At 43.6% G+C, this 281,528-nt stretch overlaps 6 protein-coding genes across 16 annotated transcripts; 1 reads left to right on the forward strand and 5 right to left on the reverse strand.

Annotated features, from left to right (window-relative positions):
* Positions 1–13,386: 13,386 nt before the first annotated feature.
* On the reverse strand, positions 13,387–35,124 carry EOGT (EGF domain specific O-linked N-acetylglucosamine transferase). The gene is made up of 17 exons (XM_042799764.1): positions 34,666–35,124; positions 34,143–34,189; positions 33,118–33,342; positions 32,075–32,175; positions 31,410–31,518; positions 31,224–31,318; positions 29,993–30,097; positions 28,740–28,846; positions 27,037–27,140; positions 24,356–24,448; positions 23,531–23,602; positions 22,908–22,994; positions 21,688–21,756; positions 20,316–20,377; positions 18,538–18,657; positions 16,965–17,067; positions 13,387–16,589 (listed from the first exon to the last, which is right to left on the reverse strand). Exons 3-17 carry the CDS (start codon positions 33,325–33,327, stop codon positions 16,443–16,445), a joined length of 1,584 nt encoding a protein of 527 aa, XP_042655698.1. The 5' UTR covers positions 33,328–33,342; positions 34,143–34,189; positions 34,666–35,124; the 3' UTR covers positions 13,387–16,442.
* Positions 35,125–35,975: 851 nt separating this feature from the next.
* TMF1 (TATA element modulatory factor 1) lies at positions 35,976–55,580 on the reverse strand. The gene is made up of 17 exons (XM_042799589.1): positions 55,256–55,580; positions 51,397–52,640; positions 49,455–49,558; positions 48,447–48,573; positions 47,391–47,496; positions 46,607–46,749; positions 45,877–46,043; positions 45,550–45,706; positions 44,967–45,059; positions 44,202–44,358; positions 43,246–43,438; positions 42,855–42,924; positions 42,679–42,771; positions 41,510–41,620; positions 40,721–40,867; positions 40,112–40,237; positions 35,976–39,231 (listed from the first exon to the last, which is right to left on the reverse strand). The coding sequence occupies exons 1-17, from the start codon at positions 55,395–55,397 to the stop codon at positions 39,088–39,090; spliced, it is 3,324 nt and encodes a 1,107-aa protein (XP_042655523.1). The 5' UTR covers positions 55,398–55,580; the 3' UTR covers positions 35,976–39,087.
* Positions 55,581–56,157: 577 nt separating this feature from the next.
* UBA3 (ubiquitin like modifier activating enzyme 3) lies at positions 56,158–71,683 on the reverse strand. Of its 6 annotated transcripts, none has more exons than XM_042799342.1 (18): positions 71,622–71,683; positions 71,444–71,485; positions 68,505–68,625; positions 67,447–67,527; positions 64,415–64,497; positions 63,779–63,859; positions 63,097–63,140; positions 62,881–62,945; positions 61,816–61,971; positions 61,593–61,695; positions 60,977–61,090; positions 59,453–59,506; positions 58,944–58,980; positions 58,783–58,864; positions 57,759–57,859; positions 57,561–57,624; positions 57,396–57,450; positions 56,158–56,928 (listed from the first exon to the last, which is right to left on the reverse strand). In XM_042799342.1, exons 1-18 carry the CDS (start codon positions 71,639–71,641, stop codon positions 56,840–56,842), a joined length of 1,392 nt encoding a protein of 463 aa, XP_042655276.1. In that variant the 5' UTR covers positions 71,642–71,683; the 3' UTR covers positions 56,158–56,839. The 6 variants fall into 6 exon arrangements, with proteins under 6 accessions (XP_042655276.1, XP_042655278.1, XP_042655279.1 ...); XM_042799344.1 differs by having other exon boundaries at positions 71,611–71,672; XM_042799345.1 differs by having other exon boundaries at positions 71,632–71,650.
* Positions 71,684–72,639: 956 nt separating this feature from the next.
* Positions 72,640–82,968, forward strand: ARL6IP5 (ADP ribosylation factor like GTPase 6 interacting protein 5). Its single transcript, XM_032985740.2, has 3 exons — positions 72,640–73,039; positions 80,705–80,922; positions 81,248–82,968. Exons 1-3 carry the CDS (start codon positions 72,864–72,866, stop codon positions 81,418–81,420), a joined length of 567 nt encoding a protein of 188 aa, XP_032841631.2. The 5' UTR covers positions 72,640–72,863; the 3' UTR covers positions 81,421–82,968.
* A 1,555-nt stretch (positions 82,969–84,523) lies between these two features.
* Positions 84,524–91,891, reverse strand: LMOD3 (leiomodin 3). Its single transcript, XM_032985737.2, has 3 exons — positions 91,564–91,891; positions 88,348–89,712; positions 84,524–85,467 (listed from the first exon to the last, which is right to left on the reverse strand). Exons 1-3 carry the CDS (start codon positions 91,852–91,854, stop codon positions 85,441–85,443), a joined length of 1,683 nt encoding a protein of 560 aa, XP_032841628.1. The 5' UTR covers positions 91,855–91,891; the 3' UTR covers positions 84,524–85,440.
* Positions 91,892–99,891: 8,000 nt separating this feature from the next.
* On the reverse strand, positions 99,892–236,452 carry FRMD4B (FERM domain containing 4B). Of its 6 annotated transcripts, XR_006165963.1 has the most exons (24): positions 185,853–186,616; positions 163,360–163,425; positions 162,517–162,611; positions 160,404–160,496; positions 156,002–156,086; positions 144,145–144,201; positions 143,217–143,239; positions 129,291–129,374; positions 128,006–128,071; positions 126,873–126,930; positions 125,857–125,943; positions 116,326–116,402; positions 115,109–115,247; positions 114,464–114,605; positions 113,518–113,651; positions 113,309–113,428; positions 111,840–112,068; positions 108,560–108,616; positions 107,088–107,238; positions 105,739–105,864; positions 103,772–104,577; positions 103,048–103,180; positions 102,767–102,961; positions 101,494–101,601 (listed from the first exon to the last, which is right to left on the reverse strand). XR_006165963.1 is itself a non-coding variant. In XM_042799601.1 (23 exons), exons 2-23 carry the CDS (start codon positions 163,423–163,425, stop codon positions 101,481–101,483), a joined length of 2,949 nt encoding a protein of 982 aa, XP_042655535.1. In that variant the 5' UTR covers positions 236,382–236,452; the 3' UTR covers positions 99,892–101,480. The 6 variants fall into 6 exon arrangements, 5 of the variants coding, with proteins under 5 accessions (XP_042655535.1, XP_042655534.1, XP_042655533.1 ...); XM_042799601.1 differs by lacking the exons at positions 102,767–102,961; positions 185,853–186,616 and adding an exon at positions 236,382–236,452 and having other exon boundaries at positions 99,892–101,601; XM_042799600.1 differs by lacking the exons at positions 102,767–102,961; positions 185,853–186,616 and adding an exon at positions 199,325–199,524 and having other exon boundaries at positions 99,892–101,601.
* Between the last annotated feature and the right edge of the window lie 45,076 nt (positions 236,453–281,528).

The following is a 281,528-nucleotide window of genomic DNA, read 5'->3' on the forward strand; positions in this document are numbered from 1 at the left end:
AGAAGATTCAATTAGCAGAAAGATTTGCCAAAAAGGCAGCCTTGCAGCAGGACTGGGGGACTCTTGCTCAGGTGAAAGATATTATTTTACAGAAGTAATAACTCAGGGATACATGTTTCATGGACACTAATACATTTGGTTAATTAAAAAAAAAAAAATTAAAGGCTTTCTTAGCTAGTGCATTGATCAATCACACAAATAACATCTCAAGCAGTGCTCCACCTCTGTCATAGCTGCTATTACAAAAAGCTTCTTTTTTCCAGATGTGTGGGGATGTGTGGGTGAGGGAGAGAAAGAAATTGAAATGTTAAGCAGTGATACAACCAAACACTATCCATTTTGGTCTGAAACTTATTGCAGTCACAATGCAATTAGAAGCTCTGTGAGCACAGAGCTCTCCACAATTTATGCTGCCTGAGCCATTCTGTATGGGAACAATCCTCTCCCCAGTCTCCCTTCCCCTCGCAGCCGCCCCAAATCTTTCCTCTCTCTGGTTTCCACTTTTTGATACATGATACAAAAACTCTGAGAATGGGGTGCTGAGGATGAACTTCATGTGATCTTCCCAAAGGCCTAAACTCTCTGCCTAAAGGTTATTATGCAAAGTCCTAGAGGAGAGTAACTGGTGTAATACCTTCCCTCAGCATCTAAAAAGACATAACAAACCATTACAGGCTACGGATATAACATATACAAAGTATACCAGGGCATAGATGTAAGTATCTGTGGAGAGGTTTTAAAGCCATTGTTGTCCATTTTTGCACATTAAAACCCACAAAGAGATTTATTTAGAGCACTAAATCACTTCATTTCTCTCTGGCTAGATTTTTAACTATTAAAATATTTATCATGCACTCCAAGAATCTCTATGTCAATATTTATTTTATTTTTTATAACCTTTTAAATAGCTTCTTTAAAATACCTTCAGGTGTACATATTGCTCTTAAAAAAACACTGAAAATAAGAGCTTATTGTAAAACACCAAAGGGAAAAATGAGACATCAGGCACTGCTGAGACCAGAGATCTTCCCATCAGCAGTGACCTCCGACCACAGTACAACAAAGGGGCGAATTCCATGAAATTCAGTGCTCAGGATAAACAGAAAGGGCATTTTTTTCAAAGTTGAAAGTTTTCAAAGAGAAAGTTCTTGGGGCTTCACATAAGTAGATGTAACATTCTATTGCCAAGACGGCTGAGGATAAAAAAAGGTTTCTATAAAGGGAATAGTTTTGTCAAAACCTCCCTTTCAGATTTCCCTTCAGCTGGACAATATTTTTTGTAAGACGGATGGTTGGCACTGAGAAAAAAACACTATTATCTGTTCGAAAATCTCCCCCTCATTTTGTTACTCGCTTTGACTGACAGGATAGCCCTGGCCCTGAAAGGATGTGCTCTCAGCTTGCGGGCAGGGTGCTGGGCATAGCGCTGGTGCTGCTGCTCTCCCCCCTGCACCGCCCCCCCAAAACCAGATCTGTGCCCCTGCCCTTCTCCCACACGAGCAAGCAGAGAGCTGCACGTAACTCCTACTCCAGGTAGCCTGACGTAGTGAGTACCGATCAGCCCAAGCTGCATTTGGGGGAGAATTACAGAGCCTGAGGTATTACGTGGCGATGGAGGAGGTGTCACCCCCGGCAGCTGGCTGGCCTCACGCACTTGTCGCAGAGGGCAGGAGGGGCCACGTGCCAGCAAAGGGGATCCCTTACCCACGGTGTGATGGGACGGAAGGCGCAGGCACCACAGTCACCGCACGAGAAGCAATAGCTGGGCCTGTAGCTCTTAAACTCATCCCAGCACCAGTTTCCTGGCCAAAAGATCGGCAGCACCATGGAGACTCAGCCCACCTCGTCCTGCAGCTCTCGGTATGGCAGCAGATCAAGCATCTTCCGCCTGAAAGACACTTTGGATGACGCCTCTGACGGAGACCGAGGCCAGGGCTGGCTCGGATGCCTTCACACCCCGGTGATGAGGCTGCTCCTCACCCTGCAGCCTCCTCAGCTGGAGACACTGAATGTGATCAAATAGAATTTGGCAGCTGTAAAGCTCGGTTACAAACTGCCTGGAAAGAGATTAACTTCGGTTTCAAGAACATTTCTTTTAATCTGAAGAGAAGCAGACACCTCCCGTCTCCTCCCCACGAGGACTCTGCTCTATGCACAGAGCCAGCCTTGTTCTCAAACACCAGAATTTGAACCATTATGTTCCTTGCTATATTCCCACATGTGATTTACCTTCTTCCACATGGAGCAAAAAATATTTTAACTGTGCTTCCTTCTGTTTCTTCTCACAGAGGAAGAAGTCAATTAGTGAGGCACAAACCTGAAAAGTGATACCACATTTCTACGAACTGCTTTGGTATCTCCTCCAAGAGCTCTCTGGCCACCGTGGCTCCTTAGAGGACAGTGGTAGGCAGCAGCATCCGGCGATTTCATGCAGAATTTGTACCATTGCTTCTCTGTCCAGAGGGGACATCATTTTGCGTCTATATAAATGTAGAAAGCAGAAGAGGCTGTTTATCATTTATAATCTTTGAGAAGTAAGGGATGTGCTTGTACACACTTACTGCACCTGTTTTGTTTCCTCTCCCAGACACTGAGATTAATGAAAAAAGGCAAGTAAGACTGCATTTGTAGACACTGACTATATTATTACTGAACACAGAACTTAACACTGAACGTCTGGGTCATTTAAAAGGTGACATGCATTTGTGAGAAAACGCATTTAGTTTATTTATGGACAACAGAGAGACACACTGGATTCACTATATCATAGGCTTTCCCAAGTGAAATGCTCCAGCCAAGGTAGAGTAAATTAAGACATCTCACAACTGGGAAGGAAGCTTGTTCTTTCTCAGCAAACTGCTGGCTATATGGCATATCAGGTATCATTAATGGATTAAATAACTTTTACCAAAACATGACCTGCCATTTCCACAAACAAGTCTCTTACCTTTACCACATTTATTTCCTACAAACTCTTTGATTTTCATTTAATGTCTATCTGAAAGGCTAAAAACGCAGGCACTCCACTCAGTTGCACTGACATTATCTTTTAATTAGCAGAGGTCACTTAATGCTTTTAGTACAATCAACAGTTGCTTTCTTTCCATGATCAACTACAAGAGCATCACAGTTAATGCAAACTGATTAAACCTTGGAAATCCTTTAACATAAAAGGATCTCAGGACAAATATAATCAAGCTATTTCATGTAGATCATTTTCCTTGACAGCTTTGATTGCCACTCCATTAGTGCATGACTGATTATCATTGTGCAGTATCATTTTACAGAAAACATCCTAATTTGTGCAGCACCACCAGGTCACAGGAAGAACAATTCAGGAACTGTGGGTAAACGGCCTCTCTTGTATCATGGGTCTCACCAGAGGACTGACAAAGCTATGGGTGAAATCAATCCCCAGGGCTATCTCCAGCTACATGTGCTTGACATTTTTTAAATGCTTCCAAAACATTGTCTCAGAAGAAGAACTAAAATTAAGGTTCACATGTGATTGGTAAATGATAAATAAAGCTCATGCTGGAGAGGCATACACAACTTGCTGCTCAGCATTGCAGCTGAATGCACATATAAAAAATGCGACCAATCATATAATGACTTGCAAGTATGGATTGGTGTCCTCATACATAGAGGAAGCTGGGCTCCTTGCCTGATTTCAGTGGAGAAAGACCTCTTGGATGTTTTGTCTGAACATCCATGTCTTGGATGTTCAGACAAAAAGAGATTTGTCTGAAGTGAATGACTTTTTGGCAGTAGGAACCATGTTCAAGTCAAGAGAGTGGCGAGTCTTCTTGCTCCAGAGCCAACTGCCTTTTTAAGAGACAGATTTTAAAAGCTAAAGGCAAACAGACAGGACTAGTGTCTCTAATACCTAATAGTTTTGTTAATCCTTATCCTTTTGACGCACGGACAAAGGAAATTATTCCAGGAGACCAATGGCAAGAACTCCTCTATAATCCCTGTATTATATTATATCTGCTACTGAGTTTGAAAAGTCAGTAAAATGAGAAGAGCTCTTACTACGCCTGTTACAAATTAACGAAGGCTTCTTAGTCTTGGTAGCTTTTTATTACTAGACAAGGAGCATATGTCAGAAAACATATGGCAAACAACAAAACCAGGATGAACCAGACCAAAAAAAAAAAAAATACAGCAAGCATTTCTATTTAAAAAATGATTACACAAACCTCCCTTGGAATGGCCATATACATCCACGAACCAGCTATTTTCATCTCCGCCGTTGCATTTAGGTTATGAAAGGATTTAGTTTCCCAAGAAAAGAATTTGAGACATAAGGAATGCAGGACAATTTTAAATTAAACAGCATGACTATGGTAACATCTGCAATAGATTGAGTGCCCTAAACACAGTACAGGAGATAACAGTCGTCTTATCTACGGTTTGGTAAATAATTTCTCCTACCTCAAGGGTCATTACATCTTCAGCTCTTTCTGTCATTTGTGATTCCACCGAGGGGCTGAAAAATAAAGTCTCTACAGGTGCTTATGGTGCAAGTATGCAGCTATAAATAACATCCCCATGCTCAGCTGTGCAGGACAAGAAACCTCATTCGCATCCTGACGTTCCTTCATTAGACGCCAACTTTCAACCCTACAGATTTCAGCATCTCCCAACATCGAATTTGGCAGGCAGTCACTAAGCAGAAATATGAGCCATTAGGGAAAAGGTTTTTTGCTTTCCTGCATCCCAACAGCTCCACAGTCCTCTCCGGAGGGAAAGGGAGAGCTGGGGTGGGGGGAAAAATCTCACCAAGTGTCCTGTTCCCATACTGGTCTATCAGCAGAAAAATCTTCCTCTCCAGTCCTAAAGTTTGAACTCATTAGGTGGGGGATAACATCAGCCGAGAGCAGATCCCCACTCTGGGGGTTACACCCACACATCTTTCCCCACGCTGCCGCGGGCTGTTTACTCCAGCAAAACGGAGCACGAGGCTCCCTCTAAATTGCCCGGCCTGAGCTGCTCGCAGCTCGCTGCCCTGGGAGCGGCACTCTACGGCTCGATGGCAGGCTGACGTGTGTTAAAATAAACCCCTAGGTCTGTGGCTGGACACTGTGTTTCTGTTAACTGGGGAAAAGATTTAAGATCAGGGTCGGTGCAGGAGCGATGTCCCTGCTGGTCCCCAGACAGACGCAGGCTCAGCGCTGCCTGCGTGAGGCTCCGGCACGAAGAGGAGCTCCAGCATGAGGCTGTGAGGGAGTCTTGTTGTATGGGTGCTGTTTTTTGGAGAGTGCTGAAAAGAAGAGGGTCACCTTAACTAAAGAGAAGGAGGGAAAACCCCAAAAAGACAGTGCACAAAGGTATTAAAATTAAAAACCTGAGGAGAAGGCAAAGGGGCACTTAGATCAGGCAGGCAGAGCTAGACACATAAGCGATGCACAAAGATCTCACGGGACAAGGATAGGACAGAAGTGACAGCTGGTCTGAAGAAAGAGCATTTTAAGATCCAAAACCCTGTCAGGAAAACCCAACCCTGCGGCCGATAGAGAAGTTCAATAAAAATGGGCAGGCAGAAAAAGGACATGAGGTACATAAATACATGCTTATTCAATAAAGCAAGAAATGGAACGGCAAAATTGAGCAAACAAGGCTGCCTGGTGATGGGAGACAGCCTGATTTATTTGCCTTGCTGAAGCACGGTAGCGTGGAAAACACAGCGGGGAAACTGTGTTGTCTCAGTAGGAATTATTCAGCAAAGGAGGGTTAGGTCATGGCTAGAGCACCAGAAAGAGCTTCTGGAAGCCAAGTTTCCAAAGGAAGAAAAATCACACAGACAATGCATAATTGATGCAGATGTACCAGGAGTGTTGTATGCTCTGGGGACAGAGAGGAAAATTATTTTTTGTAAAAATCAACAAACAGTTAATAATAAAGTAGTAGTGACTTCTAATTACCTGTGTACAACTGATTACAGCCTATGCCACGGTGACAAGCTGTTTCTTAGCAACTCAGAGGCAGCTTTTGGAAGGGCTCCTTCCAGGGAGAGAAGCTCCCATCTCCTGAGGACCAAAGTTTAGCAGTAAACTCTGCCTGGACCATGAGGGTTTAGGGGCTGCAGTACATTATAGCAATGTAATTTACCTCCCATAGGAAGAGATCACAATTAAAAAAAAAAAAAAAAAAAATTTGGGAATGTGGACAGGACTCAAGCAGTCCCATAACTGAGAATATTCAAATCGTGGATTTGGCACTGGGGATGCCCAGGTGTTTCTGGCAGAAGAGGGGTGCAGCATTGCCCGAGCCAGCAGCACAAAGTAGAGATTATCCGGGCCAGACAGCTTCACCCAAAAGCTCTGCAAGGAGAGAGAAACTGAGCTGCTAGTGAGGAAATCAACCTCAGGTGTCCCCCTTCTTTCAGAAATGTTCAAGACAAATCTATTTCCCAGCCATGATTTTTTTTTTCCCTTGTGCAAAAAAGTTGGTTATTTTGAGAAGTCATTAAAAGTTACACACATCTAAGTGAACAATGTATTTCTGTAGAGGAAAACTGCACCTGTCCACAAGCTAATGCACAAAATAAGGGAAACACACATATAAATCATTTGATCTTTGAAAACATATTAGACAAAGACACTGGCAAGAGTCTGTTGATGAGCTGAAGTATCCAGGAGAGAGGGAGCATTGCCATGGCTCAAGAACTGGCTAAGAGACAGGCATAGCTGGTTAATTTTTAAGAGGATCAAAGACCTGCATCACCGTTGATGTTTTATAAATTAATGAACTAGAAAAGCACACAAAGAATAAGTATCAAATACTAGAGAGAAGCTAGAAAATCTCCAGGAGTTCAGAAAATCTGCATGAACAGACATGCAAAAAAATAAACACACCCAGAACACGATGCAACCCTACTTCTTGGTAGACATAAGTCTTAATTCATTGGAAACTGCTTCCAATAATAATTAATAGTGAGAAGGAACAAAATTAAATGGAGCTGCCTACAACAGCCCTGCCAAAACTTTTCTCTGTGAAGTGCTGGCTGGGAGAGAAGCTGGCAGGAATGTCACCATGTGAAATGCCATCAGCCCCCACCCCTGATGCAATCTTAGTGCTGCTGAAGTCCCAGGAAGGGCGAGTTGTGGATTTCAGTGTTGGCAGTGTGGGCCCCCACCCTCCACTGGGGACTGATGGCAAAAGTCCAAGTTCTAACAAACCAACCAAAAAAAAAAAACCACCAAACACCAAGAAGAAGCAGTCCAGGTCTGGATAACTCCAAGAGGAGATGAGTAACAGAATATACTGGAGGAAAACTGACACCTGCCCCCAGGGAGAGGAACTTGGGCATCTCTTCTTTGCAAAGAGGAAAAAAAAAAATAAAGACAGACTTGAAATAAGAACTTGGATGACAGGAATTTAAAAAGTGATAGAAAGATATGCTGGAGGACAACAAAGGTGCAAGGAACATGCTGTACTTACTTCGCGACATGTCTATGTGCAGCAAGATTTTGCCCACAATGGGATTTGCACAAGGATTTACACAGGATCTGCAGTCACATTCCTTTTTATCATTCTTCATTTAAATGTCCCAAGCACAAAATTTGATAAGCAAGCCACTGTATTGCTGCATTCGGGAGAAATCCTTCCCATACAGCAGTGCTCTGATGCAGAATTGCAATGCATATATTCTCATGAAAGATGCTTTAATAAAGTGCTCTATTAAAAATAATCTGCCAACAGGAGAGTATTGACTGTGTAAATATGATATTGTTGTTTGAAAATAAATATGAGAACAAGTAAACACTGTTTTATCAGGAAGGAACAAAACCCAGAAAGCTTTAGAAATAAGGACAATTGCTTACTATTTGCAAGACATAAGGCAAAGATTTTTAGCAGAGTGTTGAGTCAGTGGGATCTGGGATGTCCTCGGCCAAGTCCCTTCTGCTGAGATCAAGCTTCCGCCATGCAGACAGGGTTTGTACTTTCTCCTATCATCTCCAAAGCGACAACAGCATCCTCAATTGATGTCATTGCACAAAGCTAATATTAAATGCTTTCAGATCTGATCAATAAAATACAATTTACATTAAATGACCAGAAAGCTGTCAATTTTGTTTTTTAATCCTAGACTTTCTCATGAGTTCCTGACTCGAAAGGAAAACATTATGGTTATTAAGTAAGTAAAGATTGATTAATTACATACCATTCGGAAACGTTTCCTTTGAAGCATGCATTAAAAGGTCACATATTCCCAACTTTTTCTTTGGGTGGATTGTTAAAAACACTGAAGAGATAACATCCGGGGCAGTTTTGCAACCAAGGGCATTAGAAGGAGGTTTGGAGTATCTGTGTTCTTAATTTACTTAACCTTTTTATTTAAAAAAAAAGGAAGTGTTTAATATTCTGCGTTGAACTACCTACCTAGTTTTCTTTTGTTAGGGAAAAGCATTGCTACGAATAACATGCCGCCTTCCGGACTTACGGCTCCTGGATGCAGACGTTACACACACAGACTCGGGGTGTGGGGGGGTGGGTGGCACGTTTGGCAGCGATTCCAACGCCGCACCCAGGGAGCAAAGAGATCGCTTGCAAGAATTCAAATCAAAGCATCGCTCAGCCCTCAAAATGTGCAGACGCATTTCTCGGCTGCGACTGCCCTTGTTGACTGTCGTCCAACTTTGTAATGAATGACAAGGCAGCGAATACTTCGTACTCCAAGCGCACCTCCACCAAAGGAACCCCCGGCATTCCACCAGCGCTAGCGCAGGCGTTGCCTGGCGTCCCCAGGGCTCGGGATCCTGGCAGGAGTGGGGTTTCCACCCAGCTGCCTGGGTACCATGAGGGGCAGTGCCCCGCTCCCCACACCCTACTGAAATTGTCACTCGGCCGCTTTCTCACTCCAAAGAGCTCCAGGTTTCCAACAACACCCCTTCAAGCATCTCCTCAGCACCTACTCGTGGGCTTTGCTGGAGCTGTAGCACTCGGGCTGCAGCTGCCCAAGCCCGTGCACTGCGGAGCCCTCTGCTTCTCACCAAAGGAAAAGCCAATGCGGGCAGAGGGCCCGGAGCAGCCCACCCTGCCCCTTGCCTGCTGGAAACCTGCTGACACAGATACACAAATAACCGACAACATTCAGCTATCGGGGGGGAGGGAGTTTTGTAAAGCAGAATGCAGGCTGCTTAAATAATGAATTAAGAGGCATCAAAGAATGAGTATGTAAGAGGACAGTGAGGGATGGTCTGATATTTTAGACTATGCTAGACCACAATGAATAAATTATAAGAAAGGCTGAATACTTCACTAAGTATCAAGATGTCCAGCAAAAGAAAAGTTCCTACACTTCTCATCCCCCACTGGATCCCAAATGAAGATATTGCTGAGGATTCATCCAGTCTGTAAGGTTTTTTTCCAGGTACATTTTTATCTGGACTGAGGCGTCTTTATTTAACGTCACCCATCCTATCTTTAAGTCTTGGATTCTTTTATACCAGAGACAAGTTTGCTTAGTTTTCTGATGTTACTGAAGTTCTCCCAGTCATAACAAACTGAGAACACCCAGGCAGTTTGACAAAGATGAAGTGATAGGTAGGAGGCATATTTCATTACGCTATCAAGGCTTTGGTGCGGTAATTGGTGAAGAAACAATTCAGAGCTGTCAGCTTGATACACACGCCTTTTCACTCACTGATGTGCCGAGTCCTTGACGGGGTAATGAATGATGTCCAACGGCAGGCACCGCCGCTCTCGCATCCTCACAAAGCCCTGACCAGCCCTCCCTGTCCCAGACACGGCCCCTCAGCCACCCCCTGCACGGCCCAAGGGCCAGGGCACCTGACACATGACTGTGATGAGGGTTTTAATTCTCTGCAAGATGCAAAAAATCAGATGCTGAACAGGGAGAACCCCCACTGCAGTGTCCACCAGAGCTGCACACGCACTAGACTGCACGGTCAGGATCTGCCCGTGTTCCTCACCTGACACCGACCGACGGATGACAGTGGAGAGATGCCAACTTGTAGGAGCCAGTTATTGACCTTCACTGTCTGTGGCAGCCGTCCTCCTTCCACAGGGTCTGCCCCACTCCTGTAACGCTGAAAGGAAAATGATAGTTTCCAGGTTCCATCACATGGGCCCATAGAGGGACTCCGAAGAGCCCCAGTTCAAACACTGAAGTTAAGGATAGAGGGATGGCTCTTGCTACATGGAGAGCGTCTGGCTTCTTTCAACACTTCCATCATATCACAAAGCTCACCTGCTTTCCATCCTTCTTGCACGATAATTCAAACAATTAATACCCTGTGTTAACATTTAAAAATTATTTTTATTTTGCTCAGCTGTTGAAAGCTGCGGGTCAGTCGGCAGGGAGAGAAACCAACTCCACTGGCTTTAACCAACGAACAGGGGCAACGCGGGACGCCGCGTTGCTCCCTGGGGCAGCCAGGGCCCTGCGTCCCTCGGAGGTTTTCAAACCTGGAAAGAAAAGTCAATCAATTCAATTTTTAATGATCAACTTGCAAGGAAAAGTCAACCCATTCCATTTTTAATGACCAACTGTGGGATAAGTTTGGAAAAGGGGTAATTTGCAAAGCTCAGATACTTTTCTTTACAAACAAATGTCTTCCTGATAATTGTTTTGTTTTAACAGAACAACTCCACCACTTTCCAGTATTTTCTTACTATTTTCTGAATATCAGTGGTCTACATTTTCAAGGACACCAGATGTGCATGTACACACCCCCCCAGGTGAACTAAATGGGAGAAGTAATTAGGTAGTGGAAGGTACAGGATATATTGCAAGACTGGGTAATGTATTGCATAAGAGAAAATCAAGACTTTGCAGCAGAACAGGAATTGCATTAACCGCTACAAAGTGACAGTTTGGCACAAAATGTTTTTACAAAAAAATGAGAAAGAGCATTTTGCTATAAAAGATTAACTGGAATTATTTTTCAACACCAGCTAAATTCCTTAAAGAAAAACTGCAGAAGAATATTCTGATATTATAGCATGTGAATAATCCTACGCTAAAACCTAAAATCTCCCTGGATTAATTTTTTTCCAGGCATTTCCTTCTACAAACAGGAAGGGGGAGAAACAAAACCATCATCTGCAGGAGCAGTTGCTTTATTGTGCTCCTCTGTGAGCTGACTCTTTGCATTTGAAATGAGATTCCCTTTGCTCAGCCAAGACAACGTTGGAAAGGGCTCTAGTGCCACCTTCTGCACTCTGCTGAAATAGGCAGTAAATGCTGCTGGACCTCACCTGGAAATGGGACATCGCCAGGCGACCGAGAGCAAGGGAACAAGCAGGAGCCACCTCAGCTAATGCTGCGGTCTCACCGCACTGCCCCGAACACGAGTGGGCTCTTCTGAAAAGCAGAGACCAACGAGACTTAATTAAACGTAACGGACCACAAGCACATGGGCAGACACAGCAGATTTCAAGTTCTGAACCGATGATATTCAGCAATAAAGAAGCCCACATTCTAAGCGATGGGGTGGATGAACTCTAAGCAATTGATTTCTCACCCTCTACTAAAAAACTTTATACAATTTGTGTACTGTGTTGTTTCAAATACTTTTCTAAGGGCTAAAACCAGATATGATTTGAAAAAAATCCAAGTAAAAAAAAAATGTGCCATTTTTGAAGTTATACATATTCCAAACAAATTCAAGTATTTTTATTCTCAGTAAGAGCATCTTTTTTTTTTTTTTTTGCTACTTCTCCTTTTTGATTTGCTGTGCAAAGATAGGAAGGGGAAGGAAAACCAAGGAAACATAAACAGTCCGCTCTTTATTTTGGAGCTTTATTCCTTTCTCTAAAAGACAATAGTATAGTTAAAGTTATATTAGATTTAGTATATGTTTATATATAATTTATTTATTTTATTTATAGGCAAACTTTATTTTTCTATTTTATTCATCTATACTGTAGTTGTGTTTTCTAAAAATATTTCACTGTTCTAAGAGAGGACAGCAACATATAAAAAATACGTTTGGGAATGTGCATCAAACCGTGGTGAAACACCCCCCTGCCAACCTCTGCTGCCCTTTCCAGCTCCTCTCTCCAGCACAACTTGCACAAGTCACCACCCAGCTTCTCCCTGAGCGCCCCGGGGCCGGGGACGCTGCCCCCCCCTCGCCCGGCTCAGACCCCCAGGGAATTCAGGCCCTTCCCTTTCCCCTCCTGTACCTCCTTGACAGTAACGGCTCCACTACCCTCATTCTTGGCTCTGTCCCAGCGGGGTTTGACACACTTCACTTGATTTAGAATTCCATCCAGAGGTCTTTTGAGCCTCAGGCTTGGGAATGACCCTCTGCCCATTTTACCCGCCTGCAGCCTTTACTCTTTCTCATTCCTCCTTCCTCCTCACCCCTCTCATTCCCCTGCACATCTCCCTCCCCACCTCCACAAAATGCATTTATCAGCTGCACTATTTGAGATACCCCTACTACAAGTCGCTCCATTCCACCAGCACAGAAGCCACTAAAACTTCAGACCTGGGCTCACCGAGACTGGCTCAGTCATCTTCCATCTCTAGTTTTTCCTAGAAAGGTCACCCCCCACCCCAACCAAGACCCATCTACCTGTTTTGAGGTACTGCCAGCCCAGAGGAGCAGCTCACGCAGCCATCCCTGACACCACAGCACACACGGACAGGAAAAACGAGTCTGTGGCAAACAGTTTAAGCTGTGGGATTTCGCTGAGGCAGCCGACTTCGGGTGCAGTGAGGTCGAGAGCCCTCACAGCGCCCAGCGAGCGGCTCCCATTCCGAGGTCAGTAGCTTCAAGCTTAGCATCCTCACACCCACGCTGAGATGAGGAACCAAAATGCAGGGAGGAGGATGAGAATTCGTAAACGGCTGACGAAGAGCCGAGGTACTTTGGCTGTTTCAGGGCCAAAGCTGGAGGAACAGTAAAGTAGCAGGTTTTTTTTTATTTCAGACAAAAAACACAATCCATGAGAAATGTGGGTTCAGAGGAGCGGAAGTAAGAGCTCAACTTCAGAGCAAACACTGCAAATTGAAACAATTATTCAATGTTGGAATCAAAGAAAATCATCCCCTCACATTTTACCCTTCTGAGCAGATAAAAAGCTCTCAAGAAGAATGCTTCCTTCGGTTTCTCTCCTGTTTAAAAATAATAAAAGATTAAAAGACATTCTAAACTCTGAGTTATCTCATTAATGGTACAATTGGTAAGATTAACAGCAAAAATTGAACAACTTAAATTGTTTTAAGCAATTAAATAATAATTATTGCATTAATATTTATAATTGCACTCTTAAAATTAATAATCCTCATTTGCCACCTCCCCATCGCAAACCATTTCTCACTTATGCAACTTCCACAAGACTTCACAAAGAAAAAACTGAAAATACATCTTGAAGACTTCTGAAGTAAAAAGGAAAGACACCATGTGCATCCATAAATTATTTTTTATTTCAAATCCAGCTCTTGGTTTACATTGTATATGAAACACAGACAATCCTGTAAGCATTCAGGATTGGCAACGTTCATTAAGTCCCAAAACTAAATTTGTCATGCTGATGCCAATGTGCCAGTTTAAACACAGACTCTAAACTTAAGTAAACTGGAGAGACAAAAAAAAAAAATATTCAGAAGTAGCAAGGAACAAGATTCCTATAGCCTCTTAGGAAAACATAATCCAGAGCTATATGCTGCCTAAAGAACAAGTGGACCAGAAGTCTCCTGGATTCCCTCAAATTCCCATTTCCAGGCAGACCAAGATGGCCCAGACACTCTTTAAGAAACTCACAAGTCAGATCTTTGCTGTTGTCCAAACGCTCTCTCAGGATTTATTGACAAAATACCATTAATCCAACCAAACCTCTTTCTGCTGCCAAGATAGTTTTGTGACTATTTGTAAAGTGAATTGACCAAACCAGTATTTTCATCCCAGTAATAATTAAGCCATAAGGGCTGAAGAATATGTTGACCATCAACTGTTGACGCTGCACTCAGATTTGCTGAAATTGGTGAATGTTGGGAGGGTATTTTGCCCTTGGATTAAGTCCCCACAGCCTCTCTTCCACGCATTCAGGCATTTCTGACCACTTGCTTTGGTGAGCCCTAACATAGCTTGAAAGAGAAGCTCCTCATCAGCTGCTTCTGTACAGATTCAAGCACATGCCTGCACTGTCTTCAACAGCAGCAGCACAGAAAGTTAAACATATACAAATGTTTTCCACAAAACAATCTTAAAATGCCTAGCAACAAAGCCATCAGTGCAGGATGACAGTGTTATCTGCAAGTGATTCCCAGATAAATAAATCTGAATATCAGTTTGGACCTCAGAACATCAGGTTGTCATGGCAGGAAAAAGCAGAGACACATGACTATGCAATTAATAGTATTTAAAAAAATTTCCTCTAAAGCCTGACAAACTATGACCATAAATTTTACACTCTTTTTTAATTAAAAAGATTTTTATTAAAAAGAAAAATACTAAACATCTATGCACAGTTCATAGTTAAATGTCTTCTTTATTTTGAGCTGGTTTAATTCAAACTCAGACATTTTACTGATTTAAGTTTTATACTTTTTTTTTTCCTTTAAAAATGCCACAAGGTAAAAAAAAAAAAAAAACAAATACAAATACAGGAAACTGTATTTCTCACGGGTTTGTTGTTTTTTCATGTCAAGAAGTGCAATTTTGCTTCTATGGTTCTTTAAAGTAAAACAGTTTTATTCATCAGTTACAAAATACACTACACTAAGAATTGCACCAGATACCTTAATATATCTTGTGTATCAGCTATATCTAGTTTTTCCTATGCACAGCTTAAGGTCATGAGAGATCTATATGAAAATTATGCTTAGAGTAACTCATCTTTACCAGTATAGGCAGGTCAGTAAATGTACCTACACTCTGTGAAATTGCCTATGACTGCTGGAGAATGGAAGTCAATAATATCTACGATTATACCAGTGAAATATTTACATTTACTGTAACTGTCTTGCTTTGGCATACAAATGTATGCTCTGCTTCAAGCCACTGAGAATGTATGATTATACTGCAAGTCTATCATGGGAATACATTCTCCAGAAAAAAATCATAATTTAACATAGAACTCTGTTTTTTATCTCATTGAACTTGGTGCTTCCACACATCCTTATGGCCCCATTTAAGACAACAGAACTACTCCCTTTTTTATCCCCCCACTATCATCAACATGTCGGCTCCAGAGGGAATTTTACAAAGAACTTGGCTTTGGCTTAATATTTCCTTCACTGAAAACAGTGAACTACGCTACTGGCTTTGGAAGCATTTTCAAAAGTTTTCTAGATTGACTCTTAGACGTTTTGAGAAAACAAGTATATTAATAAATTAGGCTTTAATGACTCCAAGAACAAGGTTCCTCATGACTTCATTTCCTTTCAGCTGCAGCTGAAAGACACCCTATACATCTCATCATTTGTCATAAAAAACTGAAGTCCATTCCCTTTAGCATCCTCAATAAGACTCAAGTTTTATTTCAACTCGCTCATTTTGCTGTGAGCGCTGTTTTATGTGAAAAAGTAGGAAACACCCAGATTACCTAATGATTTAAGTATTCACTAAGGAAAAGATTTACCTTCTTTGAGATAGACTGACTAAACCTACTGAGCAGACCCGTTATATTTTAGCATTTAAAACTAGAAGAGTCAAAGTTTATATTTAAATGTAAAAACATAAGACATACTGCTCTCTAACTTGAAAATGTTTCTAAACTTGACATAGAAGTCTGCAGTATCTGTTGTACCAAACAACAAAAGTTAAAGCTTGCTTAACCACTTAATTCTTACAACCACTATTATACAAAGGAAGATCTTCAGACTTAGAAACAATACAGGGACAAGCACAGCAGTGACACGGATGGCGATGGAAAGGAACTAACCAGCCATCCTGGAGCCACTGCGTCATGTAACTCAACTGCAAATGACACACTGGGCAGTGTCTTACAATAGGAAGGCAATTCCTATTCAGATTTTTACTTACAGGTACAAGACTATAGTATAAAAGCATCCAGCTTCTTAAAAAAAGAGGAACTGAGGAGCTCTGACAAACCTCGTTCATTCCCAGAGAGACTACACTGACAAACCAAGCTGTAACGCTCTCCATTCTCTAGCATTTCCTCACATAACAGTAGGAATAAATTATTACAAAGTTAGTATCTACCCCAGAAAATCATACATGAAATGGATGGACGTATCTTTGTATAAAAGACGAGTATTTCAGAATTTGGAATACAAAAATAGAGCACAAAACCCAAGAAGAGTTCTGAAATAATCCCAGAATTAAAGAATGTGATTATAAAGATAAGATATGGTGCTAAGAAGTGGTTTGACAAGTTAATAATGGGTTACTTCCCTCGCAGAGGTTTACATGTTTCATACCAGCATTTTGCTTTATGTCGTTACAACATTTTTATGGAGCATTATTTAAAAATAATATTTCAGTCAGAAGTTTAATTTAGAATTCATCATGTTTTACCCTAAATGGCCACTTGGAATGCTGTGAAACATGATTTGCAGCCAGAAGCACCAAGTACATAAATTCTTCCACGTCAAAGGAATAGTTCGTAAATTTTGGATGTTCTCCCAGTGTTGGGTGGTGTCCCTAGAAAAATGAAATAAGGCCTTTTAGATGGAAAAAAAAAATAAATACATCTTTCATTCAAAAAGCAAGAAAAAACCCTAAGCATCTGCCATTTTAATTTATTATTTCTGATCCACTGATCTGCTCTGAGGCAAGAGTCAGCAAAGTAGCTGCATAACAGCAATGCTATGGATAGCTCAGATTAATGGCCAATTAATTTGATTTCTCTTCTTCCCTCAGCCATTAATATCAAATGATTTCTTACAACAGGGAAGTTAATTTGGTCTAAAGAATGAAAACTATATTTCAAGCATTGGAACATAGATAGGTAAAACAAGCTAACTTTTAAATGCTTCAAGTTATAGTACCCACCCTTCCAGCAGTGACCATCATTACCTGATCCTGAGGGAATACTTTATTCCTTTTTCGCCAAGTGATGTAGTGAATGCCTCTCAGCCTTGCCAAATCCAGGTAGCAACGTTCATCTTCACAATTGTATCTAGGGCAGGCAGAAAAACCATATTTACCTACAGAAATTGTGCTGAAGTTTACCAGGGTGAAACAGAAAAACAAAACAAAACAAAAAACAAACAAAACAAAAAAAAAAAAACCAAAACTTCAGGCCAAAATGTTTGTTGTCCATTTCTAAGGCCCCAAAACCATGGACAAATTCTACTCCACTGAAAACAACAACAAGGGCTACCATCTGTTCTCAAGATGTGGCCTAAGAGGCAGTTTGAGGCACATCTGCATGGCAGGCATGTCCCTCTCCAGCTGCAGCAGCTCTTGGGAGTGGGTTTCTGAACTTATTTGGAGACTGGACAAGATGCTCTCAAACCAAGATTATGCTGCAGAGCACCAGCTCCACAGCCTTCCCACAGCAGAAGCTTTAAGCAGAATTTCCCAGGATGGAGAATTTAGTGCTCTTCTGAGAGGTATGAAGCATTTTTGTTTAGTTCCATAGAACTGGAGTGTCTAACTAACAACCATACTTTGTGACAAAACTTGGCCACAAAAATGATCAGGGGCTGGAGCACCTCTTCTATGAAGGACAGCTGAGAGAGTTGGTGTTGTTGAGCCTGGAGAAGAGAAGGCTCCAGGGAGACTTTCTAGCAGCCTTCCAGTGCTTAAAGGGGGCTTATAAGATGGGGACAAACTTTTCACTAAGGCCTGTTGTGATAGGACAAGGGGTAATGGTTTTAAACTAAAAGAGGGTAGATTTAGACTAGATATAAAGAAGAAATTTTTTTATGATGAGGGTGGTGAAAGACTGATAACAGTTTGCCTAGAGAGCTGGTAGATGCTCCATCCCTGGAAACACTGAAGGCCAGGTTGGACGAGGCTCTGAGCAACCTGATCTAGTTGAAAATGTCCCTGCTCATTGCAAGGGGGTTGGACTAGATGACCTTTAGAAGCCCGTTCCAACCCAAACTATTCTATGATTCTATGAAAATATGTTTAAAAGGAAACTGCTAGAAAAATTTAGGTAAAATAGAATGACACTCAGCTGAACTTGGCCAGCAAGCTAGTACTCGTGTCCCAAGTGTAGAAAGGGGTGCATAAATAATCTTCAGGGGGATCTTTAACATCCTGGACATGTATCTTACATAATCAACTCACGGGGATCACCAAAAGACCATTAAATCTCAGACCCACCAGGCAGAATCTGACCAGTGAGGCTTTTTTTGCCATTTTCCCCAAGCAATTGTTGACTAGGTTGCATTTTATTTATACCATGGCTTCTTAAGAAATCACAGGCTAAATCTGTATGATACAGTTACACTATATTTTATAATGAAAGCTTCCTCCATTTCAATTCCCAGAAGAGACTGCCAAAAATGAAGTCTTGATGAGGATGCAAGACAAACATTCATAGTCAACTACTAGCAAGGGAAAGTGCTTCATTAACATATATGAACAGGCATCAGCAGTTGTGGTATGAGGGGATAGAGAGAAAAAACAGACTTACAGTTCAAAAACAACAGCCCAGTCTGGAAGAAAGAGCAAATGGGTAAGTCCAGCTCCATGCATCCCAATGAATATATCAGAGTTGTGGGTAATTCTCAATTGCTCTGAAAATTCAAGTTCCCTGCAGACAACACAACAAAAACGGTGATCTGGCATGCCTATCCATCTCAGCAAGAATTAGTTACATGTAGAAAGCGCAAAATTAACTTAAGGGAATACTGAGAAAGAGAATTGATTTTTTGAGGAACAATACTAAGAATCACAAACGCTGCAACCAGCAATAACTCAGCATGGAATTAAAAGAAATGCAGACGGGTTTCAAAACTTCACAAGTCAATTCCAAAAATTTGAATTATTGTTTTTTTAAAAAGTTAAAGCTGTCATAAGATTGGGGGCTTTTTACTTGCCTTTTGGCAAAAACAAACAAACAAACTGCATCACCTCCTTTAAAACAAAACCTAACACGAAGGACCTAAACTACTTTTAACGTAATGCAGAAATATATAATTCCCACCTAAAGGTGCAGATATCCAATTTGAACTTATGCATAGGGCATGAAGGAGAAATAAGGAGACCAGGCTTTTTTCAGCTCCTGGAGCTGTCACTCCCATCCTTTGACTGTAAGCTCCAAATAAAGTATCCTCTTTAAATAACCAGGTATTCCCTGAGCACACAAGAAAAGACTAGACTAAAGATACTTAATTGTAAGAGAAGGCAGACAACTGGAAAGGGAAATTACAACAGCCTTCATTTGTGTACGAACAATTCATACATTAAAAAGGAAAAGAATAACGTCCTCTCTGATCATTTGGAAGAGAGTAGAAAGAAACTGGTTTCAGCTGCAACAACAAAGTTTAAACTGCTTAAACAGCTCTAAGGACAGACATCAGGGAAACCCTTCTAACTATGGTGACAGTGATGCTGCAAGAGAGCTGAAGAAATCTGTAACGCTGAATGGTACCACAAACAGTTTCGACAAGCACAGGAGTGTGGAAATACTACTTGGTCATGCTTTCAAGTGGGATGGTCTAGATGTCCTCTCAGGGGTATCCACCCTCTTTTCTACTATGTGACTGCTCAAGTGCTTTCACTGACAGGGGAATCAGAAGCAAGTCAATTGCCTCACACTGTCTCTGCTTTGGCCAAAACACTCTCATTGCTGCTTCAGTTTCTCACTCTTCCTGCATGATGCATGACAACAGCGTCGAGTAGATGGGAGCTGCTGCCATTTGGCACAGGTATACACCATTTGGGAACAACTTCTTCAAGCCATTTCTTACTACCACAGTGCCTACTACATCTGGGCATGGACCTCAAGTGGTGTCTTCAGGGGCCATCAGAGCAGCAAATAAGCCAAGTTATTACTCATTACTAAACTAAGGGTCATATAAAATAAGACACTAGCATCATAGAAGAGAAATCCCTGTTGGCCCACAGTTACTGCAGACCATTAACAAATCCAAAAGGTTGATGGGAACACAGCTGGTTTTAGGAGAGGGGAGGAAACACAAAGAAAAGTGATTTCAAAGCTCGTTCATCTTATAGTAGCTTTAACCTGAGCCTACTAACTCTAGAGATTCATTCCTAAATCATGCATCATAGGATGGGAGTGCTTAACCAGCTCACCTACCACTCCCCCTGCAACATTCTTCCTTCCTTAACAGTTCTTGGATTTTGCAAAGGTTAGACATTGGGGCATACATAGCTTTGCCTGCAAGCAGCTTTCACCAGCCACAGGCAGCATGAGATCACACTCTTTTCTTCTATCAACTTACGTACTTGTACTTGTAGTCTACCACTTTGACCTCCAACGTTGATACTGTTTTCAAAGCATTCACAAGCTAAGGAGGAGAATAAAAAGACAATGATTTGGTGTTCCCCTACAATTAATTCCTCCCCTGCACTCCTGACCATTTTACATACTCCTCTTCCCCACCAGGGAATTACAATGAGAGAACATATTGTCACCGCCATATAAAGGAGCAATTCCCTTCCTTTTGTGTCTTCCCACCTAAGATACAGACATTATTCCTGGCAGAGCAACCCCTGGAAAGGAGACTCAGATGTCCTGCACTCTCCCGGAGGCTACTGCTGACTTTTATATGCTCCAGGACCCAATCCTAAACCGCTCAATCTAGTAGGAGTTTTGTCAGGGACAGTGGAAAGATGTGGCTGGATTTCCAAAAGATATTCCAATCCCTAAAGCAGCAAACTGGTAGCTAGAAGGGTTTTCAAAAGTACCTTACTACATCAGACTCCTACTCACATGAAAAGCGAAACCAGGTTAGAACCTGGGCTTCTAACCTAAAAGGGCTTTTTCTAAGTCTCCAATGCACAGCCAGAAGAGGGAGGAAAAAGCCAAGTATTTTCTTTTACAAAAGTATAGTAAAGACAAGATTAACTTCTCCCTTTCTGTCATGTGCTCATCATCAGAAAACATACTGCATGTAGCAGTGTAGGCATGCACTGTGGACAGCCTAGCCAATAAGGCACAAATCTAGCCATCTGCACTCTGACTACTCTGCCACTGAGCTACTGCATCAAACTAGCCTCAGTTTCTCCCGACATAAAGTGGGGATGATAATGCCAATTCATTTCCGTCAGGCACTAACAGCTAAAAATGAAGACAGGTATGAAAACATTAGATATTATCATTTTACCACAAGAGAAGCTACACCGTAAGTCCACTAAGTTGCGTGATTCAAAAACGTGAATCAATATGAAAATTCATTAAGTTTTGAATGCACACACTCAGATACAATAGCTTATGCATTTTAATCTGCAAGCATAACAAAGGGTTTTGTTAGAACCTTCAACACTGGGGATGCTAGAAATAAAAGAAGTAATCTGAAAGCAAAATAATTTAATGTTATCAGAAGCCCTGCAGTGTCTGTTTGCTAAGAGGAAATACTTTTAGTATTACATCTGTAGTCCTCCATCAGATTTTTAAAAAGGGCAGCAAGGTTCAGTGTCTGGTGTACGGAAATAGAGACTGGCTAGAAGACGTACTAGAAGAAATTAATATTAGCACTGTATGTATTTGTCCAAGATTTGTCAGCAGATAGACGTCTTGGCTGTACGTGAAAAAAAGAAATTTATTTAATAAGCAAAACTTCTGATATATTTGTTTTAAAAATAAAGAGGACCACACCTCATTCTGGTTTAATATTTTCCGGTAATCTGTACTGCGTGCAAGTATTGTGACTCGAATTTTCCCATCCTAAAAGAAAGAAGCAACAGTGTATTAGCTATGAGGCAGACTTCACAAGAAAAAAAAATAAAAAAAAAACAAACACCAAACTCTTCCATATTTACTTTTGGAAATTATTTGAGCAACTAAATATGTTCCCTCCCCATGTAATAGATGATGTAACCACCTTAAAATTCACATTGTATTTTCCAACAGATTAAAAGTGTCAAAAACTTTGTGAAAGTCTGACTATTAACAAAGAATAAAACATTTTCTGAAAGATTTCTTTTATTCGGTACAAAAGAGTCTTTGTATTACACACTATACAGCAGTTTTTTGAAAGCAGGAAAGCAGCTTTCAGGATGGCTTGTGCACAAGATCCTTGGAAAAAAATATTTTACTTCTATAACAGTTCCTTCTTTTACCTCTTTAAATTAATTGGACTCACAGGGGTAAGTGTTCCAAGTGAAATAAAGAGATTTAACTGCATGACTCCCATTAGTGTCAGCAGGAGAAGCATAACTAAATGCCTGTGCAGTGCTCTGAATGCGTGCCCCTCAGCGATAATATGTAGGTTACTCTTCAGCAAATACTTCAAGAAGCCCAGAACTGCCGTATCCATCAATGCAGCCACTGCAACGATTTGCAGAAACTACCAGTGTGTACAGCAGAGAAGGCCGGGGCCAGGCAGATGGTACCAGGCAGGGATTGGAAGGACCAGATTCAATCCTTTCCTCCTCTGATCTGAGCTCAGCAGTAACTATGAGGATCGATAAAGAACAAGCTCACTCCACTGCTCTGTGGGATCCCAAGGCCAGCACCTTGGCAGCAGGCCCCAGAAGAAAGCAGGTACCACATATCTTGCTTAATTAGGAAGGACACAAAGGCCTTGATCACAGAGAGTGGAATCAGCAAAGAGATCCTAGGGTTGGAAGGAGGATATTCTAAAGTCTGTCCTATAGAAATAAGACATGAGGGCAACTTCCACAAACATACACAAATGTTTGCTGAAAGCCTTTACGGAACAGGCTGACTTACTGGAAAAATATCCCAAGCATCACAGGAAAGGACAAAAAGTGCACAATATACCCTTATTCCCCACTGGGTCCAGCTTGCTAATGCTGTTTCTCTGGTAAGAGCCATCAGCTCCATATTACAATTTTATTATTCAGTTATCATACCTTGGGTCCTTCTTGTGTGATATTTAATCTGTGTAACACATGCTGAGAAAATGCTCTAAATAGCCCTGTACCGTGACAGCCAGAGATCTGAAATTAAAAATGCAATTGTTAATACAAAAAGTTATTTTTCCCAGAAAACCTCTCTTTGTGATCAGTCTTTTGCCATTCTTGTGGAACAAAAGCCTAGTATCATGCACTGTGCTAAACATGTCACTATTCACTGCAACACAAGTGGCACTTTCATTTAGAAAGAAATATAACTCTCTCCAGTGTTACAGCCTGAATGCACGAGCTAATACCACCGGGAAAGTCTGTCAGTGTACAAGCTCTTGTGCTCTGCAAAAATATCATTAAGTTCACAGTGCTTACCCATTAAAGAGGAATAATATGCATCTCATGAACTGTGACATAGGAGATTGCACACAACCAGTTACTCTCAACCAGCTAAAGTCACTTCAAAATCCTAATCGTTAGGGAAGATCATTTCATTTGGAGTTGCACAGACTTTCAATGCAGTACATTTCATGATAGTTCAGCTAGATATTCGAGAGATTCATTAGCTCAGATTTTATACTGTCACACACACATCTAGTTAACACAGTGGACAGATAAAAAGAACTCACCAATGGCGTGTTATAAAACAAGCCATAGCGCATTCGAGGCAGTAATGAGAAGACTGCTTCTTTAAAGCATACCTGCAAAAGAAGATCACAAGAAGTTACACTGCACTGCTACCTTCCACTGGCACATTCTGTGCTCATTCAGTGGGATCACTGCTTATAATGAGCTAGCAATTACATGTTCCTGTCAAGAACATCCTCACTTCTTTGACTGTGCAAATGAATAGAACAAAGACAATCCTGATCCCAAAAGAGCTCTCACTTAGGATGCTACAGATGCAAATGTGAGAAGAGGTGAAAAACCACCCCCAAAACAGAACAAACATGAACTAAATACAAGAAAACCAGTTAGAGAGTAGAGTTTAAGACAGGTTTTCTAAGGGATTTAAGAGACTAAAATGATCTCTGAATGAACGGGTACATTTTTTGTTGGGAATAAAACATTTTTTAATTATAAGCAGCAGATATACGAACAGTTGCAGGGGAAGATAAACATCTCGGTAGGAATCGGCAGCTTAGAAAGACAGTACCCTTTGAAAACCCTTAACTTCAGTAGTGGGCCCTGCAGAAGTGAAACCAATACATAAATATCACCTCTCAGAAGACACAAAAGTTAGGTCCATCTATATAAAGCATAGACATACCACAGAATTAGGTTACAGCTCTGTCTCTTGTTTGTAAGGTGGAATACTCATATTACACAAATTAAACATGCATGGAAAGTATTAATGCTTTCCTCTGAAACATCCATATCCACAAGCAGCTTGAGAACCTGTCGTATTTGCTACCTAGTAACTATGAAATACAACAAAACATAAAATTCCATACCCTTTTAGAGTCAAATGTTTTTAAGTGTATTATTTCATAGTCAGTAAAAGCCTTCCACGTCTCACTGAATAGGTCACCATAGCCATACGAGCTCTAGGAGGAGAGGAAAAAACACAAGGGCATAATGATTACATAAATGTATATAAAAACTCACTTCATGATTTACAAATTCTATATATGAGTTTTAACATACAATTAATATGTGTACCACCACCACAGGAGCTAAGACAGCCTAGCACAGAACACTGACATTACAGAACACTGAACCCTGGGTTTACAATGGCAGTTAACTCAAATTACCTGTCAGGTAGTTAATTTTTAATAAAATACTTCTATAAATTAGCAATCTAGACAAGATCTTCAGCAGCAGATTAGACTTTGAGTTAGGAGCAAGGAGTACCTATTACTTTCCCCAGACACAACAGAACACAAGTTATATTTGAAGTAATAGAAACAAAGGGATGGTAGAAGGCATGAACCTCAACTCCTGAGACTGAAAACCACCTGGGAATTCAAGTGCAGCAGTAACATTTGAAGTAAAAAGTCACAATAAGCCTGTTTCACATTTACCTCTTTTGGGATGGCCATCTGTATTGCAAATTGAAGGCAATGATCTGATTTGATGGAAGAAACAGCCAGGAAACTATGTTTTGTATTACTTTGACAAGCTACCATGAAGTTTCTCTACAGGGTGGTATAAAACATCCCCTTTGCAGCAATGCTCTGTGGAACCTTTTAAAGACCACCTATTTCCAACAACACTGGCCTAGCAGCAGGGGCTCCTGCCTTCAAATTTGTAACACTTCCTACACATCTGAGGGCTAAAAGTCACCTTCTCTTGCTCTCTGAATTAAATGAAATGAAATATGACCTCTGTTGCCCTGGTGCAGATTCTCACTTCAGTTTCCTTTCAACTCTGAAACTGGTTCAGGTTGCTTGGAAAGTTATGTGGAAACATTTTCATCAAGAAATTTGAAAATAGGACTACAAACGTCCTAGAAGAGAGCAGATGTCTAGTGAAACGTAAGAGAATCTAAAGGGTGCCAGATTTCCTTCACTTGAAGAGGTGCCTCCTTCCCCTTCTTCTGCCATTAAGCTTTAATAGGCTGTACAGTCCATACTACTTTCTGGCCATCTGTATTACAAGAACTGCTCTTCCAGATTAGAAGTAGACAACTGATCTTCAAAGGTGAAAGTACTACTTTCTAACCCTATCTACTCTCCTTAAAAGTGCTTTATAAACATTGCTTTCCTGCATTTGCAGAGACAGTCTGCAAATCAACAGCCAGTAGATTTCCTACTTATTTTCTGCTTTGTTTAACCTACATCTAAGGGCATTACTGTTTAATAAGAACATTATAAGATTCTACAGTAGCCAGAAAGTATAGGCGAATCTAATTACATCAAGGAAAAAAAAATAAAAATGGAATGAGTAATAAGCACAAGTCCATCATCTTTCGAGCAGCATAGGCAGTTCATCAGCAGGCAGCTGGTGCCATCATGTGGTTGCACATGGTAATGAACTCCAGCAGACAGAGCAGTTCAGACTCATTTAAAAAGATAGTACTGTGACAGTACTTACTTTGAAGGGTACATTTGAAAGCGTTATTTGGTTCAACAATGCGATATAAGACAAAGAATTGCTTTTCAAAGTAATTTGTAGTGCTGTCTGACATCTGATCTGTTCAAAAAGCCATCAGAGCTGGATTAACACTCCCTCTAGAACATCTAGAGAGCCTGCCTATCTGGCAGGTGCATTTATTTTAGCTTTCAAAATATAAGAGAACTAGAAGAAAGGGACTCTTCTAGCCAAAGAGGTTTCTCATTAAATAGAAAGCAGGGGATATTTGCAGTTCTGTATTGGATATTAGTTGTCCTAGCAGTAAATACTCAGAAACGACACCCAGTCTTTTATGAGAATAAGACACGTGGGACAAGACCATAGTCAAGAACTGTGTTATTTCTGGACTTGATTATACATGTTATCTGGCATATTACAAATTGCCTAGTTTTTTTTTTTTGTTATTTAGTTTAACACTCTCCTGCACAACTTAAATACTGGCCAGTAAACCTAATATTACACAAACACAGTAATGGTTTCAACTCAACAGTACAGCCCGACTTAAAAACTTGTTTTATATATCATTGTGTAATTCTAAGAGGTAATTTCAAGAAGGCTATTTAAAGGAAATAAGTATTAGACCCTGTTTTGATATATATATGTATGTATATACATATAAAAGGATTTTTCATTTAGTTGTTTTCTTTATTACAGGCTGCACATTACTGATTTAGAAAGCTCCAAGGCTGCGTTTCTTTTTAAATATAGAAGAAGTAGTGTTGAATAAATCTGTTTCAATATGCTCAGAGAAAAGTCTACAGAAAATAAGCATAAAATGTTCAAATGCTACATATTAGAAATACGGATCATGTTAAAAAAAAAAAGCATAATTATGTACTAGTAAAAGATGAGCTATAGTGTTCAAAACAGCACACAGTTTATTGTAGAAAATCTGTTCCCTAATGATTGTTCATGCACCTGTATTAACAGGATCCAAAACCTTATCGGTTCTACATGGCTAAGCCCACAAGAAAGCTAAGGATTGGGCACTAAAAGCTTCAGTCTCTATAAAGCAGAAATACAACCCGTTACAAATATGTTAAAAGCACAGCAGACTTACAGTGTCCCACATCACTATGTTGACATCAGTACTGAAGGAATTATTGATATGCTGTGTAATATAAAGATTGACGAAATCACAGAAGTGATGGTACATATTAACACCTGAGAAAGAAAGAATTGTTAGCAAAATATTATTTGCTCCACTTTTTATTGGTTCATGCATTCTTTCCTTAGTAGCATCCTGCATTTTGTGTTAGTTTTCCCCAGCTTCTGACTGAATGCTTCTTATACACCCTAAAAAACCAAACCTTTAAAAAGGAAGGAATCAAGGTAAGAAATGTGAAGTAAAACATGTTTTTAAAAAGCTCTGAGAAATTAGAAGAGCAGCCAAAAGACAGCATAAGAAAAACAGAAATTTCACATAATATTTCTCATTAAGGTCTGCAGCTGCCTTCTGAAGTATATGAAAGCAACTATCACTTTAACAATAGCTAGAGTTAGACATACAGGAAACACTAAAAACAGGCCTTCAGCACTGATCTTAGTTCTGCTTTATTAGGGCTAAGGGAAGCTCTGTCTGCAAGACTACAAGACAGAACTTGTACTTGCATACGAGCCAAAGCCAAAGTAATTCCTCTGTTTTTTTCTCAGAGCATTCCTGTTCATTCTTGATTTCTTAAGCTAGTACCTTGAGACCATGGTGCATAAAAAACTACCATGAAACAAAGGAGGTCACATAATTGAGTTTCCTTGATAGTGAAGACCAGATCCCAGTTTCAGAACGATGTGCACACAGCCCCTGTTTCTAAGCTTCTGCCCAAAATAGCTACCATGATAGAAACGAGCTGCCAGGCTTCCTATACTGCTCACACAGCAATTTTCCCCCACCTCCTCCAAAACAAAGCAGCTGAACAAAATCGCCTCCTCCCGAGGCACAACTAGACCACCCCGATCAAAGGTACAAACTGACAGGGCAGCAACTCTTTCACTATAACTGTTCAAGGGCCTGCAACAACTTTCCTTGAATTATAAGATACTGGCCTTCAGGGAAAGAGGAGTAATTCAGTTTACAGTTGTCATGTGTCACAGGGTCAGAACACAGAAGACAACTATCCAGTTTAAACCACAGCTTACCCCACAGCAGCTTGTTGTATGTCTACATCCTGAACACCCTTTCATTAATATTTGCCTGCAAAATATGCTGCATGAACAAAAAGGTTGGTGAACTTCAAAAAAGGTCAGATACCTCTGGCTGATTCCTAAAGATGCTTGGGTGCTGCCCCTCCTCGAATACCACTTCCTTTTCCATATCATTCAATACACATTGAATCCTCAATTACTGAACACACAGTACAAGACACATACACTCATACCTTGTGTTTCATGGTATGAAACCTGTCATCCAGAAACACAGCCAATAATCAAAGAGTCTGTACAGAAGAGTCTTTGGCACAAAGTCAAAGACTGTCAAAACACAGTCAAGAGAATGACTGTGTAAGACAAGCAGCTGGAAATTTTTCTGTTTTTTTTTTTTTAATCATCTGTGGGAAGATATAAGATTTTTAAATGTAAATTTCTGAGTCCATCAATGGAACTACAGAAAAAAAGGAATGAAAAAGTCACATCATTTTTCAAAAATAAAAATATATTACAAGTGAACTTCACAATCACAAAGACATAATGTAGATGGTCCATTTGGATATGGGATCTTTTTACTGCAGTACTGTGGATAAAAAAAACTAAACTAAAGATACCAATTACCTGCATCTAACTTCATGAAGTATGTTGGCTTTTCAACAACAACATCACACTTCTTATCTTCTAGGGGCCTGAAGTTTAACTCAGAAAATGTCTGGAGTTCTGCAAACCTACAAAGATTCAATCACATAGAACATGCTTTGTCATTATCACACTTAAACAAGTGTACCTCATACATCTAAGATTTAGTAACTGCTCATCCAGTCCACTTGATTTAACATGACTGCTGAAAACTGATAGAGTCTGACAATTAAAATGATTTGAAATTGCAATGGAAGGTTCTTCAGGTTATGAGCTTCAAGAGGTTAAACACCGCCTTTGATCTCAGGAGTGAACAGTATCTTTGATTTACAAATCACATCAGTAGAGGTGTAACAAAGAGCCTTAGAGCAGAGATCTGTGGGGCTATCCAACCTGATCTGCATTGCCAAAGACACTTCAGTGGGATCTTCATGCTTTGGTCAGAATAATGAAAGTAGATGTAGTATTTAGTATTCCTAGATCTAAAGGAGGACGAGCAGTTGAGATTACAATAGCGGGTAGAGAAGAAAAGTCTCTTCCTCCTCTTCAGCTATTCTTAACTAAAACTGACCATCAATGCAAAATGAGAAAAAAAAAAAAAAAAAAAAAAAAGAAAACATGGGGAAAGTGTAAAAATTCATTTTTATATGGACCTTAACGGCTCCAATTCCTCAATGCAGCTTTGAAGTGCTAACATACAACCCGTGACAGTTAACAAGCTACCAAAGCACCCTCTGCACTTCCTACTCAGCCTGTAGACTGCTGCCCATATCACATCCCAAACACAGGCTCCCTGGGCACACCAGATGAATATATATCCAGACCAGGCACTGCACTGGCCCCAACATCACCAAACACTGTGTGAACTAAGACACAAGTGCAAACTTCGAGGCATTTCACAACAAAACAATTGCCTCCTCTTATAGGCAGATTAGGCATAGAACCAGCATCCTGTCCAGGAAACACCTGAAGGTTAAAACTTCAAATTACAAGACATTTTCAGATCTTTTGCTGCTGTAAATTAGGCAGGACACAATTACACATGTCATAGTTAAGAACATTCTGCATAGATGTAATTAACAGAGGTATCTAATATGAACTCTCAAACTGACCTTAGAAAGGAGCAACTATTTCCTCAGTATGAAATCCCCTACATACTGCTGCTAATGCCAATGAAAAAAATAAAAAAGAATTAGTAAGTGAACTTGGAAGCAGCCTTGACAAGTGATTCTTACCAAGACTGCAGAGGGCTCTTACGCTGACCTTCCGCCAAAAATGCTTGAACGTCAAGGGTGCAATGACCTCCAATTTCTCCCTTCTGGAAAAAGTCTTCTTTGAATCTAATGCAAATTAGTAAAAGTCTATCAGCTTTTGTGCAACAGTGCTACAAGGGCTCTGCAATCTTGATTACATACTCAAGCCGGTGCTAGTCAGCTGCAATTCAGCAAAGTACTTCAAACATATTTAAAATTTGAGTATTTTCTTCAGCAAAAATCAAGCATTTCCCACCATTCCCAAATACAGACAGTGGTGTCCTTGGAGTTCTACACAACAATTTAGAAAACAGCACTAATCCATCCAGAAAGTTATCAGGAATCATTTTCACATACCCAAATGAGCAATTTAATTAGGTTTTGCTACATGATTACTTACAGGAGCATCATTAGTTGGGCTTTTTGTTTAATAAAAATTTCTCACTGAAATTCACGTCAGATTTCGCAACCCACTTAGCAACCCAATAATTTTATACAACATACAAAGAGTGACGTGCAAGAACAGGCTTCATGAAAACAAATTGCCAACTAAATGCATTGTCTAAATTAGGTTTTAGGATAGGCTAAGATGACAACATCCATTCTGAAGGGTATCAGCATCACAGTCACGAACCAGCTCTTTTCAAGTCACGTGCCCAAGACACTGACTTCAAAGATAAGGCAGAAGGAAAAATGGGTGATGCCAGCATCAGTGGTATGGTTTGGTTTTTTTTTTACCCAGTTTTCCAATACGTAGCATTTTAATTTGGGATGTGAGGGATTCAGGTTCAAACCTCTCTTCAGTCTCCCTGTCTCTAAAAATGCAATTCCTAGTTCTGGTATAGGGGCACCTAGCATAGGAAAGGTCTTCTCGATGCCTCATCAAAAACAATTCTACTTTGTACATCACCTGATCAAGAAAGGATGTGACTGAAGAGACAGAAAAGTCTTCCTCTCTTCCATCAGAAGGGAGGATTTCAATCACCCAACATCATTCCATAGATCTGAGAGTTCAGGTTTTTAAATAACCTGTACTGCTGACAGCAGCAGCAGACAGCAATCAAGAGGTGTAGATCTCAACAGGACTTCAGCAACAAGTCTCTGATCAGCAGTGAAGCCCATGGCAACAAGCACACCAGCTTTGTTAAACAAATTCTGAAGTCCTTTTCCCTGCCATCCCTTGGTTTTACTATAACATAAGCAAATCAGAGACCTGTCATGGTTTCTCTTTACAGTTCGTAAATCAATGTACAAATTTGTTGCTCTGCAATGCTGAAGGTACTGAGAACAGGTCAGAGATGAATCTCCCTGTTAAGAAAAGAACAAGTACGATTCCGTCAATAATAAAAACTACATTTAGAAACAAGTGAAAAGTATCACATCCATCAGAAATACCTACTGTTGCTGCAGGCTTACAATGGGTTTTCATTTCATTGAGTCTCTCTCGAATGTAACCAAAGTCAGCTTGTTTCCAGAATATCTGTTGGGCTGTCTCAATGTCACTTGCCCTGATGTATGAAGGAGCGAGAGAAAAAAAAAAAAAAAAAAAAAAAAAATCAAGGTCCGTTGCTCAATTCTAGCAATAACTTTAACAGATATCATTTTTTTTTTCACTGAAATTGGAAAGAAGAGCCAGCCACTTACTTTATTGACATTTAAGATGCAAAACAGGAAGCAACTTATCAGCTGCATGTAAGTGAAAACATCAATAACAATTTAAATCTATTCTCCCGTAAAAGGGTATACATTTTTTTAACATTTTTCCCTCTTTTTAAAGCTAAGAAAGGAAATCCGGAGTTATTTTAGGAATCTGAATTCAAGGCTAAATCGGAATAATGAAAACATTGTGGCAGGAAGCATTTCAAACAGTATTTTCTTCCTTAAAAAGTTAAATTTTTAGAATCATGTTGAAAGATGTATGCTATGTATAAATATGCACATATCTCCACAAAGAATCATCCTTTAAATATGACAATAACGTTAACTTCACAGCTAATATGAAAGTGAGCACTATACTCTTTTTTTTAACATACTGTACTTCATACATTTAAAAAAAAAACTTACCATCCAGTTTCAACATAATCACACACTGGATAATTGAACCTGTAATCTGGTTTGCAAGATTTCTCATAACCCCAGCAGGATTTTAGTTTCTTCAAGTATTTCTGTAACACAGAATAACTGAATCAGGTTATGCGACAGCAAAATAGGAAATTACTTAACTTAGTTGTTAGCTTATAAACTACCTCTTGCTAATAAATCCTGCATAAAAGGCTTTTGGTCTGTTTTCAAATGGAGTTTCAGAAAGAAGACCCAGATCCTTTATGCACAGGAGAGGCTACAAAGAAGACACACATGCACAGCAACATTATCCTTGTCTCTAATACGTCTGTTCCAGGACAACCACTCTTCCTGACCCAGTAAGTAGGATTCCAAAACTTTTCACATCACTGATACAGATAACTAAGCTCACACAAAGTGCTCCAAGCTCCAGGCTGAGCGTACCACTGCCCCCCTGCAAATCTAGAAACATGGGCTTCTGCGGTGCTGTAGAAAGCCAGAGAAGGGGGAGCACAGCTCCCACCCCCCGCTCTACAACACAGCTTCAGCCTAAGAATCACTAGAATTGCTCCCAAGCCACACGCAGCCCGGATACTCGGGTTCACTGTCCCTGCTTCAGGTGAATGAATCATGCACGATCGCAGGATAAGATTAAATCAGCATTTCATTGATTTGCCTGTACTTTTGGCACTTCCACAAAAGTACTACAGGATGCTAAAAATCACAGGCCTAAAAACTACTAACTGTACTTAGTTGAAACACCCTTCACATGCGCAAAACATTCAGATTAAGATCATCATTTCAGCTCTGTAACAATTAAAAGAGGGGGGGGAAAAAATCTTGCAAAACGGTACATTAAAAATCCAGCGTTGTGACAGCATCAGATTCAGGAAGAGCCTGATACAACTATTTCAAAAGCAACAATTCCAGTCCTCAGTGGAACCAACTCACTGGCAAGGAGACCAATTCATCATCGTCTTTAATTGCTATGACTCCAAGAATAAACCACCCCAATATTACATTTGAACAAACAAAAGCAAACCTACTTTATATGGGCAATGAGAGTCCTGCTTACAGATGCCAGCAATATGCTGATTATTGTGCAGGAAGTATGGAATATGCTCATCTGGCAAGTTGATAGTTTTGTAGCTATATAATGGCTCTTCTGGACTGTTTTTGAATTCAGTAAGATTTTCAGCTTGGGAATTAGCCAGAATTTCTTGCAGTAGCAATCCAAACGCAAACAACATGAACATGGCAACCTATGTGTTCTGTAATAAAAAAAAAAAAAAAAGACACTTAACATATCTGCAGTAGAGCACATTTCAAGCATACTAGCCAATATTCAGCCAAAGTCAGTCATTTACTCAAAGAATTGGTACTTGTATTTCTAGGGTGGTTCCTTTTCCCTATAAGAAGTAAACTTTCACTAAGAGATTATACTGTACAACCTCAGGACTATCTTTGAATCATTAGTCATAGAGGGCTACTATGCACTACCAACTCAGAGTCAAACTAAAATGGGTGTGTTTACTTTAGCTAGATCCCAAAGGATCCTGAGAGTTCAAATGTGGAAACTAAGTATAGAGCATATAATATCCAGACAGCAGGAAGAAAATGTAGAAATATTGGGGGGGAAGGGTGAGAAAAGGAGCAACTTTAGTTTAAAAGTAAGTACAAAAATAATACATTCTCCACTTTGGAAGAAACTAATCATTAGCTGAAGGAAAACTATGCAGTTGCAAATAAGCAGTCAAGCTGCAGTCTGTTTCAGGATGCTTGTTTTTAGTAGTTAACATCATGTTAAATAAACTTTGAATACTGAGTTACATACTTAAAATTAACTACAGGCCCACACATATCTATACAATCTAAAGCAGACCAAATGCATTTCTGGTAATGCAACCTTCTCAACACCCCTGCTTTGAACCAGTAAACTTCCTGAAAAAAAAAAAAAAAATGGATGGCCTGTATCTAAAAGACCTTTTTTGGCATTATAATTTGCTAACATTTGCATGCTTGCTTGCAACTGCAGCCTTTAACGATATTCCTACAACATAAGTAGTTTTACCTGTTTGGTCTGAGGAGAACTGCTTCAGATTTCCCAAGGACACAAACCTAGTCGTGGGGGGGGAGGAAAACTGAGTTAAATACATCCTGTAAAAGGAGGGTTCCACAGAACGCGGTCCCGCTTCTTGAGGAACGTCCCCAGCCGCCTTCCAACAGCGCGGGAGCATTTCGGATCCGTCTGGGTGCTGGAATCCCCGCAGCAAAGCGCTTCTCCTTCCCTACAGCGCACACCCCGGGGCGTAGGGGAGCTGAACCGGGGAGGATCCCACCGCACCCCCATCCCCAGCTCAACCCCAACGCAGCGCTGCCCTCGGGGCCCGCCTCTCCCAAAACGCCATTGCCCCTTCCCCATCCCCCGGGCGAGGTGCAGCCGCTCGGGGAAGGCGCCCGACCCCCCCCCCCCCCCGCTGGTGCCGAGTCTAGACCGGACCCAGATCTCTGGTCCACGCTGGCCAAACCGGTGCTGGGCTCACAGCGAGCCCCGTGAGGCGCCGCCGCCCCACCCCGCCCCCGGGGCTCCTCACCTCAGCTCAGCCCCGTCGGTCCCGGGGAGCCCCGCGGCCCATGGGACCGGCCGCTCCTCCCGGTACGCCCTCGCCGACGGCCTTAATCCTCATGCCGCCGCGACAGCTGGCGGGGCGGGGGGGATGCAAACCCAGCCCGGCTCTCCCCAGAGCTCCGCGGGGCGAAAAGGCGGCCGCCCTGAGAGGGCTTGCGCCCCTCCCTCACACCCGCGGGGAGCGGCACCGCCACACCCCCCGCCGGCCCGGCCCTCACGGCCGGGAGCAACCGCGGCCTGAGGGGCCGGGGCCCGGGCCCGCCCCACCCCGGGGGCGGCGGGAGGAGCCCGGGCGGGCCGGGCCGGCGGCGCCGCTCGCCGGAAACCGAGCGGGGTGTGTGTGTGTGTGTGTGTGTGTGTGTGTGTGTGTGTGAGGGGGTCCGGCCGGTGAGGTCCCACCGGGCTGGGCGCTGCGGCACCTGCCCCGGGGTGTGGGGGGGTGGGGGTGCGGCACCTCCCGGTCCCTGAGAAGGGGCAAGCGGGGCGGGAGCGGGGGGGCAGGCGGGGCGCCCGCCCTTCTCGTCGGCCGGAAATAAAGCGCTGCCGCTGCCTCGCACCGGGAACGGCGCGCTCAGGATGCGGAGGGGGAAAAGGGCCTTTTCCTGCCGCCGCTCAGCAGGAAGCGCAGCCTCCGGGCGCCCCATTGTTGGAGGCGTCGGCCCGCTTCCCCCCCCTCCCCGCCTTCACACGGCCTTCAGCAACTTTCATCCTCGATTCGGAGAGGTTAATTAACCCCCTGCTTTGCTTCAGGTGCCAGTCAGGCACAGGGCATGGCTCCCGCGCTGCCTTGAGTGGCAACCCACAGCGTCGGTCAGAGTTCTACTCCACTCGTGCTTCGACAAGTGCCGCGGGGCACTAACACCCGAGTACTCTGGCTCCTTCCGCCCCAGGAAGCCTCTTCTCCCCCCGTTTACAGGAGGTGCAGCCGTGGGTGACACGGGAACCCCCCGGGACAGGCGGCAGGCCCCGGCCAAGGTGCTGACCCCCACTACAGGCACTGCTGAACCACAGAGCTGTTCCACTCCAATAATTAGCCTAAATTTCACACTATCTTTAATCCCACTACTAGAGTGCAGTTATAAATAAACCAGCCTCTCGTACCTATATACCCAATGACACCACAAGATTTTAACTGGCATTTGTAACTCTAAATTCCAACTACATTTGATATATTCTAACTTTAGCAATATCTTCCTTTCATACCCCTAGGCTCGTACACACCCAGCCACCACCAAACTCTTTTCAAGTCTTTTCTCAAGGAGAACCAGAGCACGCTCTTAGCACAAAATTTTATTATACCCTGACCCATGCTTTTTACAGTTTATACACATTTTACAACTAGAAACCAAGGTTCCAATTTCACCATACAATAACCCATTTTGTTTCAGATTCAGGATCATGATAGCCCTTAGTAAAACATACATACATAAATTGCAACTAACTTAGAACAGGACAGAAAAAACGAATGGATCTACCCCCCCCTCTCATGGATGGATACTGGGGATTTTGAACAGCAACTCCTCTGTTCATAAATGATGCAACACCAGGCCCAGAATAATGAGGACCAGCACAGTCTGTACCTCACCCAAACCCACCTGCCTTAACAGAGGACTGTTTCCTTGCCCAGCAGGAAATAAACCCCCTCTAAACAGCATGCTCTGAGTAAACCTTTAAAGAGCACTTCTTCATACTTGCATATGCAGTGAAAATGAGGTCTAAATTAGATGCTTTCAGAAGGAATATTCTAAACCAATAAATTTAAGCAGAAGGAGACATTACTATTCTGACCTAAGTCCTTTCGTTTTCCATGTTACTTTCCTAGGCAATTTCAGCAACAGCAATGAACTTAAGGTATACAAGCAGACATTAATGTTTCTTCAAAACAAGCATACAAGAATTAGATCACAGATGACCAAAACAGAATACTTTGTTACCTTCCAACAGCCACTTTCTTTCCTAAGGCTTTGAGGATTAAGACACAGTAGGCCATCTGATTTCATGTGATCCTAAAGGTTGCACAAAATGGGAATAAAGAATCCAAAAATAGTCAATGCAAGTATTTACATCTACTTTTGTAAAATTTAAAAAATCTAATACTCTGACAAAGGCTTTTATATCTAAAATAGTTAATGCAGACTGGATGGTAAAATTTCCCATTTACCTAAGCTCTTCCTGAAAACCCAAGATAGTCCCAGACATACTCAAACCTGCACTTGTCAGCCCTTGAGGAGCATCTACTCACAAATTACACAGGAAATGTTACCTTCAAAAGCACTGGCAGCAATAGGTCCAAATAAAAGTTCAAAGGAGTTGTTTTTTTTTTTTTTTTTTTGGAGAGTGCTGCATTTGTTTACCAACACTATGAAAAAATGGTGAAAATCAGCAATTTCTTAATTTGCTGCAATAGATAAAAGCTGAATAGAATTTCTAATCTTTGATCATCATAAAAATTCAGTTTCTTTTTTTTTAAGAAAAGGCTGAACTTCTAACATTTGCACACATTAATTCTAACACACAGCAAATTAGTAAGTTCCAATAAGTGTGTTATACAGAATGGGATTTCGGGTTTTTTGGAGTAGAGGGGTTTTTGGGGGAGGGTGGGGTGTGGTTGTTGTGCTGGGGGTTGTTTGGTTTTGTTTTGGTTTTTTTTTTTTTTTTTGAAACTTAGAGCAACCAACCATGCTTCAATATGAAAGCATGTTAAATTTAGAGTTTCTTCGTAAGTAAAATGATTTCACCTTGTTTCCAAAACTGAAACTAAGACAGTAAGAGGGTAGCTCCTTCCCACCTCCCTATGAAAAATAAAATAAAAAGGAAGTCTTATCTTATTAAAGCAGTTTAAAGTTTCTATGACAGATGGGGAGTTAAGGCAAAGTTTAGTGTTCTTGCTCTATGGCTTTACTGAAATCCTCAGAATAACTGCCTGAATCTCAAACTGAACTAGGCTTTTCCAAACATATCCTTGCCTGTGTAACTACAGTGACTAACTGTTCTCCCTATGAGTAATAAATCCCTAACACCTGTAGGAAAGTTGTATTACTGAGAGGCTTTTCTCCAGAAGACATTTCTCACCATTCACATCCTTTGTCTCTCTCAGGCCACTGAATATGCAGGCAGGAACAGAGTTCTCCGACACAAATTACAACGTGCACAGAGGAAAAAAGACCTCTCACAGTAGAGCCAACAGTATGATAAACAAAGCATTTCAGCTGCTGAGTATTTCACACAAGTACCTATCATGGCTACAGTTCTGAGATGTAGCAAAATATTTGCTGTCTGGAATGCAGAGAGGAAGACACAAGCTTCTTCCCCCGATTCTCAGCATTCCCAAGGGTCCAATTCAAACGTTTCCTCTGACATTACCAAAAATGCAGCTAAACTTCAAGCCACGCGGATGCCATTTGACCAATACCTTGCTGAAGGAATGGCATGAGAAATACTTTGCAGTCACTGGAGACTTGCTTGAAAACTATCTTAAGTCACAGTCCAAGTTTGCAAAAAGTCTAAACCTTGTTACTAATATACAAGGAAACATGAGAGCAGCAGCAATTAATTTAAAAAAACAATCACCTTCCTGCATTCTTCTGAACTGTTTGAGCTACTGTTAGAAATCAGTATCCAAACCTGGAACAGATATTGAATAGTTCAGATTTCTGGTGTTAGAAGTTAAACACATTTAGAATTACAAGCAGAGCTGCTGTGTCCAGACAGCTCATGAGACAACACAAGCAATACACAAGAGGAAGCTGTAATTTATAAAGTCTCACCTGAGTCTCACACTCTGCTTAGAGGACTTAGTGTAAAATAATCAGACTAATCCGATTTGTCCAAGAATAGAGAATTATCATCCCAACATGTTCAGATGTTGCAAGTATAAATGAGATTTTCCTCTCAAAAATATCCACCAATGATGCTTCAGATAACAAGCCACTGCTATTTTGTTGTTAAAAATTTACTAATGAGATTTTAGAAAAACTCATACTAAGAAGATTTTTAAAAGATTTCTAATGTTGTTTTCGTAAATATACAGAGTTTATGAATCCAGACCTACTTTACCAAAACTCATGCCTTCCAGTGCTGGTCTCACAAGGTAACAATCATAATTTCTGCACTGTTTACAAGTAAAATGGTCCATGGTTTAGCAAAAACTTAAATAAAGGGATGATTGAGAAAAAAAAAATTAAATACTGCACAAATAATTTAACTGCAGATAGTACAAGACACTTAAAGCACTGATTTTTTTTTTTTGTCAACATATGAACTCTATTATATAGTCACACTTTCTATAATACAGTTATTTTTTTTACAAGACATTTGAATTCAGCATGTACATGAACATTTATCTTTACAATCTGTTATCATATAATGTTAAGAGTTCCAGCAGGAATTAATTTTGTCTTTGTTTTAAAAGTTCATCTATCTGAGTCTTGTACATGTTTTTCACGTCTTCAAGATCCAGTCGGAGTTCTTCAGCTTCCTCTGCTTTCTCTCCATACATCTGAAGAATTGTATTGTATCTTTGATCCAAATCCTGCAAGGACATGCAGTTTGTTAACTGACAGGTTTTCAAGTTTTTTCTGAGTTGCTGCTAGGATAGTGTTTTATACTACTAGGGAAGATAAGTGTAGCATTATTTTACTAAAGTATAAGTACTCTACAATGAAGCACATAGTAAACTCTTCAAAAAAACTTCAATGCTTTGACACTCTGAATATGGCTAGATTTATACTCTAGATATAAAAAGAAGATATTCCAAAAACAAAGATCCTTGACTACAAAGAATTTGTGCAGATTTCGGAGCATGTACTGAAGCACCTTGAAGCTCAACTGCTGTAAGCATTAAAAACCAGCAAACTGCACTAACTTTTACTACAGGAACAATCACAGTTTGTAAATTTCCCAAGGAAACATTTCAAAGTTCTGCATTCAAAGAAGAATGATAATTTTCAAAATTACTCCCAAACTACTTCCAATATTTCAATTTAAGTTTTTAAACATTCAGAGGATTAAAACATTTGTCCTATTACCTGTATCAGTACTGCATGCTCATTCAGCTTCTACCCCAAACTTTCATAAATCCATGCTATCAGAACACCCCTTCCTTTAAAAAGACTACTTCCAGACAATGTCTTAAATGAGAGAAGCAGAAAAACCATTCTCTCCTCGATTTAGCATGCAATCTTATGCACAGTGCACATTTCTAACAACTGCATTTTGAAGTGACTACCTAGTCATAGAGTAGGCATCTTCAGATTCTAATATAGAAAAAAAAAAAAAACAAAACTCAACCACTAGGCTCTTCAGTCATTTATGATTAGGGACAGATTTGAATATAATCCTAAATTGATAGGGATATTAAAAAAAAAACCCAAAAAAACAAACCATAAATTTTACATCAGAAATATACTTACCTTTAACTGTGCACGTAATTTTGGTATTTCCTTCACTTTTTCTTCAAGTTCATCATTTTGATTTGTTAATTTAACCAGTTCTTCTGCCATTATTGATCGAGTTTTCTCAAGGTTTCCAATTTCCAGCTAAGGTAAACACTTTTAACCATTAGGAGGATGAAGGAATTTACTGTATTTATAAAACACTGTATCAAAATATTTTGATAAAGTAATTAAGGTTTTTTCTTAAACCAGACTATGAAACATCACAGCCTGGAGGGACTCTCATTTTCCTCCCAAATCCAATCAGTGGTTTGGGTTTTTTTCCTTTACAGATAAAGATCAGTTTTCTGGATAGGTCCTTGCCAAAACAAAAAAGGGAACAACAAATCCTTCTCTTGCTCTTCCCTACACACACCTCCAGTGACTGTCCTGGTTAACAGAATGGTCAAGAAAGGGGAAGAAGGAAGAGTGAACACACTCCACTGTGAGGAGAGGGACCGAGCTTTCTGAATATAAAACTGATTGCACATATTTTATATTGAATATAAAAACTGATTATAATATTGATTGCACTAGTATTTACACTTATAAATGCTATACTTGTTTATGTAAGATTAACTACAGTACCTGTAGATGTGAAATCTCTCCTTCTCTTAGTTTTAGCTGTGATTGAAGGTTTTCAATTATACTTGAACCTGCTCCCATCCTTATAGCATCATAAAGATTGCTCCCACTAGTAGTTATTGGTCCAAATGAGTGATCATGAGGATCATCCTACAAAAAGGTGAGAGAAGCTTAAACTCAGACAAAAAATGTGCACTCTTTGGAATCTTCCTTCTCCCAAAATGTTTTTTCATTTAAGATTTAAAATTATACTGTTACTAGGCAAGCATTTCAGTGCTTGAAGTTTGGTTTTAAAACAAAAGCGTAAGGTGAATGGGTACAATCTGAGATAGCTCCTTACTGGCAAGTTCTCAAGTCACCTATACAAGTGCCATTTAATTTGGACATTGATAACCATATCCCTAGGAAAGCAGCAGACTTCACACAGACCACACCAGTCAATGATACTGCCCAGGGGGCAGGGTTGTGCCCCAAACTGGGACTGCTAGTAAAAATAAACAGAATTGACTCCTACTAGTGTTATTCAATTCTTCTACATGAAGTTAGACACATGAACTCAGCACCAGTACATTTATATATCACTCTGCAATAGAGGTTGTAGTTTCACACTGTCTTTCACAGATGCTTTAGTCATAAACATATTGTATGCAGGTTTTAGATGTTTCTGCATAGGCATTATCTTGTCTAAGGCCAACATATTTTTAAAGAGTAATTTTCTACATTAATACAACTTTTTGAAGAAGAAAGCAAGCAGTCTGTCAAGAAAAAGCCAACATAACTGACACGTGATACCTGTGAGAGGAAAGATGTCTGAAGACCTGCCATGTCAACTCCACTTATAGAACTAGAACGTGATATAGACGGAGTACTTGAAACAGTTTCAACTGTAAATGACTTCCGATCCTTTATAAAAAAAACAACAAACAACATACCCACACATGACATCACCAGTTAGATAAACGTTTACAAGATGGTGAAAGACAGATTCTGTAAAGAACAGACTGCCCTTTTCCACCACCAACTATAGAACACAGTGTGACAGAGAACCTTTCTCCTTCCCCCTAAACTCTATGACAATTCAACAATGAAGAATTACTGTGCTACTAACACTTCCAGCCTACATTCAAATCCTCAGACTTTTCAGGAAAAGACTAGTTGTGAATTACACCAAAAGAATTTCTCTTTCAAGAAGCCAAGGGAGATTCAGAGGCAGTTTTGTATGCCCAAATATATCACAGGAAGAATATCCTAAACCCGGAAGTATATCTCTTTTTAGAATGCATGTTAATACACTTAAAAAAAAAAAAAAAAAGGAACTATTAATCCAATTCTGAGATTTCTCACATGCCAATACCTTACTGACATACCTTCCAGACTATCCTTTTTTTACAGGCAGCATCTGAAAGTACACTAGCCTCTGAACAATCCAGCACTTACTGGAGATGGTAAGGAACCAGTAATAGAAACAATTTTACTTGAATATCAACTGCTAATTAGCAGTAACAAAGTTACTGACTACTGAGGCCTGTTCTGTGACTTAAGCTGGAAAGCACAGGGTACATTATGCAGTCACGTAAAATGTGAAGTGGGAATTCCATGGAAGCAATGCTAGTAGTCTAAGCAAAGAAAATAAGTAACTTCAGAAGAAAAATAATCCAAGTGCATTCAAAAAAAGAATCAGAAGATTAAATCAATCATTATCCATACATTTTATCTCTTCTCAGGTTAAACAGACTATTACTCAAGACTCCCTTCAGTGAGTATCACACAAGCACTTATTTCACTGGAAATAAAAGGCAGCCACCATAAAGAAAAAACCAAGTCCCTAATGCCCAGGCTGACAAGTATATACTGTGTTGCTCTAAGTCCACTTTGCTGCTTGTGACAATTTCAGGTTCTAGATATCTACTAAAATACTGATAGCATCAATAAGTTTGAACAGAAATATTAGGTTTGGGTACCTTCTCCTTTGCTGCTTCTTGCACAAAAATTGCCTTCTTTCTTTCCTGTTCAACTTTCATCTTCTCCATTTCTAACTGAGTAGCTAGCAGTGTCTACAAAAATAAATACAGGTTGTTAAATTCCTGCTTGCTTAGACTTCAGTGATAACATACCTTAAAGCTGAAATAGGAAATACCTTTTCTTTCTTTGCATCTTCCAAGGTTTTTGCATACTCATCTTTGAGTCCTTCTAGTTCAACCTCGTACCTACATTGAGGAAAGAAAGAGGTAGAGATAGTCAGTAAGTATTCTGTGTTTAGATTCGTATACTTTTAAAACAAACATAACTTCACGGTTTTAATATATGAAAGTAACATACCTCAGGCAATCTTTAGCATGAAACAAAATATCCTTAACAAGCTGGTCAGCTTTATCAATTTCTGTCATTTTGCACAGTTGTATCAACACCCAAAAGAACCAAATCTGCCAACTTGCAGAGAGATCTGCTGCAGATGCTTATGTAAGAGGTAGCTTACACCATTTCACTACAATTTTAAAGAGGCACTGTTAACCAAAAATGCAACTCACCTACTGTTTTCATTTTCCATTTTCTTCAGTCTGTTTCTCTCAATTTCCAGCTGAGCCTGAAGGCGTGCATTTTCTTGCCTTAAAAGACTATTCTGAGATTCAGCAGAAGACATCTGAATTTTGTTAGAAAGAAGTTCTTCTGTGGCAGCCCGTTCTCTCTCAGCAGCTGCTGCTAGAAGAGTTTGAGACTCACCTAAATATTAAGTAAAGAAAAACATGGAATTTAACTTTTTTGATCAAGCATCTATGATATGGGCCACTTATTTAGGCACCAAAATGGAATTTGAGATTTTTTAGATTAAGCTAATTTTTCTTTTTAAAAAAGCAAACAAAAAAACAGAACAACCCCAGAACTGTTTTCTACTGTAAAGGAAATTAAATATTTTCCACCATATAGTTAGAGGAACAAGCAATGCAGAACAAGGAGACTTCATACTCTTTCAGAAAGCAACGCACAACTACAGATTGCCTCCAGAAAAGTAGTAATTTCTCTGGGTCCATCTTTGGGCATTTTATGCATTTTTCATTTAAAATAATAGAATACTACTATACCAACAAATACGTCTGATTATCTATGCAGTTAGGTAAGTATATTATTCGAACCTTTACAATACGGAATCCAAGCACCAGACTTGACAACTGAAAATGCTGGTGTACTTCCAGGGTCTCAATGTCCATCCTTTCTTTAGATGCTGTAAGGACATGTATACCTTAACACCTCTATCCTACAACCTGATGTTACACTGTGTTTTAGAGAGAATCAGTGAGTTACCTGTCCAAGAGCCTTGGCAGAATATCCCAACATACCATTTCTTTACAGACAAGCACTTTGTGCTTGTCTCTCCTGACTCACCATCTACACTTTGGGCAAATGTCAAGCCCTTTACATTTACCTTCAGCCATCTCACATCCTCACCAAGAGCCTCACTGTTCAGCAAAAGCTAAAAACTTCTTACCGAGTCTGTCAGAAAGGTTCTTTTCCAATTTTTCCCATGCAGAGGTTTGTGCTCCCAGCGTGGCTTGCAGATTTTCTATCTGCCGGAGAAGTGGCCGCGTAGCAGATGTAACACTTTGACTTAGTTCTTGGTTCCGGCTCTCTGCTTCTTGGAGTCTCTGAAATCACAAATCAAATATAATTAAGCTGTACAAATCATATGATGGATTAAAAGGTCAATACAGAATTCAGCTAAACACGTAGCAGTTGCTTTACATTCTAAAACTCGTATGTTCAGACTCACAGTACAGTGTGAAATTCCAAGACAGAAGCCTAACATTTTTAGATACATGACAGAGCAACAGTCCAGAAATTTACATTTCAAGAGCCCTCTGGAAATCACTTGAAACATTTTGGCAATAATCTATCTTCTGGACCTTAAGAACAAGAAAAACATTAAGCAGTAGCTAAAGAGTAATTTAAAATAATATTTGCTAGCAATTTTAGAGGACTGTTACAAACTTAATGGCTGTACTTTGTCTTATACTAAAAGGGTGGCATTACATTTAAAAAGCATCATAAAAATTATGATTCTGTTTTCAATATGTGATTAAAAAAACATTTCCTTCAATATTTTGATTGTTGTTTTACACAGGACAAATACTGCAGGTAACCAGGAAAACAAAGCCTCTTTTTCCGGATATTAATGTCACGCTAGCATTTCATTTTCAGTTTTTAGAAGCCCTCCTTGCAGACACAAGTTGACATCATCTATTTGCTACAGCACCTGTTGTAGTTCACCAATTTCCTGGCGTAAATAGTCTTCTTTTCTTGCTGCCTGCTGTTCTGCACGTTGCAGAGCTAGCCTCAGGTCTGTCACCTAAATAAATAACACATCGTCACTAATTTCTTGCCAAAAGTTATAGTACCACCTATCAGTTGCTACAGTCTTACACCATTTTTAAACACTGTTAACAGAGTATGTCTGTTTACGAGTTAAAGGCTTAAGTTTTGCATTCACGTAAATAGTTACAATTATTCATCACTAAAAATTTTGTCCAATTGAATTTCTTGACCTTTGCGTCATGGTAAAAGCACTACAAAATTAATGTTGAGCCAGTCCAAGTCCCTGTATTTAGACATGTAAAAATAAAGGTATTTTTTAATAAAAGTAAAAATTTAAAGTGTAGAACAACTACCACTAAAGACTGATCAAGTTCACAGGAAAGAAATCCATCAAGTATTTGCTGAGTACACAAAAACAAGCTCCATCTCATATTACATCTGGTTCATTATGCCAGATGCACACACCATCTGAGTACATTTATTTGTTCAGTGAAAAAGTTTTATTTGCTGCATTTAAGACCCACCTGAATTGCCAAAGCTTCTTGTTGCTGTCGTGCCTCATCCTGGGCCTTCTCCAGAGCTAACCCAAGCTCCTCCTTTGCCTTCATTTCCTGACTTAGGGCTGCTTCTTGTGCCTCACTGTCCTTTGTAGCATTAGCTTTATGAAGATCTGCAAGTTCCCTGGGGAGGGAAAAAAAAAATAAAAAAAGCAATGCTTTTTACAGTTTATACAATGTCAACAGTGACTTTGTAAATAACTTTGTGATATATTAACGTTTCACAGGCATTGCCCAAGAATGACACAGAAGCTGAATCTATGGTTGAAGACAGGCACTCAAAGGTCTGCTTACTTGTATGCACTGTCAAGGGCTGCCTGGACACTTCTGTTCCGTTCTTCAAGGTCTTCCACTTCTGCCTGAAGTTTAGCAAGATCCTTTTCCTGTCGCTCTACAACACTGTTCAGTTGTTTAATGCTGTCTCGATGTTGCTTCTCAAGGTCTTCCTTGCCATCAAGTACCTGTGAGAGTGCAAACAAGAAGCATGAGACTAATCCCAGTCCATGGGGTAGACAACGCCATCTGAGGACAATGACAACTGTGGCAACCAATTCAGGATGAAGTTACACAAAATGACTAAACCCGTCTAACACTTGGCCAAAAGAGAAAGGTTTTGCTCCCCAGAGCATCTCCGTCTTCCCAGAGGAGGTGGCTGCTCTCCACCAGTTTCACATACTTCCTCATAGTGAGTCTGCTGCTTGTAAGGTCTTGATTCAACCATCAGCTGAGCAAAAAAACTGCCCAAATTTTGCTGGTACAGGTTTTCCAGCTAAAACGTAGCGTACTGAATTTGGTCAGCCCACCTGATAACCAGTAGTGCAAGTGCAAACAAGCAGCTGGAATGTTCCCTGACTGCAGTTTTAAACTGCTCTGAGAACACACATCGAAATCATATCTCAGTGTTCCAATATGTATTAGAGAAGTCTCCCAGAAAATAAAATCAGTCTATCTAGAGCCTCCCCAAAAGGCTACTCTGCAGATAATACAAAAAGCTTTAAAAAAAACCCACACCCAAATATCTCACCTGTTTTAAATGCTGCAATTCCTCTTCCAATTCCTTAATTTTTTTGTTTTGTTTTGTGTTAGTATTTTCTCTCTCTTTCTCTTTGGCTCTTAATTTCTTAATAATGTTGGAATTGTGCAGCTGCTGTTTGGAAAGCTTTTCTCCTGTGAAGAAAATTAACATAAAGCTAGTGCATATTGCTGTTCTTCTATGAACTCTCTCTATTCACACCTCCCCCTGCTCTTCAGACCCATTAAAATAACCACCAAATATGTATGGAAATACTTACTCTTACATTTTTTTCATGCAAGTTCTTAAGTTTTAAATCTACCTTATTATGACATGACCTTGCTACACTAAGCTATAGTGAGATAGGATAGGCAGTGAAAGGCTTTGACAGTAAAACAAAATGAGCTCATTATACCAGGAAAAAACCCCAAATGGCCTGTTCATTTAGTAACTGTATTTTACTTCCAAAATAAAAAAGTAATAAGAGAAACACTGTAGAAAACACCTTGAACAATGTCCTAGTTAGACTTCTGCTGAATGGAACACAGAATGTTGCACTGCTCGCTGGTTTTAATCTCACAGCACCTTTTAACTGCAGAAAGAACATCTCTAGCCATCTGTATTTGACTGATCCTTCCTGCTGCTCTTTGCTATTAACTAAATGGTTCAAACATTCAGAAGCATCTAGCGTGCTTCAAATGTTGTATTTGTTCCCACATAAAGAAGACTCGTATGTGAAGGCAGTACATTTCAAATTATTCTACAAATTTTTACTATTAAAAAATTTATTTCTCACCTTCCTCCATCAATCCTTTGATTTGCTCTTCTTTTTCTTTCAGTAATTCAGCAGTTTCATTGGTATTAAGCCTAGTAGCCAATTCTTCTTTAACAGTCTTTACTTCCTAAATAACAGGATAAAATATTTATGACCATTTATTAGAATATATTTAGTGAAAAACACCCAGTGAGTTACACTGAACACTTTTTTATTCTCCCCTTCTTCTCAAAAGGCTTTTCTTCGAAAACAATTTAGGTTGGAAGGAAACTCTGGAGATTATCTGATCAAATCAGATTGTTTAGAGCCTTATTCCATCAAGTTTTAAAAACCTCCAAGGATTGAGACTCCATAAATTCTCTGTACAATCTGTTCCAACTCCTCCTTCCATTTCACTTTCTATACTTTAAACTTTTGCAATAAAAACAGTTATATTCACACACGAGTATCAGATAATTTTTCTATTTCAACTTACTACTGTGGCAACACAGTGACACACACAGTGACGAAACAACTGTGAAAAGTATTTTTTTTTCGAGTTACAGATTCGAGTTTACAGTTTGAAGACTAGCGATAAACTAGAGAAATGTAATGCTGTGATACCAGGTCAAGAACATTTAAACTCCGTGAACTTTGTTGCTGCAAACTTCTTTGCTCATTCCAAACCAATCTGTCACCAGTCCTCAATGTTCCTACCAGTTATTCCTGTAGAGAAGCCATTCCCATTCTTCACCACTCGCCCATATCCCCAGGCCACTCCTCTCCCTCACACCAATGAAAATGCATATATGGGTACAAGGTAAATCAGAGCAGACATTAAACCTTCTTTTCCCCAAACCATGCTAACTTTAAGCTAAATAAGTTCCCTAACTCTGCTCACAATACAGCTATAAGAATACATGTGTCAACACAAGGAAATAACAAGCAGCCTGGGAGGCTAGAATCAGCTTATGCTAGTTACCATGAGATAGCACCTGATGGTCTCATGCTTTTCCCTAGCTTAATTTTTATGAATTTATCTCAATAAATTTGTGTTCTAAAACAATAAGCATTAATTTCACTAAAAAGCCAAATTACCTTTTTAGCTGCATCTCTCTCTTTGCAGGCTAGCTGGAGCTTCTTTTCAGCATCCGCAATTCGCTGAGCAAACTCCTCTTTGAGCGATGAAAGGCTACTGCTCTCTTCTTTCATTCTAAACATTTCACTACATTGAAAATTAACATTTCAGAACAGCTGCACCGTTATGTGACATTCCAAGCAGTTTGCAATAGGTTGCCTTAAATGCTTTTAAAATGTATTGTTGTTTTTTTTATCTTATTTTACACATTAACCAGAAGTCAAAAAAACACAGCCACATTAGAAATACTAATCAAAGATCTTTATTAATTCAGTAATTTACCCATGAAAACAATGAAATGCTTGATTTACCTTAAATGTTTTGCCCCTTAATCAAGCTCTTTCTGATTAGCCACAGTCTGTACCATATACAAGGCAAATGATTAAATATATTTTTAAGTTAAGATCAATTTAGCCATGAAATAATATCTTCACATATTATCCGCAAATTTTTAAACTTGATATTTGTCCAGTAAACTGGTAAATCCAACTTCTCTTTTCCTTTTAACTGAATTAAATAACGAATCCATGTTTTCCCCCTACAACCAGCCTTTCTACCACACTTTCACTGACTACATTTGAGTCAGAAAATTACTTAGTAAATCAGGTTTAGACATCTGTATCAGAAAAGTCAGCCTCTCCTAATAGCTGAATCTAGTCTTATAATAAAGATCTTTATCAGTAACCAAGTCTGACTCTACACATCTGTTTGTCATTCCTACTGCCTGCCTATTGGAAAATCTCTCACTAGCCTCCTCCCAAAAGAGGTTTTGGCCCCAAGAAAGAGTGTGGCTTTAAAAAAATACCATCACAGCACATGCAATCGTTATTTCCACCATTCACAAACAGTGCACATCCCTTGCAACCCTTGTTCTAGTTACAAAGGTACTTGTTTTACAATATTGTCTACTGATTGTATTACAGCAAAGTTACAGTTACACCCACTACTGTGTATATTTTCATACTTACTCTTTTAGGTTATCATAAGCTTCTTCCAGGCGCGCCTTTTCTTTACTAGTACTTAATAACTGTATTTCCCTCTTCTCCAGTTTCTCAGTTAATGAATCAATCATCTGGACAATGTTTTTACAGATAAAGATCAGATGAATGGGACAATTAAAACACAAGAGGGGCAGGCTTCCCCTTTCCCCCCACCATCCCCTCCCAACACTATTTAAAGCTGAACTTGTCAATGCTTTTAGGAATTTGAGGTAAAAGTCAGTGAAGATTACCATCTTTCGGCCACATAAATTTAGAACTAAGCAATATCTAGACACAAGACACCTGTTTTCTACAGGTGTAGAAATCCTACTAAGGAAGTATATGTGACTCAGTCAAATTCCTCGACAAAATTATCATCAGTTATATTTAATTATAAATGAAGTTTTTCAGCAGAGCTGATAACCTGTAAAACTATAGCTAGAATTAACCATTAAGACTCCCAGCGCTCCTCATACCACTCTTTACAGAATCACAGAATAATTTACATTGGAAGGTCTCTTCTGTGAAACATTAGCATAAAGCAGCAAAACAATATCAGATGAGGGAAGAAAACTTTCAGGCAGGGTCAAGAGCTCTTAGGTCACATCATCAAAATCATTTCTTAATACTATATTTTGGAAAGCTATAGAGAAATAACATAAACATACATACAAATATACAAATATTAAAAAAAAAAAAAAAAACCAGATTCTCTAAGAGTAGCTGAATCTGGCCAATGAAAGATAAAATTTGCTGTCTTCCATTATTACTATTTCCCACAGTGTATAACCATTTACGTTAGGAAAACTTACGGATAACAGTACATTGCTTTGGAGTCCCCTAAGGAATTTACACTGACATTCTGTACAATTTACACCCCCAAAAAATGCTTTCCTTAAAACACAGATTACATTGGGGTTTTGTGAACTTCCATAAGCAATTGTCTTCCCTTGTTAGCATCAAAACCAGCATTAGTATTGCAAACATGCCTACAGGGCAAAGCCATGAGTAGGGTCCAATTATGTCATGTATTAGACACACAGACTATGAGCAAAGCAAAATGCAAAGAAACAGAGCAAAGCACATGTTTTTATTAAAAACATGTGATCTGATTAAAAACAAGAATAAGGGACAGGAAGGTGACCAAGGAAGTGGAAAAAAGATAGTGTACACAACACACCGGCAGAACTGGACAAAACACACTCCTTCAAAACTCCAGGTTAGCCTTCCATACACTTGAATATCCTACTTCATCACATTTATAGTCATTCCATCTATCTAAAGCCATACAAATTTCTTTTAAACTATTCACTATTCATAACTATGCTTATCTTCCTCATTAAAAAGCCTAGTGTACCTTCTTTTTAAAAGTAAGTATTATTTCTGCTAAAAAACAAATCTTCATTTATCTAGAAAAAAGGACCTATTTACACTAACTACTGCTATCTTCAAAATGATGAATAATGCTCCTGGAATGTAATCAAATTTTGATAGTTTGTAAGTCTGTGGAAAAAAATGCTTGCAAAATATTATCTTGATTATTGCTGAAATACTACAGCCTTGTATTTCCATAATTCAAATCAAAATACTTCAAGGAATCTCCTCTAGCCTTCATAGAAAAAAAAAAAAAAACAAACAAACAAAATTATACCAAAGAATTAAAGTAACACATTTGACTTATCAAGGCTTCCTGTTCGCTAGCACTACTCTAAATTCACAATAATGATAATTATGTAAAATAGGTGAAACCCAAAGCTTTTTGACTGGAAATTTCACCACTGTTCTTCCACTGCAGAAGATCAGGAACAGTTTTCTACATGGTAAGGTAGTTCAGCATCAATTAATTCGTTCAAATAAGGTGAAGCTAATACCTATACAAGGACATGAAAGGAGTTTCACTTGTAGTTTGCAAAAAATGTTTTGTGGTTACCTTTTTAAGCTCTTGCTTTTCAGTGTCCTCTTCTAACAATTTTTCAACAGCATCCTGCTGCGGCTCAGTCTCCTTCTCCTTCACAATCTGTTCCTCTACAGTTTGCACAGTGGCAAGCAAAACATCTGGCTGCTCAGAATTAACAGGGGTTGCGCTTCTCCCACTCTCTTCCATCTCAGCTTCCTCAGCATGTAAAACAGAAGTGTCATTCAAGTTTTCAGATTTATTTTTCAGGCCATCAGCCATTTCTGTCTTTGGTGCAGAAGGACTGACAGTGACAGATGCTGAAGCAGAAGCCCTGCCTGATAACTCATCATCTGAATTTATTTCACTTACACTTCTACTATCTAAAGACTGTACACTAAATGAATCTATTCTTTCAAAAGCATCAGAGGAGCAGCAGCTCTCAGTCATTTTTTGAAAGTCATCTAAACGATTATAATCTGCGCAGGCAGATGTAGACAAAAGCTGAAACGATGTTTGCATTAGATGAAGACTGGATTTTGAATCTGCAGCTTCTTGTCTTGAACTTACTGAGCTCTCACTTATTACACTTTCATGGTCAAGAACTTCAATATCACTAGTTGTGGATGTCCCCGAGGAGAAAGTGCTAATTGGAGGTGACGGTGTATTGCTTTGCCTGTCCTCAGTCTTTCGCTCCTTAGTTTCCAAACCCATGTCTTTTGTACCTGCATTAAGAGGCTGTGAAGTGCCATCCCGTGCACCTCCTGTTCCATTCCCTCCTACATTGGATTTTTCACTAAGAGCATCTTCAGGTACTTCCAAACTTAAAGCTGACGCGTTTTTGTCACTACCTACATTTGTGCTTTCTTCAGGCTTGGCATTAGATTTAAGCACAGGATTCTCTTCTAATTTCTCCTTGGGAATATCGAGGCTTTTCAAGTCCACTAGGACAGTTACGGAGGAATCCTTCACTTCTGCCTCTGTTGTCACTGGTACTTCCAGCTGACTGGGGTGCTGAGACTCCTTTAAAGTGCTTTTCACTTCTTCTTTGGGTCGCTGTGATTTGGCTGGGGGTTTGGACACCACTGGATTTTTCTGTATACTCTGAACGTCTGTCGGAGAGAGAAAGGCACTGAAGAAGTTTTCAGATTCATCTACTACTGTCCTCCTCACTGGCTTAGTGATTGCTGTTGGTGATACTGGCTGATTTTGTGGTTCTGTATTTGAACTCAAGCCCCAGGAAGAAGTATCCCATCCTCCGCTTATGAGAGAATTTGTTCCTAAAACAATAAAAAAAGAGAAAGGCCAAGAACATTTAAAATATAGTATTTTTCAGTATTTATCCTTTTAGATGTAACAGTTCAGAAAAAAAGTGTTTGCAATATCATGTAACTTAAAGTGAGTATTTTACATAATCGCAAACAGTATAATTTTGGTTACTATTTCCTTACAAAGCTTGGAACTGATTTTTAGACAAAGCAAAAGAAGCTTAATGGGGAGACAAAGTAATTCTAAGACAAGGTGGACACAGACACCTCTAGAAAGTAGAAGTATCTGAACGGATCCTACTTGCTCCCTCCCTGCTAAACAGTAACTTAAGCAAAGGCAGAAAGAAACCATACACGAAATACATCAGTAAATCCAAGTGTGAGAATTTCAGAAAGAAGATAGGTAGAAGCATCTGGGAAGGGGAAACAAGCCCATACAGCATTCTGAAAGCTGTAAAGGCAAGTCTGAAGCCTACTGGGCACAAAAAGCAAGCGTTTCCTTTGCAAAGGGAACAACCAAAAGAGAACGTGGCTTCCTGCTTCTCATAGTGAGAGAAGGCTAGGCAAAACAATCTGAAAAATTGTGTTTACAAGTAGATAATTATAGAGATTACAAAAGGAGAAAACAATTCCTAGGCCTTAAAAGTTATCTGCCAGTAGCACACAAACACTTTACACACCATTACAGAAAACAGGGGGAAAAAAAGCTTTAAATATTTGTAGAATTTACACTGTAAGAAGGGTTCTTGCCCTCTCAGTTTGTGACAGGCTTCATATTTTTCCTCACACACCAAGCAACAGCATGAAGCTAACAACACACATTGTCAGCAGCCCAGTTAAAATGATACTTTTCTTCATCTCCTGTGGAGAAATACTGAATTGATGAGTTGTGAAGCTGCCTTAAAATCACGTCAACAGTTCCTATTATTGTATTTCTCGCAGGTTTTCCAGGACTTGTCAGCAGCAAGGATAATAAGAATTTCAGCATCAAATTTCAGTAGCATTGCAAGTAAGAAAGATAAATCAAAAAATAATATCCAATTTGATTTCGTACCTACAAACATAATCTAGATAACATAACTATTTCAAGCTACTTAAAAACAAGCTCCCTTTATACAGCAGCAGTATTAAAAACCACCGAATTACAATATTTAAAGCAGATTACCACTTTTGGAAACTGTTGACAGCTATTGGCCCCAAGATCTCAAATTCAGATAATTACTGCTCTTATTGCCAAAAATACCACAAACATCTGATTTATTACTACCTTGTCCGTGATTCAATAGCTTCAGAAAAAGCCCTGCCAGTGAACTGCAATGTTCAGAAAATATTTTGACTGCTTTTAAAACACAGATATGTTTTCCCTGAAAAACAGATGCAGATTGATCTTTGCTGATTTCCTTATGAATTACAGGACTACAATAAATCTTAAAATATTAATTAAGTTAAAAAACAGTTTGGGTAAGTGTAAAATTTTAAGAACCTAAGCACAACACAGTCTTCTATAAACAATTCCTGTAATTTAAGACAACACTAGACTATGTATGTGACTGCCAAACCCTTACTCCCACAAAGGGACGAAGACATGCAAAACAGAGTACACTTTGCTGAGCAGCCAACCTAGAAAACACTTTCAATTGTTACAGCTTTCAATTTCCAGAAATCTAACTCTGCTGTGCGTATACCTAGAAATAACCTCCTCCTACAAATACAAACACTTCTAGATATAGTTGTAATAGGAACACTGATTCCAGATGACTTAGTTTCCCATCCTCTCCTTTAGTCATTGTTACCTTTAAGATATTATTTATGGGGGAAAAAAAAAAAAAAAGTTTCTAATGAGAGGGCTCCTTTTTGGTCTTTCATTTCCAAACAGCAGCTCATGACTGATCATTCTTTCAGATTTGACATTAGGATACACACAAAGGAGACACTTCCTCATAATCAAGCCCTGACAATTTTTCCACCAACACATTCCTTTCAACTAATGTTGAAGGATTATGAATTTAACACCACAAAAAGTGGAAACTTCACTTGGCTTACACGGACCAGACTTTCCACTACTACTCTGCAATTCCTATCGCAAGGAGCGAATCCATCTGTGCCTCTGAAAGAACACAATTTCCTCTTTTTTAAAAACAGCGATTTTTATTACCTGTAAGTCCCTCGGGGGAAAAAAAAAAAAAAAAACACACAAAAAAAACCACACACACACACCAAAAAAAAAAAAAAGCCAAAAAAACCCCAAACAAACAAACAAACAAACAAACAAAAACCCACAATAACTCCTTGAGAAATATGGGCATGAAGTGCAGTGCTACCCATGCAAAAAAAGCAACGACACTGCTGACAACCACCAGGTCCTGCGTGTGCTGCTGAGGCTCCCTCAGCTTTCTGTCAGAGTTCTCTCTCTCGCCTGTCAGGGGGGAACGACGAGCCCCACAGGCGTTGCAGAACGGGCTTTGGACCGGGAGGGCCGGTTAAACCCCCACAAGTGTAATCCCCCTGCCCCAGGGGAGGAGGAGGAGGGTGAGGGGAAGGCACCGCCCCGGCCAGGGCCGGGCAGCGGGAGACTTTGCCCGCCCCACACTCGGGCTGGGGGCTCGGCGGGGGCCGCCCGTGCTTACCGTCGCCGTAGTCAGGGATGACGGCGTCGGACCAGGGGCTCTCCTCGGCCTGGATGTCCAGCACTCGGTCGATGGACTTCTGGGCCTGCGACAGCGCCTGCTTGGCGAAGCTGGAGAGCTGCGAGGCGTTGAACCAGCTCATCCTCCGCGCTGCCCGGTCCCGCGCGGCGGCGGCGGCACCGGCCCACAAGCCCAGAGGCGGGCGGGGAGCGACCCGCCCTCAGAGCCCGCTGCCCGGCGGCGGCGGGGCCGGCGGCCTCGGGTTCGGCTGCGCGCTGAGGAGAGGGAGCGGCCCCGCGCCTGCGCGCCGCCGGGCTCCACGTCGCGACCGAGTCCGTGCGCAGCCGCCCTCCGGCCCCATGACACGTCACGACAGGCGGAGCAAGGCCTTCCGCCTCGGTACCGGTCATGGCGGAGAGGTGAGCCCACTTCCGCCTCGGTACCTGTCATGGCGGACGGCTGTCGCTGGCCGCCCCCCGAGGTTGCGACAACTCTTCCAGACTCGATGCTAAAAAAGCAACTTTCGTTCCCGCTTCTCGAGGCCTCCTTCGGCTCCTTCACACCAATAACGAACCAAATACACGCCCCCCTAAACCCCCAACGCCTCGACTCACTGCTTTAACCACAACTTACAGCGGACCTCTTAATATTTCTAAATGCTGCCGAGTTGTTAAAAATTACTCGGTTAAAAATTACCCCCCACTTCAGTTCAAGTGTAATTCTGGCATACGGCAAGTTAAAACACAGCTCATACGCATCCAGTAAAACGAGAGAATTCACATTGAGGTATCCAGCACTACCCACTGCAAGGTCTTTGACTAAAGAAGCCAAACGATGGCCTAGATTTTTTCATCAAGGTTATAAACACTCTTGACCATCCACTGATAAGCCACAAACTAAGGTGTCTTTATGATTGTTTATTAATAAATACCTGAACAGCACCAATGATACTTGAACAATACTGTGCACAGTGGCTGCCTGGGGACTGCGAGTGGGGGTGTCTGTATTTTCATGTACAGCTGATCATTCTGTCCGGTTGTGTTTGCTTATAAACAAAGTAATCTTCTCCATACTTAACACTTTTCATAAAATCGATCAAACCAATAGGAAAAAAGAGGAAAATGCTTATTTTAATCTACTGCCCTCTTTTGCGTTTAAGGTGACTCAGCAATTGTATGGGAGTGCTACAATTTAAAACCAGATGACTGTGGTTCTTTCTAAAGGGTCTTCTTTTTGCTTACATGTGTGCACTCATGTTGAAAACAAGACTTTTGGACACCTTAAAGTTTTCATGTGTCTGAAAGTATATTAGCATCAACATTTTGACAACAAATACTGCAAAAAAAAAGTGTATTCCTATACATCAGTTCTGTACATTAATAAGCGTTTATACAAATATAATCCACCAAATATTGGCTTCTACGTACAATTCTGAAATATGGTGATTCATTTGTATTACCTAACCTTCAACAATGCTAGTACTAACATCAACATTTTAGCTGCTTTAACACCCACAGAGTACATTTGTTTTACAAGGTGAGTACAGATGTCTCCCACTGTATATGCAGTTTACTTATGAATAAATTAAGTCGTAAAGTGAAGCTTGAACAACATAGTCTGTGGTGTGGTAACATCAGCAACTGCAAGTTCCTGGCCATCCACAAGCCCCAGTTCTGAAACAGAAAGAAAAGCGTAAGTACAACAAACCCATGTGGTTTGTCTTTTTAAAAAAAAAAAAAAAAAAAAAAAATTATGAGTGTGATTCCCACAAACCATAAATACAGTGAAATAAAGCTGCAAACAGCTCAGTAGCTAAACTAATACTCAACTAATTCAACCAAGAAACTAACAGACTTTGTCAAGAAATATATAAAACACCACTGAAGTATGTTTAATTTATATCATCAGCTTGCTTTGTCACAATGTTTTTCTCTGCATCTGCCCAGACTTCACATTTGAGCAACTCAAAGCTCATCCCTGTGCAACCTGAGAAAGGTATATTACACATAAAAGGATAATGAAGTACATTCTACAGCACAGTGAAAAATAAAGCTAAACATGCCATACAGAGGGATGAAACTGATTGACTTCCTGTCTAGAGCAGTATCTTGAAAATCTACATGTGACAACTGCATGATACCTTTTAGTGTCTTGGAAAGATTTGGTCTTGTTCGTTCTTCAATTGAAGCTACTGTCTGAAAAAAAAAAAAAAAAAAAAAAAGACCAAAACATTTCCTTTCAAATTCAGGAAAGTAAATTTAAATAAATAAAGATTTTTAAGGACAATTATGTATGTTCAGATTACCTGTAAATAAAGTGTTTTATTTCCTCCATACATAGTTGCTGTGATTGCAGGAGATTTCATTTGCCTAAATATAAAACATTAAAAAAAAAAAAAAAAAAAACAAACAGACAATTGAGTAAAAATACATTCAGAAATTACCTTTTTGAAACACTAAACTATCAAAAATTATGAACTAAGTCAGAATAGTTGCACACTTACAATGAAGCATTATTTGTCAAGTAATCCAGGACTTCCTGCAATTTAGCTGATGGGGAAATCTCTATGTTTTGGGGTAGCTGGCTGCAGGCTGGACAGTTCTCCTACAACAAAGTATCACAAGAATGCACATTACGATAAGTACGATTTTTAAAATGCTGCTAATAGGAACTCAGAACTATTTGTATGTCTGTGGGGTTTTTTAATGTTTTAGCTCTAGGAATATTAATACTGTTGTAAATAATAATGACAAAACCCAATTCCTCGATAAGTCTGTCACTGTTTGACTGGCTTCCAGCAGCAACTAAGTATTTACGAAGTACAAATTTAATCTAACATAAAATTTGATACTAGAGACTTTCAAATCACTTGTTGTCATAACCTCTTTTGGAGATTTGATTATAAGTCTTCTTAAGATTGCGTATCTTATTTTGTAAACCACATTTCCTGTCTTACTGGGGAAATCTTCAGCATTCACTTTTTTGAAAGTCAAGTATTCATCTTCAGGTAGCAGAACAGAAACAGTTGAGATACCAATGTTGTACCAACAGACACCACAGAAATAGCTGTCTGAAGAACCTTCCTATACCAGAAGCTATTTTTCCACATATTAAGGAACTCTGGCTAAACAGACAAAAATTAAATATGCCATTACCTATGCTATGCAATAGTTTTTGGTAAACTGATGGGTAGAAGAAAAGGTTTAATTACCAGGACATCAAATAAAACATCTGTTGATCTGAAGATAAACAGCCCTGCTACTCTACAGGGACAGACAGCCACTGCCATCACTACTAGACCCCAAATTCACAGAAGTTTTGAAAAAAAATTCCTACATGCTAAAAACAATACTATGGAGAAGTAGCAGACTAATAGCATTGTAGTTTCTGCTTTTAAAACTTCAGAAATATTATTAATCAGTGCTAGGGGCCAAAAAAATCAATATTGGGTTTCAGAAATACACACAAACTGCATAAATTAAATAAAAATCAAGGAAACAACACTGCAAGCCTTTAATTGCACTAACCTTTCTTTCAGCTTCAAATGTGTATGTGTATAATCCATCCACATCATTAAACACCAAGTAGTTGTTAAGAGGAATGTATGCACTATAATGACAAATATGCTAGCGTTAATAAATGTCATTATGTTGGAAAACATGTATGTTATTAATAAGAAATTAAATACCTCGTGGCTATTTTAAAAACTTCAGTGGCGCAAACAGCTGGAATGAGAAAAAAAAATATATTCACTTTCTAGCTCTATCTCAGAACATGCAGACATCAGTGCACAGAGTTGTACTAAAGAAGTAGTAACAAAAAAAATACCAAGTATAATAATCTGTAAAGAGAAAAATAAACATCTGAAGGTAGCTGGTAGCTCTATGCATTAGCACCATTGATTATGTAAGTCCCTCGGGGACTAATCTGAGACTATGTTAAGCTTTTATACCATGTTTTCCAATTTTTTTTTTTTTCCTCGACTCTCAAATGCTTTTGCTCACTCCTACAGTCATACATGAGCTTAATATTTAGAGTCACATGCAGTTTCTCTATGGAAAACAGAAATAAGACTGTAAAAATAAATCAGACCCATTTAAAAATTACTATTATCCTCCCCGAGTTCTGGATTCCAAACCACTGCCTTACAAAACTAAAGTTTGTAAAGCAGAAGTGAAATGAGTTCTTTTAGCATACCTGCAATTACTGCATTTGTAGAAGCTACTGCTGGAATAATTCGTTTAACCACCCCTGTAAAAACAAAACATGCAGCTTTGTCTTTTCCAAGAAACTGTATTGAGAGACAACTTTTACCCAGAATAATTACAGAAGGGTGTACCCAAATGTACTTTAAACAGTTTCCAGGAATTTCTGTAACAATAAAGTATAACGGCATGCTGCTCAAGTACTTTGGCATTTTTTTTATTTTAAGAATGGATCAAGCATGTTGAGAAAAAGAAGGTATTGCACAAAGAGAACTTGTGAACAAATTCTGAAAACAAGTATTCTGTATTTAGCACTGGAAATTAATTTAAAACACAATTCTATTCCTGCTTAACTGGAGAAATACATGAAGGAAAGATATCTGGGTTTGGCATTCTTTCTGCAAGAACAGGCTTGCCAAACTGTGTTGGCATCTTCATCCAATTCTTTTTATTGAGCCCATCCAGTCAAACAGCATAGTACATACACTGATATAAAGCAAGATTTCCTATGCATACAAGTCTGTACATCAGGAAGAAGGAGGTTCTCTCTTTTTTCAGGCCTGCCAAAAAGACAGCAAATTCCTAAGTGGTCTGAAGTTCCTCTGACTTCTCATTATTGACTTATATCCCCTCCTACTTGAGAAAACATGAACAAAACTTTTCTCTTTGCCTTCTTTCTGCTATGTACTTTATAATGACGCCATCCTCAAATGCTGAAAACTATGCAGCCATTTGCATGTACATAATTATGTTTCATAACTGGAGTTCACATTTATCTGTACCAAATACTACTAGAGAAGCCAGTATAAACTGCTGCAAAGAGAAAGACTATCTGCGATACACCAGGTGGAATGTGAGGAAGACACAGAAGGAATCAGTTTGCCCTTTTTCGATAGAAAAGCACACACTGAGGTTCAAGTGTGGCATTTCAAGCCCAGCATTTCAAATGCATTCTCAGCACTAGAAGTCAACAAACAGATAAAAGTCACCACAGATTCTGGAGATTCTGTATGACATTCTCCACTTCTTTTCTATTTGGTTAGCATTTAAAATGCTGATTAAATGAGTGGCAGCATTCTGCACTTGCATGTGAACAGAGGCATACACAGCAGTAAAGAACAGATGCTACAGTCTTAACGAACCTAAACTGGCATAAAGTGTTGCTATTGCTAAAAGAGGCAATCATGCTCTTTTGTTCATACTTTTTGACCCAGCAGAAGTGGTCATGGTGTAATGTAAACTATGGAGCTGCTCCAGGTTAAAAATAAAACGGCAAAAAGAATGTTCAGTTTTGTCCCAGATAAGTTCCTCTGATTCATCATGAATGCCTAAACATCTGACTCATCATAAAAATATTTGTGCTGGCACAGGAAACAAGCTGCTTGTTTCTGTTTTAAGATGTTAAAGGATAAAAGAACTATTTCTTCCTCAGCAGAGCTGCCAGCTTAGCCATAAATACAAAGACTGCCAATCCAACCTAATTGCAAATGCCACAAATTTAGTGAAATACCCTTACCTTGGGTGAGTCTGTATGTAACACCTTTAATATTAAACTGTGATGCTCTTTCTAAAGACTTCTGGTAAATCCACTGTATGTGTTCAGGGTCATCTCCATCCAATGCAATACCTTCTACAATAAAGGTAAGAATTTAGAGATAAGTTACAGTTATGAGAGCTCTTCAGAAATACAATGTTCTTTTTGTCTAAAGAAAATTCCTTTGTTTTAATTTGGGTTAAAACTAATAGCCCATCAAGCTATTAAAACTTGACACTTTAAATAATCAAAATACCTTTTCTACAAACATCCTAAATTCTAACACATTCTATATACAAACTACCTGAACTTCACATATTTATAGAACTGTTACAGGTTACATTATGAGTCAGGAAAGACATTGTGCAATATGAGAGACAGAGAAACACATGAACAAATATGGAACTGGAGAGCGAGTCCAAGAAGAGAAAATCCATCACCAGGTCAGAGGAGGCTTAGATGCAATACAACAATGAGCCACATAAGGTTAAAAGGTAGGATTCTTTTATTAAAAGTAGCTGTGTATACCTAACTCAAATTAGTTAAAAGGAAAAAAGGACAAAAAAGGAGTTCAGCACCAGTGCAATATAGCAATTACCTCCAAAAGGTTGCTCCTTTGGCCACTGCAATATCCTGACATACTCAATACAATGCTCTGGTAGTCTGGGCATAGATGCAATAGTACACATGGGAAAATTGACCTGGTGTAGGCAGGGGAAGAAAACCAGAAGAAAGCATGTAATATATTACATATAGCACTAGGAAAAGAAACAAGCAAATCAGAGGAATATAAAAAAAGGAGTATCTCTGGTTGAAATTACCTGTGGTGGATAAAGCTCAAGTGTGCATTCAACACATGCTGTCATACCAGGAATAATCACACGAACATTTCCTTTAAAACCTTCTGTCCCTCCATCTATTAAGGGTATGATAGAACTTGGATCCAGTACACCATCTTCATAATGTAAAAATGACATCTAGCGAATAAAGGTAGAGGGGGTTTGTTGGGTTTTGTTCGTTTTGTTTGTTGGTTTTTTTTTTTGTTGTTGTTTTGTTTGGGTTCTTTTTTTTTTTAGAAAAGTTGCAGGAAGAAAAAAAGTCCTAAAAATTTGAATCTTAAGAGCACACCACAAGATTGAATGTTTAATATATAGTTTATTTTAAGGGTACATAGTGGATAAAACACTACTTATTTGTCAGTGCACAGGACTTCATCTACTAACCTTCATGCTCCACCTCCTCCCTGCCTTGCTTTCCTCATAAATGCTATTATTTCTTTATAGTATACCAGAGCAAATGGTTGGTTGGTTTAGAGGATTTGGAGGTTTGATTCTTGGTTTGTTGTTTGTGTGTGGGTTGTTTTTTTTTTTAAAAAAAATATTGGTAAATACTCAGGATCATTACTTTATAAACAAATTGACAGTGATAAAACTACCTAGTTCAATGACCAGCTTTCTACTACTCTGTAGCAGCAGGTCTCAAAAAAAATGACATTTACAAGTTACAGCGCAATAATTAGTGTTTGGTGAATGAAAATAAATGTTCAGAATGGGAGCATCCAGAGAAGCTGTGCAACCTCCCTTCTCATGGTTTTCAAAAGCTGACTGCACAAGGCCACAAACAACATAATCTAACTTTGAAATTACCCCTGCAAGGCACTGCACAAATGTTGGCTAACACTCCTCAAGAAAAAGGCAGGTAAGAGAGCATGCATTTAATTCAGTTCACAAAAAGAAAAAAAAAAAGAAAACAGGAATAGCTACAGAAAGCTGTGAGTTTCAACAACCCTCATTTCATTTTAATGACACATTCTACACAAATCTGATCAATTTTAATTAACTATACTCAAAACAATAACCAGGTTTTTAAAAGGTTGAAGACTTTACCAGCATGCCATTAATCCATCTTCTTGCAATTATAGAGTCCAGCCCACAAACAATAATATGAAACTCTAGGGGGGAAAAAAACATTATTTGTAAATAAACTGTAGAAGGCTAAAATAATCAGCAGTCTAACTACCAAGAAAGGCAGCGAGCAGCAATAACTGCAATGTTCCCCTAAAGTGACAGTGGGTGTTTGGCAGGCAAACAAATACCACTTACGTCTATAGAAGCTTTCATCCATGTCTTGAATCTTTTTAAAATGTCTGAATGTAAGCCCAGTAAAGGAATATATTTATAAAGTAGTTAAGATGACTGTTTTCTATTTGCTAAACTAAAGGCAAAACATTATCTAATTTATTAGTGTCATTGTTATATGACAATTTTTTTAAAAAAAACTTAAGTGATTGACAGATTCAAAATTCCCACAGCTGCAGGTGTAGCATCTGACAAAACAAGCAAGGGGCACAATGTAACACACACACACAGGAGGAAACCCAGCAGGCAAACTACTTAGGAAGCTCAGAACACCTGGTCTCAAAGTCCTGTATCAGTAAGTGCTACTTTGTGTTTATAAACTAAGACCTCCTACCAGTACGCAAAACACACTGGTGATACACCTGTAATTCTAGTATCTCAGTGAAAATTACAATATTGCATTTGAATAAAGACTCAGTGGAAACACACAAAAGAGTTTCTTAAAGTTTAGCCTTCGTTCCTCATGCGTGTTTCCTGTATGCTAACATCACTGCGAAAGAATTCTCAATCAGTGGCTGAATTAATCTGTTCTTTACTGTATGAAACGAGAGGATGGCAGCAAAATACTTTAGATAGTTTTACCACCTACAGAGTTTTCTAGGTATTTTGAAGCCTTCGGGGCTACTACTTCTCTGTAAAAGGATACGCTACGACAGCACAGTTGGGAATGCGGCTGTTGAGGAATTCTGCTGCAACTTCTGCTTTTGGTCGCCCAACATCCTTCGGTCTGGGAAAAAAGCCAAGCAATTTCAAATGCATGATTTTAGTAGATTCAATCTTTCCAGACTCTATGCATTACACAAAACTGAATTAAGTGACTGTTACTGTAGGTCAGGTTATTGATATGGATAATATTAAAGCATCCTTGTAAAGCATCAGATATGAGAGCCCCAAAGTTATCGAAATATGTCCATGTAACCACAATTACCAGCACCAAAAGAAATGCAAGCATTTTCCATTTTGCTTGGGAGAAAAGGTTCCAGAAGAATTGATATCTCAATCTGTTTGCATTATTCTTTGGTGCCATCTTTTCCATGAGTCATTAGCTGTATTTGAGTGGTAAGGAATGTATGTTAATTTTCTTCATGCACAAACTATGACACCACGGATCTCAACACAAGGAATCACATGCAGCATTTATTCAATTATAAGTACTATTGTGACATGAAAGTTCAGTAATTTTTAATGACATCTCATTCAAGCGAAATAATGATCATATTCACATATTTTGGTTACATACTTTTAAAAACCACAAAAGTCAAATCATGAAAATATCACTTACCGAAATAGAAATTGTCGGTTAAGATTAGAAAGATCTATAGTATCCATGTCAATAACATGGATCTGTCTAAAGCCTGACAGTGCCTGTGAAAAAAGATAGTCAACCTCATTTAACAGGAAATTAATGCTTACAGTGCTCCAGAATTCATCCTACATGTCAAAACAGTAACTTTTGGAGGAAAAACATACTTGCTCTTTATTCCCTGTGCAGACAGGGATATGGTGGCTGTTTGTTAAAAGTATGTATTTTGTTGGGTTGCTCAAGCTGATACTTAGACAGATGGAATTAGTAACATTTCAATGGTCAAAGACAATGTTCTACTGAATGCAATATTGCTTTAGCATACCTAATCATAACACAGGGAAGCCAACAGTAGGCTGATCTATAAGGGGAATTTGCAGTATTCCCTCACAACTAGAGTAAATCAAAAGTGTTCACTGGGTAAAAAAATGCAGAAGAAGAAATACCATAAGCACTTCCTTGCTTGGCAGGAATAGAAAAACAAAAGTTTAATTCCTCTAAAATTTTAAGGTTTTGAACATTCACTATATTCACAGTTGGCATGAGTCTGATATGGACACCCTCAAATCACAGCTCAAAATAAGCCAGCATTCCTCACTGCATTCAATTCTGGAAGAGGATGTAAACACAAAAAGTCACCTCACTATCTAAGAACACGCGGAACCTCTGACAGAAGTTCTGCATGATCTCTCTTCGCATGCAGGCCATCAATAGATTCAGTAAATAACTTGAAAGTAAAATTGTCTTAAAACTGTATTGAAGGTCTGATCTGAAAATAATAAAATCTGTCACACACAAAAAAACAATGTGAATTGTGGTTATAAGGAAATACATGCTGTAAAACACTGGGTTTAGAGAAAGGAAATGTGTTGTGAAGTTCTGAAGTGACTCCAAAGAAAAATCTGAGTCCTGTACCCTACTTCTTCCTTTAAGACTCAATCTTGATATATATAAAGACTTCCAAACTTTTAATTTTACATTTTCTGAATAAACAGACCCATCCCACGGAAAATAAGTGTTGAAAATGCTGTATCTGGAAACTGATAAAACAAATGAACAACAGGACTAAAGTATCTCAAAATATAAATTAGTTTCTGTAAGAAAAGCAGCAAGAATTTCTGTATGTCTTATCAGATAGCCTTGGTGCTGACCAGTCATTTTGTTTCATTGATAAATGTTCAGCTTTTGTTCACAATATTATCAAAGCAGACTGGGAGAGCCTGCTGAAGCGTGAGCCTGGGCCATCACAAACATGCAGATTGGAGTATTTATTGAATTTATATTCATTGTCCCAAAGACACAAATACATGTGAACAGAATCTAGATTTACTTTTGAGCTTATCTTCCTGAAAATGATAAAAATAAATCATGACCTTAAAACCTTTCTGAGGAGATGGGAACTGAGCACATACAGCAGACTTGTGAAGTCCCTTATCCCATACAAATCCTCCCTCTCAACGAGCTATCAACAGATTGAATTTGCTATGTCCCAATAAACCCATAAAACAGTAGCTCTGGGCAAAGGTTAAACTCACCAGCACTAAATTCCCAAAGAAATAAAACTGCCTTGGAGCTGTCATAGTCTCTTAAGTAAAATCCTGCTTAAACACTGCAGTAACAAACCAGCAACCAGAACAAGACTATACAGAAGTGCTGAAACTGTAAAACCCCTACATTAATGGATCTGGAATGCCTGGCTTTAAATGAGGCTTGATATACTGCTATATCAAGCATCTCAAGCTTAGAGGTAATCTGTGGAAATTCTGAAATAACAGCACATAAATTCTATAGTAAAGTACACCAATGCATAAGTGTTAGTATAAATTAAGGAAAAAAGTTATTTTATACTAAGTTACTACATTAATCCACACATTCTTCATGAAATAAGTAAGGACATAAATTCTTCTTATTAAATAGAAGCATGGAAAAGTACAGTATTAGTCTAAACTATCAAACTCAAACAGGATGGTAACAGTGATACACTATGATAAATATAAGCATCTGTGAGGATAAAAACGACTTTAACAGGGTAGGATAATTAAAATAATACACATTTATTGGGAAAGTGTCTGATAGCACATGACCCCAGGACTGCATTTTAAACATTTAAAAATTGCTTTTCAGAACGCAGTGAGAGAATCCATTATAAATAACACTGTATCAAGAAAAGTACAGAATACTTTCCGGTAATCTGTACACCAGGGAAGTACTGTTGTATTTTTTCCCTGTTCTTACACTGTTATCTATTCCTCCTTAGCCATTTCCATACAGGATAGCGTGCATTGGTCTGACTCAGTAAAGCTGCCATTACATAAACTGAATTCAGCAAAACAGATGCAGCTCTGAGGGAGTGTTCAGGCTCTGCAGACAACCTCTAATTTACTGATCTTGAGGGACTGGAAAACCTGAGAGCCGCTACTCAAGGCAGCCAAATGGGTTTCACAGACGTGAAGGTCATCACAGACACAGTAAGTCTGGCTCTACTAATTTCACTATGAAAGAACGCAAATAATTCCAGCAATTCTAATCTCACTTTGAATTAATCCAAAAATGCAAAATAAACTGAAATTAAATTCAACTTTGACTGCTAATACTAAACTTAGTACAAAAACTCCTTATATCTTTATGATCGTGATTTGTTCTTAGTTTACTTCAATTCTCTAGATCTGGTAATTAGGGAAAATTATCAACATTAGACCATATCTAAGACTGCAAGTGAACTTTTGTGTACATTTCATAAACAGCACCATATTGTCCCTCATGACAAGCTTGAAGACAGACAAATAAATAGCATGCAACATATTAGACTACCACCTTTCAAGCTTATTAACAAAGTGCATTCTTTGAGTTTGTTGTCTGTCTCATCATTTATTTTATATATTTTGGTTAGAACTCTGAAATTTAGTAGCTATATAACATCAAAAATATCAAATTAGCAAAGTAGAAAATATCATTTCCTCAAGGGAAAAAAGAAGATTCTAAGAAGTAAAGGGTGAAAAATAAGTAATTACCAGGTTTTTCAGGAGTTCGCATCCTAATCCTCCTGCTCCAATAACTAGTACTTTACATGTGCTTAACAAAAACTCAAGACCCTGCAGAAAATATAAAACAATCAATTAATACACTAAATAGGAAAAAGTATAATTTGTCCTTTGCTTCATAACCCTTATAAATGTGTTACCACAAATTTTCAGTGCCTATTAAGTGTCACATAAAGCAACTTAGATCAATAAAACAAATTGTGCTTGCAGGAGTAATTACATATTGGACTTTAATCAGTTGTTGAGTTCAGGCAGTTCCTATATCACAACTTACAGAAAAGCAAGACCTTTGTTGGTATCACTATTCTCTTTATAATAATCTTGACCATGAAAAAAGCAAAGTCCCCCTTTATTATTATTTGGTTTAGGAGATAACGTTTTCTTCCTCCAAATATTTTACTGATACATAACACAAAATAAATCTAAACAAACAGACAACATTGCTGGCCAAAAATAATTTGAATTTGTAACTATATAACTGCCTTCTGCAAACTGTTCTACTACACCCCAGCCTCAAACTAGTAAATAATGTAACTGTACATTAAAAAGGCAATGGTAAAATACATTCAACTGCAGGCTCTGAAACAAAATGTACCAAAAAAAGCAAGCAGAAGAAATAATTAAAACAATTTAAATTTTACTTTTCTCTACTAAACATACTTCTCACTGAGTACTCAAATTAACCTTAATTCCTTCTTTATGTACAAGAAATTCCTCACTGTATCTAGTCACTTTAAAATGGAGAGACAAATGCTGCTACTTTTAATGTGGAACTCAAAAAACAGAACACAACTCATATGTTATATATTTATATATATGACAGCAAGCTCGTAGTTGTAATTTAGAAATACAAGCTTATAAAAAGAATACAATACGTTCTTCTAGAATCATAATGTTCAACTGATTAAAATATAAGCTTTTCATGCAGTTTTCGTATTCATACACTGCTGGTGGTCAAGTAATGACACTGTTTACATTAGTTTGCAACACACACTACAAATTTTTTATTTAAAGTAAGTGTTTCTCACTTGAGTGCCTGGCTCGAAATCAGGATGTGTGAATGGTCCAGATCGCTCGAGGAATTTCTTTACATGGTTCCAGCGACCTTCCCAGTCTCCAGTGTCCCCACACCCACCATCAACAGCCATTCTGCACAGAACACAGTAAATTCAGCTGCAAAATCATAGAGATAAAGCCACACCTCCAAAATGTTGGGTTTTTTCTTTATATATCTTAGAAATACCTAAATTATTTACCATTCATACAAATGCCTCTGCATATTCTTTATGCATATAAATTATGTGCATGGACATTTGCATAGGTGGGTTTTATTTGTGGAACTAGAAAGCAATACTACAAATATGCACAGAGGCGAAATAACCCAAGCATTTCAACAAATACCACTGAATTAGCTGTTACTAGTAAAAGTTGACCTGAAGAGAAAAAAGGGTCTAGCCTTTTTGCTTTATTTCCCTCATGTTTAAGGGACACAGAAAAAGTGGTTTTCCCTTTAGATTTTGAGGGTGATGTTTTCTTTCATCAGAGTCAAGTCTTGTATCCTTTTTTTGGCACTTAAGTTCATAAATCACATTCAGGATTATCAGTATGTAACTGCAGTTGTGAGGCACTGAATAAATAACACTAACATGCCCCAACACTTCCTCCTCCTAATCTTCATAGTAGTTTATTTAAACAACTGTTAAAAAAAATAACCTTGAATGCTCTTCACCCTCAATTATTACTATGTAATTTAGAACACCCCAATCTTTCAGTCATCTCCTGAGACTGTCTGTGGTAGCAGTCTCACTTGAAAAAAGGAATGTTCGCAGTTATCTTCTTTTAAATTTTCAGGACAGAATTTTACATCAAATACTCCACTACCTTTTTTCTGCTTTTGCAGGTCACTTTTAGTAGTACATAACTAAGTTTAAACTGTGAAGAGACTTACTGGAATAGTTCAAAATCAGCTCTCTGAAGTAACTTTCTAATGTAAGATCATCACCTACACAGAACAAGCCCTTCCTTAACAGAATACACTTCCCTTTTTAAACAGGAGTGCCACTCAATATGTATGAATGATTATGTTCTACGTTAACACAAAACTAAGCTTGTTATAAAAGAGCGTGCCAATCCCAAGTATGAAAGGTTATATCATCAGTGATAAGGAGCATTATTTGCTTCTTCTTGTGAAGCAATATGAAGAACTCTTGTATCAATAACTTTTGTTGGGTAATGTTTAGAATTTATTATTACTTCCTGATGACTCATCTCAAAAAGGAAAATATAGTGAAAACATATAGACAGTGGATGCCTTTATCCTCACAGAATGCAGAAGATGGACAACACAAGACATCTGTAGTAACTTTAACTTAGAGGCAATTAATTTTGCAAAAGACTTCCAGTAACAGAGAAAAACTTCACTGAAGTGCAATAATAAATACATCATAATTTGCCTATATTTTGATTGCAGATTGAATCCATTTCTGGTTAAATTGACTTTAGCTAAATTACCATATAAACAGTTAAATAAGATCTACAAAATTTATTCGCATTCATGAAGGTCTTTTGATTTGTGACTTGCACTTTTGCATCTCCTCTAGTTTTCACAATTTATATCAAAAATTAGTTTTTAGGAAAGTGTGAATAAATGTGACACTCCCTCCACTGAACTCTGGGCTCATCTACTGGATACCAGTTTTCAGGATGCGTATTAAGCACTCACGCAAATAAAATGGTTCAATAAACATCATAGTAATTGCTTCTATGGACTACATTGTAACTTTTAACTTTTCCAGAAACAAGTGCAGAACCTATGTGTGGTGACATTAAGAATTTTTTTTTAATCCTTTTATACAGTCCATATAAACAACCATCAGACAGCAGTACTCCTTTTCTAGTTAGATGTGTATTTTCCTTTATAAGGGATAAAATGGTAAGATCTAGTTTCACTTTTGTGATTATACTACAGTTTGTTTTCTACAGGATTGGACTTTGTGGAGATCTGAAAAGCATCGTCAATAACTCAAGCTGAGATTTTATGTTTAACTTCAGAGACAGCTTTTTTAAGTGTTTTTTAAGTGTTGCTACAGCATTACCAGGTATCTATATTATAAGAGTTTAACAAAATTCTTATTTAATCAAATTAGTTCTATTTTTTGTTTAAAATATCAGAGCACCACAGCCTTTTTGTTGTGTTAGGCCCAGACTTTTCCCTGCCACCTTCACATCTCCAAAGCATGCTTCTGAGGGACTTGGCATGCACCCCCCCAATCCAACATGCCCAAGGAACGTTGTGACCCTCACCCCAAAACACACACGCGCAGCCTGTGAGTCCGCTGCTCAGGCAGGCAGGTCTGCTTCGTGATCTTTGGGAGGAGGGCCACAAGCAGATGGAAGGGAATAGTTAGGGGATGGAAGCAGATGAGGTTAAAGATTTCTGAGCGTTAGTTTTCAAGGCCGTTAAGATGGATGCATAGAATGTAAGGTTTTAATAAGCAGAAGCAACTGTTCTGCAGCCTGAATTTTTAATTTTCAGCCAAAGTTTAGTCACCTGCTTCTAGGCTAGAGGCCCTCCCCAGCACCCTGACCGGCCACACAGCTCTTCCCGCTCCTGTCACAAAGCTCTCCAGCACACCAGCCTTTACTCATGCCAAGCTCCAAGCCCGCAAACCCCCCATCCCCACGCCGGGTGAGCCCCTTGGTCCTCTCCCCAGAAGACGCCTCTTCCCCAGTCCTCGCTGTTCAAGCACCCTTTCGCCTTCCCCCTCCTCGCACTGACACCCCCCCCCCCCCGCCTCCCTCCCCCCGGGCCGCGCACCCGCGGCCGCCAGCCCCTCTCCCGCGGGCCCCGCAGCCTCCTCCCAGCCCGCACCTTCCCCGCGGGGCTGCGGCTCGCCCTGACCTACCAGCCGCCCCTCAGCAAGCGCTGCCTGCCCCGGAGCCCGCTCACCCGCAGCCCCGCACTAACCCATCCGCCAGCAGCTCCTCTAGCCTCCTTCTTTTCTTCTCCCTAAAAGAGAGAGAATAAAAGAAGGGTCAGTATCGCGCTACAGAGACCGGGGAGGAGGGAGAGGGGACCCCGGGGCCCACCCGTCCCCGGGAAGCGAGGGAAGGGGCAGCCGAGCACACACATACAGCGCACTTACGGTTCCTCACCATCCGCCATATTTCCCTCTGCTTCCCACAATGCCCCGCTGTATGGGCGGGGCATTGCCAGTTGCGGGCCTATAGAGTTAGAGAAGGAGGGGAAGGGCGGGGGGGGGGTAAAGCGCCCGCTCGGGGCGCTGATCTCCATGGCAACAAGCCCCCCGAACCCCTTTTTCTCCCCCCCGCCCCGAGCCCTGAAGCAGAAGCCGGGGAGCCCCCAGTGACTGTGGCCGGCGGAGGGGCCCTTGCGCCTCCTCCCTCCCTCGCCGTGGGCAGCCGAGGGCTCCCCCCGCGGCTCCCCGGGAGCCCCGGGGCCAGAGCCGGGGGGCGATCGTGGCGCTTTGAAGCGCCCCGGGATGCACGGAGCCCAAACGCGGAGGTGGGATTAGCCTCCGTCTGTCCGCTGCCCGCCACCCGAGCTGCGTGTTCAAGTGGTTTTTGTCTTACCAGGGCAGGGGCCGGCCTGGCCGTGCCCACGGGCTGCCCTGCAACCGCACACAAACATGCTGCTACCCATCGCAGCCTTCCGTCTCCAAAACCAACCCAAGGAAGCAGGCGAGCAGGGCTGCGCTTCTGGCCCCAGGCTCCTAAACTTTAGGGGTACGAACCCTTCGCAGGCAGAGCTGCGAGAAGCTGCTGCCAACCTGCCAGCGCTATGGGCGCATTCGTGATAGCGCTGGCCTCCATTTTGGGGTGGACATCGTTGCCCGGCATGGCGGCGCAGCAGGCCCGGGGTGGACGTGCGAGACACGCGTGTGCTCCAGCCGCCATGGCACGAAGCGTGAAAACAGTGACAGAGCAACTGTTCACCGTGGGGCTGCTGCCACTGGCCCTCCCCTCCGAAGCGGGAGGGTTTGGGGTGCAATCACCCCACTAGCAGGGTCTCCCCCCCCCCCCACGGGTGCCTCCTTGGCTGGAGCTCCACGGCCCCCTCCACGCTCGGCCCCCCCCCCCCCCGTTTCCTGAAGGATGCGAACGGGATTCGCCGTGTGAATGTTAAAACGCCGCTCATCTTTTTTGCTGAAGGAACTACGAAACACGCAGCGGCCGCTGACAGCGGCAGCGCTACGCCCCGGCCAGCCTCCCTTCTCCTGGGCGGGCGCGGCGCGACTCAGGCCGCTCCTTCCCGGTTCCCCCGGCCTGCCCTCCCCGCCGCGGGAAGCGGCGGCCCGGAGGCCGGGGCCGCCCCGGGGCGGTACCGCGGCGCTTTGCAGGCCTGCGCGGCGGGGGCGGCGGCAGCCATGGAGGTGCAGGTTGCGCCGTTGCGGGCCTGGGACGACTTTTTTCCCGGTTCGGATCGCTTCGCCCGGCCTGACTTCAAAGACATCTCGAAATGGAACAACCGGGTGGTCAGCAACCTGCTCTACTACCAGACCAACTACCTGATGGTGGCCGCCGCCGTCGTCTCCATCGTGGGGTCAGTGCGCGGACCTCGCTCGCCTTCCCGGGGCGGGGGCGGCAGGTTCGGGGGGGTGGCCCCGGTCCCCGGGAGAGGGTCCGACCCGGCCTTGGGCGCTGCGCTGCCGGGTGGGGTGTCGGGGGTGCAGGGGCAGGGAAGCTGCCTTTCCCTTCCTCTGCCTTTCCTTAAACCTCTGATTTACCTCGTGTCGCTTAAAAAATTAAGGCCTGGTTACAGCCTCCCTTGTTTATGTGTCTGCGTGTGGGGGGGCTTGTTAGCTTAGGAGTAGGTTTGGGAATTTATTTATTTGTTGTTGGGGGCGTCTAACAAATCTGAGGACTCGCTCTTATTTTTCTCTTCCACGGACTGCTCGTCAAGGCGCGGTGCCCAGGGGAGGGGGCTCCTGCGCCTGGCGGAAAGGGGCGGTGATGGGTTTGTGTGCTGGACGCCGCTGCTCTGAAAAACTGAGCTGGACCCTGCGCAGCGATCTGCGCTTCCTTACTAAATCTGCCCAGGGTGATTGCTCAAGCTGAGATAAGCCTCACTTTGAATTTAAAAAAAAAAAAAAAAAAAAAAAAAAAAAAGAGAGAGATAAATTCTGCTTTCTGTTACAATTCTAAGCATGTGTCCAGGGACAGAGCAAGCCTTTCTTATTTCTGACCTAGCCCGTACTGAAACACCTTTAATATAAAATAAATAAGCTACCCATTCATTTCATTTTGGTGGGCAAGACCGAGATCTTTGAGGCAGAACCATCTGCTGGTATGATGTTCTGTCAGGCTCAGTTTTCCTGAAGAGAATTGGTAAATAACCTTATAATCATCTTTTGAATCAAAGCCTATGTGATTGTTCCTCAAATATTTATCCAGGATCTTTGGTCAGAAAGCTCTTAGGGAAGACGAACAGCAGAGGCTGATGATTAAGCTTTTAATATGGAAACTGGAATACTCCACTCTTCACAGCAGACAATGCGCAAATGCAAATGCTTAAATTGGAGAATTGCCCAGCCACTAGGCCAGAGTGGCTTTGGCTGAAGAGCATCTTATCTTGTATGTTGCAGAGGCTTAAAATTCTTCCCCTAAGTGTTTTGTTTTTTGTTTTTTTTTTTTTTTTTTTTTAAGCAGTCAGCATCACGTTAAGGCTTCTGAAGCTGTTGACCCAGCATATAAGTTGGTGAAGACTTTGGATTGCAGGGAGCTTTGGCCTGTGCTCTGTGAAAAGAGAGGCTGAGAACCCTGCTTTTTCTTCTTGATAGATGACAGTTAAAGGTTTGGCATAGTGGCATAGGCTTACCTCTTAATTTTGATGAGGATATGTTGCAGACAGCTCAATAGATTACTAGACTTAGACTGGTAAAATGAGACTTACATGGTCTTGCTGTTCTTATACTACCTTGGTGTAAACTTCTGTGTTCATCTACCCCTGTTTAGCAGTGTGATGCTGTAGCTAGCTCTCAATGATTAGGTAAATCACAGTGGCCCTGGAAAACAGACAGCTCTTCTCCCCAAGAAGGTACGGAACAAAATGCAAACAGTTTTAATATCTCTGGTTGGAAAACTGGGATGGCAGCAGCTTTTCTCAGTCTCCTAAATTCCTCATTTTAAACTCTGATTTCTTCAGATCAAGAGTGATATATCTCCCACTTCTCTTTCTACTATTTTGCTGGAGTGGGAGGTGGAAGAGAGCCACAGGAGATGGAGATTAGTGTCAGAACTGTAATTCTAGTATCTTAATATTCAGTGGTTACTAACCCTCTGAGTTGAAAACATGGATGAGAAACACCTGAGGTAGGATCTTGACCTCAATTATTTTTTTATTGCATGGCTTGGTGCCTAAGGTATGTGACAAATCTGATTCTTCTAACAGTGAAGTAAAAGAGGATTTGGGAACAACTCGAAAGGAAACAGGATAGCACTAGAAAAACTATCCATTTCTCTTATTGAAATGATTTTTCACCTGGCTAGACTGTAGCTTTGAGAGAAAGGTAAAGAAAGTTCTCCCGATAAATTTAAATTGGTGACTAAGTTGTTGTCTTGTACTTCATTCTGTAATGGGCAGGAATCTCTGAGTGATAAATGATGAATCATGGCTTTTTAGGAACTCCAGGGCTGTATACAGGCCTAAGGGCAGGACTATTGAAACAGCTAATGAGGTGGTCTTCCTGTGATCAAAACTAAATTTAGCCCATGACCAACTGTACCTGTTCTTAAACCACCTAATTATGTAGACAGACTTGTAATGCAGAGATTATATTTTCAGCTATTTTAATACTTGGTAGCTGTGGGGGTGCTGGGCTAACATGGAAATTGTAGCCTAGAGCTTTCTTGATATTGGAAGTACAGTGCTTATTGCCACAGCTTCAATTTACTGCCTCTTGTACAACACAGTTGACCTCTCCAGGCTTTTACCATCTCTCTGCAAGGGATGGAATAACCTTACTATGAGCATAGTAGAACTGTAATGGTCTCTAATGCATCTTTTCCCTGACTTTCTTCCTCTGTTTGCATTCTCTGATAGCTGTTACATGTAAATTACATTATGTGCTTTGCAATAATTTAAATTTTACTTTCCGCCTACAGGACTAAGTAGAAAATAAAAAAAATCTGTGAACCAGGAAGTGAAACTACTGAATTAGTGCTGCTCTACTAATACAGGTAGCAGCCTTGTCTCTTCCACCTTCCCCACCCTGCAGATTTCTTTAAGAATAAATCTGGACTAGTGTGCCGTTTGTTGGGTTTGTTTCCTCCCCCCACCCATCTCCGTTGCAGTAGACTGGTGATAAAACCCAAGTTCTTTACTAAATCAAATTGTGCCCTTTCTCCCAGCTGTATAGGAACTGGACTGCCCATTCTTACCCTGAGCCAGGGCCCTGTCATTGTCAGTGCTGTACAGATACCTATTAAAATTAGTGCCTCTCACAACAGCTTGCAACTCTCTCTCAAACAATCAGTCTGGTCAGTAAGTGAAATTTGTCCATGCTTTCACCTACTCTAATAAGTCTTCTCTGTCTCTCAGTTCCAACCTAACTACTTAAATTGATGTAATTTCTTCTAGGCTTTTGTTGCCATGTACTTGCTGAAAATTAGTTTCTAAATCTGACAGTATTAAAAGGTGCACTGGATTTCAGAGTGCTGCATCTAAGAGTCTTCCCTGTAGCCTGAGGTTTGATGCCATTCCCTTGTCACTTCTCTAAAACATCTACTGTCCATCTGCAGTCAACAAGTGTGGGGTTTTCATTTTTTTTTTTTTCCCCCAGACCAATACTTTAGCTGACATACTTGTAGTGATTCCCTTGCCAAAACGAAGATGCCAGAGCAGCAAAATGCTTACTTTCTCTAATGCCTAATGAAAGTTTAAGGATGAGCAAGCAAAACACATTGCTTTAAAACATGTTGGATAATAACATTAGTATGTAACTTCATAAAGGTCTGGCAATTCTGCAGAAGGGAATCTGTCTCCTGTTCTCAAAGCAATGTAGGTGAGCAACAGTAAGTAAAGAAGCATTGCTAAATCTGTGCATGCTGAGGGCTATCACTTGGGACAGCATGCCATATATAGTTTTATGTGCTAGCTCTAGTTATATCTGTATAGCCTCATTGAAGCTAGAAGTATGGTGAGAGAAGGGGCAGAACTTTGTCTTTAAATTTATGTAAATTAATATGAATGAGGAAGGAAGCATTTAAGTGCTCTAACCTGCCCACTGCTTGGAACATGGTGGAGCACAAAGTTTTCTGAAAGGGAATTTTCATGCTTATTTGCTGTAATGGCTTAACTGTAAGTAAAAAGATGTTGTTCTCAATGACTGGAAATCTCCTACTCAGTGCCTTTGTTCAGACTTGCTGGGTCACATGCAAAAGAAACAGATGTGACAGCAACTCCTGAATAATCACCCTGAGACAATCATCTAAAATGGAGATGATTTGAGGATGGAGCTATCTTGCTTTTGCTTTTTACATGGCCTGTCCTACTTCTGAGCCTACGCTGCTGGAGACTTCTTGGCTCTCACAAAGGATGCGTCTTGCCTAGCTCTTTTTTCCCTATGCTATAGCTCTATGTTCTCCAAGTAACTGCTCACCTCTCCTGCTATAAGGATGGGCACAAGTGTGCAGGTAGGAAATGACCTGACAAGAAGAGGTGACATAGTGGGTCACCGAAAGCAGAGCTCTTTGAGCTTTCCTGCACCTGTGTGGGAAATCTATCCTGTCTTGTGATGCTTATAGGGCACAGTCTAAAAATATTAATCCATTTAAAAAAAAAAAAAAAAAAAAGGTATCTCATCTTAATCTGTTGTTAGTGGCAGAGGTAGCTGCCAGAACTACTTCTAACACTACTGCACCCTAAACTGCTCCTACCTCTGCTGTCTTCTGATACTATTTCCACAAATACAAAGTGTCCGTGGCGCTACTTTGCACTGGACAGTACCCATGTCCCTGCAGCCAGGCAGGATGTTTTTTTATTTATTTTTCCAATCTCTTTACTTTGTATCAAAGCAGACTCTGAAGGAAACCTGGTCTCTGAAGGGCAGCAGTGCAATTGCAAGCTGCCCTCCAACACTGCTGGGGCTGAATCTAGGTGACAGCTTTTCCTTACCAGTTGGTCCCAGCTGTACTGGAGGTCATAGCATCCTACCAGGGTTGTACCTTGTCCACCAGAGAGAGCAGCTAGGGTGTTCTGGGCTGTTAGCACCCCCAAATGCTCTTTAGTTCTGCCATGCTGACTCCTTTCAAGGTTGCAAAAATTAATGGCTTTATTCTCCAACTTCAAAAGAGTTTTTCTTCCCCTAACTCATCTAAGCAGAGTAAGCTCAAGTTACCACACCACTGCCATGCTAATGGTTCTGTGCATTACGTGTTTAGGTATTTGAGAGATCTCACAAGTCCCTGCTAAAGGGAATTATATTTAAAAAGTATCTTGTAATATTTAATGGCTGGTCACTTACATTGTCTCTGCAGCTTTAAAAGACTTCCAGCCTTCTTGCCTGAGCATGAATTTTGCATTTTGTATTCTGATCTCTGTATAAATAAGGCCAATATCAATGTTGGTGTTTCAACTATAAGGTGACTTCTAGGGCTGTCATACAGCTCTCCTTTTTTTCCCTAGGCACTGGTGTTCTAAAATGACACATCCATGTTTTTTCCTTTTTCGTCTTCAGCTATTGTGTTACCAAGAGCACTGTGCCAACGGATCTGAGTAAATCTGAATAATGGAGGTCTACCCTCCTGAAAAATGCCATTGCTGGAGAAGTTTCTATATACAAATTTCTAGGAGAATCTTAGATAGTGCTGTGAATTACGCTGTGGGCGAATCAAACAATAAAGGGGAGCTTGGCATATGACACTCTATCCAGTACTGTAATCAACAGTATTGAAGTCTGTAGACACATGGCTGATAATTTGAACACCGGTTTGTAGTGGCAACTGCTATCCCCATCTGTTTTCATGTGGCTCTGAATGACTTCATTTGATACTTATGTTCACTGTTTCCATGTACGCGTTGGAATGCAGCCCACTTCAGAAAACATGTAATTCAAATAACTTTCCCCAGGAAAGTGGGATCTTTTGAATGCATTCTTTTTTTTCTCTTTTTTTTTTTTTTTTTTGTTCCCTTCACATCCCTTACAGACAGTTGGTTATACAGGACCTGTGTAATACCAGAAGGAAGCATAGAACAGAGAAGTCTTGGGTCTCCTCCTTTATAAATATGTAGGGATTGCTTTTCACTGCCAGTTTCTGAAGTTGTAATGAGAGTAGAGGGAAGAGTAAGGAAGATAAAAGCTTTGAGAGCATTTGCCAGACACATGGAAAATGTCGAGTGGAGCTCTGCCTAGCCCTTTGTTGCTTCCAGGATTATCTTGTCCGTAGATTCGGGGTAACAAAAAATTGGTTGCTGTGAGTTGTCTGAGTAAGTTTGGCCATTTCTGCTCCAAGATAGCTGTGATGTGGAGGTGACTTCTACTTTAAGAATCTCATATGTCCAGTAGTACATATATAAGCCAGGCACTAGTGTGGTCCAGTCATGAGTACACCTCCTTCTCCTGCTGCAAAGGAGCAGAAATGAAATTTAATTTCACTCCAGAGCAATGCTGTTCACTTTTTCCAGCTTGGAAACTTTAGATTGACAGTTCAGAGCTAAATATAATCTGGCTGGCTACAGGGAGTGACTCAGATACAACAAGCAAGCCTGCCCTATCACTACTTCCAAAAAGCCCTGTTGGCTTTTCAGCATGAGTAGCAGAAGCAGGTGGGGAACTAGTCTGAATTTTAATCTCTTTCCATCCAGTTGTCCTGGCTCCTGTTGGCACAACTTACTTAAAGAATCAAGAGCCAGTCTCTGCTCTGAAATAGTTCTCGGGGCTTCTTCCTTCTCTAGCAAAACGGTCTCTGACACTGCAGGTAGAGTGTTGGTGTACCAGTCCAGCAACAGATTCTCCTGCCTGTGCCAGATATGAAGCACAGACCACAAACCATAGCATCCTCCTCGGCAGTGGGGTGGAGTGGTGAGTCATTGTGCCTATGAGCTTTGGAACAGCGACTGCAAAGTTTACAAGAGAAATCTTGACTAGAGCTGGCTTTATCAGGGCAGTGTTGTGCTGCTGTCATAGTTGTAACAGCTCAGAGCCCTCGGCTGCTGTGTAATTAGATCAGCACACGTACAAGCAAGTAAATCAGAAGGCACATGAAATCACATAACTTATTACTATATAAGTGAAATATAATAGAGCCTGGACCTTGTGCAACTACAGAATCAAGCTAAGCAAAGTCATTGCTGAGAGCTTGACTTGAAACAAGCTCTAAATACTTGGGAAAGTGGTTTGAGCAGGTGATGTTCTTACCCTGGTCCAAAAAAGGGACTTGCTGTTTATAGTCCAAAGCTGATCCACTGGATGGCTTGGTTTGCTTGGTAACTCTGAGAACAATAATAGAACACAAACCTCAGCAGTGACTCTCTTGCCAGGCCTGGCTCTTCTTCCATCAAGACCTTTATCCCATACTCCAGTTTATTCTAACTCTCAGGCATGCTTGCTTGGGGCTGGGCTTTTATCTGTTGTGCTGATGGTGGCAAGCTCCTTCTGCAGGTTGATAAAACTGTTTGGGTGTAAACCCGTAAGAAGGTTTAATCAGAAATAAGAAATAATGAAGTAACTTCATTACTCAACGTTCCCCTTCCTCTCCTATTTTACAAACCTAGACAAGATAATATGAAAAGCTAATTCATCTGAAGGCCTAGGCTGAGCCTTAATTTTGGTCAAGTGTCCAAGGGAGTGATCTTTTCCCTACAACTGCTTATTGGTTTCATCTGGTCTCAGGATTTGCTAACTCTGGGTCTGGTATCAAATGAATGTGTTGATTGCACAGGTAGGAGGGGTCCAGGTTGGCACGTGCTTCTATCGATGAGGTGCTGCTGAAACTCTCATTATCCTGAGCTATGCTCAGAAAGAGAACATAAAGACAAAGATCATCTAAATTCACTACTCAAGGTTGCTTCTTCGGTCGCATTTATTGCTTTATTTAGCTCCAGCCTATAAATCAGAGCTTGATAAAGGTCTTGACAGCAACAACTGATTTAATGCCTTACCTGCCTAGTAACAAGTTACCACTGAGCTAAGTGTTTGATATGTGGACACAAGTGATGAAGGCTCTGAAACGGGACACTTTCTCCTTTTTTTTCCCCTCTTCTCTCCAGATTTCTGAGTCCTCTGAATATGCTTATTGGCGGTACTGTGGTAGTGCTGGTGTTCATGGGGTTTGTGTGGGTATCACACAACAAGGATATACTCCGCAGGCTGAAGAAGCAGTACCCAACCACGTTTGTAGTCGTCATCATGTTGTCTAGCTACTTCTTGATCTCCTATTTGGGAGACGTCATGGTGTTCATGTTTGGGATCACACTTCCTCTCCTCCGTAAGTATTTTTCCTCTTCTCTGGGTGGGCTAGGGATGTGTGACTTGAGCTTTCTTATCTAAGTCTGCAGAGTCAAAATTGGCTGTTGCCTTTACTATCTCTATTTAAATGATACTAAAATAAAATGGCAGAGAAGGGGACACAAAACAGCACAAACCATCTTTAATATTATTATTAAATGGGTACCTGTGGTTACCTAAGCAGTCCTTGAGACGTCATCTTCTTCAGTGATGTCATGGTGTTGGAGTGTGTCTTAAGATGAATGCCACAAGAACTATGCATTCCTTGGGCATTATCAATTAATAAGTGTGTTTCTGTCACGCAGTGATGTTTGTCCATGCTTCTCTGAGGCTCCGGAACATAAAGAACAAGCTGGAAAACAAGATGGAAGGAATAGGCTTGAAGAAGACCCCGATGGGCATCATACTGGATGCTCTAGAACAGCAAGAGGATAGTATCAACAAACTGGCTGACTACATATCGAAAGTGAAGGAGTAAGCAGCTGCAACATGGCATTTTTACCTGTTGCAGGAGTGTAGTTTCTATTTACTATTGTTCAAGCTTGCTTTCAGTTTGTGTACAAAACAGGAAATGCACGTGGTACAGATTAATAATTGCAGGATACAGGTATTCTAGGGTCTTCAGGGCTCCTCTAAGAACATAAGAGCAGCAACTTTTTTTCTATTGTATAGCAAAACTTAAATGTGTTTGTCTCTTCTTCTGGGGGGGTAGAGGAGGAGGAGATGGAAACCTATGGAATGCAGTCTCTCAAACTGTCTCGTAGCAAATTTGTCTATTAAAAGTAACACTCCTTTCTTGTCAGTTCTATAAAACGGCAGTTTAGCCAGTTTATGCTGGGTAGTACCTTCAGGCTGGCACTGTGCAAGGTGAGCTGGAATGTATCAAAAGTAGGTATCTCTTGCATTCTCCAGATCCCTCACTTGAGTGGTCTGAATTGAGACCATGTTGCTAGCTTAACGGGCAGGCGTTAAAACTGTGCAATACTTGCAATGCGTATGGGTTCCTGTCCTCACCTCACATTCCTCCTTTAGCGGCTGGGAAACAGTCTAAATAGATCTAAGAGTGAAGAATATATATGGCACTGTGCCTCTGTCAGTTCTAGTAAAATGCACCTTTGGTTTCTCCAAAATCTCAATCTACAGAAGGTGCTTCTCTCTGCAGGAGAGCCAAACTTCCTTGCATACCAGCTAAACTCTGGCCAAGCATGGGATGAAAAAAGAGTTTTCAGATATGTTGGATGAGCTAGGTTTCTACCCTATTGATGTTTTTAAATACTGCTACTTTAGGACTTACATGTTCTGCTTTAGTCTAAATAGGCTGTTTTGTCCATGGAGGTGTATGTGTGTTCTTGAGGGTGGGTCATCTTTTTCTTTCTTCTTAATCAGAATGCAAAGATATAAGTAAAATATGCATCTCACTGATTCTGTACTTCTGACACTCTTCAAAGGAATAAACTGGATTTCAGGTTTACAAGTAAAAGCAATAAATGTCAAGATACAGATTTTGAAAACCCATTCCAAATTCATGAAGATACTTGCCTGTTATAACTCCTGAAAGTGGTGCAGGGGAGATTCTTTTATATATATATTTTAACTTAACTGCCAGCTGTGATGGAATTATCTTGATAATAGGAGTTTACCAACAATAGGGGGGGAAAACGTTGTCCAGGTGACACTTCATTTCAAATATTCTTGCATTTCTCTTTTCTAACAAAGTAATTAATTTAACAAAAAAGCAAGGATCCTTAAAGTTGAAGTTTTCTGTAACTTACCATGCTGTTTTCATAGTGAACTGTGTAGAAATCTGAACATGTCATTCCATTTAAGTGTTAAAGTGATCAGTATTTATTGAAAATGTCTGTATATTCCAGCTGAAGAGTCAATGGCCTGTTCCTCACTTGTAGCGCATGGTCTTTGTTTTTTGAAAACTGTTTCCACACTTAAAGAACATAGTAGCCTATGATTTCATCATTACTGTAGAATTTTAAAAACTGCAATTATGAAGAAAAATAAATGCTAATGGTGACTCCTGAGTGCATTTATTTCAGGTTGGGAAAAGTGGCTGGAAATTTGAGCTTGTCTCTGTTTCTATGGTTGATGGGACTCCCTGGAGTGCTGATGGGGGATCTGTCACCCTGCAGCTCATGCCGCAAGCCCATGCTTGTGATTAATCTGCTGGCTTTGAATGCTCTGTATCTGTATTAACTTTGCTGAGGCACGAGGGACCTCTGAGCTGCAGGAGTATTATGGCCTTGGTCTTGCATCTTTACAGAGGTGGAGTACTTAAGACATTTGTTCATGCTGTTTCGGTCTTTTATATAACTCTACTTAACTGGGATTTTACATTTCTTTTAATTACCTGAGAGGGATTTTTGCTTCTAGGATTACTGGGAGCTGTGCCTTGAGCAGTACTAGGAAGCCAGGTCTGCTGCAGTCAAACTAATGGTGTGATCTCCCTCCTCTTGTGATCACCTGAGAAGCTGCTCAGTGGGAGAACAGGGATCAGAGCAGGGCTCCACTGGTCCTGCTGGATAGAGCCTGATAATATCTGTCAGCTGCTGCAGCACTGCTGCTTTGGCTGCTCCTGGGCGTAGCAGTAGTTCGCACCTGGCAGCTTGAGCTAGAGATTATAAAGCACTAGACTTTATTTTCCTTTTACTTCCCTGTCCCAACTGCTGAAGTCTGAGCTGCCCTAGCCTGGCCTTGAAGCCAACATGGAGAGCAGCGTGCTCCAAGAGCTTTCTAGGGGAGTTGCTTTTTGCACTTGTCATTTGCTGCTGTCGTCCAGGTGAGGGCTTGGTTAGAAGTACCAAGTTCCTTTCCTTTCCTGATTTTATCCTTTACTGAAAGAAAGGGCTGTGTGAAACGAGTGCAGTGAAAATGTTAGTTCCTTCCTTTATGTCTCTACCATGCAGAAATAACTCTCCCTTCCCCCTTACATGATACTCAAAAACTACTTGCTATGTCTTAAGCAATACATCAACCAGGTTTCCCAAGTCTGCAGCATTACAGTTGCAGACAGAAGAGCTGAGAAGGAGCTTCACAAGTATGGAAGATGGAGATTGGAAAGAAAGCAGATGATAGATGCAGAAAGGACAGGGATAAATAAAAACTGGAACCAATGATAGTGGAGACTACCTTGATTTCAAAGACGTCCTAGACACTGTGGATACTACGGGACTATTATCATAAATGTGAGAAGGGGGAGCAGGGTGGGACTGGGATCTAGCTGCCAGGGGAAGGCTGCTAAGAGTTACAGGCAGGAGCGAGGAGAGACTCACCCAAGGAAATCCTGCCAGGAGCTGCAAAGCTCTACCTTTTGAGCAAGTGTATCAGCCACAGGAAGGCAGGGGAGCTGTGTGTTAGCAACAGGAAAGGCTTTGTTCTTTCCATATGCCTTATAGCTTTGATGGCATTCTCTAAAACAAACAAATGAACAAAAATATCTGATCTCTTGTGGATGTATTCCACAAGAGTGTGACTTACCTGTAGCTGCTTCACAAAAAAAGGCTTGCAGCAAAAAAATCTAATGTGATTAAAAAGGGAGAGGAGAAAAATTTCACAAAAAATATTAAGGAAAAACTAAATTGTGTATATGCAGGTTTAACCCCATCATATTCAACCCTGCTAGGAGTGAGACTTGCTATTCACACCCCATAACAGGAGGAATTACGAGTTTCTCAAACCACTGGCAAAGAGAGGGGTAAGGCTCAACCTCCTTCCACAAGAATAGTGTGGAGAGAGACCTGAAATGGCATTTCAGTGCACTCCAAGGTGGCTGTAATTAAGGACTATATCATGGACAGAAGTGAATCATGGGGCCTGAAGATTACAGCTCTCAAAGCAGAGCATAGCATCATCTTTTATATGCTGATCAGGTACAGCACCAACTAGACTATGTTCTGAAATAGATGTAGCTTGAAACCATCAAGACGAGGTATCCAATGTACCAGAGCAGTCGTTCTGTTCTGTGAGCATTTTGTTAGCCATGGAAGTGCTGCACACATCTTACGGAGAGAGCTTTATTTAATTTCTGTTTCCTTAGCCTAAAAAATGAAGCTGTATACATACATTTCTCATGGACAAGAGAATAACAAAGGAGCATGCGTGTGAAAAGAAAGATAAGATAAAGCACAGCATGCTCCTGCAGAATCTGACAGCAGAAGGACAACGTGGAAGCAAAATAGTTTGCTGACAAACTAGAAAGGCAAGGTTATTGATGCCTCTGAGAAAATACTCCCACAACACACTGGAGCCTCAAATCCACTTGGCAGACAGATGGCACTGGGATTGTTTGATACCTGATGGAAACGCTTAGCACTGACTTTTCCCATGCCAGCCATTTTCACCACACTTATAAAAGTGTGTATTGCAAGCTTTGTTCCCAAAGAGTCATATATACCACCTGGGTTCTGCAGAAAACATCTGCTGAAACAGTTGTAAGCAAAACGTGAATAGTCTTTATTCCAAGTTGTTTTCTTTGGGTCAGTCTGGTCTCTCACTCCAGCTGCTTTGGCAATGGCACCTGGACAAGGACAGTAAGTATTAGGAGGAGGAAATTTCTCAATCTTACTTCACAAGCCAGTTTAGTTTAATACAAACCTTCATAAACTGTCAAAAGATCAGAAATATAACAGCTAGGAGCTCCAAGGAGCCCTGATTAGGAATTTCTTTTGTTTGTAATTCCCCACCACTTGCTGTTTGTGATGCTTAAGGCCCAGTAAATCAATTTGCAAGCAATGAGTCCCACCATGGAGCAAACACCTAGCTCGGGTCAAGCAGTAAAACTCCATTTTAGAGATGAAGCTGAGGATGTTGAAGCAAATAAGGAGTTACCAAGATCATGTAGGCAGGTGAGAATAGCACCCTAATGCCCCAAATCCAAGCCATGTGGCCTGATGACAGAGGACCAAAATAAAAAAATAATAATAAATAAAACCCCAACCAAACATACAAACAAAAAAAAACCCAACCCCAAAACTCCAACACATTGCTTCATCTTTCCATGGGTTATGATAGCGATTGTTTTCTGGCCTGTTTAGGATGGCCCATGAATTGATCCCTCCATCCCAAACACCACAGCCCTCATTTATAAAAACCTCCCAAGTATTTTGGGGGGAATGGCTGGGGTTCCCTATTACTCACTGGCACCCAGCAGCACCCAGGTTTCTTAATCATTGCTGTGCAAAGTGAGGGCTGTGCCTGGCAAAGCACCGGCACCATCATCCTCCATCTCCTTGAACAGAGAGGAGGCAGCAGATCCCGTAGCAGTGACGGACCAACCTGCCATCACAAGCACCATCTTGGTGCATACAGATAAGCCATGACCTTTGCGAGGGCAGGTCTTGTCATCTTAGACATGGCACCAAAATGCAAAACAGACTGAAATCTAGAAAGGCCAGAAATGGCGAGGAGAGGCCCTGGCTGCAGCCAAGTAGGACTGGCCAGGAGAAACCACAGCCTCAAACTTGGTTTGGGGGCAGAACAGTCTACTCTCTCTGGAATTACTGAGGTAGTAATTATTTCTGTGTAAGTATAAATGAAAGCAAAAAGTGGCCCACTATATAAAGATGTCAATGTCAAATGAAATATGAATTACAAAACACTACTTGACCATTTTTAATTGTAAAGGATTTTCTGTCCTCTTTCTCTCGCCTAAGCAACACAAATGGATGCTTCAACACCACTAGCTACAAACAGATCAGCCAGCTTTTAATATTTCTTGAATAAAAGTATAAAGCAAGGAAATATAAAATTTCAGGAAAACAAAAGGTTAAATCTGATGGCCAGTATTTTGAGAAGTGGCCCATGAATTTGGAACCCAAGTAAGAGCAACACCAAGTGGTAGTTATAGCAGTTTGGGGCTTGGATTCTCAAAGCCATGATGATGTCAAGCTCATTTGCACTTCTGTTGTGACCACTGAGCACTTGCTGTGGCAAAGATTTACTTGAAAACAAATATAAAAAATCCTACAGTACCACTACTTTCTTTCTATAACCTTGCTCCATCTTCACTGCTAATGGATCCAATTTCTTTTTTTCTATTAGCACTAGAATTTTGCAGTTGATTTAAATAGGGAGGAAAAAAACTGAGCAGCAGAGGGTCACTAAATTATTACATTCCTTGGTACCAGGTGAGGCAGGCAGGAGCAAGTCTGCAGGCTGTGCATCTATGATACATTTCACTGTGGATGTATCAGTATGCCCCAGGTGAATGTGGCCCCAATCCTCCCTGCTTTTTATCAGCTTATTGATAATTTTTTAAACCTCATGATAGATAGATAGATAGATAGATAGATAGATAGATAGATAGATAGATAGATAGATAGATAGATAGATAGATAGATAGATAGATAGATAGATAGATAGATAGATAGATAGATAGATAGATAAATGAGAGAGAATTAACACAATCTGTACCTTTTGCCACCAAACAATATCTTAGAGGATCAGCTATTTTATCTGAAATGTTTTTAGGCAGCTGTAAAAATGTGTTACATATTCAGGCAGCTGAGAGAAAACATCTTTTACTCATCCTGTTGTTACAATTCAAAATGTAAGCTTCAAAGACATGGAAAAACATTGTAACAAGGGTTTTTGCAGTATCACTGTTATAGAAAGTAATTCTATTGAAAGAAAACAACTCTTAAAAAAATATTAAATTCCCTCTCACACTAAAGCTTTTAATTTCACTTAAACCAGATCGACTGAGGGCAGTCCCAGACGTGACTGTACCACAGACCCTTCCTGCACCCTGCAGCCGTGAAGGCGGGTGGTTACTCACCCTGGGCACCCACCGCGGGGGCAGGCAGAGGCAGGGGAGCACAGCCACAGCATTACTGGAAACCCAGTTCCGTAAGTGACCGTGGGCGAGCTGTTTTGCTGCCAGTGTTTCAATTTACCCGTTATTAAACGGGCCAAGTGATTGTGCTTTCTTGCATAAAGAGAGATAAACAGGGCTGCCGTAAAGGGTAACATGGTTTTTATGGGGGACTGAGGACAGACTAATGTGAAAAATAATACCTGTTGCTCTCCTGCAGCAATGATCTTATAATAGCATTTGCCTATCGTAACTAATATGCTATTACTGGTATGCTAACACTGAATTCCTGCGGGTTTGTTTACTCCCAAGTGAATTTCCTTTCTTTTACCTGTGTGGAAGCAGACAGGGATGGACGAGGCTGCCGCCCCAGCGCTTGCTGTCATTTCTCTCCGCAAGCCAGACCTCGGCCCTGCCGGCAGCAACAACCACCTGCACCCCGGGACCGGCAGCGTGATGCAAAAAGGCAACGACCCCCAGGGGCGCGGGTGCGTTTGAGAGCCCCGCTGAACGGCCCGATGTTTCAAACGACAGCTCTGGGGTGAGCGCGGCTCCCTCCCCTCGCAGCCATCGCTAAGCACATACCGGTTTAAGATAAGCGACGTTACTCTGACGGATGTCGTTCAGTAGCTGATCTCTCGGGGTTATTTCGACGAGGGGAGGCGGCCTTCTCCTGGGAACCGGTTTGAGCGTTTTGATGACGTCTTTGAGGTTGGTTTTCTCAGCGGGTTCCACGTACTTTGACACGGTGGGTTTGCGCTGAATCTTCTTCAGCTTGACCACCCTGAAGCTGAGGGGCTTCTCTCTGCATGGCTGCTCGGGGGCCGGCTGCCTCGCGCTCTCTTGCCTTTTGCTCAGAGACACAGCCGCGGGGACGGGTGGTTTCGGGGCTTGGGGGGGCTCGTGCATCCTTGGCTCAGGCAGCGGTCCCCCCAGCATTTCCCACATCCCGGGAGGCAACCCAAGTCCATTTTCCAGCATCGCTATCAACTCCCTCTGCTCTTTCATTTGCTGCTGCCTCTGCTCCTCTTGCCTCTTTTGCCTCTGCTTGTCCAGGTTTCTGCTGAGCAGGTTGGTCACCACCATCCTGGGCCCCGGCAGTTCGAAGTGGTACCCCATTTTAAGGAGGGTGTCATTGGCTTTCAGCAGCCTGGCGATCTCCATTTCGGCCTGGTGGCCCAGCATGCTCCGCTGGTTGTGAAAGCGGAGCTCCGTCAGCATCTCATTGTACTGCAGGCACCTCATGATAGCAACGATCCCTTTGCCAGAGATGAAATTGGAATCAATATTCAACGTGGTGATGCTCCTGTTCTCCCGCAGCATGTTGGCCAGCGCGAACGCCACATTGTCGTCGGCCCCCACGTTGGCCAAGCTAAATGTTTTTACGTTTTTATTTTTTTTCATGGCATTGACAAAGTCTATCAGCATTTCCTTGGGGATGTTTTCTATGTTGTTCAGGTTGAGCTCTTTCACATCTGGGTTGTTTTTTCGGACTTTCTCCAAACTCTCTTCCAAATTGGTTTGATTTCCTGAAGGCCTGGCACTTAGCTTCATGAAGCTGGTATCCAGCGCTAACTTCTTGGGGATGTTTAATTTTGATATTTTCTTTTCATTTTCATTTGGCTTTTCTGTGATTTCTCCAGATTCTGTACCTGGTTTCTTACTTATCTGATCATTGTGGTGGTTCTCATTGGCGTAAGACTCCTTTGTTTCCAATTCACTCTCACCTTCCTCTTCATCTTCTTCCTCCTCCTCTTCATCATCTTCCTCTTCTTCCTCTTCCTCCTCCTCATCACTTCCATCTTTCTTTGTCTCCCCAAACTGTGTTCCTGAGTTGGACAAGTGCTCATTTTTGTAATGTCTCTCTTTTCCCTCTGCTCCTGGCACCCTCCCGCTGGCCGCCTCACCACTGCCGCCAGCCTTTCCTTCCGTCTCCTCCGCAGAGCTTCTCTGAGGAAGACAAAACCTCATAGGTGAAATAATTGAACACAGCTTTGTGACATTAGCTTTCTGCTCAAATGAACATGTAGCAGCTGGATTTAGATACCTCCATGCCCTTGTATTATAGAATAATCCTTAAAAGTGTCATTGCCTGTAAGTCAGGGCTGTATTGGCTTGCTTGGGAACACAGGAACAATTGTTCTTAAAGTAGCTGTAAACCACTTTCATCTTTGACTTTTAAATCATGATAATTAATTCCTGTACATATTAACTGCTACATTAAGGTGGTCCTTGAACCCTTTTTGGGGGTAAGAGTCTCTGGTCCAAAGTCTCTTTCTGGACTTGGTATAATTTTTATCGTTTCCTTGATGAGAGAAAGTTCATTTCATATGCCACAAACCACTGGAAATCTGTATTAACCACTGACTGTTTGCTCAGCCCAAGGAGGAGGGAAGAGGGCACATTGTAACAACAGCAGAGTCATCCACCACAAGAGACAACAAGGCTGCCTGCTCTGATACTGCCAGAGCATCACCGCTAAGGAAGTGTATAACCAAAGATAAAGCAAAATATTAGCTCAGTTTTATTTTGCATCCAGAGAAGAAACTAGACTCTGCACGCAGCTGCTGCAAGGCAGTGGGACTTCTAGCATCAGAATAAAATTAGCTGCAAACTTCTGCCATCTCCAGAGACCCTCCTAGCTGAGATTTCTTTTTCTTTCAAACACCTTTTTGCAAGTGGATCCTCCATCACTGAGAAACACTAATAAAGCTCTAGTAAAGATCAAGATTTTTTCCTAAAAGACTTGCACTGGTTCAGCCAGGGCAGTGTCTTAGCTTGCACTTCACTGAAAGTCAGACAAAACGTTCACAGACACTTTTGCCCTCAGTGCTGTGGTTCCTATTTACCGTGGTAGTGGATGAGTTTAGTACTGAGATCTCCTGACCAGTTGTGAATGCAGCAGGCAGCTCTACACTCAAATTCCAAATTTAACCTCAGAAGTGTTAAAAAAAAAAAAAAAAAAAAAAAGTTGGTTCTTTGAGGGTAAGAGTGTTGAAGGAGGGAAAAAACCCACCTATTTCCCCCCTTCTCCAGAGGCAGCCCATGAAACCTGACCTGGGAAGTCCGTGGTGTACCATGCTGTCATGTATTAGCAAAACCACTAGTGTTTTAACAAAATAATAAAAATTAGTTACCTCACATTCACTTAGGTTCAGGTATAAGTGTTTCATCTGGCCAAGTTTCCATTCTATTAACCTATTTTTAAGAGTGGCACTCATTCTAAAAAATATGTAAGTATGACCTTAACTTTATTTCAAAGTCATAGGGACAGTAGAATAAATTGAAGTACTGCACTGAAAATGGTTGGGCTAGTTCATGGAGTTATCATGTTTGTTTGTTAGTGAATATTTCACATAGTTAAAATACAGTGTTTTGGGATTTTGTCCAGTATGGCATTAAATTCTGTCAATTAATTAAATACATATGATTAATGTAGTCTTCTATGGAAAAGCAGTATGGTGGTGTTCCATGCACAAAGACAAACAAATTTGAGTTACATCCTCCAAACTGATTTTATGACAATTTCTCAGTCATTTGCTTTACTGAAAAGGAATTAGGATTTCCTTATATTAAAAAGCTTAAGTAAATATTTAGGAAAAGCAATTAAAAAATTACTAACCCTGACATCAGTCCAAACAGGACTCTGACATTGCTGAGGCTTTTAGGATGAATTGAAATTTGTTTGTATCATACCTTACTTAAGGGACAGAAAGAGAAGCAAGTTAAGGTATTAAAAACTATAAAACAGACCCCACAGCAGATGCATGATAAATATTTGTGATTTTTTTTGTTTGTTACCTCAGAGGGCAAGAGGGTGACGGGAACTCTCTCATCCTCGAGCATGCGTCTGGATGCCTTCTGCCAGTACAGGTAGTCAACCAGGGACCTGTGGTTGAAGCTCCCCGTGGGGGGTTTCTCTGTCTGATCCCTCTGTATCATCCCAGTTGGGACTTCGGGGTCTGGGGCCATAACTTCCATCTCACACTGCAGCTCCTTTAGCTCCTCGGGGGACAGGTTTGCCAGGATTTCATCTTCATCAATGTCCTCAGGACACACTTCTCCGTCAGAGTTTTGGCCTAGTTCAGACATGTTTGTTCTTCTTTCCTTCCTCTACTGCTTTTTAAACCAAAAAAGAAAGATAAATTTTAAAGGATTTTTTTTTTTTTTCCCCTCACTAGCAGTAAATCCACAGCTTCATGTTTTGGTCATGAGCTGTGGCAGCTCTCAGTCTCAGTGCGGGAGACAGACCGTGCAGCTAAGTCTATATTAAGCTGCACTTGGCTGGATAAAGAGAATTTATGGCGATGCTGCCATACTCCATTTTCAGCAACCTGTCAGCTGTGCAAACCCTTCTGACATTTCAGTGCAGCTGGTGCATCCCCCATTGAGTAAGGCAGGAGACGGACATTTTCTAGAGGATTCCTGGGGCGCTACTCCTTTCGGCGCTTCACCCCAGGCTCGAATCGCTGCAGGTGGGTGGAGTGACATTAATGGTACCTGTGAGGTGTGCAGGTGAAATTCTGCACCGTGGGAAGAATCAGCACAACACCTCTGTATCCGTAGCATTGCAGATACCTCAAAAGGGCCGGGGCCGGCAGGATCTTCACCACCTTTAGCCAGGTCTAAGCCCTGACCGAATATTGCAGGTGGTTTTGGTGTGAGTGAAGCCGTCTTGCAATTGATGGGATCTCCCAAACACCAGACCCTGGTTAAGGGAAAACCCTCCAAGATGGAAAAAGGCCAGTGAACAGTTGGTACAACACACACCCTGTGCTCGGGGACAGGGTTCTGAGTGGGGAAGGGCACCAACCCTTTGAACCAGCCTGAGCAGTCCCGTAGGGAGCATTTCCCACAGCACATCCATGCCCTGCTCCCATCCAGGCTGCCCAGGGGCAATGCCAATGCCCCGTTTTTTGACCAGCCTGTCTCTATCATGGACATTATTTGCGCTGTCAGCAGATCTCAGCTGACAGTTCATCTTAGGTTCATCCTTTTCCTACACTTTATCACTTTTTATAGAAATAATAAGCAACTACAAATATTTACTTTGCTAATATTCATAGAACTGATGTAATTGAAGATTACTTTAAACCCTTCAAGTGTCTGTTCCATCTAAGTACCACCTCCTTCTTGGTTCAGAATATTTTACAGGTTTCTGAATTTACACAGCAAACCAGAAAGCCATAACTCCAACACCATTGTGCTTATGGACATTTTATAAAAGCCGAGTAGCATGGGCAGATAACTTTTCTGCTACAGTGCCATTTCAGTGTGATGCAGTTTGGACTGTTTGTTGGATTAGGAAGATTTCCTCACAATTTCAAATATTCTTTGCAGGGAGTATCAAACCAAATCCTCACCTTGCAACTGCAAATGCATCTTTCATAGGAAAGAAACCACAGTTGAGAGGCTGTGAAACCAAGCCCCACCAATTTTTAAGCCATATTTCTCGTTACAGACTCAGCCACGCTCTGCTGGAGTCTGCCAGCAGCAAAATAGTCTTTGCATGATGATGGTCTCTCTTTGCTGTGTTTAGTAAGAAGAAACATGGTGTTCAGAGCCCTGTTAACCTCTATTAAAAAGCCATTATCCAAAGGTCCTCATTTAATTAATGCTGTTACACAGCAGGGAAGAAGGCAAAAATTTCAGAATTAAATAAGTGGTGAAGGAAAAGTAACAAAAACCCAAGCCAAGAATGTAGTGGCTCTGATTTGCTATTTGGTATTTCAGGGGACATCCTTATTTTATATTATGCAGTAGCAAGCACAACAGCAGACCCACACATCAATCTATCTGGTCTAGCAGTTTTAACTCCCAGCAATTGCTATCCATAATAGAGTCCATAAATGGTTTCCTGATGTTATCAAATAAATCAATGCTCTTGGGTAGCTGGTATTTTATTCTTCCAAACGATGCTGTTGGGTCACAGAAGCTGTCTGTTCAGTGGTTACTTATCTCTTGCTAATTTCTTGACTGTAAATAAAGCCCCTGGCCACCTTCTTGTATTTCCATGATTTTCAGCCAGGACATCTTCAGCCATGGTCTTGCCAGATCTGCTAAGTTAAGTAGGGTCAAACCCATGAAGTCCTCTCAAGAAGGAAAACAGAGATACTGAGATTACTATTGGGTATTTGAAAAGCAAGTTTTCTTCTAAGTAGAAACATATATCACTTGTCAGTACCATGATTAGGAAACACTATACTTCTGGGAGCAATGCCTTCCCCATCAGATGCAGAGTGAAGGGCTGCCTGATGACACCTCTCCCAGTGACACGGGTGCTAATCCCACAGATTTCCAAAGTGGGTATCACATTTTGCCTACTTTAGGTCTCTCCTCCATAAATTACCTCGAGTTCAGGATTCACTTCCTTCACTAACATGTTGCTTAGTGTTTTGGTGCACTGGAAACAGCACGTTAAGGCAACAAATGACACCATCCACGCTGGGGACACACTCATGGCCAAATCTAGAAGTCTTTTCCAAGGCAAAACTCACATCTTCTTCCCAATAACATTTGTGGGTATTCCCTTTAGAGCTTTCCAAAATAATCACTTATTCCTCAACTTTCATTAAGACAGGAAAGCTACTTCCATCAGTAGCACCCGTTATTTTCATGCCAGTTTGACACTTGGCTCAGGAATCCCCGGACTAATAAGCTGCTGCACAAGGTGCTCTGTTTCCAGACAGCAGAGAGCTGTGCCAGCACCTACGCTCAAATCACAAGCACAGGACAAGAGGTACCTTCAGCAATCACAAAGCGATCCCTATAGGCAGCAGCTCAAAATCCATGCTAAGTAGGTACCTAAAAAGTGTTAAATAAAAGCACTTTAAGAGCAAACTGGTAGAAGAAAAGGTTTGCCTTTGGTAATGAACAATTCATACTTACTGCTTACTGTTTATAAGGCAGATACTTGCATGTGGAGGAACTCTTGCATGAAACCCACCAGGCTCTTGTGCAGGACTGTTTCACTTCATTAGATTTTTCTCATTTGTTCACTTCCTTCAAAACTTCCAACCTATCTATCTTGAAAGCAAAAGAGTTGACAAGTTTTTAACTCAAATATCAAGAGAGGTCAACCCCTGTGTCACCATTTGACATGAAGCAGGACATCAAACCATGCTTCATGTGCCTAAAATGCGTTCTATTTTTAAGGTAATTGATGGGACACATGTTGATGTTAAGTGCTTGAAAGCAATTTCTACAGTGTTGGCTTCCATTTTTTTTACTTATAAAATCCACACATTTATTTTCCTTTATTACCAATCTGTAGCGTTTCCAAGTGCCAAGGCATTAACTGGAACCAGCTGGAGAATGTGCCTGTGTAACATAACCTTGCATCACTTTTAAGAAACTTGTAGGCTTGATAGGGCAGTCTAAAATTGACAAATAGTAGCATACACCGAGCATGTCCAGCAATGCAGTGTAACGTAATATGGGGATTATAAAGGGTCAGATGATGCGATCGTAACAATAACAACCACTAAGTAACGAAAGCAATCATAGAGAGACACCCTGTGGGAAAACCACCAGGGATCATCTTGGGGGAAAAAAAAAACCTCACCACACTTCCAGACTTACGCATATAAATATATCAGATTAAGTTTGTTGTTTAAATAGAGTAAGGACATCTGACTTTTGAAGTATTTGCCCAAGTCGCTTGGCAGGGAGCTGCGAAGCCAAGCCCCCATGTGAAGCAGCAGGCACGGCGGTGTCTGGTGTGGGGATGGGATGGGGCAGCCGTCACCATAACCTTTTGAATGAGTGACCTCCATGTTTATATGAAACACTGAATTCAGCACAAGCCAGACCAGATAAGAAACAGAGTCATTCTAGGAAACAATGTCACCCTTCACATTAAACAGAGCGTGTCTTTCTTTCATAGCATCCAAACCTATCAGAGCCCCACACCTCATATCATCCTGCCACTAAAACGTGCCTGTGGGTAATGATGCCGGCAAGGCCATGTGGAAATTTCGTTATGTATGCACGGGGCACGTCCTTCCCTAACCTCAGCCTGGGAACAGGTGGAAGGATTTCTTCTAGAGTTACCCAGCAGAGCCCTGTCTGGCTGCAAATTCTTCTGCATCTGCAGCTCTTCGATGATACTCTAACCATTAAATATAAATTGAGACTCATGCCTGCTGCGCTTGAGATGGGCAGGAGATACCCCAGGGGACAGAGCACATCCCTCTGCAGTCAAGGACTTGCTGAAGGATTTATGGTGATTCCCTTCATGAGGGACAGACACGGATAATGAAGTTGGAGGGATGGCAGGAGATGTTTCTTGGTTTGAGGTCTTGCTTCTCCTTCATGAAGGCCCTGACATCTAGGTCCTGTATCCTCCTGGGCTACCAGCACCAAATGCAACTCACACCATCCTTCTTTCCAAGGAGGAAACTTCACATCAAGTTTGACTTGCTGCATCAGACTGTGGGGTAATTGTCTTTGATGATAAATTCTGCCCTGGGAGATGATCCATGTGGTCTTGAATCTGTGTCTAACAGCTACAAGGGGAAGGGGAAGGTCCTGCCAGAGAAGGCAGGGGGCTGTGCATCAGACAGGGTGTCACCACCCTTACCTGCTGGTAGCGTGAGCGTCACTGCAACATTACCTACGCCAAGATGAAGGTCCATTTTCTCACTGCTTGGTGAAAGAGCAAACATCCATATATGCAGTTACCCAAATTACATAAATCCACGTGCTAGTTGATTGTAATGAAGGCTGCACTAAGCAGGAAAATGTGGGCTGCCCCCAGGGTGGCACAATCCCTTCCGCTGCTCTACACAAATACCACATTCACTGCTTCACTTGATGGAAAAGCTGGATTATTTCAAATCCATCCAAGGAACGATGCTGGGCTGTGCGGTTGGTGCCAGGGAGAGATGACATCCAGCATGGTGTGATAAGAAAAAGCACACAGATCTGTTTATGTCTTCACACGTTTACGAAACAAAATAAGATTATTTCCCTACCACCACCATATTTATCTCAAACAGCTGCAAAAAGTGACAGAAATAATCTGAAAACCACTCTAGGAAGTTTGTTACCAATCTGATAAAACATTCCTAAAGACATGGTGTTTTTCCACTAGCACATGATCCCTGGGAAAAAAAAAAATCCATGGAAAACAGATAATTGGACTTAAATTAATAACCATTAAATAAAACAAACACAATTAAAAGTTTGCTTCTATTTGCTTTAACTTGATAGATTATAATATTTGTGTGAGGCCCTGCTATAGCTGAAGCTCTCTGCTTTCTACCTTAGAAATTTATTAAATATGACAGAAAAGCACAAAGGAGACTAAAGAATAGTGTAGAAAAGCAGAAATCTTCCTAGGAGAGGTGTTAACTTATCCAGAAAATGACAGGCAAGCACAGTGATGGGGAGCTTCTCCCCAGGCTCAGAAGCCGCCTGCAGAAGCGGCTCTCCTGCATTAATCCCCAAAGCCCAGGAGGTGGAGCAAACCCTCAGCCCTTACAGAATTTCTTACAAACATTTCAGGACTGGCTGGGCCATGGTAGAGGCTTCTCATCCACCTGGGAGCCCCCGTAGCCTTGCTGTGTGCAAAGCATCGCTGCAATGTTGCTCACATTTTAAGTTGAACAAGTCCAAGATGATAATTGGAAAGTCAGGAGAAACCTGCAAGAGTCACTCCACATATTAAGTCACCTTGGCCAACAAGTTTCACATAAGTATATTCGGGTGATTTTAAAAATTTGTGATCTTTGAAGATTGGCCTGTACTCAGGGAGGGGGCTCCTGCTCTGAGCCTTGTCCCTCCCCAGTCCCTGTGCCAGAGGAATGTCAGACAGCTCCCACATCTCAAAGTATTTCTGTTCAAAACAGCAGAAAAAAAGCAGGTAACAATTAAAAACATCAGGCATGGCTTATTTTAGCACAGTGCCCTAATGCCTTTTTAAGGATTCCTGGCAAGGACTGGTTTTTCTTCTTCATCCATCAACTAGAAAGCACTCAGAAATGCTCCATTATGTACACTTTTATGTGGGTTTTTATTTCCCCTCCACACCTCTCATCAGCAGCATGTTCTCCCTTCCAAAGAGACACACATTTGTAACACCATGAAACTGAACCCCGTGGGTCTTCTACAGGGTGTTTCACGTTGTTCACCTCTTAGCTTTGGTCTGGATCATATTAAGTAGAATTTCTAAATATTTCTTCAAACTGGAAGAATTTCGGAATACAAGAGGCAGGCGCTTCTCTTCAATGTGCCGGCCAGTCACTAGATGTCCTCAGCCATCCTGGTGAGGAAGGGCTGTGGTTAAATAGCAGAAAAGACAGATGAGGTAGGAATTCAAACAAAGCACAGGTAGTTTGTATTTCAGCTGTGAACAAATATGATAATAATTACAAGAATGTCTTCATTACTTTTTCAGCTGCACTACACAGACACGGTCTCTGTGAACAGTCATACACACATATCAAAACACCGCTCCAAAAATACAGTGCAACAAAGTAAGCTGGAGGTCTGCAAAAGGCAAAGTTAAGCGTCCTGGGGAACAACTGGTAAAAATCAGGGATTGCACAAGCTGTGTGGCACATGGGCAGGAGGTCCCACAGGGACACTGTGCCATCCCACTCCTTCCATGTGCCTGCCTCCCAAGGCCAACCCCAGCCCTTTGCTACCTGCCCCAGGCAACACCTGGGAAATAAGTTGGATCTTCTTATTCTCTCCTTTTCTGGGCCTCCTCCTTCACTCTGTACTTTTACCCTTCATAAAATTTTCTAAGAGCACAACTTTTGCAGGGCCAGGCACGCAGGGAACGACAAGAGGGGTTTCAAGTGCTGCACGTGCCCTGCTACCGCTCTTCGATTTCCAGCTCCTCTGCAGCTTCACTCTTACTGGAAGCTGCACCAGGCTCTGAACTCTGGCCCTAGAGATTTTATGCCCAATATCCCCAAATACAGCAAACCATCCTCAACCCAAACCCACCTCAAACTCCCATCTTCTCCACATCATCATCCAAAATTGTTCTGGTCCTGTCCAAGCAAGCCGGGAGGCCAGGCCGAGTGCCAGCATTGGGCCATCACAGATGTGTTAGACTGAACTAAACCCTGAATGTTAAAAGAAAAGCCAATACAAAACTCAATGGCTACAGCATTAAAATAAAGGAATGCAAGCAACACTTTAAATGGGGCAGAAACCTTGTTATACACCTCGCTTCCTTTTTTAAATGGAAAACTTTGAGAGTGCTGATAAATAACTGCACTGATACCATTAGTTCTGGGTAAGGTATTGGACTTCGTACCACTTGGCTTCCTGGTCAGAACACTGATGTTTTGTAACAGCAGCAAGCATGGTTCAATGAAGAACTTGAGAACAAACCTCAAAAACTACTTGGAGAAATTTAAAAAGTATGACAGCATGGGGGTATTTTTAATGGGAATGTCTGCAAACTCTTGTTAATCCCTATTTTCACCAGCAACCTGGAAGTGAGCATAAAATTCAGTGGTGGTGGTGAAGCTTATGGATGCCACAAAAATTAGGAACTGACAAATAACTCGGAATAGAAGAGGGTGAGACTGAATAACCTCAACTGCTTGATGACCAGGGTGCAAAAGCAGTTGTACATCTAGAAGCCACGTTGCTCTTCCGGAAAGGTGGGCGTCTCAGAGGGCACAAACTCAGAAGAGCAGATGAGCAACACAAACCCCAAGAGCCACGCTCTAAGCGGGAAAAGCTGCAGCTATTTTTAGGTGCAAGGATAGATGAGCAAGAAATATTTCCAGGAACATGAGGGCATCTCTGTCTGTGTCCCTGCTGGGCCGAGGGTGGGCAACACGTCTGGGGATACCAACCCTCCCGTGGAGATGCTGGATAAGCCCCGCTCAGCTCCCTCGGGCACCTGTGCCAGAGAGGCCCCTGCAAAAACACCAAGTATCACCCTTGCATCCTCAGAAATTTGCTTACAAACATGTTTCGGGAGGGTCTGAACTGCCCTGGGCCAAGATTCCCCCAGCTGAGACCACTACCCACCCTGACACTGTGGGCCAAAAGAAATCAGACCATGGCAATTCACTCTTACTTTAAAACCCTGAAATAACACACACTGCAATTTTTCCAAGCACTCGAGCAGAAACAAGAGGAATGCTGAAGTGGTTTTGGTAGCACACTTTTTAGTTTATTGACCTATACAAAATAATAGGTCTAAAAAATTCAGAAGTAGTAAAAGAATAAGCAAAAAGAGCTTTCGCATTTCTAGAAGGCTATACAAATATGCAAAAACAAGGAAATAAGTTACTTTTTATTTTGTTTTTGTTTGTTGAATTCCAAATCGCAACTCTAATAATACAAATGACTAAGTACCAGCTTAACAAGTGTGTCCTTCTTTATATATTACATGCTCTGGAATATTGGTAAAAAACGTCAAAAAAGTTTATCAGAAACTTTTCTATTCACAATATGAACAAGGAGTAACTAATCCTTTGTATAAAAGAAAAAAAGAGCACCATTTATGGAATCCTGAAGCACAGTACAGCTGAGAAACGAGAGAGATTTCACCATATGCAAACGAGTCATCAAAAATCACGCGAGATAACCCATGCCAATTTGTTCCTACAGATAGATGACGTGAGGTAGGTTTATCCCTCTTAGATCAAGACTGCAGTTGCACTTTTTTCCTACCCAAATGGTTTTGTGAAAATGCTGTTCTGTCACTTAGTGACTTTGCAACGCACCTGGCAGTTCAGATGACTCGCGGTACAATCCTAATGCCCCTCATCTTAAGGCACCCACTTGGCTGTTTGCATCCACCTGAAAATACTGGCCGTTACAATCAAGCTGCTCACCGTGTGATCACTGGAGCTCCCCACCACCCATCCTCGATTCACTGTGGCAGAGCAAAATGTCATTGTCACCCGACAAATGGAGGTCACTGTGCAGTTACTGTGAAAATTTGCCTACTCCCCTGCACACTGAAGTTGTACCATGGAAGGGTCATTAAATGGGAGGTTATTAATTACACTTTATCATGGAAAAGAGAGTTCAAAGTTTACTGCTTCCATTTCCAAAATCCACAACTGCCTATAGTTTTGCATAACTTATTGTGTCAGAAAATTCTTTTCTTTCCAGAACTTGCTTGTGATGCTAACACTCTTAGCAACACCTCAAAAAATGAATAAACTCATTCAAACCTCCATAAAAAAAAAAAAAAAATCCAGCCTTCCTTCAAGTAATGTTCCAATACTGATTAAGTCACCCTTTGTGTCACTCACACACACAGTATCTATCCTTCATAAGCTTATGAAAGTCCTTCCAGGTCATCATAAGCCATGGCAGAATAAATTTTCATTTCTTCTTTCAGATATTAGAATTGTGCTCCTAGAATTCCTGGTTTTTCCGTAAGAGTCTCCTTTTCACATTTTTCTTTTCTCTGAGGTTTGCCTTCAACACCTTCCAATCATCCAAAAAAGTGCTTGCTAAATATAAATACTTCAACCAAGTGCTGAATCTAGTCATAGATTAAACCGTGGCTCGCCCTTGCTCATGTAGGCTATCTGGATTCAGAAAGAAACACCATGGTAAGACTCTGTCATTTTGCTACGGTCCCTCTTAATGCTGAATTTAATCTTTCCCAGCAAAACAGCCTGCTTCCTTTTTTCTGTCCAGTTTGGAAGTTCCACCCGAGATCTGCCTCGGAGTCACAGCATTTTGTGCAAGGCACGCAAGGGTACGAATGCGGGGCTGCAGGCGGTCTACACGAGCGTCCCGGGCTTTGAATCCTCGTGCCAGAACAACCTCTGTTCGTTGCTGTGCAAGTCTTCTTCCAACCGGCTCTCGTCATCGCCACCCAGCTGGCTTGTCTCTGCATATGCTCTGTAAGAGAGACAGGGATCAGGGACCAGCGAGAGCAGAGGGTCTTCCCCAGACCCCCAAGTGCTGCACAAACTCACACAACTCCCCTGGGCTTGAAGTAACGCTGGTTATCGTGAGTCTACCCCAGCATAATTTGGATCCAAACACAAACTCGGTTTTCTTGCTGTAATTAGTAAAATTTGGTGCAACCGGATCTCAGCTGCTCAAAATTGTCAAGACTGTAGGGCGTTTTGATTGCTCGTTTGCCATAATCACATTAAAACAGGAAATCAAACAGATGAATGATCAGACAAGTGATTCAGAATATAGAAAATTAATAGCTAATAAACCTCATTTAGATAAAGCTGCCAAAATAAGCAGAGTTTTCAAAACCCAATTATAGGAAGTTAAGAAATTAGTAGAAACTGTATATTTAAACACTGTTACTGTAGATTTTTTTAAATCACTGCAATAAAAAAGCCCATGGCATTTAGCTTAGAAACAAGGATCTAGCAGAAGCTTTTATATCTCTTCTTACACTTGCACTTATTTTAAAACAAACAGAATTAAAAATTCAGGAATTTCACACAAGTCAGCCTGGCAGCAAGCGCAAACTGCAACCCACAAAGCAGGAGGCGCAAATGTGGGGTACTTACTATGGCTGGCTACTCTTAGCATAAGCGACCTTAAATGTGATGGCATTTGTGTGGGAAGAGCCATTCCCCGGGGCAGGAGATCTCTGTCCTCACTGGTAACAGCCAGCGTACGACAGTGGGCAGAAGAGACCGAAAACACCGAGAGCAGAAGCAGTGCGAGCACTGCAGGGATTTCTGCAAGGCCAGAGCAGACCCTGGGCACCCCAAAGTCCTGGGGAGAGCCCCCCGAGCAGGGCAGCTCTGCAAGCAGCAGCACATCCCTCCGGGGTTAAGCTCTGCCAAGCGAGATGCACTTGGCAGATGCGGTATCGCCTTTGAATGCCAGCACTCAGGAAAGGTGAAGAGAGGTATTGCCTTCCCTCGTTTTTTCCCAAAGTTTATCAGCACAGGCACTACAGCTTCAGAAACACAACAGGACCGTGTCCTGCCGGACTGCTGATGGGGGGCAGGAGATCTCCTGTCACAGGGGGTGAGGGGGACGGGGCTCAGCGGGTCCCTGCCCACAACGCTGCTCTGAGCATCGCAGTTACCAGGGAGAGCAAGATCTCTGATGGTCCAGCATCCACCAGAGGAAAAGGCTGTGCAACAGATGAGTTGATCCTTCTCTCTGGACGCTTCCCCGCTTCCTTGAATATCGGTGGCACAATTAGTGCTGGTACAGCTGATCTACTCCAGACAGAGAAGACTTGCTCACAGAGCCAATAACCGCTCTTCATCCTGGCCCTCTGAAATCAAGCCGCTTTTCTCAGATGATTTAACAGCCTGTGAAACGCAGGAGGAAGGGCAGAAAATCTTGATGTACTCTACTCACCTGCTCTGCAAAGGAAGGTTGCCATAAACATTCCCATAACAGCTGGCATAAGAGGAATGAGACAATGTATCATAGTCTGAAAGTCCCAGTGCAAGTGGGTTTCGCCAGTTCCCAGCAGTGTTTGCAGAAGATGCTGAAATTAAAAAAAAAAATTACAGCAAATTAGATCTTTCTCCAGCTAAATCATCTGAGACAAATGAGACAATTCTCATTAGCAACCTCTAGGGGTTTCTGCAGGACACACAAGCAAACAATGCAAACACAAAACATGATTTACAAGCCCTGTAGGGAGGCAAGCACTGTGCGGGTGGTGTATCGGAGCTAGGAAATCTCCTTAGAAAGACTTTCTGACCCAGTCAGTGATGCTCACTGTACTGGATTTTAGAAGCCATCACAGTAATGGCATTTACACGGCATAAAGTTTTGCACACTGCTTCTAGCTGGTAAACACACCTGTTTGAAGTCCATATGACTCTCTGTGCTGCTTTGGACTACTGCACTTATAAAGAGTATTAAGGCAGTTTTACCCACAGGAGAAGGCAACAAGGAAGTCTTTCTTCCCAAGCATGGAACAAGTTCCTATTCAGCTCCTCATCTACGTTCAGGACGGAGCTCTAGTCTTCCCTCTACTCTGCCAACATCTCCGAGGCAGCAGAGGCGGGCAGAATTTGATGCACAGCAGGGACTTATAAAAACACTCAGCATAGAAGAAATCAGACGTTACCTGAGGAGAAAGATGACACCCGACTGCTAGGAGAGCATGGCACCTGCAGACCAGCAAAGCCCAAACTCCTTTGAGATCCTCTGTCAGACTCAAAGCCTGCCTGCAGGCTGTGACCCTGTTCCTTTTGGCTGGAGGCACGTTGGTACCAACCACGGAGATGCTCTGCTACTAAGGCCTTATGAATGTTTTTGGTTATATGCTCCGTTTTAGCAACTTGCTTCCTTGGAAGCCTTAGGGTTGCATATGGGTTGTGCGGTACTCTGTCCACTTCATCCTCATGGTAAGACCTGAATTCCCTGTAACGGTCGTATCCGTAATGTGCCGATGAGCGATAGGAAGGATTGACAGTGTACTGTCCCTCCGTATCACTCTCATAAACGTATCCTCCATTGTAATAAACATCAGATTCAGTATATGGCGAATATCCAGAAATATAGTAACTAGAGGAAGGCTGTTCCTGACTTTTGTGGTAGACACCATTGCGGACATCCTTCTGGGCAAGGTTTGGCATACTTCCTGAATTTGCAGCAGAAATGTTTTGTTTCTTTGACCGTCTTCGACCCCTGGTCCTGTTGTCGAGCGTCTGAGTAGTATAATATGGATTGGGAGTAGGTGTCATGCAGTAATATTCTGCACTTGACTGGCTAGTGTAGGATGATCCATCGTCAAGGATCTCTGTGCTGCTGCTTCGCTGGGACTTTGAGAGGGTGAAGGCTGCCTTTTCCGCAGGAGTCTCAGACAGCAGGTGGGTCTGGGATTCCAGACTGCCGCTGCGCTGCCGGCAATGGTGTGGGGAAACATCTGGCCTGAAACAACGCAGATGTGGGTTGGTTAAAGGCAGTCACACGCAAACCAGACACACAGAGTTGGGGAGAACATGATGGGCACACCAGGCATGCTGCCTCCCCAGTCAAAGCACAATACAAATCTGGTCTTATCTATCCACACAGAATATCTGCATTGTGAGAAATTAAGTCTGACTGAAGTTTAGATTTGCTGCAAAGAGTAGAAGATCTCTCCTATAAAAATCTATCATGGTGAGCAAGGTTAATCTGTGACAGGGATACATGTAGCAAAGCTCACAAATTCACAGTTTTTAATGATTTACAGAAGGGCACTCTCAGCTTTTAAGGAGGTAAAAGTCTACACAGGTAACTGAGCTAGGAGTAGAACATAGGAAGACGGGTTTCCTGTGCCTCTGTCTCTCAAGGCTGCATTACACTAGCCACATAAATCATGAGCTCTTGATAACATTATAAGGTTAACAGCATCTCTTCTTCCCCAGCATGGATTCTCAGCTGTCCAATAATACAGGTGAGCTCACATTACAGCTCTCTTCCCATAATAAGGACACTAATTGGGATAACTCTCCTCTATCTGGCCACTTACTTTTTCAGGAGACTTGTAGGAACGTAATCCACAGCAGACATCTGTCAGCTTGTGAACAAGTTTTTGCAGGGAGACCACCAGCTGATGGACAATACAATTTCATAAGCCTCACTTTGTTAGAAAATGAGGCTACAAAGGAAACGTAAAAGAAATCCCGGCTATCTTACAAGTATTCTACAGAAACTTTTTGAATAAACATTACTTGTTAAAACTCCCTATAGGTGCCTATCTGGAAGTGACCCTTCTCCTGTAGTCTTTCATGATTGGACAGGAAATATCTGTGTGCCAGCTTCTGTCTCGCTCTTAATTTTGCAGACGCCCATTTGTGTGTGCTGCTATTTGCCCAGACAGGGTTTGTGCTCACATAAACGCTCTCATCTGCATGTCACAAAGATGGTGCAGGACTGAGCCAGAAGATGGGGACCAATATTAACCTGGTGCCTCCAATATCCAGAAAAGGCATTTTGAGAGCCTGACCCTGCTGTAGGGAAAGCTGCACGACAAAGGAACCGTTTCCGCCTTAACACTATTTGCTTTTATTCTGTTGCCTAAAATGGATTAAAACAAAGTCCCCTTACTGTAAGTGGCTGCTACTGTAGGCATTGCGTGTGAGTACGGGTGTTGTAGGCATGCTTCTCCCTCCGTGGGGCTGGGGCGGCCGGTCCAAGGTTCGGTAAGGACTGCTGTGGGTCGAAAGCGGGTCCCTATAATGAAGGGGATAACCCCAGTTAGGTTAAATGCTGTGCAAGTCACAGCACACAGAATACTTGCACCCTAGGTCTTGAAGAGACAAAACAAAGGGCAGAAAAAACAGGTAAGGGCATAACTGGATGTGCTTCCCTCTATAAAGAACAGGATTGTTAAACAGGAAGAAAAATTCAACCCCTTCTCATGGTTCAAGGGAGGTCCTCATGGGACAACCGGTAGGAAAAACTGCTGCCAAAGCATAGAAGCATGAAGCAGATGAGACAGAGCAGATAACAGAGAAGCAAAGGAATTGAGTTTTAAAATGAAGCACATCACAGATAAAAGGTTATATATGGCTATAATTCAACTTCAGAACTTCATGTGGAAGAGTGTTCTACTCATCTTGAGGGACAGATGAGAAAGAGACATGACATGGCCCAAAACTTTAAAATGTTTTAAAGCACACCCTCAACAGCCTGTTCACACAAGACAGTCCAAGAAATACCGAGATCAGTGGGAATTCTTACACTGAGAACAACTAGCACCAGACAGACTTGTATAACATGATCACACAATCATCAGCAGAACTACTGCTGTCGATGCGCTCCATGAAACTGCTGTTCGAGCTCAGAAAGTGCCCAAATCCCACGGATACACACAGGAACCTCAGCCAGTCACCGCAGCTGGCACTACGGATGGTAGCTGGTTGAATCCCAGTAACTCTGCTCTTACATGGAGAATTGTCCATCGGGACTGACTTAAGTGAATTCTGTACGCTTTGACAATGTACCTGCTGAAATATCAACACCATCAGGAGGGATGGGTATGGTCTGGTGTTATCTGAAGCCATTAAGCACAGTCATCAGGACAACTACAAGTCGTTTAAATTAATACTGAAAACAAACCACAGAAACAGAGACAAAGGGTGACAGTACTGGTAGGCACAAGCAATTCCTTAAATACAGCCCTTGCTATTAAATTTCTCACCTGTCTCGAACCTCTTCACAAAGACCGCATCACCCTACAATTTCAGAGACCGTGACGACTACTTATACATACTCACACACACTCTTATTACTAAACAGGAAATTTAGCTCCCATCACCAAATCCTGTAATCGGAGAGGAGTGTGGAGGCAGCAGGTCTGCTGAAGTGCCCACAGTAACAGGAGTCATGGCAGGGGCAAGACGAAACTCGTGCCAGCAAGGTGGAGAGCTCGGCGGCAGTGAGACATGCCCTACCTGGAGTGTCTGGTTTCCAAGAGCTGCTCATTTATGGATGACTTTCTGAGATGAATTCTCTCCACCCCGAGGGACTTCGGTGGAGGAAGCCTTGGAGAAAGCTGCGCCGAGCTGGGTCTCTGTGCTGGCACAGGAAGCGATTCACTGACTGCTGAAAAGGAATAGGTATTTTGTTAGCAAAATCCTTGATATATTTTTGCCCTATATGCAAATCTGTGGCCCCTAAGCAGAAACACTTTGCACTACAGAGACAAAGACAGAAGCTGCGAATCTAGAAAGGCTCTGCTGCCTGCACCGAGCTCTCCTCCCTGCGGGGACAGGACATCATGGAGGCTCACACCGACCTCAGCAGCACCGGCTCTTACGGACTCTCACGGCTTGGGGCTGTGCCAGATCGCAAAGTGCAACTTCCTTGGGAAAACACCTGTTTGCAGCACAATCCTTCTCAGAGCCGAGGAGGCAAGCTCAGCCGCTGCAAAGGACAGTTCCTCCCCCTCACCTTCCAGCTCTACTTGAAAATGACGTTTTAAGAATTAGTTTTGAAATACAACCTAAAAGGGATTGACTTCAAAAGCGACTGAGCAGACAACTGACAGACACATTTGGCTGAAGGCAACTGGGAAGACGCTGGTTTGATCCTTGTTCTCACTTTGCTTAGGGCACAACCCAGGTCCCATCAGAGCCAACAGGAAACTCCGACTAATACATATAAATGCAGGACAAACCTCACAGAGAACACGTTCACAAGCCAAAACCCTGGCTCTACTTCTACTTGTACAAGCAGGAATCAGGTGTAACTCCATTTTAAAGCACCAGATGGGTTGTAAAAGTCTAAAACTGGGACAAAGTGAGATCAGAATCATGCTCTAACTGAAATTTGAGTAGTAATTTAGATAATGTTTGTCCCCAAATTATGATTATCTAGTTTAAGGGAGAGGCAAGCCAAGTCCTTTTTACTTTGTGGAACAGGGCGTGAATGTGTGTGTCTGTGGGTGTGTGTGTGAAATGAGTAAGCTGAGCAAACACCATGGCCATGCAAGATGCAAACTCACTAGGTAACAGATAAACGTAAACAGATCGTTAATATCTGTGACTATTCTACTTTTTTGTAAGTTTTATAGTAGCTGTGAGGACAGAAGGGCCAGGCAAATCTGCCCAGCTCATAAGTCCTCCAGCCACTCATCCACCTCTGGCCAGGTATTAGGGATGAGGTATTTGACATCTACAGCACCCTCAGCTTGCAGGCTGGTCACATTAAAACCAACCGCCTTCTCTAAAGATGACTCACAGAGCAGAAACTTTCAATAATTAACCAATTATGAGGAAATACATTTCTGATTAAGCTCTTTTTCCCTCGGCTATAGAGTAGTTTGTCATTGAAGGCCACCAAAATAGTAGGCTAAAGAACTTTAAGTGAAAGGGATATCTCTGAACAGGCACACTTCATAGGAAGAAAAGGACAAGCAACATACCATCATCATACGTGGTTGTATCGGACAGGGAGCTGCTCTCAGATGGAATTATATCATCTGTGAATGAAAACAAGCACTTTAAGCACGGTAGACCCAACATCAATTTCCAAATATCACATACAGTTTATTTTCTAAAGCTTCAGATCCAGCTAGCTGCTACTTGTAACGCTGCAACCTGTATGTTTTAGCCCTCGACAGCCTGAAGACAGCCCTGCTTTGGAGTATATCATGACCTAGTTGTGTTCACCGCAGTTCAGCAAGCTACTTATGTAATTATCAAAGGAGATTTTTTTTCAGCTGCAGCAGGAATCAAGCCAAGATTTACAAAGGTGTTTTCCACCCAACTTCCAACAGATCTCACAGGTTGTTTTGGTGCTTCAATAGGAGTCAGAAGCGTACACGGCCATGTAGATCTTGGCTGTTAGCATCTAATCTCTAGGTACACCTGAAATCCCACCAGGCAGGTACAAAAAGCCTTCTGAAATTTGGCATTCGCTTTTGAATGTTTCATCAGCATACAAATTCTGTTCCAATTAAATCAATATAAATACAGAGTAATTCCACTGATTTCAATCAAGTTACTGCAAATTCCAACAACACAGAGAGCCGATGTTGTATGAACACTGCAATTTTTTCTTGTTTCTTTTACATTTTGTTATTTATTCAAAGTGCTTTACTGCACTTGTCTGTCCTCTGACCTTGATACTACACACTACCACTTGCTCAGAAACAGCCTGTCCTTGCAAAGGTTTAGAACAGAGCAGCAGCAGCAGAGAAATTCAGCTGGTAAAAGCAGCACTAGAGATTTAAACCAGAGAAAAATCTTTTCCTAGGCTGCTTCTGGCAGGACACAATGCTGGTGGGGTAAAAAGTCTACATGAACCTCTATGTATGAGGGAAAAGAAGCAAGAAAAGACAGTGGTGGCAGCCACTCTGTGTATGACACCTTCCATCATCCATCACGAGCATGAGACGTACGTTGCTCCTTTGCTGTCACACTTTGCTTCGAGGAAAGGCCTGGTTACAAAAATTTGGTAAATAGAGCAGCTTTTCAAGAAGAGCTAAATATCAGGGCTGGCCCTGCCCTGAGGGGACTTGTCAGACCACCGAGGATGGGTTGCAGCTCTGCTTGCAACCTGACACTGGGAAAAAGCTTCAGCGGAGTTTCTTCACATGAATTTGACCACATGGTGATAAAATATGGAACTGGGCCCAGTGCAAGGAGGAAAAAACACCTACCTAGGGGAAAAAAAAAAAAAAAGCCAGTCTAAAGCTACACTGCTGGATGTACGTGGGGTCTGCAATGCTGACATATGGGGAAGCTCTGAATTTAAATCCTAAATCCATGCAATTCCCTGCAAAAGTGGAAGAAACTGTGGGCTACAGAGGAAGCAAAGGAAAGGGAGAGTGGAATGTGGGGAGCAGGAGACAGTCCAGTATGTCCTTGACCTCCCATCCCTTGGGGATTGCGATGTAAATAGCTATGGTTTGATTCAGTAAATCAAGGTTACTATTTAACATGTTATTCCAACAAGTCATTCCCCAAATTTACAGACACAAGTGACTCATCACTGCTCAGCTTTCTGAAACCCAGTATCTTGACACCGAGAGTACCATCAGTGATGGTGAAAAGGTTACACATAAAAAATCAATTATTGAAGCAGACAACAGTTCTGCTTCAGGCAAACGCACACACACTGCAGTGCAAGAGTCAGGAACTGGAAGGGAACACATCTAACTTATTGCTGGCTAAGTATTTGTTGTCTTGCAGTCCCTACCTGCAGGGAGACCCTCCAAGACATGGAATCTCACCCCTTCTGGCTGCGTCCACCTTCCCAGACAGCAAACCAGGATGTCACGTATCAAATGTCGCAAAATGATAAGCTAAATGTATAAGGACCGACTCCTAAGTTGCTTGTTTGCATACGAGGTGGCAGGCAGTTTTTTGTCAAGCAGTAGTGCACAGATGCTGCCTCACGGGGCTCTTGCTGCTCACAGGCCTTTGGTAGCTTCCTGGTCGTTACTACACATCACGTGTCCCAAGTAATACAGGACTGCCCACAATTAGCATCCAGATTGGTGAGCAAGAGACTGGAAAAACAGATGTTTTCCTCATCTCTGTCAATCAGAAACTAGCCAGGCCACATTAAATGGCAATCATCAACCTTTCAGAATAATCACTTTATGATGATGGATAGCCCAGTGCTGCCATGGTTTGTGTTGGGTAAGAATCCAAACCAACCTCTCAACAGAAACGGGACACGGTGAAGGTTTCCCCAACAGAACTGTGGCAGTGCACAGGGGTCTCCTCCAGGGAAAACACATGTTGGCAAGAGGTCTTGTCTCAAGGGTCAGTAAGAGGGTATCAATATAAACAGCAGAAAAATCTTGGATTTTCTTTCCCACCTTGCAACTCACAAGAAAAATGTCACTAACCTCATAAAACAGCATTTAATCTGGGACAAAGGGAAAAAAAGAAATCAACTAAACATTAACAATTATCCATATATATTTTCCCCAGACAGAAGGAAAACATGTCCTAAAACTGTTAATCACTGTGGAAACTAAAAGAGCCTGCAACACCTGTCAGCTTTTACTACTCCCCAAACTCCTTCAGTTGGCTTGGTTACTCGGCAAGTTTTCATGCTTTATCCTATGAAGCAGCAGGAAACTCACCTCCCTTAGGAAAATCACTCTTTCAGAATGGAGGGGCAAAGGGTATTGGCTTTCACAGTGCTCATAAATGGCGAGTGCATGCAATCAAAAATGTTTGCCAATATTTGAATTCACAAACTCTTGAACTTTGCTTATGTCTTCCTGGAAATCCGTAATTTTTAATCAAGAAACAAAGTCTGTAATCCTTCTTTAATTGATCTTGTAGAAAAGTTTACACACTCTATTTTTGCTGGAACTGCAGTGCGGCAGGAGGAAAGGGAGAGATCTCACATGTTGCAGCTCAGACACAGAACTGCACTTGACAGACTGTGAATTCAGACACCACACCGGTTTCGGTGGAGATGCTCCTGCCAGCCTAAGTGTAGCACCTTTGGTCTGTACCAGCTGCTGGAACGTGTCTCCACTTGTTCCTAAAACTGCAGCTGATTCTGCCCTCAGCCTGTAAGCAGTGCATTTATCGTATCAGATGCAGGAATTGCATCTCTTTCTCTTACTTAACTGCCTTGGAGAAGATAAAAATCATATAGAAGAGATGTAAACAAAACTTAAGTGAGCCAAATTACTTTTTTTTTTTCCCTACTTTCATCAGAATGCTCCTGTTTACCTGGTAGAGTAAGAGTTGATTTCTGGGTTGGTTTTTTGCCACACTTGATTCTATACTCATTTATGGAATTTTCAATCTCTTGCAGCTTTTTCACAGCATCAGCATACTCTTGCTTTCTTTTCTTCTTCACATTTTTGCAGAGGTCTGGCTCACTGGCAAGTTTCTTTGAAGCTTCCACCAGCTTCTGCTGTATGATAAAATTGCTCTCCAGGTCCTGCAAAGTGGGATCCTGCAAATTCGTGAGAGGAGTTATCTGCGTGTAGTCTGGGTAGAAATCATCAGTGAAGGTTATTGAATAGAAGATCTATTTTTTTGGTAACGAAGTGAAATCTTGAGCACAAAACACAAATACCAAAATTTGTACACAAGACAATCTCAGCATATGAAACTCTTATTTCTATGACTAGTGTAAGATTAGGACATCTCTTGAAAAATGTCCAAAGTTCTCAAGCCTGGGTGACATAAGGCAGACACTTAAATACAGGTTTAGACAGCTAAAACTCCTGCTCAGAGTCCAAGCCTGAAAATGTCGGCTCAGTCTCTTTCTACTTTGGAGAAAATAAAAATGGAAATTGATAACATCATACCTACATAACAGAGAGTTGGAGGCTTTAATTAATTGTTTGTAAACAACTTTGAGATGCTTGGATGAAAGGCATTGCAGCAGTGCTAAGCAACACATTAAATCTCGTCAATAGGATTTTGTTTCAATAGTATTTAAGCAGTCTGCATAAAATGAGTTTACTGCAGACATGAATTACACCAGTCCTGTAAACCAAGGCAGCGAGTTTATAGTGAAAGACAGATGCAAAGTGTTCAACACCTGCTTACTACTTGGATGATACAGCTTGCTAACAAATCTCACAAGAAATGAGGGGGAATGGTACATGTCCAGAAACTGCAAATGTCTGAATTACCACATTTCCTGAGAGTCTCTGCCAGCAAAGTTCATATTAGCTTCCTGAGCAACATAGAGAGCTTTTACTTAGGTGGAACTTGCATTAAGCCAGAGATAAATCTCCCTCTGCTGTCATCTGTCACACAGCTATGGTCACAGACAGACAACTCTGCAAGGGGGACAGGGCACCCCCCTGCCATGTTCTGCGTTCAAACCTAATCTCAACACAACACAAATCAATGCTTGAGAAAAGCTCACAGCCATTCATTGCCAAACAGTGTTAAAAACCTGCTCTTCTCTGATTAGCAGCAAAATGTCCATTAAAATTCAAGCAGCGTGACCAAATCAGGGGATCAGGTCAGGGGTTTTTAAAGCCTTTAGAAACAGCCAATTTCCTGGTCATTTCAAAGGCAGCAGGGTTGAAATAAGGGTGGTACCCATCTAAATTTCCCAGCCTATGCAAGCAACTGTCCCAGGTGCCTCCTCTTAAACAATCGGGGAAGAGCTGGATTATTTACAAGTGGCTTCTGGCTACCCCACCTCTGCTGTGAAAATAAACTGCAACCCTCACCTCTTCGCTCAGCAGCAGGTTGTCATCCAGCTTGAAGGCTGTGCCAACGCGTCTTCTGACCTGGGGAGGTTCCTCTCCAGCACTCAGAGGATACTCCTTGGGCATCTTGCCCGTCAGCTCCTGGGGAACAGAGAAGGCTCCACATGAAGGTCCAAACAGAGAGAAACATCCTCAGCTACCCTGACCCCATGGTAAGGTGCAGTTCTTACCGCCTCTCGCAAGCAGATTTTCTTCAGCTCCTCAACTTTCTGGAGCAGTTTTTCCTGAAGGAGTTTCTCTTTCTTCTTCAGTTCCATAATTTTCTCCTTCTTTTGTTCTTCACTGACCTCTGAATCCTGAGAGCCTGAAAAATATACTCTCTGTATCAGGGGATTTGCAGGTAAAAGCTGTTTTTTTTTTCTGGTCAAGTAAGCTGAGATCCTCTCAAAGCGGTCCACCCCAGCAAAACAACACATTATTCAAAGTGCAACATCCAGCTCTCGTGTCACCCAGCAAACAGGCCTTAAGAAAATCCACACTTTTTCAAACCCCCAATGTATATACTTGCACAATAAATTCCAAGTATACCCCCCTCAAAAAAGTAAATCATTGTATTAGCTATATCTACAATGTACTTGATATTTTAGATTTGACTTTGCTTTCGACAGACACTGACTCTCCTCATGGGCTTCACCAAGGCACCTGCATGTAGCAGCCATGCTTTTACCTCCCCCCTTTTCCCCTCCTCCAAAGTCAAGGGAGAGATCTAAAGCCCACTCCAAAGCTGAGCTTTATTTGGAATCATTTATCTTATCTGCTCATTTTTGAGGAAGCTCAGGGCAATTCAACTCCTAGAACAGGTGCTAAAAGTTAGCCTGGATCAAGTTTCCCTCAGACTTTGATGAGACATAAGAGTCATTCAACAACTGACTGACTGGTAAACTGATATCAAATTATTCATGGACCAGGAGTATACAGGTGCTTATCCATCTAGCGTATTTTTATTTACTTGTTTAGTTACGGGGGGGAAACAGCGTGACGTTACTGTTTCAGATACATAACTAAGACATGCCTTCACAGATGTCACTGTGTTTATGATCAGCTAGCCTCATTTTCCCTTTTATCATACACAAGCCTCACTGTACTTCACTACCTTGCATTTACACAAAGTATTACCTGATGAGATCAAACTGCCATTGCTGGCCATAATAAGCTGGTTCTTTGCCTCCAAAGACACTAGCTTTGAAACTTTTGGTGTTCCCATCTCTGTCAGATCCATGGCGATATCGTCTAAACTTCTGGCTGAAGGAATTTTTGCCTGAAGGAGTTTAAAAAAAAAAATCCAGCCTCATCAAGTTACCTCTAATTAACTTCAGAACATACAGAAGATGATGTTTCACACCTCATTTCCCACAAAATTAAGGGCTACAGCAACATCATCATGAAGGAGCTCCTGGTGCACAGGGCTGCGCTGGCATTCCTCTCCCTCTGTCCACAAAGCCCGAACCACCTCCCTACTAAAAATCTCTTTGCTGTTTGCATGGGATTCAAAATGAACATGAGGAGACAAAATAAAAAGCAGATTAAACACTGAGAGTGGGAATTCCCTCTTCTGTGATTACAATTCCATAGCCCTTAACTGTAGGGAGGCTAAAATGGATCAAATAACAATACTGTTGCTAATAGTCTGCTCAAAAAGCTGACAAAAACAATTTGTAGTTTTTCTCTGGAGAGTAGTTCATCCATGGAAAAACATACAGCAAAGGATATGCAGGAAAGGTGTTGAAATTTATGCCCACAGTAAAATGCCTTATAACTTACTTTGCTTTGCTTTCTGTCCAAGTAAAACTGGTGTTGACTGATTGCCATCACCCAGATGGACTTGATCAGGGAAGTGTTTGCATACCAGGTTTGCACTACCAGTCCACTCTGACCAAAGGTCCTTCTTGACACTGAAATTCTGAGGAGGTAAAAAGAAATGCAGTTTCGAGACAGATCTTTGAGCTTTAAAGTCCCAAATGCCTCTCTCAACCAGGCAAGGCTAAACCTTTATTTTAGAGATGTGAAAACTCGTACTTCCGTCTCCCCACCGCTCAGTGCTGCTGCTTTTCCTCCCTCCTAACCCTCTAATTTTACAAAGTTAAAGTTCAAGTCCTTTGAACATATAGCTGAGCTTTGCAACATGGAGCAGTTGTGCTGCTGAGACCAACGGCTGGGTAGGTTACAAACCTAGAAAGGGCAAGCAGACTGCCATGGGCTCCTGGAAGGAGTGATCAGGCAGCACAGGGGATCTGGGGGAATCAGAGGAGCATCTCATCCTGCTGCTTCTCTTGGCCCAGCTGAGAGGCACAGCGGTCCTGTGCCAGAAGTAGAAAGGATGGCAGCAGAAGTGGAAAGGAAGGTGAAATCAGAAATCCACCCTGGGCAAAGGCTCCTTCTTCTTGGGAGGGATCTCCAGGGGAAGGCACAGGAAAGCAGCCAGCAGGTGAGCTCCCACCCTAACCAGCAGTGCTCCTTTGGGCCCCTGAAGGGTCAGGCTCAGAGGAGGGAGCACTGCTACCAAGGAAGGGAAGCAACAAAGTCATGTCCAGGTCCTGCGGGCTGCATTCTCAGGTCTCCTGCTGCACAGGTACAGTAGAGTGGCCTCTCAGGGAAGGGTTTGGTAAGTGAGCAAGTTTGGCTACAACAAGTAGTTCTCCCTCTGCCCCAAGAACTCCCTCGGTGGACACCACAGACAGTCTGAGAGAAGGACATCCAGAGCTGTAACACATCAGCAGCCACCCCAGGTTGCTCACTACAACTGTGACCTCCTCTCTGCGACATCACAGCACTACTTGTCCATCACCCACAGCCCGGACCCAGGGCCAGTCTGCCCTGCCAAACACAGGATCAGGCTCAGCGTCGCAAAGCCCAGAATAAACTCAGGTCTGGGTTGGACTCAAAGGCACCTCCCGTCCCCATCCGCTAATACAAAATGACAAATCCTCAGTCTGGGTAAAGATTCATCCTGCTGCAACAAACAACTCCTCCAGCCTTACCTGCGGGGATCGTGTACTTCCACAGCAAATTTCTTTTCACGGAAATAGAGATTTTCCAGCTGTTTCCATTGAAATAGCTAGGGGAATTAGGAGAGAGAAGCAGAGCACTGTCATTCCCAAGAACCACCAAGTCTTTTCCCCCCAGGGTTATGTTGTTGCAGCAAATCACAATTCCTGTGTAACTTCAGCTGTGGCATGGACTCAGCAATAACAATTCATAACATCAAATAAAATAAGCACATAGATACAAATATACAGGATGCCCCTCAAGCAATTTCACGCTCTTACAGACAATGCATTGCAGATTGAGGATTTTGCCTGTGACATCTGCTTCCATCAATAGCACATTTCATTTCACTACTAGAAGTTCACAGGTATCTTGGGATGGCAACTGAAGTAATTTTCTCTCTGATTAAATGCAAAAATCTCTATACAAAGTAATTGTATAGACACCTATGGTCTCTTCCGTCAGTCAGAACATGCCCAGGGATGGCAGCAGCTCGGGAAAACCCAAGACCTTTCTATTCTGAAGACACTGGGTGAGAGATTCAGCATGACGTTTTGGAGCATGGGTACAACATGTACAGAGAAAGAGCAGCTACAGGAGGAAGCCACCCCACCATACAGACTTCTGTAAGGAAACCACAGATTTTCTGCGAAGTGCCAGCTGGGAGAGGAGATCAAAGTCAACCAGGGCTTGGCAGCTGCACCCGTGGGATCAGAATTTCTGCTCTCCCTGTGCACCAGCAGCAGGCACCCCCAGGGGGATGATCCATCAGGGGTTGCATCTTCTCAGCCCAGCTTTGGCCAAGCTGGGCAGCACCCACCTCCTGCCCCCTCTCCAGCAGTGCCAGGGTGCGTGGGTGCACATGGAGACCCGTAAGGGTGTCCCCAAGGACGTCACCTGAGGATGACGGGGTGCACAAGTGCAGCAGCACACGCTGCGGTTCACAGCCGGCTACTTCCCGCAGCTAGAGCCCACGTGGAGGTACCCGAGGGAATTCCACCCAGGCTGGGCCAGCGTTAACGGGGGGAAATCAGCCTCCAACACCAGCAATCCAGCAGAGGCACCCAGGCCATTACGGTGACCCTTCTCCTTCCCCACAGCAGCTCTTCAAATGCCTTCAAGGCTGCAGCCGCCACACCAGAAGCCCATTGCACAGGTGACATTCCCGCTGACCTCTGCCAAAACCCGACACGCTGCACTCCGACTATGGAAGCACTTCAAGTTTTGTAAAAAATTACATATTACACCACGCTTCATTTGAAACATTAACACAGATTGCAAATGAAACGTAACCCACTGCATGTGCTTGTGGGGAAAACTCTGGCTCTTTCAGTGACCTTTCCCTCTGTTTAGTTAAAGCTTTCCTTTCTAGTACTACAATTTATTATTAGATCCTGCTATATGAAAAATGCAGCAAGGGGAAACGTCGTGTATTTAAACTAATAAGTCATTTTCTAAAAGATCATGGAAGTTTTACTCTGCTGCTTAAGTTTATTTTTATATTACAGGCACTCTGTCCAATCTTTCAGAAGTGCTCTCTTTATAACTTGACGTTGCGCTTTGAAATGAATGCGTTTAAAATAAAAAAAAAAAAAAAAACCAAAACAATTAAACAGTACACATCTCACGCAGTATGTCAGGATGTTGAGCAATAGTGCCCGTGGTGCCCCAGCACACAGGGCTCCTCAACACGACGCCGGCAGCCCCCCTGCCCTCCCCTCACTCACCTCCCCGCACCACCGGCCGCTCCGGGAAGCGTCAAGGGTGACATGAGCCGAGCTGAGCAAGCGGCAGCCTCCGTGCCACCATCCCTCCCCGGTGCCTCGCCGGCTTCGGCTTCGCCTCCCACTGCTGACACACTCCTGACATCACCGCCTCTCCCGGCAGCGACGCCTCCCCGGCCCACCCTTTTCCCCAGATAAAGGGAAAACGGAACCGAGAACTGAAGAGGGTTTCGACTGAGGGGCTGAGCCCCTTCAGAGCACCCCAAGGCCTACGCGGGGGGGGGGGGGGCTGAGGTGGGGACACGCGTGGCGTGGGGGGCTGCAGCCAGTGCAGCCCCTGCCCGGCCTCGACTCACGCCCAAAGAGGCAACTGGTTGGACCAGAAGCATCGCGCTGCGTTCCAGGCCGCCCTGCTCCCACGCTCATAAAAAAAAAAAAAAAAAAAAAAAAACCAAAACCACACCATGGGCGTGCTTCAAACATGACCTCTGGAAAAAAAACTGCATTGCTGCCTCGTATCAGTTGCGGGGTGATGACTCCCCATCCCCTTTTATTACTTCCTCTGGGTTTTTCTCCCCCTCCGGACACGCTTGGCATTCCCAAGGGTTGTGGGAGAAGGAGCCAGCACTCCAAGGGAAGTGGGGGTGAAGAGGGTCACGTTTGCCAGGGGGACAAAAAAAAAAAAAAAAACAACAAACCACCTTGAGCAGCCTCGTGTGCAGGCACAAGGACACATCAGCACTCCAAGGGTCTGGGTGGACCCTTCCATGAGGAGCTGCTGGGGCAGATCCAACACCAGCCCCAGGTGAGATGCATCCCTGAACATCTGTGGTGCCAAGAAGTTGGGAGGGGGGGGAAGCTTTGCATTTGTAAGGAAACCTTCATGGAATTGCCTCAGGATGTGGGTAGAGCTTTGCCCCATTTCCTCCCCACCCTGTCAGAACCAGCCCAGCCCAAAAAGGAGCTGACGGGCGCCCGAAGCATTTGCAGCCGGGTACATTCAGCACAAAGACATTTGCCTCCTTGCCCACAGACACGCAGGGCTGGGGTAACACCAGCCCCCCCCCCCCTGCTGCTCCACTGCAGAACAGATGGGGAAGCAGCACTTGAAATTCTGCACACTGGACACATTTTTACTCTAAAATGCCCTGTCCTTAAGCTATCTCACTTAAGAACAACATAAGCTTCTTAGCAATCAAATCCTTTGCAGTCAGGTCCTTAAAAAAATGACCAATATGAGCAGCTTCAGAATAAGTTGTGCACTAGTAATATTTATGTAGGTGCACTTAAATGAATGTATTAACAAGTTTCTGCTTAACATGTCTGAATTCATGAAGAGGAAAAAAAAGCCTCAATATAAACCAGGCCAAAAAAAGTAATAAAGAATAAACCAGAGTAAACAAAAAAAAAAAATTTATATACTCTTTTAAATAATTTTTTTCTGTATTGTGGTCAAAAGACAATATTCAGGAAGCTGTCACTGCACTAGTTTTCCTTCTCCCTTCAAATACTCCTTAACTCTGTATAGACATGTTTGTAAATAATTTCTAATTTAAATCTTGCCTAAACTAAGTGCATATTAAAAGACAAAAGAATCGTAAAAAAGGAAATCTGTATATCTGAAACTGGTTTTTGAGGGCTGGAAGAACAATTAGGAATAATTAAAATGTTTTTGTGCAAGTTTTGCAATGTATGTTCCCTTTAACCAGATGATTATGTCCACCTGAGCTAATTAATGTTTTCTTAATAGCCTTCCTATTCATTTTGATTGCCAGATCCTTAAAAGCTCCTACAAACTCCTCTTGAGAATAGCAGGGGCTGCCTGTCTGACTCCAGGCAAAAGTTGGCCTGGTCAAGGTTTGTTTTCCAGGTCTTTTTGGAGAAGGTGGAGGCGCAAAGCTCTCCGATCACCCCTCATTACTCAGGCACCTCTGTGCACTCCTACCACCCAGTTGCTGCTTTTGCCAGCCCACCAGTTTAAGCTTCCTGCCTTTCTACTGTGATCCACTTCAAGATACTACAGGACACCAAACAAAAAGATTGTGCCCTCCTAGCCCTCTTTCCCATACAAAAAGAGCTGTAATTGTAGTCTAATGAGACACAAAGCAGACACAGACAGCTGAAGTAGTGAGACACCTTAATAAAAGAAGCAGCTGGTTTTTTACCTGGCTGATCTTGCATCTAGTTTTGAATAAAACGCAAGTTTGCCTGGGCCTGACAGCAGGAGCTCGCTGGCTCAGAAAAACGGCCCCATCAGGATCACAGGCAAGAGCTGGCAGAGCCCCGGCCTTGAAAGACATGCAAGAGATGTGCTCAGGGGCCCTTTGCTTGATATTCCTATCAGCCTGATGCATTTTTTTTTTTTTTTTCCCAAGGGGGTGAAAATCTGGAGAGAAGCTGGCTGCAGGGGTTGTGTGGCCCAGTACTGCTGCGCCAGCCCTGGGCACATCACGTGCCAGGGCTGCCCCGAGATGTTTCCAAGGTCGATGGATAATTCTGACCAAGAGCTAGATCACCCAGGATCTCTGATTTTCCACCCAAGGGATCCCTGAGTAAGATCAGCATGGAAGTGCAAAGCATGCTGCAGCTCCTGCAGCAGCCTTTCCCTCAGGAAGCACTTTCAAAGCACCTCCTGGTACGCGTGGTGCCTGTAAGGAGGTTCAGCAACCAGAATCCCAGGAACTGGCTGGGAACGGCAATCTCCAGACAAATCTGGCAATTCCGACTGAGGAAACATAAAAGATTTCTGCCCACAGGAATGAACCCCACCCGATGAAGGAAATAACCACCCTGCTGGTAACACTGGAAGAAGGGCTGCGTTTCAGCCCCTCCACTCCAGTTTGCTGTCTGGCATGCTACCTTCAACTGAAATCGTTTAAAAATTGCTATGCCTGGCCATGCAGGGAGGCACTTGAGGAGATGGCAGGAGAGCCAAAACTGCCCCACTTGCAGCGACTTCTGAGAGGAGGCAGCAGACAGCTCCTGCCTGTGCCAGCATAAATTGGCAGCACTCACCTGGAGGCATCCTTCATCTCTTGCATATTAAGCCAGTCCTCCAAAAACCTATTCAATCACATTATTTCTAATACATTATGATCCATCCTTGACCAGTTCTCACTAACATTAGCATTAACAAGAATCAAAGATGTCTCAGCAACCAAACACTTGTGTGCAGGTGACACTCAAGCAACTCTCCACACATCTGGAAGGAACCAAATTTCAGAGCAGTCTCGTAACAGCTCTGTTTACTTTAAATAATTATGCAAGCTTATTATCTTATGTCTAAATCAATGGCTTCTACTTTGTAAGGAATAAACACCATAAAAGAAATCTCTGCCTAATTAGATCCACCTGCTGAAAAGCCTGTATGAATGCTATTGTGTTCTGAACCATTTAAAGCAGGATAGCAAATATACATTAAGTGTTCTGCAAGGGAAAACTTACAGCATCAACTCTTAGTATGTGTTGAATTAAAAGAAAATTATCATAAATATCACCCATTTCAACGTTAGTATACTGTAATAAAAACATTTCTGAGAACATAATGTATTCAAGACAACCAGCATTAGAATTGAGATTCTTGTAGATTTGAAACAATACCATAGCAAGATTAGTTGTTCTCTTCAGACATTATAGTTCATTTATCATCAGGGAGTCGCCCACAGAAACACAATGAAGTGGGAGAACAAGTCAAAAAGCCAGCAAGCTGCCTTCTCAAATTCCCATCCCTCAGAGGATCACCACATATTGGCTGAACGCAGGATAAACTCAACTCATACCATAATACATGCTCCATAAACAAGACGAGGCATTGTTTATCTCACCAGTGAGACAAATAGGGGTAGAGATAAAAAGGAGATCTATTCTGTTTTGAAATGGCATACGAAGTCCTGGGCCCCGTTTCATGCTTTTCCTCATTGATTCAGAGGAGACTGGGGGTAGGACCTTGGCATGCCATCCCATAGCAGGCAGGAGGCATTTCTCCAAGCAGGAGGCATCTCAGTATTAACTGCAGCTGAAGGGAGAATATGTTTGCAAAGCAGCAGGACTGCAGAGTTAATCCTAGGTCTGAGTTGAAATCTGAACAAGGGTTGCCAAAACCCAGCCTTTTTTATGCCCTGTGAGACTTCAGAATTATAACCAACTGACCTCAGTGTAACCTTCAGCCAGTGTGGAGCCACACTGATTTTTTCTACAAAGAAAAAGATAATTTTCATACATAACAAAAAAAAAAAAAAAAATCTCCATTTTTAGTCTATTACAGTGCTGGAGCACAGTGCTTCCCTCAGTGCCCATCAGCTCAAAGTCCCAAGCAAGGGGTAAAACACGGGCTCACTCCGCTAGCCACCGCTTCCAAAGCAATACCAGCTTTCAGGAGTGACTTAGAGCAACAAAACTCCTTTCTCCAAACCATCCCAGGTCAACCAGCAAAATATTAACAGCCGGACTCAAACCTCCCCAGCCAGCTTGACACAGACACAGCAGGTTCTCCTGGTCCAGCCCTGAGTTACACACCATCCTCCCCAATAACTCACATTCTCCCCGCAGATGACTGACGATACAGGCACAAGCGTTGGCAAGGCTGGGCGATACAGATCTGGAGATTGCTTCATCCAGGTCTGTCGTGCAAGTTGTTTCCTGTGAAGAGTTCTCAGCCTTGGACTTCACACAACAGTGTTGATCCAACAACAAAATCTCGGGATAACCACTGTGCTCCAAGGCTCATATTTAGGTTTCTGCCTTAAGACCTACTTGGATAAAGCCAAAAGATTTCACTTTGAGGAGGATGGTTGAATTTGTTGGGATTTAACTGACACTGCATTAATGAGTGCAGTTAATTCTCTCTCTCTCTCTCTCTATATATATATATATTTAATCTTATTGTGAATATGGACTTGGCTCTTAACAGATGCATATGATGAACACATTAAGCAAAAGCAGCTACATCTGACAGCAGCCCTTAGCACTGCAGAAAAGACACAGAAGCAGAAAAAAAAAATCCCTCGTGAATTCAGCTGGAGCACAGGCACCAATTCCTGTTCAAGGCCTCCACCTGAAACTCAGCAGCTTTCCCACTGCAGCTGGTATCAGAGTTTTGCTCAACCAGAGATCACTTGTACCTTTAAAATTATGAGAAGCCAGCTTGGTATTCATTAGATTTGGACTCAGCCTTTTCCTTTTATTGGGTTAATCATCTGCACATATATTTAAACATCACTAACTGGAGAAGTGGAGCACAATAAGGATGCTCTTTCCCAGATGGCTAAGTATGAACACAACAGCACTTTTGATCCGCAGTATAAACAGCAGGGTAACACCAGGACACAGCAATTCTGAGTTTGGCTCCATTCCGAAAAAGAAAAGCAAGAAAATTCTGCTAAATCCAGCAAAACTAGCACCTCTGCTCCAAAAGACAGGCATAGTTTACATGCCTACTCTCCTCTTGCCTGTTGCTTCAGAAAGGACTGTGCTTGCTGACTTCTCTGAGATTCAGGCAAGCTATACAGATTCCTGTTTCTGAAGTATACTCTGATACATTTGTAAATATGAACAAAGAACAACACTTGCTAAAAGTAAACTTCTGCCAGTCACATCACAGGCAGCAAGGCTATAGCTACGCTGAAATAAACAGCAGCATCTCAACATTTTAACTCCAAAACCAAGTCTGGACATGGGTGCTTACCCAGACCCAGCGTCTTCTTCCCTCCTTGCCTCAAAAGCAATCTGATTGCAATTACTTCCATGGATCACATAAGAAGTGCACTTCGTATTTCAAACCCTGAAATACTTTTTCTATGAAAACCCTCTTTGCTTATTTAGCCACATGTCAAAAGTAGTCATGAATCAGGAGAAGCTGGGGCTTCAGTAATTTTTGTCCCCAACTAGTGACACCAAACAAACCCATAAGGATACTACAGCCATATCCATCCACTTTTTCCATCAGTTTACAGGCATTAAACCTTCGCGCTGCATTTAGGCTCTTCTCTCCCACCTTCCCATTTTATCTCTATCCTCTGTTGTATAATTATAATTACAGTAAAGCAGACAACTAGTATCGTGTCTATTGTAACATTTCCACTGCAGAGGTGACATGAGTTTTTTATTTAATTTTTCCTAAACTCACCTCCTGCTGCACTCAAAGGCAACGCCTCGTAACTAACTGTAGCAGGGTGTGATTCGGTATCTGGGCCCTGCTGACCTCAAATTTTCTTTATCTGCCTGGTTGATGTTGTAAAATGAAATCCCACAAGAATAAAAACTGCTTGGCGAAGCAATTCCTCTAGCCAGGCAGGATGCATTTTCTTGGAGAGTGTTGCTGGTCACAGCTGGACATCTTGGATAGAGAATGATCTGTGTTTGACCTGACCGGAAAATCTTGTCGATGTTGTCTAAAAACAGGGAAGTGCTCAAAACCAAGAGTTGCTCCTTGATGCTCTCCTTTGACAATTAATGGCTGCATTAACATTGACTTGATTTTTCAGGGTTGTTCTTATGTCACTGTCACTTAGAACAGGCATGGTAAGAGAAACCTGGGATGAAACTATGTGTTTTACTAAACAAAGCAACGGAAGGACATATGAGTTCAACCATAGACACAGAGGTATATAAATATACCAAGAGAAACCAAGTCATAGCCTGGCTCTGGAAAAAGAGAAGATCAAGTTGGGAGCTTGGAGGGGAATTACTTTTAACAAGGAAGTTTTGTTAAGCTGTGTTTTTTGGCACAAACACACTAAACAATATCATTTTGCAAATGTAAAATTCCCTGGCAGGAAGCACACACTTCATGTGAACTCCTGCCCAGATCACTCCCGGGGAAGGAGAACAGCAAAACCCCAAGTCTCCATCTCCTCACGGCTTAAATGTTTCAACGAAGACATGACCAGAAGGAAACCACACGCTCCCGGCCCAACCACATGGCTCCTGCATGTGCGGTCCTGGCTCTTCCCCCCAGCCAAGCGGGTTCGATAACCTTTCAAAGGTTGTCAGGGCTCAGTCCCTGTCGCAGGGAAACACATGAGGCTGCAGGACTGGGCGAGCTCCCAACGCACCGTGTGCTTGGGGTGCGCGATGGGTTGCCAAGGCTGCCGGCAGAAAAGCCTGTTGGGGCTCGCTGGCGGGGGCTTTGAGGGAGCCAGCAGCGTGATACGGGACCCTCTGCCCTGCTCCAACAGCAAGGGAGGTTGTTGGCAGAGTTCACTCTGCAGGAGACATGATGGGGAGCAGGAGGGTGGAGGGGAAAAAAAAAAAACAAAAACAAAAAACAAAAAACCAGAACCGCCACCTCCAGAATTTGGCATTTACTCTCAATCCCCCCTTACAATTCATCTCATCATGGAAACATACAGTTGCTAAACAGGCTTGCAGTTTCACAAAGTTCCACTCGTATTTCACGGCTATCAGTGGAGCCTTTTATCACTTCACACACAAAGAACACCTACAAAAGCCAAGTGAAAGAACACTGCTCAAAGTACAAGGCCTTTAGTTTGGGACTTGCAGAAACCCAGTTGCTTCTTAATTCTGTAGTTATCCCTGGAGGCTGCCAAAATTCCCCTCCAGACTGTCCTGAGACCACCAAACTCAAGACAACACACGAGCCAAAGCTCCCAATGGGAGTTTCCACTATCTAGATGAGAGGGAGAGTTTTACTGCCTCAGTGCCAGCAGAATTATCCTTCTGCCTCCAGCCCTTGTTCTTTTGCTCACTAGTCTAATAAGCAACAGCTTAAAAAAGTATATTCTGACACGCAACACCATCCCACCTCCCCTCCCTGAAAAGAGTCAGATGGAAAAAACTTACTTTTCTGGGCTTAACTTTGTCTTGTAAGTCGTACTGGCCTATTCCTTTGTAACTTATTCCAAGCCACCATGGGATTCCTTGTTTATCCTGAAAAATAGATGTCTACATGAACCAAGAGCTACTTAAGAAATATGCAATTCCAAAATTACAGCCCATTTCATTCCGTGACAGGTACTAGTAGGTACAAAGATTTTTTTGCAAACAAATTGATGTGAAGTGGATTGCTGGAGTGAATGTTGAAACTTTCTCCCCCTGCCTTCTCAGGCAGAGACAAGAAACTACGTGGGGTTTGTGCCAAGTGGACAAAAAAGCAACAGTGCTGCTGAAACAAGGGGGGTGTCACTTGTTGGAGGAGTAACTGTGAGGGGGGAAGGACATGGGACAGCAAAAACTGTGGCCAGTGGCTGCATCCACTAAATTCAGGCATGGACAGCCGCAGGAGAGAACAGTGCAAAACATCAGCTTCTGGGGTACCACAGTCATGGCCATGACTCAGAGTAAGGAGACATCCACTCTGCTGAGCTCTTCTGCACAAAACAGTTTCACCCAGGCTCTGCTCTACAAACAGGAATAAATGGTGTATTTCCATCACTCTCCAACATTTCTCAGCATTTCCCCACTCCAAGTATGCACCCACTAATCACCTGCCACTTAGTATTGTTTTCTACAATTTTTTTTTTTTTTTTCTAATCTTGATTAGAAATGTCTCTGGGGAAACTATTAATTGATTTGGACCCAGAAGTGATATCCATTTTAATTAAGACTATATGAATTTAGCTCCTGATAGGAGTACAGAAGGTTTTACAAAGAATCCTTTCTGTCTTCTATAGCACATAATGCTTCGCTGCCCTCTGGAAACAATTTTTGAAGAATATTGAAGGGGGAAAAATTATAGAGGTTGAAAAATGCAGGGTTTAATACTCATAGAAGGGTACTGAATCATCAAACTACTCCTATAGGAATGTAATCACACGTAATAAGCTAAGCAATCACATTATCTATGGGCATTTACTAACCTTTACTCCATAGTAATGAACTCCATATGTTGGCAAAGCCTCTACCACTTTCATGTACCTGTAGACAGATTTATAGTGTATCAGATGATTTTCTCTGGAGGGAATAATATCTATTAACATATTTTTTTTCACACATATATTCAGGACATGACATTTATCATTTGCATATTTTAAAGCTCTTAATAATTGAAGGCCCATGTTTTCAGAAAAAAAAAATAGCATCTGGCTCGGGGAAAGATGTGGTATTTTGGCCCAGCTAAAGCAAATGGAAAATCTCTCATACAACAAAACATTCAATCTCTTATCAAAAGGTCAGAGAACTGAAAGTAAGAATTCTGAACTGAACATGTGAGCCTTTTGGGAAATGTTGGCAATAAAGACCTGCCTATAATTATTCCATTATGGTGCTCTGGTTACAAAGGATAGGCTCTAAATGGAAGTGTTTATGCAGTTGTATGACTGTTTCATGAAGCAATTCAGACAACCACTGAACAGACAATTTTTTTTCCCTTGTTCCTACTGAAAGAAGCCCCTGAATTATTGAGACAGTTACAGGCATCAAGGTACGTGAGAAAACTACAAGTTATCTACATTATGCAACCACGGCAATCATCTCAAACTTCTCAGTTCACAATAATCCCACTGCATTTGCCTGTAGGAAGCACAGTAATATTAATGGTAAATTAAAAATAAAATTCCACAGGTTCTACATGCATCTTGGAAAATCTTGTTCTTTTGAAAGCCAAATTCTGAACATTTCAACAAACATGCAGTGTTTTTTTTTTTACTGGACCTATGGTAATACTTGCCCTCAATAGTTTTGTGTGAAAACTAATTGATAGTAATCAGGGTATGGAGAAGAGTGTTCCAATAAAGTAAGCTTCAAATAATTTCTTTCATATTTGAGGAATCTGAATGAGGACACACAACATTAACTGCAAGCCTGTGAAATCTGAAACTTCAAATAATTTAACTTTGAAATATAACTCAATTTAAAAAAAAATAATGACAGATACAAATGGTAAAGTTTGCAAGCAATAATGACCAAACAGCCTGCATTTCCACCTCTCGACAAAAAGAAAAGAAGGAAAGTAAAAATATCATCTTTACAAATTAACAAGTGTCATACTCACTGAACAATGGCTTGTCCTCTGGTCAGACCTTTAATTTGTGTATAATGCTCAATTACTCTGTCCTCACTGCAAATGAAGCACAAAACACAATTTAGAGGCTCAATGACTTTTTTCATGTGTGACGGCATCTGTCAAAATTCAGACACCTGCTCAGCATGCAGAGAAGTGTCCTTCTGTACATTTCTTGCTCTGGTTTACATTCTGTTTCTTACTGATTTCTTTCCCACCCTTCATTAAGCAGCATGGAGATGCCTGGCTGATGCCTGCCATTGCATGCTGCGTTCCAGACTAATTAATGAATCATTTTGGATCAGCCTGCTCTGCTGCAGATGCTGCTGCAGAATAATGGTACTAATTGTATAAATTCATTTTCATGTTCTAAAGGACCAAAACTTCAAAGGATGGTTCATGTTCCATATGTAAGACAGAAGAAGTTAAACCAGAAATGCTATCATTCCAGTGTATTTTTTTTCCCCTGACATTTCATAGGTGAAGAAAGTATAGATTTGTCAACAATGACCTTTTTGCATTTTTCCTGTTATATACTACAACATTTTGTTTTAGTGGAATGTGAAATTAAATATGCATTTAAGTGTCAGACACTTGAACACGAAGAAAAACCCAGCAGTATGCATTCTGAAAAAAACATATCATAAGCAAATACTGGTATACTTGAAAATCTATCAGATACACATCAAGCCAAAAAAAACATAAAAATGAAACAAATGAGGGTGTCAAACCTGCACGAAGGGCATCAATTCCAAGGAAACATTATCATTGATTCATCACAAGCTCTATGATCCTTTACAGCAGGTTCAAGCCAAAAAATGGGACCTGCCTTTCAGTTTCTAGCTTTTCTAGCTTATATTCTCCCCCTGCCCTGTTGAGGGGAGCAGCTGGGTGGGCATTTGACAGCCAGCCAAGGTCAACCCACTACAGAGGCTCTATTGTGTGACAGTTGAAGAGCAAGGTGCTCTTTGCAAACCAAGGCTTGGCTGTAGTTCAGATTTTGGCTCTTTCTAATGCCTGGTCCCTACTTATTCTGATCCAGCAGTTTTTGATCTAGCAATTTAATTTGAGCAAACTTTCAATGACAGATTTGCAGTGGATCTCACGTAACTTATAACATGGTAAAAACTGGAAAAGCTTAAACACAAGCAATTAACTCTAAGTCCTATGTCACACAGGCTGAAAACTTTTAAAAAAGAATTTGTGAAACTGTCAAAAGTGATCTTGTCATTACTATTCATAGCAATAACTTATATTTTTTAAGTAAATAGCTCACCAATAAGCGAGTGATGGATGTTCCTGCAGTGTCTTGGTAGGAAAGACAGGCAGAGTCTTCAAGTCTTTTCTAGTGTTTTCATCACTAAAAACCAAAAATGGCAGAGAGTCACTGCTAGTGAATCATAGATGCAATCGTTAGTTTCAGCAGAAGGAAAGGGCTGTATTTGCTACCCAAGAACATGGTGCCTTGCCCCATATCAGGCTGTCATAGCAACGTAACTCTATAGGCCCTCTCACATGACAGTGATGTATATGGTGTCATGCAGACTCATTTTGTAACTCATTATACAGACACGTGATTCTTGAGCCACTGTGGCGGGAGCACCATATCAATATTTACTTTGCACACACTCACTCAATTTGCCAAGTGCTGAATGAGCCCCGAAACAGCTGCAAATGGAAAGCCTCTGCCCAAGAGAAAGGCTTGTAGTGCTAATTTTTGCTCCATCTATAGTTAAAAATCCTACATCTAGACAATAAATTTCATGAAACAGCATAGTATTTGTCAAATCTCGGAGTTTAACACTCATCTGGTTCAATACAAAGGGTTTCACAGTTCACATACTTTAAAATACTTTTACTGAAAATAGTTTTCCTGGAGTGCTCCTTCTACAGAAAATTCAAATATTTTGGACTCCAGGCCCAGCCTGGAATGAAATAAAGGGGGTTGAAGTATGCGAATGCAGTTTGTCACAAAAAAAACCCCAGCAGAATATTTTAAAATCTATTTACAGCCATCAGTAAATGGTTAGTATTTTCTCCTTATATGCTCCATTAATTAATCAGCTGAAACTCGCACGCCTCATTTCTGCAGGATTTCTGCATGCCTTCACAGCAGCGCCAACAAGCATGAACATGACTTTCCTATGTAAAGAATGCATCAGTCACATCCATCAGCATCTGCATCCAGGCTTTCCTTGAAGGTGTTCTCCTGCTCTTGACCTCTGTTTTAATCAGATTCCACTATTAAATATTTCATGTGAGCTATGTCCCTTCCCTCAAAATCAGCACCCTGTGCATCAGTAGAGCAGACCAGAGCACAGAAATCTGCTCCGTGGGCACTGCGGATCAACCTCTGCAGATGGAGGAGGCAGCAAACCCCTACCACATTCCCCCCTCACATGGCAGATGTCACATGCAAGGCACAGTAAATTAAAGCTTTTTGTTCCTCCATGAGCACGGGCTAATCGCTCGGCAAGCTTCTTCCCCAGCCCTGACAATGTGCCTCAACCCCAACTAAGAGGGACCACCTCTGGGGACGAGGAAACAGTTCAATCAACAGCCTATTTATTCTTCAACGTCTTTGATGAAGTTGCCAAGAATGGGGTCAATTAGTGCTGAGGAGCTGTTGTTGCCGGGCTTTGCTGGGCCAGTGCTCATCTGCCAGGAATATGCACTTTTCTTCGCAAGCTGGCCAGCACCCAAGTGCCACAAATGGGGACAGCTGGGTAGAAAAGCAGGATCTCTCCTCCCAGCCCTCAAACACAACCAATGCTCACAAAAGCTGAGGGGGTTTTGTTCACCCTTTAAAAGCCCATTTTGTTGGGGTCAGGAGGCTGTAGGATACCTCAGCTTGCAGCAAGAAGTTAGATCACCAGGGATTTGTAGGGACATGTGAAAATATAGGCAGAGCACACCCTCCTGAGGCCTCAGAAACAAGAGCAAATAAATGAAAAAAACCCAAACCAAAAAACCAAGCCCTGAGCAACATGGTGTGATCTCACAGCTGACTCCTCTCGGAGCAGGAGGTTTGGCCAGATGACCTCCTGTGGTCCCTTCCAACTTCAATCATACAGTCACAGGAAAATTGATTATTAAAATAAATTTCCTCCTCTTTTTAAGCCTGACTCATAACTGCAGTGGCTGCAGTAGCAGTCAAGGTTGGCAGGGAAATACAGTGAAGTAGAAGAGTTTTTGAAAGGAAGCAATAACGAAATAGCTCATTTTTACCGAACAAAAGGGCTGTTCCTCTCAACCCACAATATTCATAATCAGAGGTTTATTAATGGCTGGTCTCTACACCCCTATTTAGAAACCTCGTTGCCAGTGAACAACAAAACGCCCAAGTGAGAGCTGAAGCACTAAGGAGGCCGATGCCGGGAGGCAGGAGCTGAGCTCGGGCAGAGGCAGGCGGGAGTGGGACAGGCGACCCCCCAGCCGTCACTGCCGCAGACGGGTGGAGAGGTCCCAGGCTCTCCTTCACCAACCATTACAGGGCCAGCAGCCTCCCCGCCTCCGAGACTCTACAGAAATGCCACAAATCCCAGCCACTGCGTCCAACCATGCTCTGAAAGGCCACCTTCTGCACAAATCTGTGGCCTCCAACAGCGCTACTCGCCTCGCCCTTTGTTTTTCGGCCCCTCGCCTCTGGACCTGGTTGAGTAGCAACTTACTTTATCCTCATCAAATGCTGAAACGAGGGTGATAGTTAAACCTGAGTGATAAGTAGCACCCTCGTTGTCTACAACTGAATTTAAACCAAACAGCAGCCAGCCAGCACACCCACCTCCCCGACAAGGTTTGTGGGGTCTGAGCTGGGACATATAGTGACCAAAGTGCTGCAATCACGTCTGTGCCATGATGTGGGGCACATCCCCCCAGCACTGACCCAGAACCACGGGTTCCGCTGCAAAGTGTTAGCAGGTAGAGTCCATGGAGCTGTGACAACTTACAGCAGAGATGGACCTTCTCTGCTGTTTTGTCAACCTACAAACCCATCCAACTTCTTGCAATAGCAGAGAATACACTACTTTTACAAGACGAACTTGGCCCCTGGGACTTGCCCTCCTGAAGGGACCCAAACTCATACCATGAGGTTCAGATACACCGTCCCATCCATCTGCAGCTTGAGGGAGTCCATCAAAATGGACTTAGCCTAAAAGTCTCCGAGAAGCCACATCGGAATTTTACTTTTTTCCTTCAGAATTGTAAGATAAAGCATGAAACAATTCTGGAAAGACATGAAAGACCTGGGAGAAACAGGGCACAGACTCCTTTGCACACTGGATGCCTTCAGACAGCCCAAATCTGCTGACTGTGTGCCCGAGGACTAGCATTTGGGATGAATCACAGCTTCAGGGATAATAAAACCCTCAAATAGTCCTCCCCCTCCTTCCACAGAGTTCATAATCACTTCATCTGCACCAAGGAGCCCAAGCACGTCTCTCCTTGACCTTCAGGATCACTTTTCCCAAGCCCTCTGAGATCCAGCCGTTCCTCAGAGGTGACAACTCCAGATAGCAGGAGCGACGGTTTGAATTATTACCTGTTCCTCTCTGGTTTCACAACGATCACAAGGCGGTACAGAAATCGATCAGGGCAGACAGCCCTGGCTCCAGATGTCCAACTATCTACACTATCTACCAGCCAAACACACCAGTGTTGTATCTGGTGTGCCCGTGGTTGGTTCTCACCAGGGCAGAAGGAGAACTCGGTTGTCAGGACGGGGAGGCCCACTTGGAGTTAATCTGACCTCTGGGCTCCTTGACTGGTGGTTCTTGGCATAATTTCAATACATAAACTTAAATCGCCCAGAGTCAACAAGACTCAATATTTTTTGGCAAAAGGCTTGTTTATTCCCCAGGAGGAAGATATAGGAAACTCATCTTAAGTATTTTTCCACTATGGAGAGAAATTAAAGAAAACCAGCAGACAGACCCTTTCCTTGCTATTCCACCCTCTAAACGTGAGCTTTCTCTCCAGCAGATATCAGGCAGAAATTGAATTGATCTAGGCAATGTAAATGAAAATCTACATCAGATCCTCCTCAGACTGAACCTCAGCTTGCATTCTTGGTACTGTCCCCATTTAATTCTGTCCCAACATGAACAAATGTTGGACAAGATGCTGTCCCCAGCAGTACACACTGCTCAGTGCCAGCTCTATGGAGCTAGAAGGGCAGTTCGCCCCTAAAATAACCAATAGCAATATATAACCACATACCATACTATGCATAGGAGTTCCCACATTCAAAATACTATCTCTAGCAGCAAACCAGGGCCAATCCCACTTACTTCCTACAACCCACTGACATCAGAATGAAATTTTAGGCATCTTGCTAAAACCCCACCAGAAATCTGGGAAGGAACCAAGCCAGACTATCATGGCACACTCTGCCTAAAGCACATTACTAAAAATTAAAAACTACTTACATATTTATGTTCCCAGAGAGTGCATCTTTACAGCTTGTAATCAAGTGATACCACAGTCTCTGCTAGGCAAAGATTTACAGAACTGTGCTAATTAGGACCATTTGTCAATGGCTGCCCAGGCTTTTCCCTGCGCCCACTGTCAAAAACAGCTTATGCCTGTTGCTAACACAGGTAAGAGTTTAGGTATAATAAGATGTGGTTAATGAGATTAGCACAAAACGTGAAGAGCAATAGACACACCCAGAGCAGCAAAAGCAATATATTGGACTACAACATAAAAGCTTATCAGCCTACACCATCTTTGTAAATATTAACAGCTTGATAAGGATAGGACTTCAGACAACTTTAACTGACTTAAGTGATGGCAGGTGTGTCTGCTGAATTGTGTTGGTAACACTTTATAATGCAGGAATTTATCACCAGGGAAAGTGCATTGTATAGTGATTTTCCTCTATTCTCAAAGCCTCTTGACCTCACATAAATGCTCTTGTGTTGCTATGTGATCATTTGAATAAGTCAATTCCTGCATCTTTTAAAAATGTCACTATTTTATATTCAGTTAATTCTTGAAGTGAATTTTAGGCACACTACAGGCAGAATTGTTTTTAGAAAATATCAACCAACCTCTCAAGTTAACTTGAAATTTATTTCATGGGCACCTAAAAATCAGCAGACACTTCTGAGATTCACATGTGAGACACAAGGAAATGTGGAGCTTCACAGCTGAAGGACAATACAACATCACCTTGCATCCTGAAGATGCTTCAAAAACTTTTCACTGGGATTTTCTTCTAATTCTGTTCAAGATACTTACAGATAACAAAATAAATACATAGAAACACCACACAATTAAACTAGACGCCTGAAAGCCTGACAATCTAAGTTTTCAGAGTGCTGGTCAGGTTACTGAGATGATGTTAGTAATAGCCCTGTTTCTTGAGAATACCACTGAATTCCTTTGCTATGTGAAAAAAAAGCAATGCTGTAACAGTGCAAGAAGATCCTGTGTTGCTGCCCATACCCCACCTGGTCCTAAAATGACTTTTCTAAGGTGACCAGACTTTGGGTAGCGTCACCAAGGTCTCCAAGGTCCATACGTTCCCAGATGAAAGCCGGCAACACGGACCATCACACTGCAGCTGGACTCCTTCAGTAACAGGTGCCTTTTCTGTAGGCTTTTGTTTTGTTTTAAAATAAATGGAAGGGCAGAGCATGGCAACCTTGCACTCCCCATGGAAGCTGGTCTGCCTTTCCATGTACCACAAGAAACAGGTGTGAGGAGGAAGCAGCAAGGCAACGGAGGGGGAAAAAAAAAAAATGAGCAAGGTTAAAAGTGCAAGAGAAAAAAAGCAAAGGGAAGGAAGACAGAGCAGGGAAGGTACGAGGAGAGCCGATGGATTTAGCAGCTTTCGAGTATGTCAAAGCAGCAGGATCTTGGCAGCAGGATTTTGAAATGTGCTCTCTGACAAATCCCCTTTTGTGACAAATGCCAGACGTTTCCCATCACTTCCCAACCTTTCAGTTTATGGTCTGCTGGCAGACTCAAGAAAGTTATTTTTCTATTGAAGGAAGACCAGGATCTGGAAAGGCCATGAACAAGGGGCTTCCATTGGCACAGCACAGACAGAGCCGAACTTTAACCCCTCCCAGCCAGTGGGGAGCTTTGCCTGGGACAGGGCTGCAAAGTCTGCCACTTGAATACCAGATAGGAACCGCCTGCTCAGAAAGGCATTTGAAGGAGCATTTCTAAGAGCCTTCCAAGCCCTGTACGTGAAAAGGAACATGATAAGCAATGCAGATGGCTATTCCAACACCAGGCTTGTTGTATATCTATGCTGCGGCCATGCTGTGCTGCAGCAACAGCTTTAGTTTCACAGCTCGAGAGGGACCTGCAAACACAAAGTGTGGCTGGGCAACCCTTCCCCACACTTAGCAGAGGCTGGACCATAGCCTTGGACCCCTGGGCCTGACCTCTAGCTCCAGCCCTCCTCCTCTAGGCTAATTTCTCTGCTTCCCAAACCCTGCCTGGCTCTGAAAGAGTGGTAGCAATGCCTACCATCTCACAAGGGTCAGGTGACCCTACTCATTGGCTTTTGGAAGACAGATCAAGAGAACCAAGGGAAAAAAGCAGTATTTCTCCTATCAGCTATATATATATGCACTTCTCTGAGGACATGGGGACCAGACAAATGAGAACATGAGCTCCTCCCAGAGCCACCTTGGCAGATGAAGCACCATTCGTACTTCTACTTTGCAGATGAGGAACAGGGTGCCGAGGAAGCAGTTCTCCATAGCTAGACAAAATCTGCAACATGAACCTGACCTAAATTCTCAGGTCTTCCTTCACAGACCTTAATGGAAAATATGAATATTCTGAAGATAAAACCCCCTCGGTCCTTGAACACACCTACCATTGGTGATGGCTCACAGTCCCACAGATCCAGTACAGCATATCCACGTTTACGGAGCTGCTCAGCCATACCAACAGCAATCATCAGCAGTGCTGCTCTATCAGACCAGATGGGAAACAGAACAGTTCTGCTTTACCTGGGGATTTACTGCAGAGCAAAGGATGACTATTCACAGCTGATACAGTGCTTGAAGGATCCCAAACCCTTCCTCGCAACAGCAGACTGTTATTTCTAACATTCACGCTTTCTTCCTGTTCACACAAAAGTCAGCTTAGCCGTATTAGTTGTGGGTTTTTAGCATGTCTGAGTGCAGCAGCAAAGTTTAAAGCTTGTTATCACAGCCCTGTGTGCTGATACAAAGATACATGGAACCACAAGAAAAATAAAGTATCCAAATAACGATAAAGACCTGACAGATCTGCAAAACTGAAAAAGCTGAGGCTGAAAAGCTGTCATTCCATTTCCTCAAAGCACAAAATATACCCCACGTGATAGATCCCAACCACCACAGGAAGGAAAAGCAAGAGAGATTTGCATTTACTTTTTCAAAGTAAGAATGTTGTTCAGAGTCAGACCAGAGCCTCAACTCCTGCTCACAGTTGACAGTGCAAGACTGGAGAAACTCTCTTTTTGACCAAAGTTTTCCAGATATTCAACAGAAAGGAAGTGAATATATTATAATGCAGAAGCCATGAAATTTAATTTTACAATAGGAAAAGGTAGTGTGTTTTAATACTGAATCTGTACTTGAGGAAATTTCTAGAGACAAGGGGGACAGCATCTTTTTCCTAAGGCTGTGGATGCTGTGATGCTACTCCAAGCCTAACAACTACAACAGCAACACATCCCCTGCTTGGGAGCCAACATAGGGGATGATAGTTTCCTGGCACCATGCTTGCCTTGTCTCTCATCAGCTTTGGATGCCCAGCACACACAAAAGCCCACCCTAGGTATCTGGGTTGTACCCATAGCACTGCCTGACTTAAAAGCGCCTTAAAGGAAAAGAAAAATAAAGAAAAGAAAGAGCTGTGGAGGGACGGTTGAAGAAAGAGGACAAACCCCTTTGCTGCCCCTCAGGAAACTATAAAAACATCATGCACATGAAATCAAAAAATGCATGCTCCTTACCAAACTGCCATAATTATGTGTAAATATTAAAAGTTACACTGCCATATACAAGTAGTAAATCCCTTAAAATCAGATTATTAAATTACTGAAAACTTTTTTTTTCCTCTTCATCCGATCCATTTGCTCATTTCATCCACAGTGCTTCTACCTAATTCAGCTTAATTCATCTGCTACATAATAAGCATATTACACTAATTCCTTGAGAGCCCTTACAGAACTGCTTTAAAATAGGAAGTTGTGAAAAAAAAAAAATAAAATGACATCAATGCAGAGACTACGTGTGCTTTGGACTACCCTAAACTGTATGAATCCACAAGTAGCACCAGTAGAAAAATAACCTCTTGCTGTCTGAATTCTAGTAGAAAATGAAGATCTTAACTAAATATATTTTTGTAATTGCATCTACTTTACACAATGACTTTCCAACTTTTGTTGAAAAATAAAGCATCAGGAGAGAACAACTTTTTCATGTCAGAACTGCCGCTGAAGTGCTCAAGGAGATGGAGCTCAGGGGCTCCCTAGCCAGCTCCCCTCTGCCTGCTGCTGCCTGTCCTCATCAACCCATTCCTCATGGTACACTGGGGTGTACAACCCCCCCAAACAATGAAATGCAGTGATTCACCAAGAAAAGCAAGACTTTTACTCTGCTAGACCAAATTTACTGCAGTTTTCAACCAGATTTCTTTGAAGAGGGCATAATACTCAATTAATCAGAGCTCCCTTTGGGAAAGTGGGTATCTAATACCTGTCAAATAGGGGAATCATTATCATTGCATGAAATTATATATCAAACATGACTTCCCCTAAAACTTGCTTATTCACTACCTTGTTTCATTATACGTTCCCAAATAAAGTGAAATAAATAATCAATCTCCTCAGCAAACAGGCTCTAAATTAATAAATCTCTGCTTATCTTGTTTCAAGTTAGTTCTTTATTGCAAAAGAGCAAGCTCAGGGAAGCGCACAGCTGGGTTTGACTGAGAGAGTTAATGGTTCATGAGCAAGTGCCTAGTGAGGTATTTGAAGAAAGAGTGTGCAGAGTCGCAGCTGAAAGGCAAAATACACAATGACTCACTGGGCAAACAAGGAGCACAAGGAGCAGAACCACAGCACCAGTGCTGAGCACTGATTTCCAGTGAGGCAGATACAGCCCACGGGGAGCAGGCGGTCACGCTAGAGAAAGCCTCTGTAAATATCAGTGCATGGGCATTTAAAAATAATGCACTTGCATGGAAAAGCAAAATCAGAAACTCAACCACAGTGCTGCCTATGACAGGCACCAGATGGATGCCATGGGAGTGAATCCTACGGTGATCCACCAGCTCCTTTGTGTCACTCACCCACACATGTCAAAGGAAACTCTCGGGGGCTGAAAGGGGCACCCAGACTGTGCTTGAGCCTTCAGCCTCCGCACAGACCATCGAAGATGTCCCCTTGTAACCCAACCCCAATCCCAACGGCCCCGGAAAATAGCTTCCAGGGAACAGTTCCCAACAGGGCAGCCTAAGAGGAGCAGGTCTGTGGAGCAAAAAGGTTTGCGCTGGGGACCTGACAGCCATGCTCTACCCATTTCAGGGCTTTCTTGAGGCCAGTTCTAGCCTGGCCCCACAGGCTGAGTGCCCACCGGTGGCTGGCACACGAGGTGTGCTCCGTGCGGGCCACACAGACCCACCTTGAGCCCTCCGAGACCTCTCCAGGATGCAAACTCTAGAGAGGTAAGTAGGAACAACTGGGAGATTTGGTTCAAATTTGTGTTTCTGCTCTGATCTCAGCCCTGGACACAGCCACACCTGGAGTTTTTGTCATATGAACGTGGTGAGATTTCCAAAAACAGGCTGGACAAGCTGCCTCCAACAAATCTCAGGTGTGTCCTGTTTCTGAAGCTACCTTAATCTCCGGGTAAGCAGTACAGAAAACAGGTGCTTTGCTATCAGGCAATTATTAACTTCTCTCAAGCAGCTATTTTCTAGCACTGTTCATGTTATCATTTCCACATTCTTTTCCACCAAGAGGTTTTCCTGTTTGTCTGGCAAAAGAGTCATTTTCCCAAGCAAACACTACACAAAAATCTAATCACCAGCACTTACTCTTAATTAGGAGCAAATTGTTAATACCAGTTTTCTGCATGTATACCAAACACTTCATTTTTTCCTCAGTTAAGTTTTTAAATTCAGGAGTTTCTGAACCAATTACTCCATAGCCACAGCTTGCAGGGGTATCTTTCACACAAACCTTTTCCTTTTACAAACTGTGTTTATCACCCATGTAATGATAAACCCTGGAGCCTCAGACATGTCAGCTATCAGGAATTCATTATTTTGTCTGTGTTATGTTATACCAGTTGGGAGTTATCTTTGCAGCCCACAGGCCAGAATCAAAATCGAATGCGTCAGCTATTTAAAGAAAATGGAAGCCCTCCTCCAGCAATTTAATTAAGTTTCAGGGAGCATGGCTGGGTTTCAATTCTAGAAATGTTACTGAGGAAAATACGATCCAAGACTATCAGCCCAAAAATAAACTTTTTTTAAAAGTTACTTTCCCTATACAGTCCCTGTAGCTAATGTGTTTTTAATAAATTATTTTCTAATGCTAGGAAGACAGCATGTAGGACAACTCTTTTATAAACTGTCTCTTTCATCAAGCTACAAAGAAAAATAATACTATATACTATTACACATCATTTTTAAGGGCAGATGCTTAGTCTGTAAACTAAAACCAGCTAAATCATTTATCTCCCAAGGAAACAACAATTTATATTGTTGCATATTTACATGATTAATAATTACCAGACTGAGTTATTTTGCTTGCCCACCGAGACATTAACTTTCTTTAAAATTTAAGTAAAATTTCTAAAATAAATAGAATATGGACTTTCCCCTCCAAAATTCAACCATGCCAGAATCTGCAACTGGAATTAAATTATCTTTTAAAAACTCCTTCAGAGAGTTTAAAAATGGAGATTCTGTAAAACCAGGTTTGCAGTTTTTTCTGTTTCTTTTGCAAGTATGAGTTGCAAACAATGCAGTTTCAAAACTACTACTAATGACTAATTACTTTTCTTTGGGTTCTTATTAGAGGACCTGGAGAAAAACTGGTAAGAATTCAGTTTAAACAGAGATGCAGCCAGCTGGAAACCATAGATGAGTGGTGAAAAGCAAATATAACCAAAGTGTTACATCCCTCCTCTCGAGCAAACCCTGCCCAGTTGCTGCCCAGTCAGGCAGAGGCCAGGGACCCGCAGCATCCCAGGACTCGCTGGGAGCAGAGGTGCCAGACTCCCCGGAGGAACCGCTCTGCCTGTGGTAGCCCTGACATGGCTCACCAAGCATCCTCGTGACACGCTCTTCATCACACACCCAGGGAAATTATCTTGGCTGGGATCGCCAGTTTGGCAAACAGGAAAAGGAACTGGGTGTGCGGTGAGCTACACCGATCGTGGTCCCTTGTCCTCTTTGTTAATCATTCCTCCCGCAGTCATTTTAGACTGCCTTTGAGAAACCAGAGCTGCCCAAAACAGGCACATATGCAATGGACAGGCTGTGAGTCCAATGCTGAAGCATGTACTTAAGTTTTATCAAGATGTCTTAAAAGCCAGGGCTCTCTGAAAGTGGGACTTGGGTGGTTTATCTTACATAAAGCCTCCTTCCAAACGATAAGGCGCATACCCTTGTCCTAACAGCCCAGAACTTCGGGGTCTTACTGCAAACCACCTGCAAGGACTAAACCCTGAAGACACCGATATTGTCACGCTGTCAGTGCTACCAGACTGCAGAGTCACTCCGGAGTGACCTTTGTGGTGTAGAAATCAAAAGTTTTTACTTTCTCCAAACGCCCACATGTCAGGCTTGCTCACTGAAAATAAACAGATTTCAAAAGAATGTGCTCACCCACTCAACACGGGCTAAGGGAGGGTGTTTCTCGGGGGACTGCTGCTCTCTACCATCAAGACATTATCTGAGAATTTGAGCAGTGGATTGGGAAAGGGGTCACTGCAGAGCCACAGGAGTTTGAAGCGTTCAGACCCTGGTACTGATCTGCCCGTTCCAAGCTGAAGTCAGCGGGAATATTGCGGAGTGACCCCACTGTGGGATGTGTCCCCATGGAAAAGCTCCCAACGGGATTTGTGAGAAAATCAGACAGATCACCAGTGTTGCCTGGACTGGCCCGTTTTTAACTTCCAGAAAGCTCATCTCCAGGACTTCAGGCAATTCCTGTATCTACTCGTGTTCATTCAGCACTAATCCTATGTAAAAAAATTAACCCGTGTGTTCTCACGTACGCATAAATGGTGCAAGAGCCACATGCCAGAAAGTGATTCAAAGTGGAATTGACAAATGACAGGAAGCATTGAACACAAGCCCAAGACACTGCAAACGGCAGCAACAAGCAGCACCACTGCAAGGACATATTCTTTGTATCACGGGCAAGTTTGGCAGGGGAGACCAGTCCCTCAGTATCTTACTTAAGATATGCTGGTAATTAAGCTCGTGCTTTATCAGCGGTGGTCCAAACGACCACTTGTGATACGTGAAATGAAATTCCTTCACTTGTGGTGCGCTCACTGTGGTCTGTGACAGCTGGCCCTGCTCATTTGCTATGGAGGCATAACATATGTTTTGTTTAACAGAGGAAACAATTGCTGTAGCTATTTTCATGCAACTGTTAGGGGAAGAGCTGCACTTGGAAATCACTCATAGTAGATTATTCTTCCCTCCAATTTTCTTTAAATACTTTTGAAGGTAACCACGGACAATCCACTCCTTGCAACGTGTCTGCAGAGACATGGAAAATAACCACAGACGCAGTTCTTGGGCAAGTGAAGCAATACTTACAAATCTATTTATGGCAAATGATAAGGAGTCGGCGTTAAGTCTAAACCACATAAGGGAGGTTTTCACCACAAAGGTAGTTTTTAACCTTAACCCCCTTTTCTTGAGAATTGAGAGCACATGCTGCCATTTGCTACAGCTTAACAAGTTACTTCTTGCCAAGTGAACAGCGGTTCTCTGGTAATCTGTACCTAAAACTGAGTTAAGTTAGGGTGTCTTGGGGAGTCCCTGTGAGATCAGGCAAGATGAACAGTCTTTCTAGAGAAAAATACAGCACACTGAAGCTATAAACAATATACTGTGGATCACTAAGCAGGTCTACAGCACGAATAGGAACAGAAATTGTCTGTACAGGCAGCCCATCCAGCTGATCTTAGACACAAGGATATCTTTCCCTCCCTGCAGGCTTGAGAGCACACCAACAAAAAGAAGAAGGAAGTTGTGATGGACATCACAGAGCATGTCCTTCAAGAGAGAAGGCAATAGCATTTGGAGAAGGGGTCTTGGGCAGCAGCACTGGCACCTATTTGACAACTGCACACTGAAGGAAAAGCAGAGTATGTCACTGCCGCAGGCTCTGGCAGTCTGACATGACTTGCTACCTGCATCTGAGCAGATAACTCTCTACTGAGCATTTTCAAAGCATGGTACTTGAAAGCCGTTGTAGCTAAAGCGTAAACACACATCTCACCCTATAGGGAAACTCAGCAAGTAGTAAAATATTAACGTGACCAAAACCAACCTTCTGAATTTCTATTTGCTTAGTGAGCTGTTTCTAATCGAAGGTCTTTCCCTGGGTTCTGTGAGGTCTGAGCACACCACCTCCTCCCTGCAGCCAGTTACCTCAACCATTGCATGTTAAAAAGTACCCTCCAAGGGCAAGCCGGGTCTGATGATGCAGCTTTAGACAGCTAAAGCCCAGCAACCGGGTTGCACCCCAGCTACAACACAACTGTCAGGTCAAGTGCAGGAAGGGGGAGGCCCTGTGGGGCAGCTGCAGAAGAAAGCGGCTCATTGATCTCCGGCACGGGCAGCTGACGGGCTCCGTGTCCCCGACACCGTACGGGCAGGGCCGTGGGCAAGGTCACCCAGAGGGACACAAGCCACAGCACAAAGCACAGGCTTACTGGAAGGGAAGAGGGGGAGCTTTCTCCCCGTCCCATCTCGGGGAGGGGAGCAAAGCGGGATGGCCTGACAAACAGTCTTGACTCAGAGCCTGCTCACAAAAGGCATTTACTCACCCTGCAGACTCAGATTTTATCCAGCCCAGCAGCACATTGCCCTTTCTTTAGCCAACTGTTTGCGGCTGGACTTTACCCCCATTTTTGATTGTTTGCAGTACAATGCCAACACAGAAAAACACATCCATCAAGCACACTAGTATTAGAAAGGAAAATGTTATTACCTGGAATAGTCCCCTTTAGCTTCCTACAATTGAAAAACAGTGACAGAATTAAAACATGATCTCTTCAAAACTCCTCGATTTTCCCAGCATTGTTCACTTCCCCACTCCCACAGCTCTGTGGCCAGATCCTGACCCCAGTTACACTCCGTGCAGAGCACGGAGGCTGCCTGCATGTATTACAGAGCAGAGCTTGGCCCTTTACACTTCCAGCTGTAGATTACCCACCATCAATAAAACTGTTTCCAAAATGGGGCTGAATTTTACATTGCAAATCAAACATCACTTCTCCTGCACAAGAAGTGAAATACAATTCTCTCTCTGGCTGACCACAGCCAGCTCAAGGTCGGCTTTACAAGCAGGTCAGCAGTCGAGAGGAACTGTGCTCACTTGAGATTAAAACAAGAGTTCAGGCAGATCAAAAAATCTCAGCGTTTTTTAAAGGTAAAAATTTATTACATAGAAAGTGATAAATAACCGGAGTTTAAGTCTGAGTACAACAAAACTTGACCAAGGGGAGGAGAAACTAACAATATATTTCAACATAGAGAAATCAGAAACACATGCTCTGAAAAAAGGATTCACAGGCATAATATAGCAAATTCAGCTACAGCATTACACTCTCCCCAGATCTCCAGAACATATTTAAATTATAGTGATAAATTGGATGGAAACCCGCCCACATTAATGACTTTCCTTGACTAGTTTTTCTCCTTTCCTTCCCTCTTTCAATTAAAAATTCCCCAAATAGACGTTTCTCTCATTTGTATATAAGAGAAAACAGCTCCCAACTTTTTTAGCTCTCCCCCCCGCAGATGCAGAGATTATAAACAACGCTGCAAGATTTTGTCTTTCTAGAGGGAGAGAAAAAAAAAAAAAAAAAAAAGTCAAAGCCGACCCACTGCTTTGGGGAGGAAGAAGAGGCGCTTACCTGCAAAATCAGCGCTGCCAACTTGAAGACGGTCTCACTTCCCACTTCAATCCGCCCCTGCGCAGGGAAAGAGCAGACGGTGAGCCCGCCCGGCTGGGGGGGACGGGGAAAGAACCGGGGGGGGGGGGGGGGGGGGGGGGGGGGCGGCTCCCGGTGCCCGCCCGGCGCCCCGGGACAGAGCGACCCGCCCGCGGGAGGGCTGAGCCTTCCCCTTCCCCTTCCCTCCCCCTCGCGTGTTCTCATCACAAATCTGCGATTGCATTCGGCGTTATTGCATCTGCCCGCGCCCGCGAAAGCACACGCAAGCCCTGGCCGTGAAGGGGCAGGGATGAACGAGAGGTATTTTTACGGCTTGAAGCACACCACCCCTCCCCAGGGCAGGGACATCGGTTCCTCGTTGAGACGGTGGGACTCACAGCCCTGATGCTAGATAAGCAATACTCATTCAACACGAGGGTTTCATAAGCTGCTCCACTCCACGCTGTCTGGCTCTTACAGCCTCCAGTTCCTGCAAGCACACTGGTGGTGTGCAGCGTTCAGAAAAATTGCAGGGACACCCCCCCCCTCCCCCCCCAAATGCTGGCAGGCACCTGTGTCTTGACCCCACTCCCACACCGGTCCTGGGTCAGCAGAGACTCCCTGACAGCACTGTGCACTCGGTGACTTCAGGAGGTCTGCAGCTCAAATGCCAGAACATTAAACCTACAGCAAGATCAGGGTTTTTTCCTGCTTGCCAAGCTTAAGTGCACTCTTTCAAAGTTAGGGTTTTTTACAAACAAATATCCTGATCTTGGTTCTATGCTGGGACCAGCAGTAACACTGGAAGAGCAAAGATGATGTATTTACAGTTGGACTCGTGCGTTGTCAAAGCTACCCCTTACACCTACTGCATCCTGCAAACTGTGTATAAAGGACAAAACTGAGCCCATGAACCAGCCCATGAACACAGAGGGGTTTTTTCTTATTGGTCTTCTGCAAGTGAAGGTAGTAGACACGGTGCCTGTCTCCTGCCACCAAGATCCCAACACATCTTCCGTCCCCAGGATCTGTTGGCTGACTGAGGGGACAAAGCAGAACGAATGCTGAAATAGTGCCAAAACCAGGATAGCAGGAAGATCTACAGAATTACATACAGATACAGGGAAATGACATCTTGAAATATATAGGGCACATCTGGAGCTGAGCTAATTTACCACAGCTGCAGGTCAGGCCCACAGAGCCTAAATTCAAAAGCAGACAAACAAATAATTCAATTTTCAGGGAAAGGAAGGTTTTTTTTTGCCAGCTTTGTCAGTAAAACATTCCAGCAGCAGCACTCCCCCAGGCTGCTCTGCAACAGCAGACCAAGAGGAATTTCCCCTTCCCAACAGGTGTGGCAACAGCTATGCAGGAGTAGCCTCCAAAGCATTCCCAGACATATTTTATTAGAAGAGGAGGGGCACATCACAAGTTGGGAGGAAAAAAAGAAAGAGCTTCAAGTTTGTCCTTCCGTCAGATCTCTTTCATGTTGATGCTTAATAAAAAAAGGCAAGGACTATAGCCCAGAAACTCTTCACATAGGTGCAATTTTAAGGCACTTTGTTACTTCCAGGTCTGTATCAGGTTAGTCTTTGTCATGCACATCTGAGCTGCCTTTTTTTTTTTAAGTTTAAATTGCATCTACTCAAACAGGCCTCTGAAGCCAACTGGGGCAGTGGGAGGATTGCAGGAGCTCAGGTCATCCCAGCACCATGCTCTGCACCAGCAGACAAGGATCTCAGATACGAGAAAACGCCATCACAAGGATCCTCCGCTCAGCAGGAAAGACAGGCTCTAGTTCAGCAGATCTGTCCCTGGACCACAAAATCAGGGAAAACAGGGCCAGAAGGGACCTTAAAAGCTCATCATCATGAGCATCTCCCTGCCCCAAGGCAGCTCATCACCTTCTAAGCTTACAAGAAACTCATCGAGATTTAACTATCCAAATGCAATTCTCACATCAAAGGCCCTCTTCCCTTTGTTGCTGGCTCCAAGAAAAACTGCACCATTCAGTGAGCTACTGCAGCAGGGAGTCTCTGCTGACCCATATCAGTAGCTGCTGCTGGCATTACAGGGGTGTTTGGGACTTAATAACCAAGCACCTCTTCACTTTTCATCTTCAAAGCACCTCACAACCATTAACTAATTAGCAATGGCAATTACGAAGGCTGCTCTTCTGTGTTTATTTATTTGGTCCTAAATATGAGCCTTAAGCAGCTCTGGTCACTTTACTAGGCTACTATGGCACTGCCACAAACGTTAAAAGTAATCCCACAAACTACTTCATTTAGGGTTTTAGGAGACCAATCAGGCTGAGTGGGAACAACCTTCTTCAGGTGAAGTTTCCATCCTTGCTTACATGGCAAGGGTTTTGCTGTGCCCATGTCCTCAGTTTTGAACACACTCGCTTTGAAGCTGTGTTGAGGAGCGAACAGGTAAGAAGGTCCTTCCCTAACCTAACCTCTCTCAAACAAGGCACTGAAGGTGTCTCACCCAGAGCAGAGGGGTCCAACAGGACACCCTGGGTGCAGGGGTGCCACCATGGCTCTTCAGCTGCTGCAAACCTCAGAACAGGGTGGACTAGTCCTAATTATTATCACACACTGCCATACAGTAACAGTGGTAGGAAACTGGGGCCACTCTGAGGAAGACTCTGTACCGAAAAAAAACCAAAACAAAACAACCAAAGAGCAAGCAGGAAGACTCTTACCCTTCAAAGGGGCCAAAAATCAAAGAAGAGATGCAGGGAGGCAAAGGGACTGCCCTGAGGTCACGCAGCAGCTAAGTAGCAGAGGGAGGATTTGAAGCAAGGCATCCCAAAGCCCAGCTCAGCCTTTAGCTAACAGACTAATACTATACAAGTGACAGTCTCTTGGACAATTCTCTCTAAGCCTGGAATTATTTTCCATCATAATATAACATTATTTACCATCTGGTTCCTCAATTGGCCGTTGCTATAATGTAATCCAGACCTGGGCTGTCAAGGAGTTTGGACAGCCCTTGGCTTGACACAAATCCATATAGTGATACAGGTCACTCACACAGGAGTGCAGGACCACAAGTCTTCCCACTCAGGCAATATTTGGATTTTATAACCATCGTTCTGTCCCTGAGGCTGGTGGATGGGAGGTCTCTGTTTCAGCATCACTTTAATAGCAAGGTCAAGTTTCAGAAATAGATGTGGAAAATGGCTGTAAGAAGATTCATTTGTAATGCCTGCAATTGCCAGGGTAATTTAAGCAGGGACTTCAGCGAGCGGGTGGGGGGCCCTGGGAGCCAGGGCAGTGAGTGCTCTCATGGCCACATGCTGAAGATGAAGATGGAAGGCTTTCCTAGACTTATCCCAAGTGGGAACAAGGTCACTAGCACAAGGTTAAGTAGATGGATGTAATTCAGATAATGGGATCTGAGTCTTCTACATTTTAGATGTAAATAAGTTTAAGCAGACTAGCGGGTGCAGCTCCAGGGAGGGGATGAAACCGATATTTTTCAATTAGAGTTTGCACAGGGACCAATCATTTTAACCAGCGAGACAAATTCAGTCCCTTGCATAGCTTTCCAAAAGGCCGCTGGCTTATCTAAACACTGCATTTGGTCCAGCTGATTCAGGTGGTACCTTTTGCCATACTGACAAACACCAGAATAACAAAAGGTTGTAGCAGGTGTCCCAATGAGGTGGCAGTTACTGTAGAGCAGGAATAGGTTACTATCTCAGCATCCAGTAAAGACCAACTACTGCCTTCAGTGCCCATGGGCAGAATTTAGCCCCCAGTTCAGATGGGAGCTCAAGCCTTTTGCTGCACAGACATAGACTTATGAATGTGATAAAAATGACAAAATCAGTCATGAATAGAGCAGTGAGCCCTCATTAGACACAGCAACACCACTAGAATTTACTGTCCTAGAGATACAAGTCTGAAACCCTGATGAAAACAGATCAAGAATGAAGACAGTCATATGAGCATTAACTGTGCTAAGCACATCTTTAGACAGTAAACTCAGATGAAAGCACATTTTAAAAAAATAAGCAACACAAGAACAATCATGTTTAACTCTGAAGAGTCAGAGCAAGAAGTGAAAACTGAGATGGTTTCTTCAAAGTACATGTAACCTCCAAAGGCTAAAGGCTGACAACAAAAACATTTCACCTGAAGATTTGAAAATTGAGATACCAACACACCTCTTCCCTCAAACCAACCCCTTTAAAAATGTATATTAACTGAAGATGCCCCCAAATACACATACTATGATTGAATAGCCTCAATACAGCCACAATACTGAATATAATTACCTGTGATTACTGAAAGGTGATTTAAAAAAACCCAAACAAACTCAAAGAAGGGTGCAATTACACAGAGGGAAAGACCCAAACATCTGCAACAAGGTGTTCAAACCAAGGGAGGTAATTAGTTGGGTGTGGGCCCAGCACAAGTGAACAAAATGATGCCAGCACCCATGCCCTTAACCCAGCACTACTGTGACTTCCCACAAGGGATCCAGTAACCCCACGATGTGTCCTGACAGCCAGAGGATGCAAAGGCAAGTCCCTGCAGTGCAGAAACCTTATCAGCTTTTCAGCATTTATGGCTTCTTTGGGAACAGAGGATGCACAGGGCAGCCTGCGCTTCTGGGACAGGCTGGGGAGTGGTTGTTGGCCACAACCTGTTCCACGACACAAGTGGAGCAGTGCAGGAAGAACTAGGTCAGGCTAATTCAACAACTCGCTCTGTTCATGTGGCTGTGCTGGGTAATTACACCGAGGAGGCAATGACAGGGAACAAATAACCCTCCATCTTTACAGCGCCTGTCCTGCTCACTGGCATTCACGCCCACATCTCAGTCCCCACGGTGTCACCTGCTGTTCACGCTGCCCTGCCATACAACAGATGTCCCATCCCTGTCCCTTCTGCATCGAAAGCTCCCAACTGTGCTGAGCATCTCAGCTGGGACCAATTTCCCGAAGACAGAAATGCTGGGATGAGAAAATGCACAGCAAAGCCAGGATCTGCCTCCAGCACGTTAGGGAGAAGCACTAAACCAGCAGGAGATGCAGGACAGGAGCCCTTACAGGAGCAAACTGAAGTCTGGTCCTTCTGACCCGCCTCAAAAGACCACTTCAGATTTGCACTCGTGCTGCACTTACCCCACAGGGGAATGCAGACTGGATGGCTCCAGAGGCCTCGCAGCTGCTTCACAGCATTTAGATTGTCCACAACATCTCTCATTTCATCCACTAAACCCCACAGCCCTTCCTACCCGTATCAGAGCATGACCTGAGACTGAACACAGCTCAGTGCATGTGCAGAGGCCACCACAGCTCTCTCCTGGCAGGACCTGCTGCTTCCCACCTCAGTGGCTTAGGCCAACCCAGGCAAAGAAAAAAAAAAAAGAAACAACCTAGTAGTGCCTCATGGTGAGCAAAAGTTTCAGGTTTCTCTGTTACGCCCTTTATTTTACTGTCTCTGCCAGCCACCCTCATTTACCTCCCTTGCTTGCATTTTGCACTTCAGCCAACACTTAGATGAAACTCCAGGGACAGCAGCAGCTACTCTGAGACTTGTCTGCGCAGTTCAGTGCAACAGGAGCACATTTAGTGCTGCCTTTTTTTTTTTTTTTTTCCGCATTAATATAAGAGTAAAAGCAGAGAATGGGAGAAGGACATAAAGACTTCCCTGTTTGCAAGCCAGGTATATTGCAAGCGTCATTAGACTTAACACAGAATCTGAGCCTTTTTGCTTTCCTACCCCAGCACCGTGGTGAGATACCCAACATGCACCAACAACAGAACAGGCTGAGCTGTTGCAGCATCTTTACCCTGTGGCCAGGAGATCAAAGGTGCAAAACTCTCCATTGCAATTAACACTGGTAGTTAGACGCAGCAGGATGTGACTGCGTCAAGAGATGCGAGGTATGAAACTTTGGCTGCAAACCAATGAAGCCTTCACATGCAATGGGCCAGCCCAGCTGGGATACAACCTACACCTCCCCTGTCAAGAGCCTCAAAGGTCCCTGGGGCACCATCACCTTAACTAGAGGCAGCCTTGGACCAACCTCAACCACTCTTAGAGGTGTGGACTGCCTTGACTCTACCCACACCACAGCCAAGTCCCTCCCCAAGCCACCAGCACAGCCCCATGTGAGGTCTCATGGGCTAACAAGTAGGGAGGGCCCATGGACATCTGCCAGTTCACATCACCACGAGGGTCCTGCCTCCTCCTCTCACATTTTATTCACAGCCATGACCATGCTCATCCTTCTTGTCCACTGACATGCTGCTGAAGGGTTTGGCCCATGGAAATGGATGCCAGCACCCGTGGAAGATAATCCCAAAGGTGCAGAAGGCCAACTGGTCACGCTGACCCTCATGCTGGACTTCACACAAGCCGTCTTTGGGAGCAGAAGAGCAAATACAGGCAATGGACAGCGTATTTCAATAGCCTTGGCTAGGATCAGCCTACACTGTGTTACTAGGCTGCATGGGAACGCTCCCCTTTCCCTTGAGATGGAGGAGAATTAGGAAATATCTGTTATAAAACTTTCGAGAGCTCTCTGATATATGACCACTCTGCTCTCCACGAGCTGGAAGTCAGCCAGACTTTATGCTCACACCAGGGGTCTGTTTCAACAGCTCTTCTTGGTAAGCACTGGTCTTCAGGCTGCCAAGTGCTCACAAGCATTGCTGTTCACAAAGCCATCAGTTACAGACCCCTCCAAAAACTTCCATTTTATTTAACTTTTTTTTTTTAAAGCAATTCTTAGAAGTCCTTGAAACAAATAGGAAATTAAATAAACAAAGCCCCCGACACCCAAATTTAGAGAGGAAAAGGGGAACACAGCCAACTTGACCAAGATCTTAGTTTACAGAACATATTTTAAGGACTGGCAAAGAGTCAACCGTATGGCTTCGGAGCTATATGGAAGTTAGCTCTAATGTATAATAAACTTGATAGTGCTTTGCTAGCCAAGTAGGGTGTTATTTTTCCAAACTTGGCTGTTTTGAAAGAAAAGACTAATTTATCTTTCCAAATTTATCATCAACATGTGCGTGACCAGTTCCGACCCACCTCCTTAAAAGTAACCCAGCTATGGTCACGGGCTGTGCAATAACACACTGAACATGTTACAAAGCTCCCTTACCCCTGTGCAGACACATCAACTCCAAGATACCCACTTCACCTGAAACCAAGCACTAGGCTTTCACTGTTTTAAATTCCAGCTGTACAGTAGATTTCAGACATAGCTATAAATCTAAACCCAGTTTCTTTAAGTCCATGACAGGACAGAAAGCTTTTAAATTGAAGTTGTCACCACTGAAGGTTTTCAGGCAGCAGTTCTTAAAGCCTTGGAAAAAGACAGGCATGTAAGAAAACAGAGCCCAGACATAGACAAAGCATCCTTCTAGCCTTCGCATTTTCCCAAAATACACATGGATAAACAAACTTTTAACTAAGTCTCAGGGAGGTCCTTCCATAGACCTGGAGATCTGTTTTACCAGCTCCCACCTCCTGCTCAGTGGCCCAAGCTGTTCCTGGCACTGGAAGCAGCTTCTCCAAGCTCCAGCCCAAAGAGCACGGATGCTGGAGAGCAGAAGCCAGGCAGCTGACTGGACCACACAAGACCAAGAGGGCCTGGGGACTGCAGCATCAGACCAGGGGGAAAAAATAAATAAATAAAACAAAATGGGCAGCTTGACATGAAAGAAGGGGTAGGGCAAGAGCACTGGCAGCATCAGCTGGCAGCCAAGGTTTATGCACGCACCAGCAGAGAAGGAACTCTGGGTGCCCTTACAAGTGGAACAGCAAATGTTGCATTCGGGTGATATGCAAGGAGACATGGGGAGGGCAAGGCCAGAAAATGCTGAATGGATTGTGTTGGCAAATCCAGCAAAAGGAAGTTATTCTCCAGGTGTGTAAAGCAGCTTTACGTTACACTGCAGAAAAAAGATGCCACTGCTGATGGGGTGGTGAGTTAAGATGGGGGTGCAGGGAAGGGAGCAGCCACAGACGTCTCACACTCAGAGCACAGTGATTCTTTGATCTGGGTGCAGAACTGTAACGCTGCTGTAACATGATTTGCAGTAGTAAAAAATGAGGTCTCAGCTCACTTGTTCTTTGGGCAAAGGGGGCTCCCCAGCTGCTTGCAGCAGCTGAGGGCAAGGCAGAGGGGACTGGGCAGGGAACCACGCAGGTTGTAGAGGATGCACAAACCTGGCTTGTGGCAGCAAAGATCCCAGATGCACAAAGGAGCTTTGATTACATAGAAGAGCACGGAAGTGGGGGAGTGGGTGGGGAATAGAAAGAAATACAGTTTTGGCAGCAGATATTTTATTGTCTATCTTGCCTCTCCCTTGCCAAAATGTCTACAGAAACTGAAAAATGCACAAGTCCCTGATTCCTCTGACCCTTGGTAGGGGAGAGTGGTACCCGATTTGAAAAAAGGAGCAGAGATATTTGCAGGAAGGAATGGGGAGTTGAAAGGTGAGGAAGAGCATGAGAGCACCAAGCCAGCCTTCATCCTTTTCAGAACTTTTATGCAAGTTTTTATTCCATTATTTATTATTCAGAAACTATATTTTGTAATGTCATATAATTGATGATGTATTTAATACACTGTATTGTTTATTCTGAACTTCTATTCAGCTGCAAGCAAAACCTCTCTGGAGTCATCTGGGGCACTGCCCACCAGCTCCAGCCTAAACCCAGAGATGCCAAATTTAGGATATCCCATTCTGTTTGGTTAGATAGAGCCACTTACAGGATTTTACACACAGGACTGCCCACAGATCTCTCAAAGAATACTGCAGATACATTTCTGATGCAGCCTCTGAACCTTATAACCCATAAATAAATCCCTTCCCAAGGAGGGACTGGCACAAAGCTTTGCCAGCACACTGGCTGTACTCGCCTGAGCCTTCAGTTGGGCCTCGTGGCACATCCTACGTGCCAGCAGAAGCACCAACATGCACCATCTCACATCAGGGCAGTATCTCTCACACTCTGCTCAGGAAAGCATTTTGCTTTAAAGCGCACAAACCATGGAAGTGCAGGTACCTACACACTGCTGTGCTGTCAACACATTCTGGCACTCAGGAATGTCAAAAGGGCACAAACACAAACTCCTTCAAGCATCAGACCCTTGCACCACCCTGCATTTGGACTTTTCCGCACATTGACTCCCACAGGGAATAAGCTACTGTGAAAACTTTGGAAACAACTCTGTGAAAGCAAAACACACGACTGGCTTTTAAGCAATCTTACCCACGCAGGTCTTCTCACACCCCAGGTATTGCAGCATTTATCCTCTGAGCCACATTCCTGGCCCACACAGAGCAGAAGCTTCACGCAAAGATCTGGGTTAAGCTACAGCCCTGATAACGCATCCTCCAGCATACCTCATGCATTGAGGAGCACCCCAGAGCACAGGGGCTGGGCACGGGTTGCTGGTTTTAAAGACACTGGGGTTTCCTCATACATGCGGCAAGGAAAGGAGCGGAGAAAAAAAAAAAAAAAAAAAGTAAGCTGAGACAGGTCTAACCTCCTCAAGCAGGATTAATGACTGAGAACTGCCAGGGAGCATCAGCCCCTTGCTTCACCAGAGTGGGGGATCTCTGCTCACATTCAGGAGCCAGCGCTGCCCGTCCTGCACCCCGCGGCTCCTTCCCGCAGCACAACGTGGCCCGGCGGTGCCGCGGGAGCACGCACGCTGTGCGACCGCATCCCTCTCTGTGCATCCTCTCGTCCACGTCCCGTGGGCTTAAAAATGACAAACAGTCCTGTGTGCACTTCATGCACTATTTGAAACCTAGAGACTGACCGTAAGCTTACCAAGTAGGATAAAATATTTTTAAAAGACCTAATTTGAAGGTTAAAAGCCAGTGGGCCAAGTGTACCTTGAAAGTAAATAAACTGGCTTTTGCTGAATCCGGGCTGTGAAACCACCCAGCACAAAGCTCTGCAGGCAGATTGGGTGCTCTCAGCTTTTATTACGTGCAGAATTGTTTGGCACTGCCCACAGAAGTCCTTCTCTCGGGAAGCAACGATGCTCCTCATCTCTCCGCTGCCCACCGAAACCGAACACAACAGAAAACCCTCTCTGCTATTGGCAGTTTTGCTTGCGGGAACAGGGAAATCAGCACTTTGTGTTGCTACCAATTAGAGAACACGCCTGAAGCCATGGGGGAAAAATATGAACCAGCCTTCATTCAAACCTCTCCCAGCTCCCGAAGCCTTGAACTCAACTGGATGATGCAGTCTGCTTGTTGTGGCACTCCGCGCATCACCAGCTATCAGCACTTCATTTCAATAATATGAAGTTACACTGCCTGAAGAATAATATTTATCCAGGCCAGAAGTGACTCCTTATTGGTTTCATGACATGCATCCTTATGATCAGTGAGGGAAGGATTTTTTTATGCTTCTCTTCCTTTGCTTTTTCTTATATTTTATCCGTATAAACACATATACTTGCACCGAATGTTTTGATGTTGACAGCACTTGTGTTTCAATAGCAATGGCATTTTTCACATTCCATCCTAAAACCAGATCCATTTTCCAATTCCAAAATTATTTGCACTTTCTGCTTAAAGTGCTCCAGCTTTCCCTGAAAGGATGACTACAAGTTGCCAAGACCCTTCATTTAACATGGCAGATATGCCAAATGGAGATTTTCTTTTTACTCTTCTTAACCAGTGAAGCTCCAAGTTCTACAAACACCTTTAAAACTTTAACATTTTGTAAAAAGGCCCCAATTTCCTCCACTGTTCCAGAAAGCAATTCCTGTATAAACCACAGTCACAACTTCACCATTAACCACTTTCACATCAGGTTTCTGATCCCACCGTAAAGTAACAAATACTGATATTGAATAAGAATTCTCTAAAATATGAAGCATATTAAAGATGAAAACTTTGGCCAGCTACACTGAGCTCCACCACCACCTAATGATATAGGATTGTTTTTCAAGAGAAGTCTATAAGGACTGACTGACCCTTTTAGACTGATTGAACCACAAGTAAAAACAAAAAAAAGCCAGATGCCAGAGTTTGACATTAACTGGAAAATCCCAGAAACATCAGGCATTGCTAGAGTAAAGCTCATTGAACTGCAGCTGCTGTTGCACCACCCTTTTATTAGGGGCACGCTGAAGGTGGCTGCCACACCACCCTTTTTTCAGACCAAAATGAATCTGCAGCACATCAACCTTATTTAATATTTTGGCTATCATGATATGGTGTTTTTAAAAATATGTTCTACCAATTCAAACATTTTAAGAAAACAGTAGAAGCTTCTTAACCAGAGAGTAAATAAATATTTTAATAACTAGTTTTGATTACTACTTCATAGGATTTATTGCTTTACTACTTCACTGAATTAAGGCAGGAAATCAGGGAACTCGGAGCCAAGTTCACAGAACAGGACTATCCTCACAGGGTTTTTGTTCTTGAGACAAGTTTGACTCAAGATCAGTGAAGAGGGGGCTTGCCTTGAGCATTTACTATGCAGTATATAGAACAATATGCCACTGAGACAGATCCTATCTGTGAAGTTACCATCCAGATTTCAAACAATTTAACATCTTTTGAGTATTTAAGTCCTATCCTAGTGCAGTGAGCACACAGTGGGGCTGTGAAAACAGGACAAGGAAACAATCATCATCTTACTGTTTGCTTAGAGCATCAGCATTTAAGTGAAGGAAGAGAGAAAGCGCGCTGAGTTTTTAATACTTCAGTAAGATCTAGAAATCAGACACAGCTCCTAGCAAGTTTGCACGACTGTGTAGGTGGCAGAGCAGCAATAAATGGGAGATGCACAAGAAGCTCCAAAGGAATGCTGGGGCTTACCTGGTGCACACAGGACTTGGCATTCAGAAAGAATAACTCAACTGTGGTTTTGTCCTTGAGAAAGGAAATGCTTTCAATGTAGAACCTGAAAATTAAAAACAAAACGTTACTTTCTTGAATAGGTTTCATCTTCCCAAATCATTTTATTTCCTCAGTGCCTTGTTCTCTGATAGTAAAATAGCACAGAGGAACTATGAGCTACTGCACTTCATTTCCTGACTATTAGGAGGGAACAAGCAGGAAATCATGAGCCAACAGTCAATAGATCACAGATATCTGATGACTTCCCATCTCATTTGAACACCCTGTCAAAAGTTAAAGCAGCTAAGCCCACCCTTCCTATGCAGATAAAAAACACTGAAGTGGAAAAGGTAACTCCAAATGGCATGTTGCAGGTGGGGAAGCTGCCCCAGCGCTTTGCTGGAGGAGTGGGGCTGGCAGCAGCCCTGTCCTTCCTCTGGGAGAGAGCAGCCACGGGCTGAGAGCCATTAACTTTGCTCCAAGCAAGCAGAGACAAGTGAGAAAAAACACACAAGGAACACTTTGGGGGTCAGCTCCATCCCATTGGGCACATCCATCCTAATGGCAATGGGTGCCCCAAAACCAGGGGTTTACATGGAAGGGCTGCAGCTGGCTCAGCCTTACAGCCACCACTCTGCACCGTGCTCGCTGCCTTCCTCCCCAGCCCTGGCTTCCTCCTCCCAGGGCCACGGGTGCAGAGGCACACACCAACAGAAGCAAGCCCATTACTGGTTAACTCTGGCCCAGCCAAGCTTGGCAGACGGGTCCCAGTTTGTTATAGAGCTACACCAAACATCACGTATGCCACTGGCACTCTGCAAAAAATTGCACACAACCTGCCTGCGTGCTTCCATGACTCACTCGGGGCACCACACCAAACAGTGCTGAGATGCACTAAATGGTGTGGAGAAAACACATCTATAATTTAACGAGCGTGGAACTGCCAAGTCAGTTTAAAGCGATACAGATTTGTGCAAATGTGGCCCTGTCAATCCTCCTTTAGCTGGATCTGAATGCAGGGTACCTGTACTTCAGCTCCTTACAGAGGATGAAGGCGCTGGGTCCAGACTCTCCTATGTGATGCTAGACAGAAGGTAGACTTTTTTTTTTCCAGTCAAAGACTTGGGCTACCACCACCCCCCTCCCCAGCAGTGCAGACCATACCAAGCCTTCTCAATGTTTTACCTTTGACAGCAGGCGGGTTGGATGGCCAGCACAGGGCGTGCAGCTCTCTGTGTTTATCAGAACCAGGCCAATCCCTCCCGCAGCCCCATGGAGCTCCCAAGGCTCCTCAGAGCCTCAAGCTCCAGCCACTGATCTCTTGGGGTAGGTGATTTGCAAGACACTGGAAGAAGTCCACAGTGACAGCAGCAGCACGGAGCGCATGGTAGGAAGCAAAGCCAGCACCTGCTGCACTAGTTAGGAAAGTATGCAGTATTTATGCTGTGATTTGAGACAAGCAATATATTAAATAGTAATTGTTTTACTATTTCGCATTCCTACAGCACATTCCATCAAATTAATTTTAAAGCACTCCCCAGAACGCTTCTTCAGGACAAGGAGATAATTTACCCATTTTTCAGGCATGCAGCCTGTCTAAAGGGCAGACTCAAGCCCAGCAGCTTTCCCCAGACATTTAAAAGGCTGTTTTACATTTCCATGAGTCACCTTTCACTGAGAAATGTAGGAGCCACAGGAATTTCCACCATCTCTTGACTGCACCTGATATATTTTTTTTTTCCAACAGCTTTGTTAAGCTTCACGTTAGATACACTTGAGTGTTTCTCTCCAGAAACACGGAACAGAGGGCAGGACTTCACTCTTCATCCTTTCCCAACCTGCTGCTGGACTGGCCCTTCACAGCATGGACCCTCCTCAGGCTGCTAAAGCCTTCTTCCCTCCAATGCACCAGAAAAGTGATATTTTCCTTGCAGTTTCTTTTTTTTTTTTTTTTTTTTTTATTTCACTTGCAGTTTCTTTCAACTCTGAGTCAGGCATAGTTGACTTATCCTCAGGAGAATAGTACCCCTGGCTCTGAAGAGAGGTAGCTCCCAATCATTGCTGGTACAGAGCAGGAGACTAGGATCTATGGATTTAGGGTGAGGGCACTGGGCAGGTCTTGCCCCCCACTCCAGCCAGATCTACATGCTTTATTTCTTCCGTGGTTCAAGCTACATATTCTTATCACCACTGTACAGATGGGGAACGCTGGACCACAGAGATAAGGATGTTCAGGTAATGACAGGCATGTCTGGGAACACCATGAAGTGCATGTTCTGCTTTTATTTCAAATTCTGTTGACATCCTTGAAACCAGAGTGCCACTTTAAGTCCTAAATCTGCATTATAGAGCCTGTCACCAGCTGTGTGTACCATATGAAAACTTATGTGACGAGATTGAGTTTATGCCAGTTAAAGGAAAATAATTACAATTTGAAAGGATTATAATGTGTTTCATTACTGAACAGCAAAAGTTGAGGACCAAGGAGTTATGAACAAAAGGAGGGCTATAACCAAGTATCTGGGGATCCCTCCAATTTCCAGTATTGCTGCTGGAAACTGTCCAGTGAACAGATACTGAGAACTGAAGCTGCTGCACATTTGCCACTTGTGATGAGAACAGCAGCTCACTGCCCTGCCTCCTTATACTTGCATCTCAAACAGAAGTGACCCCGAAGCAGTATTTATTCTCTTAACTGTTGAACTTTCCAAGCAAGTAGATGCAAGATGGCATGGCCCGTGCAGGAGGGCTCGCCCAGCCCAAGGGACACCCTGTCCCTGCAGCGGCAGCCACCGCTGTCACCCCAGGCACGGCTGGAGATGATCCAGGGGAACCAGAGACAAGTGCTGGGGCTCTCTGCCCATCCCCTCCATGCCACTCACCACAGGCCCAACTATTTTTCATTCAATCCCTGGACACCCACAGCTGCAACGATGTATTTCAGCTGCTTTCATGGGAGTTTAATTAAGCAATAGGCTATGACAAGGCAAGTGTGTTCACACCAGAAGTGTCTGAACTAACCATCCCAGGCACATGCCACGTAGCAAAGACCCGGAGTCACTTATCCAAAAAGTAGTAACAAAGTAGCAAACTGCAGATATTTGAAGTGGCTTTGCTGGTGGAATACCTATTTTCTATGTGTCTCATTATTTCTGCATCCTCCTCCTGCTCTGCTTCTCATTTGCTGCCCACCTCCTTGGCTCCTAATTGCTTGTTTTGTGTATCTCAACCCCGGAGAAGTCAGGCTTAAAATTAGCTTCTAGAACTTGATCTTTCCAAACCCACTCCTCACACAAACTCTAGCCCGGGTGTCTGTGTATCCTGCCTTGCAGAGAGGGCCAAAAAGAATGTCCTGAGCCAACAGCATTAATCCCAAACAAAGAAATGCTCAAGTCATATGATTGCCTTCACAGCTTTCTTGGGCAGTCATAGATTTTAACCTCCTAGATCCTCAATCACAGTGAATATACCAAAGACCTAATCATCCCTTTTAAAATTTATTTTCTTTCTTTCTGTGGAAAGTGGGGAAGGGAAAAGAAGCTCTGAACTTCATCACAAATAAGCACAAATTCAGCAAAAACAAAGTGCCACTTGTTTGAACCATCCCCTCAACGACGAGGGTGTGGAGGACATGACGAGGTGACGGTGCCAATCGACCCAACTATGAGAGGCTCTGCCTTGGAAATGCTTCAAGTAATTAGCACACAAGGAATAAATTTACCAAGATATGAAAAGCAAATGAGGTCAGTCTGCTCTCATTTTCCTCATAGATTGTAAGGAAAACAAAATCTCCAACAATATTATGAATATGATTCTTGGACTTGTCTGCCAGCACAGCTTTGTCTTGTAGGACATAGGTTTTTTCAGGCCCTTAACCAGCAGATGTTTGCCAGCAAAAGCCCTAAAGTAATGCAATTACATTGGCCAAAATCATCACTTTGCCAGAGATTTTATTCTCTCCTGGGGACTGGCTTAAGCTGTGTGAGCAAAGAAACCATCAGCAATCCCTTTCAAGTACAGACAACCCTTAAATAAGCATAAGAAGTAAAAGTGAGTACAATTGTTTAATCAAACTGTATTAAAATTTAGCACTATTAAAGGCAGGCAAATAAGGTACTTAAAATACAGGGGTTTAAACCAAGAAATAGAAACAATGTACTAGTAACAGTTTAAAAAGTAGCAGGTTCCAAACTACCTTATTTTGTTGTTAAACACAAAAGAGAGCAGCACTTACCCAGGACCTAATCTCCTTCCAAAAATAATATATCGCTTTGACATTTATTTCCTTTATCAAATCTGTAATCAGTTCTTTTTAACAAAACCCCCCTGGTAATAAATAAACCCAAGTGGTAATGTTTTCTCTGTGGAAACAATTACTCACCTAACAGCAAAGTACAAAGTCGCTGGGCCTGGTTTCTTGGGCAAGTCATGGTCCAGGACTCTGTGATCCAGCTGCAGCCAAACGCTCTGACCTCTACAGAAACAGGTTGGCGAGGTGGTTAAAAACTGAGATGGGAAATACAGAAAGGGGGTCTTTTCTGTCTTTGAAGTGTTACTTTAAAAAGTGTGAGATTCAGCTCTGAGGTAGAGAAGCATATCATCAAAATATTTCCTTTTTCCCTAACTTTCAGATTTTGATGTCATTCACTTGTGGATGCTAGAGAACGTTCTTCACAGTCATATTTTCAGCTGCAGCATAGAAATCATAGCATGGCATCCAGAAAAGCTAAATATTACTGAAATCCCCTCCTTTGCTATAGATGGGAACACTTCCACTGACTTCTCACATCATAGCGGGGGGGAACTGCTCTGTAGCAGAGGCTGGATGTTTGCCTGCAGCAGAAACGGGTCTGATCTCTTCTGCTGCACAGGGACTGCGCAGCGCTGCTGCCATATCCCCCACTACCTCTGCACCATCCCCGGTCCCAGCGTGACATAAAACCGCATTTTTGGAGCAGAGGGGTTTACTGCAAGCACGCTCATTAAACGAGGCAGCTGTAGAAAACAGGTCTCTCTGCAGCAGCTTCTCTGAAGTGGGAAAGAAGCCAGAAAGAAAAATCCCCCAAACCCCAATAACCTCCCTGAGGACCCTGGGGCTGAGGGGGAGCGCAGAGGCCTGTGGCTGCCCTGAAAGGCTGGGACATGGGTGCCCTCCAGAGGCCACACACTCCCTCTAAGCACCCAGCCCAGCCCCATACACCCAAAGCAGCCTCTGGAGTCCCACTGGTGTTTCTGGGGAAGCCAACAGCTTTTTAGGTAATCCCCTGGCAGCACTTTAAAGATCACCAGGAGGGAACACCAGCAACCAAAAACCTCTAGAAGAATTTAATGGCAGCTCTTCTCTAGGAGAAAAATAAGCCAAGTGCAAACAGCATCCTCAGGGGGTTTACAGAAGAGGTGGAAGAAAGCAATATCCAATGTCTGAAAGGACAAGGATGTGGCAAATATATTCTAGGGAAAGCCCAAGATGAGAGGGGCTGGTGAAAATAACACTGCTGCGGTTGGGGCTCTGGAGTGAGCAGCTCCTACCAGCTCCCTAAACACCAGCCCCTTCCCCAGGGCCAGTCCTGAGCCCTCAAATGGAAAATGCCTCAGCAGAGTGGCCCCAAACACGGCTCTGACACAATCTGTAGGCGAAGGTTTCCACCCAGGACACTGTAAAAGGCAGCAACAGGGAGCAGCGAGGAAAGATATTATTCCCATTAGATAACAAGAGGTTTATTTAGAAGCTGCATTAGTGCACAAATCCATTTCCCTACTGCCCTAAGCAGCTCTGCTCCAGATTTTTTGGGGAGCTGAAGGTAAAATTCCTTCACCAGGGAGGGTGGCAGGGGATGGGCAGCGGCTGCCTGAGCTGCCCCACTGGCATCAGCACCCACAACAAACTGCACCCAACACCGCTGCACGCTCCCAATAGCCCAGCAGCCGGGAGGGGAGGGTTGTGCATTTCCAGCACGTTCTGCTTTTGCAGCTTTCTGCTAGTCCACAGAATAGCTTGGATACCTAAAAGTAAGAGGGAAGCTAGAGAAAAGTTGTTTATGGGAAGGACTAACCTCATATTTCACTGCTGCTAGGGAAGTTTGCGTTTAAAAGGCTCAATAATACATTTGAGATTAAAGTGCAAAGCAATTCATTTTGAACATAAATGTAAAACCTTTTCGTTGCTACTGAAAGTGCAGAGTAGGACAGCTGAGGGCGTTCATGTGGGAAATTACTGCTGAATCAATTTTTTCACCTTGTGAGACAAACATGAAAAGAGAAAGCGTCACAAAAGTATTTTACAAGTATTCTCTGGTTTGTGCCTGCAAGGTATTTTCCAAATATTTTCTGTTTTGTGCTTTCCCCTTTCCTCAGTTAAGCAGCACAAGGTAGGAAAATCTTTGTTCTTCAAAAGAAAAAGTAATTTTTTCATCACGCTGAGCCTCCACAGTGCCGGGGATAGGTTTCACATTGGAATAATCACACAGTTGTTTAAAGTAAATGAACATACTTACGTATCATCTATAAACGTTATGCCAAAATATTCCTTTTCTTTCAGGTTGAAGTGTGAGGCCACCAGATCCAGTAACTCCCGAGACAAAAGTTTGGGCTATTGAATAAAAATAATTTAATGAATTTCAGTCCAGGCTTCTCATATATAATAAAAATTTTATCTGCAAATACTACCATTTAAGTACATGTGGCCAAGTTAAAACCCTGTTGTACAACTCAATACAGAAGTGGCTCCATCAGACTCAGCAGACAGATTCAGTGTCTCTGTGGACCTGCGTGGGATGTGAAGAGCACAGGGAAGTAATTATGTACTTAACCTGCGACATCAAGCTGAAGAGCATGGACAAACTGCTGCTTTCCTCTTTCTGGAGGATAGAAGAGGCAGCTCAGGCTTTCCTGTACTTACAGCAGGAGGGATTTTCCAATTAAGAAAATATTGTGTACTAGAGGATCTTGTGCTTTGAGTTCTGTTACAGGAATAAAGCGCATCCCCAAAAATACAAACTCCTCTCCCCTTCTAAATTACAAAAACGACACCACCATGAGGGGTGCATTTAATATGCTTTTTGAAATTTGGTGAAAGCAGATGAAAAACTGAATGCAGAACTGATGGCAGGTATTTTGCCCAACATGCACCAACGCCTGAAGGAAACTCTCCTGCTATTTCAGGTCTGAGGAAAGGCATGCATGCCTGAAAGCACGCCTGTTTATTCCACTTCTATGGCTTGCTCTGGTAAGAGATGTAACTTTGATTCAAACATCACTCGCACATCAGCACTGCTTAAGAAAATAAGCAGAGAAACCTGGCACTGAGCTACGGGTGTCCAGAAGAGTGGGGTCCGTACCTGAACCAGCAGCTCCAAGTTCCTGTCATCGAGGAGATGTACCTGGCAGTGCCGGCCCTCTGTCATCTGCAAAGACACAACACAGCCCCATGAGGGAGGGCAGGATCTGTGGCTTCCCTGGCTTGCACTGGACCATGTGCAGCTCAGGGGCAAGGACAGCACGTAGCAAATGTTTAACCTGCACTGATTAGGGAATCGACTCCACACCCGAGCTGAGTGTCCTTCTCCAAGGACTGGGTGTGGGGAGCTGCCTCAGCACTCTCAGCTCCCATCTACTTCAAAATGGTATTAAGGGTGCTTAGCAGCGGTCAGGATCAGATAGAAGTGGCATAAATCCTGTGAGAATTTAATTTGAGGATGAACCAGCCTAGCTAGTACCACAGCCACAAGCGGCAGCGATGGCCTTTTGCTCTGGTGAGGAGCACAGGTGACCAGGGACCCATGAAATCCCCACCTACCCAACCATCCCTGCAGATGGGTCAGCCTAAATACAGTCCCTTGGCAGAGGACCTGGTCTCTAGTCAAGGCAGAGTCTCTATCAGTACATTAATGCTCTCCCTTACATAAATTTTCACAATCATTAGAAGTCATTACCGTCATCGGAATGTTATATAGGTGCTTGCACTTGTCAAGACAGGTGCTTGAACTGAATGATTAATAATAGCATGAGCTTTACAACCTCTAACATTGTATCTGGACCACCATGCTTCCCACTTCATGTCACATTTATCTCTTGCAAACAACGTGTCTTTCTCTCTTTAAAAGGACAGCAATTCAGAAATAGCCCTGCATTATGCCTTTTTAATATCTGCCCTTTGAAATCTAATACATTTCCACAAAAGCTTTTACATTATTTAAAATCTGTTCTAATTCTGAACCTCTTGCTGGCTTTGGCGAGGACCAGCTTTGCAATGCTCTCCAGGCAAGAGATGGTAAAGGAAACTTGACTTCTATATTTATTCTCCCAGCCTCAGAGTAACTAATTTTCCTGACAGCACAAGCTTCTCACAGACTATAAATTCTGAGCTCTAAGCAGAGGCCGAGGGTGGTTTGCTTAGCTAGGGGCTCCCGGAGAGATTAAATGGCAATACACAGTGGTTTCTCCTTTCACATCCCTCTGGCTCTGCAGGGATGGGGACAAGGATGGAGCTGAGCTCTGCTGCCACCAGCACCCCCCCATTACCTCCTGCCCTGGGATGCTGCACATCCAAACCTTACAAAGAATTCAAAATAAATACAATTTACACCCGACTGCACTGACTGCAGTACAACCAAAGAGAGACCTCCTGCCTCCCACCCTTTCAACGTACGACTTTGCACAGCAAGGGCTGCCGAGACACAGCCTCTTCTGTCACCAGTCAGCCATTCCGGCCCTAAAAAGCCAAATTAACAAAGCTTTATTGTTTTAACTAATTGAGCTAATTTTGACCAAACACTGAGAGGGAGTCCCTTCCTGAGGAGCTCTGTAAACCGGGAAGAGATGAGCATCTGCAGGCACGATGCTGTTAAGCGTCTGGTGAAACAGAGCTATGGCATCTGTGGCACCAGCACAGGCAACTTACGGCACTGCTAAACATGTTATCACATCACTCATCGGAACAGCAACACTGGTGAAAGGATCATTTGTAGAGCAAGTCTAGCTGGAAGAAACCCCGTTCCTTTTCACTTCTACTGTTGTGAACATGAATTTGCAGACAAGTGTCAGATGAAGAGTGACTTTTTGTGAATGCAGGGGTACAGAGCAGAGACCGCACCATCACACAGACAGAGATGATGCCCCCCGTGCAAACCACAGCCTCACCCCACGGCACTACACCCCAAGGAGGCACCAGCCCAGAGCTGCACTAACCCCGGGCCCATGCCCCAGCCAGGTACCACTTCCAACTCTTTATCCTTCAGGTTTTGGAAGCAAAGCAAAGCTACTTCCAACTTCCAGTACGCTCCCTGCAATTTATCCCCTCCACAAACATTCTGCCTCGAGTCCTTAAATCCATTACAATCTGATCACGGGTCCATTTGTTCCTGGGAGCTGAAGGTCTGCCATTGCGTGGTCATAAGTAAGTCACATGTTACAATCAATTAATCATTTCATCAGCGTACCCTTCAAGGTGGTGCATAATTCTGGCTCTGACACACTGTTACCAATCTGCCCCTGTTGTGAAGTGTCTGATCCAATAGTGGTTTTAAATCATTTCCCATCTGTTGCTCTGAGATAGCACAAGGGTTGCCATTATTTAATTGCTAGCTGCTTTAGCTTTCACCCAGTGAAATCACATTAATCACTTCTGACTGTTTTAATTGCCTTGGTTGTCTGTTAAGTAAAAAAGATTTCTATTATAGCAAACACATCCACAAAGCCTTGTGCTGAAGAGAGAGGAAGGTTGTCGGGAAGATTAAAACAGGAAATAAATACCAACCATAATCTGTGCTTCTATTCAGTTATCCAAGGTAATTGTAAAGCACCTTAAAAGTAAAGTAATTAAACCTCATGACACCCATGAAGATAGGCGAGATAAAATTATCCCTGACTTTATTGATGAGAAAATATAAGGACAGCTTAAAAGTCGGATTTACAGATATAGATAACATTTAGCACCTGAGTCTCCAGGAATCTCATCTCAGAAGAAATCATATAGCTGCTTCCCAAAGTATTGGAAAGCTCAATCAAGAAGCTGCAGAAGACACCAGGGTGCTGAGATGCCAGGCAACAGAGCACCATGAAATGCCATTACTGTGACAAACCCATCAGCTCCCGCCTGTATCTCCAGAGCTCTATGTGGCCATGGGCTTGTGTCACTCAAGGAACCATCGCGTGGTGGGACATGACAGCAACGGCCAGGGCCATGAGATGCTTACTGCTGGCTGCAGTTCAAGGAAGAGAAAGGCTCTGGAGCCCTTGCCATTTCTGCTTGCACCCCTTTGACCCCCCAGCCCATGTACACACACCCGAGGGCTACATCCATCCTTAGATGCCTTCTCCGCCTGGGCTGAGAGGCACAACATGGATACTCACTGCGTGGTACCACAGCCCAGTCGAGGAGCACAAATCTTCCCGGAGCGACTACCAGGCTTGCACCTGCAGGCTCCAGTCTCTAAACAGAGTGGTTTTACCCAGGGCAATCCAAACATCAGCCCTTATCCTCCTCTTGCAGATCCAAGGCTTCAGCAACCAGCACCCTGGTTTCTGCAGCTGTGCAAGAGCTCACTCCAAGTATCTCCACCCCATTCCTGATGGGGCAGAGAGCACTTTGCTTGGCTTACTCTGTACTTACAAACACAATCAAAAGCAAATCACTCCCAATTACTATCACAGAGCAACACAAGCCCATCCTGCGTCAGGAATGTCGACCACCCGAGAGGTCATATCCAGGAGACAACTCTCCTCACATGGAGCTGCCCGCCTGTGCAGACAGGGCTCCTATATACAACACTCACATTTTGCAAGCCTCATTTGTACAGGAGGCAGAACCAAAAGCTTCAGAGGCGATTGCAACCTCAAGACTAGCTCACAAGCTTTGAAGCACGAGTCACCTTCCACTGGCCACATATTGTCTCAGCAGTGACACAGAGGTGTGACATGACTGCGGCACAGCAATGCCACACACTCAAGCACAGTCACAGGTATCAACTGTCTGTTCCTCTCCTTTTCCCTGAAGAAAAGCTGGAAAGCTTCATAAAGACGACCTCACCACCATAGTATCACTGGATACATTAAGGATTTTGGCCATGGAAGAATGCCTCCAGCTCAGCAACTGGAGGCCCTGAGCTCCTGGAGCCGAAGCAGCACAGGATTCTGTTCTAATTCCCCCAATGACACCAATGTGAATTATTTCCCCACAGCACATCTGCTCCCAGGCCTATTTCCTCGGGCTCTGAAAAGGGATTCATACTTGGCTTCCCAGCTCCCAGGGCACTGGGCTCCTCAAAAGACCCAACACCCTGGGAGCCCCTTGCAGATATGTTTTCTTTCATCTTGAATTCAGTACGCCTTGCTAATCTGAACAATATAATTGATTTTCTATATAGTTGGGCCAATCCATCACGAAGTGAGCACAGCTGTCTGGCTCAGTTAAGAGGTGGCGTGAGCAGTTTTGGGATATATATACAAACATCTGTTTTCAGCTTATTTGCATTGATTTTGCATTGTCTGTACAAATGAACCATTTTGTTATATTTTTGTAACATGCCCCCAGCTTGGTCTTTTTAGCAGTTATTTTTAAAAACCTGCTAATATTTAAGCTATTATTCAGTAAAATAAATAGCAGCATAGAATCTATTAAGTGTCCCTGCATCTCATCTCATTCCCAATAGGAAATTAGCAGAGTGACATGACAGCCCCATTTTTGGCAAAACCATACTGAGATACTGTCCTGGGTTGAGTGAGTGGTGGAGTTTTTTGGTGGCAGGGGAGGGGGCTATCGGGGCGGCCCCCTGTGAGAAGCTTCTCGAAGCTCCCCCAGCTCCAAGTCAGCTCCACTTCTGTTTGGAAAATTGAGCCAATCAGCTGCGCCTCTGCGATAACGTATTTAAGAAGGGATGTGGTGACGGGCAGTGGGACTTGTGAGGAGGAGTTGCTGCAGCTGCATGAACACCAAGGTCAGTGGAGGAACGGAGGAAGAAAGGAGGGGGGAGGTGTGCCAGAGCAGAGACCCCCCCATATCCTGTGGTGAGACAACAGCACAGCTCCCCCCTGCCACCCATGAAGATTTACAGTGGAGCAGACATGGATTTATGGCCTGTGGCTTCCGCCTAGATGATCAAGGTGCTATGCCTGAAGAAGGCCGGGGTCTCGTGGGAAAAGACAGCCCCGCTGCTGTAATTCAGCGCTGGGAGGATTGCAGCATGTGGGGGTGTCCCATGCCAGAGCAGCTCGGGAAGGGCTGCAGCCGTGGGAGGGAATCCAGTCGGAGAAAGTTAATGACCCATGACGGAGCAGTGTGGGGAACGCTGCGGCCCGTGGGAGGAACTCATGTCGGAGAAAGTTTGTGGAGGACTGTCTCCTGTGAGAGGGGGACCACGATGGAGCAGGGGGAAGAAATTCCAAAAGCTCCCCCCACTGAAGATGGAAGTGGCAGCGCTGACTGCACCCCCTATTCCCTGCCCCTGAGCCACTGGGAGAGGAGGTAGAGATATCGGGAGCAGAGCTGAGCCCGGGAAGAAGGGAGGGGTGGGGGGAAGGTGTTTTCAAGATGTGGCAATGCTTCTCACTGTCCTACTCTGTTAAGTGTTGTTAGTGTCTGTAATAAATGTATGTTCTTTTTTCTTCTCCTAACGAGCCTGCCTCTTGCTTGTGACCATAAAGGGGGACTTTTCCCCATCCCAGTCCTATCTCAAACCCCAAGCCTGGCTCTCTGTCTCTTCTTATTGCCAGAAGAGAAGGGAGAGAGAGTGGCTGCGTGGTGGTTGACTGCCGACCAGGCTCAAACCACGACAGATACTGGGATGCTGGTTTCTTACTGTTTCTCAAAGTCACTTGTATGTTCTGCATACAGACAAGCAACAAAAACTCAAAAATTGAGAGGAATGAAAAGGAGACAAACATTGTCTGATGCAGAAATGCAGTAATATCAAAATATTGCAGCCCTCATAACTTACAGGCCAGGTACTGGCAGCAAGCTTTCAGCAAGAAACCTGATTTACCCACATCTTCAGCAGGAAAGTCAGATAATTGAGAAGAAACACAATTCTCAGAATCTCTGGGTGTGGAAATTAAAGCATAGGGTGAGATTGTGATTCTATATAGCAGCTTAATATGTTTGGGAAGTTTTCATATAGCTGGAAGCTAAAAAACACACACATTTTTTCATCCATCTTGCTTGTGACACAAAAATTACGACAAATTCTCCACCTAAAAATCGAGTCAGATATTCTTAAACATTAGTCCTTTAAAAAGAAAAAACAAGGACAGAGGAAAAAACCTACTTGTCTACTTAGCTACTTAAACCGATTCCCTGTAATATCCTGAGCCTGAATGTTTACTTAGGAAAACAACATATGTGGGATATTTATGCTATTTCTCTTCAGCAGAAACATCCTCCCTATTCTAAGCTGGTTGTTAACATGCAATATTTTTAGACATCCATGTGTGTCATCCAGTCGGAAAAAATAAGAAAGAGAAAAAAGTAATTAGACAGGGTGTAAACAGGAAACCTCAAAAAAACTTAAGCCCCCAAAAAAGCTGATAGAATAACATACATCCTGAAGCATAGCTTAGGAATGGGTCAGCATAGGGTTTGGGTCAGAAGCAAACCTAAATGTGTTACACTCCCTTCCAGACCAGATTTCACCTCCCAGAACTGGGCAAATGACAGACATTGCTCGGCGTAGCTGGCCAGATCTGTTGCTGACTTCTATTTTTAAGCCTTTCTTGTTTTAAGAAAGTCTGGAGTCTTTACTACTAAGGAAAGCCAGAAAAACCCCAAACCCTAACAAGTCTGTGGCCAAGGAAGAGAGGATTATCCATAAACTGCACATAAGTGAGACAAAATTGGGAACTGTTTCTACCATTGAAATTCTCAGAGGTCTGTGCATGCATCCCAGCTGCTCTCATTTGGGATGTGCCACGATTTGGGCATCAGCAGCCCACGTGCACGCGCTGCTGGCACGACAGTGTTGCACCAACGGGTAACTGCGATCTGCCCAGGGACAGGCTGGCTGTGCCAGGGTCCTGCAGCCCAACACACATTGCTGGGAGCTGTAAGACCACCCCTCCATCCAGAGAGGAATCGCATCTTTAATACCCCAAACTCCACGAGAAACCTTTTGGAAGTAGCAAACCTCTTCCCCCCAGTTCTCCTCTTCCATTCCTCTTAAGACGAACCCTTCTGCTCAGGCGCGGGTGTTACTGAGCATCCACAGGGGCTCTCCCTGGAAAACACCCGAGTGTGACACTGGGGATTGGTCCCAGCTGCACAGAACCACACTTGTTATTTTCATAAGCTCCTTGCAGGGTAACCATGTGAAATTAAACTTCATGGCAGGTGAGTCAGCTCCAGAAGATATTTCACAGGCAGAAAAAAAAAAAACCAAAACCTTCCGCTGATGCATCCAGTGATGAGAGAGAAATGGGAACCATTTTCACTAAATGAATGGCCAGCACACAAAGCCTTAAACCTCCAGTTTTAAAAGCAAGAAACTGGGCTGCAGTGCGTCATCAGCACATGGATCATAAAAACTGGCTCATTTATTCCTGAAACAGGCACACCGCTCCACAGTGGCTCAAGCAGTCAGAGCAGTGAAGAAAATCATATAGATAAGCAGAAGAGCCGTATTCCCGCTCACTCACAAGAGGCACGTGGTCAGTTAGGAAATGCTGTCCCTTTGCCACGCTGACCAGCCTCCACAAAGCCTGTGGCATGGAGGGGCCCAAAATCCTGCCATCCTGCTTTTTCCTGGTGACTCAGAGCCAGCAGTGCTGCTTTGCAGGTGGAGGAGCCCAGAGAACAGGCCTTGCACTAAAAGGAGGATTTTATCTCAAAATCCCTACCCGAGCTGCAGTTAACCAGCTATAAAGCATCACCAGTAATTTCCTGTAAGGATGTTGTGTTTTTTTTTTTTTTTTTTTTCCCCCCAACCTCTTTTCTGTATCTCATAAACCTGTAAGATATTTCAAAGCTTAATATTGAAACCCCTACACTGACTTCAGATTTTCATCAGCATTTAGGTGGGTTTTTTCCCTTCAGTCCTGAAGGCATTTAGGATCAGATCCTCAGCTGCCCTAGATCAGTATTGCTTCACTGACTTGGATATAACTGGCCATCTTGCATCCGGCCTGAAAATTTGAACGGCTTGATAAAAATATGAAATTAGATGCAAGAATGTATTGCAATATGAAGCTTCCCTAACTAGGCACATCTCAGGAAAATAAAAGCCATTGCCTATCCTTCTGGAAGGAAGGGGCCTGCATGCAGCTGGGGGAAGAGGGAAAAAGTTATAATAGTTTAAATGACCTCAGAGTTTCCTGGTGTGTCTGTTGGGAGAGCAAAGCCTCATCATGTTCCAGCACTCAGAGTTGCTCAAAGCTTTAAGGCATAAGCAGAAAAATAAGAAACAAGACTTTGGTTTTACACCAGTATTTTTGTGGAAACTTTTTAAAGGATCCACATAGGTCTCCAATAATGCCTTGATGCACACTTGTCAGCCTGCTTGCAGCCCCCAGACCCTCCCTGACCCAGCGTAGGTGGCCGTCACCAAGTGTCTGGTGATAGGAGGTGCTTGGGAGAAATAGATGGGTGTGGGGTTGGACACGCATCACTCTCCCACAGGTGAAGATCTGGGAAAGGGCAATGCACCCCCATCCCACTGCCACATCACATCCCACCATGTGCCTCTCCGTCACCTCCTTTGCCAGTGAGGGTTACAGCACAGAAGCCCCCAAGGGATGCCTCTTCTGCATGGCTGCCTTCCCTTTGAAGTCTCCTGGACTCGCTGATACCTCCTGCAAAACAGAAAGGGTTGGCTCTGGGTCTAGAAACTCAGGTTTCCCTTCAGTCCCTACACACGCCAGCCCGGGCAGCCGGTGGGTTCCCTGCTGTGGCACCGCAGCCTGGCTCAGGCAGAAGTGATAAACTTGCTGTGATGCCTTTAAAGGAAACAGCGCAGCTTCCACCAGCTTTACAGGGAGCAGACCATGTCTCCAGACATGCTGCCTCTCCTTCCTAATCTTCAAGTCATAAAGAAACTTCTGGCTGAAGTCCTGGCTCCAATGTAGTCAATGAATTTTACCATTAACTTTAATAGGGCCAGGATTTTGGCTTAAATCACTTGTTATCTTGCTATTAACCTTAACAGAAGCCACTATCTGCTTCATGTTAAAGTCAGCAATGCACTTAAGTGTCTGGCTACATCTCACCCTTCATGCTACAGCAAGCCACTTCACAGGACCCATCTCACCCTGCTCGCGTGACTCCAAGGGCCACCCCCACCCTTCCCCCAAGGACTCCACAGCCCACCCTGCCTCTGCGTGCTCCCATCCCAACACTCATGGGGTATTTACCCACAGCAATTGCAGGGACGGTACAGAGCCATTCCTGACCTCAGGGTGTCCCTGTGCTTCTCTTGTCTCAGGACCAGCCAGGCAGGGACAGACACTTGAAGACCTGACTGCATACAACATGCACAGAAATGATGTTTTACAATGAGACAGGCTGGAGAAAATCTGAAGTACAAGCTGGTACAAATGTCCATTTGATGATGATGATTTCCATGGAAATGTTGGCTCTGATCAGATTTGGCAAAGAGTTAGAGATAAAACAGTGTCTGGAACAGAGGGCCATGAGGCTCTCTGGGTTGCATGGCACCTTCCTAAAATAGCCACATGAACTGAAGATACGATGAAAAAACTGGCTCCTGCAGAGCATCAACTGACTTTCATGTAAGCCCCACCAGCTGAGCCAGTAAAAGAATCTGGCAAAGCAACAGCCCAAGTGCTCTCCCTCACTGCAGGCACTGTGGCTTTCCAGGGCCAAGTGCCAGCACACTTTCCATGCAATTCTCCTTCTCTCTATTTATTCTATTTCTCATTGCAGGGGATGGCGACTCTAAGGGACTTTAACTTGCTTTATTGATGGTTTGCTGATTCGTACAGGATTCGTGTTGTACAGGTACATTTGTACCACAGCCTCTTGTGGTCATTAGAACGATCCCACTCACTGGAACAGGAAAATCCCACTAAATCACATCATTCTCTTCCAAAATGTTCAAAAGCAACGCTCTGAAATAATGATGAGCACACTGCAATAAAACGCCGAAACCAAAGAACAGTGACAAATGAAAATCCAGGAAATAAATTAATTCAGTCTTCCTCAAAATGACAGATACAGTATCCCAGCCAGGAGAGAAATCCCTCTACCAAAAGCAAAATATAAACAGTAGAGCTGTTGCTTCTTGGTCCCTACCAGGCAGCGTGCAAGGTTAAAAAAACAAACAAACAAACCCCTTTCCGCCCCACAAGGAAACTTTGCAGCACGGCTGCCATTCTTGATGCTACAGATGGTGGATTCATGCACTCGCTGCTGCTCCCTCCCAGGCAGGGGAGTGCGGGGGGGTGCTCACCCCCGCACACCAGCGCCCGGACGAGGGTGCCACAAGCGCCCGGACCACAGCGGTTCCCACGGCACGAGGCAGAGGCAGCAACGGCTGCGGATGAGCCTTTGCTGGCCCCACGCTTTCCAGCTGACGAGCTGCATCCAGACAGCATGTCACCTCTCCTGACACTGCCAAAGGCCACGAGATCTTGTTGAGAGTGTTATCAGTAGATGCTGAGTTGCTCTGACAGAGGGGGAGAGGTTAGTCATCTTGAAGGAACAGGTGTCCCCCCCATTGCATCAATACTCTTATATTAAATAAAGGAGTCTCATACTCAAAACTGAAATGTTTCTCAAACAGGTCACATCATTCCACAGGCACTGATGTTACCATTCCTACCACTTTGCAATGTATTTAAAACAGCAAGAAAAGAATAGACAGGCAACTCTACAGCTAATCCTAAAAATCAGGAAAGTTAATAGGAAACAATCAGTGCAAATCTGCCGCTAATATCAAGTCAATGAAATACTTCATCCAACATCTGCTTTCCTTGGCAGAACACAGCTAATAAATTAGCGTCTGGTAGAGGCATGCTTATCACCGGCAGCACTGAGACACTGCTCTCGGGTCATTACCGCACACAAGCTCGTGTTGATGTTTTGTTCCAGTGCAATCTCCTGGGAACGTGGGGTGGGAAAAGAGATCCTGTGGGATCACAGAGCTTTCCCGATGCTACCCAACAGAGCAAATGTGGTGTTGGCCCTGGAAAGGGCATTGCATGGAGGCGGCAGCATCCTCTGCCCTTGACCGACCGGTACCCACCACGAGGCAGGACCAGACGCCTGCCCTCCCGCGACCTGTTCTGACCTTCGCTCCTCAACCAGGAGGTTGGAGGCAAATCAGTTTAGATCCTGATTCTCTGCATAAGTCTCTACAACACAGATCTCCCGAGACATTCTGTGAAGAGATATTCTGGCAACTTCCCGTGATTTACCCCACCCCAGAAGCCATCTCATTCCTACTTGAAACAGAAACTCAGATTTCCCTATTACAGGAATACTTAGAAGCCTAAAAAAAAAAAAAAAAAAAATCCCCTTAGAGCAGCATTTCTCATTCCCAGAGACCCACGCTTAGCCCTGACTATCTCCCCCATCTCTTTCATGGCTTCTCACAGGCTGCTCCTCTGTTCCCCCCCCTCCTCACCCTCTTCTTACTTCTCCACCACCCCCTTGCTCACCTCTGGGTCAGGTTTTTGAAGAAAGGCTCCTGACTGAGGTGACATCAGCAGAGCAAGCCTTGACCAAATATCTGCCATCCTCTCCAGGCAGCACCACATCCTGAGAGCATCTTGCATCTCTCCCCCTCCTGTCTCATCAGGGTCCTCGCACCCAGCTCATCCCCCATCCCATCCCTGTCCTCTCCCTGGACTTTCCAGCCACTCTCACAGTTGGCAGCAGCACCTCAGGAAACCCAGACACCAGCCTTGAACAGAAATTAGGCAAGCAGACGATGAAAAAGAATTTTTTTAAAAAAAGGCTGTATCAAGTTATCCAAATTGCCTTTAAATCTGTATCTCTCTCAAAAAAATGCAAAGAGCAAGCGAATAAACAAAGAAAAGCCTAAAATCCTAAGCTCTATGGAAAAAGCTGAAATAGTGGGTAGTGGCTGCCAGCCTGCCCAGCCACCAGCACCTTGCCAGGCACTTGAGGGGTGGTTTGACAAATTTGAACTGCTCCACATTCCACTTTTAAAGCAAAACAAGCACTTTGGATCAAAGTCTCTTTCTCAACAGCCGTTAACGAACTCCATGTGCACTACGGCATCTCCAGCACCAACCTCTTCATGAGCAGGTTTTTTTGGGAAAGAGGGGTGGGGACCATACAGATGAGACATTTAATAGTTACATGCTGAAAGGAGCTACTGTACCAGGCACTGACCGCCTTTTCTCAAGACTTATGAATCTGGGCTTTGTTCAATTTAAATGGTATCTCAGAGCAGCCTGCAAGGGTAATCTCTGAAAACAGGTTTTCTCTACAATCAGAGGTTACAGACCCGCTCTCCAGCTGCAGCAAAGTTACCCGAATCAAACTTAGATTTAAGCACTTTCCTAAAGCAGCCAAGGCAGCACTTAAAACAAAGGCAGGAAAAAGCAGCTGTAAACTTTGGGACTAAACAAGCAGCTCCTTATCTCCACAATGGAGTGCAAAAGATGCAAAGAAATTTTTATGGACTGATCTTTCAGGGCAAAGAAGAAGAATAAGCAAAAAGGTTTCAGCCTGCACTACTGAAGTACCCCAAAGCAAACTCATTTTGCTGCGTGCTGCTTCCTGGCTGCCTGCTGGGTCTGCATGATATTGAAGTTGGGGCTACATAACTGGACTAAACAACATAATTTTTCACTGCTAAGCATCACCAGAAATTAAAACGTAGCCTCTTACCTTCAAGTCACACACCCTTGTGGTTTAAAAGGACTGCAGAAACCCAAGGAGTGTTCAGCATGCATGTACTAAGCCTTCATGTTTTCTGGACATTCAAGCTGAGGGAAGAAGGGAGACACGATCCCGGACTTCTTCCGTTGCCATATAATCTCAAGGAAGTGACCTTCGCATTTGTTGCTTTGATTACAGATTCAGAAACAAAAGCCCTTCCAGCGTGAGTCAGGGAACACAAGAGGCTGAAATGCGATTGTTAAAAACAGAGGCAAGCTGGGAAAGCATTACTATTTTATTTCCTTTGTAATATTAACCCCTTTATTATGAAACAAAACCAAGGCAAAAAACCCCATCAGTTACCAAGGGAAGGCACAGCACAAGGTGCCAGGCCCAGGGCAGTGAGACACCTCGCTGTGGGACCTCGGATCCCTGCCAGCCCCCCGCGCCGTGGCAGCCGGCCGAGGACCCCCACACCAACCGTCCTGTGCTTGTTGGAAGCTGCCATCACCGCTCCGGCTCCTTCCAGCCCCTCCGCATGCCCACCCAGGGGACAGAAAGGGCCTTTATGCTAAAACTTGGCAGAGAGCTAAAAATTCAAGCCACCTCCACTTTTGACCCCTGGGAGCGGGGGCTTAGCCCCGCGGCAGCGGGGAGGCTCGCCTACCGATCTGAAGGTATACGGGTAAACGAAGATAACCAGAGCTTGTCTTCTCAGCACTCCTGCCCTCATTCCATACGCTCACATCTCCATAGGCCCTTGCTGCGACAGACAGCCCCAGGTACAGCGTTTCACTGGATTTCCCAAATCCCTTTCCAAAGGGTAAGTTTGCTGCCTCTGATGCAGGCTACTGCGCATCAGGGAAGGAATCAGGAGCGTGAACAGAGTTTACACCCTTGGCTGTCAATCTGAATTTGTTCTGAGGTCAGGGCTGGTCTCCAGGAGTGCAGTTTGCTGCTGGTGGAAGTGCAGGAGTGAATCATCTACCCGCTCCTCCCTTCACAGGACTTTTTTTTGCGTGAGAAAAACTATATTAAAAGGACATCCAGCTCCTCTCCTTGATTTCTCCGGCTCTGGTGCATCAGCCTACAAGGCTTTGCACACCTCTGGGCTTTGACACAGGAAGGCTAATTGTGTCAGGAGGAGCACAAGTATCACACACCAGTGCAAAAACTGAGCTTTCCTCCAAAAGAAATGTCAGAGAACTATATAACTGCTTTCACCTAAACCAAAAAAACAAAACAGAAAAGTGAAGAACTGTGCACCCAAATCCAGGAGGCTGTAACTTCCAGAGCTCCGACTTGACCTCCAGGCAGATACACTTATCTTAAATTTACACATGCAGTTACTTCAAAGTCTAAAATACAAGCCTGTTCCTCCTCACAAACACAGCTCAGCATTATTAATCTCATTTTATGCAACATGTGTATGGGTACTCAAGCTTTAAATCATACCAGACTCACATCCTCTGGCTGCACAAATTACAGTAGGAAGACTGATGTCAAGGGAACACCACAGCATCCACACGGGCTGGAAGATACAGGCCAGGGGGAACACCACAAAACACTGCCAGAGCAGGGAGGAGCTCTGGACACACACCAAGACAACCTCACCTGGAAACGAGAACGATCTCTTCCCTTTAGCTGGACCCTCTCCTTCAGTTATTTATGCTCCCAACTGAGCAGTCCTTATGCACCGAGAGGACAAACTATGAAGACTTTTCTACCCCAATTTTTAAAATCCATGGATCTATTTTAATATAAAAAATAAGTTTAACACCTGGAAAAAAACTAACTTGCTTTTATCAGAATGGAACGCAAAAACCTCAGGGTCAAACTTTTGAAAGCGACACCTCTGAGACACGTGGCTCCCACTTCTCAGGAGTACTGAGCCTTCTTGGGCCAGCTCAGCTCCCCCACACGGGAGGCTCTGTGTCCTGAGAGTTTGAGTGTTAAAGTGTAGAGCATTGTGTAAAGCCCAAGCCTTGCTGTCACTGCCAGGAAGAGCAGCAGGGCTGCCTGGCACACACCATCAAACAGCCCGAGTCAGCCCTGATCCCCTCGCTCGGGGCTGCCCCCATAAATCACCATCAATCCAGACACCTTCAGAGGTCAACTCAGCCCAGCTGCCCCAGACACCTGGGATGCAGTGAGGTGCCAGAGGTGTCTCGCCTTCCTTAATGCTGAGGAACTAGCTTTGATCAAACATCCTCTTTTTAAATAGTTGCAGACAGAGGGTTGGTCTGCTGTTTCCCCGCCGCCCCCCCCCCCCCCCCCCCCCCCCCCAAGTTACTTTGTAAAAGCTAACATTCTCATCATCATGAGACTACAAAAGCTCTCCACACAATGCTCAATAAGACAGGTATCATGAAAAAAACATAAGCTGGCCCCACAGAAGGCAGGAGGATGCCAGGTCAGGTCCAGCCAGCTGGTCCAGACTGCACCAACCACCTAAGGGGCGGCAGCTGAGACAGTTTTGGGAGAGTATTTTAGAGTAACAAAATTGCATTTGTCTCCAAAACACAGACTCCAAAGTCCCAAAATAAGAAGGAAAATAGACAGTGAGTCATTTTTCCTTAGAGAAATGACGTAAAGGTTACCTGGGTGGTGCCAACTTCTGCCCTTCTGGGATAACAACAGGGACAGGAATAGCTGGAGGAAGGGAAGAGCACAGCTCCTTGGAGGATCAGGGGCTTCCAAACACACACAGATCTCGGCTGTGTAACTCAGCTGTACTCTGGGCCATAGATGAATTTTTCTAAGCAATAAAACTTAGAGTTTAAAAGAAAAAATTTACCCATAAGAGGTTCCAGTAGCAGGAAGCCACTGGAGCAGCAAGAGTTGAGCAGAGAGAAGTGTCTGCAACTTGAAGGCCACCAAAAGAGCTCTGAGCTGGGGTTTTGGGGTGGCAACGCTGCAACTCCTTGCCAAAGGGTACAGAACCCTACAGCAAATGCAGCACACCCCAACCTCTCTGAATGAGGTGAACAGAATCAGCGTGCTTGATATTTGAGAGGAATTACTCACTCTCACTATGGCTTAGCAAAGACTGATTTACACTCCTGTTAAGTTCACCTGCCCAACAAGATTCCCAATGGGCTTCCTCTACACCAGCATACTTGCTCTCCCAAAACAATTGTGGCAACCAGACATGTCCAGTCTGGTGTCAACCAAATAACTCTACACTCAGCATGATGGGGACTCCTGCCTAGCGCAGCTACATTTCTGGAGAGACTGTTCCCATCATTTTTTTTCCTGTCTATCTACAAACTCAGTTTTCCTATCTCACTTCTGCCTTTTGTTTTTTTTCTTCCCCATTTGTTTTCCCACACTTTCTTCCAAGTTTGTGTGCAGTTTGAAGTATTGGGGGGATTTTGACATACACCTGAAAGAGGTCAGAATGATTATTTCTTTATTCCCTGGTCCCTCCCCTTTCTTTCTTTGCTTGCACAGCCTGTACTTTCCATGCTATTTAATTCTTGTGCTGCCCTCTCCTGCTCTTCCAGCTTCTTCACTCCCATCCTCCAGTCCTTTGCCTTCCTCACCCACAGGCAAGCCAGTAACCTGACTGCACAAGATAACAACAAGGACGGCCTTCTCCATGCTGTATCCCTCTGTCCAGCCTGCATCACCCTACCTAGAAACCACCGGTCCAACAAAAGGTAAAACCAGGATGCTCAGAAAACAGCATGATGAGCCGTTGCCATGCAGTGTATGTGCTGTATGCGGTAACTTCATCACCATTCCAAGCTCTGCTGGCACCATACATCTGCACCCAATAGCAAGCAGGAAGATGAATATTGGGGCACCCATCACCATGACAGCACCTACCCTACATCAGCTGGAAAAGCAACCACAGAAACATCAGTCTTAAATCTAACGTTCCTTGGACTGCCAGTGATGGCTTTTAATGGCTAAAGCCAGAATGTTGAGGCTATTCCCAGCATTTTCATGACGCTTATTCTCCACACCTCTCCTTCCCCAACATGCAGATTTAATGAATGCTTAAATGACAGACCAGTGGGCAGGAGAAAGGGTACATGTGTGTTTGTGTGTGGGAAGGTATTTAAGCTAATATATTCCAGCGCTGATAGCCTTATCCTCTTTGCGGTCTCTGAAAATGAACTGGCCCCCATCTGCACAGAAGATTAGCAGAATTACTAATCACTAATTATGACTCAGAGGTTTTAAGAGCAATGCAGAGTGTAGAAGGGTGGCCTGATTTTTAGAAAATGAGGAGACAAAGATAGCACAGTGTTATTTTAAGAACATGGACAGTCCATCCAAGATCGCAAAGAACTGCAGTGACAACACTAGCAAAGAGTGACAGAAAGCTAAACACTCAGAAGGACAGAAGTGAAGTATGGAAAAAACAGCATGTGTCTGAAACACGTTTAATTTAGCTTTTCATAAGCCTTTTGTCCAGTCAGAGCAAGCTGGCCAGCCTCTCTGCACAAGGCTGAAATGGAGATTTATCCAGGCAATTTCATACAGTGATACCTTTGTACAGGAGTCTGCTTCTGAAAAGTGGCGCCAGTGACATTTGAAATCTAACGTATTTTGCGAACTGCGTCAGATTGAAGAAAAAAAAATATTTATACAGGCCAAAGCAGTTAGTGAATAGAAGGCACTGTTTGATACTGGCACCGTGACACCCTGAAGGAAATGAGATGAGGTTCAGTCTGGTTGTGAAGTTTGTCTGCTAGGGAAGAGGGATAAGTGGTATAAAAATCATATTCTTGTTTGAATAAACTCTCTCAAACAGAAAATGCTATATCATGAGCTTAAATGGAAATATGTCTGGCAGAGGGCTTTGGAAAGCTGCTGTTGGAAGTGTATAAAGCCAAGTTTAACTCTAAGCTGTCGGGAGGCAGTGCCCAGAGCCAGCCCTGTTCTCAGCTCTGCAAGAGGCTCCCTCAAAGCCCAGTCATGGAGAAGCCTTCACATGCTGTGTTTGGACATGACAGGGATTTCAAGAAGAGCCAAAGCTCTGCAGGTGACGTACGAGCAGTGTCACATCCTCTTAGATCAGATCCTTTCAGAAAGAAAGGGAGTTGGATGAAAGCAGTCAAAGCAAAGCTTTTCCAGAACAACCAATAATCCCAGTGCCCAAGTTGAAATCTTTGAAGGGGCACATATTCTTCATCCTCTGAAAAGGTCTTCGAGCTTCCTTTGGAAACCCCTGACCCATAAGGACACCCGAGATGCTTCCTCTGAGCATCGCTCCCAGGGTCTGTCTGCTGTGGAGGAAGGAAAGCTCTGCCCTGACACCTCATCACTCCCCCTCACCGCTCCAGCGCCACTTCTCATCATTGTGAAAAGAGAAGGGAAAAAAAGTCATCTCCAATTTGTTGTCAGCATTTTTTGTAACGCAAAGTTAAGGTGTGGCAGCAGAGGAAACATGGTCCTCGCTGTCCAAACCAACTACGTTAGCACCATAGGAAACACAAGTCAACCGCTTCCTCTTGCTCCTCCACCCCAGGTACGTACGGGACAGACATGTACAAAGCTTATTTATTGTGCTTCATCAGCAAAATTTTTTCACTTCACACAGAGGAAACGACCTTTCAGAAGCTATAAAGCACTTTGTCCAAAGAACCCACATGAATTCAATTTACACTTTTACACCAGAGATTGTTACCCAAATTATCAGTGTAACTGAACAGTTTAACCACAGATGCTCCCATATTTGTTGGACATGAAACCAGGTATTAATCACAATGTGTCATCATATTCTCCAGGGAGTTTGGGGACAGCCTGCTGGTTTCTCTTTCCCACTTTGCATCAAGCAGACTTACTGGCATGCATTTTAACCCTGACACTAAAGCATTCACTTCACCAGTTTTTCATTTAAGAGTTAATTGCATTATCAAATAGACTTTGATGCAATGCTTCTTTCATGCTTAAAGCATAGGGGCTAGTGAGGAATGACTACGCTGTGGTATGTACATGTGAAAATTGGTATTCATATCTCAGTGGAAAACAAGCACCAGAATATGATAGTGTTGACATCTCAATGAAAATCAGGCCAGTGCTAACGTAAGTAACTAAACACAGGATCAATGCTGATCCTGAAAGTTTTTGGCTTTACCACTGCTTATTAACCTCATTTATATAAAAAAAAATTCACTTTCTGTTTTACTGCTCTATAATTAAATCTTAGACAAGTGGCCTAATAAAACCAGCATGTGGAAAGCCTTGCCAAAAGCTTTATTCTGAAAGAATATCAGGACACCCAGAAGTGCCACATTGCCACATAGGTATCAGGAGGGGCTCTGGGAAAACCCCGCCAAAGCCTAGCTGGCAGCCCTGAGCTCTACATGCCAGATGTCCACAACAAAATGCAGCCCTCGCTCCTTTCCCTGGCAGGACAGGGGTTCCCTCGAACGAAGGCTTCTATGCCAAATTCTCACCTAGGATTTTTTTCCAAGCCCTCAGCTCCAATAACGTGTATTGACTTGCTGCATTTAGATCTGTGCCAGCTCTTCCCTCGGCTCTGCTTTTTCTAGGACAGGCTTTCAGATGCTCCCTGCCATGGACACGACAATGTTCCCTGGTATACAACACCCAAGCACTCACAGAGGATAAACACACATACTCTGCCGCCCTCCTCCCCTCGCATGGGTTCAGAGGTTCTTTCAGAGTGAAATGGGACACCCCATCAGCAATTTGGCTTACAAACTCCTCCAGATGAATAGGCTCTGGACAAATAGGACATCCCAGCTGCTTTGGCAGATGAGATAGATGATGGCAAGCACCCTGGAGCAGAGAGCAGCTCAGAGAAGCGCCTGGGGTGGGGTAGAAGTCCCTGCAGCGGTGAAACAACAGCCAGAAAGACATTGGAAGGTGTTTCCCACACACACACCCCAGAAGCAGGAAGGCTAAAGAGAAGGTGACTGACAAAAGCTGGTTTGTTGTTGTTGGTTGTTGGGGGTTTTGTTGTACTTAAACCTACTAAAGCAGATAAAGGCTTTGGTGCTGGCAGAGGGGATTTCAGCCTCCCCCGGCCAGACAGCTCTGCACGCGTGACAACCTCTGCACCTGCCGACTGTAAGACACATCAGTGAGAGCCCTGTGTAGAAGCGTGAAGATGTTAGTGACTTCTCTGTGATGAAACTCAAGCTCAGGTCTCCCATGAGGCTAGCAAGCATTTTATATTTAAAAAAGGAAATCCCCAAACCCCCTACCCCCACAATAACGAATTTAGCAGCCCAGAGAGAAGAAACCCTTCTGGCTTCCCTTTCACCACAATAATGTACTGATGATTAAAAAGAGACCTGCTAGCAGTGTCCAACTCACCCAAAAATAGCCACTGACCCACAAAACCACATGAACCCCAAATATGGATCAAAGTGAACTGAAACCTCCAAGGCTGACCAGCAGCACAAGTGCCTGTCATCTCACCCTTCCCTGCATGTCCCTCACACATAGCTCAGACAAAGTTCTGACTTGTTTCCTGATTTGTTACACCATGAACAGCCCAGAGAATCCTCAGAGAGGGCAAAAATGACCCTTTAGTCAGAAGACCCTTTATATACAACCCGTGGTATTTTTCACACCTGGAATATGAACGTGAAGGAGTTACAGAAATACAAACAGTCTTGATGAAACCAAGGTGAGAAAGGACTACGTTAAGCACCTGTCCAGGTGATAATATTACTAAGAACACAAGATAAAAACATACTTTCATGTGGCTGCACTAACTACAGGACTTCACCTAGCAAAAATTTAAGATAAATAGCATCCCTGGCAGGTAGGAGAGTGGTGTTATATCCATTTTACAAAGAACAAGAGCACAGAGAAGGAAGAAAATTTGCCCAAGATAATGCAGGACGTATAATAACAACGGGACACAAAATCTCGTGTCCAAGATTAGAGCCTAGTCCCACAGATGCCGCAACATCCACCTCCTCAGAGTTTTGCTCCTGTATCGCTCCACTGAGCCTGAGGTGAACAAGTGTAACACAGCATGGCTCAGTAGGACTGTGTGTGCAGGGGTCAGCCAGCTACTGTCTCTAGATGTTCCCATAGCTTAGTGTTTCAATAATATGAAAAAGAAAAATAATATTTGATTCAACCTCTTAGAGGGCTTCGATATCCAAACAGACTGCTGAGTCCTGAGCCCTCCACGCTCAGCGAGGATACTGCCAGTGGTTTGAACAAAGAGCCAAGACTTTGGCACAAAAAGCAATGTGTTATGCAATCCAACAAGGAAGAGCTGTAGGGCATTCTTTCAGCCATTTCTTTAATACACCCCAAACCACCACTGGGAAATTCCTGATGTTAAAATCTGAGAGTCACCTTGGTCCTGCCTGGTTTCATCGCCCAGGGATGACCCTCGGAGCAGTGAGTGTGGAGCAACAGGTCACTGCACATCCCCAGCAGTCTGGCTGTACTCTCCTCGGGGCTGTGACAAGCTGTGGGCAGAGGGGAGCGGGAAGGGGCACTCCCTGTCCGCCTCCCTGGAAGTATGACAGAAAGACCAATCTCTTTTTGTTACCCATTTTCACATCCCCAGTTTAGGACACAGGAATTAGTCAGTGATGCTTTTCATAAAGACAACGATACGGATTAATCTACCAACATCCACCAGGACACTGTTTGGGCAGAGATACAGTCATACTTTGTTTTGAAAAAAGTTTCATTTCACTTCGAGCCAACCATGGGAGAATTGCAGCTGAACAGGCTGAATACAGCTGCTGTCAGAGCTGGTCCTTACTAAGCCATTATTCCAGCCCTGGAGGGACGGGGTTTGCCTCCATGGGGATGCAGCAAGGAGCAGAGGCACTCTGAGCTCCACGCTCTTCACATAAACAGACTCCAAAGATAACACCCTCACAGTATAGGTGTAGCTAGATTTTATGTATAGAGAAAGAAGGGAGTCAGGGCTGCATACCACATTTCTTCAGGTCAGTAAAAGTTGGGCAAGTGGGGAGCAATGATGCCTCTACTCCTGCATTCCCTAACTATACACGATCCATACTCCTCAAGTGACACATGGGTAACGTATATCTCAAAGTGTTTACATCCATCATCAGTACAAGATGCCAAGAAGCACCTGAGCACTTGAAAGCACTTCTATCCCAGTAGAGCTGTTCTCCCACTCCTGGGCATACCTTAAAGCTAAACAGCAACAGATCCCTTTGGGATTAAATAGGCACAGATGCCCTTTTCACATAACTTTCCAATGGAAGTTATATCCTGATGGTTCTAGAGAGCTGTTTGCTATGAGCTGTGTCATTCTCTGTATTGCAACACACCAGGGAGAGGGGAGAAGCAGTTCTGAAATACTGACCATAATCTAGCAAACACACACCCCGACACTGTGACTGGGCACTCATCGCAAGTTTACGTGCGAGACAAAAATACAGACACACAAAAATAAATAACTGCCAGCAAAAACAGACTCCAAAAAGACTGGCACCACCCTAACTGCAACTGGATACCACAGTAACTGCAAGTACAGTGCTATACTTTTTGCCTGCAGGAAGGGGAGCCTCCCAATCGCTGTTTCAGGACTCATTGCAGCCCCCTCCAAGAGCAATCCCTTTGCAATGCAAAGTACTATCACATTACAATCTGCCACTAATTCAGGGACACAAATACAAACAAACCAGCAACAGCAGCACCGTGCTCGGAGTGCCCGCTGGCAGCGCGGGCTGAGAGCTGAGCTCCCGCTCCCAAGCTCAAGGATGGTGACAGCAATGAAAGGGGCTCCGAGGGGCTGACCGGAACACTTTTAGATAACCAATAATCATAATATTTTAGATAAAATATATTTAACGTCAAAAACATCTCCCCAAATTCAAGGCAGATGCACAGCACTGGATGTTTGAAAGCCAGTTATAACCCTGCCGAGTCTCTTTACAGCGGGGCTGCGCAAGCTCCATCCTCTCCCCCTCGCCCCATCCCAGCGCCTCACCCGGGGCGTGCGCACCGAGGAATCGCACAGGTGAGCAAGCACATGTCTGTCAAGTATCACAATCCCTTTTTTTTTTTAAACAACAAAGCCTTGGGCAATCGCCAGGGGGTTTTTACCTGGTAGACATCCTGGAGGCCGCACCACGCTCGCAGGGCTTGCCGGCAGGCCCGCAGCCGGGCCGCGTACCACCTCCGCAGCGCTGCCACCGTCACCGTCCAGACCAAGCGGCTCCCGCTGAACAGCAGATCCTCCACCCCGCACATGAACACCGAAGCCATGAGCTGCTCCGCCGGCAAAACAAAAATCCCTGTCCCAGCTGGCTCTCCCTCCCTCGTTCAAACGTCTGGCACGACGGCAGCCCGGCTTTATACGGCGGGCGGAGGGCAGGGGTGTTGCACAGAGCCGGGGTCAAGCCTTAAAACAAACTCCTCTTTCACAGCGCTTCCTGGGCAGATTCCCAGGCATGCCCCGGCCGGCAGTGCCTGATGCCGAGCCAGCGGCTGCAGTAGCTCAGCCCTACCAGCAGCTCACACAGCAGCCTTGTCCTTCCTAGCAGCTTATATAAATCTCTTAAGCTCCAGTAGCTACCACTATGTTTTCTAATTAAGTTTTAACCCTTTTGCCATTCGCCCCGACAACAACCCCGCTTTAGAAGCTTCAGGAGGAAATATCTCGCCCGCGCTGATCACTGCCACGCTTCAGGAAGCTGGACAGGGGCTTCACGCAGTGCTCCTGCCTAACCCACGGCACTACCCCACCTCTGATACCTCATTATCTGCCACACAGGGAACAAGGCTGCCACCGTTTTCTCCCAGCTGATCCTGTACTTAAATTATACACTAGAAATCCTATTTTAAGAAGCACCTCTGGGAGCCAGTAAGTGGAGACAAAAAAAAACCCCAAAAACAAACAAACAACAAAAAAAACCCACACCAACAAAACAAAACATCAGAATACTCCTGCAGAAATATATGCACTAACTTCTCTTCCAGCTTGGATCACAGCAGATGCCCACAGCACAGAGCCATCTCTCTGCTCCACACCTACCCCTTGGCTGTTGCATGGTACCGGTTAAATGCTCAACACCTGCTAAAGAGATGATTTTGCTCTACTCTTAAATTAACTCCATTAATGCAGCACTTGTTGCATGAGAAAAAGCTGCTCATGAGAGGTGAGCTCTTCACAAACATCCCACAGCAAATAAACACTGAAATAATAGCCCACAAGGGACTCCAGCCTTGACTCGATAGTCCGTTTAAAATTAAGCAGCACCCTGCCTTTCTGGGGCTTAAATTGTTAATGCCACCAAGCAGCACTCTTCATTTGTGAGCTCTTTACTATTAAAAGCTAACGGAGGATGAAAGTCAAAGGGCAATTCATCCTTTTAAGACCTCTCAGATGATTTGACATATCCTAAGCTTTTGGGGACAGAAGCTGCAGGGAGCCCCACATGCCACTATCAGCACCTTGCTGAACAAACTACTCCAAGAGCAGATTTTTAACTAAAACCATCAAGAAGACAAACTTGTAAAAGTATTATCTCTTGTACAATGAAATATATGAAAAGGGAGCAGGAATAGCTTGCCTAAAGGCTGCATGGGAGAGCTAAATCCCACGTCATTGCTGGTACTGCCTACCCAAGGGCACTGCCTGAAAACAGCCTCTACACCAGAGCTGCAGGAGCCCTGTCCCAAATGCTCCTCGTGGGAAGAATACATCCTGCATGCACATAGCACAGTGCAAATATTCATAAAAACCGATTTCATTCCATATTAATCAAACTTCTTTCATACTGCAAGAGCTGATGCTTATGCAGAGTGAGGTCCCATGTTGTAGTTGGGGTGATATAATTCTGCAGACAGGTAACTGACTGTTTTAGACAGGCTTTGGACTTACGTGTCTCCAAGCACCACAGTTTTTCCTTTTATGCATAACGAAGACAAAGCAGCTCTGCTCCTCTTGGTGCTGGTATCTATTGGCTATGCTACTGCCACGGAGTTTAAATCTCTCCAAGCCTTGCTTTCACAGGGGGAAAACAACTGTATTTCAAATGTTATTAGAAGCTGTTACAAAGTGGGTCTGTGCAGAGAGAGATAGGGCTTGTTATAGCATGAGGCAAGTCTTGGGCTCCACACTGAAATCCAGCATCCACATACCCACCTCAAGAGTTTTATCACCCCTTTGAATGCTGTCTTAGAGCCCGTGGCCCCAAGGAAGTCTTCCTCCTCCTTCAGTGTTGCCCATCATCACTGTTCGGTGATTAGAGGATTTTAACATCAATACTAATGTACAGAATGGAAAAAAATTTCATCTTCCACCAGGAGAATGTGGTGACAGATAGCTACAGAGAGTTATTCCAATAACCTAGACCAGTACTGGCATCAGGTTCGGGCAATTGCCATTCCCTCAGATAACACTGCTTTGGAGGGGAACCAGTCAGGAAAATCTCCAACAGCATCTGTGCATCATAGTCAAGCCATATCCAAATTTAAACAGAGATTAAAAAAAAAAAAATCCAATTTTCAAGTTCCATTTCTAAAAGAAAAGATGTTTTGTAGTTGAAGGAACAGTGCCAGGAAAATCCAACCAACTCACTATGAAAAGTTTAAATGCTTCTGCTCTATGCCTGCTGTCCTCAGTCCCTTTTTGTTTTCCCTACCACCCAACTAAACTGAAAAATTAAGAATGATCAAGATTTTCTCCTTTAACACAGCACAAGGTATTTGTGTTTGCAGGTTTGTTTTTGTTTGTTTGTTTTTTTTTTAATTATTGGTTTATGATCCATGGTATCTTTAAATTGAACTTACTCATTATGCTTCACAAGTTTCTGTGTGCCTGAGCAACCGCCTCAGATGGTTCTGTCTCAGAAGGCAGAGCTGTATATACTCAGGCCCTCCCAACCGCTCTACCCATCAATGTTTCCATTACCTCATGCAGGCTTTATGCTCTTATAGTAAAGTTATAGCTCCATGCGTAGGCTAGAGCAAGGCAAGAATGTTTTCCTCACCCTTAGGGTACATGCACTTCAAGTCCAGCCTCATAAATAAAAGCTTTGCACACATCTTGTCATCCCTCCTGCAGATGAAGTAGGTGATAAAAGAAAGAACCAAGTGCCATCAGGACTTCACCTTCCCAGTTCCCAAGTACACAGGCAGTAATCACACCGTGGTGCACTGCCCCTTCAACAGGGCATAGGAATTGAACACCCACGAAACAAAAAAAGAGCGAAGAAGTTTCATGATGCAAAGAGCAACTAAATACAGTTTAGAATAATTTTGGTGTTTTAATACGCAGCTGATGAATTAGTCATTTATTGACTTCCACTTTCAGAACCTGATTGCAAGTGGGTTAATTTGATATACTTAAACGATATCCGGGTGCCTTAGAGTCAGAACACTGAGCAAAGAAAAGCCCGTAGGATACCCAGATCATTTCCAAAGGCTATAGTATCCAGATCTCAATGAAGAAGGAGGAGGGGTGAAGATAAATATCTCAGGAAAGGTCTTTGTAGACATATGTACCACTTCCAAGGGAACAGAAGAGACAGCTACTGAAAATCTCTTGGATGTACGGTCATATGAGCAACAGGACATTCATTGCTGGTAAGGAATAAACTGACACAACAGGAATCTGAGAACATCACTTAAGAAAACCGAAAACTTAACGTGTGTCAGACCCATGTTTTTCTTTATGTTATTGATCGTCATTCCAAAATATTGAGTATTAAGAAAAGAACTAATGTTTGCTACCAACGTAATAGAAAAATATGATCCAAGGTGGATTGTCAGGCTTCCTTGCATGCTTTCTTCTGTGCAAAAATGAATGGAACAAGGCTTAGCTGAATTGCTGCTTTTCAAAGTTGCTTATATGAAGTTCACATGAATAGAGAATTCATCTACCTGTGAGACCACAGGACAAAATCATCAATCTTTCCTTACATCTACAAAGCTGTATTGCCCCTAGATATGATTTTTGATTAGACATATAGAAAAAAAAAAAAAGACACACAAAGTCCCTAGTGGCAGGTAATAAAATTAAAATTTTGATCATTTTTGGTCTCTGAACCTTCAACAGTAAAAGGTGAGTTATTGTGAATATGCACAAAATGACTAGTTATATGGGCTAGCAGATTTCTGTCCTAATTGGTGCTTTAAAACACACTTAAATCCATAATTTGTCCTCATATATTGACTACACTATTGCAACCAATATTCATAATATTATGTAGAACAAGCAGTAAAGTTCAGTGAAGACCACAAAAACACCGAGACAGCCCTCACAAGGCTACGAGAAACAGTTCTGTTTCATAGCACACAACGTTTGGAAATTTGCTGGTACCTCAACTCCAAGGGTTCAAACCCTCAAGCCCTGATACCCTGGGATGGTCTCAGGACAACGATAAGCATCCTTGAGGCCCAGGGCTGCGGTCCACTCTGTCCACTGAATTCCTACCAGAAACCAGCTGCAGTGCCACATCATCCTGCTACAACCAGACGTGTTTCTCCACACAAATCTATGTGCAGATTTTCAGAACTTTCCCATTTTGTTCCAGTTACAAGCCAACAGCACGTGATTACACTGCTTTTTAAAATACATTTTTAAAAATGCCCAAAAGTGCTGATTTATAGGAGTTTTCATGATCAGGAACAACAGGATTACTTGGGCATTGGGACCTTTTCAGACACCACTGAAGCTGCTTATCTCCCTAACACTTTTTTAAAAAATTCCTGTCATGAAACAAGCCTGTCAAGCTGTGAGCAAACATTAATGCAATTAACCCTAAATAAAGATTAAGTGACTTTTCAAAAATCACTTTTACTACACTCTGGCCCTTAATTACCAACTTGATAAAGCAAAACACAGTCACCAGGCACCCTCTTTGATGTTGTAACCTCTCAGTACATAAGGTGCTTAAAAAGTAGTACCAGTGCATAGGATAAGTCTGTAATCCAAGCTGCCCTGATCAAGGGCTTTTGAAGCAAGATTCAACTTCCAGTAAAAGGTCTTTCCAAAGTAACTTGGTGGGATCTTTTCATTTTGGTTTTTTTTGTTTTTTTTTTTTTTGTTTTTTTTTTTTGTTTTTTTTTTTTGTTTGTTTGTTTTGGTTTTTTTTTTGGTTTGTTTTTTTGTTTGTTTGTTTTGTTGTTTTTTTGTTTGGGTTTTTTTTTTGAGATAATTGGGAACAAAAAGTAAAGTCACAAGATATTCCTAATCTACTTCAATCCTTTATATTGCCATAAATTTGGGGACCTCTCAGAAATAAGTCTACACTTTCACAAGGATTTGTCTATTGCCATTCATGTTATCAGACTTTAATTTAGGAAGAGAATTAAATTTGCATGAAAGGGCCACGCCACTATCCTTTAAGGCTAATAACAGCATCTGATGTAGGTATTTGGATTCCTCCCCAGATGCTACACCAGGAATTTCAATTCTCACCTTTTGCCCACTGAACTGCACCTAAGTGACATGACTGATGTAGCTGAAAAGCCACAAATACACCCAAAATGATCCACAGATGCAGAGGGAGGCTTTGGTACCTAGTGCTCTCCTCCCTGGATGAGTTACAGCCTCTAATAAGCTTATTTAGCAGCGGCCTTACATACATCTAAATGAGGTGCTGACTTACTTTCCTCCTCTCTGAGAGCTTGGGCTGTACATATATTGCTCTACACTAATGATATAAACATAACACTGTGACAAATAAACACATTTTTTAAAGATGAACAGCTGCTGTGCCAGAAACATGAATTTCCTGCAGTCTGTATCCCGTAGTAAACTAATTAGCACTTCACATCAGAAACAAAGTGCCACTGCCTTTTAACTTTATAAATGATTAAACAGTTTGCAGCCTGATTCTTCAAACATCAAACTTTCATACCTGTTATACCTAGAACTACAAAATCAGGTCAGGTTCAAAACAAGTAGTATATGCTCCAGTTTCACAAGTCAGGGTTCATCATCTTTTACTACAACGCTATAGCCATCAGAACATGTCACCCAGTTTTATAACACAAATCTAGTTCCTCCAGTACCTTATGGCCAGTGCATCAAAGGTATAATTTGGCACAGCTTCACTGCCTTCAGTGAAACCTCACCTGTCCATACACATATAATCAGTTGAGGATGTAGTTCAAGAAGTCTACGTGCAATTTGGCAGCAGTGAGAATGACTTCTAGTGCATGTCATTATTTAACATGCAGTTATATACGAATTGTATTTGAATTTTTATACCTGTATTTCCAAGTTGGTAGAAGTCTATAGCCTCAAAAAGTCAGTTTGCACAGAGAAGATACGTAAGGGGAAACACCACCCTAGACTTCTGGGGAAAGGAGGATGAAAAAACATGGGAAAGATTGATCTCCAGCTGAAAGATTTGTTTCTATCACACACAATGGGGTCTGTGAATTCTTTCAGACAAGCTGCATCTTTATGCCCTTTCTCAGCAGCACAGGTGATTGCAAGCAGGGGACCCATGGGAAGATTTCCATCTACCCAGTGACCAGCACCCCTGTCTGCAGCTCTCCAGGCAGGGGGACCTGCTCCAGGGACACAGCACAGCGGGTCAGGATGTCTGTGGGGTTCGTGTGACACTGCCTTCCCGGCTCCAGGATGGGGCAGGGGCCTGGAGAGCCATCCTCCTCTTCTCTGCTAGGTGGGAAGGGCTTCCTTCTCAGGGAAAGCTTCATCAAGAGGGGAGAGTCACCACCCATGACATGGGAAATCGTCCTGCACCCGGTGCTACTCCCAAGTCACATCTGGAGGAAACAAGAGAGCAAGCGAGCACAGGGTGGAAACCTGGGGCATCCTCAGAGCTGCAGTGGAAGAGACACCATCACCACCACCTTCCCCAGCAAGGGCTTCGCCCAGAGCCACACTGTGACCAGGGCAGCAATAGTGCAGCTGGAGGAAATGATTCAGCCTGCTGCTGGGCCTGGCCCTCACAAGAGGGAGGCACCCCCCCCCACCTCAACATTTGCAGGGAGCAGCTCTGGGAAGTGATGGGACAAAGGAGAGGCCACAGCTGCCTTTGGAAATTGTGGCAGGAAGAGCAATTTATCTCTGAGCAGCTGATTTTGCCTTCCTAATATCCAGCCCTGTAGCAGGTTCCTCTCAATCACATGCGGACTGTGGCCATGCCTCCTTGACCAATAGCCAGCCCATGGCCATGGTCGCCAAGCCTGAAAATAGACAAGGAGCCTCTGCAGAAGAGGGTTTGAGATCCTGCAGAGCAAAAGGACAGACCAGACAGCTGTCACACGCCACAGGAATAAATGACAGAAAGGGACAAACCCATATTTTCTTCTGTGCCTGCGGTCTCAGTGGTCTCACACATCTACTTCCCCCAAACTGGCAGGGGAGTAACAAAACACCTTTAGCATCATAATTTTGTCTCCAAAACCAGAATAGCTTCAGTGCACTGTCACAGCATTCTGTCAAAATTTCCACCTCTCATGCCCAGATATTCAGGTTGATCAGCACAGTGCCCTCCACCGCCCACCTAGACCTGCTGCAGTAGCTTCCCAGCAGCTCTGAGCAACACCACACGCCCCTGGTTTGCATTCAGTAATGATGTTGCTCTTCCTGCCCATCGCCTCACTGAAGCCATGAAACCCTTCGCTTCGGGGTCTTATCAGAGGAGTGGCAGGTTCAAAGTCTGGAGAACCAAGGGGCTGGAGTTCCAGGCAGGGTGACAGGTCCAGCCCCACTGGTTTGTCCTGCGCTTCCCACAAGCCCAGCAGCAGGAGGGTTTGTTTTTTCCCCGGCTCTGCTGACCAGTCTCTTGGACGGGCACCACGCTTCCCGACAGATACCAAACCTGCTCAGCTTCCCTCAGGGACTGGCCCATGACAGATGCCAGCATCACCCTACTACTGTCCTGACCAAAAATGGGGCAGCGTCTCCTGTGTTTTGAGTTGGCAAGGAGTATTAAAGGGAGCCTGAAGAAGTCAGGTAATTACTTTTGGATTAAGTATTTCATGGTAGATATAAATACGTGAGGAGCGTGAAAATCCAGGGCTGCCCTGGCTTTATTATTTTATAGCCTCATTAATCTATGGCAAATAGGGTAGAATTACTACATAACCTAAATACTGGGCAGAGATCTACAATGCTGTAAGAGAAAGCATAAATGAGATAGTAAAATTTCAGCATTTCGCATGATATATATGGCCACGAAGACAAAAATAACAACCCAAACCTATCAATCTCCTGACAAGAATCTTTTAAAGAGTGAGAATAAATGATGTCTAACTATTGTAATTATATCCTCAGTGCATTCATTCTCTCAGGATGAGTAACCCGTGATGCTGTAGCCTCCAGAAAAATCATGACTCAGAGCAATGCTTGCCCTTGATAAGACTTGATGGGTCATGCCAAGCCCCAGCAAGGTGTACACCCAGGAAAGAGCTTGTCCTTCCGTACCTACATGCCCAGATGACAGAGTTCAGACCACTGCATCCTATCAGACATGAACCAAGAGACCACCTTGGATGCTTTTCTGCTTCTTCTCCCTAACCCCATTTTCAGACCATAAGTCCAGCAGAGCATAACTCACTTCTGTGTCCATTCATCATCTGGCACACTGGACTACCGATACAAGCTTTTACATCAAAATCTATATTTAATGTAAGCAAGCTGGCAGAGATCAGCGGGGCTGAGGGAGCAGCGAGGCACAGGCAGCTGATGCTCCCCTGGGATGACCGTATTCACCTCACCTCCTCCAGACCAGACCAACACCCAGTCCCCCCACTCTGGCATGCTCGAGTAAGAGAACTGTCCTGTTGCCATTTTTATTTGGGCCTTGATCCAGCACAACCCAAGGTCAACAGGTCTTGTTCCACCTGCCATGGATGAGTTCAGTTCAGAGCCCTTCAAGGCACAGCAATGCCTTTTCCCAGACAAGTTTTGCAGAGTGAAAAATCACAAACCAGTGGAAAGAAACAGCACCAGTAAATAGAAGAGGCAATAAGAAATCAGCACTGTAAATCCATATAGTAAGTTGCCAGCACTCTTGGCGCTATGGAGTGATATTTTCTTAAAGTGCAGGTCTGCTGCAACCAGGCTTCTCCAGCTAGGAAGCAAAAAATTGTTTCACAATGTATCATCTGTTGCTAGAGCAATTAGTGCCTCGTTTTACTAACAGAGTACACTTGCAGTGTGCATTTGCCAGCTCTGGACAAGTAAATGGGGAATAACCGCCTAGAATTCGAAAGGAGGAAAATCAGTACGTTTCGTTAGAGCAGATGAGCTCTGCTGTAAGCATTTCTTAAAGGTGAGCCTCAGTGCTGAGTGTTTGACCACAGGAAAGGAAACAAGTCAAGCAGCTCATGGCATGTCCCCAGAGGGACCACGTTGATTATATAGGGCACTAAATGTTGCTAACAAGACGACAGAAGTAAGATTTCCAATGTGCATGAGCTGCTGGCCCTTCAGAAAGTAGGTGTGCGTCCAAACAGCACGGGGCCACGGGGCGCAAGGAGCAATTGTACTGAAAGAGAAGGGAAAAGAGCAGCCGTTGAAAGGATGCTTTTATCCTCAGAAGGCCTCAAAAATAAACAAGCAGCAGTGCCATGGGCCTCATCCAAAGCCCATTGAAATGGATGGAAAGACTCCAACTGCCCTCAATAGGCTTGTGGTGAGGCCGGGCATGCCATGGGAGCTCCACGCGCTGCCCCCCAACACACCCACCCCCAGCAGTGACTCTGCACCACATCCCACAGCTCCTTCTGCCTTTGCTCAGTTCTCTCCTTAGCCTCAGCAGATATTTCACAATCACTAGCTACTCAAGATATCAAAAATTATTCATACTTAAAAAAAAAAAAAAAAATCTATTTTTTGAAATAGCTTTTTTCTACCCAATACCAGAAATATGGGAACACGGACAGGTTGTAAATTAATCACCCGTGTAGCCGAGGCCCACAAAGATCTGTCTCTGAACCCAAAGCCTGAATCATAATGCTCCTCTGCACTTCATGAGGTGCCTTCTGGAGCCACCACACAGGTTGGTCCTCCCTGAGTTGTCACCCTCGTATTTGCCCTGAAGCTTTCAATATTTGGAGAAGAAATCTGCACTGATACTACAGAAATTCAAAGCTCCTCTCACCAAGAAAGATGGACCAAGTTAAGACAACATTCATTTTGCACATTCAAGCTGAGCAGAGCCCCTATGAGAACAAGAGTGAGGAGTCCCTGTCCAGTTTTCCCTCCCTTTTTAAAAAAAGCCCCCAAAGAAAGGCCTGACACCAACAGTGGCTGTATCGGATGCCCCTGGGGCAGGAGCAGTGACATTGGGAAAGGTCAGAAACACAAACAACGAGAAAGGAAGCAGGGAGGGTAAGGCAGAGGGGACGGTGGGATGGTTGTGGTCCCAACTGCTGAGTTAGCCCGTTCAGGTCAGAATCGTCTCACCCCTTCAGAGAGCAGGGTGCAGGTGCTGGACACAGACCCCTGTCCCTGCCAGGCAAGGTTTCCCCCCACATCTCACCCCTTTCTCACGGTCCCCCACCAGACACGTGTGTGGCACAGCTGTTAAAACTCAACTTCAGGAAAAAAAAAAAAAAAAAAGCTTTTGAATATAGCTTGGATGCAGCAGTTTGTTCTGTTTTTTAACCCCTTTAAACTTTTCCCTAGTCACCTTGGCAGAGAGGGAAGCAGAACAGACACGCTGGGAATGAGGTTTTAGCCCAGCCAGGCTCCCCACAGTTTCCTCATCTCTCTTCTGGCCATCCTGCAACAATATCAATTCCCCAATGGGGGTCAATCTGAGACTATTTGTATGCTTAAGTAAGTTATTCCTGCTATAATGGGCATAGATGAGAATTCAGCATTTGTTAACAATTATCCTAGGCAATAACTTCAGTCTCTCCCTTGTACTTCAAATGGAAACAACGCAGTAACTGAGTAGTACCTGCTGGCAGAGAAATTTTTAAATTGATGAATAGAAGTGGCTGAAATGGCTTGCTAAAAGAAAAATTCTCATTGCTTTCCCACTCCCTCTCTGGGATATAAAGTAGGCTTGCAGACTGCCCTTGCCATTATCAGAGCTGTGATTCAGTCAGCATTTCATGGTCCTAATTAACGGGTATTTGTTTTCATGGGTGTGATTCCTCATTTGCCAAGACTGCAAAATTATAATGCATTTTTCCCATCCTCCTTGGAGAGGACATGAGAGCTCAGCCAGGGAAAGGAAGCCATTTGGAGCAGGAAGAGGATGCTTGGAACCAGAGCTGGAGTGCTCATATTAGTCTCTTTCTGAGGTCAGAGAATCAAATTGACTTTTAAAAAAAGAGCTGCTATTCTCATTCAGGTTAATGGGCAAAACTGTAGCACAAAGGCCTCTGCCTGCCTGTTTCAGCAAGTTACACCGTCCTGCCCAGTTGCTCCTGGAGGATGCTTCCCAGGAGCCCTGCTCCCATCCTGCACGCGTGGTTGGAAGGGAAGGGGACAGGGGACATCAAGCCCAGGAAAACCAGAGCAACTGGTCCTCCTCATCCTCCAGTCCTACATCAGGAGGAAGGAGGACTTCTAGCTACTGCTGACTGGGTCCTGCTACACCCAATTTCATTACCTCTTGTCCCATATACCTGTTTCTCAAGTCTTGAAAAGCCATACAAGGAACAGAGGGGTCAAACTTCCTTCTACTTACATGCACCTGTCCCATCAGTATGGGGCTATAGGATGTAAGGGGGATCACCAGGTCCTGTCCCATCTTCAGCATCCACCAAAGCTGAGGTCGCTGTATGCCTCTTGCTTTCTACATCTTAAATATGTTTTTAATCCTTCAGGGAAGCAAGCAAGGATATTTGGGCCACAGTGTGGAAAGAACTGGAAAAACTGTGAGGAGATATGCAGTGTTTTTAGGGCAGGAAAACCTCCAGGACTAGGGTTTTGGGGAAGGAGAGAAAGCACAGCTGTAGGCTGAAAGGGGCTCCAATGTAGCATGGGCTGCCTGTAGAAAAAACAACCTCTCACTAGGGACACACCGAGGGGACTGTCCCTCCCCTATACAGCCCCATCCTTCCCACACCTCCCCATGCACTAACTGGTGTTGGCAGAACACAGGGGCATCTATCATTCCACAGGTAGCAAGCTCCATCACGCATCACAACACAACTCATTCCTAAGATTCACACAGAAATGTCAAGGAGAAAATAAATTCAGGGATTCAGAAGCAAATCTAGTGGATGCCACATTTCCAAATCCTCTGGGAGTTAAAGAAAAAGTGTATAAAGAAATACATATAATATCCTTTACCCCTTTCTCCTCCTGATTGTTAAATCAAATAAAAACCCCCACAAGAATACAGCAGCCACTGGAATACAATTCATGTTTCTGTATTGCTAAATTATGCATTGGCTTTACAGCAGGTAAAATTGTAGCACAGCACCATCTGTTTCTCAATATGCTTGCTGCCAGCTACCATAGCAGGGATTTACTTGCACATCCCTTTTGAGGTATGGCTGAACTGATAGGCAGAATTATCTGTCAACTGAGAAAGGGATCTGTCACCTGCCCACTACATGTTTGGGATATATCCTACCAAAAGGTGGGGCAGATCTTTTATTTTCTGATGTATGGGACAGGCTCACAATGCAAGCACTAGTGAATAGCCCTTGATGATGCTCCACATCCTTAAAATACTGCAGGAGATAGCACATTTTCCAGCTGTTTGTGCCTTATGCCAAAGCACATTTATATCAGCAGTTTAATTTCTAAATATTCCAAGGATTGCTGCAAATTGTTTCCATTAAGATAGAGGAAAGGGAAAGATAAAAGCAACCAATATTTCCACATTTCTGGATTGAAACTTAAGGGACTTGTACCTAAGTACACACAAAAGTCTCTGCCATTAATCAGGCAGCTTCCATCTCCTTGTGTCTTCTGGTTTCAAGTGGATCTCAAACAGTAACCCAAGCACCAGGGAGCTCCGTACAGAGCAGACCCTGAAGATGGCCATCCCCAGGAGGGTTTTGGTGAGTCCCCAGACCCAGCAACGGGGGTGCAGAGCCCTGCCAGTGCTCAGCTGAGGATGGGCTGCCCCATCCTGCAGCTCCCTCGCCTGGGCATGGAGCTACTGCTAAAGGACAGACCTGGCAGGCAACAGAGCAAAACCCAGACCCCGACTCACCCCAGATTCCTGCTTTTCTTCCTGCAGAGCAGCTGTTGAGGCTCTGTGCTCCACAGAGACAGCAAAGTCCACCACAGCCTTGAGCAGTGCTGGCAGCTGCTGCAGCAGCAAATGTTTCCAGCTCCAGCACCCGGCCAAAGGCAGGGAAGCATCCCCATAAGGTTAAGCCTCCATCCCCTCAACATCCATGGTAGACATCGCATCCAAATGAATGTCTGACCCACCAGCCAGCCCAGCATCAGGAACCGCACCAGGAGCGGGTCTGCCACCAGCAACACCCATGCAAAGGAAGCTTGGGAGCAGCTTTGGAATACCCTTTATGCTCAGTCACTTCTGACCTGAGCTCTCAGGAGCACCTCCACCAACTCCAGGAACACACACCCCCAGCTCAAAAGGCAGTAACAGTCTCCCAGGCTCAAGCAACTCAACTTGTCAACTCAAACAACAATTTTCTCTCACCTGAGTCTCAGGAGACAGGTACCTTCTGGAGGTGAAAGCTGCTTGCACACCTTACCCTCTGCCAAACGCCATAAAAACCTCTCCTTAACTCTGTATCTGGACGCCCTGCTCAGTCCCAAAACCTCAACTCGGTGCTTCTGCAAAGCCTCCTCTGTGGGGCTGTCACCGGTCAAAGGCTGGTGGCCACACACCGCAGCACCGGAGCTGGTGGCTGGAGGCAGGGGAATTCCTGCAGCGCAAGAAGAAGAGCCCAAGCACCTCCCAGGGCGCCCAGGACAAGCGAGTGCCTGTCAGGAGATGGAAAGCAATGAGCAAACAGGTTCAGCCTGTTGCTGCCTATGCTGAAGGCCAGCTCGGCCCAGGTGGTGTTTAAGTCATGTGTTTGCTCCTGCCCTAAGCTTGGAAAGACAAAAAAAAAAAAAAAAAAAAAAAGTGGTTTCATAGGATTTAAGACTTTCACCTAGCCATTTTCAAAGAGGATCTCTGATGAGCAAAACAAGAACAAAACAGGAGTTAAAACTTCAATGCCAAAGTTGTAACAAAACAAGTTCTTCCTCCACCGCCCAGTCCTTTTCTATTTTTTACATATATTCACCTCCTCTTCCACAGCCCTAGTTTCGCTGTTCACAGTCAGGAATTGGGAGTCTTGTTTCCACTTCTATCCCCTCCAGCCTCATTTATCACACAAGTTAAAAGGAATCAAGACAACCAGCATCACTTTACAAATAACCAGCCCCCATCTACTGACTTCCCATGGAAGGAAGATAGAATCCATGAATGTTTCAAGAAAGTTTCATCTGATCTAGAAATACAACCCCTGATACCTTTCTTATGCTTTAGATATCTCCATTCCCACGGCTGCAGGTTTCAGTAGCTGTTTTGTTGCCTACGGGAGGCACCATACAAATACACCAAAACACACAGCACCCGCCTGCTGCAGCTGAGCCAGCACTGTGCCGAGGGAAAAGCTGATCCCAAGCTGAGCCAGACCGGCTGCACTGGGTGGCAGTGAGCACAGGAGCCACTAGCCCATCTGTGGCCACGGGACTCCCCCTGGACTCCATCAGAAACACACCCTTCAGCTCTTCAGGTCAAGGAGCTCAGACCTCAGGTCACTTTTCCTTGATTTCCCCCAATAAAATGACTTCTGAAGGAGAAAACAAGCTCTTAGATGTCTCGTAATCCATCATTGCAGCTCTGTTAGTGTCCATGATTTGCTACATTTCAGCTATCACTGCCTTCTAGCAAAGCATTGTTGCTATTCAGGGAGAGATTCACCCACTTCACTGTGCATCCCTGGGGGACAAGTGTAAAATCAGTACCCCTAAAGGAGCCACGGGCATCCAGAAGACTCAACTTGGAGAATTTGACATTCAGGATGTAAAGCATCCCTGCATGAGCACACCTGTGATATGTTATTGGACTGCTTTGCTAAAAGAAGCTTCATCAATTCACACCTGTGGTTCTCCTGCCTTTGCTTACCCTCACTTCTCAAGCCAGGTATGGATTTCATCCTTCTCATTATTTCACTCCTCTTCCTTTTATCCAGTCTCTTCATGCGACACTACAAAGAGAGTACCTATTTTCCCTTATAAAAATGTCATCCTAAATGGGTATATTTTTTTCAAGTTTTTACCCACAGTCACACACAACCTCCCTGTCCAAGCTGAACAGCAGACTTGGTGTACAGATGGAACCAGGTATATAGCCCAGACACGGGTGCACAGATTGAACTGCAGTACAGCTCCTTGATAATGTTTCTGGTGCTCCCCTCTCCAGCAGCTACGACTACTGCATGCCTTGGTTCATTCCAGATGCAAAACTAACCTTGCTTAACATCTAAGTTCATCTGCATAATCCTTCCCTCTATTAAATTAATTAAGTGCTTCCAAGGAACAGAAATATACATGTTACCTAATTACAGGAGTCAGGCTGAAGCAGATCCTTTAAATATACACATCCTGACTAAGCTCTTCTAACCCCACTTAGCCAATCCTGCCCCTCCACCCCCCAGATTCCCCCTACAAGCAGCTCCTCAAAGCAGCAGCACTTTGCCACAGTAGAACCGGTCTATCAACAGCCCAGGGCACTGGTGCCTGTTTCTGCATGGAATCTGTCCAACTCCCCTCCCAGGCAAATTTTGCTGTGATGCCCCTTCTGCATCCACATTCCTGCTTGTCAGAGAGGGCAGCTGTATCACTAAAACCATCCAATGCTGCTGAGATCTTTCACTCTCTTTGGCTTTTCTCCTCACCAGGCTGCAGCACACATCACCACCAGTTTTGGGCACCCTCACACAAACTGGAGCCTGGAGGAACTTCCCAACACACTGCCTGGGAAGCCCCCCAGAGATTTCAGTGTTGCTAACCACATCTTAATAATTGTATTTTGAATTTTAGTGATCATCATGATTACAGTTGTCACCACTTCCACCCCCCCCACACCTACCAAGACCACTACAATAATACAAACAGCCAGAGAAATACAGGATAAAAAAGCCCACCCGGAAGCACCTCTCCCCTATGAAAACAAAGCAAAACCTTTCCCAGTGTTCCAATGCTGTGGTTGGCACCGAGGGATGCCAGCACACATCGGTGCTGGCAGCCTGTCCGGTGGGACCGAGTGGCTTGGTGAGGGGACAGGGCACAGCCCCAGCGAGGGCTCCCGCTGCCAGGCACAGCAGCAACCCGCCCACAGGGCACACACAGCCCCAGCCCATTGATTCACCCCTGCAGCTGTTAAAGGCCACCCTACAGATTTTATTATACAGATTAAAATCCAGTGCAGAAAATTGCAGTTCAGCTGAGCCAGCAGTTCCTCCCTGGGATCAGTCCCCAGCAGTGCTGCAGTTCACACCAAAGCGTGTAGGGCAGGGGCACAAAAGGCTCCGCTGGCAGTGGAAACAGTTTTGATCCCACATTGCAACAGCCACCTTCCCACCTCCCACAGCGGTGATATTCTCCAGGTGCGCCAAGCTTAACCCCCACCTCTGCTTAACACCCACTAATTGATCAGCAATCAGATTCCTACCAGGAAGTCAGAGCATCATCAGGTTGGGATTAAAAGGGTTACACTGATCACAAATTTTAAGAGGCTATGGATGGAGAGCTGTGAGCTCTGCTCCTGCGGTGATTTATGACCGGCAGCATCTCACTAGAGGGCAGCCGGCACACAGCTCGGCTCCACCACCCCAAACCTCTGGAAGCCAAGAACCTCACCCCACACAGCCTTGGAGGGCTCCAGTAGAAATCTATAAACAGCACAATGGAATTTGCACAAGTGACCGTGTGGTGAGGAATAAAATTAAATGAAAAAAACTTATTAACCCTATCCTATGCGTATGGTGTGGCGCAAATACAGGCTTGGACTCTTGAACAGAGATGTACAACTTACTCCCAGTGCCCTGACTGCTCAAACCAGATCACCAGCTATGATATTCAACTCCACTTTTGACGGTTTTCCCCCCAAAAGTGCCAATACTTAATGAACAATACAGGCTTTTCACCAAAACCTCTAAATTTGTCTGCATGACCCCAGAAGACAGAGGCGGTGAGTTATTCAGCTACCTACAGAGGTAAACCAAGCAATTATTAAAAATACAGGCCGTATTTTTGTTTTCCTGCTTATGCCAAAGAAATATACATCAATGAACCAGCAGCAATAACAACCACAAGCACATCCCCCTACCCCCAGGGAAACCCCCCCCCTTGCATAGGAATACCCTCAACCTTACCTGCCAAAACCCCAGTGCTGGGAGATTTACTATGCATTTCACATATTTATTCTCTTGGTAAGTTCTCACCACGGTGTAATTGCCTTTGTGTGGCAATGATCTATTATCCTATTATGAAATACCATGGGAATAGGGATTTAAGGTAGATAGTGTAAATTCTCACCAGGTTTTAATAACCTCCAATGGGACGGATTTGCTTATAACAGTAGTCAATCTCATCGAATATTCCCAATGGACCCTTTTCTGATAGCATGTTATGTTAAGGACCAGCAACCTGACCCAAAGCTTACTGGAGCCTTTCCATGCTGGATCAGTCCCTCCAGTGCCAACAGACAGTTCTGCAGGGGCTTGAAAAGCACAGCTCCGCAGATGATGACCCCAGCTCGTCTCAGCAGTGGCTAGCCTCCAATCAGTTCTGATCCATGTTTTAACTGACCAGTTTGGTTCTATTATAAGCTAGAAGTCTTCACAAACTGATATCTAATAGGAGAAAATTGCTCTCTAGACTAGAACAGAACATTATTTGAAATACACGACAAAAAAAGAACATTGATTTTTCAGAAAAGCATGATTTTCCTCTGTATTTTAAAAGCTGCTCTCAGCTCTTCAAGGCTACCATGGTCCCAATTACATATCTAGACCTAAGTCAGATCCCAAATGTCTCCTTAAATGTAAGGAGTGAAACATACTGAATCCAAGGAATTCCCTGTGAGAAATCTGTCCTTTCCACAGTCACTATGTAATTGATGTTTTCCTGATTTGGGTATTTTAAGAGCCTGTTGGCAAACTGGAAATTGTTTGATACACATTTTTTCCAATCTGTTCCTTAATTCACCTGAAATCACAGCCAGACAACAGGACAGAGATCACCTTTTACTCTGTTACTGGAAAGTAAGTCTAGAGCAATCACATCCGGGGAAAGAGTCCACAGGGTAGCACACGAAGCCACTGCTTAAGACACCTACAGTAGCTTAAACACTTGGACAGAATGAAAGATTAGCCCTTTTTCAGGATTGTTATTATTTTACCTCTCCTTGAACAGGGATTTTCACTCATATGGACACTTAAGTACAGGTTAGAAATGCAGAAGAAAACCAGTTTGAAAAAAAGACAATCCTATCAGCTTATAAGCAGTACTCGCATGCCAAAACCTCAGATGTGATTTTTAAAATTTTGTTCTTTAACTGCAGCAATTTAGCAGCACATATTGATTTTGAGAGAACGGACAAAGCTAAGCAAGCAGGATGCAGTGGCAGCCAGGAATAACTGCTGAGTGAGATAAAGGACTCAAAAAGAAAAGAAAAAAAAAAAATCATTTAATCACTGAAAGATCAGAGAAAGAGTCCATGTCTTCCCCCGCTTGAATGGCAAATTTCCCATCAGTTTAAAGAGACCACTTAAAAACAAAATTTCTTCTATTGGAAGTCTAGAAAAGCCCAGGTACAAAAGGAAAACCAGACCATATTGTTCAGAGCCTTGAAGATTATTTTAGTTTATTCTTAAAAAAAAAAAAAAAAAAAAAAAATATATAAAGTGTATGTAGTTTTAGGTTTGTTATTTTTTTTTTTCCCTCCACTAAAAGCATTATATGGCAGTGGCCCTAGTGCTTCCATGCCCAGTACAAGACCGCTGGCGCTGGGACCACAGTGCCTGTGTCCCTCCCAGCAGTGCCAGTGCCACACAGCAGAACCCCCTCACACTGCAGGGCAATTGCACCAGCAAGCTGGTTGAGGGTCAAGATAACGTTGCAGGTGATTTTTACGTTTCACATGTTGTGGATGGGTTTTCTGGAAACCTCCTGACTCGCCAAAATTAACTGCTGCACGGGGTGAGACAAAACCTCCCCCAGCCCTTCGGTCATCAGGGACAACACAAGCTTCTCCCTTTTACAACACAGCACAACCTGCCCATTCTCTCCTTGGAACAAGATTGTATTCTAGCTAAAAACCAGAAGAAAGAACAGTGCATGGAGAAGGGATCAGTGTTAGAAATTAATTAACACATAATGCCCAAACAAATGAGTTTTAGACCAGTTTATTCACTCCATCCCAGAGGGAGAATATCCTTATCAGAGCAGCGGAGAAAGCAAGGACAAGTCTAATAGAAAGACAAGCTGGGCTTTCGAGAGTTGTTATTTTTAACTAATGCTCCCTTTTTGTTCCACATTATTTTAATTAAAAGGGTAAGATTATATTAAGAGCCCAATCTTGCACTAGCTTTAATCTACAGCTCCCTGTAAGACAACAAGGATCTTGTCTCAAGTTGCTGAGTACAATTTCTGAAGAGGCTGTTTTGATACACAGCACAATTTGAAATCTTTGCCACATTAACTCAGGAGAGGAAAAAACAATGTTGCTGCAAAGCTGTGACTGCTGTATTTCTTAAATTCTCCAAATGATGTTTTCTATCCAGGCACAGAACGAATGTGCAGCAATGGTGGAGTCAACAAGACGACTCTCTTCACTGTATTCTGTTACATGGCACATCCAGAGTTAGGGCTGGTTTTGGGGGGTTTTTATTTTTTAGGGAAGAAAAACAAAAAAAAAAAATGTACTGAAGTTGTATCTGCTCAGGGTGAGCATCCTGCATCAGCTGGGGAGAAGAAGGGGATCTACAGCCCAGGGACAAGAGCTAATGCATGTACGGACTCACTTGACACCCTTGGAAGGTGCCACATCCCAGCTGCTGCCAGCTCAGCCCAGGGTGGGAGACCTCAGCTGGCCTCACTCCCAGTCACACCACACAGCCCACAGGGACACGCTGGGACCCCAGGAAGAGGACATGTTGTCATATCACAGCAGACAGGACATCTCAGCAGTCAGGGGCCTGGGGTGGTCATCCCCAGGACAGGCGATTCATTTCTGAGAAGGGACCACGCGTCAAATGGAGAAATACAAACGCCCTCCGTGCACCCTGCAGAAAGTGCAGCGTTAGAGGAGACCCCTCCTTGGGTCAGCATCCCCATGACAGATCCCAGGGAGGGGAACATGCAAGGGCAGTTGCTGTGCTCGGGCTGTTCAGAGCTGCTCTCCTGGTGTCCCGTCACGCAGGAAGGAAACAGGAGCCCCAAGTCCCAGTTTCCATCATTTGTCACCCGCCAGCCAGCAAGGGGCCACGACAGCTCCCACTAACACCGGCCACAACATCAGTGAACCAACCAAGCAAAGAAACTCCTGTCCTAAAAAGGAGGGCAGGGGAAGGGTGGGTGTGCTCCAGCCTTGCGCACTGCAGACAGCAGCTCCGCAGGAGGAGCTCAGGGTCCTGCGGCCACACATTTTCAAACACTTATCTCCTCCCAGCACAGGAAGATTTAATGTGGAGAGCCAGAACGGCTGCCCTGGAAAATCTCCTGCCCGAAGATGCAGTCTTGTATTTATGAGCTGTTGCCTTCCATGCAAGCTGGGAAGTTATCTGGGTGAGTGCTAGGGCAGACCCAGGCTCAGCAGAAGCAGAGCAGCAGGCTGCAGCAGCACTCCCAACCCCCAGGTCAGTGGCAACCAGCCGCAACAAAGAAAGAAACTTGGACGTGAGTGATTTGGGTTGTTTTCAAGTGATTTGCCCACTTGCCACTGTCTCCCTACTGCCCCCGCTTTCACATATTTTTCTATCAAGAAGCCCCCTCTTAAAGCACTGCTCTGCTCTTACGGTTTTAAAAAGCTCACCGCAAAATCAGGATTTGGACTTCACAGAGACTTAGTGATGATGAGCTGTGCCTAAAATCAGTGCTCCACTTCAAAACAGGAGCCTCTGCAAACACAGCAGTAGGGTCCCTCCCCAACACACATCCATATGTACCCCCATGGATGAGACAGTTTGCAGTAGCAGGGTACCAGGCACCCAAACTCAGTTACTGCTGCAAAAGGAAAATATTTTGACACAGGAGTTCAGCTGGCAGCATCCTCCAAATGTAGTTTCCCATAGCATCAGGCATTTTAGGAACAGAGACGCTCTCCGCTCCAGAAGACTGCAACAGTTTAACCTCTCCGTTTCTTCACCAGACAGATGAATCCCCAACTCAATCCTGTGGGCTTCTGGGTGCTTCTAATTTTCCAAACAGGGCTGGCAAGTCTTCAGCTGCTGACAGCCTGCAGGACCCTTCACAGCATGCCAAGGGCATGCTCTGCCAGAGCCCTGGCACAAGTGGCAGGAGGACCTTGTTTGGAAAAACGAGATGACACCACACAGCACCCTGTGCCTTAGCCAAGGAGTCTCCAGCTGGAGACGTCTGTCTTCAATCTGGATTCTGATAAATTATCATGTTCTTGGGCAAGAATTACTAATCCTATAAGAGGAGACCTTGATCACAAGAGCAGTGAGTCATCCCCCTTGCATACAAGCCCCCAATTCCTTTCACTCCCCCTTCCAGGATTTGATTCAAAACAGCCTCTTCTGTTTTCAAAGCTTCTTATCTGTTGGCTTTAGCCTACAGCTCACCAGATTGCTCTCTTCCCCTCTCCTTTGGGAAAGGCCACGTACTGGTTTGGGCTGTGGGTTTAAACAGCAGCTAGGATGTATGAATGGGCATGGTTTCTGTAATTACTGGTCTGACTGATCTCTGTACCCTGGATCACATTTCTGAGCCACTCTTTGCAAGTGTTGTTCTACACAGCTACAGTTGTATTCAGCCGGGAAAAACATCTATTCTTTCCATCACCTTTTGAAGTTTATTTCCTTTTAGTATGAACCGTTACACATCGTACAGTCTAGAAGATGACAAGCAAAAATAAACAATGGACATATGATAAAATGCAAAAAACATATAAAGTACAGAATATTCATTCCAAGATGAAAGAAAATTTCAGCCACGGTTTCCACTCATTTTCTGGGACTATATGAGAAGTTTAGTACTTTTCACAAAAAAAATGGCAGAACAACAGGATTTTAGAGAAATACACCGAATAGCTTAAATTGAAGGGGAAAGTGGGAAGAGGAGGCAGCCTCCTCCAACAGAACATTACTTAACCGTATCACTTACAAATGCAAATGCAGACAGTCCTGTTAAACAGGCTCAAAGTTAGTCTCATAGTGCAGTTCACTGAAACTATAGGTATGTGCCCCCAAAGCTTTCCTTCTAGTATCCATGTCTATTCTTTGAGATCATAAAAAGTATTTAATAGATAAAATTAACACTTTCAAAAGCTCACTTCAAGTTGCCCACAGGGAATAACATAATTATGGGATGAGAGATAAAGCTTTGTCTGGGATAAGAACACAAAGTAGTGAGAAATGCATTATGAAGTTATCAGCATTTGGGCTTCTTTCCATTAGCCTTCTGAGGTTCATATCTCCAAGATCTCCTCAGCTACCCCAAAAGCCACAAACCTACTAAAGGGAAAGCAGCTATTGCAGTATCAAGACTCCAGGAGTTTGGAATTTAAGATGTAAGAAGAGAAAACAAAAGCAAATGGCCACAAGCCTTTAAGAACTGTAAACATCATGGAGATCATCATTCCCCATCATTACCAGGGAGGGCTTGAGCCACAGCAGCATCGAAAAGCCCCATGCAGACAGTAAGGGCGTATAAAAACCCACTCTTAGGGCACAGACCAACCGCTAAATGACAGGGGTTAGGATAAAAATCTTCCTCTAAGGACCAGCTAGCCCATCCTTGTTCTGTATCAAGATGCAACTGTCAGCTGGCTCCAGTCCCTTAAAATTACTTCCATCTGGCTTTGCCCAGACTGATAACCACACCACTGGCATAAATAAAACCCTTACAACCAAACATCCCCTTCTCTCTCCAGGCCCCACCGTGCATTCCCTGCTGGAAAGAGCAGTTTCCATGCTGCTCCATAGCTCTGCAGGCAAGCTTAAACAGTCCTGCCATCTTTTGCAGCATGGAAGTGTGTGGGGGAGTTGCCTCTCAACCTCTTTCTTCTTGTTATAGTGGGAGAAGTTAAAGGATGGCTTCTCCCTGGGTCCTACCAGCTTCACTTTGAGATGAGGGACATGACCCGAACCAAAAGTGGCAGCAAAGCTAGTCAGCACCTAGGAAAGGCCCAGGTATTTTCCTTCTAGGAGCTGCTTCTGTTCCATCCCATCTTTTATCATACCCTTAGAGGGGATCTTTGTCCCCAGGACTTCCCAAAACACATCAAGGGCTCTTGCATATTTTGAAGCACTCAGCAGCCATATTCAGAACAAGAACAGAATCTGTTTTGCTCCAGCATAGTAATCTGGGAGTATAAAGATTTCAAGAAATTAAATGTTTTCCTGCCCCACCTTCCAACCAGATCATGGGCTGCCCTACTTAAATGGAGTGGTGTAACAGAGGGACATAACCATCTGCATCACTTGCAGCTGCAATTCATATCCCAGTGCTCAGATCTGGTCTGTGGATCATTCAACTGCCATTCCTCCTGCAGCAGGTTCTACAGTATTTGACCTACAGCAAGCCAAGGCAGATACAACCCTGTCTACAAATGCAGATGTACTTAGCTTCAGCGTATGAAAGTATATTTTCAATCCAACATACCAAGCCAGAAATAGAAAACACTTCTTGTTTCAAAGCTAGATCATAAATGCTCTTCCATCACTATGAAGACCTTCTCATGGACCCCACTCCCTTCTTACAGGGCAACTGAAACACAGACCAGTGGCCTGATTTAACACAAAAAGCAAACTTCAGAGCTGGGAACACAGCTACGTCTCAGCCCAGTGCCCTATCCAGAGCTACACAACCCTTCCAAACAGTCTGCTGCACTGCACTGAAGTAGCATATAAAAAACAAATCCTACAGGAATCCTGATTTTGCAGATTTTTTTTTTTGTTACTGTATGTTCCACTTGCTGTTGGAAAGAGACTCTTGATGCAGGCTCTGGGTCCACTTAACTAATAATTGTATTTAATTTCTCAAACTATTAGCATGTAATGGAGCAGTGGCAGCCTGGGCTCCTGATGTCTGGGAAGAGATGCTTTGTGACAAGGGGGAAGTGCATTGCCTGGGGTCAGCTGGTCCCTCCAAATCCCAGAGCATATCACCTTGGGAGCAGAAATCCTCCCTCTCTGCCCAGAGCAGGAGCTGGAACTTCTAGTTACTTTTCAAAAGATGAAGGAAAAAAAAGTATCAGTGTGTTTGTCAGTACTTTCTCCCCTTCCGTAGCTCCCACAAATAATAGAAAGCTACATAATGACATGTGTGCACACATAAAAAAAGTTAATTAATGGTCTCAGCCTAAACTGGTGAAATCAGCATGCCTTAAGCAATGATTTAGCAGTTCATGCTGCACTGCCAGACTTTCTCCTTCCACGTAAACCTTAATCCCCAAACTAACTCTTAGCTCCCTGCTGAGGAGTCACTTCTAAAACTCAAGCTCTTTGGGGGTTTTGCTCAAGATAGAAGCATCCCAGGTTGCCCACAGACCTTACAAGCTGGAACACCTGCAGCGCTGAGCAGGAATGAGCACTGCACTGACAGTGAAGGGATGAACGTCTGCTCAGACCAACACAGAGATAAACAGAACATGGAAGAGATGAGCTCTCCAATCCCAGTTAGACCAGTGATAGGCCTTATTTTTGAGGTACTGAAGTTTCTACTGATGCAGATTTTAAATGTAAACTCCATCCTGCTGAAGCCAATTTTGATTCTGCTTCATCTAGCAATCGCCATCTCCTGTAAGATATATTTTCTCATCTTATAAGAAAGAAGAGCGGAAGGCTGAGAAAGAGGAAAACATTTCACAGATCTTACACAGTTGTGTTTATCCAGCACGCTCAGATTATGTTTCACAGCAGACACTGCACCCAAGCATCTGCTGTGCACACCGGAGCAGACCCACGACTGCTCTGAAGACCCAAAAGTCAGTCACTGCCAGGGTGAGCACCACGCCTGCCTGGGACAGGCTCCACAGAGCAGAGGTGATGAGGACAACCAGAGAGGTCTGAGCTGTGCACAGATACCAAGGCACACTCCAGCCATGCAGAGGATCTGCTGCAGGATTCACAGAAGTCTTCCTCCTGCAGAGGCTGAGCCCGGGCTGGGCACTGGGCAGGGAGATGGGACTCGGGGAGGAGGGGGGAGGCCTGGAGCTCAGCCCAGTCCTGCTCAGCCCATCAAAGGGTGAGCTTCTTCCCCTCTTCCATACGACCTGGCTGCTGCCTGGAGATGATGCCTGTATTGTATGCCACAATACAATCCTCCTTTGTTGGGACACAGCCAGTTAAAGCACAGGGTCAAGGAGGGGACATGCTGACAGCAAAACCCCAAGCAATGTAACACAGCATTTTGATAATCCCTAAAGCAAGTCATGTAAGCAGTTACGTACAGAAAGCTACTTCAGCACGCACCCAGCTTTTATCTGGTTATGAGGTTTTTTTTTTTTCCTTCCCCAAGAGTATTAAAGCAACAAAGAGGGAGCACAAAGAGAGAGGTGGGAGGACTGCAGCAACGTGAGATGAGCAACCAGGGGCTCCTGTCTTTGATGTTTGGATGATCACATCACTCCAATTACTATGTTGAAGGCTCTGCTGTGTCACTGGTAAATCATCCAAGGAAATTAACTGTGCAGGGAGTTTGCACCACAAGTCATCGCAGGTAAAAATGATAAGAGAAAAGTCAAAGCATTGCAGACAGGAGAAAAACTCCAAAATACTGCAAAAAACAAAAGGAACATATATTTCAAATAATTTCTCTAAATTATGTATTATAAATACATAATCTGGGTAGGTGCCTGAAGAGGGAGGATAGACTCATCTACAGTTCTTGCAGAAATTAAGCCATCAGTTAATCATGCATACTCTGTTGGAGTTACAGAGAGGGTAAAGAACTGAAGAATTTGTCTTCTACAAGGAATAGTCTGGCACTTGGTTTTCCAGTGATACCTGTCCTCATACAGCATTAAACTATGGAATACATTAATTATTTTCCTTCAACACAAAAAATATACACGTTCGTTCTTCTCCCCTTCCCCTACTATCACAATAAATGAGGTAATCCGTAACACATCACAGTTACACAGAATTTCATAATCCACTGTGTTTCAGAGTGATAAAGTAAAATGCCATCCCAAGTACTTAACAATGATCAGTTGATTCAAATTCCCTACTGGGCTGATGCTCATTTCACAGATGAGTAACCAGGTCCATACAGAGGCCAAGACATTTGCCCAAGAGGACTGGGAGCACTCAGGGCTTGCATCTACTCTACTCAGCCATAGTAACTTGACAGACAACAACCCAAAGCCCATCAAGCAAACCAAGCACAGAAAACACTGCTGACAGCACATGAGTGGATGGGATGGAGCAGAGGTAAGGCACTGCTGACCCATGGCCACTTGGCCACTATCTTCCCTTTCCCTGTAGCCTTCTGCTCTCATTCAGTCTCTCCAGGCTCAGCCAAGTCTAATTTCCTCTCAGCTGCTTGCCCTGAGCACCACCTCATCCCTCCCTCCCAGCACTCCCAACCCAGAGGTGTGGCTCCAGAAATGCTTTCTAAATGCCTGCTTTGCAATTCAGAACATCCTTAAACTCCTCCATCAGGTCAGTATTTGCCTATAATCCCCTTTGGATCTAAAGTGTTTATACAGTATTACTTGCAAGATTTAACTCAAAGATGATTAATTCAGGCCCGTGATTTTGGGCTTCATTTTGATTTCAAGGCAGCAACAGAAAGCCTGGTTTTCAGTATCTTATGCACTTTGACTTGAATCAAAGCACTTATGTGTTTGACAAACAGATTTACAGCCCTGAAGGACTCTGCTTTTTTTTTTTTTTTATCTCTCAATACAAACTAGTTCCACTTTTACCCACGCCCTCTTTAGTTTAAACCCACCTAGGTATGGTGGGAGCACAATTTCTATGATCACATTCACAATAGCTGTATCATGTTTACTTTAGATCAAAATCCCACTTGCGAGTATTTAAAGCCCGGAGCTGGAGTAGGAGAGTAAATTAAAATGCGAACAGCAGCGAAAGCCATGGCACCCACCAACACGAGCAAGCCCAGCACGTGCCCTCGCTCCACAGCCTGCACGCCTCGGGTGGGGGGGGGACACAGGGGGGGTGAGCAGGGAGATCTTTGGCAGAGCATTGTACCCCCCCAGTGCAGGGGTAGTGCAGCAGTGTCAGGGCCAGCTTTTGAAAAGGCTAATAGAGATGCTGCAGCTCCTTACTGGGAAGAGCCAGCCTGCTGTAGCCACCACATTGCTGCTCCTATTCGTGGTAAGGGAGCTGCCACACAGGGGTGATACACACACCCCAGCCCAGTGCACACACAACGTGTATTGTACCATTCAATAACTCTGTTGGGTGGAAGAATAAGGGGACAATTTATATAGAGTTTTGCCTCTGCTTTGAGCAGAGCGGGAGTTTTGCCACTTGCATGTCAACACCAAGTGTCCTCTCTGCTTCCAGAAATTTCAGGGCAGCTGAACCATTGCTGGCAGCAGATCTGTCCCCTCCTGGCTCAGGCAGTGGCTGCCAGGCAGCACACCCCGATGCAGGCACTCCTCCGCACTCCACGAGCTGCACAAATGGGCTCTGCTCACACAGGTAACGGAAAGTCATACTTTGAGACATAAGTGGTACTACAGGATGGGCCCGTGAAGAAATGTTATACCATGGGCAGGGTAGCAGGTATCTTCTTTCTAAGAAGAGTTACTGACACCAGCAACCTTCTAACCTGGAACCACACACATCCTCCTGGTTCCCAGTTCTCCACGTTGCTTAAAGAGTAACCAGTTAGATCCTTAGCTGAGAAGTGATTAGGATAGCATTAACTTATTAGAGCTTCTCAGTTACATTATCTGATGCTCTAACCCATCCTACCCAATACACAGGCTTCTCCAGATCCACATGGGCAAACAGCCCACATAATTCTCCACTGCAGAGTGTAGGGACCAGGCTTAGCTCAGGCTGCTGCAGATGTTGTATCTATCTACTTCAGTTGTAAAGGCATCTGCTTTAATCCAATAAGTAGTCTCCTCAGCATTTGATGAATTAAGCAAGCATCAGTAAATAATTTCAATCTTGGCTGCTAAATGAAAGTGATAAATTTTAACTTAAACCAACTACAGACAATGCATGTTTTCCTCAGTCTTTCCAAGGAAAGTGGTTTTGTCTCAAAACACTGGATTTCTTCCCTTTATGTCTCCGATACAATGAATCAAGAAAGCAGAAGCAACACTAACAGGAGACTGTTCCAGGTTTGCCTGGTAACTTCGATATTCCTGTGGTCTCGAGCAGTTAACTCACTTCCTGCAAGTTTTAATCAGACCACAAAAGCATTGTTTAACAGCTGAGAACGTTCACAACATACAATAGAAACAGTTTCTCCTCATCTGAATTTTGCTAATTGAACTTTTAATCATTCAAGCTATGCTTTTCAGTCTTCAGCAGTATCAGTGAAAGCAAAAAGTGCTCCAATTTTGAAAGAAGCCTTCAGCTGCCTGCAAGTTGAAGCACCTATCACTACAACTGCTGTGGCTCCAACCTTCACCACTCCACTGCTGCCCTTTCAAATGAAACCAATGCTTAAATGAAATCTAAGAGGCCTCAAGTTTCCTCTCAGCAAGAGCCACCAGCTAACAACACATCTTCCCTGCAAGAACTGTGTTTAAAATCGCTGCATCTTCAAGCACCTCTAAATCCTCAGACTGATGCAGCACCAGAGTAAGTCTTCCCACCCACATGACCCTGCATAATAGAGTGCTTCTAAAAGTAATTTATCTCCAGAACAGAGTCAAGAAAACCTTCCCTGAAAGAAGCCTTACTGCTTTCAAAGCCAACACCAGCTACATTTTCACAGCAAAAGGAAACATGATTTCATTTTAGTAACAGATCACTTTACAAACGTCAACGAAACCTCACAGACCACACTGCAACCAAACAATCTTCCTTTCAAGAGTCTAAAAGGGTAAAATATACCTGACACAAAGCAAGGGCATTTACGACTACTCCTATCCTACTAGAAGCAATGTTGGAAGCAAAGGGTGGGAAGTTGCCCACAGATTTCTCCAGTCCTTTCGCGACACAAACCAGTTCCCTTCCAGCTTTCCAAGGTGACCACGTTGCACAAGGTCTGTGTAACATGGGCAGTACTGCAGCACGCCTTGAGTCTTGTGCAACTGTCAGCCACGGCTTGAGGGCCAGCACAAAGCAGTCCAGCTGCAAAACACATTAAAAGCTCCAAGAGCCTGGGAATGGCCTTGATGTGTCTTCCCCAAAGGGACCACTTTTGCTGCAAAAAGTGGATTAATTATTTATAGCAGAAAATAAGGTGGCTCACTGCAGCTGAGGAAGCCACTTTCAATTTACTAGATGTCTTGATATGGTCCATTATGTAAACAACATCTTCACACACAGAGACTTCTGTTGCCACTGTAAGAAGTTTTCCCTGTTTTTAATGTGGAACAAAAGCTTCTCCATTAATTTAAATGGAATCAGGGTCTAAACTCAACATCTTCTGTAGGCTGGATGGGGGACAGCCATGTTTCCTTCTCTCCACCCAAAGCTCTGCAGGCTACACTCCAGTCAATGACTGTGATTTGTTTTTCAACCATTAATTCTTCACACTGGATGGCTAATACCCTCAGATTTGCACTCCCATGCCATTTACAGTTAAGAATAATGAATTCAGGGCACACACTGTGACAAGTGACTGTTTTAATGTAGCACTTCGTTGAATAGTTTAGCAAACTGGGTATCCCTTAACCTCTTCAGCACTTGACATGAAAGTTCAAGCTATTTTCCACAACTTAGTAGGCACCAAGCTGTGTCACTTTGCCTAGGCTAGCTGTATCATTTCTTGTCATTAACAGACAGTGAGATTTTTAACACATTATGGAGAATTCAGATCTTTCCACCAGCTTCTTCACCACCCAAGAGATACAGCTTTGCTTATGCACACCAACTCTCCCAAAGACTGATCGTTCCCACAGAAGTTAGCTTATATGTCATTCCCTCCTTCAAGTAGACCTGGGAACCCAAGACCAAACACACTGGTTATTTGAAGGCATTACATGGTCTGAGTCACTTAGAAAAATAAGAGATAGAACAACTACATATGGATTTATTTCTGGAATAGATGGGACAAGCTTGGGAGATTATTCTTCTCCCCTGCAAAAAAAAAAAAAAAAAAAAAAAAAAAAGTACTACATTCTAGGAGAAAGAACCTTATAAGCTTTTCAGGTTGTACTCTTACAGAATTATAATTAAAAAGAAATATATCAGATGATGTAAATAAATCCAAACATGATCAAGCGAGTCCAAGAAAAGATAGAATTGTGAAGTTCTGATCCCCTTGAACACAAGCCCACTAATAGCAATGGGACCATTCAGGATGCACTGTGCTGACTTCAGAGTGAACCATAATCTGCAGAGCCCTGGCTGTGTATACCAACCACATACACAGCACCGAGTCTGCAAGAATTTATACCACTGGTTCAAATCTAGTCCCTCTTTTTCTGCCAATGTCTTGGCTCCTGCTACAAAGGAGGAAAGTTGTGAATCTGTTTAGACATTACCGGCTCAGAGTCTTGGCTGGGTGACCAAAAGCAACCAACTGTTCCCCATGGATACCTGACCTGATGTTTCTACAATTCTAACACCACAGCTCAACACAGTCTTTGTAAAGGTCCTCAAGTAAGGGTACAGAAAAAGAGAGAACATGAAAGCAGAAATTAAAATGTAGCTTTAATTTAGTCTTTTCAACTGTATGCCACAATTAAACTAACACAACAAATGTGCACTGCAGTATTACACTCCCTGTGAGCACAACCTTTGAGAAGGTGATTCTCTGAGTTCATACCATTTTCTGTCCTGTGTGGCTCCACTGAAATCAAACCAGGTACTCTGCACAGACACAACAAAATAACTGCAGTCAGGCTCTATGCCTGCTGACAGAAATGTTTTAAACATCTGTCCCAGTAAGAAATACGGTAGATGATTCCAAAATAGTTTATTCTATTTCCCTAGCAGAGGAAAGAAAGCAAGAGAAGAGCTTACTCCTATATTGTTTTTCTACATTACTGTCAGCAACTGCATGGAGAAACAAAGTCCTTTTTAAAAAATAAATAAATAAAATCCACATGTCTATTTTGTGAAGTTCTCATGCATCACATACATTAGAGATACTCAAGGGACTCTGCTTTGGCTTTACTGTGATTCAACATGGAGATTTGCCTCCCCTCCCCACTATTTTACACACTTGGGTGGCATTAAGCTTTGACGAGGGCTAACTGTCTTCACTGCAGAAAATTGTTACATGACTTCTTAAATATTTTGGGGGGTGAAAAAAGTGTTGGATGACTTACTGACTTAAGACATGCAAATACAGTGACCCAAAAGTACAAGTCCTGCTGATACTCCTGGTTTGACCCACAAAAAGGCACCTTCTAAAGTTTAGGAATACATAACATCAAACTGGAGAGGAGAAAAAATTTTAAAGCAAAACACTAAAAATCCACAGATACTGGCAAAGGATCAGGGGGAAAAGAACAGGCACAATGTGATGGAGAGCAAAAATATGGGAAATTCTTAATTTTAGCTTACATGGGTAACATTAAGATATACACACACATAATTACACACAATATTTTCCCCTGGGAAACCCAAATTTATGCCTGGTCTGTACAGGAGGACAGCACAGCTGTGACAGAACAGGCCTGTAATTAGGTCTCTGTTGTGCCATCAACAAATACAGCATTTATGAACATACATCCCCAGGGATGCAAATCCCACGCATACACAGTTGAAAGCTCATACATCTCCTGTTTGCAACCTTACCTTCTTATGCATTTCATTTTGGGTTTGATTATTAGATGTCCACAAGCACCTATTAAGTAGATGGAAGAAACCATGGCAGAGCAAATCCCAGCTCCGCTGTTAGGCAAGTCCAATAAACCAGGAACAAAGAGCCTGTAGCAGCACACACTCAACATGCCCCTGCCAAGGCATGCACAGATCCCTGCAAAAACTGGCACCAGGACACTTGTTCCCCTTGATGGCACCTGGAATATCACATTCCTGCTTTAGTGGGGCTTGTGAAATAATTTACCATTGCTCCTGCTGCAGAGGAAAGGTATGGACCTGTTATGGCTGAAGATGCAATCGATTACAGCAATATCTAAGCCAAGTAAGCCAGCCAGGGCTCCTCCGAAGGGCTCTTGGGGATACAAGGCTACTCTCCAAGGGGGAAAATGAAAGCCTACCCCTTTGCAAATCAGGGAAGAAAGTACAACTGTCACAAGGACCTGGGGATGAGGTACAGCAGCAAGTGAGTGTCACAAACCATCCAAAGCAGGGTAGACACCGGCTGTTCCCAGGAGCTCGTGTGGGGGCAGGAGTGGCCAACACCTAGTGCCTGTCAAGCTGCTCATCCACCTGGGCCAGGAGCTCATCCTCCAAACAGATAAATGGGCCTGAAGGGTCGTATCCCCAGTGCAGACAGACATAGACACCCAGAACACAGGGTGTACGAACAAGTACGTTTTCTACCACTGCAGCATGCTTCTTGTTTCCTGTCATTAGGACCTACTTACCTGGAAGGGTAAAGGACTTCAGTTATCAACAAATCAGAGCAGCAAGATTTCTGCCACAAACATATCTAAGCCCTTTAATAAAAAACCCAGCTCTGAGACTTGTCTGCTGCTTATATTCCTTACCCTATTCAAAATGAAGGAAAGGGGCTATTAAATGTTTTTTTGAACACTCCCTAAAACCCCAGAGCCCCCCCTCTCCCTCCCTCTCTCCAGATTCTTCCCTGCACCATCATGTGTGTAGACACTGCTCTGGACCAGTGAGATCTCTGTGATGGCTGACCTGCTCTTCATATCCACTGACATAGGGAGAACATGGGCCACGAACATCCTCATGAACCAAAACCCTTTTGGGAAAATCAGTGACCTTTCTGCTCTTCCCTGCCAGCAGCCCAAGAAATGCAAGCAAGATATTGCTGTTGTTCCTGCCCTTGGCCAAGACCTCCCTGGGAATATATTGTACATACTTGCATTGGGGTCCCATTGCATGCCTATAAACTTTCACATTATGTAAATGCACACCTAGACATGGAAACACCAACTAATTTGGTGCTTGTTTTTGCTCTTCCCTTTACAGGCAACGGCAATTCAAATATTGTGATTTGGTGTTCCTTCTTTGCAAGTGTCTGCACTTGCACTTAAAATATGGCAGCCTTGGTTTTCCTTTGTCTCAGCAACGTAGGAAGCAAAACAGCTACGAGAAGACCCAGAAACCACATAGTGATGGGGAGGGTGCAGGAGGTGAAGAGAGAAAGATTCATCTGCAAATGCTTTCTGACCGTTTCCAAAACAGAGAGCCTAAAACAAGAAGAGAAAAGATGACACAAGAGTGAAGACTAAACAACAACAAAAACAAAACCGAAGATTTCAAGTGAGTGGATCACGGCAGGAAAGCAGAGCTGCTGAAGAAGCTGTATTCCCACAGCTGCACTTGCCATGCCCAGCAGCATCTGCACGAGCAGCACACGCGCACCAGGATAATGTGGTCATAACTCAGAAACAAACGGCAGTTTTCCTGCTCACCGCAATAGCTCCTTGCACAATTCAGCAAAGATACAGACACTGGTCTATCACATTTCTCCTCCCTCAAAGCAGCAGCATCACTTTTTCTATGGTTACTTCAGATCTGGCTTAGATTTTTTTTTAAATGGAGAACTATGGATTCAGCAACCTTTTTATGAAAGTAGCAGCCCAGGTTCATTGGTTCAGAGCAACCCTGAAAGCCAGATAGCTCCAAACAGTTTCAGATTTCACTAAGCAGCTCAGATGAAAGCATCTTGGCACACATCCCCACGTAACAGCATCAACATGCCTGAAAAGCCTCAAAAAAGTCATACTCCATTTAAACATCAGCTTTCAGAAATACAGGGGCATCTGAACACAGCAGCCTCCTTGCTCACACAGCTGTGCAAACACCACAACTGCCTGCAGAAGCAGCTGGGGAGCAGCCACGCAGTTACTCCTGCACACACCGACATGCAGCACATCTTCACATTGGGCACCCCATTGGTAGGTGTTGGGCTGTTAAGAGAAATTGCCTTTGAAGCTAAGGTAGTGAAAGGTATTGTAAGAAAGCCTAGTCCTGACTCAGACACTACATTTATACATCCCTTTTTGGAAAGGGGGGGGGACCAAGATCACCAGGTCTGTTATTCAGACCTAGGATTGACTGCAACTACAAAGCAGCATTCAACTTCGACATGGGGATTCCTCTTCCTCCATCTCCTCTGCTACTTGCATTCATTTCATGCAGCACCAATTGGTACAAACCTCCTGCTCCGCTGCACTCAAATCCAGGGAGCTGCACCCATCCCACGTGGCCAAGTAACAGTCTGCCAACACCTCTAGCAGTGCCAGGATCCCAAAGCAAAAGCAAGCTAAGGCTTGCCTGCCAGTTATTACAGCACCTACCTTCAAGGGCACTGAACAAGAGGTCATGTGCCATACCTCCTGGTAACACCTCTGCTCCAGAGCCTGTCATCTTCCCATTTAGTTCTAAGCAAACAGGAGAGAGGTGCAGAAAGGGCAAGCTCAAATACAGGACTCTGCCTAACATAATGGCTATGTGAGGAGTCCAGGTTTACGTGCAGAGACTGTCAAAACGAGGCAGAAGTAGTTTACACTGCAGTGCTGTGCATACATTTTAAGAGCACACAACTAGTTTTACGTTAGCAGGATTTTTTCTTTAAATTAATCTTTATATGATATATCTTGGGAGTTCCTCCTTTCTGTTGTTTTAAACAGACCCTCCCTCATCAAAGCATGCTTAATCCCAAGTAACTTGCACAGCAAAAACCAGGACATGCCCAAGGCTATTTCTAGAAGTGGTGCCTCAAACCATTTTGCAGACAGGCAGATGTTTTCTGGACTGACATCTCAAACAAGCACCTCTGTACTCATGCAGAAGAGCTCCCCTTACCTCCTCCTCCACACGCACCGTTTCCACCCTACTTGTGTACACAGATTGGAACCAAATTGGGAAGAGAAGAAAACCCTGGCAGGGATGTTGCCTAGTTTGTTTTTTCAATATTTCTGAGCCAACTAGGACTTTGTTTGCTAAGCAATGACAGAGTATTTAAATGATGCTGATTAAAACCATTCAATCAAGACATCACGCCTTTAGAAATACTGCCTATGTTTAATTCATGCTACAGCTTTTTTTCGCCTCCCTGAATTCAGCAATTCAGACCACATTCCTCCAGCAAGCCAAACACACGTATAATGAAATTCTTGCACCTCCAAAGCATAAAGACATGACAAGATTAAACCTTGCTCTGGAAAAGACTAAAGTAAATTGGACTTGTACCAGGACTCAAAGCTACTTGGATACTTCTGGACATGAGCCATTTTTAAACTGGGAGTCGAGAAATAAAACTGCTTGGGAAAAACCATCCCAACACACACAGAACTTTTAAAAGAAGTTCAGCTCCTGAAGGAGTTCGTACTGGCTGTTGTTGAGGATGGGATTTTAAACTACCCAATTCATTCAGCTTTTTTCTACAGGCTTCACTTGAGACTTTAAATTTTGTACTGTTTTCATCACCTTCACAGTCACCAAGCTGAAAGGACATTTAACATGAGAAGCACACAAATTTCATGGTACACCAATACAGCAGCACAGAGCTCACTAGAACACGAGCATTACAAACTTGTTAAGCATCCCAGCTAATCTTACCAAGTTAAAGGTGTTTGCTGCCCTGTGGTTTTATTATCTGGGAAGAGGAGTACCTCGCATTGGGACAGTGAATTCTTGGCAAGTGAAGTGCCCCTCACTAGTTCTGTCCCACAGATAAAACCATCCAGATCTGTTCTTAGGGTATGCACAATAGGAGGACACTCACTTTGGGGACCCAACCCAAACCTTCCCTGCCTTTGCTCTTCCAAACTTGCCCTCAGACCACTCCACTCTTGTTTTATGCAAGCTACTAGATGACATACATTAAAATGCACTACTTCATCCCGTGGTGACAAACTGCTTGCCCCTCCTGACCAGCAGCTAACAACACACAGCGGAGGGGACACGCTTCTCAATCTTCCTGAAACGAAGAGACATGACAAGAGCAACCCTTGCTGAACCACAGTGCAGCCCTTCCTGAGGGGAAGCCTCCATTGCTAATTACTCCAGCAGCTGACAGAACAGTCTGTCAAGGCTTTTTCTTTAGGAACAACATGAATTTAGTCCCAAGATAAGTATTTAATTATCCGCTGCTTTACAATAGCCTCCTATTTTCCATCACCCACCTCTTTTTAATAAGAAATCTGCAGCAATCCAAGACACAAGTCTAGTTTGATGACAGTTTGACTGAACACTGTTGGAAGAGATGTGTTCCTGCCATGACAGCAATTAGCAATGACAATCTCTGCACCGAGCCCTCAGCACCATGCAAAACAAGTTTAAAACACTGCTATTTCCACTGCTCTAGATTTGATACAGCTCTGCACACAAATAACCACCACCTAAGTTACTTCCAATGTTCTGGAATTTGGATGCTAAGATACCAAAGCTCTCAAACTGGCTCTGAATTGGGTCAGTTCCAGTTTAACTGGTCAGATAAAATATTCATGGAGTAACTGGCCTGGGATATGTGCACCTGCAACATGCACATCATGCCCACACCAAGACCTCTGACCAGCTTTGAGGTGTCTCATGCAGACAGGAGGGAGGAAAGCAAAACAGGAGCAATGCAAAGAGCTTCTGCAAGTGTTTTGACAACAGTTGGAAGCCACCACACTCCTGTGTTACCTTTAACAAGTTTCTCCAGGACAGCTCCCTCCCTTCAGCCCACTGCAAACATTCTGGTTTGTGTTTTTTTGTTTGCTTGTTTGTTTTGGCTTTGTGGTTTGCTTTTTTGTTTGTTTGGGTTTTTCTTCCTTAAACCCAGTATTCACTATAGGCTAGGAGCTAATTTATGGCAATTCACTAGGCTACTCTAACCCAGGCAACAACAATTCATGTTGTAATTTTCCAAAATGAATTCTTCACAAAAACATTACCCCACCCTTGCAAAAAGTTAATTAAGCCTTCTTTTACCTGCTCACAGAAGCTCACAAGGCAGATGCTGTCAGACAGGTTTGCTTTATGTTATTACCAATTTCAGCAGCAATTCATCTCTCCTAATCCCATTCTGAATATCAGGTACTCACACCGACACGTATTAAAATGAAAGAGGCTTATTGTAACCACCCAGGCAGCAGCATCAACTGGGAATGAGCTTGAAGAGAGGACAAGACACAATTGAATATGTGAGGACTTGCTCTTCCTAAAATCTGGAGGACATGCTGTTCTTCTGAAGCCCCCTTGGCCCTCCAAATATTTGCTTGGGGTTTGCTTTATACGCACAGTTTCCTAGTGGAATGGCGAGCATGCAGAACACATTCCTCTGTTAAGTGTCTTCTTCAAAATTTGGGTAAATACCAGCACATTCCTGCCCAGCTCACACAAACTAGTCACAGGAGCAGAGATTGAAAAGACGGCTGACTATTGCCTTGCTGTCCAGTTTTCACTAAAACCAAAGGACATAACTGATTTTGTCCTTTGATAATTAATATTGTTAAACCCTCAGAGTAGACACATTTATCCCAGTAGATGGTTACTCTAAACTGTATTTAGACAAAAAGGGTAGTTGTAACCATGCCGAGGGGTTCTAGCAAATAAGTGTCCTGTATGCAAAGAACTACGCTTTAAGTTAATGAAGCTGTTACTAATGTTATATTACTGTCATGTTAGTACTGACAATTTACAGGACAGTGGTAAATTAGATTTTAATTTCATTTTTCTTCCTGTCTTGCCTCATCCTCCCCTTGGACATGGGTGTCACAGCTGCAGAGAAATTAGTTACTGGAAATAACTGCACACTGAAGTGGCAAACACAAAACTTTCCAAACCTTTTGTGCTGGAGAAGGACACAATATTGTGGAAGTACCATCAATAAACATCCCTGAATCCTTCCCCCCCTCCCCGAGTAAGATGCCATGCCTTACCCAACACCTTCATTATGCACAATGGCAGACTACCAGGATGTAGCACCAAAAAAAGTTTCAAGTCACAATAGAACAGAAAACAACTGAAATAGTTACACATGGACAGACACAATTACAAACACAAATATATTTCTTATAGCCCAGGGCAGTCACTAGGAATGAGATGCTGGTGTTGAGTATCTGTACGAAGTCAGAAAAATTCCACCCCTTGGATCCATCAGTATGTCTGCTCCAAGATTAATCTGCTTTAAAGCCGCAGGTCAGCCTTGAACACTCCTCCTCTCGTTTTTCAAACCAACTTTCTGGGGCCTGGCAGGGATTTTTATCTGAAGAATTCCCCAACACAGAGCAAGCCCAAATCAGTCTCATATCTGCTTTCTCAGCTTTCTGTGCTATCACCCCATTTTACATTATATTCTCCTACCTTCAGGTTTGCACCCATCAAACATTCATCATGATGTTTCTTTGCACTGCCCTTAACAAACCCACTCTTGCTTTGATGTTTTTTTGCAGACTTGGCCTGTGCTGTGAAGAGCCACTCTTGACTCAATTGTAGCTCTCAAAATTACTTACTCTAGGAGTTACCACACCAGTTACAAGAACCAACTCATATAAGAGACCACTAAAACATGGAGTTCTTTCAAGCAGATCTTTCCAACTCCTCAGAAAGGAAAAACACACAGATTTTGCTTTGGTTTTACCTTTCTGTAATTTTCCTCCCTATGCACAAGCATCTTTCACATTCTTTATTCTTCCACGCAGCATTAACCTCTGAATTGAAAGTCACAAGCCTCAGGACCTCTTGGGTTCCACAAATGACAGTGCTGGCTGCCAACATGCAGAATTTCTCAGGGTAAAGGAACCTGGTAATGCAAGGTAACTCCAAATGAGCTCTTGCCCTTTTTTAGGGGGGGGGGTAGGCCATGCTAAATTAACGTCGGGACCAGCCCTGGGACCTCCAGAGCTCCCAGAGGGTATGGCATGAGTTGCATGGGCCCAGGCAAGGCCTGTGCAAGAGCCAGTGATATCAGGGACTGAATGAGATATGCAGCCTTAAAATAGAAGTTCCTCCAGCCTGAAGTGACAGGCATTACTGCTGAAAAGTACTCTTACATTTGTGTTAGCCCCAGAGGGAGAGCAGGCTACACACATGTGCTACGATTCATCTACCACAGACTTAGACATCACCTCCTTCTCCCAACCCTTTTATTCTTTTCCAGAAGCATGAGATAATAGCTGCTTTGAGCAGAACAGTACCTAGAGTGTTATCCAACATCTTTTCCTGTACAACAGGAGTTTCTACTCCCACCTGCCCCAGGAGGCAGAGCTGCCCTGAATCCCCTTCCCCAGACCTGGGAGAATCCCTGGGTTTTGATGGCTCAGGGGTACAGGATTGGGAAGAGCTGGGAGGAACAGCTGGAGATAGCATCAGGCAGAGGTCCCTCCTCTCCACCCAACCTTCATGAGCACACACTCCTGCAGCACATCTGACACCTCCAGAAGCCCAGCGCTACCATCACGCTGTACCCACAACGGTGCTTTTACTCAGACAAGTTTTGCAGAGAAAGACAACAGGCACAAAGGATAAATAACCAGAAAAATCCATTTTAACCACAGTATGATCTTGGCATCCTGGTGGAGCACCACTGACAGGCCTTTAGTACAAATTACAGTACACACACATGGTATATGTTATAACTGCATGCCATACTGTCCTTTGTGAAGCTCACGGGAAAAAAATTCCCATTTTTCCCCCCTATTCCCTCTGCTTAGCTGCTTGTTTTAGTAGGGTTAACATGCTGCTACAGGAACATCTTAGCAATGCAGCAAGTGGCACCACCAGTAGATACTGCATTAGGCCCACCAGTATGTCCTAAATGGAAACGACTGGAGTTGATACCTGTGGCCTAGCCTCTTCCTCCCAATTTCAAAGCAGCAAATAAGACTCCTCTTGTGAGAAAGGACCTAGGATCTTAATTTTTGCAAATAGCTTCATTTGCCATTTCCTCGTTACATCTGGCAGTTCTGTACAGCAACTTTTTGCAGCCTGAGGCTACAAAACCACATGGATAGAGGGGAAGCTTGCACCTAGAAGGATGTTTTAGGGCTACATCCCACTGCACAGCAGTTGGGGCAGCATGGAGGACTACACAGCTAGGTCAGGCCATAGTCTCCGACCTTCCTCCTCCTCCCCCAGTAACCTACTACCTCCCTGCTTTGCACTGAAAGCACTTAACAGCTCTACCACTGAGTAAAGTATGTGCCCTGTTTAAGATTAGCTGTCACACAGGCCAGCATACCTAAGCGTTAGTCAGCTGGGGACTCCGAGTAGTTTGTAGTAAGATTTAAAAGGCTGGATATCAACTAAAAAAAAATTACTGGCACATGAAAAAAAAAAAAGAAAAAATTATTCAATACAATTGCTGGCACCTCAAAGCAGAATTTTGAGCCTGCAACTATCGCTGCTCCACAATGCACATCTCTAAAAGGTTCGTCATGTAGGATTGACACTTAAATTCCGAAGAGACAGGCTGCAGCCTCCCGCCCTGCTGCCTGCCCCAGGCAGCCAGCACCTCACCCTGCAGCTTTCACAGTTCAGGTCTCAGCTGAGACAGACCACATCTCCCAGACCCATTCCCTGCTTTTGTACCAGTAAGGGAAAGGCATCACACAACCGCTTTCTTCACTGAGACAAAGAAACAGCCACAGCAGCAGTGAACACATTCCCCCCCCCCCCCCCCCCCCCCCCCACCGCCTTCGGCAGGCCTGCACACACACAGCACAGCGATGGTCAGGGAGTACGGATCTCAAATTAAATTTCCATTTATCTGGACTCTACCTAGTGAAACTTTAAGGATAAACTGCCAAGCAGTTCATCCCCCACAGCCTTTCCACACTTGCTGCTCCCACTGTGTTCATTTAACACCGCTCGCCTTTGTTTCTCCTCTGGCTGCTCTTCCCAGATCAGGCTCACCCATAGCTAGCTGTTCTAACTTTTTTTTTTTTCCCCTCCACATTTTATTTTAGGACAACAGGACTACAGAACACCACCAGTATGTAAAAACAAAAACCAAACAAGTACAACTTTGCAGAGGAAGTGCCAGACACACAGTCTGCCACACAGCACAACCCACCACCCTGTACTTAAACAGCAGAGCTGGAGACAACAACTGTTAAAGCAAACTGGGAGGCTTATTCCTGGTGCCACTAAAATCCCACGCAGCTGTGGTTTAGTCGAGAGCAAAGATGACACACTCAAACACAGTAAAACAAACATACCATATCTCAGCTGTTGCACAGACCAGGCTCCATTCAAGTAATACAGGGGAGTTTGAGGTAGGGGAAGGGATTGCTCTCGTGGGGAGAGGAGAGGTACAGCTTGCCCCAACAAGTATACGACGCTGTGACAGGGTGTAACTTCCGAAAGATGAGATGTTAATGCATTGCTAACAACGGTTCCTGCCATTAAGCAACAACTCCAGTCATGCTGGGTTGAAAAAAAAAAAAAAAAAAAAGATATGCAGGCTGTGAATGAGGGGGTTAAAATTACTCTACTAACAACAGCTCTCAACGGTCAAAGCGGAAGGAACCAAGTTCGCAAAGTTAAGTATCAAGATACCTTCAATGTACTCCAACCCAGGGTTAGAGATAGAGGTTACTTTAGTCTGGCTGAATAGTTTTTCTTAAAGACTCATAACAAAGATATTTGAAGAAAACTTGTGTGTTTAATGATAATTGAGATCTGATATTGCAGACACAGCAGCAGGACCTTTTCCTTTTTTCCTTCCAGGTTTCTTCTTCCTCCAGTTTCATTTTTCACACGCAGATCTACATTATATACACGCATGCCAGAGACCGTTCCTCTCCCTTCTAAACCCATCACGTACCCACATGGCTTTGACCCACATACCCCCTTGACTAGGGCTGGGCAAACAAGAAATCCCCGTCCCTAAAGCTCATTAAAACAAGTGGTGTAGTGCATCACAACAAATCTTTCTGCAAGTCCACAATACTGAAGCAGTGGTCACTAATATTTTTTAAAGATAAGCAAGTCTTTCAAGGGAGAAGTAGCATCTTTTATCATACCAGTAACACCCAGTATGCACACGTACACCCCGCCTCCCCTTTCCTCCCCACACTTGCTGTCAGGCCAATTTGAGGCAGTTCATGGTTTTCCTCCTTCCCTCAATGATAATCAATTCATTTAAGTGACAAACTTAAGAAGCCTTGACAGTGGTGTGTTTATCAGGTTCATACTTTCGCCTACAAAAACAGCTGTACAAGTTTGCTGGTGTCCCCTGGATGTCCCAAGCTATTGAGGACACGCTAGATTTCAACTTCAACCCACCTTCTGCTTTATGATAACCTGTCATTAAATGACTCCTCTATCTTGTTTCCAGCAGATACTCACATCCAACCCTTACGGTGATTTACTTTTAAGTGCAATGAAGGCTAAAACATGGAAAAGGAGTTATACTGGTGTCAAGAGAAGCAGTCTCACATGGCCAGCACTAGGAAATACTGACAGATAAGCACATAACCGCTTGCTCCGTGCCAGATAAAGCATCAGCGCCAAGGCTGCCAAACAAGACACCTCCTGGAGCTTCCTACTCCTGCTTCCCATGGAAGTGAAATCAGGTGAGGCTGGAAAAGTGATTAGGACAGGTTACATCTTCAAACTTTCTCTTCTGCATAAGAACATGGACAGAGATGCAACTGATTTTCAAGATGATTGAGAAAACAAAGTTAGAAAAATTTCAGTTACCTAAATAAAAAAAAAAATACTCATTTTGGAAGACAGAAGAACGAACCAAGTCCAGGCATTCATAATCTCTAATACATTAGCTACATGATAGGTACACATCTCTCCATCCCACTAACTAGGACGATTACAATAAATGCTAGTTGTATTTTAGTTGCTGAAACACTATATTCTACAACTCTAAGTTTTTGACACCAGAGGAGGAACAAGTGATTTGAAACACTTGTTCTATTTTTATTGTAAAATTGAGTAATATGGTACTGATTAGAAAAACTCCTACTACAGCACATCCTTTTACATTTCCCACACTTCACTTTTCTGTTCCATATGCAGCTATTATACGTGCTGCAGTCATTTTACTGAAAGAGTATTAAAATTTTGGTCATTTAAAACTTGCTTTTAGCCAGGCCCTGATCTCAGGCAGCATTCTTACAAACAAATACTTTTCCTTCATGTTATGCACAAGAGGTAACTCAGTGTCAGATTTAAACTTGCTTAATTTGCTGGATTTGCAATCCAAAGGGGTTTGTAGTTTGTTTTCTAAACTAGGAACAGAAGTCTAAACTAAAATAGAGTAAGGAGAAAATGTCAAAGTAAGAAGGAGAAAAATCCAGAAATCATTAGACAACCGCAGGTATCTCTGTGCACTAGGGACTGTTTGGAGATGCTTCCCAAGCTCCAGACACATTTTCCATCATTACTGCCCTCAGGGACAAACAGCGTGACAGACCACAGCAGGGGTTAAAAATCTTACACATCCCCCCTTTTTTTGGTTTGTTCTGGTATTTTGTTGTTGGTTTTTTGGTTTGGTTTTGTTTTGGTTTGGGTTTTTTGGGAGTTTTTTTACGTCTTTAGAGACTTAAGACATTCTACCTTTTATAAGAACTGCTTTCCTTGCTGGTTTGATTCAGTCCCAGCTCTCCTGCACAATAGCTACCGAACACGTGTACATCTGCTTTCTATAACATCCAAGCAGGACTGTTAAGACGGATGCAGTAACCGTGTTCCTGTAACCTATACATTTAGCACTGAAATGCCTCTAGAGGTATTATGTCACATAAAATACATCAATATGCTATGATCTCAGCCCGAGGCTAGATTACGGATGGCAGCTGCCTTTTGTGCAGGGCCCAGTCCAGAACAATGGTGCTGCCTAGATGCTCTCCTCCTCTTCATGTTTTTTTGGGCTCTGGTCCCCCTTACCAATCTGGGTTTGCTTCCTGCTCTAAAGCAACCCTACATCTTTCTACTACATCTACCGCCCTCCACCTCTGCCTTACAGGATCCTTAAACCAAATAAGTGAGCACGTCAAGCATTGCCATATGAAACTACTCCACAAGGTCTGGCTACAAAGCAACAGCCTCTGCTGTGTTCTCAGGGCCAGGGCAGGCTGACAAGTGAAAACATTCTCCAAAATACTCACTGATTATTTTTATTACTTTCAGACTTGTTTCTAAACTTAAAAAAGTGGTGTCTGCCCCAAGATACTTCTCACATCTCTCCAAGTCCTTCTAGGATGCGTTGGGGAAAAAAGGAGAAGGATGCACAACTGCTGATGCTGCTTAACCTATTATTTAAAAATCACTGAAATATTGCAAGAGTCTGTCTTAATCTTACGCTTCACTCCAAGGGAGGGCAAAAATCAGCTGGATCATTTATGAATAAAGCTGGAACACCTGGGAACTACTATTTCAGTAGAACTCCACAATTCAACATCTCTAAAAGTTCAAAAAAACAGTATTCCAAGGAGATAATTAAAACTTCAGGCAAAATTCTGGCCTTTGGATTCCCATTAACTTCATGAGGGTTACGATTTCATCATTGATTTTGCATCTTTTGTCACTTCATTTTCTATAAGATTTTTCAGGATTGAAAGCCTTGGAAGTCATCTCTTTCTTGTTCTCCGAAATCTTTTATTTTAATGCCATACAGCAGTAATAACCAAGAAAGTGCAGAAATATGTGTCTATTTTTGCTTTGTTTCTGCTTTCAAGTAAAAAGAGGTTTATTTTCAATGCAACACAAGGTAAAAGGATTTGTTTCTAAAACCATGTCTCTCCTACACTGGGATCTGAAAAAAATAAAGGATTAATCGTATGAAAGAGATTTATATATGGGGAGATTAACCAGCCGATGGAACTCTTTCAAAGGAACTAAAGATAGCTCAGACATTAGCATGAGAAAAACTGTAGGGTTACATGTTATTTTTTTTTAAACACATTAGAAGAGGGTTTGGATACCTACTCCCCACAGCAAAGCGTAATCAGGCTGTGCCAATTTGAACTGACCACTGCCCATCAGCAACTGCAATAACTGATCACCTGCGTGCTCTAAGACCAACAAGCAGTGGCTGAAACTATTCTTTTGGCTCAGTAACTAGACCATACAATCTCAAAACATACCTACAGGGGTTGAAAAAAAAAAAAATCAGTTTTGAACTAGAAGTGTAGTAGTGATCAATCCTGTCTCGGCAGATAAATGAAAGGACCCAGGTGGATTTGGGCTTCATACATTTGCATTTCTGGGGCATTTTGGCAAATACTCCTGGACAACAGTTTTTACAACAGTTTGTTAAACTGACAGATTACTAACAGGACAACCCAGTAGAACTGCAATTCTCCCCCTTCTTTTGCACTAAAATTTTTACAACTGCTGAAAATCTGAAGCTCTGGTCAACTCTATGTACATCCTACCTACTAGGAATTTAGTCTCTAAACAGAGGCCATCACATAAAAGTATATAGTTTCCTGACTTCACCCTGTAAGCAGACTACACAGAAAACAAAGGCCTGAAATTACAGTTTGCATGTTTTCAATGCGCAGTCTGTGTTCCAAAAATTACTAAAATTCTGAAGGAACTACAGTTTGATGGTTTGTTGTGTTACTTTAAATAGCAAAAGAAAACAGAAATCCCTTCCTTCTATAACCTATACCATTTAGCCACAGAACTGTTAACCATTGCTGACAGCACTGATGCATTACAACTGGGGGCAAGACAAAGGCTTAATGCTTTGAAACGGCTGCAACCAAACAATAGCAGCTTTGCCTATGGCTTTTCACCATTACACCAGATGCAAACTGCTTAGCCTGTTAAAAAATAGATATACATGCTCTAAGCCGCTCAAGGAATTGTTCCTACAATTAAGCATTGTCATACAATACTGCTGGTGACATACACAAGGTAAGGACATAGCTCATTTATTGATGATGCCCAGCAACCTACTTACTGCACTCAGCTCTTGACTTCATCATATTCTCAGCAAATAGCTTTAAGTATTGACCAATCTTGCAGCATATGGCATGTGCTAGTTTATCTGAAACCTGATTACAAACGCAGAGGTGCCAAGCCCAAGCCACCCATCAATCGGTCCGTCCTTCCCGTGATGACGTGGTGATCTAAAAACCTTGATCTTTCTTTATCTCTCATGTGGTTGTGAGTGCTCTACAGCTGTCCTCAGCTGCTCAAAAACCCTTAAATAAAAATACGGCTGCTTTATGAAAACTGTTGTCTGCAGGCAACTCTTCACATTCATTCTGCAATCAATTTCCATGTTAAGCACAAAAACTGTCTCACTGTGGTACTCCAGTTAGGGAAAAAAACAAACATGACTCAAAGCCTAGTATTAGCCCCTTAGAGAATTTGCTATTTTATTTTTCAGGTTTTGGTATATAACGCAAGAAGGAAAGTCTGAAATGTGATTTAACCACAAGGGTGCCATATCAAAGAAACTCAGGAAGAGCTGTAACTTTTACTGCCATGTAGCCTGAACACAGTGTCTTTCCTTCCCCATGTCACTCCGAGGGGGTGACCAAGAGCACCTCCAAAGTCCTCTCCTCTCCAGCATGCTGCTTCTCTGAGCTGGCTGTGCCACCCAGCTCGGACCCACAGAACAGCAGAACCTGGTGCTGCTGGCCAAGCCGTGGCTGCTCCAGAGCTGAACCTGTCAGCTGAACCCAGCTCCGATGGGACAAAGCACTGAACGACACCAGCGCTGCTGTGGAGCCATGAGAGCTGGGAGGACCTCAGCTCCTTTCACCCTCCCACGGCACCAGGGTGGCTCTAATCACTAACTCAAATATATTCCCAAAGGGAATGGAAATCTACACAGAAAATAAATATAGTGGGCTGGGTATCTTCTCATTTATCTGAGTGTTAAGTTGGGCACTTCCAGTCAGATGAGTAAAGTCAACATCTTTAGTTAGCCATCCTCCCCCTTCAGCTTCACTATAGATTTTACAGCTAGGCACAAGCTTATAGAAACATTAGTGCCACCCTGACTGGGATGCTGCCAGACAACTTTAAGACTTAGAAATCATTTTATACCATATTATAGCTCCTCCTCTACTGGTCTTCCTAGCTTAGCCTGTACACCACCGCGTCTGAATGAAAGGTCTCTATTAACCTCAGGATTGTACAGCTCTGCAGGACAGCTGGAGCACGGTGCTGTCTGTGGCTCAACGGTCACCAACAGCCCACAGCACCGAGACCCAGAAGACACAGAGGTGCAGGATCCTAGCTCAAAGCTACCTTACCCTGTCCAAAAATCACATGCCAGCCCACCCTAGGGAATATGACCAAGGTTTCCTAGGCACGTTTTCCAAATAGGCCTGACTCCCCCCACCCTCACCCCTTTTGCTACTCCTTATATTCATGTAACTGCTATAACACAACATCCCAGGGAGGGGAAAAAAAGCAAACAAAAGACATTATAGCCAATTTGTATGGAAAATCAATTAAGTTCAGACATCTCATTAACCTTCCAACCTGTTTATCCCCCAGCTTTAATTTATACTACCACTTGCAAATGGATTTGACACATTGGCCCACCATTTCCCTGGGAAGGTGCAACAGGCACGAACGGAGTCCTTGGATCCTGGAATACTCCCTTTATCCTGGTCCTTCCCTCCCTCCTCCCTGCCATTCAATGGATGCTAAGAAGCACTGGAGGAAGAAAATAGGATAGAGAAAATATGCAAGAGCTCTTTGAAAATTATGTAAACCCTGCAGTGGGCCTCCTTTTTACATTCTGCTGCTTTAATTACCAGAAACTAAGAGAAGCCTTGCCTACACCAAAAATGCCCATCCATGGCCAGATCAGCCAAATCTCACAGTGGTGACAGAGCCACGCTCACAGGAGTCTTGTCACACTACACTTACATGCATTCACAAGACTAAGCCAAGCAACATGCACTGAAAATAAGTTGTAAGTGGCGTGTGGAGTTTTGTTTTTCATGTTATAGCACAAAGCCTAGGAAAGAGCCCAAATTTCTACAGCCAAAGTGCATTCACAACCTTTAGCCTGGGGAACTCTATAACAATATCATCTCACTAGCCAGAAAACACCCCAGCTTCAGCAAATACAAACCCAGCATCTTCACAGTGAACCACAGAAAAATGGTCACCTACATATTAGACCTCAGAAGTTCATTCACTCCTGTCATGTTTTCAGAGTTGTGGGACTGCAGGGCTTGTTAACACACTGAAAAGTTTCTGTACAAACCCTGTCCTTTGGCTAAGATCACACACATATTTCTAATGGACTGAAGTGCACATTCTTAGTGAGGGTTTTGACACGTTTAATACATCAGAATCAACCTAAAAAGATCAAGTCTGACATAGCTGCACCCATAAAAGTCTAAGAAAATCAGCAAGATGAATCTCTATATAAAATAGACCAAACCTTGAAATTCATGCAGCTACAGACCAATATAAATCTTTCCAAGTCAAGCATTGCTAACTTCTGAAAAATAGGCTTTAAAAAAAAAAAAAAAAAAAAGACAAAAGGAAAAGGACAGCATCTAGAAAATAATTTTTTAAAAAGCACAGAACACCAATGAAAATAGGTACATTTTTCTAAATATATGTTCCTGCCTGTGTACGAGCCAGGCATAGCTAAAGCACTGCAGTCTTCCAGCCTGCAGACACAGCTCTCCAGCCAGTGCCCCTGCAGCTGCTCAAAGATTTCCCAAGTTATAGCCAAGTAAAAATTGATTAAAGACTTGACTATTTCACTGCGGCTATTGGGAATCCTGCAAAAGTTACAAGAATGAGCTCAGCTGCTCTTTGCTTCCTATTAGGCACAACTCTGAATAAAGACAGAGCTTAAAGAATACAATCCCCTAAAGGAAAAACCAACAAGTCCCCCAGACAGCAGCTACGCACTGCCCTCTGTTCCAGCAGAGGCATGCAAACACTTTCAAATGGATCTAAGACTGAAAACCAGTATGCTTCAGAAGATGGGGACTGAACCCTTTTGATGACATTGTTCTAACAGGCTCCTAAACCCGGCCTCTCCCTATATCCATCCTCCAGCCACCACAGGCACTCCAAAACTTTTTTTCCAGGAGCAGCATTTTCAACATAACAGTCTTTAGCTACATTTAACAAAGCTACATTCATTTAGCCAATGACCCACCTAGTCCCATGTATTAAAAAAGAAGAGGAAGCAGTGAGGTCAAAGGTAAAGCATTACGTTATTTTACATCATATCGATGACTCGGTTAGAAAGCCCAGTCTACAAGCAAGCAGCGCTTAGTATAATTTAAACTGATATAAAGTGGTGCACAGGCAACCAGAAATCTCATCCTTACCATGTAGCAGGCTCTAAGTGAAGTTTATTTCAATTTAGTTCAAACCCACACAAGGGCAATTTGAGTCAAACTGAAACATGGCTGTTACACTCAGGAAAAAAAAAAAAGCTAATTTCCTTAAAACAGGTCTGGAATTAAAAACTCCATAGGGGAAAGGGAAAACGCGTGTCAGGGTGTCATGTCCGCAGAGGACCTGCAGCTAAGGAGGGGTGGGAGGAAGAGAGAGGCGAGAGGAAACCCACCGAGAACAATACGGGGAAAGGGACAATTCTCGGCGAGAGGGAGGATGCGAGGCCAAGCCGGGAAGACAAACAAGTGTAACAAAGGCAGAGGAAGAGCCGTGGGCTTCCTCAGCGGGGCCTCGGTCCGGCAAGGATGTATTTCTGTCCAAACGTGCCTGTCCACAGCCCTGACAGCCCCTGTGCTGGGGCTGCACAGCTCCTTTCTTTAAGGAGAAGGGCACGATGAAAACACCGGTGGGTCCCCTCCTGTGGGGCAGACCGAGTTTGGGTGGGAGCGCTCCTCGGACCCACAGCCGGTGCTCCTTGCCAGAAAGGGAGCAGATCCCGGTTATCGCCCACAGCCCAGCACGGCATCGCAGCCGTGACGCTCAACCTCTCATCGCGCCCCCTCGGGAATTTATCCTCTTTCCTTGGCGGTCCCTCGCTCCGCCAGACAGCGAACTGCCAACCCCGCCACTCGTGAGCCGCGAGTGGGTGGGGGAGCACCCCGGCGCCCCTTCAACAGCCGCTCCCGCGTGGGTGTGGCCGCGTGTTTCCTCTCACGCTGTCACGACCCGAGGAGAAGAGGGCGGGGGGGAGCCCCACATCTTCGCGCACCCCCACTCCCTTCGGCACCCCACGGGAGCCGCGGGGCTGGGCGCGCCGTGCCCCCCCCCCCCCCCACACACACACACACACATCCCCTCCGCCGTTCGCTGTGTCCCCACGCTTTCCCCCCCGCGTCCCCTGTCCCCCTCCCAGTTCGGAGAACAATGCGCTGCCCGCCCGGCCCTTACCTTGCCCGGGGCCCGGCGGCGCGGTGCGGGCAGCCCACGGAGCCCAGCCCCGCTGCCTCCCCCCTCGCATCCACCCCCGCCGCGGCTGCCGGTTCCTCACCGCACGCCCGGCGTGGGCAGGGCTTAGCGGCAACCCCGGCTTTCCCCCTCCCCACGCATCGGGGCGTGAGGGGGCAGCTCCGCCCCTGGTTGCGAGGAACCTGCCCCCACCGCGTCCCGTCCCCCCCCCCCCCCCGCTTCTCCAAGGGTTTTGGGGTGGTGAGGAAGGGGGACCCAGCCGCCCAAGACGCGATGGCAAGGGATGCTCGGCTCGTGTTTCCATTCCGCGCGTGGGTGCGCCATCTCACCCCCTCACAAAGCGCCGCGGCTGCCGCCCCGCGCGGGACAGGGGACACGGGCAAGTTCGAGCATCCTCGTCCTCAACTTCAGCAGAAGCCGCAGCAGCGCAGGGACGTGGCCAACCCTTCTTCCCCCCACACCCCACACACAAGCGTGGGCGACACCGGCAACTCCCCCGGAGCCGCTGCGGGTCCTCCCCCCGCCTCTGATTTACTCCCACCGGCGAAGCACAACCCAGGCAGAAAACCGCGTGTCATGTCCTCTTCGGTGTTCTATGGCCATTTCTACAGGGCAATGGCAAGGGGGCTGGATTTGCCTAAATCTCTCTTCATAAGGGCCCTTTGTCATCCTTGCAGCGTGAAACAGAACAATAAGGAGTTCAAGAATATCCAGGCTGGTACGTTACAAACGCAGGCTTCTCATTACCATATGGAAATGGGCTGTCTGAAGTACAGTAATGAATAGCAGCCTGGCGGCTGTTTGGGGGGTTGTCAGATAAACTGGAAGTGCTGGCAAACGATGTCAGAAACCAGGCTTGCTGTTTGAAAGGAGCAGCACCGTCGCCAATCCTGTATATGCCACAAAACAAATCACTGCAGGTAGAACAGCACATGAAGAAATTCGTTCTAATACTTTGCTATGAAGGAGTATGCTGCTATTTTCCCAGAAATTTCACAAATTCTCATTCATCCATTTAACCAAAATTAAGAGATCACAAGATCCTCACAGGTAAATAGGATTTTTTTTTTTTTTTTGGCTGTAGAATTATCTCATATCAAATAATGGTCATTAGCCCCAGCAACACCAGGTCTTCTTATTCATCACATCTACAGACTACAGTACCAAAATACCTGCTGCTTTTCTTAAAGCAGAGTAATAAACACAGCTTGACTCACGTTTTGCATACATCTTCATCTACACTCATGCTGGATTCCTTGGCTATATTGCCCCCATGCCATTTTAGCAATGATCTGTTCACGCTCTCCTGGTACTTAGTGCAATCACACTAATATTATTCATCCAGCTTATTCTCTTGCCTCTCCTCCCTCTTTTCTGCTTACACCTAAGAGACCCCACACCTCATTTTTGGTGCCATCTGACTTTTCTGGGTTTTTCCTTCCTCCAGTTCCTCTAGGGTTGCTGTTTGGGGACTAAGAAGCCGTCCCAGATACCTCCCCTTTCCAGGAAGGTGGCAACATTTGCCTCTCCTGCTCCAAGTTGCCACAAGTCAAGAGCACTACAATAACAACTTTAGCTCATCAGGTTTTGCACATTACTCTCCAAAACTTTCTTCTATATACGCTGCATCTTGCAGCTCCTTTTTGCCTGCTTTACTCACAGGACCTCACAAGTTGGCTGCGCATTCATGCGACAGTTTATCTGTTCCCTAAAAATACCAAATAGATTATTTTGGCTACTGTACCACTATACCAGTAGTCTCATCTCTGCCTAATTTTCAGCTATCATTAACCACCAGCCCCCACTGGGCTCTGTGCTGCAGAAGATGAACAACCACTATACAATCTCCCTAAAGATTGTTCTGTATCACAAGGAATTCTAACACTACCTACTTCAACTGTTAAAATTCACCATTCCCTCCTTCCTGCATGTAATACTTCGTTAGTGGAAATTATACTGACAGATATTTTCATGTGATGCATGCATCCATTTGTCTTCCACAAATAATCCTAAATCAAAGTCTAGAGACAGAGGAGTGAGCTTGCTTCGAAGAGGAAAGGTCAGACAATATTTATAGTAGCAGAAATAAATGCTCTTTATCTGGTTTATAGATGTATTATAATAAAATCACAAGCTTGCAGAAAATAGTGCAGACGCACCTGAACCACATAAGTACAGAAAATGAGTGACCGCATTGCATGACAGCAGAGAAGACCTTCTGATGTGATTGATGAAGGGATGCAGGGACTACTGACATCATCTACCTGGGCTTCTTCAAAGATTTTAACACTGCCCAGCATGACATCCTTGTCTCTAAATTGGAAACATGGATTTGATGGATGGACCACTCAGTGGATAAGGAATTGGCTGGATGGTCACACTCAAAGAGTTACGGTCAATGGCTCAATGTCCAAGTGGGGAGCAGTGGCGAGTGGTGTTCCGACCAGAGATCTTCAACATCTTTGTTGGTGACAGGGACAGTGGGATCAAGCACACCCTCAGCAAGTTCACTGATGACCCCGAGCTGTGTGCTGCGGTGACACGCGGGAGGGCAGGGATGCCATCCCGAGGGACCTGGACAGGCCGGAGAGGGGGGCCCGGGCAAACCTCATGGAGTTGAACAAGGCCAAGGTCCTGGTCCTGCCCGTGGGTCAGGGCAATCCCAGCACAAATCCAGGCTGGGCGAGGGGTGGCTGGAGAGCAGCCCCAAGGAGAGGGACTGGGGGGTATTAGTGGATGGAAAACTGCCTGTGAGCCAGCCCCGTGCGCTCACAGCCCAGAACCCACCCGTGTCCTGGTCTGTATCCAGAGCAGGGGGGGCAGCAGGACCAGGGAGGGGATTCTCCCCCTCTGCTCCGCTCTGGGGAGACCCCCCTGCAGTGCTGGGGCCAGCTCGGGGGCCCCCAACAGCAGAAGGACCCGGAGCTGCTCGAGCGGGGCCAGAGGAGGCCACGGAGATGCTGGGGGGGCTGGAGCAGCTCCCCTGGGAGGCCGGGCTGAGAGAGTTGGGGGAGTTCAGCCTGGAGAAGAGAAGGCTCCGGGGAGCCCTTCGAGCGGCCTCCCAGGGCTTAAAGGGGGGGCAGGGAAGGTGGGGAGGGACTCTGGATCAGGAGGGTGTAGTGGTAGGACAAGGGGTGATGGCTTTGAAACTGAAAGAAGGGAGATTCCTATTGATGTAAAGAAGAATTTCTTCCCCGTGTGGGGGGTGAGGCCCTGGCCCAGGGTGCCCAGAGCAGCTGTGGGTGCCCCCTCCCTGGAAGGGTTCAAGGCCAGGTTGGACGGGGCTGGGAGCCCCCTGGGCTGGGGGAAGGGGGCCCTGCCCGGGGCAGGGGGGTTGAGATGAGGTGATCTTTAAGGTCCCTTCCAACCCAAATTCTAGGATTCTATGAAAATTCTTCAGCCAAGTAGCCTCTGCCGGCTTTGCACTTGACCCTGGGACACCAGCCTACATCAGGACCCTGTTGTGGTAAGTGTCTGACAAACCCAGAAGTTTCCTTGCCCCCAAGAGCAGAGACCAGACAAAGCACAAGGTATAGGACCTGAATATATGGTTTGCCTGGGGTATCACAGCAAGCCACAACATTTCTCCAGCTTTCAACCAAGCTAGCTCAGACTACGTCTCACATTAAAATGCCTCAGGTTTAGTGAGAAATCGCCCTTCTAGTCCATGATGGGGAGCAGAACTCAAAGTAGGACTTAATAATAAAGTCCTCTTGCCTTCTTTGGCTAACAGCTATTTACACAATTCAAAACTCCAGAGATTAAATGCATTGCAGCACACTTAGTCAATATATCTAGTTCCTGAATGTTTGTCAGTCTGAAAAAAGCGCCCTGCATTCCTAGCCCTGAAACATTATTTTTGGATATCAACTTCAGTAAATATCTAAAGCCTATGGACATGAGAGTCCGACTGGGTTAAAGATCTCTTGGGAGAAATCCCTGAATTTATACTACTTTCCTTATGCAAAAGGTAGACTCCAGCACTGACCACAGCTCTTTGCAAAATCCCTTTATAGTAAGGGAGGAATATTAATGTTTAAAAAGGTACTTTGCCTCTCTGTTGAGATCTACCACTGATGTTAATCCATACAAACTGCCAAGAGTGGGTATCATTTATTATTTAGGATGAACAGTGCAATGCCAGGCTAAATGGACTTCTAGTCTAACCCATTGCAGCATTCTTCTCGGAGACCCCAATAAAAACAAGCTGTTTATGTAGTTTGGCACCAACATATACAGATTCTAAAATGAGCATCACCTGAGTGATGGTGAGGCACAGACTCACTGTATTTCACACCCTCCCTCTACACAGCCAATCTTCACCCAGGTGTGCTAGCAGTATGTATCCAGCTTTTGGGGGGCTTTGGGGGAAGAGTTGCTGTTCATTTGATGCCAGAACACCTATTTCAGGTTCTTCTGAAGCTGGAAAAAAAATTATTGCTCCATCAATAAACCACTTCCCATGACTGGAGGTTCCTTCCTTGCAGCCCAGCTGGAAAATCAGAATATAATCTCATGCAAAGTCAGCCAGGTCAGCTCAAAATGCTTTTGTAGCTGATTTCCGCTAAGTTGGCTGATGCTGTCCTAAAGCCGAGGCAAGTGCTTTCATGTCGGAGCTGTGCACCTGCAGTGGAGCATGAACCTCGAGAAAAGAATATCGAGCACCTTGGAAGTGATCCATATTCATTTTGCAAGTGGTGAAGCTTCAAAATACGTGCACGAACCTTTACTGTATTGGCACGCAATATGTTAGAACAATTCAAGGTAGACTATAGTCAACTCTAAATTCCCACAGCTACCTCACACAAGCTCCAGAAATGCCACAAGCCACCTGTTCTTTTTCAAATCTAAACCAGAATGTGCATATTCCAAAAGCTGCTCAATCCTGAAAAACAATTTGGACGGTCCCATATAAAATGGTTTCCCAGTTACAAGGTTTTTTTCCCCTTTGAGATCAGGTCTGCTGAGCTGGACAGAAAAGTTTTTACCATATGCATTCCTTTTGTGCTTGTGCAAACTGATTTCCCATGTTTCTACCATGAAGAGGACTGGAGCCTCCAGGACAGGCAAGAGCTTCAGGCAGCTGTACAGAGCTTGGCAAGGACGACAGTCAGTCGCTCTCCAGAGCGCAACCCTCCACCATAAGAAAAGCTGAAGCCTCCCCCATACTTCCTATCTTCCTTCCTTTGCTTCTCCAAAATATCCTGGGGTCTGTTCCTCATCAAGACCTTTTGCAAGCAATATCTATTTGTGTGTCTGATGTGGTTTAAACAAAGAACTGGAAGACAAGGGGTTGCTGGCTTTTCTGTTTTCAGATTCATATCACTGAATAGTCAACTTCTGTATATTTTTAGAACAGGAAATGAGGAAAATAAAATGCAGAAAGATAGGGTAAAATGATGTAATTTACCTTAACCGCCAAAACACACAGGGTGTTGTTATAAAAATACACTAGCAGACCTGAGCTCTGAGAAACTCCTCACAAAGCCAACTTCTAGATGCCAGGATTCAAGTCCAAGGTCCAAATGCAGCAAACACATTCGTACATGCTTAATGTCAGCTTTCAGTGGGGCTCCTGGGGTATTGCTGGGGCACCAGGGCATGCCTGATGGGAGCAGCCTGTTTGCACCAGCCAGTTTTGCAAAGCTTGACAGGACTGAAATGTTTTCCTCTGTCTCTGTATCATTACCCAACTCCCCTTTTGTTTTCAGGCATAGGTCCTTATGTATTGTCCAAAATAATTAACCATGTTTTCCCTATTGTCTTGTTTCAAGCTCGTTCCCTTAATACCAGTTATCAAATAAAAGATGTGGGATGCATTCAGTACTGGTAACAACATGCAAGAAAAACCTTCCTGTATCAGCAAGGCTTTTCTTACCCTTGCCTGACAAAAGGTTTTTCTTGTTGCTGAAGTGAGATCTGTGACATGGAGATCCTCTAACAAATATTAGATTATCGCCAGAAATAAGAAATTTGTTGGTCTTTCAGATAACTCCATAATTCTTGGTACCCTCAATAAAGCCCCTCATTACTGACACCAGCCTAAAGGGCCTTCAACATACTGTTTGAAAGGTTAAAGTTACACCATTCCTGTAACAATACTTCAGCTTGTACACAGGGCTCAGAGTGACCTGAACTGCTTTACCAAGGAGGTTGTTACTTTCCTTGGTTTGCAGATGGGAAAACTGGGAGATGAGAAATAGCCCTGTCCAGTCTTATCACATTAGCAGAGAAGTAACTAAAATTTAAGTCTTCTAAGTGCCAGAAAGCATGCTTTTTTGGGCTGTGCCCAGCCTCATTAAACAGAAATGAAACATATGGCATTCTTGCTTTTTATTAAATGCTGTGCCCATACACAGCATTCAAAAGTTATCTTACCGTTACATGTGCTTTAAATAATCAGTGATCGAATTTACAGGTTTTTTTAAATTGAGTTATCCCTTACCTTAAATTTAGATACATTGATGCCATTCTAAGGCACTAAAGTGTATCAATACAATGTTCCTTAAACATGGGTAAAATATAAGGTTGCTGATTATATCCAACAGCAAATAATCTCTTAAATATTGCTGCACAATCTTAATTTTTCATTTAAGTGTGATTCTGTTACCAGATATTTCTCTAAAATACAGGCAACTAGAAAGGGTAGTGACAGTAAACACTATTAGTCTTGATATTTGATCTTTCCTACATGTACAAATATAATGCATATACCCTATGTCCCACGTGACAGAAAAACTTGGTGATAGCCTTTTCTGTCCTTCACCCAGGCTAGCTTTGATGCCCAACTTTAAGTGCCTAAAACTAGATAAGCAAACATAAGCTTTACTCAATGCCATCAACCCACACCTCCAGCCTTTGAGCTTTCAATCATCTATTCCATCTCCCCATATTGCCTGTTTATATTGTAAATGAAATAGTCTCCTACACACTGACTTGACACAATAGCTGAGCTCAGAAACTGCAGATGACGTCTGCAGAAGGAGCTGAAGAATTTTTAAAATTTTTTGTTTCCAAGTCCTTAATTTTTCCAGTGTCCTTAAATAAGAGGCAGTTCTGCAGGGTAACAGCAGGATGAGAAACACACACCCAGGTCCTAAACATGTTCTCCCAGACCTTCCCCTTATCTATGCTCAATAATAACAAGAGAAAGCAAGCAGAAGGCATGAGTGTTACTCCTTTTATCACTACAACTGTTCTCACAGAAGTGGTAGTTGTTCTGATGGCTGACAGCACAATCTACTGGGCTTTGCTTGCATTTCTCCCACTTCATTATTCACTGATCCTATGCCTGTTTCCATAGAATTAAAGGCAGATTATGAAGCGCAGAGTAGCTCACTACAGTCTTTCAGTTCAACCACCTTGCACTCCACAGGCCATAGTATTTCACCCAGCAATTACTGTAGGTCTCCTAACTACTGTTGAGCAAGAATGTTTCTAGAGGACACACTCCTATGTCTGCAGCACCGTTAATGCTAAAAAGGATTCTGCTTCTGAGCCTTTCTCGGCACCCCTATATATTTATATCTAATCAGAAATTGTAAAAAGTTTTTTTATGTTCACATTCCTGATAAATGGGTACATTCAGAATGATTTGGATTATTCATTCATTTAATGACACACTTAAAACAGTTTCCCAATTTGTTCCAAGAGTCATATTAGCCCCTCCAACTCAAGTTGTGTCCCCTGTATTTCTAAATGTTATCCAAACAGTTTAGAATCTGGCTGCCTAATGCCAAGGGGACCTAGACACCTTGCTGTGTATTAAAATTACTACTTGTTGTCTCATAAGGGGATCCAAAGGGGCATTACTAAGGTTAGTATTAGCATCTTCCCTTGTTTTTTATAAAGGGAGATAGCTGAGAGTCAGAAATGGGGAACAAGTTGACCAGCAAGAAAGCTACACTCTTGAGTCCCGGGTGTCCCCATAAATCCGTCCCCAGGCCCAGACAGCTTCCATGTATTATTAGCCCAAAAGGCCTCCAGAAATTTACTTTCCTTCTCAGTCTTTGCTAAACTACATATTTTGAGCTCTAGCTGAGATCCCAACATCAATCACATTCACTATGGACTACTCCAGCAAATGAGACTAATAAACCGAGGCTCTGGAGGAGATCCTTCATTAGCCCTGAAGCACTGGCTTGCTGGGGGCTCACCACTCGCGCGAGGACAGCCACTGTCCACGTACCCAGAGCGAGCGGCTGTCACTGCAGCACACCTGGGACGCGAGGGAGAAAGGCTGCTTGCAAGACGCTGCTTAAGCTTCCATCCTACCATAAAATAAATGCTCTGAGGACTTCACCTCTTAGTTTCTCTTCCTACAGAATATTTTACAACATGCCCAAGCCTATTCTCCACCACTTTATTGTTTGCTCACTAGGGAAGGGCTGTCAAACTTTTCTCCAATGTATCAGGAAAAGAACTGCTTTACACTTATTTTAGTTCTCCTATATCAGGGCCAGAGATTGAGGCTACTTTGCTTCTATCTCCAGGCACATTTGACAGCTATAAACCAGAAGCACAGCTACTCTGCTAGCTGTCAGGCATATCTTGATGGCTACATGGGGGTATGATGTGAGGGTTTTTTGTTTTGCCTTTCCACCAGCCAGTCGAGGAAGACACATTAAGATAGAAAATAGCATAACACTAGAGGTATTGAACCAGATAAAAATACCACAAGAGGGTCAATGGACATAATTCTGACAGAGTCCTGCTTGTTGGATCCTGTTTATTTGATCGTAAGAGCTGAAACTGCTCTAAGGGGTTTTGTTATGCTGGTGGCAAGGAGGAACAATGACATTTAGCCAATGAGATTTTCTCTGTCTCTTCAGTAATGCAACCTGGATCAGACTCTGACCCCGAGCCATCTAAAATGAACTTGTTGACCTTCCATTAGTGCTCTTAACCTCCCGAGTGCTCTTCATGGGTTCTCTGAAATGACTTTTGGTGAATGAGCGAACTATGCAATTACACTCATAGAAAGTCTTGGCCTCTCCATGTATCAAAGGACGGAGCCTACAAGCACGTCTATCGTGTCTCATCTGTGAGTCAAAGGAAAACGTCATGTAGCTTCATGAAGATGAATTCATACATTAAACGTTCCCCTAAAAAACCCAGTAAGAATAACTATGGTAAAGCTCACCATCTCCGCCACAGTTTAGCAGTACATTTACCCGATGATTCAAATCCTGCATATGTAACCCACACAGCCCCCATGAAAAAACATTAATACAGAGCTCACCAAAGCCACAAGCTGAACTCCACAATGCCTCCAGGCATTGCCTCAGCAACACATGCTCATCATCTCACTTCTGCAGTGCCATAGTAGCAAAAACACTCCACAGAGTTTAAAGAACAGACTATGAAAACGTTTGCTGTAAAAGAAGTTGGTGTAGGTGATCTTACCTTTGGCAAAGGGAGCACCGGGGAGCAGAGAGGGCCAGCAGATCCCTAAGAGACAAGGAGCAGAGACCTCACCAACCAAGGCTCAGCCCTCGGGTATCTGAGCAAGGCGGGCCCAGAGACAGTCCCCAGCTTAAGGTAGCAGTCCCGATCATGACTCAGATTCATGGATGATACGGACCCAGGGTCAAACATGGAATTCAGTCTCTGCAGGAGGGTCCAGAAATAAGCATAACTGAGCTCCTCCAGCATGACTCAACAAAAGGAGCAATTCCCCCCAGCTGAGTTTAAATGGGCTTCGGAGCTCATGGGAGTGGGTAGAGGCACCAGGTGAGGCTGATTAGTATCATCAAGGCTAATTAGCACCCTCAGGGCCCTCTCACAGACCCTTTCAAAGCAATTCTGGGCAATTTTATAGAGTGATTTTAAAGCTTGTTCCACAATCACAATAAAGTCTGCCCTTTCTGCAAATATTCATCTCTATTACGTGATAGTGTAGGCATCTCCACTTCCAGAAGGTTCAAAGGAGAGGTCACAAAGGTCTGTGGCAGGGAGGATTTAGACAATATAGAAGGTGTCTGAATATGAGAAAGGAGAGGGAACAGTAGGCTGCATCAGGAAAAAAACCTTAAAGCCAGCTATGATTTTTAAGATCTGCCTTCAGAGCAGTGTAACTGCTTCACAGACATGGGATGCGTTGCAGTGAGCATACCTGAACTAGAGTATGCCTTGTTTTCTTGTCTCCTTGTAACTGAGAATAGAATTTAAAACCAGAAGAAAGGTGTAGTTTTTATTTTTCTGGCCCATGCAGGTTAGCATGGAAGGCTGGATTCAAAAGTTTTTTATGTCTAGAAGAGGAGCAGCATTTACACTTGTTTATAATGTATAAATAAACAAACAAAATTTCTGATTAGACCACAATATGATGGGCCTTCCAGAAACAATCCACAAGCACCTACCTCATTAAAACTCAAGTTACCTGGGCTCCTACACATGCTTTTGAAAATCCTACCCTGCTCATTTAGCAAAGGCTATCTGCTAGCGGTAGAAAATCTCGTCTTTGAAGGCACTGAAAGCGTACAACATCTCATAGCAGCAAGCCTTTAATTACCACATGGTAATCACCACAATGATTAAACTGTCATCAGGTCCTTGCTGGTTTCTTTCTAACCTCCTTTATCTGTAGCAAGGTAGTAGGGAACCTAGATCAAAATAATAAAAGTGAGGTGGCAACCCACTGCCCTTCGTTTCTGGGGTGCAACTGTATAAAATGGTATTAAATCAGCTTTATTTCTTATGTATACTTAACATGTTACAGCTTAGAAGATGACAATTTCACGGGAAAGGATTAGAACAGTTTGGGTCATGTTTAATGAATGCCATCTTAGATCTACATTTTCTGCTTTCTTAAACTGTAAAGGGTTCCTAATTCCAGTGTTCTTCACACGTGACCATTTATTCAAACTGCTGACTATACCTTGCAACCTGTATGCCACTTTAATACTTTTTTCCGTTAATAAACGTACACTTTCCAGATACGGAAATTGTTGTGTCTTAATCTTAACTACCAGTTGATTTGTATTCACTGAAGCATGCGGATAATCCACAAGAGCCTATGCTTAAAAATTGCTGCTAGAGTCAGTGCAGCCAATGCAGATGGCTATACATCAAGGATAATCTCTCTGTGGGTTTCATCCATTGCTACAACAGCCCAGTTAGAGAGCATCCACTCCCATAGGAATCAATAGGTCCCAGGAGGTGAAAAGAGGCATAAATAAATAAATAAACAAACAAACACAATAAATTGAATACCCAGCCTGCCAGCAGATTAAGTCAAAAAAGAGTATTAAGTTGTTTGAGTTCCCATTTAAAAATAAATAAATCGAATCTCCTGGTCAATCTGCTTAATGTCTGATTGACATTAAGCAGATAAGTAGTGATTTAATCTTCTGGGGTAGATTTCTTCCTGTGATGCAGAGGTCGTGTCATACTTGGAAGATGACAAGTGAATTTTTTAATTTACTGCCCTACCATCTAGGCTAGCGATATATTTGCTGGAAGGTGAGGGTGCCCCTTCTTTTTCTATTTCGGATGCTTCTGGGGCATTCTAATAGGGGCCAGCAGTGTGAAAACAATGCTGTCAAAAAGCTTAATGGTGCTGTAAATAATTCCATGCAGGGAAAAGGTTGCCTCATTTAAGGCAGTATGAAGAGACTTAACGTGGGACATATTCAGCTGGTCATTCAGTGATTTCCATACCTGGAAAACCATTCTTCACAGGTCCTTGAATTCCACGTCCTCGCTGGCTCCACGAGTGCCGGCAGAACCCAACATGAGAAACGATCAGGTGCCACAACAGCCACCCAGGTTTGCTGCGTTGTATTTTATTGTGTTGATTTATCTCTCCATTTCTTACAGACTTATTGAGCTCAAATTGGCTTGCACAGTCGAGCTTCCCCAGCTGCTTACCAGATTCTGCAAGAGGTGATTTTTCACTTTGCGTTCAGACATCAGCCCGTGTCCCCCGCACCTGCGCCCGCCTGGCCTTAACCCCCGGGCTCCCAGGGGATGCTCTCTCCCAATTCCTTACAGGACCAGGCATTTCTTCTGCCATCCACTTGCTTCATCATGAAAGATTAACACCTGAAGTACCCTTTCCTCATTAATTCTGCCTTCTCTCCTTTCCCCTCCCTGCTGAAATGAAGAAGTACTAAGCCCGAAATAGAAAGTTTGAAATGGTTATTACGGCCTTCAAGCATTTTGTTTCCCAGGGCACAGTTTTATAATTTTCTGACAGAAGGGGTTTTTTTCATGGCTGTTGACAGCTCTATCCACAAAATCAAACTGTCTCAAATACGCTACTCAGTAACATTTTCTTTTGTTGGCAGTTGATGGTCCACAATGACAATATAAAGAGATCAGCACAATCCAGTCCAATCCATTCACTTATTTAAATCATCTTTTATAGTGACACTAGGCTGGCCAGGCACCCTTAACACCTGCCAAGACAACTGCCAGGACAGTTGTGCCATTCAGACTGTCTTCTCAGCTGTGCTAAGATTTTTTTTGGCAACTAATCAGACTCAAGCCAGTTAGTATTTCCATACTTTCCACAATTTGATCCAAACTAGACAGAGCAAAGCCGCTGATGTCCCTGCCTGTGGTGGGAACTTGCTGTCACCGAGCTGCAGCATCTCCCACCCCACCGCCCTGCACCAACACTGACCCCAGCCCGGCGCCAGTGGGCTGGATCTCATGGCACAGCTCCACTAAAGACATTGGAGTTATGTTACCTTATAGCTGAGGAGCATCTCGCTGTACCTCCCACACCTCTTTGGAAAGCATTCCTGCAGGAATCCCATGTATGGCCACAGCTGTGCTGCCGTCTTTCCTCTCCTCCGCACAGCAGTTTCTCAAGGTGATTGAGGAGCCCTCCTGCCCTCACCGTCCCTCAGGCTTTGTTAGCATCATGTAAACACCCTTCCACTTCCAGCCTGCTTTCCTGGCTCAACTGCCACTTTTCATCTTATGTTAAAGCCTTTTAATTCCAATATTTTACCCTCTTTCTCTCCTCCTGTAATTTACCGTAAAGTTGCAGTGAGATGGCTCCTTGCTCTCCCTTCTCAATTTGCTCTGCAGATAGTAAAGATGTTTTTTACCTCCTCACGTTTACTGCCAGAGAACATCTCTGCTTCACTGCCAGGTTACCTCCTGCAGCCGCCCCCATCGCCCTGCTGCAGGCGTGCTTAGGCTGCTTGTGAACCACATCCTGAGAGGCCGTAGCTTATAACACAGCACTTTGGGGTAACTCAGCTTCATTTGGGTTGTCTCTAAAGTGGTGATTTAGGAGCTGACAAGAAGAACTTCTGCTCCCTGCACCGCACAGAGAAGTGGGATGCTGGGGTGCACTGTCATTTCTCATCCCAGGGAGCCCTGAAAGTCTGACCTGTGTCACTTCCCACAGAGCAGGGATTGCCCCTGCCGTTTCCAGCACTCCAAACATCACACGTTCGGATCACCAAGTTTCTAAACCTCGTGCAGCCTGTAAATGACAACTGAACATTCCAGCCTACACATGGGAGGACTCAGGCGCATGCAGTGACACGGTGCACGGAGCTGTGGGCTGTGGGGAGCCCTCGTGCTCCAAACACTGCGTAGCTGCTTTGCTTTAGGAAGCAGTGATGGGAAATCAAGGGAGAGGGCAAAGGAAAAGCTGTTCTAAAAGGAGACATATTAAGCCTCACAGAAACAGAAGTCTTATTCACAAAAGAAAGGACCATTTAAGAGCAGAACTGCCCAGTTTGGAGAAGGGCAGGAGTATATGTAACTACATCACACTGGTTTCCTAACAGAGCCCCAAGCAGAGCTACCCCCAGTGGCATTTGTCAGGGCTTTTTCAGCAAGGACACTATTAGCCATCAAATCTTGGGTGCTTTCCTGCAAAACATTTATTTTAAGCCCTTTGCACATCTCATTTCAGTTTTTCCTCTCTGAAATGCAATGGCCCAGCCCCTCCAAGCCAGAGAGTGCAACAGGCAGCAGAGGCACAGGAGCTGCGGTGGCAGCTGTGTGCAATGCCAGTCCTCTCCAGCCACCAGCTATTCCATCACACGCAAATATCCAAGCACCGAAGCATCTGCTGGTGGTCGAGGCAGTGAATGTTTCAATGGCCACAACCCCCCCTGCTCTGGTGGCGTTTTTGTATCAATGACAGAAGGAGAGGGGGCTGAGCAATGCAAACAATCCCATTTTCATGAATATTCATGTGAATTTTTAAGCATGCTTAGAGTGTGTTTGCATGTCCTTTGTGTTCGCCTGTGGTTGAATGCACCAGCAAATGAGTTTCTGATGGACACAGGAGAAAGAGTACCCTCTGACAGGGGCTTCAGATTCGTTGTTATTATTTATTGCTTGTGTCACCATTGCACCTAGGAGTCACAGCCATGAGCCAAACGAGCGAGGTGCTACAGACACAACCTCTGCCCTGAGATGCTCGTGTGTTATTGGGAGAGAGGAGAAGCTGCTGGGGGACCCCAGGGAAGAGGAGACTGCGCTGGCAGTGATGGTCAGAGAAGATCTCTGTGTTCATACCACACTAACAATTCAGTCCTGAGTTTTGTCAGGCAGGGAGGGACTGGGCAGATGACAGTGCAACTTGGGAGAAAGCCCAAAGATGCAGGTTAGAAGCAAAGTGGATGGTGAAAAAGAAGCAAAGAAGCAAAGTGGGTGATGAAAAAGAAGCAAAGTGGGCAATGATGGCTGCCTTCAGAGCTGATGGAGCTTGTGTTTTTTGGGATGCTGAATGAGAGGTCGTGGCTGGGGCTGTGTCATCAGACCACTTGCAACAGAGACTGGAGGTGTGCTCAGCCAGCAGAGCACAGCTCTGTTCCTGCAGCCATCCCACTAGAAGGGCTCGAAATTTGAATTTCAAATGTCAAATATCCTCAGTGACTTGGTCACTGGTCATCAGGAAATTACCAAGGAAAAAAACATCTGTGAAAATCATTTGGGAAAGTTTTAACAATCATTGTAACATTAGGGTAAGAATTCAACCTGTTCTCAGGCAATTTGCAGGTGGAAAGGGATGAATAAATTATACCTTGTGAATTTTTTTTGCACAGGTTATTTCACAGCTCTTTAACTGAAATTCCAAACCACTTATTTTTGTTTAACATCCTAACAAAAGAAATATGATTCAGACTTATTGCAGCTAGGAAACGTGTCCTGTGATCAACCTCTTGTATTGAAAATTATGTGATGTGTCTTCAATTACAAAGTCTTTGGTGAATGAAGAACTTTTGCTTCCCTGTGACTACAAACATCAGGAGGAGAATTTACCCTGGATGTTGCATTTCTGGGCTTAGAAAACCAGGGATGAATTTCTTTTTCTGCAACAGAAAAACCTTCTTTCTGTAAAATTCAATTATTTACAATGTCTTGAAGGCAGCAAAGCAACAACAAAGAGCAGGACACCAACCGAGGCAAGTGTGGAAATTTCCATCATAGAGACAGGTTCCCTTAGATTGCCATGGACATGATTTGTAGACGGCTGAAAAAAATACATTGAGAGCTGTCAGGAAAGCTCTCTGCCTGCATGCCTGAGGAGCTGAAATTGCCCCCTTCTCCCCGCTTTTCTCCCCACCCTCCCTCTCCACTGTACTTACGTGTTTAATTTCAAAGGTCCTCTGGGGTCTGGCCTCTGGCACCGTGACCAAAATTAAATGTTCTGGCTGAGGAGGGGCAGACGGGAGGGATGGGGAACAAAGCCCGTGGGCTGTGCCGCTGGGGAGAGGCTCCCAGGCTGTCACCGCTCCAGCATGACGGACTGCAGACAGCTAATTAACAGTAGATGAAAATAATTAACATCTGTGAAGCCAGACAGCTTTGCCTGGGGACGTCTAAGAAGCAGACCCACAGCAAGCGGCGGTGCAGTCTGGGGGTGCATGACAAATGCTCATTTCAAATGATGGAACTGTCTTAGAAGGCGGAGATGTTCCTGCCTGGTGCCTCATGATGGGCATCACCAGCAAGTGCCAGCGTGACATTTTTAGCATGGGTTTGTAGGCACCAGAGCTGTTACAGATGGCACAAACCAGTGCTACCCTCTTCATTTCTTTCTATTAGGTCAGCTTACATGCTTAGGAGGCAGAAATTCCTTCCCCTGCTGCAAACAGCAAGTGGGTTTTGCTTATGGCGAAGAGTAACTGGGGAGAAACCTGTGATTGCTCCCCAAAAAACAGGCACGGCTTGTCAGTGGCCACCTCAGCATAGCGGTGACCTCTCCTTCTGCACACTCGACTGCCTCGGCAGATGGGGCCTTCAGCACTTATGACTTTTACGGCTTAACGTTTCAGCGAGGAATTTAAATAAATTACAGCCCTGTAACACAGACAATGTTTAGTTTTGATGTTAGATAACATGAAGTTATGTCCTTAAAGCTTTATTCATCAAAGTGGATGCACACTCTGTCACTGAGAGGGCACCCGGCAGACAAAAAAGTTCAGAGATGTGGATTCAGCGCTCCATTAAACTGTTCATCCTCAGATCTGAGCGTGGGGGGCACGTTCTTCCCCTCGCTCTCCAGGAAGCAGAACAGGACTGCGATGAAGCCGAATTTGCTGCCCAGTCAGCCCTGGCACGACTAACAAGGAGGTTTCGTCGAGGCAATGTACCCAAGAGCTGAACAAACCAAGAGCCTCCTCGTAGCAAGTACCGGTCCCCGGCGGGCAGAGCGGCTGCTGGAAAGCAAGGGGACTACAGGGCACATGTTCAGTAACGGAGCCTTCTCAGGGACGAGCAGTCCTCAAATCCACAGCTTTGCCTTGCACACTTGCACTTGCTAACAGAGATGGCTTCTCAGTGTAGACATTTCAGCTACGGAGGGGAATGCTACCTTTAAAATTCCCCTGGGATTGCCTGAAAATGCAAAGTCTTCCTCCCGGAGTGTTTCACTTTCATATGTTCATTTATCTAACAGCCAGGGACAGCCACAGCTTGGGATGTGACTGGACATGCAAACTGCAAAACGTACAACCCGGGCTGCTCAGCCTCGTCAGAGCCAGCAGGGTTGATAAGCAAGACCCTAAATCATAACTCCACAGTAGCGCTATTGAAGTACAAATTGGTCTTTGCATGCTCCATGATCATATAATGCAAAAAAGTTCATTTTCATTAGTTTGCAAATAGCTTATAAGACTAGATAAATAGATATGCTTTTCTCTTGCATACTGAATACTTGGAATATTTGCATATTTAGGTAATGACAATATTTTTTTATGCTGTAGATTTGCCTGTGGTCATAAATCCACAATGTACTTCAAGGATTTATTGTCCCCCAAAATGTGATGTGCTTCAGTTTTTCCAAGCTATGAACATGCATCTACAATTCATTAAGCAACCCAACCAACACATTTTTCATTTCATAGTCACTATCTTTGTATGACCTTTTTGGTCTGATGACTCAAACATATTTAATAAATTATTAATGGAGATTATATTATTGAGAGAGGAGCTGTGTAGTTACCTGAAAGACTGCTCAGAATTGGGGGTGTTGGGATCTGCCAAAATCAGAGAGGGAAAGTTGTCAGGAAAACTAGATAGGAGGAAGGGAAAGAGCACAGAAAATTTAAATGCAGCATATTTTCAGATAAAAAATGAGTCTCAAATGGTTGCAGTTCATAACGCTTTCTGTGGATTTTAGCTTTAAGGACACAAACCTCCATCTCTCTCTGGCCCTGTGTGGGAGATACAAGATTTGAGATGGAAATGGGTCTTTCCTAGCCACTGAGGTGCAGCTGGGAGTGTGACCAGCAAAAGGCAGAGTGGGCCTGTATTTTAAACTGTCATGGTTACTGTACTCCTCCATTCTGACTAATTTGTTCATGGCTTTCTAGCAATGTCTAGAGGACAGTCATGGGCTCTTGGCTCTGAGCTGGGTGCTGTGAAGATGCTCCATGTCCATGGGTGCAAAGGTTGGTGTAGGGCAGACGGACTAGCAGGTGGGGCTGAAGGACACACCCCACTTTGGGGTGAGCTGGTCCAGAAAGGACCTGCTGCCTCTGCACTGGGGTCTTCAGCTTCAGAGTTATCTCAGTAGCACTGATTTTCTCTACTGCATTTTTCATATGCTTTGCCTTGTCCAGCTTTAAATGTCTAAGAGTAAATGGGTTTGCTTGGCCCGTGCAGCTTTAGTTTTTCCTAACCAGTGAGCTGTAAGTCTCAAAGTAATAAAAATTATTAGTGGTCTGATAAACGATAGCAGTGTGGCAGAAAAAGCCGTCCATTTTAATCCATAGAAGGCTTCAGCTTCAATCATATCTTATTACTTTCAAAGTATTCAATCTTCATCTCAAATCATGCAGTGGCAGTTTAATCAATTCATCAAAATCATGAACAATTCCTTCTACTTACCGAATAGCTTGCATCAGAAGTTGTTTCTGAGTTGTATTCTGGAATCAGGCAAGTAATGAAATCAAAGACCGAGTGATAGAAATACTTCCGAAGGAACCTCATTATTTTCCTTAAGATTTACCTACTTTTCCTGGCCTCAGTTTGTACATGACGCTGAGCATCAAATAAACTTTCAAATCCTTTCCACACATTAATTCTGAGAGCACCACTGAGGTCCAGGTGAGCAGTACAGCTATTTCTCAGGGCAGGTAACGAGAGCAGAGGCAGGGATTAGCACTGCCCAGCTTGGTCACTGTATTTTGGTTTAGCTGGTTTGAGACTGTACAATCTTACCTGAAATTCAGATCTTGACTTGTTCAAATTCATATACCAATGGGCTACTTTGAAAAAGGTGGCCTTAAAAACATGTCTAAGTCCCAACCCTAAGGTGCAAATGGCCCTGGACTCCAGAAGCATTTTTCCTTTTGTATCAAAGCAATATAATGCTGCCTTTTCTCCCACCACTATTCAAAAATGTTTTCTCAAATCCCAGTTTCTTCATATTGGGGATAAAACTCAAAAAATTAGTTTTTCTTTCTTTACCTTTTGTCTTGTCTACCTCTTTATTTTAATCTCCTGTTTGTTTTAATCACAGTGAAAATTAGAAGTCCTATTATATCAGGGTCTAAACAAATGTAACCAATCATGGTAAATAGTTTTTTTGTGATTTGAGGTTTTTTCATTTATTCTCCCTCCAAATATAATAACGTATTGTCCTGTATGATCTCCTTGTAGCTGTGCTGAGGAACCACCAAGAGCAGACTTCACCAAGTAATGAAGAAGACCCAATTACAGGCTGCACTGGATGGTTTTTGCATGGCAGGTGCCTTGGTGCAGTATCACCCAGAGCCTGTTAGCCCTCATCTTCCCTCCAGATAAAAATGTGATGAGATACATATGCAATTGCAGTCATCGGGAGCATTTAACCTTGTATGAATTGGGTGTATGGTAAAATAAGCCTGGTTCAATGTTCTTGGTGAATTGATAAGTATTTGCTGGGTGCTGGATAAACTGAGATTCCATGTGCACCCCATTAGGCAGTCAGCAGAAAGGTCCCTTCGCTTCCCAGAGCAATCCTCGCTGTGATAATGGCTCATTTAGATTATATATGCCCATGAGACCATATTCTGATTGAGTGATTTAATAGTGAAAAAAAAGTCAAAGTAGCAGCTCATCAAGGAAGTGATATGTCACTATGAGTTATGCAGCACCTCCGTACCTGTCTCAGGAACACATCCTTCGACATGCTGTGAATCACTTACAGAACTGTGATCCATCCTATGGCTTAAACCAGGGGTGAACAAGCAACGCATATTAGTCTTTCACTAGGACTTCATGAAACTGTCTCTGACTTAATGAAATTGTCATCTCTTCATTGACTTCAAAGAGAGATGGGCTGGGGCCAGCCATCAAGTTACCATCAAATCACAATAATCTCATTCTTCTTACCAAATTTCCTCTTCTGTTCTTAAAGGTGGTAGAGAACACAAGCACCTGAATTCTTATGAGATCAGGTCACTCACTTGAAGTAATTTTCTTCTGCACTTGGTACATTTTTCTTTTCATCCTCAAGGAAGAAGCCAACAGAGAGAACTAGCTTTTTTCTTTTTTTTTTTTTTTTTTTTTTTTTGCAATATGTTACATTTTTTTTACATAGCAGATTATGCATCGTTAGAAAGCTTATCAATAACCCTAGCATGTGTTACACAGGCTGACCTGCAGCTGAGATGGCACATGCTATATTATAATTGTTTCCTGCTCTGACATATTACATATAGCAAGACATTGCCCATCTCAGAAGGCACTGACATTGTTGTAATGCGCTTAAACTGTTTCATGAGAATGACAAGGCTCCTGGGGCAGGGGGAGTTGCTGTTGGTATATTTGGTGCTCTGCTTCTGACAGAACAGTAGTAAAGAAGGCATGTCTTAGCCTATTGCCTTGGGTTCCTTCACTGCAGATGGTCCTCTCAGGCCACTTCAGATGGTGGAGACACAGCAGTGGTGGTGATGGGAGACTGTGGAAGCCGTGGGGTTCTGAAGCTGTAGCTAAAGTGGTCAAAGTGTTCTGTCAAAACTGGATGTTTTACTAAAAACGAAAGATCTTCGTCCTTTGGCAGAAAATGAAGGGCTTTTAAAATAAAACTCAGACTCTCCACCCCAATTTTTATGCCAAAAGGCAAAGTATTTGATTCCAAAACACAGCGATATGCCTAATTTAGCCTAAGAACCTCATGGCTTCACTCACCTCTGAACCAGGTTTGCTCATCAGGCTTCCTGCAGCTGCATTTTCACATCAGCTCCATCTTGTTTTAGTTAAAACTGTTTTCACTTTTCGTTTCAAAATACCATCTCCCATTGACCTTCAGCGTCTCCAAGGACAAGCCTGTGGACTCCTTTCCCATACTTGATCTTTCTTGACAGTGGGATACCATTAATCCCGATATCCAAACATTACATCCCTCATCCTTCAGCTTCAAAAGGATGCTTTTAGCAGTATATTTTATTATATGGTTTGTAAAGTCCATCCTGGAGTCAAATCGTGAGCTTCGTGTACATGGCAGAGTGTTGGATGCAAGATCAAACCCATCGTATGGGCTTGAGAAAGAAAGTGGTAGCAGCAAATGCGAACGAGCTGGCTGTGCATGTCACACCCTGCACAGCTTTCAGCAGGGCCAGAGTTGTCAGAATTTTGCATTTTTCTTGAAAAACAGACTAAATGTATCCACACATGCAGCAAACCCCGCCTGTGGCACCGCTCAGCACCCGCCCAGAGCGGAGGAGTAACCAAAGGGAAGAAAATGCCATTTTGGGGGTTACAAGATTATTTTTAACCTTCTCAGATGAAACCAGCAAAATAGAAAGGATTATAAAGAAGAGTTGTAAAGTTGAGATTCATAGACCAGTAGATTATGTATGACCAATCCATTTTGGCTATGTATTATTCATCACTCCTATATTATTCTGGATTTCTGTCTTTGGGCAAGTCCTACATGTAAAATGCTAGTGCAGAAGAGGTTGGTTTGTTGTTGTTGTTTTTTTTTTTTTTCTGGTCTTTGCTATGGGGAGAGAAGATGGTATGATTCAATGAGATCCTGCATAATAAGACAACACAGATGAAAAATGAGCAAGCTTGTCACAATGGAGTCAGTGCATTGCTTTTTAGATGAAACCCAATTGAGTAGCTAATTTTAAAGTAAATTGCCCTTGTTTCTCATGGTAAGGCATTTTGACATTTATGTTGACAGTTTCCCAATTAAATGTGAATATTTTGGTGGCATTTGAGTGTAAACCAAGACAGGTGTTTCAAGGGCCGTATAGATCTAATTTCTATTAAGGTGAATGGTCTTTTCTCCTCTGGGCATCAGAACAGATGAAATCCATTATTTTTTTTTGTAGAGTAAGCCTCCATTACAAGCAGCAGCTCATGATGTTGCCAGCAGCAGTATGTAATGTGCATCACATATGCCAGGTAAAAAGGTTATCTGCTTTGACTGTAATCTTTTTATTGCACAAAATCAGATCCTTGAGCACTTTGTGGGGATTTTCAAGCCTCTCCCTTGGCCGGATGCAGGGAGAGAGGTCCCCAAGGAGCACAGAGAGATGGGTCCTCTTTGCTTTTAGGCTACATCAGAGGGAAACCCAAGCAGAGAATCCAAATAGTTGAAATGCAGTAAATGGGGATGGGTAGTAATAAGTTTTAGGGTGGTAGGAGGTTTTTCCTTCAAAAGGTGAACTTTGATAAACCTCAGAAAGGTATAGACTGAGGACAACTGCCCATTTGCTAGCTGCAGGAATGCACTGGTCTGCTTCATTTTCACATGGGTCTCTAGCACAGGTGGGTGCTCCAGTGATTGCACAGCAAAAGTATAGGTATAAGCTCTGTTGTCTCTAATGTAGTGGCCCCAAACCCTCACCTTGTGAAGTTTCCTGGCCTTGTGAGCCCCTTTTAGTGGAAATAACTTCGCTTTTTTATTTCAAAACATAAAACCAACTGAAATATTAAGTCCATTCACTCAAGCTGCCAGGAATTATCTGTCCAAGTTTTTATTCTTGTTTAAGCCAACAGAATTTCTTGCAAATGCAGCACAAATACGTACAAGCAATAATTTTGACTCATGTGGGGCCTCTGGTTTATCCACTTCCCTGGACTTCTGCATCCTATCTGGGAATGGGAAAGGAAACAAAACCCTGTTCCTCTTTTGAGGAAGGGAAACTGAGGTACAAAGGTATCGAGTCCATGATCTTCTCTGTCTCTGGCCAAGCTAAGGCTCAAGTCCTTTAGGGCACAAAAATTGAATCCCATGCACACTCAGCCTCACACTCTCTCTGCTTCTCACAGAATAATTCAGAAAGTTGAAATAATGGGGCAATAGATTGTTTGTTACTGTTGCTAGCAGCCAGTTGCTATAGGAGATTTCAGTACTCTCTTGCTCTGCCAGGGGGGATCTTTTCATGTGCCTGGGGGATGCATAAAGGATTTGACTTTCCAGACACAGTTTTGTACTTAAAATATCTCCTTACACAGATTAAAGTACTTATTTCTGATTTAGCAAAGACCCCTTGAAACTCTGGATGGAACACAACATGGTTCTCATTCAGCTTCATCTGCCAAGCTTAATTAGGGAAGAATTAGAGGTTCGCCTGATGGGAATCTGTGCTAACTTAAAGGCTGAGTTTCTCTCTTGCACTGATGGCTGGTGGATGCTCAGAGCCCATCCTGGTCTGAGAGGCTATGAACATGAAACACATGAAATACCGGAGGAGAAAGTAGCATCAAACACAGCTGTAGAATTAAACATTTCTTACTTTGCTGTGTTGAGGGGCAGTGGCTCCATTCATTAGGGCTCAACTTTCCCACTCCCTGTGTAACCTGGGAGTAGCTGGGTTCCCGTGAGAGCCACACCCGTGAGCCAGAGCGGCTCAGCCCGCCTGGAGCCATATAGGCTGGCCTGGGGCTGGCCACGCTGCCCAGCATCCAGCTTGGGGAAAGTAACTGTACATTAATATAGTGTATATATACCAAATATATCTACAAATGTAGAAGGATGAGTATTTTTTACCTAAAATATTTTTGAAAATTACTTCTGTAGTGCGGAGACAGTCCCAGCTGGCCTTTATGTCCTTACATCAATGCAGTCACTCTGCACTATGCCAGGAGCTCTTCTACTCTCATACCAGAGTATTGAAAACCACCTTCAAAAATTTATGTGAGGGATAAATAAATGATTTATGACTTTTTTTAAAAGTTTGGCTGCTTCTTGTTCTGTGAAATCTGTCCACTCTTTATCAACCCTCCAGATTCCATTAAAATTTTTCATGAAAAATATAAACCCCTAAATCTTGCAAAGCATAAAATGACAGGGCATGTTTTATGCCATATGAAAGAAATGTAAAGCTTATAACATTTTAGGGTGAATAAGTAATTTAGTTTTCCACCCTGAATTTCTAGATGCTTCAGGAATAAGACTACTCATTCTCTCTTGTGTTGCTACTTTACTGATAGTACATTGTTCTGGCAAAAGGCAGAAGGAAATGTTGCTGAAGAAAATGAATATGTACTTTCAGTGCTAAAGTGAAGGAAGCTCTTACTGTGGTTAAAAGAAGTGTTGCTTCAATATAGAAGATACAGATCTTACCTTACCTTATGCTACTGTTAAGTGGCATAAACCAGTCACATTTATCCACTGGGAAATTTTAAATGAGCTAATTGTTACTTAAAGAATAGAAGAATAGAAAGACAGAAAAAGAAGTTGAGAATAAAATATAGAATCTATAAAAAACACAGAAAATAAACTGTAGGAACCACAGAAATCAAGAGCAGAGCAGAGCAACACATGTTGTTGTTTATAGGTAATTTATAGCTTCAAATGGCATTTTCATTTTATAAAACTCCTGTCTGATTTATTTCATTGCATGAAACTTTTTTTTCCCAAGCAAATCCATTTTATCAATAGTGCATGACGTAATACATTTTTTTTTGGCAGGACTATACAGTGATGAAATGGCAAACATTGCATTACTAACCCCAATAATGCAGGAAAAACATCTTTCTATTGTGCAAGCAGACAGCAATATAACACAGAACTTCCCCTCAGGAATAGATCGCACTCTCACAACAAAAGCGTTGTGAAAGTCTTTGTTCTGATCCCTACGAATTTTATGAATTGTCACACAATCTATGTAGATCAGCCATTTGTCCTGATAAACAGCCTTTGCATTTCTGCAAAAGCTGGCTGATGTTTGAATAGCATGATTAAAAAAACCAACAATTGAGGTCCTTTTAATCATTTTGAGAAATACAAATTTCTTTTTTGGGGAGGGCGGCGGGGAGGGAAGCAAGAAAACTCTTCACAATACACAGGATGCCCAGCTGAATACTGGAAATGTCTCTGGTTGACTTCAGCTAAACCTCAAGGAGATGTAATACTCTGAGTAGCCTCTAAATATCTACACAGGTTTTGAAAGTGGGTTTTGTACTCCAAATTCACCCTGACTTTTCTTGAATCTTTACATGCACACCTAATGTCCTGACTATATTTTGCTGAGATACAAATCAGCATCCCATATATTTAGAAGCTTTTGCTGCACTAATACTTGGCATATATTTAATGATCACCATCTCATTAAGACATTTTCTCTCTTTCTAGGTAGAGAACAGCAAGAATGTTACTGATGTTGACTGTAATTGTTTCAGAGCATTAAGTGTGTGCGTAACACTTTTTCTATGAAAGGAGCCTACACGTGAGCACTGCCAAAATTACTTGAGCTATGGACCCACCATGGTGACACAACATTTTTTGAGTGATGCTTCCCAAAGGTGTTTTTATGAAATTCAACAAACAGGATCCTGATAGACGTAATACTGAGCAAGTAGCATCACTGCATTGTAATAATTCAAAGCCACAGCTTATTAATCATTAGAGAAGCGATGTGTGGTGGTATTTGTTCAACTAAACCCTGATTTCCTTCAGTGGGTTTCTTGTCACAAAGGGGCTGCACCTTGCAATGGCTGAATACATTAAATTCACTTAAATGTGTTTTAATTCAACCAGTAGCCCACTACTTGGGGTGAAATAGTAGGAGCTAAAGGGGGAACTAAACCAGCAAGATTTGTACTTCAACTACATCTATGTTGGCTGCTCCTTGCCATCAGGTTGGGGACCTTGCCCTTTGTGCAAGTGCTGGGCTGGAGGTTGCCATCGCTGCTCCCTTCCCAGTGCTGCCTCTCCTGCACGTCATTAGCATTCCCCTCCCGCAGCAGCACCAGAGGGGAGCTGTAATTAAAATTCAATGTGACAGAGCATGTCAAATGCAAAGGGTCCCTTTTGCACAAAATCTTTGCTAAGCTCCTGTTCATTTTGCGGTTGTATCAGTTATGTGTGCTGCTTTCTAAGAACAAATTAACAGGAGCAGCTCAGGCTTTCGTGATATCCTATGGCAATTTTGTTTAGATCATTTTCTTGACCGTAAAATATCGTAGGTTTATTGGTTGTCTCTCGCTCAGAAAAGCAAAGCAATGAGACATTAATTATTTCTCTTCAGAGCCTGGATGTACTTAGTGCAACAGAATATTGTCCCTGGAGTGAGGGCAGCTCTCCCATGGCCAGTCCCTTACAGCCGGTGCTCCTTGGAAATGGGCAGGGAGGACAACCTAGAGGGATGATGGCTGATGGAAACTGTTCCAGAGCAGAGATTCTGAGGTTGGAAAATCTCTCCCAGTTTCACCTACATGATCTAAGGAACAAGAAATATAGGGTAATGCTTCAGCCCGGAGGCCTTGAGATGAAGCTAGTGTTACAAGAAGGGCTTGCCAAAGCGTCCTGGGGAATCTGATGGATGGGGAGCTCGGCTGAACACCAGAAAGCTGAGGACTGGAAGTGGCCCTGCTCCACCAGCTCAGTTCCCCGTGACTGCTGAGGAGATAGCCCAGAGGAGACCCTGAACATGTGAGTCATCCACACTCCCACAGCACACCTTGGCAGGGCAGCGAGACAGGGACAGGCGGGGCAGCGGCGAGCGGAGGAGGATGGAGCAAGTACTAATGGGGCTTTTCCCTGAGCACAGGTGCAGGCTCAAGCTTCTTGTTTCATTAGGGAATTCTTTATACAAATTTTACAAGTCATTAACACATGGTAGGGATCCTCGTTGCATCCCTGGTCTCGCACTCTGCTTTGAAGCTATCGCTGGTGAGATTGCTGATTGCTCGGGCCTCTGTACAGAAGTCATGGCAAAATCAGACCTCACCACTGTGGGCAGGTTGCCTTTAGGTAAAGGAAGCTTTAAAGACTCTTGAATAATTATCCAAAGAATAGAGAGGCAGCAATAAAACTTCTAAAACAATAACAAATCTCATATTGAGAGCAAAACCCCCAACGGCGTGAGAAGGATGTTGGGGTGTAGCAGATCCACACCCATCATCAGAGGAGTTCTCCCTGAGCTTATCATAGCAGAATAGTACTCCTTGAGCAGGTGGCATAATCAAGGCCATGGCATCCCTGGAAAGCTGGGGACACATCAAATCTAATGGAGTGATTATGTAGTTGAGAACAAGCTGTGCCTTCTCGTGGACCAGTGCTGAGGGCAGGGTATTTTAGCAGGCAGGAGCAGGACAGAGCTCTCAGCAGGCTGCCTGGCAAAGTGTGGTACTGAAAGTATCTAGGAGAGGTGCTCTGTGGAGCAGCAGTTTCATATAACACAGACACCACTAGGTATATCAACATCCTGCATTGCCTCAGGAGGAGCAGATAAGTCAGGAAGAAGAGAGAAGATCCAGCTGGGATCCCCACCTTTACTTCTAAGGAGGCACTGACATGCAAGCCAGCCCTTGAGGCAGCTGTGTTACCACATGAGAAGCATTGGCTGAACTGTAAAAAGGAAATTATGGCTAAAATGACTGTGCTGTCAGGTCTTTAGCTTTTGAAACAAGTCACTGTGTGAGCTTATGAAGCTTCTCAGCAAGCAGAAGGTTTGTTATTGTATATTAATGATGAAAAACATAATTTCACTTCTTTCTGAGGTACGTGAACTCTGGTAGCTAGCATTGCTGAGGGATTTCTTGACACCTTTCCCACTTGGGTCTGGATTTCCCTGAAATCTATGAGGATGAATCAGTGATTTAAATGGGCTTTAATTTATCCTTGGGCTGCCGCACTCTCTAAGCAGGAACTCTGCTTATATGTTATTTACATAGTGTTCCCCTGCCTGGGGTGTGAGAGAGAACATCATCATTCTCTGCAGCAGATGTCTATTTGGGGGTTTTCTTCACTGAGCTCTTCTCTAGCTCTTCCCCAGCATTCCTGTGCCACTTCCAAAGAGTGACCATGTACTTTGTATGCCATGACTGTTGTCACCCACTTAATTTCAGCTTTGTGCCCCAAGACAATTGCCGCTGTCTGTTCGTACTGTGACTGACCCTACCCCTGTCAGGACTGGAATACTTACTTAACACCATCCGAAATTAATGTCAGGGAGGTTAAGCTTTTTAGAAGTCTGGGCTGTGTTTTAACGATAGCTCCCATATCAGCACTTAGGATTTGAGTGTCTGAGTGCACACAATGTGCAACTTCTGGAGAAAGCTCCTTCCATCCACCTCATCCTCTTGCAGAGCAAGTCTACTTTCTCTTTACAGTCATCAGCCTTAGTCAGCAGTGACCATTTCTTCTTTGCCATTTAGCTGCTGATTTTTACCATGTTTGTGTATATAAGGCGCAAAAAAAGCCCCGAGAAGCAAGTAGAGGTGTAAATTTGGTATATGTACCTCTTGATGAGAAGAGGTGGTTCTTCCCCCTCTAACTTCTTTCTCTTTCGCATTTCCCCACGAAGGCTGTGGAGCACAGGAGAGCTCACAGCTTGCCCGATTTGATTCCAGGTGTACCAGTTGGAAGCCTTCTCCTCCCTGTTACTGAAAGTGATTCAAGGAGCCTGTCAGTGTGTAACATATGAGCACTGCCCTCCTGAAGGCTTCTTTGTTAAACAGAAGAAATCATGTTAACTCTTTCCTTACTGCTTTTTCAAGCATCATTCTACAACCAATAAATCTTGGTGTCAAGCAACACCGGAGTAATTTATTTTACACACTGAGGCTCACAAATAAGACCATACACACCCTCATACTCAGAATGGAATAATGCATACCAGCTGTATTTTAAAACTTAGCTGGCTTTAGACATTATTAAGATATAAGCCAAATTCAGGAAATTACCTTGCTAAGAGCTCATTGAAGATTTCCATATATGGTGCTTATTACTGTTATTACAAATGAATTCATGGGAAATTTAATTAAGTTCTCAAAAAGAAACAAATGGTTTTTTATCTGTTAAGTACTGGCCAAGTTTACTTTTGGCATATTTCCTTGTCCCATAAAGGTTTTCAGTACATTATTTTTCTCTGAGTAATCCTGTTACTAAATTAAACCTTAGGGTCAATACCAACTTGTTGTGTACCATCTAAAATGCTGGTAACTTCAGTGTGCTGCACCTGCAGCCAGGGATGCTTTAAATATTAAAGTTGCCATTCTCAAATAACACTTGCATAGAGATCACATTTATTTTCCCTGTGTGGGGCTTTTCTGTATTTCAGAATTGATATGGCTAAACGCATCCAGTCAGCATCTCTGCTGGGGAGTCAGGCCTCCCCTGCCATGCTTGGCTGTCCCTGGCAGAGCTGATGCACCCGTAACTGGAGCTGGTTTTGTGTCTCCAGACCCCAAATCCAACAGCCTGGTTAAAGATTGGAGTTCAGTCCCTGCAGCCACACCTCCCTGTCTCTGCCACCACCTGCCTGTCTCCAGAATAAGGACTGTGATAATATGGAAGGAGCAATGACACATATCAGCGTAAGATGGGGACAATCATTTATCCCTAACCTGATAAGCCACAAGGAATTATGCAGGATAGCATGGGCATATTTTGATGAAGCACCAAATCCTCTCTGTTCCTTGTTTAGGGAAGGAGAGGGCATGGCTGTAAATCTAGAGGAGTCACTTATCTGCAAAGGGAATGTTACAGGTGTGAGCAAAAGTGCCACGTCTTTTGCTTTGTGCTCCCTGGTATTGTGCTGGGGTTTGTAATCAGATCGGTGAGGGCAAAAGGTGAATTTGTTCTAGTAACATAAATCAAAATAATACTGGGCATGGAAAATAGTCTTCCTAAATCCTATTATGGGCCAGCAACTACCTGCTCATCAATCAATGCTGACTGAATTTCCCACACTGAAAGGTGCTTTGCACAGGCAAAAAGGCTCGCTGCACTTCGGTGAGGCCCTGCTTCAGTGCACGGATCAGGTCACAGGTGGATTTGCTGGGCTGGAAGCAAATTCAGCAAATCTTCACCCCAAATGAGAATTTTCATGCTCCGTGGAGTTCTGTTATTGCTCTGCAAATGTAGACTGGTCTATTTTAGAGTCTATGCTAGGGAAAGAGGCTTATGATAAGACTAAATACCATTGACACTGCACGTGACAGCTTTAAAGCCATCTAGAAAGTGATGTGGAAAGCATCTGCTTGGCAAACAGTAACCTGCAACAGGCAAACTCAATCACTGCTCTGCAGTGTGCATTTGCTCCCTGGGAGCTTCAAACTGCATGTTAAATGCTGTATCTGCTCCTCAGAAATTTAGGTGACTTAGGAACCTTATTCCTAAAATTCTGCCTTGCCGCTTGGGTCCTGCTACCCCAAGGAGCAGGGTAGGATGGGCAGTGGGTGGCAGGAGCCCTGTGCCTTCTCCAGCTGATACAGGTTTGGCCAGATCTGCTGAGCTTCCCAGCAACCTGTTAGAAAAAGTCGAGGGCAAAATAATTTAGTGGACACAAGCTGCTGCCCTGGCAGTGGGGGACTTGGCCTTAATCCACCTTTAAGCCTGTCCTTTCCTCCTGGGACGGGAAGATGCAGCGGCCTGGCAGCAATACCTCTGCTAGACAATGTGTTACATCACCAGCTGAAATCATATGTGACAGTGAATATATCTATAGATAGATATCATTGTGGTCAGAGACAGAGACTTGTCCAAATTAACTTTGAGCCAGATAATTTGGTAGAGGGGACCATCCTAGGGTGGGTCTTGGTTGCTGCAATACTGAACCTGGCTGATGTAAAGGAGCATATATCAAATGGTTACTGCAGGTCCCTCTGAGGGCACGAGACAGCCATCCTGGGTTTGGAGTAATGCTACAGAAAAGCGCAATTTGCTGATTGATTTTAAAGTAAGTCTTTTTTATGAATTCAGCAACAGCTGGTAATATGAAATAGATGTTGTAATGCTTTGTCTCTTTGGTCTTTCTAAACCAGCTGTACATTTCCACCCCATTTATTATTTAGAACTGATATGTTGCTTTATGTGGTGAGGAATTTATGCTCTCAGATATTGACTTGGTGAAAAATCATAGGGCCATTTTGACTATTTCCTCTCGAGCCTGGAAAAATAAACCATCATCAGCTGTCTGGAGGCTGCAGCTGCCCCAGGCCATGGTCTGGCTCAAGGGTGATGGAACAGTCCAAGGGGCAAGGAGTCAGCCCAGGTGGTGTCATACAGAAAATGAACGTTTCTTGTAGCATTTCTGAAAGACCTAAATCCCTGATTTCACCGAGGAAAAAGGCGGTGCGTTATTTAAATTAGAAATGAGCTCCTCTTAGCATCTCTGATTGGAAAATGTCAGGACAAAAATAATTTTTTTTTTTTTTTTTAGGATGGGATCCTAGGAATTTTCACATCTACATAAGAAAAATCATTTTTTTCACTCCCCAGAATTGATCCTACACATATTAGCAAATAAACGGCCTGCACATATTTTCTTTGACTCGTCCCAAAATCTTCCAGTGCTCAGCCTGCTTTCTAGCCGGAGACTTGCAGGAACGTACTTAGTGCCGGAGGGCCCTCTGATGGGTGGCAAGTTCAAAGACGGGTGGAAAGCATCCTACCCCGGGCCCTTTCCCCGCGGTGAGCGGCCCGCAGCGGGCGCGGGAGGCCCACGGGCGGGGCGGGGCGGGGCGGGGCGGGGCGGGGAGCGCGGCGGGTTCCCGCCGAGCCGGCAGCACCATCTGCTGCAGGCGGCGCCGAACGGCAGCGGGAGCCTCCGGCGGCCCTCAGTGCCGTCCCAGCCGGGGGATTTGGGGCTCCCGTGGGCTCCCCGGGGCTGTTACGGAGGGGGACGTGTGTCCACAGCTAACAACGGCGGAGCTGAGAAATGGTTTTCACCCTTTATTTGGAAAGGAAGCTTTGTTAATACTTGCGCGTGAATTTTCATGCAACTGAATACAGCAAAAAAAAAAAAAAAAATGGATTTAAAGGCTCCAACTCAGCTCCCGCTAGGGTTTGGAGTTAAATACGGACATCAGGGCTTAGATACTGACTACAGACCGAGCTATAAATCACAGAAATATTACGACAAGTTGCTCAGTGGAACAGCTCGTGTGCCTCTTAGTGAACAGCCTGGACTAAGCTGGTGTTCTGAGCAAAACACAAACTTGAGTATTAATCTAACTTCCTAAAGTAGGAAGTGTCAAGTTTCCACAGAACCCTTGTGGCATTTCAAGTGGAAAGTGATAAAGGGAAATACATCTGCCCTAAATATAGAAGTTGGTCAAAACCTCTGATTTGATCTTCTGAGAGGAGGAAGTTCAGATGTGACCTCTGCATCTGAAAGCTATAGGACAGACCAGTGTTTGGATATTGGCAGTAATGGCACTTAGTGAGGTTGTTAAATGAGAGAACTGACACTGCCGTGCTGAGCTGAGAGCTGTTTGGAAGCCTCTCTGCTGCCCTTTTCCACCCTGTAATGGGTAAACTGTTTTCCTGCAGAAGAATGGAAAATTGAGCAATGTGCTGAAGGCTTGATCCAAAGCATATTGGCTTCAAAGCCCAACCCAAAACTTCAGCTTCAGAGGAATTTGGAGTATACTCATCTCAAGAATCTTCACTTTGAACAACAGAAAACAAATTATTTTTTCAGTAAATATACAGAAGATGCCAGACAGACACACCAGTCACCTGAAAATTTGGGTATCACATCTTGGACTAACCTCAGCAACTGAAAATACGGTGGAAATGTTATTCTTGGTAGGACAGGGTCATTTTACCTCAGTGAGACCTGTAAACACCAGGTGTATATTGTTTCCTTAATTTCTTCTCTGGGAAGAGTGGAGGTGTTTAATACTCAGGTGCTTGGCAGACTGATGAACAGACGAAGTATTTTCAGTGAGCTCCCCTGGACACAGAGCGATGGTCTCTCTCTGAAGCTGGTGATGCTCAGAGGGCCTTGGCCCTGCTCCATCTTGCACAATCCCTAAGAGCAAAGCGCAAAGAGTGTAAGGAGACACACAAAGCAGCCTGCTTGTCACAACTGTTTTTCAACAAGGCTTGCTCTACACCCAGCAAGGGCAGCCCAGGGCTGTTTGGCCTATCCTGGAATGCATGCTTCCAGTAATCTCCCCTCATGAGAGGATGGCATGTTTAGAAAACCCAGAGCAATTTTATTTCCTCATTTCCACACACCAAATTAACCCCAAAAAACTTTGTTAGAAATTCTCAGCAGGATAAAATACCTGTTAGGTGGAGGATATTGGGAAGGAGGAGCTCTAAAGTGGCCCATGTCTTACAGGCAAGGGCTTGCTGGACCAAGGAAGCCCCAAAATACCCCAAATGCCAATGCCAGGAGAGCGTTTGGGTGTATGCTGCAATATCATGCCGCTAGCTGAGCCAGAACGTGCAGTAAACCTTCTTCTGGGGCTTTGGCAGTCTCCAAAACTGTTGAGATGAGAAATTCCTAAATTATTGTTAGCTGAAAGAGCAGAATCATAAATAAGGGGCTGTTGCAAAAGTAATTTTAGATTATTAGTAATAAAAAATAGTAATTTTAGATGCAAAATTCTGCCTTAACCTTAACTTCTGATTAACTTTGCAAAGCCCTATTGATGGTGGGTAGAGATTTCACTTAATTAAGTCTCAGTCTTACCTGTAGCAACCCAGAGGTCTGGTGGCTGTGCTGGAAGTGGGATTCTACATCATCCTCCAAGTGGACAGTACATAGGGCTCTTAGAGAAAAACCTGAATTAATCCTCCGTATATTTACTTTGGGGACAGGCTAGGCAAGGAGCTAAGATCCTGACCTACAGTTACATCAGCTTATTCAGCTTCAGCAGCCAGAGCACGTGGCTATTAGTAATCTAGTGAAAAATGTAACAACGCTTTCTTAAAAATAAACAGCCCACTCAAAAAAGGAAGTTACAATAAATAAACTGCATGAGAGGTAGTAATAAAAACTTTATGGCTGGAGTCATAATTGGCTGTAGAAATAAATGTCACTAAAGCAGAAGGTATTGAATATTTTCCTCCCTACATCTTGCCAATGAAATTTCCCCAACTGGAAGAAAGCAAGTGCTCCCAAGCCTCTGCGCCGGGGAAGGAGACATCACTGTATTTAGAGTCACCCCAGTGCTTCTGCCCACACAACTTCCTTTCCTGAAGTCACGCTGTACAGAGAAAATGTTTTCCTTCCACTTGCTCAGCAGAGCATGGTGAGCTCATAAGCAGGAGACTTCAACTTTCAAATGTTGAACTTGATGGAGGTCTGATTTCCCTCTTTATTTATGTTTTCTTCAGCAGCTTCCATGAACTGAGACACACTCTGTTAAACTAATCTTTACCAGCTTTCACTCCTTCTTGTCTGGAAAAGTTGCTGCGAGCGGCTCTGGTCAGCCAGTGAGTAATCCCCCAGAATTACTACTATCTCAGATAATTGGGACTTGCCAGATGAGACTGGGACAGCCAAAAGGAGGGGTGGGAGAGGTTGCTGCTTACATTTTCTTTTTGGTCTTTTGCACAACTTCAGCTCAAAAAATAATTGCTTAAAAAGTGCTCTGCAATAGAGCAGTAAAAGCAGACAAACTCCCACCTGGCTTTACATCACCAAAACCCCAGTCAAAGCAAAGGATCCAAAGAAAACTGCCCATTGCCAGGGAAGGGAACGGCCCAGACCCCAGTACAACCATGGCAAGTGCCAATCTACAGAAGCTCTGACCCAACAGAGCTCAGTGCAAATCCTGAGAGAGTTGCTCTTAACTGCAACATCCCACCCCATCTTGCAGAGATATTATCCTCCCACATGTGTTGATATTGTTCTCCAGAAGGCGTGCGTTATTTTATTGTGCTGGTAGAGTTAGATGAAACTAATGAGTCAGTGGTCTCACATTTTTAAACAGATGGCTGAGATATCACTTTTGATTTCAGTCAGCTGCTGTGCTTCAGTGCCTCTGTGTTTTGGACCATGTGTTTGGGATTACACCTGTAGGGAAAAGAGGCTTAAAATGGCTGTGGAGGTAGACTGGGGAGGAATGGTACCTTGCTGCAGGAAGCCTTCCACTGGATTTAAGGAGCTTCTGTTTTGGTAAGAGGCAGCTTTCTGTCTAAGGCCCTTCAAGGAGAGTGGTACTAAGGGAGGTGTCTGGCAATGGGACAAGGCACTTCTTGAAAAAGAATAAAATTTGTCCTGAGAATGATTGGGGCATCCTGTCTGGCTCCACACATGGAGAGAGAGTTGCTGACACAGTGGTGTCAACCAGATTTCAAGAGCATTGGAGAGGCGTTTTAGAGAGATACTGGTGTTTGGTCTCATTGCACATCTTCATCTTCTCTCAAGATGTAATGTTCTTACTTATGCTGAGTAGTACCTCTCTAAGGAAATAGTCCCATGGGTTACAGTAGGCTACTCATGGCAGACACTAATACTCAACATGAGTAAACATCTATATGTGTGTGATGGGGTGTACGAGGTTGTTCAGAGTCCTGTGGTTTGCAAGTCTGTGGGCAATGCTAGGGATACATGCATACTAGTGCAAAATTCCAGATAAATGGCCTCAAGGATGCGTTGACATTTCTGCAGAGCTAAACATGGAGATATTTCAGCAATTCTAGTTGGAAATTTCTTTTTCTCTCTTCTAAACTAACTTCTTTCCTGTTGTTTTCTGGGTTGTGTTGGCTGAGTTTAGAAAGTTAAGAGGAGAAGCCATATGTGCAAAAAATAGTTTTTATAGAGCTTACGGTACCCGAATTCATGCTAGGAAATATCCATACTTGCAGGTCTGAGCATGGCAAGCAGCATGTTGGTAGTATAGAGTTAGCTTCATGCTGTTTGATGTCATGCATTTGATGTAAACCACAACGATGCTTTGATGACATGCGGTAAATCTCATTTTGGTCTTAATTGCTCTGCAAGTTGGATGTTGAGTTAAAATGGGTCCTCAAGGCTCCTTATGTAGCTGGTGAGAGAGACTGGTGGCACTGCTGGTGGAAATCTCCGCAACAGCACTGGGCAGCTAACTTTGGGATGGCCAAAGGTAAGGCCCTGTTGATAGTGGCAGTTGCATAGATACCTTAAAAGTATCAGGGAAAATATCTTGCTCTGATTTGTCTCTGCATTTTTATTTAGGTAATCTAAAAAGACAATGTATATTAGATGGGAGAAATGAAAGCCAAAGTAGTACTGAGCAAAATAGATGTAACTGCAATGCAAGAGGACTGGAAAAATAGTCAAATATATTGGTATAATTATTTTTGCCACTTTGGGGATGATTCTAGTGAGTATATTTGTGGCTTCCTGTGTTGACTGTGTAGTCAAAACCATTGCAAAAGAGCTGCTTGACATCCTGGACCCATTCAGCAGAAAGGTCCACTTACCCCAGTGGGCTCCAGGACAGAGATGTTGGGCAGACAAGTATGGCAACTCTCAACTGCAGACACACCAACACACCACAGATTTTGGATTCTCTGGCACCCAGTTCACATGTATTTCAATAAATCCCACTCTGAGGTGTTCCAGAGAAGCTGAGAATGGGTGAAAGGAAAAACCTTATTAAGGGAATGGAAAAATCCCATTGCCTTTGCCTTCTCCAAAGAAGCCTGGAGGAGGGAGGGTGCTTTAAGTGGCATTCGTAGAGGCTGTCAGTCCCACGTAAATCACGTAGGAAGTTTCTCACCGTTACAGTCTGCAGGGACGTTTCTTCCCCTTTAGTGACCTAATTTTGGTGAGTGAGCAACCATTTGGAAGGACTTTCCTGACTGACTTTCTGACTATTGCTCAGAGCCAGCAGGAGTAGGAGCCCAGGTTCAGAGCTTCCCCAGTGGCACGTGGTTCAGCAGCCCCGTTGCTGCTGGTGTGCACAGGCAAGGTGACACTTAATGGACAGAACACGACAAAGTTGCTAAAAGAAATAGGTGGTTAGGATATGAAGCAGCCTAATGCAAGCTTCGGGTCCCACTGTGAGTAACTGGATGTGGCTTACTGAATCTTACTGGAGTTTTGCCAAAAGAAAACAACTTTTTTATACGAGGCACATGATTTGCCTTTGAAAGAATGTTTACAGAATAGAGCTCATTGCCTCATCAGTCAGTGTATCCTTGATATTTTCATTTATGTGGTTTCTTATTCAACACGTGCTTGAATCATAAGACTTCTACCCCTTTATCTGAATTTATCTACTGGAAGCATTTTGAAGAGTGAAATGTCAGTCAGGTGCAACAAACATGGTTTTTTCTCTGGTCCCTGTCTCAGTTCTCCGGAATTCCCCTCTGCTGCTTTCTCATTTTTCATGTTCCTTTTCCAGTATAGAAGAGATCCAGAGTTTTCTCTGACCAAGGAAACATACTCAGTGAGGTCCTAGGACCAGCTCCTTGCTTAGCATCTTTGATCCATTTACAGCACACCAGGAGATCCTTTTGTCTCCCAGACAAGTCTTTGAAGGCTCCTCATATTTCTTTAGCTGGTCTATTCTGGTTTGGTACTGGAGGGCTCCCCTCGAGACTTTGATGGGTTTAAAATCTGACAGCAGTCAGTAGTATTTCTATACTAAGTGTTTTCCAGGTGGCTTTTTCCTTTGGTTTTACTTAAATAGCAAAGGGAGGGAAAACCAAATAGTTCAGGAGCACTGTTAGGGCTGCAGACTGTGGGTGGGCAGAGAGCACGGCACCCCCCTTGAAGACATAAAGCCTCCTGCATGGCGAGATTTCCACACGTGCCCTCTCATACCTTGTGGCAATTGCTCCCTGCCCTCCCCTGGTCTGGATGTTTCTCATTTCTTGTGCTGCAGCTGCATGGAGATCTGAGGAAGTGGGCAACACTGGAATGGGAACAGAATGTCATTATTTGTGGTGAATTATTTCTTAATGCCAAGTGTAGGAGAAACCGTAAATATATGCACTGGCACAGTTTTAACATACTTCTCTTCACCATAATAATGCATTTTTCTAGAAAACTTTATAGAAATCCAGGCCAGAATTTGGATAAAAGAAGTAGCTGTTTGCTTTTCTCACACTTATTTCTTCACTTAAAGTATGATATCTAGTTATCATCAATAGCATGATGTGTGTGCAAGAATGATGACAAAGAATAAGCATGGGGGTGGTGTGATGCTGAGCAGAAGCAGCTTGACGTTTGGTGGTTTAAGCAAGACATGTGGCTTGGGATGTTTAGACATCCCACCAAAACACTGTATCTAAAATATATGATCTTGCATGTATGCCCCGGTTAGCTACCCATGGAACTTTTTCCTGGCTGCCGTGTGCATTGACATCACAGGCAAACGTCGCTGCTGGCATTGATGCCTGTGTCACATGGATTGTATGAAAGCAGGGCAACATCTGGCAGTGAGCACTTCAGGCCCCTGATCAGGAAATTGAGTGTAAAGAGGAAATGTGGTGGTTCTGTTGTCTCTTGAGTGCTTTAAAAAACAAGACAGAGACTCAAGAACAAAACTATTTCTTAATGAGGCCTACATGATCTTTCCAGTATTAACACTCTGCAATGAGCTCAGACAGCATCTCCCCGGAGTGCTGATGTGGGGGTTTCAAATGTGTCTGCAGTCAGCAAAGGCAGAACCCAACTGCTGAAACCCAAGCAAAGCCCTCTCCGCTTGCAAAGGGAGCCCACGGCTGGGGCAGCTTCAGCCCATGCTCAGCCACACAACTGAACCAAGAGGACACAGCAGACCTGTGAGGGTCAGCATATGCTTAAGTCTCTTTCTTTGCATTTGGATGTGCTGCTGAATTTTAGTGATAATGCCTGAGCCGGACAAGAATCCTGTTCGCTCCCCGTTAGTGGAAGAGGATCTGCAGTGCTAACTGGGCCTGCGACTTCCCATTAATTACAAGGTGCTGTGATTGCATATTTACATTTGCTGATGATGCCAATGCCTTTCAGAAGAAGGTATAGAGGATTTTACATGACTTTCAGCTGGAACACGATGTCACCAACACTCCCCCTCTCAGGCTGGTGGAGCAGTTCTGATTGCTTGCAATGCTTTATTAATAGACTTGCTAACATCAAGGAAAGCTTTATGAACACTTAGGATACAGGGTAGTGCCATTGAATGCACCTTGTGCTGCTTCTGCTAATAATACGTAGAAATTGTAAATAGTGTATTTTTTTTTCTATCTGAGACAACTTAGGGCCACCAAGAGATGGCCCTTCCTTGGCCTTTCAAAGCAGCATCCAGCAGTCCTGACACCTCTGATGCATACACCAGAGCAGGGACAGCAACTGTGCTTCTTGCTTGGCAGTTTGGCAGGAGTCAAACCGAATTCCTTGCAGGAGGAGATGGGTGGAAAAGGGGTGCATGGCCTTTGGCTGGTTTGCAGGCAATGGTTAAAAACTGCAGGTGAGTGCTTGAACAGTCCTGGTAGCAGGCACCTGAGGGGTTTTTATCCCTTGAGTAGAAATGACCCAGAGGTGCTAACTGACCTTCTGTGCATTGGTCTGCTGGGGTTGTGACAGTCAGCCTCAATCACTTATTTGATTATATCTCAGGACATCACGGCAGCTTGAGGTAGCTCCTTTTGCACTTGCAGTGGATGAGAAATGTGGCACCTGGTTAATAACCTTGCTTCATGGGAAGGAAGATGATTTTCCATAAAATGATAGAGGGTATTAAGATATCTTGTGATCGCTTGACATGAATGGGTCAGGATCGAGCTCTTTATAAGAAGCAAGACTTGGGTTGCTTGGCTTCGATAGCACCTTATTCAGGCTTTCCACACATCTTGAGCTCTGATCTTACAGTGCTTGTAGCCCCCAATATATCCTTGGTTCCAGTAAATCCAGCCACTGTCAAGGAAAATTAAATGAGAAAGGCTTTATCAGCTCTGGACAGATCAATCTACTTCAGAAATAGCTTTCACCTCATAAGGATCAAGTATAACTGATGCAGGAACTCACGATGGTATCTACCCGAATGACGCTGTGAGCTACAACATGTAGCCTCCTCTTTGCCTTTATTGAAATTTAAAAGACTTATGGAGGTTCTGGCAATGATTAGGGCTAATTAGCTAGACACAGTCATGGGTGTGGGGCAAGTACTGGGTTACTTGATACGCCTTTATAGTTTTGAACCAAAGAAGTTGTGGCTACTCTGCATTGTTTGGACATCAGTGAGCAAACAGAGGTACATAGCTTGACAGAAATGTCCTCCAGTTCAAAGACAGCCCCAGTAAGCATGGGCAGGTAAGGCAATCAGGTGATTTTAGCTGCTCTAGACTAACACCTACCAAGTAGACTTAACTTGCTGCTGAGCAAGGCCTTTGTGTTGCAAATAACTTTGGGTTAAGCCCTGCTGTGCAACGACTTTCCATGGAAATCACTAGAGGGTATTTTCTCCATTCTCCCACAACAGTACAGAGTGTACTTTTTATTCCATTTTGCCACAGTAATGGCATTAACTTCTGGGAAAGCACACAACATGAGCTCCAGGTCTGGCTTTCTAACTGACTAGCTCCTTGGAGAGAAGTCAGCTTTAGCCATATCCATGAAAGCTGTTGTGCCAAATAATTGAGGCCATCTGAAGCAGTTTGAATACCCTGTTCTCATGCACTACATCATCTAGCAGGGTGTGGAAGGTTAAGCCATGTGTCTGTTCATGTGTTCAAGTCAGTTAGCTGTGTACAATTTGGTCCAGGCTGTGCTATTCTTTATTAAGTCTCCAAATAGAGAAAGTAGAGTTACTATTGGTGCTTCCCAAAGGACTGCCAAAACGAACACTCTAAAACAAGTAGTAGTGGTTCAAGTTACACTCTTGGGATCATTGCACTGTGCATGGCTGGCCCATGGGCCATGGCTACATGTTTTGTGTACACTGAAGTTCTCCCAAGGTTTCAAAGGTAATGAGTTATTAGCTTTGTGGTCTCTCAGTCAAAGGGACCCTTACCAAAGAGCATCTATGGTGACTGAGCAGTTAAACACTGCTCCCACATTTGGGTACCCTGGTGTTTCTTGGGTAACCAGAGAAGATCCAAGTGAGAGCTGAAGAGCTCTGTCTCTTCACAGGCCAAAACTGATAGGAACAAGTGCTGGATGAACACAGAACAAAAAGTGTGGGGTAAGTGCTGATAGAGGGATGCAAATAGAAGTGCAAAAATAGAGGCATACTACTGGACAAATTGCCTCTTTTGCTGCTGCTTGTATGCATGTATTTGAAGTAAACATTCAAACTCATGGACTTATGCTGAGGGAATCACAGAATGGTTTGGGCTGGGAGGGACCTTAAAGCCCACCCAGTGCCACCCCCTGCCCCGGGCAGGGCCCCCTGCTCCCAGCCCCGTCCAACCTGGCCTTGAACCCTTCCAGGGAGGGGGCAGCCACAGCTGCTCTGGGCACCCTGGGCCAGCGCCTCACCCCCCGCACAGGGAACAATTTCTGCCTTGGATCTCACCTAAATCTGCCCTCTGGCAGTTTAAACCCATCACCCCTCTTCCTACCCCCACCCCCCTGATCCAGAGTCCCTCCCCCCCCTTCCCTGCCCCCCCTTTAAGCCCTGGGAGGCCGCTCGAAGGTCCCCCCGGACCCTTCTCTTCTCCAGGCTGAACCCCCCCAACTCTCTCAGCCCGGCCCCCCAGGGGAGCTGCTCCAGCCCCCCCAGCATCTCCGTGGCCTCCTCTGGCCCCGCTCGAGCAGCTTCGGGTCCTTCTGCTGTTGGGGGCCCCCGAGCTGGCCCCGGCACTGCAGGGGGGTCTCCCCAGAGCGGAGCAGAGGGGGAGAATCCCCTCCCTGGCCCTGCTGCCCCCCCTGCTCTGGATACAGACCAGGACACGGGGGGGTTCTGGGCTGTGAGCGCACATTGCTGGCTCACAGGCAGTTTTCCATCCACTAATACCCCCCAGTCCCTCTCCTTGGGGCTGCTCTCCAGCCACCCCTCGCCCAGCCTGGATTTGTGCTGGGATTGCCCTGACCCACGGGCAGGACCAGGACCTTGGCCTTGTTCAACTCCATGAGGTTTGCCCGGGCCCCCCTCTCCGGCCTGTCCAGGTCCCTCGGGATGGCATCCCTGCCCTCCCGCGTGTCACCGCAGCACACAGCTCGGGGTCATCAGTGAACTTGCTGAGGGTGTGCTTGATCCCACTGTCCCTGTCACCAACAAAGATGTTATACAGGAAGGGCCATCCTTTCTTCATGGCTGATGAATCAGGCACCATCCTTCACAAGTAAGCAACGGGTCTGACAGATCCACGTTTAGCATGTCGGGCTGAGTTATCAGGCCTTTAGCTTCCCTTTTTTTAACAAAGCCTCTTGCCTTTAAAGAAAAAAATCCTCTGGCAAATTATCCTTTCCAGGTAAATGGAGGCAATGACACAGACTTAGAACGCCTGTTCAGATCAAATGGCAGCCTGCTGAGAGAAAAGAGGGGGAAAAGAAAAAAGTATTAAATCCCTGTGGGGGGGTTTCTGAAGTAGGCACGCTTTATGAGTAAAGCATTTAATGATCACTCAAGAAGAATTTTGGGAACCCTTTTATTTTGTATGGGCAGTTTTGATCTCAACTATGCATAGTTTTGGACCTTGATGCTACCAATTATCTCTGTATAATATGGGTTTAAATTACTTGCCACACTGTTTTGCTAGCTGAGGGCACCCTTTTTGCACATCCAAAAGTGTGAAAGGTAACACAAAAATTCAGTAAATTGGCCCTTACCCTAATTCTTCTGCTTTGAAAACCCCACAAGTCTCAGCAAGTTTTATGTACTAAAGACTTCTTAAATTTTTTTTTTTTTTTTTTTTTTTTTGCTTTGGATATCTGATTCTTTCACTGTTTAGGTTTTGTTTGAAGACAAACTCTTTAGGTGGTGACATAGAAATGAATTGCAGTAGAAATACTGCAGATAAGAAAAAACCAAGAGATTCTGACTTCAGGTGGAGAATATTTTAATACTTAATATAATAATATTTAATATTTTATTCTGATTTCAAGTGGGTAAGAATTTTAAGACATTTGGGGAGAGTTTGTGTTTCATGATGCGTGTGTAAAGTTCTGATGTAAAGGAGAAATATAAGGGTCTTGGTATTTGAGCTCATTGTGACTACTAACTACAAATATTCATATTTCCAATGTAAAAAAAAAAAGGCCTTGGTTGCTTCAAATAGCACTTGTAATGAAATCTCTCTCAAAAGACAGATGAAACACAGGAAGCATTCACAGGATTGTATCAAAATAGAAAGCTTGAGAAAGTTTTCACTGAAAAAATCTGTGCTTTTTCCATTCAAAACTATTATTGGACAGTAGGAAAGAAAACAAACACCTTCCCCCCTAAATTGATGAGATTATGCATATTTTGAAAAATGGGCTGTGATTTTGGTCTCACCTTTTATAATAGGATTTTCAGGAAACGGATTTAGACCTAAGTGTTGTTGACGTGAAGATGACACAGTTTCTCAGGAAAGCTGAGAATAAGGCACTGGAGACCAGCACTGCTGGGCCAAGTTTCCTTTTCTCGATGCACTTTGCTCCTTGTTAAGAGCAGTTTTTTACACGTCTCTACAGGTTGTACTGGTTTAAATACAACAGGGAAAAATTGGCGGAGGAGTACAGTTCGCTTTTGATTTTAAAGCGGTCTAGTTAAACCAGTGCCAGTACTTTGGGCAAATGTATTTAAACCAGTTAACTCTATAATCAATTTAACTAGCACTGTTACTGTACTGAATTACATTAAATCAGCATAAGTGAGAGTTTAACCTGGTTTATCTACATCTGCTTTGTATTTTGCACCAGTTTAATTAACTGGATTTGCACTGTTGTGCTAGCCAAATGAGGTTGCCCTCACAAACTTTATTCCATGGAGTTTTACTGACTTTCAGGCAGTTGTTCCCAGCCTGTATATGGCTGTGTCCAAGTGCCAGTTGGCAATACCTGCTGGGGTCCATCTCTGGCTGCTTCTGCTGCTGCCCTTCCGTCTCCCAGAGAGCCTGCAGAAGCTCAGCAGAGCTTGGCAGGATGAGTTTGCACGCCTTCCTGCAGCATTCTTTGAGAAGCAAGACCCAAATTACTTCCCACCGGGAGAATAACCCTCCGGTCCTCGGGAGGAGCTGATGACTCCTAGCCTGCCGCCAGCTCTTCTGACCTTGGTTTTGGCCTTGCATTTGTCTTTCTCAAGGCAGTATTTCTTAGAGTTGTATTAGCTCAGGAGAACCTCAGCTTTCACCTAAAAGAAAGGCCAACCGCCTACCTCTCACCTTGCAAATGCACCACCATATCCAAGGGGCACTGGGTGTTACTGGCCAGAAGCCTGGTTTAGAGCCTGTCAGATCCTCCTCTCCAGGCCATGGACTGAGGGTGAGAGTCCTCAGGCATCTCTTTTCTGTCCTGCAAATCCCTTCCCTAAATACCTCCCCAGACCAGGGAAGACTAACCATTTGTCCCTGCAGAGGCAGTTGTGGCCCCTGGAAGCCCTCTGTTTGGACCTAGGAACATCTGCCTTGAGCACCAAGCTCAGTCTCTGATGTGGAAATCATGAAGGCTATTCTTTTGGTGAAGAACCAGAGGGAATGACTTAATCCTCAGTCTAGGCCTTTTTTTTTTTTTTTTTTTTCTTAAAGTCAAGTCAGAATGACATTGCTCTTGCAGCTTCTGTTTGCGCCACTGCTGCTGTTGCTAACCAGTGTCATGAGTTAGCATCTGGAAAGAGGAACATGTGAAAATCAAAACAGGGATATTGAACAGCAGAGATTGTCCAGTTCCCCCTTGGATTCTTCCGTTACCGATCCAAATATGGCAGAGATGAAAAAACGGAGGACTAGGAATTAGTGGATGATTCACTAGAGTAACACAATTCATTCAGGAGCCCCAGCTGCAGAATTAATCACCTTCAATTCTGCTGATAAAACCACCCTGGGACTGACAGGGTTTCAGACTTTGTTCCAAACTGATGACACAGTCTTAGAAACTGTATTATAAAATATGAATTCTGCTTATTTCTCCTGGTGTATTCATGTAACGAGGAGGCCCATTTTCAATCTGAGAACTTAAAACCTTTTTCTAAGAGAAGCAGATGTAAACCTTGCAGTCAAATTACTAGACCTGGCAGCAGCATCTTGTGTGGGGCAGGATGCAGAGAGCAAGGCTGTCCTGCTGAGACGTGGGGTAGCTGGCCCATTGTTCTTACACAGAAAATAATTTCTGGATCCCCTCTCAAAACATCTGGTTGCCGCTGGCTGTCTAGCAAAGCCCTGCATGCAAACTGTCAAAGTTGGAGAAATTATCTCTCTGTCTGTGGATGCTGGTTTTCATGTATGTCAGAGATATGCCATGTGCTGTTCTTGTGACAATCAGGCTAAACGGTGATTCTTTGAAAAACCGTATCTGGTATATCCACAGCAAAGCAGCAGTTAAATTTCCACAGGTTTCATCCCTCTCGGACATTTTCCATCCTAAATGGGAGCCGGATTTCCCCACCATTACACTTCTGAGCTGCTATGTGTAGGGAGCTTATGCTGAGAGAAGCTTGTTTGGTTTATTTTCCTCAGTGGGGAGA

The sequence above is a fragment of the Tyto alba genome, unplaced genomic scaffold (assembly GCF_018691265.1).
Source record: "Tyto alba isolate M040663 unplaced genomic scaffold, T.alba_DEE_v4.0 Super-Scaffold_3, whole genome shotgun sequence".
NCBI classification, from domain to species: domain Eukaryota; kingdom Metazoa; phylum Chordata; class Aves; order Strigiformes; family Tytonidae; genus Tyto; species Tyto alba.

What these genes read in the sequence shown, in the direction of transcription:
- EOGT (XM_042799764.1), bottom strand. Translation starts at nt 33,327, where the DNA reads ATGTTCATGTTGTTTGCGTTTGGATTGCTACTGCAAGAAATTCTGGCT. An exon ending in GATTATGTTGAAACTGGATG is followed by an intron (nt 31,519 to 32,074) that starts GTAAGTTTTTTT and finishes TTCATACATCAG; the next exon opens with GGCAAGTGACATTGAGACAG. An exon ending in GTGGTAGACTACAAGTACAA is followed by an intron (nt 18,658 to 20,315) that starts GTACGTAAGTTG and finishes TGTTGTCTGCAG; the next exon opens with GGAACTTGAATTTTCAGAGC.
- ARL6IP5 (XM_032985740.2), top strand. Translation starts at nt 72,864, where the DNA reads ATGGAGGTGCAGGTTGCGCCGTTGCGGGCCTGGGACGACTTTTTTCCC. An exon ending in GCCGTCGTCTCCATCGTGGG is followed by an intron (nt 73,040 to 80,704) that starts GTCAGTGCGCGG and finishes TCTTCTCTCCAG; the next exon opens with ATTTCTGAGTCCTCTGAATA. An exon ending in GATCACACTTCCTCTCCTCC is followed by an intron (nt 80,923 to 81,247) that starts GTAAGTATTTTT and finishes TCTGTCACGCAG; the next exon opens with TGATGTTTGTCCATGCTTCT.
- TMF1 (XM_042799589.1), bottom strand. Translation starts at nt 55,397, where the DNA reads ATGAGCTGGTTCAACGCCTCGCAGCTCTCCAGCTTCGCCAAGCAGGCG. An exon ending in GCCCTTGACAGTGCATACAA is followed by an intron (nt 45,707 to 45,876) that starts GTAAGCAGACCT and finishes TTCCCTCCCCAG; the next exon opens with GGAACTTGCAGATCTTCATA. An exon ending in AAATTGGTGAACTACAACAG is followed by an intron (nt 44,359 to 44,966) that starts GTGCTGTAGCAA and finishes TTGTGATTTCAG; the next exon opens with AGACTCCAAGAAGCAGAGAG.
- FRMD4B (XM_032985666.2), bottom strand. Translation starts at nt 186,014, where the DNA reads ATGGCTTCGGTGTTCATGTGCGGGGTGGAGGATCTGCTGTTCAGCGGG. An exon ending in GGTGTCATCTTTCTCCTCAG is followed by an intron (nt 103,181 to 103,771) that starts GTAACGTCTGAT and finishes TTTTAATTTCAG; the next exon opens with CATCTTCTGCAAACACTGCT. An exon ending in AACCTTCCTTTGCAGAGCAG is followed by an intron (nt 101,602 to 103,047) that starts GTGAGTAGAGTA and finishes TCTCTCTTACAG; the next exon opens with AGCATATGCAGAGACAAGCC.
- LMOD3 (XM_032985737.2), bottom strand. Translation starts at nt 91,854, where the DNA reads ATGTCTGAACTAGGCCAAAACTCTGACGGAGAAGTGTGTCCTGAGGAC. An exon ending in TCACCCTCTTGCCCTCTGAG is followed by an intron (nt 89,713 to 91,563) that starts GTAACAAACAAA and finishes TGTCTTCCTCAG; the next exon opens with AGAAGCTCTGCGGAGGAGAC. An exon ending in ACGTCGCTTATCTTAAACCG is followed by an intron (nt 85,468 to 88,347) that starts GTATGTGCTTAG and finishes GTCCTTGTCCAG; the next exon opens with GTGCCATTGCCAAAGCAGCT.
- UBA3 (XM_042799342.1), bottom strand. Translation starts at nt 71,641, where the DNA reads ATGGCGGATGGTGAGGAACC. An exon ending in ATGGCGGATGGTGAGGAACC is followed by an intron (nt 71,486 to 71,621) that starts GTAAGTGCGCTG and finishes TCTCTCTTTTAG; the next exon opens with GGAGAAGAAAAGAAGGAGGC. An exon ending in ATTTCGAGCCAGGCACTCAA is followed by an intron (nt 67,528 to 68,504) that starts GTGAGAAACACT and finishes TATTTTCTGCAG; the next exon opens with GGTCTTGAGTTTTTGTTAAG.